This window comes from Pituophis catenifer, unplaced genomic scaffold, assembly GCF_029215685.1.
Source record: "Pituophis catenifer annectens isolate HBS135680 unplaced genomic scaffold, rPitCat1.0.hap2 SCAF_7, whole genome shotgun sequence".
NCBI lineage: Eukaryota > Metazoa > Chordata > Lepidosauria > Squamata > Colubridae > Pituophis > Pituophis catenifer.
Genome location: NW_027256887.1, coordinates 60543189 through 60780936, shown reverse-complemented (window position 1 = coordinate 60780936; position 237748 = coordinate 60543189). Strand labels below are relative to the sequence as shown.

Genomic DNA, 237748 nt, shown 5'->3' with positions numbered 1-237748 from the left:
GGTGTCATGAGTAGGAATCTCAGGGCTCATTATGTGTAATTTTTAAAATGCTAAATAACCTGGATTTCATACTGACTAACCTCAATTTGGACTCACAATTCCTGGATGCACTAAAGTAAGAGCTAAGGCAGGTTCAGTAACCAACCCTTGGAAATGGGCAGCCTGTAGTTATTTAAAGGAAAACCATGGCTGTGAAGAATTTTTGGACTTGTGCTTGCTTGAAACCTGACTGGAAGCTCACAGAAAGTGATATCTGACCTCTGAAAATAATTGGCATTAAAAAAATTGGATACTATAAATTTCTTTCCAGAACTTTTGCCCTGGCTATTAGACCTTCATGGTTGAAAGCTCTCCTTTTGGGAGCCACTGAAGGAAACCTTTTCTGCTGTCCTTATCAATTTACACCAGAAAAATTAAAAGCACCCATCTGATCAATTTTTAATCTTTTGCCAATAACAAATATGTCCCACCCACATATTTAGGCAAAAGGGGGGGATTGTAGGAAGTTAGCACCTACCCCTCTCCTAGAAGAATGAAATATTCTAGGAAATATTAAAAAGGCAGAATATTATACCTCCCTGGATGAGAAAAGGAGAAACATGCTCTTGGAAAGCAGCCCCCCGCTTTTGCTAATAGCCCCAGAAAGACTGGTGCCAACCTATCTACAAGACAAAAGGCTGGGCCAGCTTATCTACAATACAAAAGACCTTCACCCTCAAGCCATGATAGGATTAGCCTTCACTCAAGATCCAAACCAGGACAAAGCCATTAAGCCATAATAGGAATTGTCCAAAGCCCCTTCATTACATCATCACCCAGCAAGATTCAACCAGCCCTGGGACTCAAGACAACCTATAAAGTTGGGTTGCCTGCATGGCCCCATGGGAGTCTGACAACCAATCAGAGTACATTTCTTACACAGGAACAGGAAGCTCCAAGGTGGGGCCCAAGAGAGGGTATAAATCTCTCTCCCTTTCTTACCCATGTGCTCATTTTGCCCAGGACCTCTAACCATGTGGTTCTGCCCATCATTAAACCATCTTTCCAAATAGCCTCCATGTTTCCAGTGTCTTTCTCCCCACTTGGAACTGAACCCAGATGGACATTTGTTCCAACACTTGTTTTTTTAAAAAGGTGTTCTATCAATTGGGATGTGGAAGTAGCAGAAACAAGGATGGTTTGCAGTAACAGTGAATAGTGTTGGTATAAGTTAGATTTAAGTACAAATGTTTCTTTCCTCTTATGCGCTGCTTTTAAAATTTTTGCTTATGGCTTTATAGTCATTTCTGTGTTTTGCATAAAGTTCTTATTCTTTCAAAAATTTGTATGATAGATTTATGACTGCATGTGTGGGTGTGTGAGTGTATCTATATCTATAGATATAGATAATATAGATAATCAAATGTTTTTTTTTAATTTCATATGTACAAATGAACATGGACACCATATGCATACTCTTTTCTTTTGACCTTCTGCTCTGCAGGCACTCTGGGATTCCTGTCAAAACAAAACAAAATAAAACAAAATAAAATCTACTTCATTTTAAATTAAGTTGATCAGTTGTTTCTCTTAGAAGTGCCTGTCCTTTAGTTTATCGCATTAGGATGATTTAGGTTTATCAATATGAGCCTTGTCAACTGTTATTATTTATTTAGTTCTTTTCATATAGACTTAATTTTCTTCTAATAACGATATATATTCAGAGGGATGGGTATGACACATTTCCTTTTTTGCATTCTGAATGGCAAAAACACTTTGAATTTTGACAGGAGCTCCCATTATTTTGTGCTGGATTGGTAGAAACAAATTAGAAAGGGATGATAATGATGGTGGTGGTGGTGGGTGATGATGATGATTGTGTTGTTTCAGAATGAATTTTGAGGCATTCTTATCCTTGTATATTTTAAAAATCTGGCTTACTCTCTCTCAGATTGATTTTCCATTATAGTTACTTATGATGTGCTGCTTTTGACAGCTGGTTCCAAGAGAGAGTATCCCGCCACATGGCTGAGACGATGCTCAGGGATAAAGGAGTTGGTGCTTTCATAGTCCGAGCTAGTCAGAACTCCCCAGGAGATTTCTCTATCTCTGTCAGGTAAGTTTCCTCCTCTCTTTCTCCCATATGGGAAACATGGACATTGGGAAGCAGAGGACTTTATTTTATAGTTATCTTAAAACAAGTGTTATGTTCCATGTGTGCAAAAGCCATTTGTTAATTTCAAGGTATGCTCGGTATCATCATAATGGCCTCCGGATGACCTGCAACAGTTGTTTTTTCAATCTAGCTTTTCAAATATATTAATCTTCCAGTTTGGAAAAGGCTGTTTACAAAACTTACTAATAAAATCCAATACATTTTAATTGAGTAGTAAGTATGCATTACTTATTGAGAAGTCATTCACTCAATGGAGTTTCCCTTAAGTAAAGATATATAGGATTTTACCAAAAATACCAAAAGCAGATACAAAACAATCCTAAATCAGAAAAACAGTTCAAAACAAACAGGTGGGAAGCTGTTACAAATATTTTAAAACTAAATCTTTCCATGAATTTACCTGCATTAATCTATTGCAGACAATGTAATATAGATTCTATTCAATTTGTTATATTAAATATATATAGTGATTTAACTTTTATTCCTTTATTGCAAGAAACATCCTGTATTGGCAGGATACTCTCTAATTTGCCAGAGGCAGAATGCAATTTTTAGGTGGAGATTAAACACAGACTAGGAAAATGAACATTACATTGCATGTAAAATAATTTACAAGAACCAATTTGGTGTAGTGGTTAAGGCAACCAGACTAGAAACTGGGAGACTCTGAATTCTAGTGCTGCCTTAGGCATGAAACCATTTTTTCCAGGAGAATATGGGCGACAGTGGAAAGCCACTTCTGATAAACATTGCCAAGAAAACTGTAAGGACTAGTTCAGGTGGCCTCCAGGAGTTAAAAACTGACTTGAAGGCACAAACCCAGTAGTAATAGTAATAAAAATTCACTAAGACCATTCACAAAGCATGAGTAATTGTATCACAAACATTCTAGGTTGGTACCTGTAGAGGAATAAAAAGCTATTATCTAAACTCACACTTTTGAAAATGCCAGAAAGTAGTTTTTCACTGTCAAAATGGCTGAGTAAATAATTTATCAGTGGCAATACTGTAATGTTATTAATTCAGATTTATACATGATCACAGTGCTTACTTCTAGGGCTATCACATCAGGACTACAAAAATCCAAACAACCACCAGATAACTGTGAAAATGTCTTTGTTCCCATTTAGTGAGCTTCCAGATTTTTGCAGTCCACATTTAGTAGGCTTATTATTTCAAATAGATAGAGCTTGATAAAGTGGATTTACCCCTGTCTTTGTGAAACCAGTGGGGTGGAAATTACCTATACCTATTTCAGACTGGAACAGCTGAAAGGCCCAACAAGGAAAATTTGAGAGAATGAAGATTCTTTACATCAAGCAAATACTGCCCAATAATTCCATATTTAACTAGGTGCTTGACTGAATTATGTTTATGGATGGTTTGAAGCTGCGAAACTTTATTATTTTTACAAATATCTCAAGGTAGAGAACATATCCAACACACCTTCCTCCTATTTTCTCCACAACGTGAGTTGGGCTGAGAGAGTGTGTGACAGGCCCAAAGCCACCCAGCTGGCTTTCATGGCTGAGGCAGGTCTTAAAATCACTGTCTCCCACTTTCTGGCCTGGTGCCTTAACCACTAGACTGGCTGATGCCCTGCTATGTTATGCAAGTGTCAGTCAAAAAAATATATAAAGGAACAACAAAAAGGAAGAAGCTATCATCATGGTTTCATAAACTTATGAGATCGAACTTCCAGGATTTCAGACAGAACATTTTTTTCATGAACTAAGTTTTAAAGTCTTTCAAATGTTCCCAAACATGATCAATAATACTGTGAAGCAATTCTTTTTCCTTCCATAAATGACTTTTCTTGTATAAAGATAAAATGCACAGAAACAAGGGCATACTTCCAAGTCTAAAAAGGTGATGTGCATTTTACAATGTTATTTATTTCTACTTAATATGATGTTTGAACCTACCCATTCAACCTTAGACCTGTATGAAGCTCAAGCTACTATAACTTTTTAAAATCATAGTTAAAAAACAAAAGCATCTTAGCATCATTACAAAGTCAAATAATTAAATCCTCATGTGGAAGCAGAGGGCTACTGTAACCCAGCTGCAAAAATCAAGATGACCACAAAATGGCAACAGAGAAATTATCATTTTTTCAGAGTCTAATTCTTTTCTGCCATCTAGTGGTCGTCTAGATTTCTGTTGTCCAAATCTTACCCAAATAACTTGCTATAAATTTGTATAAGATTTAATTAAGAAAATGGAATGAATGGTCAAATCATTTTAGGCAACATTTTTGGAAGTGGCTTATCATGGCTGCTTCTTAGGGCTGAGAGTGTGACCTGAGGCCATTCAGCTGCCTTTGTACCTAAGGCACACTAGAATTCAGATCGCCCCAGTCCTTGTACAGAGTTTTACTTACTACAGAAAAATGAAGAATAAATGAAGTTCCCACAAAAATAATGAGTATTTCCCTCAAATATAAACAAAAATAAACAAAAAATGCAGAGGTGCATCTGCTAGACTCCCAACTTTCTTTCTTTCTTTCTTTTTAATTATTATTTTTATAACACAATATAACAGTACAAAACATACAACATTTATAAACGCACTCTCTTTACAGCTATTGCATGGTGATCTTCTTTGTTATTCACAATTTCCCCTTCTTTCTCTTTATATTATTCTGATTTACTACTTGTCCCCGACATTTTAATTACTATATATATACAATATATTTCTCTCATTCATATCTATTTCCTATTTTTATACTTTAACCTCTCCTTTCTGTCTTTTTTAACATTTCTATTTTTCTCACCTAATTTTCTTCTTCATTTTTCCTTCCCTCCAACCACTTATACCACTTGTGCCAAGTCCTATTGTATTCTGTATCCTCTTTTTCTTTAAGTTCTTTTGTCAGTTTATCCATCTTGGCACATTCCAAGATTTTTTTTATTAACTCGTCTTCAGATGGTACATTTTCTTTCTTCCAATTCTGGACTCCCAACTTTCATTCACCACATACTTTCATAGTGGATTAGACTAAACAATCAGATCTTGACTGCTGTCCTAAAGCTTAAGAAGACAGGAGCAGACTGGATCTTCAAGGGAAACAATTCCAAAGAATGGGGGCAGCACTCTAGAATGACTATTTTCAAGACCCTGTCAGATACCGATTGGATAAACAACATCCAAACTGTCAGTCTGAGAGAGATAGGTGGTTAAGAAGTGTGGGATATAAATAAATAAAAATTACCTGAGTGGGGAACACAACTTCATTCAAAGTCAAAAATTGTATTTCCTTGGGATTGTTAGGTCTATAAATCCAAAGTTACTCCTTCTTGGAAGGATTCAGTAAAAATCTGTTCTGCTCTATCTAAACCAATTCAATGCACCTGGCATGAGGGCAAGATGTATAGCTGGGTATCATCACTCATGCTAAATAGCAATAGCACTTAGACTTATATACCACTTCAGTCAAGGGTGGGTTCTACTTACCTCCACTACCGGTTAGCAACAGGAGCACGGTGTACGCTTTTGCGCATGCGCAGAAGCTTCTGTACATGTGCAGATTGTTCATGATGACATCTGGGCAGGTGGGCAGAGCCTCCCGCCACCGTTACTACCAGTTCGCAAGAACCTGACCGAACCGGGAGCAACCCACCACTGACTTCAGTGCTTTACAGCCCTCTTTAAGCGGTTTTAGAGAATCCGCATATTGTCCCCAACAACCTGGGTCCTCATTTTACCCTAGAAGGATGGAAGGCTGAGTCAACCTTGAGCCTAGTGAGATTCAAACTGTCGAACTGCTGGCAGCCAGCAGCCAGCAGAAATAGCCTGTAGTACTGCATTCTAACCACTGCGCCACCACAGCTCTAATGGATGATTTCCCCAAGTGGTTTCATATAGATGATAAAGAGGAATGGAGAGAGTAGAGAGCCATGAGGTGCTGAACAAAATAGAGTCTTCTGAGCAGATCTTTCCTCTCTACCCAACACCAATTGAGGAGTTGACTATCACCTTTAAGATCCTAACTAGCTTAGACCTCAGTTACCTGAGAAAATGTCTTTTTTGTATATAACCTCATTAATCCATCTCCAGAATCAGACCCACCAGCTCCTCTAGTGGTGACTTGAGATTGGACCTTCCCAGTCATCATCCCCAGATTGTGGAATATTCGGTGTGAAGATATTAGGCTTCTATAGACCTTTCTTTTCTACTAGGCTTTCAATAATTTAATCATCAATAACTTTAATACATTTAGTGCATTTAAAATGTTAAAACATAAACCATCTGGACCCATTTATGAAGAATGATATAGAATAATAATTATATGTATTTTTATATGTATTTTCACAAATAATTCAAATAATGTTTTTCATCTAAAGCATGCCAATTTGTAAAAGTTAATACAGAGTACAAATAGAATAATGCAACTTTAAAATTAGATTGGATTGCCAAATGTTTTGTATTCTCCCTTGGTATTCAGGCATGAAGAGGATGTCCAGCATTTTAAAGTGATGAAGGACACAAACAGCAATTATTTTCTATGGAGTGAAAAGTTTCAGTCACTAAATAAACTTGTGGAGTATTACAAGAATGTCTCCATCTCCAAAAACAAACAGATTTTTCTGAGAGAAGAAACCAAGAAAGGATCACAAGTAAACCTTAGAGAGGTCAGTTTTTATGATAGAGTAGAAGGAAAAAAATGTAATTCAGTAAGGTTTGTAAGCCAGTAAGGTGACTTTTGCCATGAAATTAGCCACCCCATCAACTTTTTCCATTGTTTCTAGTTGGTTCTTCCTCTTTTCCTCAATTTTTTATAGAAGCCTTAACACAGGGCTCCCCAGTGGCATTAAATTAAATGACACTTGGACTGTGGCATTCAGTTTTGGACACCACAATACAAAAAAAGATGATGAGGCTCTAGAAAGAATTCAGAGAAGAGCAACAAAGATGTTTAGGGGACTGGAGGCTAAAACATATGATGAGCAGTTCTGTCTAGTCTAACAAAGAGAAAAACTAGGCCAGGTATGATACCAATCTTCCAGTACTTGAAGAACTGTCACAGTGAAGAGGGGGTCAGCCTATTCTCCAAAGCACCTGAGGGTAGGACAAGAAGTAACAGATGGAAGCTTAAAAAGAGAAATCCAACCTAGAATTAAAGAGAAATTTCCTGAGAGTGAGAACAATTAATCAGTGGAACAGCTTGCCTCCAGAAGTTGTGGGTGCTCCATCACTGGAGGTTTTTAAGAAGAGATTGGACAGCCATTTGTCCAGAACAGTATATGAACTCCTGTTCAAGCAGAGGGTTGGACTAGAAGATCTCCAGGATCCCTTCCAACTCTGGTGTTCTGTATACTTATGTGAAGCAATGGATTGTAGGAGGTTCCAAAAATGATGTATTAATACCAATTACAGGAACTATGTGGTTACAGCTATTTGAAAAAAAGGCAAATGATATGTCAGATTATTTTGTTAACTATTTGAGTGAAACAAACAACAAATTCAGACTCCCTTTGGCAGCAGAATACAGAAACATTCATTGGCAATAATAAGCAAAACAAAATATCACAAAATCCAAAAGGGAAAATGCTGTTTCATAGACCTATGTGTTGTTATGACCTCTTTGGTCAGCCAGCATTGACTGGGACCTATGACAACCTAGAAATAGAGATCTAAAGAAAACCCACACAGAGAGGCCAATACCTGCTGTGACTCCCACCAATCATATCAGAACATTTCCTCACAGGGCAGAAAATATCCACACTCCAGCGAGACCCAAAAGAAGGAAAACAGGCACCTAAGGACAGCTCTTAAAACCCGTGGGTATCCAAATTGGGTCTTTATTAAATCAGTGTCTGGATTCAATATAAAATGGAAGACAGACTTGGTACTCAGAGTCAAAAGAATAATCTGGTCATTCTTTACACAGCTAGTGTATCAGAGATGCTAAAATAGATATTTGGAAAACATCACATAGCAGTGTTTTTCAAGCCTACCAACACATTGAGACAGAAGCTTATCTACCCTAAAGAGTGAACACGAAAACATAAGAAGAGTAATGATATGTATACAATCCAGCACAGTGAGCTCTACATTGGAGAAATCAAGCAGCCTTTACACAAGAGGATGGCCTGGAACAGGAGAAGCAATACCACAAGATCAGAATCAAAACGGTACACCTTCATTTAGAAGACAAAGGATACTCTTTTGAGGACAATAATGTTCACATTTTGGATAGGGAAGATAGTTGGTTTGAGAGAGAATTGGAGAAATCTACTTATGCCAAAGTGGAAAATCTTTTCCTCGACAGAGGTGGAGGCCTCAGATACAACCTGTCCCCCATTTTTTATGCTGCACTTTCATCAGTTCCAGGAAGATTAAGACATCTTCACAGGCTCACCAGGTTCACCACACTTAATGACCCACCTAGGGTAAAGGACTTTGGAGTTGGTACATTTACATCCCAATGACTCTTTGCCTATTCACCTAATGAGCCTATCCATATTAGATGACAAATGAAATCTCCCTGGAAGACATATATAGGGCCACCCCCAACCAACTTGCTCAGGCTGAAGAAGCTACTTAAATGAGCAGTGAATTGCTTTGAACCAATAAGAAAAGAAATCCAGTTGTCATAACTCAACTTCCAGATTCCCTGCTTGCTATTCTTTCCCTCTAAGAAAAAGGGCCTTGACCAGAGGTGGGTTTCAGCAGGTTCTGACCAGTTCTGGAGAACCGGTAGCAGAAATTTTGAGTAGTTTGGAGAACCAGTAATAAAAATTCTGACTGGCCCCACCCCCATCTATTCTCTGCCTCCCAAGTCCCCCCTGATCAGGAGGAAATGTGGATTTTGCAGTAACCTTCCCCTGGATTGGGGATGGAATGGAGATTTTACGATATCCTTCCCCTGGAGTGGGGTGGGAATGGAGATTTTATGGTATCCTTCCCCTGCCATGCCCACCAAGCCATGCCATGCCCACCAAGCCATACCCACAGAACCGGTAGTAAAAAATGTTGAAACCCACCACTGGCCTTGACCATTCAAATTGCATTGCTGGCAATAACGGGGAAATGAAACAATCCTATAATGCAAACTCCTTGTCTTGTAGTATAAAGGCATGTGACTAGAGGTTTTACGCCTTCCTTTCCCATTTTGGGAGACAGATCATTTTGATAAGAGATGAACTAAACCAGAACTGCATTATTTATAAACAATAAGAATCCTTTTTAATTTTAAAAATAAAAAATGCAAACTTTCATTGTTTAACAAGTTGGATCTGGTTTGATGAAATCAACTGTCAATGTAATGCACTATGTTGATCACAAGATGTCATTCTTCTGTTCTCTGTTTTCTTTTTTTTAATGATGATAATTAATCGCCGAGCTAGACAGAAGTTTGTTTGGATTTGACATTTTTTCCTAGGATCTGGGTTAGGCATTTGATGTTGTTAAAGCTATTGGCACAAGATGTAAGATGTTCCAAATAAGGCTGACTTTTTCAATTGATTGATGGTGATTTTGTCAATGCCAACAGTGTTCAAGTGATGTCTAGATGTTTTGGGATTTTACTATTGGCATTAACTTTGCTTTATTTTGCCACAGTTGTTTTATATCTATTTGCAGGTCTTTGTATTTTGTGATTTTCTCCTGTTCTTTCTCTTCTATTCTGCTGTTTCCAGGTATTGCCATGTCCACTATCTAGACGTCTTGTCTTTCTTATCAACAATTGTTAAAACTGTGATGTTATTTTCTGTTTGAAGTCTAAAGTCCCAGAGCATCTTAACTTCTTCATTTTATATTACTTTGTCTATTTTGTAGTCCCACTAGTTCTTGCTTTCAACCAAACGTTATTTGACACAAGATGGGCAGCAAATAAATTTAATAATAGCACTTAATACTAGCAATAGCACTTAGACTTATATGGCAATTCAACCATGCTTTAAAGCCCTCTCTAAGTGGTTTACAGAGTCGGTATATTGCCCCCAACAATCTGGGTCCCATTTTACCAACCTCAGAAGGATGGAAGACTGAGTCAACCTTGAGCCCCTGAGAATCGAACTGCCAAACTGCTGGCAGCTGGCAGTCAGCAGAAGTATCCTGAAGTAATGCATTCGAACCACCGTGCTATCACAGCTCTATAAATAATAAATAAATATTTCTTGCAGATATTCCAATGCACAATTGTTGCTATGTCGTTATGCCATCGTTTGTAGTCACTCTGTGTGATCTTGCAACAGCAGACTAGACTTCTTCGGTTTCTTTGAAGATGCAGTATTTGCTGTCTTTTGCTATCTACTCGATTCTGGCTTTGTTCTTAAGGTTTGGTCTTGTGCACCCCCCCCCTGAATTAGCCCCACTGTCTCTTTCTTCAACTTTCCTGCTCTTAGCCATTGCCAGCCTGTTGCTATCTGCTTTGCATGTGAGTTTTATTTGTGTGTTCCCCCTGTAATACTTTGTCTTTATTATTTGTTCACAACAATGTGAAGTCACAGCTGCCAATTCTTTAGCTGGTGTTGGCCGTCATTTGTACTGAGTCCTTTCCAAGAACTTAGAATGTCATAATAATGTATCACTGTTGTATATGTGCAGATCCAAGCAGTGTAACCTTCTGCAATTGACAGATGAAAATTTTGAAAATGCACAGACTCTATAAGTGTCATCCAAGATTTTTTCGGTGTGCAAGTATGTCAGTAACTGCTGGAATTGCCATGGCCAGTTTATACCATAATCTTTCAGTTTCAATTTCCAGATCTTGAAAAAATATTTTGTGATCTTCTCCAATTGTTTATTTTCCATTCTACTATCTCTTGGAAATTGCTACATCAATTATCCATATTTTCATCTTTCCACCAGTTAAATCTGGGGGGGGGAGAGAACCCGCAATATTTTAACCTACTCGTTGTCAATTACTTTTTCCACTCTGTGTTCCCATCAATAATTCATTACTAGCACATGATAATTTTTACAGATATTCCAGTGAAACATTCTGTCAACTGTGTTATGTAGCTGTTTATAATCAGTTTGTGCAATCTTCTTGCACAAGCTGAGTTTATGATCTGTTTCTTCTTTGCACACTCTGCACACACTGCACTTTGAATTATTTTCCATTCTGACCTTGTTTGCATTGGTACAAATAGCTTGCTCTTGAGCAGTTAAGATCAAGGTTTCAATTTCAGAACATCTATATAAAAGAAAGGTGAGATTTTATTAGCATTTTTTGGTAGCCAAGATTCGTTTTCTTCAAAATCAATAAAAATGGAATCATACCAATGACAAAAAGGGTGATAATAAATCACTCTGGAAGAGTGTTGATAAACCCATACTTTTTGTTTCCAATAATTCTGTCTTCCACTGCTTCATTATTTTTCCATAAACATCCTTAATGTTTGTACAGATGCCAGTTTCCAAACATTTGATGATTCAACTATGTGAAATGAATCAAATGCCATTTTATAGTCAATACAGAGCAAAAGCCAGTTAAACTGGGTTGGGTTTTTTTTTTTTGTTTTTGCCTTTTGTAATTCTCCAATATCATTTTATTAATCAGAAGTTGATCATTTGTACCTCTGCTTTTTCTTTTATTTCTTTTATGTTCCGCCTGAAGTATGTTATTTTCTCCTAAATAATATTGGATGTTGTCTGTTATTATCCCTATGAGTAATTTAAACATTGTAGGCAAGCATGTTATTGATCTATCATTTCCCTTTTGAGTCTTTTTGAATCAAATAAGTTTTGCCAGATAAGTTATTAACCACTTGTTGATGTTTCCTTTATGCAAGGCTTCATTAAGCTATTTAGCTATAATTGAATGTAAGCTACTCAGCTGTTTGGGTCAAAAGCAATGCAATTAATCATTTCCAGGATATATCCAGTTTTTAATCAGTTTCACTTAATGTTTAACCATTTCTGCTATTATTGTTAGGTTTTCCATTTGAATTTTACTAAATTTAGCTTCACATTTTTTCTCCATCCAGCATTTTTATTATAGTCTTTTTGAGTTTCACGTGGATTTTGGATTGTTTCCTTTTTCTTTGGTTTTCCACTTTCAGAATTTCTTTTGCCATTTATACTTCGGTAGAATCATCTCTGGTTTGATTAAATAGCTGATTTTGCTTAAATTGAATGATCCATGCCTCGTCGCATTCAATTTTTCCCTGCTATTGCTGTTATTTGTTGCTTTTGCTTTCCAAAGCTTCTTCAATTTTTCTGATGCTAAGTCAATATTTTATATTAGGCTTGTCTTAATCATTACATTCTTCAATTTTAGTTCTTTTGTGTTCTTTAAATTACTCACATCTGATCTTAATTTCTGTATCTTGGACTCCAGTCTGATCTTCCACTTTGAGATTGAACATGATTTTGGTTTTGGTGTTCTAATTCTGATACCCAGTTCTTCTATAACCACCACAGTTGTACAGCTGGCAAGCTGGTTGGTCTGTTCAATATATGTTTTTTTAATCCTTGCATGCATTTAATTCATATCCTTTATTACTGCTGTCAGTTCTTTTGGGGACACGATTTTCAATGCTGGCAATCTTTGTCTTTCTGCTAGTAATTCTGCATGTGCCATAATTTTCTCTTTTAATTCTTCTCAAGGTATCCGTTCAGTTTAGAATAACAGAGTTGGAAAGGGATCTTGGAGGTCAGTGCTGGCCTGTATGGATTGTGTGGTTATTAATTCTCTTAGTTATTGTTTCTGTAGTTCATATAAGTTTTTTTTTTCTTTATATTAGCAATTATTTTTATCTGAGTTTCTTCTGCTGTTGTACTATTTTTGGAGGGAATTCCATTTTCACCATTTTTCTGAATCTCTTCCAGTTCTGCATCCCAGAATATTTTATTCCTGGTAATGAATCACCTTTGATCTGTTTATTAATGTTCAGTGATATTTGAGTCTGGACAAATGTGACTCTTGCTGACCAAGGTGATGACTGATCCAGTATAAGATTCTTTTCTGTTTTCTTGCCATATTAAATGGGCTGATGGATACATTTAGTCTGATTCTTCCATTAAGACTTGTTTGGCATGAATGACCCTTCTAGTAGAATACTGTCAACGTAGCTCTCAATCTTATGACAGTATCACAAGCCCCTCCCTTATTATTGTATTAAAAGAAGAAAATACTAAGATCTTCTGGAACATATCCAATATATCCTTCCAGGCTGTTATAAAGCATATAATTACTGGATAGAGATGTAAGAATAATGGATTTTTGCCCATACTGCTAACAGTTTAAAATTTAAAGTACATTCAGCCTAAAATATTTACTGATTTCTTAGGAGACAGCCTGGACCCCAAAACAATATTTTCTGCTTCTTTTCCTGAACCTCCCAAACTTTTGGGAGTAATTCCAACCAGAATGGTCGAAGAGATGTTTGTATTTAAACATTTATTTGCAATCATAGGTTTTAGCAAAAATTGAGATGTTGGACACATACAGAGAGAAAGATCTTTCCCAGCCAGGCATAACAATATTTTGCTCCATTTATCTGAGATTCTGCTTCTAATTTTTAAAGAACATCACATGTTCTCTATGACAGTGAGATACTGGGAGAATCTTACCACAGCTGAGCCCAAAATTTTTGTTGTTAAGTGAGAAATTTGTTAAGTGAGTTTTGCCCCCTTTTACAACTTTTCTTGCCACATTTGTTAAGTGAATCACTGCAGTTGTTAAATTAGAAACATGATTATTAATTGAATCTGGTTTTCCCATTGGATTTGCTTGTCAGAAGTTCTCAAAAGAGGATCACATGACTCTGGGACACTGCAACTGTCATATATTTGAGTCAGTTGTCAAGCATCTGAATGTAAATCACATGACCATGGGCATGCTACAATGGCCATAAATGTGAAAAATGATTATAAGTCACTTTTTTTCAGTGTTGTTGTAATTTAGAATGGTCACTAAACGATCTGTTGTAAGTCGAGGACTACTTGTAAATGCATATTTATTCAGACTTAGATTCTTGCATTTAGATTGGCTGGGCGGCTGCAGTATTATAATTCAGGCTGACTATTTAAGCCATGATAGGGGCAGAAAAAGTATGTTATGAGAGCTTATATCAAATAGTATCAGATTCTAGTCCATGAAATATTCTTTGAATTTATGTTCAACTACTGTTAGATATGTTTGTCAGAAATACAAACCAACTATTTATACCCATGAACAGTTTGAAAGAGAGCCTGGGGCTGGTTGTAGGACAGATGCAGGAGTATAATCTAAACTGTCTAGATTATTTGTATGTATTCTTTCCATACAACAGAATGTCTTAAAATAGCTACAGAACTAAGGTGTAAGACAAAGATTAATTGCTCTAGCAGGTCTGTCAAACTGACGGCCCGCAGCCCGGATAAGTCACACACAGGCTACCTCCACTCCAGCTCCATAAAGGCAAAAAACATCACGATACGTCATGATTTGGCCCGTGATGCAATCGAGTTTAACAGCCGTGCTCTAGAGCTACAGTAAGCAGATTGCGTCAAATCAGCATTTCATGCTGATAATTTCTGGTCCAATCCTTCGTACCTCTTGTTAGAAAACTCAGGCAGTTGATGATGGGAAACACATGTGTCTGAGCACTGGAAAACCATTGTCACAGTAAACAATACTAGCCAGATACACAGCTTGACTTCATATATGGGAAGGCAATTTTCTCTGTTCCTGGGGAGTTGCTTTGGCATTCCATTCCACTAGTAAGTAGTTGAAGATCTCAAGTCATTCTCAGGAAGAAGTTTCAGGGACTATACAGATTGACAAAACACAACTTTGATTCTCTGGGTGGAACAAAACTGAATTAAAAAAAATTGTAGGTTAATGTTAGTTCCTTTAATTAGACTGCTTCAAAGGAAAGATGGGATAGAAATCAGATAAAATGAATAAATGAGTGCAATTATTTATTTGTGTTGAGTATGAAAGATTAAAAAAAAAACCCCAGGGAAACCAATGTGATGTAGCAGGATTACGCAACATGGGAACTTTCAGCAAAATAAAAGGGAAGGAAGTCACATATACTATATGACAGAAGAGAGTAAAGGAACACAGTGATTCATAAATACATTAAAAGAATAATGGAATGCTGAAATTGACCTTTAGAAAAAAGGGTTTCTGATCTTTATCTTAACATACAAAGTATACTTCCACCTGGAAAAAAAATCATAGTGGAAGACGTCATTTGTATTTATTCATAAAGCAATCCACCTAAATATACAAAGAAAGATTTGAGGTTTGCAACAAAAGCGTGTGTTTCAGCATACTGATTCCTAAAGCATAAAAGGAAAACGAAAATAGGTTATTTTGGAAAGATTCCAGATTATTATTTTAACTCATGCTAGAAAGACTGGTTCCAGTCATTCAATGAAGTAAATAAGTTTACCCAGGACACAACTCTTTTTTTTAAAAGAAAAAGAAAAAAAAAGAAAGTCCTAGGAGAGAATCCAATATAAATTAGAATGCATATTCTGAATTCTGCTTTAATGTTTTGTTCTCTTTCTTAATACCTTTTTATTACAAAGAAAAGAAATTATTCAGTGTTTTAGACATAAAATCTCTGTGGTTTTGAATTATTTACCAGCATTATAAAAATCCCTTTTTTAGTAATTAGCCATGAACTTATATTCATATAAATGGATGCCAACAGGTTTAAGCACCAAAGTGAAATCAGGCATAAAACATGACTGAAAGGCTTATAAAGCTAAAGAAATCCAAATCAACAAAAAGTTGGGATCTTCAATTCCATTATTTGCAGAATGGCATAAAGTGTACCCTGTTTCCCCCAAAATAAGACATCCCCTGATAATAAGCCCAATCGGGCTTTTAAGCACATGGCAATAAGGCCAAGCGCTTATTTCAGGGTTCAAAAAAAATATAAGACAGGGTCTTCCTTCCGGGAAAACACGGTAGGAATTTGTAGAGCCACTCTCTCAGTTTGTAAGATTAACAGAGATGTCTAAACATAAAGTGCATGAGCTTAGAAAAAAACAGCTTCTGGGATTGTGCTGGAAAGAGCATGATTTAAAAGAAAATAACGCAACCATTACACAATGTGTTTTGAGACATGTTTCCGTTTTATATGGACATTGCAGCAAGTTGCTACATGAAATAAGTAGTTCCTTTTTAATTAAAAAAGCAATTCATAAATATATGTGCTATGAATACACAAATATTTGATTTTAAAGATAAAATAGTTATGCAACTCTGTAAGCAGATACTTTTTTGTAATATATGCAGTTCAGTTGAAACTGAATATTTTTATTGTTGCTTTGGTAAACCTCACTGCTTGCTGTCAATTTCAGATGATAGTAATGTAGGGTTACCATATTTGAGTAGCAAAACTCCAGATAGCCTCTAGATGGAAATAAAAATAAACAACCTTTCTGTTGCCAAAACTAATGATCATTTCAATTCTTGCAACCCAGATAAGGAAGTTTTAACAAATGGATTCACAATATTTCACAATACAGCTGTCAAGTGTGGGAAATTACACAGGCAGTTCAAGTTAATATATAGGTTTATTGCAAGCTTAAGCTTTTTACAAGAATCTAAACTACTAACAGTCAAAGCAAATTGGGGGTAGATAAGAGTCAACAGAATTCAAGCTGGGCTGGGTTTAGATCTCTTGTGGGCGCAAAAGGACTCAAGACTGATGATCCATTTGACCCCTCTTCCTTCCATGGGCTCAGCCTGGTCATTTCCTAAAACAGCTTTCCAAATTATTTTAGGGCAGGCTTCAAATGACATGAGTATATTCTGTGTGATTGTTATATATAATATGAATAAAGATTCTAGTCAATTAGTATTTAAGTAACTTCTTTATGTAAAGCAGAGGTTTAAAAAATGATCCCTCTGTGGGTGTGTCTGTGTGTGATCCTTGCAAATGAAAATATTATATATAAATATTATATAAATATATTTATTATATTTATTAAAAGGGGCACAAGCTGGTAATTTGAGCACAAAGAAGAATCCAGGAAGGTTTTTTTTTTTTTAGCAAAGTAAAAACAATGTTCTTAAATGAAACAAGAAAGCTACCAATAGTTAAAGAACAATTCATCAAGCCATAATGTAGAACAGGAAATGGGGTAGAAGAATAACATAAAGAAAGGAGGGGAAAAGATCAGCAGGTAAAGTAGTAGAAGGGAAATCCTTTATGATTTGTCAAATGCTATCCTCCAGACAGGGATATATTCAGTTGCAAGTACTACCATCCAATATTTGCTATAAATATTGAATTTTCTTCAAAGAATCTTATTTATCTTCAGCTTCCCTTTATACTCTGAAGCCAAATTTGCCCATGATTTCCAGATGTTATTTTAATTCCAGCTTTAGCATTCTAGTTGCCAGGAATTAGTGTGACTATTTATTTAAATACTTGTGGGCAAGGTTCTCATGTCATCACAGAATTAATTTCTATTCCCTTAGCATGTGTAGTTAGAGTATAGACATGGATCACTGTCATTTTGATTTTCTTGCCTTTGACTCAGACTGAGATCTTGCTATCATTTTTTATTGTAACCTAAACAAATATCAATAATAATGACAGCTACTCCAGTGTCACTCTCATTTTTCTTGTTTGCAGTGGATATATTGTTCCTCTGATGAGAAGTGACCCATTCCAGTCCATTTCAATTGACTGATTCCCAGAAAATCAATGTTCAATCTTGACATTTTTACTTGGACACCATCAAGCTGCCTTGATTCATGGTTCTGACATTCCACGTAAAGAATATGTAAGGGTATACATATTTTTGCAGCCTTGAATTTTTCCTTTGGGAAAGTAATATGCTGCAAAGGAGAACACCACTCTCAAATATAATATTTTATTTCCAAGAATGTTTCTGGATCTCAAAGTCCCAAAAATGTCTTAGAAAGTAAAAAAGTAATGAAGAACTGCAGCTCAGATTTTTGTTTGGAAGGGAAAACACAGAAAGCCTCTTGAAATGCTAGAAATAGCATAGTTACCTCAATGGTTTGCTTACTGATAAATGGGACTAGTCACATTAATACAGCTTTTTAAAAAGCTTTTCGAGTCCACAAAAATTTATGCTATAGCAAACCAGTTTCTTACCTTACTCTTTGTTGCTTTTTGTTGAATCATAGATTCATGTGTTGGTGACTCTGGGAAAACATACCAAAAAAAATATAATTTGAAAAACAAGGGACATTATTTTTGGGAAGGACTACTTATGAATAAATATGCAGTGTAACAGGGAAAACTTGTTTCTTTCCAGGAACCATGTGATAAGAACCAATATAAAAAGGAGCAGGAAGCACTCCATCCATCAATAAAAGATGCAAGACCATCAGAGCCCAATAAATATGAGGATCCTTTTGCATCTTGGCATCATAAGCAGGTAATACAATGATCAGTGGTAGGCAAAAAATAGATCTAGTTCTATGTGATATATCAAGAAGGATTTGTTTCTCAGAATTTTTAACAATAATAACAATAAAAATGATTAGCTATCATGAACTTATCTACAGTAGATATGTTTCAATCAGTTTTCAGTTGGGATTTGGCACCGAGATACCCTTGGTTACCTTTACTGATGACCTCTTGTAGAGCCAGAATAGAGATGATGCATCCATCCTGCTGTTTTTTTTAATCTTTCAGCAGTTTTTAACACCACTAACCATAGTATCCTTATGAACCATCTTGCTGAGCACATTGTAAGCCGCCCTGAGTCTCCGGAGAAGGGCGGCATATAAATCAAATTTAAAAAAAAAAACCATCTGCAAGGACACCATTTTATGATTACTCTCATCCTTCTTTCATGGTTAGCTCCAGTCAGTGTTAGCAAGCAAGAAAAGGTTGTCCCCTAGACCCTATGATGTGAGGTGACCTTAACATTGTCCGTTCTTGTTTAATGTCTGCATGAAGCCATTAGAAGAGGGGTCTGATGTTCAGTATCATCATCCCTATGTTGATGATACCCAGTTATATCTTTTAACTTTAGACTGGCCAAATGAGGCTCTTGACTACTTGGAAACTATACAGGCCTGGTTGGGGAGCTCTGGTGGCACAGTAGACTAAAGCACTGTTATTAACACCAGCTGCCTGTAATTACTGCAAGTTCAAATCTCACCAGGCTCAAGGTTGACTCAGCCTTCCATCCTTTCTAAAGTAGGTAAAATGAGGACCCAGATTGTGTGGGCAATAAGCTGACTTTGTTTAAATATACAAAAAGTATGAAGGCTATTGCTTAACGCATTGTTAGCTGCCCTAAGTCTCCAGAGAAGGGCAGCATATAAATCAAATAAAAAAAAAAACCTGAGTGATTCAATCCTACAAAGCCTGAGTAGCTGTGGATTTTAGGAATCCAAGGACTTTCCGTCTATACTCTTGGATGGAGAAGCACTTCCCTGCTCAAGAATGATGCACAATCTGAAGATCTTTTTGAAATTACAGCTTGAAAAGAAGTGGCAGCTATGGCCAAGGGAGGCTTCCCTCAGCTCCATCTTCTGGATCAGGAGGCCCTTCAGACAGACAGTCATGCCCTAGTCACCTGAAGACTTGACTACTGCAATGTATTTTACAAGAAAACTATTCAGAAGCTTCGGGTGATCCAGAACATAAATGTTTGTGGGTTGATGGGCATGCCTCAGTATGACTATATGACACCTTTGTTCTACAAGCTGTGCTGATGGCTGGTCTGTTTTGTCCCATAAAAGCCTTGCAGATCTGGTTGTTCTCCCCGGCCTTGCTGTGAAATAGATGGGGCCGCTTGAGAGTGTTTGCTATTTTTGTTTTCTGTTTATATTGTATCCAGATAACCTCATCTGGGGTTTGTACAGGCTTTTTTGTTACTGTTTGTAAACTACCCAGAATTAGTTGGAGTTGGCAGCGTCCAATTTGATTTAAATAAATAAAATTAAGTTTAATTAAAGTTTATGATAAATAGAAATGGATTTTTGTGTTTATAAACTATGAGCTCCTTTCAGCTTAGCTAGTTTCTTAGTTCAGAATTATTCTACATGTATTTCTTAGACATTTGGTTCCTGATTTTAAGACTTTAAGTAGATGCCTATTGATCTCTTATGTTCTATAGGAGGATAGACATGATGAACAATGGCCCAAACTGATATACAAACGTAATCAGGTTCTCAATCTTTAGGTATTTTATAATTTTTAGGCATAACATTGCCAATGCAGAGCTTTGTTCAAAAATAAAACATTTTTGAACATTTGAACATTTCCTTTTTGAATTTTTTCTATCTTATTTTTGTGATGTTTATAGTAATGATGCATATAAATAAAATTCAGAGTGTCTTGGCTTGTTATCCTGCTGCCATGCTCCTCCTCCAGCTTCTGGATTTTCATTGGGGCATTTTCCTCCTTGCTGAAGCATAAAGAGAACCTTTGGTTTCATCTCCTTCATTTGCCGTGGTCTTGGGTTTGGTCATAGTTTCTCCTCTCTTAGGTGGAACATGCTTGGTCATGGCCTCAGTTGGGGGTGCAAGTAGTTGGCTGCTCAGTGACCCTTCTACCTCAACAGAAACACTCCACTGGGTGTTCTTTGAAGCTCGACTCTTCCGTGCTCACCTTCAGGAGTTCCTTCTTTCTGGTGCTCCACCCGTTCACAAGCTTCAGTTCTGGCTTTGCATTACTGCATTACACTTGACTTTTAATAAAACTATATCTTTCTCAACAGATGGAGCAAAGGATCGTTTCTATTTAGTTTAAACTGTGGCAGGTCTGACATTAAGCCAGAACTGAGAATTGTGTGTCAAAATTCCTAAGTTCAACTTTTCCCTTCCTTGACCTCCTCCCATTACTCACCCCCATGTAACCAATCAAGTTCCAGCAGAATATTTTCATGACAGTCAAAGCACAAGTTGGTATGCAGCTGGTATGCCAGGTGACCCTGAAGCAGTGTCTTGAAGAGATACAGCACTTACTTTCATTTTCCCCCTTGCCCGCCTCCCTCTCCACAGTTCATAGCATTAACTGTAAGAGAAGACTTGCAAAGTCAGGGGGAGGAGTCAAGAAAGGAATCAATTTATAGTCTCTACGCAGTTACAAGAGAACAAATCCAATCCCCCTTGAATGCTGTTGAACTTTCTCTAGTTTAACCCAGGTGCAAATGTTAGTTTGAAAAAAAATGTGTGCATATACTTGAGCAATAAATCAATAATTTTGAACCTTTTGCATGTGGACTAGGTTCTTTGAGCCTGATATTAACTCATATGACATTTTAAACAATTTGGTTTAAAAAATAAAGTTGGTATCGTTGAGGTTAAATTGTTGTCCTATCCTTGAAATACCTGTCATTCGATATTGTTATTAATAATTCTAACAATAAATAGAATGTAACTAACCCTGTCACTACAATATATAAAAATCACTACGTTTACTGCAATAGCTATTAATATTAATAGGTGTTCATGAAAATTTGAATTACATGTTGGATCATAGTCATAGCGGTAATGTTATATTTTTTTACTTCATAGAATAGACATGGCAGAAGCTTGGATATTCAAGATCGGCCTAAGGGCCCAAAGGATTGTAAAGAACTAAGTGCAACATCTATGTTCCGGAGACACACTGATCCAGCACAACAAGTACAGGTACTGTACACTCATCTTTTTTTTGAGAGAGAAAATTTAGTTTGACAGGTAATACAGCTCAACTTTTATTTTTTAAAAAAATAGATGAATTTAATTTTTCTATGTATGTCACTGGAAGAGAAAAATGACATTAAGCAAAATGGAAAGCTTAGGAGAGGCTCTCAGGAACTTCCAAAATGGCAAAGAAACAGCAATACTTAATGTGATGGGAGGTATTTAATAATTTCAATATTGAAGTAATTTAAATAATTGATGGGTATACATTTTAATTATATTATTTTAATTCATTTTACGTGTAAATAAAGTCAATCTTAGTTATTGTCTTTTTTTTTTTATTGCAAAAGTTTTACAATTACATTTTCACCCCTTTTTTCCCCCCCACCACCCTCCCCCAAACTTCCCAACCTCCCTAACCCTCCCTAACCCTACCCTCCCCCCGGACTTCCCTATATTATGCTCATATCTGGTAAAAAAAAATAAAAAAAACCCTTAATATAAAACTTGTGTAAAAACTTGAACCCCTCCCTCCCCTTTATAATTTTTCTTTTTACCCTCATTACATTAAAATATTTCTAATACATTATTTTCAAATAAAAGCTATGTGATACTTTCTAGTTTGATATTTGTTCTGAACATATTCTATCCACTTTTTCCATTCCCATTCATAAGTCTCTTGTGAGCAATCTTTTAAGTATGCTGAAATCTTCGCCATCTCTGCAAAACTGGCCATCTTCAAAGTCCATTCCTCAATAGTGGGCAAGGCTTCATTTTTCCAATATTTACCTATCAACAATCTTTTCCCATGTTTCCAACATCACTGGTTCTTCAAAATTTTGTGCCCACTTAATCATACAATCTTTAACTAATTCAGTTTCTGAATCCCTTTCTAACAAAACATTATAAAGCCTTTTGATATGCATTGGACCTTTCTCTTTTATATGTCTAACCAATTCTTCCTCGTGCAACATAATACCAGTTTTTTGGTCCTCCTTCCATCTCAATTGTAATTGATTATATTGTAACCAAGTTAGATTAATCCCTTCGTCCAACAGTGTCTGCAATGTCTTCAGCTGCCATCTGCCCGCATCTGTAAAAAGAACCTCTTTGTATAAAAACCCCCCGAGTGACATTATATTTGTATTCCACAAAATATGACCAAGATCCAGCCATAGCGGTATTTTATAATCCCATTTGAATCGGTGCTTCTTCCAAACTCTCATCAAAGAGTCTCTAAGTATGTGGCTTTTAAATACTTTATCAACTTTGTCATCATAAAATAAGTAGGCATGCCATCCAAATTCAAGATCAAAACTTTCTGCATTCAATATTCCAGTCTTTTTCCTTCCAAACCAATCACTTGTTAAAGTTAAAGCTGCTGCATCATAATATAACTGTAGGTTTGGAAGTTTAAGACCTCCTCTTTCTGGAACATCTTGCATAATTTTCAATTTCACTCTCGGCTTTTTCTCGTTCCAGACGAACTTATTCACTCCAGTTTGCCAAACTTTCAATTGTTTATCACTTTTAAGCACCGGAATCATTTGAAACAAAAAAAGAAATCTTGGCAAAATGTTCATCTTAACTGCTGCTATTCTTCCAAGTAGAGACAGCTGCAGTTTTTTCCAAGTCTCCATGTCTTTCTGCACCTCTCGCCACAACACCTCATAATTATTTTGAAACAATTTCATGTTTGATTCTGCAACCTGAACTCCTAGATATTTTACCTTTGGTACAATCTCAAAACCTGCCCTCCTTTCAAGCTCATGTTTACGATCTTGTGTCATGTTTTTAACTATCATTTTAGTCTTTTTTGGATTCAATCTAAAACCTGAAACTTTACCATAGTCTTGTATAATGTCCTTCATCAGGATTATTGATTCCATTGGCTGTGATAGGGTAACAACCAGATCATCTGCAAATGCCTTTATTCTGTAATCCTCTTGCCTAATCATTATACCTTTCAAGATATTAGAGTCCCGTATTGTATTTAGCAAGACTTCTAGTGTTAAACTAAATAAAAGTGGGGATAGCGGACATCCCTCCCTTAGTTATTGTCTTGATCCCACACACTATCTTTTGGTGGAACCCAGTACAGTTCTTAAATAACAAGCACAGCCTTCAACCCAGAAGTAGCTGGGTGCGTGTATCATGACCTTTGGTTTATAACATATTATGGTACCTATGAAAACCAAGAAACCTAAAGACAACTTTGTGGTTTCTGTCAATTAACTTTGTTAATTAGAACAAGTAGAGGTAGCCCTTGACGTACAACAGTTCGTTTAGTGACCATTTGAAGTTACGGCACTGAAAAAAGTGACTTATGACCGTTTTTCACGCTTATGACTGTTGCAGCATCCCCATGGTCATGTGATCAAAATTCGGATGCTTGGCAACTGGTTCATATTTATGATGGTTGCAGTGTTCCAGGGTTATGAGATTACCGATACCTTTTATGATCTTTTGATAAGCAAAGCCAATGGAGAAGCAAGATTCACTTAAAAACCATGTTACTAACTTAACAACTGCAGTGATTCACTTAACAACTGTGGCAAGAAAGGTTGTAAAGTGGGGCAAAACTCACTTAACAAACTTTTCACTTAGCAACAGAAATTTGGTGCTCAATTGTGGTTGATGACTACCTATAGTCGTAAGCATCCTGATAACAAATCTATCAGTTACTCTCCTTCCCTGTCCAAAAATGATGGAAAACATCATTCTGGCAGCCATGACAGTGATTGAAGCTCTACCTATTTTTTATGTGTGCTGTGATTTCTTTTACCACAATCTGTGGATCCCTCTGCTGGAATTCTTTGGTAAAGTCTTAGTTTTTATTTTTACAACAAATCTACATATCAGTACATTTTGTATGCTTAAGTGCCAGTCCACCTTGCTAGGAGAAGCCTTGCAACTGACATACTATAAAGCAAAATGCCAATGTTTTATAATCTTTAGAAGAATCAGAGTGTGGGTATGGATAGGCATAAAGCAAGACACATAGAAAGCTAAGAAATTAAATTCTGTACTGTTTATTATTATGACAGTCCAGTGTAAAATATAATTACAATTATTCTAGTGACTAAACATTTATGTACATAGTAACCAAGCATCTGTATACTTCCATTAAAGCTATACTAATAGAAATTATTGAAACCTCTGCTCTTATACTGTCTTTTCTGAACTGTTGTTTTTTCTTTCTCTACACACTTGTTTAACTACAGCATGGCCCACCTATATTTTCTTAGCCTACTTAGATAGAGTAGGCCATAATCCATCCTACTTATGGCATAATCTGTTTTTTTCTCCTTAACCCACTCTTTCCCAGCATCAGAACTATACTGACTCACTCCACCTCAATTTTATCTGCTCTGGATTTTTCTATACTTTTTCCTTCAAAATCTACATGCTAGTGTTCAGGTCATTCTAAAGAGTTTAGACTTTTTTCTTTTTCTGTAACTGCCTGTGTTCTCAAAATTACAAGGGCATCCTGGCACAGTCATCAGAAATTTAAAAAATTAGAAATATGGAACACAAAACAGGCAGCTTGGGTATGAAAATAATCTGAGTTTTTTTTAAGGGAAAACATTGAGGGGGTGGAGAAATGAACAATTTATGAGGTGGATAAGGTACAACATCTCTACATTACAAGAAGTTAGGTCATTATGATTTGGTGATAGCAAATTTCACTATAAACTCTAAGATTTGTATTTGTGGCTAATGCATTTCTTTCTCTTTATTGCTAGAGGCCAAAATGGGTCCGGGCCTTGTATGATTTTGAGGCGGCAGAGGACGATGAGCTAGGATTCTGTACCGGAGACGTCATAGAAGTCCTTGACAACTCTGATGAACATTGGTGGAAAGGCTGTTTGCATGGAATGTTTGGACTCTTTCCTGCCAACTACGTGCAGCCAATGAAGTAATAAATTGTCACTGTTTCTCATGGGGGTTTAATAAGAATGTGCCATTGTATAAATAGAAGATACTCTTAAAATGTCTGCTTAATGTTTGTAGCTCCACAATCTTAACTATTATTAATTATTGTTCAAACATACCACCTCCTTTGCAGTTCACATGTTCAGGAAGCACTGAGCTATGGACAGCTTTGATTTGTTTGAAACATTATAGCAGAAACGTCCTTTTTGGAGCACTGTCTCAACTCTTAAATTCATTCAGTACTTTTAAAATTTTAGAAAGTAGATTAAAATATATAGGTAGTCCTCAACTTACAACCATAACTGAGCCCAAAATTTCTATTGCTAACAAGACCGTTGTTAAGTGCATTTTGCCCCATTTTATGACCTTTCTTGCCACAGTCATTAAGTGAATCACTGGAGTTGTTAAGTTAGTAACATGGTTGCTAAGTAAACCTGGTTTCTTCACTGACTTTGCTTGCCAGAAGGTTCCAAAAGGTGATCACACAAGCCTAGCAACCATCATAAATAGAACCAGTTGCCAAGCAACTGAATTTTGATCACGTATCTGTGGGGATGCTGCAACAGTCGTAAATGTGAAAAACAATCATAAGTCCCTTTTTTCAGTGCCATTGTAACTTCAAACAGTCACTAAATGATCTGTTGTAAGTAAAAAACTACCTATATTTAATTGTACAAATGTACATGCAGAACTTTAATTTTTTAAAAAAGGAAAACAAAACAAAACAAAATCCAAGAAAATGATTTAAATAGTATTCAATTTGTTGATCTGTACACCTATCATTTGCATTCATTTTTCTGGAGAAATTTGATTCAGCCCAGTTGAGAAAAATACAGTGCTCTTTCTATCTTGGTTTGAGTTGTCTTTCCGTACTCTGAGTCCCTACTTTTTGTAAGATTATAAATTTCTAGTAAGAAAGCTTGTAAAATTGCTCTGATTGTTCTCCCAAATATTGTAATGTATACATGCTTATTCCACTGAACAAATGCCTGAGAATATTAACATTTTGCCCTGGAACTGGAGCAAATGTTTCATTTTAGAGTAAATTTCTACTTCCTGATACATGGAAAGAACAAGCAACCCGTTGAAGAATTTGAATTGTAGCCACTATGCTAATAGTGCCTCCTACATAACATCACATAGCTCCATAGCTGATTCACAGGGCAAATCCGCAAAGTAAACATGTCTCAGCTTTATACCTGATAGTAATAAATTCCTTCAAAGAGTATTAGAAATTCAATTACAATAAATATGCTATTGTTCGTAAACTATTAATCCAAGGTATGTCCTGTCTCCTCCCAAGTGAAATCAAGAAAAATATTTATCAGTAATTATATTTACATAAACTGTTCATGTCATTTTTTTTTTACCATCGTACATGTATTATTTTGTTGTAGTTCCTGAACAAGTTCTCCTAGGCTGGTAAGAGATGCTCTAGTGGAAGGTGTGGTTTATAGAAAAACAATATAGAATAAAAAATAAATGTTTTAGCAATCTAGATTCCCAAAATATACCACCCTTGTTCACATTAGCCTTGTTTGGGTATGATGATTTTAAATGGGTAGCATGACAGAGCTACATATTCTAATTGTATCACCTATATTTTCTTAGCCTACTTAGAGTAGGCCATAATCCATCTACTTAAGGTTTCTTCCTGTCCTCCTCTCCTCATGTACACACAAACATCATTTGAATAGGTCCTGGATTCTGTACTTCTAGTACAAATACCAATATGTTGTTGTTGTTTTTAAAAAATCCTTTTTTTGGAAGGAAATATATTTACCACTGCTGTAGCAAAATCTAGGTGGAACATTTTCTGGTATTGTTGAAACCTTCCACTACCTCAAAAAGAATTTGGAGTAAACCTTGTAACTCAACTTTACAAAAGCATTTTATACAGTGGTAAGATTCCGCCAGTTTGGGCCGGTTTGGGCGAGCTGGTAGTTAAATTGCTGACTGGCCCCTCCCCGCCCCTCCAGTAGGCTGCAGGGAAGCCTACTAGGCCCAAAATGGGGTGCGAGGTGCAGCATGGCCCCCCACGGCCCATTATTGCTCCCAGGAGGCTGCAGGGAGCCCTACTAGGCCCAAAACGGGGCACAGGGGCAGCGCATCCCTCCCGCTGCCCATTTTTGCTCCCCAAGTGGTGCAGGAGGCTGAGTGCTGCCTGTCACACAACCCTGGCCACGCCCACCCAGCCGGTCATTAGGGCAGAGAACCGGTTGTTAAATTATTTGAATCCCACCACTGATGATATATGCTTACTTTACCATAATTCTGATGACTGGTTTAACTGACCTTAAAAATAATTCTGTAGAAATAGATAACTAGTAATCTTTTGTGAATGGTAACTGAACGTTCTGAATGACTTATTTCAGCCAAATCATCCTGATTTTTTTAAAAAATCATTTTTAAAAATACAAGTACAATATCATCATGGTAAACAATATTTATCAATGCTGACAAATCACTGCCCATTCCTTTCACCGTCAGAAGAGTCTTTAATGTAAGTAAAAGCTTTTTGAAGTGGCCTCATTTGCATGAAACATAAAAGATTCCATTTACGTTAATAGAAGCAGCAACTGGAAAGAACTGTAAATGTAGATATCAGCTACTATAGGAAGCAGACAAATAGAAGATTCACAATGAATTTAAATGCAAAATATAGAGTCAAAATATTGCATGCATTAAGAAATAATGCCCCAAAATGTTACAAAGGATAATGTATAAGTTACTGCAAAAGGCAAAAGACAACTTTCCACTCATTAAAACTTCATAAGTAACCAATTAAAGAAATGTAGAATACCTTACCTAAGTGTCCCACTATATGATAAGGAACATTAGCTCCAGTTCAGCTTCCTTATAGCTTTTTTGACTGAATAAATATTTCTAATGCATTCTACCTACAGTATGTCTCGTCTTCCCCAAACTATTGCTGAATATCAATAGTCTGTTCTGCAAGTGACTGCAAATCCTCGTACAAAGATGTATTATATCCTACTGCAGTTTACAAATACCTACGGACTGAATGTTAATCCTAACCTTAAAGCAGTCTTAGAATATAGAATATATAGAATAACAGAGTTGCAAGAGACTTTGGAGGTCTTCTAGTCCAACCCCCTGCTTAGGCAGGAAACTAGTGCTATCTTCCCCAAACTAGTGGTGTCCTGCTATGTTGGGATTAAGACTTCAAGAATTCCTAATTAAAAAAGCTTTCTGTAACTTTGATTAGGAATTCTGTGACCTGTAAACCCAACATATCTGGGTAACAGTGCTTTATGGTTTTGTTAGGGAGGAAGGCAGGCATTGTTTCAGAAACTTGTCCTTCCCGACCCTTTTATAAAAGGGACGCGGTGGCTCAGTGGCTAAGATGTTGAGCTTGTTGATCGAAAGGTCAGCAGTTCAGCGGTTCGAATCCCTAGTGCTGTGTAACAGGGTGAATTCCCGTTACTTGTCCCAGCTTCTGCCAACCTAGCAGTTTGAAAGCACGTAAAAAATGCAAGTAGAAAAATAGGGACCATCTTTGGTGGGAAGGTAACAGTGTTCTGTGTGCCTTTGGGGTTTAGTCATGCTGGCCACATGACCACGGAGTCGTCTTTGGACAGTGCTGGCTATTTGCCTTTGAAACAGAGATGAGCACCGCCCCGTAGAGCCGGGAACGACTTACACATATGTGCGATGGGAACCTTTACCTTTATACCCTTTTATAGAACTTCAGCCCCTAACACAATGCAAATCTTGCATACAGTGCTCCTGAAGGAGGTACTGCCCTCCAGTTTAAGGATCATTCAGCACTGGATACCTACCATTATACATAAATCAAGTTCACTCATTATGTTAACCCATAATTTGTTTAATCAGTACGCCACAAATTATCATCATGTTACCCAATTTGGAAATGAAATAACTGCAAGAAAACAACCAAGCTCAGAGAACACCAAGGATCCCACAGTTCAATTTTGAACTATAGATATTCTCTTCTCTCAGTTTACAAACTGTAATGGCTAAATTAATAGATTACACAAACTAAAACCAAACAAACCACATTATTATTAAGAGTAATACATAGATCGAGTTTTACTGTGCACATGCAGTGATCGGGATAAGTAAAAGTAGAAGAAACTCTGTTAGTCCTTGTTGCCGTAATTCGAGGATCAGACTCAATAATGAATTCAGACTTTTTATATTCAAATAAGAGATTGTTTATTTACAGAAGGCATTCTATATTCACAGAGTGATTGCAGATAGAAGCAAGGAGAATGAGTGTGCATCATCTTTTATACCAGGGAGGCGGGATTAGAAGTGGGGAGTGGTTAGTGAGGAATACATTAGGAAGGGGAGAATAAGTTAACTCTTGACACTCCATGGATATATATTTCTTTCATTCAAGAATGAGGCATTTACACATGACAGTCCTCTTTGCTACCCTCTCACAAACTGCAGATTTATGTTATCCCCAACAGAAGACCTTTTCCCTGATTTTGGTTCCAGGCTATGAATGCATATATTTGGTCATTTCTTGATAGGCCTTCTCTCCTTATACAGTATACACTAGACCTTAATCAGGGTGCGCTGTTAGGAAATCTCGGGTGGGGGCGGGGGAGACCCTTCTTTACTTCAGTTTTTTCATAATTGTAACTTATTGCTCTTATTTTAAATTGCATCCTTATTTTTAATGTGTGTAAACTTCAGATTGATGCCAATGGATTGTATTTATTTTCTTATTTTATTATCTGTATTTTTTTTTACTGTAATCCACCTTGAAAGATAGGTATTTTTAAATAGGATAAATATAATATGTACATATATAAATACTGTTGAGGTAATGTTTAGATATTAAGTTAGTTTGATATATTAAATTATTTAGTGATTCTTAATAACATTTCTAAACTATTCAAATTATAGTTTTATTGTTTTTGCATGGTGTCATTTTTGTTTTTATTATGATTGGATAAGAAAAAGGGAGGTCAATCTCTAAGACAGGGTTTCCCAACTTTAGTGATTTCCAGTTCCTGCTGAACTTATTCTGTCGTACTCTGAATAAACACAAATTGTAGAGCTGAGCATGTTTTGAAAACGATTAAAAGTTCTTTGGACTTCACACAAGCATGGCTCTTCACTATTCATTAAAGAAGCCCAACTTTCTTAGGTGTTTGTTTGAACCTGGAAAAAATGCTGCCTTTTAAGCAAACACATTGACTTTGAGAAGATTCTTTAAAAGCAGCAGATTTGAAGGGTGTGCATAGTTATGCAACCACATTATTATAAGTTTTTTATTTTTATTTTCCCCCTCCCAAAAAAGGTCTGTTTGTTTTTCTATTGAATTGCACAGCTTATATGTTATATGGCTCCCGGTGGTCATTCTCATAGGGAGGGACTACTCAGGTTACCGTCAGTCAAATTATACCGACTGGCGACTCCCAGGGGGAGGGCCTTCTCTGTGAGGGCTCCAACCCTTTGGAATGAATTGCCCCCTGAGATACGAAATATTCCTGATCTCTGTGCTTTCCGCCGTGCCCTCAAAACCCTGATGTTCCAACAAGCGGGGCTAAACATATGAACATGTGAATGTTTTTAAAATGTTATCTAATTTTAGGTTCTATTTAATTGGGCCAAACTATGTTATAATAATAATTTTAATTAGCAATTTTATGATGTTTGTGTATCTATATTTTTCTTGAGTGTACACCGCCTTGAGTCCTACTGGAGAAAGGTGGTATAGAAATATAATTAATAAATAAATAAATAAATAAATAAATAAATAAATAAATAAATAAATAAATAAATATTAAAGGTGAAAAAAATCTGTAGTAGTTTATCTTGGTCTGTTTTTTTTTTTTTTTTACATCTTTTTACAACTGGCATTTAACACGGGTGTATAAACCTTTTATATCCACTGTATTTAAATTCATTCTACTGGTTCCATATCAAGGAGGTTCATGATTTCAAAGAAATTCCCGATGTTCTCCTTCTATATGAGTTCTGAAGACTTTAATGTAGCCTTGTCATATAACCATTAATATCCTGAAAGATGCTCAGCCTCTTCTCAGTAGCATGTTGAATGCCATCAGTTTTGAGGTAATCTGGTACTATATTGTCAATTGCTTTATCTCAGCATTTTTCAAACTTGGCTTCAGACAACTGGGAAATTCTGGGAGTTGAAGTCCACGTGTTAAAGTTGCCAGGTTTGAAAGACACTGCTTTATCTTATCTATTGACATTTGGGGGGGGAGGGGGATAAAATGGAATAATTTGTCATGACTTTCTCCCATGCAATATCAAATGATGCATTTGCCATTGTCATTAAAATGATCATTTGCTTCTAACATCTTCCTATATAACTATTGCCGAATATAGGTGCCTATTTGCTTTAACTGGCAAATGGGATCAGTCTGGGTGAAATCTGCTGGAGTATATACTATCACCATGCACTCCAGGGTTTTCACTCATCCCTCCTAAGAACACTCCATCATGTTGAGCAGCACAGCAGGATTTGGGGGGACGGACTTACTAATCTTTCATAAATTTTTAAGGCATAGCTTTTCCAGAGGCTGTATGTATTATAATCTCCTCTCTGTTATTGGATTAGATTTGATAGTGTGTCTTGCCTTTTTCCCCAATGTGCTGTTAGATATAAGTTTGTCAAAGTTGTTAATTCTGATATATAACCTGCCTGGAGTTGAATTTGTGACTGAGGTAACACATTAATTATATAAATAAGTTGCCTCTTGGAAATTTGTCATACTTTTTCCTCTCAAAAACAGCAACTAGTTCTATAAATGCAGACTATATGTAATCCATATATATAATCCATGTTCAGTTGTAGAGTTAAAAGTAAAGATTCAGTGGTGGGATTCTGACGGTTCTAGGGGGTTCGGCCGAACCCTTTGTTAAATTGCTGGCTCGCCCCGCCCCTTGCCCCACCCCTCCGCACTACTATTTATTGCCAATAAATGGGGCGAGCGAGCCAGCAATTTAACAAACGGTTTGGTGTTTTTTTGTAATTTATTGGCCCCGCAGCACACCGAACCGTTTGTTAAATTGCTGGCTCGCCCGCCCCTCGCCACCTCCCACCCGCGCGGCGCCAGCCTACCCTAGCCAGGGGTAGGCAATTGTGGCTCTTTTACAACCTGTGAACTTCAACTTCCAGAATTCCTGAGACAGCTTGGCTGTCTCATGAATTCTGGGAGTTGAAGGCCACAGGTTGTAAAAGAGCCACAATTGCCCACCCCTTCCCTAGCCTGAGTTCTGCTGCCTGGGATCCACGTGGGCTGCCACGTGGTTCCCCACCGGCTCCGGACGCAAGAGAGCAGGGTAGAGAAAGCAGCTTGCCGGAGTACACGTGAACGGCTCCATGTGGTCTGCAAGTCAGTGGCTGCTGCTTCTGTCCCCTGCTGCTTCTTGCCTGGGAGAGAAAAACTTTCAGAGCATTAAACAAAGGTAAAAGGGAAGCAGGGGGAGGGGGGAGAGAAGGAGAGAAAGAGGCTTTAATTTGCTTCACATCGGAGGCTGGAGGCTTTTTGTTTTCATTCGCTCTGTGTTCCTCTTTCATGCAAAAAAAAAAAAAAAGCCCAATCTGATCTGGAGCCGAATGTCATTAGAAGCAATGCTGTCAGCTTGGAGCATTTCATTTCAGTCTTCCAACTGGGCAATGAATTGAACCTCCTCCCCTAAAACAGATGCAATGTGGGTTGTTTCTTTGTTTTAGCAACGTGGATTGTTTTCCTAGGGCAGGGGTCTCCAACCTTGGCAACTTTAAGATTTGTGGACTTCAACTCCCAGAGTTCCTCAGCCAGCTTTGCTTTGCTTTGCTGGCTGAGGATTTCTGGGAGTTGAAGTCCACAAGTCTAAAAGTTGCCAAGATTGGGGACCTCTGCCCTAGACCATTTTAGGAGCAAAGTAGTAGGTTTTGCTGGCATTTAAGGAGGAAAGGAAAGGAGGGAGGAAGAGAGAGAGAGAAAAGAGAGAAAAAGAAAGAAAAAGAAAGGAAGGAAGGAAGGAAGGAAGGAAGGAAGGAAGGAGGGAAGAAAGGAAGGAAGGGAGAGAGAAAGAAAGAAAGAGAAAGAAAGAAAGAAAGAAGAGAAAGGCAGGAAGGAAGGACCACAAACCATGGCACTAGACGTGGTTTCAGAAGATGCTTTGAAACAGGATAGCAATCTAGGGCTGGAAGGGACCTTGGAGGCCATCTAGTCCATCCCCCTGCTCCAGCAGGAAACCTTATATCGTCTAGATATAAGGTGCCTCCAACAGAGAGGAAAATTGCCAGAAAGAAAAAGGAGTTTACTAGGACAAGGCTGCCATGCGGAGGAAGGCAGAGATAGTCCTTGACTTATGACCACAATTGAGCACAAAATTTTCGTTGCTAAACAAGAGCGTTGTTAAGTGAGTTTCACCACATTTTACTCAATCCATGATCTCTCCTGGCTCTAACAGTCATGTGCAAGCTAGATAGGGAAGAATATCTGAAGGTGTGTGTAATGTTCTAAATGTATAGAAGTTATAGTTAAATGGGTGGGAGAAAGTGGATTCTGGGTGTGTTTTTCCAAATGTAGTAAGTGAGGTTGAATGTGTATAGTTTTAAAAGAGTTCTCTGTGTGTACATACACATACAGTATATATAGTAGGTAATGTATCCTTTTGTGTGCCTATATACACTCTCTACTATGTAATAGGTACGTACACATATGGCATATGTACATAGGATTAAATAGTATATTTTGGATGTTCAGTAGTAGTAAATAAATAGACAGGGAAATTGTATCTCGTTGAGGCCTTTGAGGTGAGGAGAGGCCAAGCACCCTAACCCTTGACGTGAGTGATGTCAAGTTGGCCACGCCCACCCAGTCACATGACCATCAAACCACGCCCACCAAACAAGCCACGCCCACAGAACCAGTAGTAAATGGACTACTCAGACGGCTGAAAAAGTTATTTGTGACCGGTCCTCGCACTTTTGACCAGTCCTTGAACTTACGACTGTCCTCACATTTTACGTTTTGCGCCCTATCTTGTCACCGTGGTGAAGAGAAGCAGTTGTGAAATGAGTGACACGGTTGTTAAGAATGCTGCACGGGCATAAATGTGAGGATGGTCATAAGTGTGAGGACAGGTCAAAAGTGCAAGGACCAGTCAGAAATGACTTTTTTCAGCCCTCTGAGTAGTCCCTATGCACATAGCCATGCCCACCCGGTCACATGACCAGCTAGCCACGCCTACACAATCACATGACCAGCTAGCCACGCCTATACAGTCACATGACCAGCTAGCCACGCCCACCCAGTCACATGATTGCCAAGCCACACCCCCAACTAAGCCACGCCCACAGAACCTGTTGTTAAAAAAATTGAATCCCACCACTGTAAAGATTGATATATGACAGGGTGTGACAAAAATTCAGATATCTGGACTGGAGGCCCTAAAAATTGGCTTTTTTCCAAATTACAAATCAGGATCTGATTCAAAGTGTGTAATGATTCTGTCTATACTTGTACTAAGTTTAAAAAAAGAAAAAAGAAAAGAAAAAGAAGAGAAGAGAAGAGAAGAGAAGAGAAGAGAAGAGAAGAGAAGAGAAGACAAGAGAAGACAAGAGAAGAGAAGACAAGAGAAATATAGTGATGAAACTATTCAAGACTGGCCTTCTGAACAGCCATGAAACATCTTTTATCCTGCGTTGTCTTTTCTGAGTTAATGCTTTCTGCATATTTTTACCACTGGGTGAAATTCTACTTTGATTTCATAGTATTCATTTAATTGATAGCACAAATTTTAGTGTACAGAAGTGGGTGTACAACAAATGTATATTTTACGGTTTCTCATATGTAAAAAGAGGGATAATTATATTTAATTACTTGTCATATAGCAATATTCTAAGAGTAAATTAATAATTTGAAGATATTGCTTGTTATAAAGCTTAAATATACAGTACTGTATATATTGAGATGTGACGATTTTCTTCTTGTTTTTTTAATGAAAAAAATAAAATAGAAGTTAATTTTATGGTGTGGACACATTATTTTGTGAAGATATGGACTGAGAAAATCTTATCTCTCTTAATATCTTAATGATAGAAGTTTTATATATAACAGCATAAGGAATAATCTGTTTTATCTGATTGATAATCCTATATCATGCAATATCCTGCAAAGTAGATATTTGCCTTGAGCATCTCTATTCATAGTTGCTGATATTTTTATTTCCCATAAAATTACACTTTTCCTTCTTTCTAGTGAAGTAGCTTAGTGTAGCCATCATAAGATATGCATTTCTTCTATATAGGTTTCGGAAGACCTATAGAAACTTTTGCCTAATTTCAAAAGACAATTTATATACATAGAGAGAGAATATTGAACTCATCACCCAGAATGAGCAGGTCTTTCTCCTTCCCCTTCCAGATATTTCAGTGCTGCCTGAGAGAGGACTTAAAACAGTTCTGTCTTCTCCTTTACTGGAGAGCCCGTAAAACCGTTAACGGGGTAGCAACAAAGGAGCCGACCCCAAAAAATACCTTGTTTCCTTGGATATGACCTAACATCTTTTAATTCTAGAAGAAAAAGGTTAAAACAATTTCATGTCTGTATACAATCTGACATGCTTGATACATAATCATTATGTTATATTAGTGCTTCATTCTATTGTTTCATAATAAACTGAGTCATTCAGCTACTGGCAGTTCTCAGCCAATTTTGCTGCGTGTTCTAATTCACCGATTGCACAGATGTTTATACCTAATTTGCTCTGGAAGCAATTATGCTTGATTCAAAGTCAGATCCAAGTTATGACCTATTTAACTTTCTTAAAAATGACAAACTTAAAACAAATAGAGAGGAAAGAGCAGGGCAAGACACATATTTGACTTGGGCTGAACCTGCATCAGCATTTCTGGATTTGTTTTGGTGAGCAATGGCACATAAAAAAAACCCACTGTAACAATTCACTTAAAATGACAATATCATAGCTTTTTTTTTTCCATTTAGAGATTTTTAGGCCCTTCATGATTCACCCACTGGCAAAGGTTAATATTAGGTTTAATAGACAAGCCACAGAATTTGGCCTGTCTTTTTTATTCTTGGCAGAAGACTAAACATGGAGATGGAACTGTGGAGTCATTCCATCTCTGAAGGCAGTTCAGGCATGTTTTTCAACCCCAAAACTGGTCTACCTTGAAAAAAAAAGTGTTTGTGGCATATTGTCATAATGGAAAATCTCTTTAGTTAGTTAACTATTTTGACAAGGCTGAATCAAATCTCATAGCTGGTGTGTCATGAAGTGGCATATTTTTTAAAAATATACAAGAAAATGATTATATTCTCGCAACGGTTATTTATACTTTTGGTTAAAAAAAATCAAGGAGGTTTGTGAGTAAAATTGTTTTTGTTGATACTTTCATTGATGCATGGTAAGGATGTTTTAATTTTTTTTAATATCCAAGTTGAAGGGCCATATATAAAAACAATTTAAGACTTTTCTTACTTTTGTTGTATTATATTCATGGTGTGAATTGCTTTGGTTTTAAGTTTTCATTTAGTATGTAAAAATTAACTTTAACTATTTTTTAAAACTCTTGACTTTTAACCAAAGGTGCATCTGAAATTTGCCATGGAAGTATATAATAGAAATGTGGAAAGTTGTAGGAGTTGACAGTGACAAAAATTCTACTACCTATTTAGAATCACTATATTTCCATACCATTACCATCTAGGATTACCATATTTCACAAACTACAAAGCTTCTGAAGACTGCAATAACATTGTGCAAGGGTAATAATAAGCTTATTAATTTTTATCCTCATAGGTTCATAGAGAGGATGTTTCAGGGCTCTTGCTCTTATGCTAAAAAAGAAACATTTCCTGTATTGCTGGAATCTGAAAACACTGACTCTGTAGTAACTTGGTTAACATCATGCTCAGGATTTGGAGTTGAACCAACGCCATGCTCTACAAACAGTGCCTGGGTTCACATAGCTCACTAATCATAAAATGTTTAATTATAGATTGCTGCAATGTGTGCAATGCTAGTTACTGGCCAGTTCACATTATAACTATGTATATTTATTTGTCTACTTTTAAAATAATAATTGTTATTTGTTGTTAATTGTTGTTATTCACAACAAATAAATATTTAGCAATCACAAACATGGATGGGACGAAACTGCTTTATGATAGAAGCATGGTGGAGGACAGGTTAAACAGGATTATTTATGGAAAGGCAACCATAGAAAGAACCGGGAAGGAGTTTTTATCCCTTCCAGATAGGCCAGGTCAGGAAACAGACTCTACAAGAATGCTGCAACTCTATTCTATTGAGTTAAGCTATAGTAACAGAATCCTGAAAGCCTGAATGTTTTCCCTTCCCTTCTTCGTATACCCTAATAAATCAATGAGGGATTGATTTCTGAGTCTGAGTTTCTTTCTAATGCTTTCTTCATTTCCCAGGCTTAAAGCGTGAGCTGCACTGGTTACCAGTTGTTCTCCGGGTCCGCTTCAAGGTGCTAGTCGTCACCTATAAGGCCCTGCATGATTTAGGTCCGGGATATTTGCATGACCTTCTCCTGCCTGCCTCTCACTGTCCTGTTCGCTCACATAGGGCCGCTCTCTTCAGGGTTCTGATGGCAAGCCAATGTCGCCTTGCTATGCCCAGGGGTAGGGCGTTCTCTGTGGGTGCTCCCACCCTCTGGAATGAATTACCTACTGAGCTCCGGACGGCTCCTGATCTTCGTTCCTTCCGTCGGGACTTGAAGACTTGGCTTTTCAAACAAATAGGCTGAGACTGATTCCGGGTTTTATTATTTACTATTAATTAATTATTTGGATTAAATTATGATTTTATTGTACTTGTTTCTTAACTTGTGTTCGGCGCCCTGAGTCCTTCGGGAGAATGGCGGCATATAAATACATGTAATAAATAAAATAAATAAAGCATGGTTTTGTAACTATCATTACATAGTTTCTCCAAAGTCATCTCTGTGCTTCCCTATAGGAGTTCTACTTCCATCAGCCCAACTGCTGATTGAATTTAAATCCAATCAACTTCTTCACAACTTTTTAATGGAAATCATCAGGATCCTCTCAAATAAGAGAAATGTTAATTTATGTATGTATGCATGCAAGAAAGTAATATGGATTAATTATCTGTAGTATGAAATATACTTATTTACGTATATCTTATTTTATGGTTGTTTATTATTTTGTTGGGCCCTATCCAACAAAATGAAATTTAATGTGTAGAAAAGCAATGTTTTACACCTAGGCAGAAAAAACCAAAGGTACAAGTACAAATTAGGAAAAACCTGGGTCAAAAACAGTAACTGTGAGAGGGACCTTGGAGTCCTAGTGAGTAGTGTGCGGTGGCAGCCAAAAAAGCAGGATATACTTATTCTGACTTATTCTGGACTAGAGCCGAGGTGGTGCAGTGGTTAGAGTGCAGCACTGCAGGCTACTTCAGCTGACTGCTAGCTGCAGTTCAGCAGTTCAAATCTCACCAGCTCAAGGTTGACTCAGCTATCCATCCTTCCAAGGTTGGTAAAATGAGGAACCAGATTGGTGGGGGCAATATGCTGATTCTGTAAACTGCTTAGAGAGGGCTGTAAAAGCACTATGAAGCGGTATATAAGTCTAAGTGCTATTGCTAGTGCTATTGCTACAATGAATCCTCTACTCTTTTTAACCTTCCCTGTTCATTGGCCTGTGCACAAATGTCATTAGCCAACATAGGAACATATTTTCTATGATTAGTGATAAACTGGTATGAAACAGAAAACCATAAAGTTAAAAATCAGTAAATGAAAATTTTGCATACGCATCTAGGATCTGAAATTGCACCTTTTTATTGCTAAAGGCAGTGGTGGGTTCCTCCCGGTTCGATCCGGTTCGGCCGAGCCGGGTAGCGGTGACATGACGTCACCGAATCGGTTCTCCCCCCCCACCCTCCCACCCACGTACGTTCTTACCTTTTATTTGGTCCCACCTCCAATCTATTGCTGCCTCCTGAGTCCCAGCTGATGACTAGAGGGAAAAAAACTGTTTAAACTCTTGCCGCGGGGCTTCAAAGGGCCGTCCTACAGCTGATCAGTGTTAAAAGCAAACAAATGAGTCGGGTCGTAAGTGCGAGGACCTTCCAGAAATGACTCTGACCAGCTAGCCACGCCCACCTAGTCACATGACCTCTAAGCCACGGTCACAAAATAAGCCATGCCCACAGAACCGGTAGTAAAAAAATTTAGAACCCAGCCCTGGCTAAAGGACTAGCCTTTCAACATTGGAAAAATAGATGTAGGATCCAATTACTCAGTGCTAATGCTGTTTGTATGGTTATCCCTTATTGAATTTGTTATGTTCATGTTATACTAATTGTATGACATCTTTTATTGTTGTTGTATTGCTTTTTTCTCTTATATACTATATACCATTGTTTTATTTTTTTTCTCTTTACTCTGTCTTATTAAATGAATAAAGATTTATTTAAAAGATAAGTATTTGCAAGAGACACTGCTTTACAAGGAGCAAAAACATTAGGAAATTTATCTAAAACTATACCACAAGACCATCTATTTGGAGATTGAAATTACGGGGCAGAAGTTGGCAAAGGACATGCATTAGAGGCAAACAGAACTACAATTAAACCTTAAATATAAGCTGTCACATCTTTTATATAGCATATGACCTGCAAAGCCCTAAAAAGTGAAGTAATTAGGGCCCAGGAACCAACATGTATGTGGGAGACATTTCATGAAAGAAAATTCAAAGATAACAAATGGGTATAAAGGGAAAATTCCAAACTGAAGCATTTGTTACTTCTAAATCTACTGTAATAACTTCAAAATATACCTGAAAAAAACCAAAAACATAAAACAAGGTTTGGCTCAGAGAAATCTAGCATAATATACACGCATTAAAGAACCCTTTTAATTTCCTATTTTATTCAATGCAACTCGTCAAAGGCAATAGGATGAAATTTAGAGACTATTAAAGAATTAAACCAAATAAAAAATGAGGTAGGTGAATAATATCTCTTTTTAAATGACAAACTAAATTGGTTGGCACTTTTTATTAATTAGCATTTTTCCTTTCTTTTCTATTTTTACATTTGAGCCTTCAATACTCATACTTGAGTATTTCCTCCAATGTCATTCTGGATGTGGATTTGTCAATGTATGAGTGAAAGCAAAAGAGATAAATGTATATAATTCTGGTTTCATTCCTGTCAGTGCAGGTTTATATTCAGAATACAAGTTGATTTGGGGGAGGGGAGACCATTTTAGCCCACTGCATTATTGAAAAGCCTTTTAGTGTCAAACTTTTAGTTTGACAGCTTTTGTCCTTCTTTCTTCACTTTGTCTTTCTCATGTTGCAGAGGGTAATTTTGATAGCTCTTGATAGTCTTTTCTTGCCCCCCCCCTTTATCTGTATATTAAAGTAAATGCATTTCTTATGCCTAATTTTTAGAGAATGCTTCTCAGACTTTTCTCCTTTTTTTCCTCCCATATAAACTCTTTAAAATAAATTAATTGTTCAAAATGCAGCCTTTTTTATCAGGGTGAGACTGCCATGTATGCAGCAGTGCAGAGAGGACTTCTAAGGTTAATAATCCTGAGACTCTGAAAAGGAATAACAATGACAATGAGATAAAGCTGCCATCTTTTGGCCCTCTAGCAGGGTTGCACCACAATAACTACAGTACCGGCATCTCAGTCTCTGTGCAACCAAACATGACTGCTTTTTGTAGGGAGGTTAAGAACCACTGATCATTTAATTATTTGGCTCTCTTCCCCTCTTTGTTATTTACATATTTAAATTGTTTATTCGTTTGAATATACATGTGTTTCTTTCCTCCTTCCCTATTCCTGTTATTTCATTCTAGTTCCCGGATATAAATGCATAAATGCATAAAATGCACATAAATGCATAAATCCCAAACAATTGCTCACTTTCAGGGAACTGAGGTCCTGGAGGATCTGCCTAGAAATTCTCCTTGTACCATGTACTTCTATTTATCACAAGAGCCCCGAATTCTGTTTCTACCTATACTGAGTTATTAGCAAGGAACTGTAATGTAGAAAGGAGAGAGACTTACAACAGTTCATTTAGTATCTGTTCAAAGTTACAACGGCAATGAAAAAAGTGACATGACCATTTTTCAGACTTCCCCATGATCATGTGATCAAAATTCAGACTCTTGGAAACTGATTCATATTTATGACGGTTGCAGTGTTCCAGGGTCCTGTGATCACCTTTTGCAACCTTCTGACAAACAAAATCAATGGGGAAGCCAGATTCATTTAACCACGTTACTAATGTAATGCCTGCAGTGATTCACTTAACAACTGTGGCAAGAAAGGTCGTAAAATGGGGCAAAACTCACTTAACAAATGTCTCGCTTAACAACAGAAACTTTGGGCTCAATTGTGGTTGTATGTCAAGGACTACCTGTACAATCTTTTAATAAAAGAGAGATAACTGCAGATCCCATTCTCAACCTGCCCTTAGTGCCCTTAGTGGAAATTCTCACAAAAGCATAGAGGAGTTTTACATGTTAAGGGACTAGAGAGCCAAATGAGGTTTCCCTGATCTAAACTTTAACATAAACTTCTGTTATCAATGTTTCAGTAGAAATCTGGAGTCCAGAGTTTTACATTACAGTGCACCACATAGTGTGCATTAATATTCCAAAATAAGCTACATTCTCAGTGATATAGGTTTCCTCTTCTGAGTTATTAAAGTAGACATACTGAGTTTTTTCCACAAGTACCTGCTATCACAAGAATACAGCATTATGTAAAACTGACAAATAAAATAGTAACTTTACCACAAGAGTTTAAAAGGCATCTCAGTCACTTCTGACACTAATGCCAAATGCTAACTCTAGATTCTAGAATTTGTATTTCATTCGTATTAAAATAACTAATTTGTATTTCAGGGTAAGGAAAATTGAAAGGCATAGAAGTGGGACCTTTATAGAGATGCATTTTTGCTGAATTCCTAAGAAAGCCGTACCTAAATCTGCCATTTTCAAATGTATATTTATTGGATGAAAATAGCAGTGCTATTTCCTTAACAGGAAACAATCATGATGGTAGTTAACAAAAAAATGAAACAACACAATATATCTGCAGAGCAAAGTTTTAAACATTTCTTAGTTATGAAGGCTGCCAGCCTTACAAATTCACGACTTGCACAGGTTTTTAGGCAGAGAATGTTTTTTCGTGCAGTAATGAAAAATTCAGATTTTTTTTTTTAATTAGAAGGACGTGATCTGATGAAGGGGTGGCACGCCTTCTTATGGAACACCGGGAACAAAACATATAAACATTTCACTAACCATATAATAAGAGACTCATTAATTTGTACATGGCAAGAAATCAAAAACAAACATTACTTGAAAGTCCCCGGATGGTTATCCACAATGGAGGCAACAATGCACCCCAACACACTAGCAACACAAAAAATGATAAGATATAAGGAAATATTGGATTCTCAGGGAATACTGAAAACACAGGAAGAACTTAGAAAGCAAGGAATATCAATAGACTGGTGGCCCTATTTACAGATAAAAATAAGATATAGAAAGGATCAAGAGGAAGGAGGAATAGACCCAAAACCGAATCGACTAGATAAACTATTAGAAATCAAGGAAGAAAAATTAATTTCAAAAATTTATAAATACTTATTAGAATTCGACCTAGCAGAGGAATTGGTTAAAGGATAAATGATAGCATGGGCAAGAAACAATGGACACAACATACAGTTAGAAGAATGGGAAAGGGTATGGGAAACCAATTATATCATGACAAAATCAGTAGTTTATAAGGAGAATTAGTATAAAATGTGGTATAGATGGTATCTGGCCCCTTCGAGATTAGCGAAGATATATCCGAATTTAAACCCAACTTGTTGGAAATGTAAACAGGCACAGGGTACTTTCTTTCATGTCTGGTGGCTTTGCCCAAAAATTAGGAAATACTGGGAAAAAGTAAAAATTTGGTTAACAGAAATAACAGAAGAGGAAATAGAGTTTAAACCAGAAATTTTTTTATTAGGCATGATCAAAGAAAATATTAGGAGAGAAAGAAAATATTTAATATTACATATAATTACGGCAGCAAGATTGGCACTAGCGCAACATTGGAAAACGGATCAATTGCCAACGGATCAACTAGTAATCCAGAAAATTTACAATTGTGCGGAAATGGATAAATTAACACTTGAGTTAAAAGACAAGGTAGACTCAAAATACTATATGGTATGGAATAGATGGTATGAGTGGATAAGTCAAAAAAAAGAGAGAGTAAATGTAAAAGTTTGTATGAAAATAAAATTAACAAACAGGCACCGTCAACAAGATAAATGATGTAATAAGTCTATACATACACACACACACACACACACACACACACACACACACACACACACACATATGTAGGTCTTTGGTTATTCGGGTTTTCTCCCGTGTAAAATTGGAGGTTTCTTGGCAACGTTTCGACGAAGTCTCATTCGTCATCTTCAGGCTGGTGTCTTCGGCTTCGTGCTTCTAGGAGCAATATACATTATGTACAATGCACAATGTACAATGCACATTGCTCCTAGATATATATATATATAGTTTGTCTGGTTGGTTTTGTATTGTTTTTTCTATTTTACTGTTTTGTATATAAATGTATTTTGTATGTATTTGATACGATATTTTATCTTTTTATGTTTAATAAAGTTTGTTTTAATAAAAAGAAAAAAGAAAAATTCAGAATGAGGAAACAGGCAGCAAATTTTATGCTGGCATGTACTAAAAACTGCATCTTTCCTCAATCAAGGGGTCTTTACGTGTGCTGGGCTACAGCTCTCAGAATGCCAACATACACAATGTGGGAATGGCAGATACAGAGATAAATTGATTATATGTTAAAGAGAACTGGACAGGATCTGAAAGAAAGGGAGACATAGACAGTTATTTTTTTCCATTTATTTCAGATATTTCAGACAAAATGTTTAACACACTCTGTTTTTAAAAGGCACAAGTAGTTCATTTTTGTTCTTGTGGCAAATGTCCTTATTTCTACAAACTCAGGGGAACAAGGCAGTTGAAACAAGGTAGGCCACAGAACTCTATATCCTGAAGTCATGGCTAAGCCACACACTGGTTCTCTTTATGTTGTAGCTTCTCTACAAAAAAAAAGAGGAAATTATCTCCCAGTATTCTTTCTTATTTCTCTGACAACCAGAACAACTTTCAACCTAAGGAAGACAAAGGAGAAAATGTTGAGGAATGTGTAGTTGACGAACAGTTTAGAAGAGATCAATCAATATTTCTCAAACTTGGTAACTTTAAGATGTGTGGGTTTCAACTCCCAGAATTCCCCAGCCAACCATGCTTACGTTGACACTGACATTTAGATATTCAAGCATCCAAATACTTGGAAATCCATGTAAATACTTTTACAAAAAGTATAAATAGGTGCATTTTTAATTATATTCAATTAATTTATATGAATAATTCTACCAACTACTGAACTAATTAGGTGTGAACATATGAAGCAAATCTTTTAGGGCAGGCACATCAAACACACAGCCCGTGGGCCAGATATGGCCCGCGCAGGCCACGCCCACCTCAGTCCCACAAGGGCAAAAACAATCCCAATACATCCTGATATGGCCTGCGATGTGATTGGATTTGACACCCCTGTTTTATAGTGGAGGAATAAAGCCAAAACTTATGTGATTTTCAAACAATAAAATAATTAAATTAATATTATTACTCTACTACAAAGATACAATTTTAATTCATCTCCCTTCTGTTCTTTTTTGTTATTAGAGGCTATTCATATAATTCATTCAAACTTTGTTCTAATAGCTATGTCCAATGCAATTTTGGAAGCAAGAAACCCATAACCTTCAAAAGGAGAAAGAGGGCTCTTTCTCAGTCAAGAAAAGGAAGGAAGATTATTAATACAGAAAAAATACTGCTGGTTTATCAACTGTTTTGTGCAATAGTAGAACATAAGAATGATATTTAAAATTTAACATACTTTCAACTAGAGGTAGGTGTTTAAAATATCCCTATCTGTTCTTGAATGGGAGGAAGAATTAAAAATACAAAAGATACAACTGGTCCATAAACCCTGAAATTCATCCAAAAGGGTATCATGGTAACTGTTGTTGGAAGCCACCAAGAGTTCAAGAAGCACTAGGAGAGTTGCACCACCCCATCCCAGTTTTATTGGAGATTTCTGAATAAAAATAATATTGTTGGGATTTAAAATAATAGTTTAATGCAGTAGATTGCCTGTGCCTAAGACCTGCATCCTAAAACCAGCAGTTTGGAAGATAGAGATAGATAGATAGATAGATAGATAGATAGATAGATAGATAGATAGAGAGACAGAGAGAGATGGATTAAGAATTGGAGGAGATGCAAAAATACCCCAAAATCAAATGTGCTGCACAGAGTAGAATAAGAACAAATCTTCAGCATCCTTCATTCAACAATCTTTCAATCACAGTATCATGGGGAGGAAGGGACCTCGGAGGTCTTCTAGCCCAACCTCCCGCTCAAGGCAGGAGTGTCCCACCATCCCAGTCAAATGGTTGTCCAATCTATTTTTGAAAACTTGCAGTTATGAAGCACCTACAACTGCAGAAGGCAATCTTCACACAACTAAATAAATGTTCTCTGCCAATTTTACCTTATTGCTTCCCCTCTCTTGGTTTTAGATCTGATTCCTCAAACTCAGCCCTACAACATCTTTTTCTTTCTGCTTCCCTCAAACTCACTCAGAAAAAAGCAACTCTTAACTTCTTTTCTCCTGAAACTCCCAGCAAATGACTGGTTTTTGAGAAAACTGTCTTAAAAGATCACCAGTAAACTACTCAGAAATAAGATTCCTTTAAGGAATTTCACAAGAAAAAACCCAACTTACTGCAGCAACCCAATTCATGCAAACATGTCAAATAGATGACAGTCACAAATTGGATATGCTTATTTAAACTATGGTAAAGAAGACTTTTATAACAAAGCTTTCTAGAAAATATTAAAATAATTATAAAAATAAAACTAAAATTTTGTTAAATACTTGTAAGGAAGTGAGACTGAGATATTGTCTTTAATAAATTAAATGCATGATTTCCCTCATTTATAGCCTTAATTCAGCATGGTAAATATTAGCAATTGCACTTGAATTACTACTGACACATTATTTCCCTTTTGGAAGAAATAAATATAGCCTTTCTCAAAACCTAGTGAACCAAAAATCAAAACTAGGAGAGGATCTAAATTACACCAAATGCACATTGCATAATGTGTATTGTATAAATTATATACCAGTCTTTCTGACAAACTGTAAATCAGTGCAATAAACTGCACCCATCAAATTCATTTACTGCCTCATTAATATTTTGACTCATAATTCATCTACTTCGGTATCTTTTATTCCTCAAGCCTGTCAGAACAGCATGTAAACTGCTAACAGCCTGGCATAACCAAACTCTTCCTAAGTTTTTCTTTTCATCTTCATCTTTCCCAAATTATTAATACCTAAAAATGAATGTAACAAACATGTTTAATCTCATACGATACTATCCCATTATAATATTTTATACTGTTGTTAGAAATGCTTTAACTGTAGAAGACAATTTGTCCAACCTTTAGTGAAATGTTTTGCCATTAGAATTACAAATCCCTTGGATGTGTAGGGATAGCAAGTGAATATTATGTTAACCACAACACTGTTTTATCAGGCAGATGTGGTTTTAGCGTGGGTGCAAGTTATTTCCTTAGATGCCAAAATGAATCTTACACAGACTTGCTTCACACGTCACAGTAAACTAGTCTATGTTTGGCATAGTTTACTGAACAAGGCACAGATGTCTGAATTCTCAGCGTAGTTTATAAACCAACATCAGTGGCCTCATTAAAGATAACCTTAGAAATCAAGTGGCATGCATTCTGATTTATAATGACATTATAGAGCCAGACTACAAAAATCAGTCTTGAATGTTTACAACTTTAAAAGACCAAAAGATTTAAATCTATGTATTAGTATTTAAGTGGCATTAGGTGGTGATGAGAAGATGTATTAGGACTTCTGATACAGCTAATGCTCCTCCACCTATTTGGTTTTTTTCAAATTGAAACAATATAAGTCTTTTAATTAAAAAAAAAAGATTCATTTTAAAATAAATTATGTGTTCCCTTTCTTGTCGGTTTCCGTACTTTTATTAAATAAGCTGCAACGTTTTATAGCACCGTTTTTCAAAGAACTTTTGTGACTGGGGGATTCTGGGAGATGAAGCTCACAGAGTTTAAAGTTGCTGAGGTTGAGCAATACTGATTTAAGAGTAATCTGCCTGCTCAAGTTTGAAGTTTGTTCTCTCTCTCTTCGCATGAAAGAGGAGAACAGCAGTAAGGTGGCAGCCTTTACTGACTTGGCAGATTCGAGAACAAGTTACGTAGGCCGAGTCAGTCTTCACCTTTCAAGGTATGGGGAGGCGGTTTACGAAAGCTCCTCCCGCCCTGCCCGGATCCCGGTACCGTTGGTAGGCTGCAAGTCCACAGTGAGTGAATCGCGCCGACGTGGAGCATGGCGGAGTCTCAGGTTCTTTGCCTGGAGGATACTCACGTGAACGAACGGATCAGTGAACATAATCCGCGATACTACTACAGCGAGGAGCAACGGCGGGCACTGGAGGTCCTCGTGGCCGACGGGGAGAAAGCGTATAAGTCGCAGCTGAAGACAGAGCAGCTGCCTGACTTCCTTTCCAGCAGAGAGTTGGAGGTCTTGCGGGACGGCTGGCGTGCTTACGATGCCCACTTGGAGACTGGCAAAACGGTCACCGGACCTTCAGGAAAACCCCTTTCGCTGTCTTACTGGCCCGAACGCTCCGATACGGAGATCCCTCCGCTGGACATGGGGTGGACTCATAACTATTTCTACCGGGGAGCCACGCGTCTGGCTCTCTACACGCACCCGCGCAAGGAAGACAAGGCGCCCCACGTCAAGCAAGTGGTGCGTGAAACGATCCAGCAAGCGAAGAAGGTGGGTAGTTCGCCTTTGCGCCTTTCAGATCTAAGGGCAGCTCTCCAGCCAGCCAGCCAGCCAGGGCCAGCGAAGTCCTCTGCCTTCTGACCTACCTCGACGTAAGAGCTAACTTGCCCCATAATTCCTCCAACTTGAGCGAGGGATCTCTTCCTTTCCTTCACCGACGCGGACGTTACCTCTCGAAAAGGTAGCGTTTGCACCTCGCCAGGAATCGAAATCTTGTTTAATCAGTTTCAGCGTGTTGTGAAACCTGCCGCTGTAATTTATTCGGTAAATTATATACAGTAGCTGCATATGGTGTACGCGGGTCTGTGCAACAAGCATACTGGGACATTTATAGAAAGTTTTATTTAGATTTACAAAATCAATTGAGTGAATGTTGTTCCAGGCTCTAAACATTTCATGTCCACTGAAGTCCCTTTTCTAATAAACCAGCACTTTATCTTTTTTCTGCTTAAAGCTACCAAAGGTTGTTTATTTTAAAGAAAGATTGCTTAATTTGCCTCTGGAAGGAGTTTAAGGATATATAGCTTATAGAATCTTACGAAAAACCAACTCTACAGAACAAGCCCTAACATGTTCTTTGAAGCAATCTGTGTTTTTTTAATTTTCAACAGCAAATTTTTCATTATTCCATGCAAATTTCTCTGACTCAATATACACAGATCCTAAATTTACCTTTTAAAAAGTCAGGTGAACTATTTTAATTATTACAAAGTGCAGCCATTTTCCTTATGCATTCAACCAAATTGAAATAAATGGTAATGACATTAAGAATTTATGGATTGTGTCAATATTTTTTTAAATTATTAAACCACACTTTCATCTGTTTCTTCTGAAAACTCATGTTTTATATATTGCCCATAATAATTCTACAAGATAGAAAAGATACCTTCCAAGAACATTTGAATGGGATTTAGCCTTCCAAGGGAGAGTATCTGGTTGATCTTGTCTGGGCTAAGGAAATAATTAGGGTCAGACATTAGTAAATACTTGAGAGACCTCTGGAAGAAGATAAAAGTTCTCCTTGAATCTAGTACTCCAGTACTTTACCATTATCACTTTTAGGATTTGAGGGCAAGATCTTGGCAATGTTTTAGTTAGAGCAACAAATCAAAAAGTCACAAAATATTAAAACTGCTTTTAAGTTCATTAGGTTGCTTATTAACAAAGCAGTGTTTATGTAAAAACTGTAAAGTCTTTAATAAATAGAGTTTCTAAAGGGATTACTGGTTAGGCAATACCAGGTGTTATAGAAGTAGCAAGGACTGTGTTTGCATATCACATCCACAAACTAGCCTAATGTATTTTGAGAACCTGGCAGTTAATATACACTCAGTAGTTGGGTTGCTGGTTATCAGTTGTCAGGAAAAGCTACTGGAATTTATATTGAATGGAGTAACACTTAGAAATTTAAATATCTCATATTTTGAATATATGTTCAGGAAGGCCTGGGAAACCAGTTACCTTTTACAATTCTCACCTTCCTTTACTATTGACCATGTGAGCTGGAGCTGCTATGAATATAGTCCAGCAACATTTGAAAGATCAAAATATGCCTAATCTTTATTCTAGAGTCAAACACACATCATCACAGCGGAGTGATGTATCTGGACTTTCTCCCTCCCTTTGCTAAACGGTATGGGCGTGGCCAGCGCATGATGCATCCAGCCCATGGGCCAGAAGTTTGACAGCCCTGTTCTAGAGGAAAGGGATGTCTTCTTTAAAAGATAATATGATAACTTTAAGAATATTTTGCAGACTAATCCAGCCCTTGCAGGTTTTTCTGTAAGTAGCTGTTCTAGATAATTTGTTCTTCAGAACTATCTAAAATAATATAATACGTAGATCCTGAAATCTTAAGGTGAGGGTTTTTTTAAGAATTCAATTTTAATTCTTTTTCTACTTGAAAACAGCTTCTGGACTTTGTCCTTGAGGTGGAAAAAAAATGAAACCTTGATTTTGGGTTTTACCAATAGATAGGCTTGTTGTTATAGAAATGGCTAGCTTATATTATTATGTAAAAATAAAAAGTTGAGGTTTGATGCTATTCTACTACACCAAAGGGAGTCAGAGATCATTGCCTTTTTTTCCCCCTTTGCCCTACACCCGTGATGGCGAACCTATGGCACGCGTGCCACAGGTGGCACGCGGAGCCATATTAGTGGGCACGCCAGCTCAGCTCTGGGGCGCATGTGCGCGCCGGCCAGCTGATTTTCGGGCCTTCTGGGCCCACCAGAAGTAGGGAAACAGGCTGTTTCCTGCCTCTGGAGGGCCTGGGGGCGGGGTGGGGAAGGCCCGTTTTTCTTTCTTACCTGGCTCCAGATCCTATCTGTGTATCTGGGAAGGGCAAAAACAGCCTTTCCCACTCCCTCGGAGGCCCTACAGAGGCTGAAAGGGCCCATTTCCCGACTCCCGGTGGGACAGGAAGTGATGTTTTTTCCTGTCCCCAGCCTCCAGAGACTCCTAGAGAGGCTCTTAGAGACTCCTAGAGAGGCTCCTAGAGACTCCTAGAGAGGTTCTGGAGGCTGGGGGCAGCAAAAAATGTCACTTCCTGTCCCACCGAGAGTTGGGAAATGGGCCCTTTCAGCCTCCGTAGGGCCTCCAAGGGAGTGGGAAAGGCTGTTTTCGCCCTTCCCAGATACACAGAGAGGATCTGGAACCAGGTAAGAAAGAAAAACGGGCCTACCAGGCCATCATGTGCCAGGAGCAGGGCGGGGGATGAGGGGAAGGGGTTGCGCACGCATGCGCGTGGGCACGTGCACGCGCGACCCTCCCCCGCCCCCCCCACTCCTGGCACGCGATGGCAAAAAGGTTAGCCATCACTGCCCTACACTTTTCCCTTCCCTCTCCCCTCTTATTTTCCTACTATTTTCTGTTGTATTTTTGTATTTTAAATTATAAACTAATAAATAAACAAAATATACAAAAAGAATCTAAATAAGAATTTAGTTTTAATTCTTATGAATTCATTTTAAGTCAGCTGATTGGCATTACAGTGAGGCAAAAAAGTATTTAGTCAGCCACCAATTGTGCAAGTTCTCCCACTTAAAAAGATGAGAGAGGCCTGTAATTGTCATCATAGGTAGACCTCAACTATGAGAGACAAAATAAGAAAACAAATCCAGACAATCACATTGTCTGATTTGGAAAGAATTTATTTGCAAATTATGGTGGAAAATAAGTATTTGGTCACCTACAAACAAGCAAGATTTCTGGCTCTCACAGACCTGTAACTTCTTCTTTAAGAGGCTCCTCTATCCTCCACTCATTACCTGTATTAATGGCACCTGTTTGAACTTGTTATCAGTATAAAAGACATCTGTCCACAACCTCAAACAGTCACACTCCAAACACCATTATGGTGAAGACCAAAGAGCTGTCAAAGGACACCAAAAACAAAATTGTAGACTTGCACCAGGCTGGGAAGACTGAATCTGCAATAGGCAAGCAGCTTGGTGTAAAGAAATCAACTGTGGGAGCAATAATTAGAAAATGGAAGACATACAAGACCACTGATAATCTCCCTCGATCTGGGCTCCACGCAAGATCTCACCCCGTGGGCTCAAAATGAGCACAAGAATGGTGAGCAAAAATCCCAGAACCACATGGGGGACCTAGTGAATGACCTGCAGAGAGCTGGGACCAGTGTAACAAAGGCAACCATCAGTAACACACTACGCCACCAGGGACTCAGATCCTGCAGTGCCAGACGTGTCCCCCTGCTTAAGCCAGTACATGTCTGGGCCCGTCTGAAGTTTGCTAGAGAGCATTTGGATGATCCAGAAGAGGATTGGGAGAATGTCATATGGTCAGATGAAACCAAAGTAGAACTGTTTGGTAGAAACACAACTCGTTGTGTTTGGAGGAGAGAGAATGCTGAGTTGCATCCAAAGAACCCCATACCTACTGTGAAGCATGGGGGTGGCAACATCATGCTTTGGGGCTGTTTCTCTGCAAAGGGACCAGGACGACTGATCCGTGTACAGGAAAGAATGAATGGGGCAATGTATCGTGAGATTTTGAGTGCAAACCTCCTTCCATCAGCAAGGGCATTGAAGATGAAATGTGGCTGGGTCTTTCAGCATGACAATGATCCCAAACACACCGCCCGGGCAACGAAGGAGTGGCTTCGTAAGAAGCATTTCAAGGTCCTGGAGTGGCCTAGCCAGTCTCCAGATCTCAACCCCATAGAAAACCTTTGGAGGGAGTTGAAAGTCCGTGTTGCCCAGCGACAGCCCCAAAACATCACTGCTCTAGAGGAGATCTACATGGAGGAATGGGCCAACATACCAGCAACAGTGTGTGCCAACCTTGTGAAGACTTACAGAAAACATTTGATCTCTGTCATTGCCAACAAAGGATATATAACGAAGTATTGAGATGAACTTTTGATATTGACCAAATACTTATTTTCCACCATAATTTGCAAATAAATTCTTTCCAAATCAGACAATGTGATTGTCTGGATTTATTTTCTCATTTTGTCTCTCATAGTTGAGGTCTACCTATGATGACAATTACAGGCCTCTCTCATCTTTTTAAGTGGGAGAGCTTGCACAATTGGTGGCTGACTAAATACTTTTTTGCCCCACTGTATATTAACATGTTATAAGGAGATTAGAAGTACTAGCACTATGTCTGAGATTAGTAATGATAACAAATGGCTGTGGGGCTTGGGTCCTCTGGCTTTTACATTGGAAGTTTTTCATCTTTGATTCTGAGGAGATTGTGCTCCCCACTCAGAGCTAGTGTGCAGTTTGTGCATTCACGTTTTCTGCTTGAAAAACAGATGGCAGTGGTAGCCAGAAGGGCCTATGCACAGCTTCATCTTATGCACCAGTTGTGCCAGTCGCTGGATCAGAAGGCTCTGCTTGCTATCACTTTTACTATCACTTTCCAGTTGCATTACTGTAATGTATTTTACATGGGACTGTCCTAGAGGACAGAAGCCATAATTTCTCCAGAATACATTGCCATACGTAGTTATGTTCACACCCTGGTACAATAGCAACACTGTTTTGTGAGCTATACTGGTTCCCAATGGATTCTCAGGTCAATTCAAAGTGGTGACTAACATTTTCACAATCCATTCCTCCACTGATGGAAGTAGGATCTGCTGTACCTGATGGCATTTGTCTATCCCACATGCTGTATTAGAATGGGCGTGTTTCAGTTCTCTTCCCTAAGGCAATATCATGTGGCAGGACCCAGGAGGCATGCCTTTTGTTGCTGTACCTGTCTTCTGGAATGATCGCCCTCTCCCCCTCCCTCCCTCTTCTCTCTCTCATCTTGGTAATTTTCCTAAGCATTGGAGTCAAATTGATTTGAGTTTATACTTGGAGGGGCATAAGTAGAAATGAGGGTTCCAACTGCCTATTAAATTTTGTTAATGTTGTAAACTGCATTTGGGGCAGGGTTCTCTATTAATTGTATATTGCCAAGAGTTGCAAGTTGTGTAATGATATAAAGTTACTAAATAAATATTACCTACATTTTGAACCTGCTCTTCAAAATGTAGTCAGGAGGGATTTAATTAATTCATTAATTAACAATGTATATACTGTAGCTGTCCACCTCACTGAATGTGACTCTGGGAGGTTTACAACTAACAGTTTAAATAATCTCACAACCATTAAAGCAAAAAAGAATAAAAGCGAGATTGCAGAAAAACATTATGCTGCCCCATATTTTGCTGTCCCCACAGTGCACTTTTACTGCACATTCAGAAGAGATCCATGATAAATTCTGTCTAGATCATTTTAGCGTGCAACATTAAAAATGTTGTGATAGGTGATTTCCTCAACTAAAATCTCAGATTTGCCAACCATCCACTATATAGAAAGTTTCCTCTAATTACTATGCACAGTATTCTTACTTCATGCAGTATTTTTTTCTTCTTTCCTATCATACCATTCACTGATCAAACTTTTTTTAAAAAATAGTCTCTGGAATTGTGGGTTGTTGATTGAGTGTTTCCTGTTAACTACCAGGTTGCATCAAAGTGTTGTATGTGTTTCTTTTTCTCTTGCTGGCATGTGGTAGTAATTTGGCTTTGTGCAGCCAATGTGCAACTGCTAAATAAGTGTTAATGAAGACCTGAAGTTGGAAAAACATGTTCAATTGCAAGTACCGATATGATCTGTAAACTTTCTATGAACTTTTAGTTTTATGGTTTATGGTTTCATAGATATTGGATTTCATTGTTGTGAAGTGCCCTATAAATGGAATGTTAGAAATATTGTATTTTTCGGAGTATAAGACGCACCTACCTTTTTTGTTTTGTTTTTATAAAAAGCTTTTTTTTTATTTTTTAGACAAACACACATACAAACATACAATGTAGTTTCTTTGAACAGAGTATTTGGCCGGTTCACAAATTTAAACAGTGTTTAGTCATTTCAATTAAATTTACAATTTCTATATTTCCTTTTTGCCATATTTATTCCTCATCTATTTTTTTAAAAAACCAGTATTACCCTTCATCCTCATCTCTAATCTTAATCAAATTCAATTTTTCCGTTCTATTCTATATTATATCCCTTCCCATTGTCACCTATTTTTATATCCATCCTCACATTGGTTAATTATGTAATATTACAGGTGTTTAATACAAATTCAACATTTTAATATAAATCAATTAGTTATATAACTATCTTTTTTGTATATTAATCAATATTAACATGAATATTCCAATTATTTCCATGCAATTCAATTTCTTACAAATCAATTATATTTACCAATAATAAACCAAATAATTTTCCCCATATATTCTTCCAAACCACAACTTAACCATTTCTGCTTTCAACACAATGTACAATTAATAGTATCTCAATTATTACAATTCCCTAGTTAAATAGAGCTTTCCCCTTATGTTACTCATTTTCACATCTTAAACTCTAAATAGTTTTGCCCATATAATCCTCCAAATCACAATTTAATCATTTCTACTTTCATCACAATATATAATTAAAGTATTTCAATTGTTACAATTTCCCGAATTAAATTTAAAAATGTTCTAGCTGTTATCCAAGCTACAACTTAATCCTTTTTATTTTCACCACCATATACCATTAAAGGTATTTCAATTGTTACAGTTTATACTTATTCATATTTCTAAAAAAAAAACAAAAAAAAACTTATAATTGTGTAGATTTCAAAAATACAAAGACAAATATTCCAATTATTATTCATTTCATTTTTACAATCATGATTTCCCATTTATTTCTTACTACTATTCATATTTCAATTCTAAATATGTATAACATCTTTCTCTTTCATTTCTTTTTCTTTTTCTCCCTTTCCATTTTTATTTTTGCCTTTTTCTTTCTCCTTTTTTTCTTTTGTGTTTTAAAATCTTGAACTCTCTTCTTTTGCCCTAAATTTCTCATTGTTTGCACCTACCTTTTTAGTGAGGAAAAAAAAGAAAAAGAAATCTCTGTCTGCCTCTGCCTAATATTTCTTTGCAGCAAACTGCAGCCTGCTTTACTTTCAGTTTCGTTTTCAGTGTAGCTTGATTAGCACAAGGGGGAAAAAAATCTGCTCTAGCACTCTTTGCAGCAAGTAGCAGAGCCCTGCACAAAACAACTGAGAGCAAATCATCTGAGAGTCAGGAGGCCAATCTAATCAACTTGTGCTAATTAGCCTATGCTGAAGCTGAAAGGAGCTGTTTTTTCTTGCTGTTTGCTTGCAAGGAGGTAACTGCTGCGAGGCACAGGCCAAAGGGTGGGGGCCAGTGGGTGGGCAGGGCTACATTCGGTGTATAAGACGCACCTAAATTTTCACCCTCTTTGGGGGTAAAAAGGTGTGTCTTATAGTCTGAAAAATACGGTACTTTAGGAGACTGGGAAAAGAGAGATTGCTCAATAAGAGACAGCATAACCTACAGGTAGATAGTGGCCAGGGCAAGAGGCTCAGAAGAGACTCTCCCTAGTTTCTTGCGTGATAAAGGAGATGGGACAGGAGAATCTTGCAAGTCTGAAAGTCAATTCTCCTGTCCCATCTCCTTTATCACCCAAGAAACTAGGGAGAGTCTCTTCTCCCTAACAGCTTATCACAACCAGATGCGCTATTTCTACTTTAGTATAATGCTATTCTGATATCTGGTTGTGATAAGCTTATAGTTGCATGCCATTAAGGCCATCCTGTTCAGAACTAAAGATAAAAGTCTCCATGCATGGGGGGGTGGGGAGCAAAATCTACAGCCACTTGGTACTGCCAGAATTGACTTAAACCTATTCTTCTCCATGTATACCAGCAGTGGGTTGCCCCTGGTTCAGACCAGTTCTATAGAACTGGTAGTAAAACTGGCAGGACACTCCGCCCACTGACCCTGACATCATCAGGGTCAGTGGGCGCTTGCGGCCCCGTTGCAAACTGGTAGTAAAGGTAAGTAGAACCCACCCCTGATGTATACCCTCACAGTTCCCAGACAGTAGAAAAGAAATTTGGTGGCATCACTTTCCAGTCAGGAGCAGAGATGTATGGTTGGGTTTTATAAGCATGCTGATGATATTTTACCATGTATCAACCATACCCAGGACTTCATGTACATGTTAATAGGAAGCAGGGAGAGTATTGAGCTTTGAAGAACCCCACATAGCTGGCATCTTTGACTTGATCTCTCTTCCTCCCCCCCCTTCCATCTACCTGGTTTTGAAGAAGGAAGGAGATTCATTGCAACACTGGGCTTTCCATTCTCAATCCCCTAAACTGGTCTAGTAGATTCCACGTCTGATGGTTTTAAAAGCCAGTGAGAAATTAAGGAAGACACTACTCCTATCTCATAATTACCATCAGTCTAATTGCAAAAGACAATTTGCAATATCATCATTATCATCACCCAGTGAGGCAATACCTTGACATGGTTGTGGGGCTTTTGTGCTTTGAGGAAAATGAGAGCTATGCCAGAGATTCAACCATACTGGACAGGTCTCATCAGAGGAGTCAGATAAAATTACAGAAATCCATCCTGGCTCAATTGTTGCTGGTGTTAAGAAGGACCACGCTAGAAGAGGATATTTTAAACAAGTTCTGGAAAGAACATCATCTAGAATCAGAAATAACAGAACAGAGGCTAGCAGATCAACACTGATTTATAATATGAAATAAAGTATTCACAGAAACAGAATTGGAAGAACTGCAAAGGTCTACCCAGGGCAGAGATAACAAAGCCTTGCCAGAGACAAACCAGGGAGAGTTGGCAGTAGAGGAATTCAGCAGATGTATGGAATAGTTTTCATTTGGAAACCAGGCAACCTCTCCTCTGCCTCAAAAATAACAAAGCCCTCTAACTAAAGAAATAAAACAAATGAAACAAAAATTAGCTGAACATATAAAACCACAAAAATTTCAGAATAAGGTTGCCTGTGTTGAAACTTGTTCCAAAGAAATAGCTAGCACAAGCATTAAAAGGTGCCAACGCTGCAATATCAAATATAAGGACCAGGAAACAAACCAATTAATGTACAGCACAGCTGCAGTTGTAACTGAATACCTTGGATGCAAAATCAACAAAGAAGAAAAAAAGCCGGACAATCCACCACCAAAATGGAAAATAGGATCAGCAAGCTGAGATCAGATGCAAAAAAGCTAGAACAGATGAAAGAAAAGAAGCTGATCAACAAGACCAAATAATACCTAATCAAGAAATAACACTTGGAAACAAAGAAGATCAAGGAAGCACTGGAAATAATAAGCAACAGATGACAGCAAAGAAGATCAGCAGATATGATGCTTGAATTGCAAATTATAGGCAGAACCTCCAATTCTAATCAAATCAGAAACATTTCTACTAATACATCAATGGAGAAATGGCAGTGAATCAGTTAGTACCTGACAAGGAAGAAACGGTAGAGTTCTGAGCACAGATATGGGATAGCCCAAAAAAATACAACAAGGATGCAGCTTGGTTAAAGGAGGTGGATAAGAATAAAAAAGGGCAGCTGTTCTTCAACATGCATATTAATTTCTGGATGAAAAAATAGGGAAATGCTTATCACATCTTTGGATGCCATAAAACTAGATATGTTATTTTAGAAGAAAGAAAATTTAAAACAATTTTGATAGATTAATAGGCTGAAAATAACAAAATAAAATTTAATAGTTATATAGCTCAGAGGAAAACTAAATAAAATGTACTGATATAATGTGCCATAAAGTGCTTTTTTATAATATATATGAAAATGTGTGTATAAATATACTAGATAGCAAACTATATGAGGAGCAGTATGGCATAGCCCCTATAAGAGCCTTGATAGTACAGGGTTTAGTGCACCCTGTTATTAACACAGCTGCCTGCAATTTCTGCTGGTTCGAATCTCTCCAAGGCTCAAGGTTGACTCAGCCTTCCATCCTTTCTAAGGTAGGTGAAATGAGGACCCAGTTTATGGGGGCAATAAGCTGACTTTGTATAAAATATACAAAAGTATGAAGGCTATTGCTTAACGCATTGTAAGCCGCCCTGAGTCTCCGGAGAAGGGCGGCATATAAATCAAATAAAAAAATAAATAAAAAAAAATAGCAAATTTAAGCAGCATTAATAGAATCATAATTACTAAATCATAGGAAATAATAATTTTGCAGTATTCCACACTTGTCAAGCCCTACAAGAATCAGAAAGATTGAGAAGCTGGAACTTGTGCAGAGAAAGGAAACAAGAACAATTGTGTCACTGGAAACAAAGCCTAAGGATTGAATGAGGTAACCAAGTTCAGTATATTCTGCCTTGAGAAAAGACTAAGAAAAAAAAATCTACACCTAAAAGTGTGGCAGAGAGAAAAACATCAAAATCTGTTTCCCTATTACCTGAGAATGCAAAACACAGAATAATGAACTACAGAACTAATAAACTACAGAAAGGAATTTGGTTGAACAATAAGAGCAGTTTGACAGTGAAGTTAATTACTGAGGAAAATAATGAGAATCTCTTTGTTGAATATATTGAATTAAAGACTGGATAGCCATCTAACAAGGATGCTTTAATTTGGATTCCTGCACCAAACAGAGAATTGACTTGATTATTACAATTGCCTCTTTCTTCTTCATAATGCTAAGATAATGTTTTTACCTAAACATTTTAATATATTTTTAAGAGGTAGCATAACCATAAACAACAGTTTATATTTCAGTAGTTGAGTTCTTAGTTTATATAATGTGTTAATGTGATTATTGTTTAATTTTGTGCTGACTCAGATAATAGGAAACTCACCCAACAGTGCCTGAAGCAAGTCATCATCAGATGTCTTAATAATAAAATCCTTAGGTTCTTTATTCCGGGATAAGATAGGAAGGGTTATTTTTCCTCAACCCTAATTGCTACTCTGCGCTAGTAATTTTTTAAAATAAACATAGAAATATGCTATAGACATTTAGCACAATCTGTTGCTTTGTTCTGAGACAGTATTATAAAAAGCGATATCCTGTCTTGATATCCAAGGTAGGCCACTTAGAGGTAGAATTATAACCAAGACTCAAAAGTAAGCCAAATGTCTATTATAGGTATATATTGAAAGTAACAGAAAATGAAGAATGTTAATTCTATGCCTAAAACAAAACATTGCCTTTATTATAATCTAATGGCAAGTGTTTGTTAAAATTCTAAGACAAAAAGAGCCAGTTTTGTGGCTCTAGTATTCATGCTTTCTTAGCTCATCCCATATCAAGAGTTTTTATTGTTGTGAGAAAATGGGAGTTTTTTGTATAAATAATGAAGGCAGAATAAAAATAAGTAATAAATAAAAGCTAATCCTACCATTCAACAGGTCAAGGAAGGAGCTTCCCTAGAAAATTGATCTTAGATAACCATCTAACTTAAAAACTTTTATTACGTTATTTTTTATTTCATATTTGCTTATATTTCACCTCATGCCTCTATTGAGAAATATTTAACAAACGTTAAACCTTTTTAAAATGCAGTTGATTTCTTGCAGGACTGGTGACATTGAAAGAGCCACCTATAATATGAGGAAGATTTCCAGATTTCCTATAGTTTTGTCTAGGCCTGTTTCACAAGGGGAGGGAAACCAATATTGTAGTAATGTATTAATCAATATTCAGCTAGGAGGGGTGTAATATGTGTACATGTGTGGGGAATTTTCTGTCTTTTTTAATGCATTTTTTCAATATGTTTCAATATGCAAATGTTGGGGCATGGATAGCCTGGCTGTGGGGGCATTGAGGTAAGTCAGTGTTGGGCTCATGGGGCAGCTCCACTCCTCTGCCTCATGGCCGTGGCAACGGCATGTCGCTCAGCCCTCTGCTCCATTGCAGCTGCGACGGGGCTGCTGGAGCTGCTGCTGCGAGGCAAGGCAGGTGTCAGGGTGTGGGTGGCCTGGCTCCAGGGGCCCTGAGGTAAGCCGGTGTGGGGCGTGTGGGGCAGCTCCATCTCCCCACCTCGCAAGCAAGCAGAAGTGGGCCTCCTATACATGGGGGAAAAAAATAAGACACCCCCCTGAAAATAATGCTACTGCTTATTTTGGGGCCCAAAAGAAAATAAGATCGGGTCTTATTTTTGGGGAAACACAGTAGGCCAGTGCTGGGGGCAGGATCTGGGAGTTGAACATTTTTATAACGGCTAAGATTGCAAAATGCAATACTAAAGATTGAACCTGCCATCTTCTGAATACAAAACATGTGCTCTACCATTATTAACTAACCTGTACTGTTTTGTCTGAGGCCAAATAAGAGCCAAAATGACTATTTTTTAAATATATGAAGTATATTTTAAAAAATTATAATCATTGTTAGATGAAGAAGTACCCTGTTGATATATTGGTGAATGGAAAAAGGGATCTTCCTAAATATAGTTTAAATTGTTCTAAGGAATGGGATGGGGTTGGTGTGCACTGTATTGCAAAGAGATTGAAACATATTATTTTGGTGTTCTTTAGATAGTATTTAACACAGAACAATCCATGCAAGCCCCAGGATGACTGAACAAGAATGAACTGGTTTCTACAGGCAGGAAGACTTATGCTATGAAGTGATGGGTTCTTGAATAAGTTAAAGCATTGGTTTCTCATTCACGGAGTGTGGGTATATATGATATGACATGCCTACATCAGTACCTTTTTTCAACATTACTTTTTAAAATAAATGTGTGTTCTCTTCTTGTGCATGTTCAGATAATTGCAATAGTCATGGATCAGTTCACCGACAGGGACATCTTCCGAGATATAGTAGATGCAGCATACAAACGTCGGATCCCAGTCTATATGATCCTAGATGAAGAGGGCTCCATACTCTTCCTGGAGATGTGCAAATGCATGGACCTAAATGATTTCCATATCAGGGTAAGGATATATTTACTGTGCAATAATTAATATAATTCATACCTGATTAATACTGCAACATATTGTTCATGTTTATCTAGGACAGAGGGTTTGAATCTTCCATAAAATTTTATAGATGCTGTGATTGCCAAATATGATAGTTTAATACAGAGAAATACAACAGACTACAACTTATTTTTAAAATCACAATTCAACCAGATACTATTATGTAGTACCTATTCATTTTTTAAAATCTCACTTTGACTTTCAAATTCCCTCCTTTTGCCATCTCTCTTTTCCCTTCATTTTTTTCTAAAAGAAAAAGAAAATTGTGATAGTGACAATGATATGATCTATAATATTTCAGTGTGTAACATATTTATAGGCCAACCACAAGGTGAAGACAAATATACAGGGAAAATATCCTAAAATCATAAAGTTATTTCATATTTCAGGACAAAGCAAATACACTGTTTTATTGATTTGTGGGAATTGACAGCTGATTACAGTTAATGAAAGATTAGCTGTGATTTTAATTGCAAAAATCATTATCAGTTTTTCTGTTAAGTTAAATAAAAAGAAAATTAAATATATTTTTAAAATGTCAGAGTGGGTTTTATAAGCATCCAAATGGTTCTTTCACATCAACATTTGATATAACTTTCAACTATCAGTTGTATCAACTTTCATGTTAACAGCATTTCATATATAAGTCAAGAAAGTTTCTACAGTTAAGTAATATTTAAACAGTTTGCTTTTTTGTCATATTTCATCAGAGAAAAAAAAATTGCCTGTGCAAAAATCCAAAATAACCTTGATGATAGTCAGAAAGTCTTAAGGCATCTTGTCTAAGGAGAGTTTGAAAGAAATTGCAAAAACTTTCTGAAATAATCTGTTTGATCATAAATTAATCGTTCTAAATTTCTGCTTCATCTTGCCCAGTCTCCAATAATTCATAGAATTTTATGCTGAAAAATCCTATAGTTTGTTAAGAGAGGACACGAGTTTAATTTCTGATATATCAAGTTAAAGATTTTATTCAGAAGGGAAAATTTTGGGTAGAAGTGATGAATAACTGTGGGAACAAACCTACTTGAATTCAGGAAGGGGTGGACATTGTAAACCATCTTGTAGGTGGTTTTGTAATAAAGGACAATGATTAAATTGAATTTTAATCCTGATGTAACATAGAATTGTTAGAATTCATAGGAATTTGAGGATCTCACAATCCAAGGGTAGGATTATAGCTTGTTTGCACAAAGCAACAAAATAACATGATCTACTAGATTTTTAGAATGGGACAGTATGAGAATATATTTTACTAATTCCCAACATTTTTCCTACAAGTACAGAAAAACATAGTGCCATCTTAGTTTCAGATAATTATGTACCTGCAATATATTTCATCTACTTTTTATCAAATCACCATGAGACTTGGAGAAAAATAAGAACCTTGGTAGCTCTTTTCTTACCTCAACTGCCTTTCTTAGGCAGAGAATTTTAGGGCAAAATACTTAAGGCTTCCTATGACCTAAAAGAGGAACAAAATATCTTCTTCCAGGAAGATGGGAGGAAGAAAGCTAGGCTTTAAACCCTAGAGCACCGACACATATATTTAACTGCAGCATATAATGTTTATAATATATGTGTTTTATAATAGTCTGCAATAAAGTAACTAATTTTGCTGAGTCATGTCTACGAACCTTCTGTTGAGAAACCAGTTCCTGAGTAAGTGGTCAGGGTTTAAAATAGTGTTTCTCAATCTTGGCAACTCTAAGAAAGGGTTGAGGAATTCTGGGAACTGAAGTCCACACATTTTTAGAATTTAGAATTTCCAGAGCTGAGAAATGCTACTTTAGAAAGTCAAGATTTTTAGCCCTGCCTAGATCTGGTTGTTACTGCCATCGTTATAGGAGGAGAACTTGCTTTAGTAGACCAAGGATATACTGTAACTATAGCTTCTCTTGCAACCCCTAACATCTCTCCAAATTCTCAAATTGCCAGTAAGCAAACTAATATTGATCCAGATGGATTGGTCAGCTCAGACAATGAACCAATTAGCCAAACAAGACACAATCTAGCACATGGGTGTCAAACTCACCACGTCACGTTGTCTTCACATGACATTTTCCCCATTCACGGAGCTGGGGTGGGCATGGCCTGCATGTGACGCATCTGGCCCGCAGGCCGCCAGATTGACACCCCTGATCTAGCACAATTGACAGTTCTAGGACCAACCCTGACCTAATAATGGAAATCATTATTGGAACAGCGGCAGCCACTGCTGCTCTTCAGTATTGAGAACCTGCCCCTATGTGATTAGATTTAAAGCAAATTTAATACTTTCCTTGTTCAAAATAAACAATACACCTGTCAGATCTCTATAACAAATGACACAGGAAACAAGTGTAATACATTCAAGGACATAAAGGTGTCCGATAAGTAGATTTGTTGTAGAAAAGCTAATGAAGTCAATATACTTCAATATGAGGAATTCTCAAAGTCTCAAAAATAAGCCCTATTTATAAAGAAAGCAAGGGTTACCTTCTGTGCCTCTTTTCTTTCATCTGTAGTATACCTGGCTTGAAGCCACTTTATTGTAAGAAAGCAAGACAAAACCTGTCTTTTGTTCTAGTAATGGAATAGACTGTTTCCTTATGAGAATTAATCCCACAGATCTTAGACCTGGGGTTTTTCCACTGACTAAGCCAATGGAAATCCCAGATAGAGTTTATAATAAACCTAGTGATGCAGAAGATTCCTGAGAATACTGTAGGCAGTAAAGAAAACAAATGGATCATTGAACAAATCATCATAGAGTTATCACTAGAGCTACAAATGACCAGGCTCAAATGATTCTGCTTTAGGCCCATTAATTTAAAAAATATTCAAATTATACAAAGTTGTAATTCTCCAGAGAAACTACTAATGCTGGGAAAGGTGAAAGGAAAGAAAACAAGATGACCAGCAGCAAGGTGGATGGACTCAGTTACAGTAGAAATGAATGTACTGAAAAGCCAGGTAAAGGAAGATCATAATGGAAAAAGTCTATTTGATTGCTAAGAATTGGCAACAACTTGATGGCACTTAATCAATCAATAATTGATCCCATCCTCTCAGTTTTAATTGAAATTGGTTTTAATTGGGTTATTTTAATTACTGGGCCAAAATTATTTAATTGTTTTTAAATTGTTTTTTAAATTTTATATGTTATGTTTTATCTCGGCTGTGCACCGCCCTGAGTCCCGCAGGAGAAGGGCGGTATAGAAATATAATAAAATAAATAAATAATGAAAGAAGTTATAAAATGAGCAGCTCTACCTTTTGATGTAGAACACACCAAACCCAAATCACTGGATCTCCCTTGGCAAACCCAAAGACTATCTTTGATTACCCAGTCAAAAAAGTGATTGCCATCCATGAAACCCATTGCTTCTGACAGAATAAGCAATACAAGACTATCCTGCTGATTCCCAACTTTTAGTTCAGGATATGGGCTGACTGAAAATGGTGTCAACTTCAAAACGGATCAGGCCTGCCGCAGCCATCTTTCCGTTTCTCAGCTTCCCTCCCATACTGTGTGGCAAGCTGAGAAATGGAAAGATGGCTGCAGCAGGCCTGATCTGTTTCAAAGTTGACAGTAGGATCCCCCTAGAAAGCGAGAAGCACTGGAAAACATCAAGCACACACACACACACACACACATTAATGAAAGCCAGGGTCCTCTCTATCCCTAGGAAGGTTCTTTGGGATTCTGGGGGTACTTCTCATGAAACTTCCTGATCAATCAATTTGCCTTCATTTTTTTAACAAAATTTTTTATTGAAATTTATTATAATACAATACAATACAATCAGACAGTGTTATTTTTCTACACAAGTTAGATTGATTCTCCTTTACATTTCATCATTCCAAATTCCTATATGCATTTTAAAATTTGTATTAACTTTTATCTATTCTTTATTCGGTTATCAATCCACTTGTATCAATCATCCCACACCATATAATATTCTGAGTCTTCTTTCTCGTTTAATTCTAACGTTAGTTTGTTCATTTCGGCACATTCTAGAACTTTCTGGATAATATGTTCCTCTGGTGGTGTATCCTTTCCTTTCCAATATTGGGCATAAGCTATTCTTGCTGCAGTGAGTATATTTATGATTAAATATCTTCTTTTTTTCCCATATTTTGTCTTTAGTATTCCCAGGAGAAATGTTTCAGGTACCAATTCAATTTTTTCGTTGATTGATTCTTGTAGCCAATTTTGAATTTTTCTCCAATACCTCTTCGCTTCGGGACAGGACCACCACATATCAAAGAAGGTACCCTGATGATATCCACACTTCCAACATTTGGGGTTTACATTTGGATAAATTTTTGCTAATCTCGTGGGCGCTAGGTGCCACCTGTATAACATTTTATATTGATTTTCTTTGTATGTTGCCGCTTTTGTTAATTTATAGTTTCTATTCCAAATCGTCTCCCATTCATTCAAATTTATATTATGTCCAATATTTTTGGCCCACGCTATCATTGGCTCTTTTACTACCTCTTCCACCCTGTCGAATTCTAATAAATAGTTATATAATCTGGATAGTACTTTTTTTTTCTGGGCCTATCAGTAATTTGTCTAATCTATTTGTTTCCCCCTCAATGCCAAATTCTTCCTTATCTTTTTTGTACCTAGATTGAATCTGCAAGTATGGCCACCAGTCAATATGTATTCCCTGCTCAGGATTGATTACTTTTGAGGTTTCCTTGGTTATCTAGAAGCTCTTTATAGCTAATCATTTTATTGAACTCTAATGTATTTGGGTATATCATGGCTTCCATCGTCGATAGCCAGTTTGGGATTTTCATGTATTGTTTTCTTTTAATTTCTTCCCATACTTGTATTAATACTTCTCTTATCCTGAGTCTATGGAAATACGTTTTGGTCTTTTTCTTTTTGTCCCACAAGAAGGCGTGCCACCCTTTTTGTAGGTTGTGCCCTTCCAAAATTAGGATTCTTTTGTTTCTTAGATTAACCCATTCCGTTATCCATACTAGGGTGACCGCTTTATATTATACTTCCCACGCTGGGAGTCCAAAATCTCCCCTACTTCTGTTGTCTTGTAGCGATCGCAAATTAATTCTTGGTTTTTTCCCAGCCCAAATGAATTTCCTAATAATTTTATTAATTTCTGTGAAAAAAAAATTTTTTTTTGTAAATATTTTTTTTATTTTTTCCCAAACATAAACATAAAATATAACTTTCAAGAACAGAGTTTCAATCCGGTCGGTTAACATGCTTACATTCTTTTAACACGCTCTATTCCACTTTTCCATTACATCTTTTAAAAATTTAAAACAGCGAAAAAAAATAAAAAACAAATTTAAACATAAAATTCTAACACTTTCATCTAAACAAATCTAATATATCAATACAGTTTTAACTTCGAATTAAATTTTAGCTCATTATCTCTGTATCTATATCTCATCAATATCCAAATAGTTATTAACAATATTCTAGTCTCTTATTTTAATTATATACCTTACAATTTTATCACCAAAATTATCAAGTTCAATTTCAATACAACTCCATTTTGTTAAAATTTATAAAACACAATTTTATCAACATCTTAATTATTTGACCCTTTTTATCAAATCAAAATATCTTGAACTTTCCAATTTAATATCCCACATATTACACAGTTTTATCACAAGAACATATTGCTTATTCTTCTCCAAGTTATCAATTCTTTTGAGATTATTCCCAATATTATCTCCTTCCAATCTCCCAACATTATTGGCTGATTTCCAGCATATTGTATTTGACTAGTTTCTAGCATAAGCTTCTCCCAGACTCCCTCCATTGTTTGGCTGATTTCCAGCATATTTTGTTTGGCTGATTTCTAGCATAATCTCTTCCAGAAGTCCTTCCATTGTTAGGCTGATTTCCAGCATATTTTTCTCCAACTCTCCTCCTATTGCTTGGCTGATTTCCAGCATTTTATTAGCTGATTTCCAGCATTTTCTGTTTGGCTGATTTCCAGCATAGTCTCCTCCAACTCTCCTGCCATTGTTCGGCTGATTTCCAGCATTTTATTTATTTTCTCACTTACTTCCTCTGAGTCTCTAACTCTTATCTAGTTAGTATCCTTCACCTCATTGTTTTAATTTTCCCTTACATCATAATTATCTATTTAATCTCTATATCTCAGCATATTCATCAAAATTAATTCTCATTATGTTTCATAATAATCATCATTTCCCATATTTGTTAAATTAGATCACAATTTATCTCTATCATCTGTGTATTTCATAGTTTCATTCAGTAATATGTTAATCAATCATAGTCAACAGTCTAACTTTGTTTGCAAAATATAGTTAAGACATATTACAACAAATAATAAGTTTTCTTAAAATTATCTCATATTAGTATACACTTCTCATAGTAATTTTTAACCACTTAGTATATAAATCCCTATTTTAATTGCCATTTATTATTATTTTTTCTTTATTATTCCAAAAACCTTCCTGTTTAATCCAAAAGGAAAAAAAAAACCCTTTTATTCCTTTAAGCTTTTAAGCATTACATTACAATTTAGTTACATTTAGTTTAAATCTGTTTTGTTTCTTCTTTTTCCTGTCTGTCCACATGTTCCACTTCAAAGTTCATCTATTCAAATTAAAAGTTCTATGTATCACTTTAATGCTCTTATAAATGTCTGCTCCAAACATGATATCTCCACTTCCTGTCTTTGTTCGTGCGCCACACCTTCTTTTTGCTAAGTCTGTAAATTTCCATTATAGAAAAGGTCCAAGATCTTTCTTCTTAAAATCACCCAGAACAGGATAGAAATTTCCAAAGTTTATTAGTCTAATGTTAATTCCAAAGTAATCACAATAATCCAAAGTAAAAAGCCATTTAGGATATTTCTTTTCCAAGCAGAAAGTAAAATCTCTTCAATCCACTTTCCTGCTTAGTCACCGCAGACTTCATGGCAATTTTGTAGCCATCCGTCTGTCAATCTTCATTAACTTTGTTAACTTTCACAGGTTTAAATTCTCCCAAAAATACTTCTTCAATCCACTCCAAAGAGAACAGAAAAAAAAAAGTCCAATTTTCCAAATTATTAGAAACAAATTCTTCTAAGCCAAATTAATTAATGCAAAGTTTGTCTTGGGTCTCCATTTTTCCCCCCTTTCTTTTAAGTCTTCAAGCCCCACGGATCAGTAGCCGCTGTTTAAGGTTGGGGTCTTATTTTAAAAAAATATTCCAAGTAATCCCTTTATTTGCCTGGGTTGGTGTCACTCACCCGGCTTTGAAACACTCATTCTTTCTTCTTCCTCCTGCACGATCTTGTGTCCCGGTCTGCCGCCGCCATGGCTGCCTACCCCCGCCGCCGACTTTGAGGATTCCCTCTGGCCTCTGAGGAACTTGCCTGTTCCTCTTGGCCCTCCGAGGCGCTCCTCTTCACCTCCCATCCCTACAAGATGGGGGTCGATCCGAAGACCGGTCGGGCAGCGGTTTGTCAGTCGGGGTTTCCATGGGCTCGTTAGAGCCCACTAATTCCCCGACTGTGGCGCCGCGGCTCCAGGCCAGAAGTCTCAGGATCAATTTCTGTGAAAAAAATTTTGTCTAAGATGACGGGTATCGTTTGGAATAGATATAATAATTTGGGCAGTATATTCCTCTTTATCGATGCTATCCTGCCCAGAAGTGATAGTTGCATTTTCCCTCATTTTTCCAAATCCTGTTTTATTTTTTTAACCAGAGGTGCACCTGGAAAACATCAAGCACACACACACACATTAATGAAAGCCAGGGTCCTCTCTATCCCTAGGAAGGTTCTTTGGGATTCTGGGGGTACTTCTCATGAAACTTCCTGATCAATCGATTTGCCTTCATATCCTGTGCTTTTACCCATCTAGCTTCTGATGTCGATATCCCTTCCACTGGACTAGATATTGGACTCTTTCCTTCTACAGCCTGGAATCCAAGATCCTCTTTACCTCGTAGTGGTTCTCCCCTTCTACTATGATTGGACCTGGAGCTATCCTTGCTACTGGCCTCAGTTCTGACCCTACCATTGACTTACATAAACTGTAGAGGAACACCGGGTGCAATTTTCCCACTTCCCACACAGTATGGGAGGGGGCAGGGGTCTGGAATGTCAGGCTAGTGCCTCGTGGTGCATGTCCCCCCCCCACTTCATTGACAGGGACTAGCAAATGAAATATGAGGTGAATTAATTGATCAGAACACTGTTTGAATTAATCCAGATCTACTCAGTGGTGGGCTGCAACCGATTTAACAACCGGTTCTGTGAGTGCGCAGCGTTCAAAATACAGCAATTTGAAGCTCATCTGCTTACCTTCTAAGGCAGCCCCAGTAAGCAGAATAGCAAAGGCGCGGAAATCAGCTGTTTCGTGTGAATCACTTGAGCCAGAAAGAAGGAAATATAGTACAGGATAGGGCAGGGGCAGGTGGGTGGGGGAGCTAATCATCAGAACTACCAGTTCGCCCGAACCGACAGCAGCCCACCACTGGATCTACTTGTTATATGATAATTTCTGGAAAAAAAATAAGTAGGAAAGACACCACAATTGTATTCTATTTAAGAAAAGTTCTGCACAATTTAGACACTGGACATTTTCAATATAAATGCTTGGCTTAATGCATCCTCAATCTTTTCTCAAAGCAACTACAAAGTTCATTTTTGGGGGGAAGGGGGATATTTTGCAAACAGATTCCCCAAATGTGCTAAATTTGGATTCTTTAGAAACAAGGTAGTCTTGATCCTGAGACGCTTAGAGAGTGGAGCAAACAGAAATTGAGCTGCTCATCAATGCCAGTCAGTCTTATTACTCTACAGATTCAAACTAGCTGTGAAATGTAATCACAGGTCTTAGTAAAGACTGGCATGGGCAATTAAATAAAAACCTTCATCACATGTAGCTATGGTTTGCTACAGAATGATGCATTCTCTCAAACACACTGGGCAGTTTTGGGGCCCCAACAATGGGCCCTGTAACACCACTGCTCCGTGAGCTGCATTGGTTACCAGTCTGCTTCAAGATGTAATTGAAGTTATTGGTGATTTACCTTCATGGCATGGGTCCAGGTTGCTTGAGGGACCGTCTCACCCCACTGGGATTGGCCTGTCCCACTCACGCCAGCAGGGGAGGCATGCTGCAGATCCGATGATTTCAGCTGTTGCTCCTGCCCTCGGGAACATCTTGCCCTTGTGAGTTTGGCTCAACCCTCCTATCTTTTCGTAAGGGTCTAAAGACGTGGCTTTGGGTAATAGTGGGGGAACAGCACAGTGGAGGTGGTTGATTGAATAATAACAGCACAATGGAGGTGGTTAATAATAATAACTTCCTCTCACTCAGTCCCCACCCTCCCCATGTGTTCTTGGTTTTAATGTCTGATTTTAACTTTTTTATGTTTTAACTGTATATGTAACTGTAAGCCAGCCAGAGTTACCTTATGATAAGATGGGCAGCCAATAAATTTTATAAATAAATAAATTTAAGCCATGGACAGTTTGAAGATAGCAGCAACTATTTTTGATTTTGTCCAGAAATGAACAGATAGCCACTGCAATGATTTAAGCACAGGCATAATATGCTCTAGTTGATTTTTTTTTTTCAAAACTAACTTGACTGCTGAGTTTTCTATCAACTGAACAACTCAGCCCATATAGAATACATTACCACAGTTAAACCTGGAGAGTAGTAGCGTGCACCACAGGTTTAAGATCATTATCTTCCAGAAAAGGATGCCATTGGCATATAAATTATAATTGTTGAAAGATACTTTGGACCTTTTGCCTCAATCTGGGAAATCAAACATAGGAATTTAGGTCTAGAAATACCTGAAATTGTAAACCTGCTCTTTATGAGAGGGTAGCATTTATTCAGAACAAGAAAATTTAGTACTTTTCTGCCTAATTGCTCTTCACATCCTTATTTCATCAGGATTCAGTTACAGATTATTCTCTCATCTAGCCATTTACTGAGTGCTATAGATATTCAGGGAAGCATTACTGTTTCCTGAAGATACCACAGAGAAAAAGACATAGAGGCAGCAGCATATTGATAGCCCTTGGCTTCAAATCTCCTGATCATCTGGTTCTATGTAGATATTGAAAGACACTGCAGACAGAATGGAGCCCTCGGGGACACCATATAATAGCTCCTGTTTTGACAAAGAATAGTTTTTGATACTATCTGAAATGTACCTGAGAAACATGAAGGGAAACACTTAAAAACTGTGACTCCAGTTATCAAACCTATCCAGTGAAATTATTATAGCTGAAAGATGAATCTAAGCTAAGAGTCACATTCCCTCTGTCAGTTCCCAGCCTATCCATTAGACTGGCATGGGCATTCTCCCCCTGTGCCCATCCTTAAGTCAGTTTCAAATGGGTAAAATAACTTACTTTCTTCAGTACTCCCTGCAATTGAGAAGCCACTATTCTCAATCATCTTACCAAATCAGAGTTAGTTAGGTACTGGTCATAATTGCTTTTCTCTGAGGATGTCCAAAACAGGTTTCTTAAGAAAAAGTCTAATGATTGCCTCCTTTCAATACAGGTAGTCCTCGACTTACAACAGTTAGTTTAATGACTGTCCAAAGTTATAACAGCACTGAAAAAAGTGATTTATGATTGTTTTTCACCTGCGACAATTGCAGCATTCCAATGTTCATGTGATCAAAATTCAGATGTCTGACAACTGACTCATATTTATGACAGTTGCAGTGATTTGGGGTCATGTGATCACTTTTTATGACCTTCTGACAAGCAAAGTCAGCAGAGAAACCAGATTCCCTTGACAACTGTGGCAAGAAAGCAGGATCATAAAATGGGACAAAACTCATTTAGCAACAGAAATTTTGTGCTCAATTGTGCTCGTAAGCTGAGGACTAACTGTAACGAGGAACCCTTCTTCTCTTAGACGTTTTATGATCCTGCTCAAAAAGTTCAAACAGGTGTGGTTATTTTTTACCTCCACACACCTCTCTTGATGCTTAATCTACCTAAGTCAGTACGATGTAATGATCAAGTGATAAGATTGGGAAAACTAATTCTGATAGATGGGTGCCTGGTGAATAGCCCTGTCTACCACAGCAGTCATTTTGTGAGCATACCTACCATATTCTCCCAAAACTCCAAATGTGCCTTCAACTCAAGATATTTGCCTATCTCTAACATAAGATATCATAACCTCCTTTTGTGCACTGTTTAATGTGTCTTTTCTTTTTATCAGAATATTCGTGTACGTTGTGTGACTGGAGTTGGGTTCTACATGCCAGCAGGGAAGATCCAAGGCAATTTGGCCTCTCGTTTCTTAATGGTAGATGGTGAAAAAGTTCTCACTGGATCTTATAGGTATATATGCCTTGCCTTCAGGAAACCAGAGCTTAAAACTAGATTTATGTTTAAACCTTCGAAACTTGGCATTCCATTTTTCCCTAAATATTTAGCATTTAAAATCAGACAATTATCTATTTACTGGGGCTCAAAACAATATTTTGTCAGTACTTTCCCACCCTACTCTCCCTTTCTGAATTTTCCAGATAGCTTTGGGCTGCAACTCTTATTTTTATCATTGGTATTCTGGCTGATGCTGATCGGAGTTCAAATCCAATAAAATTGGTAGGTTTCCGGATTGTGTACCCTGTGTCCGCAACTTTCCAAGCCCTTCTATCTGAGATCTCTCAAATAGTTTGAGAATGGACTTATAATATTTTTGTCTGCCTGTTTGTTTTATGATAGAGCTATTGAAGACTAAACAGTAAGTTAAGATAATTATATATTGTTCCCATTTTCCAAAGTAGAATTCTTCCAGGAACAGTTTGCAGGGTGCTGATCAGTGGTGGGTTGCTACTGGTTTGCCCCGGATTGGGCAAACCAGTAGTGGTGGCGGCGGGAGGCTCTGCCCACACGCCTGGACACTTCTGCACATGTGCAGAAGTGTTGCATACATGCACAAGTGCGCCCATGCCCACGAGCAAACCAATAGCGAAGGGTTTTGAAACCCGCCCCTGGTGCAGAAACATATGGGTGTTGCTGTTCTTAAGTCCTGACTGTGGACTTCTCGTAGGCTATTAGTGGAAGCAGGGGTGAAATGCTCCCGGTTGGGTCCGGTTCACCCAAACCGGTAGTAAAAAAGGCTACAGGTTTGCCGAACCAGTAATAAAAATGTTAAAAAAAAAAGTTCCAACGATCAGATGAGTGACACGCGATCGTCAGAACTTTTTTTTTTACTTTTTTAGCATTTTTTTACTACTGGTTCTTTGAAACTGGTAGTTTAAAATGCTTTAAAAAGATTTTTAAAAAAGTTCCGAAGGTCGCGCGTCGCTCACGTGATCGTCAGAACTTTTTTTTTTTTTTTTACTTTTTAGGCATTTTTTTACTACCGGTTCTCTGGAACCGGTAGTAAAAATGCTTTTAAAAAGTAAAAAAAAAAAGGCTCTGGCGATCACAGCTGTGGTGCACGATCCTCAGAGCTTTTTTTTTAACTTTTAAAAGCATTTTTTTACAACCTATTCGGCCGAATAGGTTGTAAAAAATGCTTTTAAAAGTAAAACAAAATGGCTCCGAAGATCACGCACCACAGCTAATCACACCCCTCCCCTCCATGCGCTGTTCTACTTACCCCATGCCATGGCATGCCTCCTTTTGGTGCGTACCTTGTGTTTGGCGCACAGCGCACATGCACAGCCAGCAAACTGGTAGTAAACCGATTCAGATTTCACCATTACTTGGAAGGATGTTATGTTTGCAATATTCTACTATAATATTTCGGGTGACATTGCTTCTAAAAAACTGAACCCAGTTCAAAAAAAACCCACTGTGTAACAATGCAGGACAACATTAAAAAAACCACAAAATGTTAAAATACTATTTTTTCCTAAATTTGTAGATTTCATTATAAACAATAATAATTAAGCTTTCTTATGAGGAGAAAAGTAAGCAGATATGTTACATTTCTCTATATATGTTAAACGGAGCACAAACTTTTCTACAGAAAATTCTATTATGTACAACACATAAAAATCAACTAAAATAATAAAACATATGTACCCCTTCACATAAATGGAAAAGCTAAATAGGTAGCATCTAGAAGAACAGCAATCAATGTTAAACATGCCCCAGTTTAGAAAACATAATTGCAAATTTGGAGCCAAATGTTTATTACAGAAGGCTGAAAAGCATTGATTATCTCAGATTTTTGGATGTTGATATTATTTGATCCCCAAACCAAACTTTAGAGCAGAAAATAAGTTTGTAAATTTAACATCCCTAGATGCTTCACTCACTCTAAAACTACTTGGTTGCACCATCTAGAGACCCTCTACGGAGATTGTCAGTTTTAAAATTTGAAAAATCAATAAAAATGTAAACTAAATAAAAGTTGTTAAAGAATTAATAAATGGTAAAATTTCAGAAGATTTTAATGTTCTCAGTACATTGAAATCTCAAAAAATTTAGCCACGATTTTAAATTTCTAGGTAGCCAAGATCAGCAGGGATGCTGGCTGCCTGAAAAGATTGTCAATCCATCCTGTAAAGCAGTTTCTCAGCCTTGACAACTTTAAGACATGTGGACTTAAATTCCTAGAATTCCACAGCCAGAATGGGGTTGAAGTCCACAGATCTTAAAAGTTGCCAAGCTTAAGAAATACTGCTGTAGAGATAAAAACCTTTTATCACACCTAGCATTATACTAAAGCCAATATTGCAAAAGGTTAGGGCAGAAGTCCCCAACCTCTGGGCCGCAGCTCATTACTGGGCTGCAGCCTGATCAAAACCAGGCCACGGGAGAGATGGGCAAGCACCCACATGTAAAGCTCCACTTGCGCCAGCAGAGAACACTTGCGCAAGTAGAGCTTTGTGTGTGTGCACAAGTACTCTCTGCTCAAATGCCCTCCGCTTGCGCAAATGGAGCTTTGTACGCGAGATCGAGTGCTTGCCAGTAGTGCGAATGGAGTTTCATACACAAGCACAAGTGTCTGCCGCTCGTGTGCGAAACTCCATTCGCGCAAGTGGAGAGTGCACATGCCACTCACACAAACAGAGCTGTGTGTGCGCATGCACCTGCCATTCACACACCCCCTCCTCTGCACCGGGCTGGCTGCCAAGCTGGAAAGGTTGGGGACCACTGGGTTAGGGCATCACTGGTGATACATACCTTTATTAATCTTACAGCTTAAAGCACAGAAGATGACATACAGTAAAAATCACAAAAATCTAAAATCACTGTTAAATAGCTGTTTAAAAATAATAGAAACTAAAACTCAAGCAGGCATCACAAGAAGATACAAAAATGCAACAAAAATAAATTACTGAAAAATACAGAATAACAGAAATATAAAGACACCATACCTGTGTTCCTGCTATCATATTCAATATCAACTTTCTTCAGTACAGTCCCTTGGAAGGAACAAGGACTTAATAAGTGTCAAAGAAAAAGGGAAGAAGGAAGTAAAGTACACCATAAAGACATTCTATTTTTGTATTTCCTTCTTATATCGGGGGAGGGGGGGGGGCTTTATGGTTCATGGATTATTCCTGGTAGCAAAGTTACATACACTAATTTGAATGCCATACAACTAGTCTTATGAAATATGATTCCCTGTGATTCTTTTGATAAGAAATAAAAAATCAAGTTTTTTTCCTAAGTATTTGATTGGGTCAAATCAATTAAAATATGTATTTCTGAATAGCAAGAGATTAAAGTTTTAGAAAATAGTGATTTCTGATTGCAGTTTTTTTCCTGACAGCAAAAGACTGACAGCTTTTTCCTTGTTTTACAGTTTCACATGGACCTCATCCCACATAAACAGAAATATTCTTTTGTGCCTTAGTGGACAGCACGTTGAAATGTTTGACACTGAATTCCGTGAGCTTTATGCCATTTCAGAGGAGGTCAATCTTTACAAGGAGTTGAACATTCCCTGTCCTTTCCGTCATGGTATTGGAAACCTTGGTTTTTCTTCCTCTACTGTAGCCCGAAAAGTTATCAACCCAAAATATGGACTGGTGATAGGTATTCCTCCAGGTGAAATGTTGCGCCGTCAGAGGGACGAGTCACAAGAGAAACTTGAAGGAAGAGAAGAACAAAATGAATCAAATAAACGACTAGATAGTTTTCTTAATGACCTTATAACAGTCAAGCAGGTGCTGCCGGATATAGAACCTCCACTTGAGAACTTGAGCGTAGCAGAACCTCAAAAGTTATTTTCCCGATTCCACTTAGACCTGAAATATAAATCCAAATCCAAAGAGTCTGTCTGTGACCGTAGGAAAGATGAATTTGCCGATAGGGAAGTCAATTTCAAACAAAGTAAGAAGTTTGGCAATGGATTTTTCAGAAGGTCCAAGCGACCTCCACCTTTGAATGTTGATGTCAATTCTGCTACTAATGAGACTGCTGAAGACTTGATGGGTGTGAAGATACCAAAGGAATGCAATACCAGTTTTCATAGTACTGGAGACAATTCAGGTAAATTTTCCTGGAAAATATTCTCACTTGTTTAGTTTCTCTTAATGAATGCACGTCACACAATCAGGCTTTCATTTTGAAAAGATGTACAATTTCCTTCCTTTCTCCCTCTCTTTTATCCTTTATTTTTCTAAATTTATCTACTGAACAGTAGGAATTAAAAGGGAAGAGAGTGGCTGTATGAAAGTATATTCTGTAAGCCTGGCATTATATGTCTGACCTCATTTAATAACATTGTTTTTAAGTGAGTAGGACAGAAGCTAAATATAATAACCATCCTTTTGGTTTTAAGAAGGAAATAGATTGTCATCTAGAGCAGGGGTGTCAAACACAAGGCCCGCAGGCTGCATCTGGCCCACGGGGTACTTAGATCTGGCCTATGGGGCCACCCTGGAAAGAGCAAAGGACCAGCCTGTGGTGGCCCAAGCGGTCTGCCAGCAAAAACAGAGCTCGGGAGGGCCTTGTGCAGCCCTCCCAAGCTCCGTTTTTTGTGGCAGAGCGCTCAGGCCATCACAGGTGCCCCTGACACGAGTGACGTTGAACTGGCTACACCTACCCGGCCCCCCCAAGGTCAAACACAACCCTGATGTGGCCCTCAATGAAATCAAGTTTGACACCCCTGATCTAGAGTTCTGTGAATAAGAATCATATAGTGTACAGTATACATCCTTAAACTGCTGTAAAGGACTTCAGTTAGAATTGCTGATGTAGATTTTGGAGTTATTGGCATTCGGGAAGTGCCTTGAGGTATTGCAGCTGAATTTTAAATAGATTCATTTTCTCTTATTTAAGTCTTCTGCTTTCTTACACCCAAAAGTGTGAATGAGATAATTTTGGCTTCTTTATCCATTATTAATGGTAAAAGGTTACATGAGATTAACAAGATAAACAAGATAAATCAGGGCAGGTTCACACCTGTGGAGACTGTAACTGTCATCCATTTTATCCTATGATGAATAGACTCAGAAAACAAATCCTCTTTTTGTTGTTCTATTTTGTATAATGGCTTGGGGAAGATAAAAATAATACTGGAAAAAATCCCTTTTGTCTTTTTAGTTTTCCACAATCTAATACAAATGAGATAATTTCCATACTAAGGAATTTGTGCGAGGGATTTGGGAACAAACAAAAAGCAATGAAGCCACAAATGAGCTACCTATAGTAGCTAGCTAGTAATGTATTAGCTTTTGCAAAAATCTTTGAAGTGACCTATGGAACCCCTCACAATATTTAAATTCTAGGGCTACAAAAGAAGCAATATAACTAATCTCGTATCTGTAGCACTCCTTCAGCAAACTATGAGAACATTCTGCTGCTATATTTTAATTATTAATATTCAGAGACATCTGTCTCCACTATGGAAGGCAATAGTTAAATTATCATGACTAATAGCCATGGATATTTTATCCTTCATTGAATATTTCTTCTTCCTTCTTAACAATTAGATGTTAATTGTTAATTTTACAAGGCTGAACTAAAAATATATATTCACAAGGGCTTGTGACTTCTAGTCCTTTACAGCAGCCACAAAACAATGTATTTTACATAAAAGTTGCCTTAGCCAAAATTTAAATACAAATGTTTGTTTAAGATTCTCAACTCAGTTTAGATATGGTACTGAAGATATGAATGTCTTCAGTCTCATATGAATGAATGTACTTGGTGACATTCTATTTTTTTTCATTCTGAAGAGGAATTTTTGCCTATTCAACTTTATAATAAATGAGAAATTAGATCTGATCACTCTGAAGTGAACATATCTATATAGCCTACTTTGCAAAATATAATTGATGGAAATATGAAGAACCATTTTCTGATAATGAAAATTACAATGCTATGTATGGGAGGCAGCAGATTCAGATCATTAAAAAAGCAGCCAAGGGGTTAAAGTTCCCTTTACATTTCACAGCTTATTCTTGTATGGAAAATATTATTAAAACTTCAGTGAGTTGCAGAGTTTATGTTTCAGTTGACTGCTGTTAAGGCCCCTTTTGGAGATTGACAGTCTATCTTGTTTGACTAGAAATCGTTATAGCACAAACTGCAGGTTTTTAAGTAAATGTGTTTTGTTTAATTGACCAGAGGGCATGTAGCAACCCCTAGTGACAAACTTACAAAATAACAGGGACTATGTCCCTATGTCTGCCAAGCTTTCCTGATAAATTTGTATTTGATATCTATCAGATAAGCTATACTGCTTTCTATTCCATAACATATTCTTATTGTTTTATATATATATGTAGTCCAATCTTATCTAATTGGTGCTTGGTAAGAAACTTTCAGGAAATACTAGGGCTAAACTAGACTGGGAAGCAGAAAAACATCCTGGAAAAAGTCAGTGCCAAATTATTTTCATATTGTTGCCAGATAAAGTACATGGGTATGGCCACAAAGTAGCTAATGGTCAGCTTGAATGAGGAATCCATAAACTGGCATTAGAGTTTTTTTCAATGCTGCTGTCTAGTGGCTAAGTTTGTATAACAGCACTGGTGATTAATAAAATATGTTGATATAAAAATTAAAGATCAACGGTAGTTGCCCAGAATAGCTGAAAATATTGTAGGAGTCTAACAACTGAATACTAACGTAGAAAGATATTTTTATTCATCTTTGATTACAATACTCAAAGACAGCGATTTTCTTTTAAAGGTCACAAGGTTCTTGACCAGTAATTAAATTGGAATCTTAGATGAAAATATCTTATGCACAGGTGACTTAATTCACCCTTGCCAATCTAGTCCCTCCTAGATGTGTTAATTTCAGCTTCTTTAATTTCTTGACCTTTGCAAGGTCAAAGCAGCAAGCAAAAGATTAGTTGGAATAAGGTCCAAGAAAAAGCCTAGAAAATATTGTAGACTAACAATTGAACTAACAATTGAGACTAACACAGCAAGATATTTTTATTCATTTTTATTCACCAAGAGCTGTGGTGGTGCAGTGGTTAGAAAGCTGTACTGCAGGCTACTTCTGCTGACTGCTGGCTGCCAACAGTTTGGCAGTTCAATTCTCACCTGCTCAAAGTTGGCTCAGCCTTCCATCCAGATTGTTGGGGGCAACATGCTAACTCTGTGAATCGCTTAGAGAGGGTTGTAAAGCACTATATAAGTCTTAAGTGCTATTGCTAGAAGCTGCAGCAGGTGGTTCAAAATCCAAAGACAGAGTCAAAGGATTTAAGAATTAGTATCTAACGGCATGCAGTTTAGCTTGGGGTTACTGCTTTACTTATGTTGTTCATTATGGGAGGATGCAGCTCCATTCTTGCAAGGAAATTTGCAGAATACTTTTGCTCTTCTTTGCTTGGTGAGCTCTCACGCTGGGTGGAAATAGCAGCTCAGACTCCTCAACTTCAGAGACCAATGGCAGCTGTTCCTGTTGATTACTAGACAGTCCCACCTCAAATGCCTGTAGGTCCTAAGGCAGTGGCCCATCCGTTAACTCTAGAGCAGGCTGCTAGCCTGAGCTCACTATGATAGTCCATACTGTCATCAATTGGAAAAAGTTGATCTATCTAGCCTGCTGTTTTTTACAAGAAGTACTATACAGGTACTAAAGTATTTTGTCTACAGGTAGTCCTTGACTTACAATCATTCATTTAATGACTGTTTGAAGTTACAATAGTACTGAAAAGGTGACTTATGACTGTTTTTCACTACTATGATAGCATCCCTATGGTCACATGATCAAAATTCAGATGCTTGGCAATTGGCATGTATTTATGACAGTTGCAGTTCCTAGAGTCATATGATCACCTTCTGCAACCTTCTGACAAGCAACGTCAGTGGGGGAAACCAGATTCACTTAACAATCATGTTACTGAGTTAACAACTCAGGGATTTGCTCTAACAACTGTGATATAAAATGGGGTAAAACTCACTTAACAACTGTCTTGCTTAGCAATGGAAACTTTGGTCTCAATTGTGGTCGTAAGTCGAGGACTGTACTGTTAGTTCAAGATTATGAGGAAAGCTGAAATTGAAAAGTTCTGAATATAATCGGATTGGCAATGTTCTATTGTAACTGACAGATGCTGTCCAAAGCTCTTCAGCTAAGATATTCTCCATTAACAAATCCTTTTAACTGGACATCCCAGGGAAGTGATTTAGCCAGTCTGCTTGTTTAAACATTCATCTATGATCCTTCCCCATCACCGGAGTGCCAATAAGCCAGAAAACTAATTAGCTGGATATACTAGTAGGTAACAATATAAATCACAGATGGGATGCAGAATAATTTAAGATATATTATTTAGAGTGTGAAAATGGCAAAGGAAAAGAGTAAACATGTCTCCTCTCCTCTACTTTTCTCTTTCTGAAATTAATTTTACAAGATCTTGTTCTTAGCATTTACCTAGTTAGTCCCCAAAGACGACTCTGAAATGTAAAAAAAAAAAAAATCTTATTAAAAGAGCTGGCCCAATTTGCTATCTTTAGTGACCAAGAAAATAAAACTCCTCCTTACATGAACAAAAACCTATTGGACTGGCAATTTAATCTTACTTAAGTAGTTATAGCAAACCACCATTCCTATACTGAGAATATAGACTAATTTGAATGTTACATACAGATCTCTTCTCGATTACCTTACAGTATCATGCTACAACTGTAGAGAGGGCCTTCACATAGGTTCACCTGGTGTGACCTTTCCTAGACTGGAAATCTTTTATTGTCACCGTCATCTTGCTTATGGACTACTGCAATGGGCTTTTCATAGGGCTGACCTTGAAGATCACTTGAAAGCTCTAGGTATCTAGAATGTAGCAGCACAAGCAGTTGTGTGGACAATTTGATACGGCCATATAACACTTCTGCAAGTTGCATTGGATATCTGGTGCAATTCAAGATGCTAGTTAACACTTATAATGCTCCTTATGACATAGAGCCTGATTATCTGAGTGGCTACCTCACTCACATTTTTGCCTTTCCCATAAAATCTGAGAGGGGCTGTGCATTTCATATCCCATCCATTAAGCTTTGCACTTGATGGGACCCATGAAGCGTGCCTTCTCTCAGCACCTGCCCTCTGCATCCCCCATACTGCCCTGACTGGGCTGTTGTTTAAATGACCCGTGCAAGTCTTTAAATAAGCCTTGTAAACTTGGCTTTTTCCTCAAGCTCAGGGATAGGTTAGGCTCTGTCCACCCAGATCATATTATGACATTTTTATGGTGCATGTTTGTTCTTCATGTTGTGTTCATATGGTTTGTTTTGGTTGCAGAAATGATGGTTTTGCTTATATAGTTCCCAGAGTCGTTGCTGAGTTAAGCAGCCTTACAAATCTACATTGTAAAGAAATAAACAAATCTGTCTTTAGGCTTTTCAAGGAAGTGCTGCAATGCAGCAGTTGTGGCATTAGTGTCACATGAACAGCTTGCTGAATGTGTGGCTCAGACTTCACCGCCTCTCTTCCTGCTTGCTCAGTTGGGGGCCTTTCCCAGCACTAATGCCTGTGACTGACTTGTAGGGAATAATTAGGCAAAATTGTTGGCAGCAATAAGCAAGCATCACAGTTGCTGGGGCAACAGCTCTAGAGGAAAGGAACAGCCTGGGGGTGATCTTAGGTGGAACTAATGTGGGTGGGCTGCTGCTGTCTTTCCTAGGTTTGTTCAGCTAGCATACCTAGGATGTCAAGCAAGAAACGAAAGGTGTTGAGACGATCTTGTTGAGGGGACATCAGGTTGAAAAAGTTTGGTCTAATTTTTTAAAATAACACTTCAGAACCAGAGAACTGTATACTCTTATCTATAAAATTCTTATTCATTAAACAGCCTCAAAGATACTTACAGTTCTCATGATATTTTGAAAGTTTTAAAATGTGTATTAATGTACAAATTAGGAATAGCTGCAAAAAAGATGCTCAATAGTGAAAGTTTGTTTCTCTTACAACTAGATCAGGAATACCTGAGCAGAAACAAAAAGTGAGAATCTTGCCTGTATGATTTAGGATAGCAAAACATCAGTGTTTTCTTTTTAAAATATATATATATGTCTATTTTTTAAAAAGCTATTTATATATTTTCTATTTCAGGTAATATGAGTCCAAGTTCTCTCCCAGGGGGAAAAAATAAACAGTCAATCTGTGTGGTCTCATGACTGAAGAAAAACTACTGGAAAATTAGAATTCAAAATGCATCTACTGGAATATACAATAAGTGCATTCTTTCAAACTTTCAGTCTGACATCCTCACAATGCTGCATGTAACCACTGCAGTTTCCAAGACAGAGCTGGTATTGCCAGTTAAAGCACACCTACTGAGTAAAAGTATGTTCTGGAAGATCCTTGCATAATGGTAGCAATGTTAATTTTTTAAAAAAGCATGACAACTGCATTTTGGATTTAACTCTATTGCAATGTAGTTGTTGAAGAGTTGGGTGGCCTTATAAATGTCTAAATAAATAACATGTCAAGGTGCTTTCCTTCTTTTAGTGATGTTTTAGTTTGTCAGGCTTCAGATTTAAAAGAATGTGGTTGCATCATTGCTAACTGTACTGTATTTTATTAACTTTCTGGGATAGAAAATTAAAAATGAAACTAGTTTGAATAAAATATTTTTTAAATGTATAACATTTCTATTTCTATTTTCTTAAAATTTTATTAAAACGTCTGTCCTGTTTTTCAATAATATTAACGATGGATAGTCAGCCTTCCCAAGAGTACCATGCCCAAAGAAGCAAAGTAGCAGATGAACCTACATTCATAGGTTTGAGGGCTATTAATGAAGGAGAAATGTAACAATGAAATTACTATACAAATTCCTTTTGTTCTATGTATTAAGCCAACAGGATATAAGAACATAGGATGTAAGAATGGCTATTTAAATGAAGATCAGTACAAGAGATGCCTGCTGAGATGTACAAGACAGCCAAAATTTGACATAGCCTCCATAAATAGAACTGACTGTAATAAGCTGCAAGTAGTATACAATATAAGTATTGGCTATTATAAATAATATTTAATCCTCCTCATCCGTCCTTATTTTTAAATGTATTTATTACATAGCTAAACTTTCCATTTAAATATTCACAAAGATTCCTGCTATTTTATGCCCAATAGATCCAGCATTATATGGACATTGCAACTTCGTACTTTCATACTCTATGAATAGCATGATATATTCCAGACAGGTAGACCAGGGGCTTGTACAACTATATACAGGTATAATACATATATAAGTGGCCCTTAGGAACCAATAGTAATAAATATTACATTGCATTTTCTGCCATATCTCAGTGGTGAATTTTCCTTGAGTGCATCTTCTAACACCTATGCTAATCAAACCACAAGATAGATGGATAGATGATGGATGGATGGAGAGAGTCATTTATTGCTTTCTGCAGTAGTTTGATTTCAACTCATCTTTACTACTCATATGAAGACTTTCTACAACATATTGTAGATATGGGGAGGTATCATAGCTGTTACAGAAGCTACTGTATATGCAAAATATTCCAGTTCCTAAAGGTACTTTTAAAATCATGACCTGGATGATTGAAAATCTCCATAGACATTCCACTTCCTAATATAACTGACTAGAAAGATCTCAGGTTATCTTTTTAAGAAGCTTTTAATTAGAGAACTGTTATTGACAGTTGTGGGCCGAGTATACAAATACTCTGAATAGATATAGTCCCACATATATGAATTTATTCAATACTGTCTCCCTGAGATGTGTCAAGGCATTTATTAATATACTTTTAACACAAATTGTTATAGCAATATACCCTTATCCCTTTTGTATGGAACCTTTCATATAGAAATTCATATAGAAACCTCACCCATTTTTTATATATGCTTTCTTGCAATGTGACATGGGGATCAGCTAAATGGCACCTTATTCTAGTTCTTTCAGATTTGGGAGCCATACTTTTTATTAAAACATTTTTCACTTGTACTTTGATTCATTGCTACTATGCAAACTTTTGTACTTACGGAAAGTCCCCTCATTTTTTCAATGTATATCTTACACACTTTATGGTATAGTGACTGCCATAATGCTTTATTATTTTGTTGCGGGGGGGGGGCGCTTTTCATGTTCACTTGAATTGTCTTTGAAACCTAATATTTTTTCTGAAACCCTACGTTTTAGTTTCCCATGCCTTACCACCTTACTACATAATGTATCTGATCTTACCAGTAATTTCATGCCTACTATCCCAATCATGCTTCTTTCAGGGTTGAGTGACACCTGGAGACATTGAGCAATGTAGGTTGCTTTTTCTGGACATTAGGCATTAGTAATAATAGCAATAGCACTTAAACTTATATACTCCACAGCACTTTACAGCACTCTGAGCAGTTTATGAATGTCATCATATTGCCCCCAACAATTTGGACCCTCATTTTACAGACCTAGGAAGGATGGAAAGCTGAGCCAACCTTGGGCTGGTCAGGATCAAACTCCTGGCTGTGGGCAGAGTTAGCCTACAATACTGCATTTTAACCGTTGTATCACCATGGCTCCTAGTAGTTGTTGTTTGATAAGGACATCCAAAAAAGGTAGGATTTTATTCTTTTCCCATTGTGCATTTTAATGCTGGCTTGTGTTGAGTTCAGTGTTGCAGGACTCTTCTAAATTATCAGCTAAAATTAAAGCAATGTACCTTGGAGGGCTGAGATGTCCAGCTGAATATTTTAAATGTAAAGTCTAAATCCATTTATTAAGTTACTAGACAACTCATGCCCAGTTGGGTCATTGTTTCACAGATATTTCCTTAAACAATGAAACAGGATGACTACTGGTGGACAAAAAATCAGTGCAAGCAGGAGCAACCTCTAACTTCCAACAGGCTTCCCCATTGATTTCCTTGTGGAAAGTGGCAGAGAGCACTGTTATTCTGGATCTTTCCTTGCGATTCTGGAGACATGCAGCCCCTTTATCCTCTGTTTCTTCATTCTCCTTCCTTGTCACATCCTGTACATTGCCATTCTTGTTTCAGAAAAGTTTAATCCTGGTTGGCTTTTCCAATGAATTCTAGGAAGTCGTCAGAGGATCACATGACCTCATGAGGGTTAAGATCACCTGATCTCCAATGGCTGAAGGGGGGGCAGTCTACATTGTTTCAGAGTAGGAAACAGTTGAAAAGTGAAACAGGATGGATAAGGATTAAGGTATAGTGGCTAATGTATTTGACTGTGTTCTGTCCCGTTCCCACACGCACACACACCAACAGACGTCCAAGAGTTAACCAGCCGACAAAATCCTTTTCCTTATGATAACGGAACTTGGCAGCAACCTAGTGGCTGCCTGCCAAGAGTTTATTACTTACGAAGGGAAGAGATAACTTCTCTCCAATTCTGGTACATCAAAGTAAAATGCTCAATAATTACAGAATAAATCAAGTCCAAATATAATCCAGCAAAGTCTATAGCAAAAGTCCGGCAATGCAGAATGGCGTGGAAGCTTTCAGCTTTGTTTGTCACAAGGCTTGACTGGCCACCACGCTCCCTTTTATACCCTGTGGGGTGTGGTCCAGTGACTCAGCCTAATCTCAGGCACACCTTTTCTTCTGTTGCACGCGCTTATCTCTGTGACGCTGTCGAGGATCCAGCCAAGACTCATTACTCTCATCACTGTCAGCTGTGGCTGCGTGGACGTGCTTGGCCCCGGCCCTATCTCTTGCCCTTCGGCGGACACTGAAGGCATTGCCAAAGAGGAGGGTCCTGAAGAGGGAGGCCTTGCCAACTCCTCTCCTTCACTCTCGGAGTCCTCTCCTGCCGATGACACAGGCTCAGGTAATGGAGCCACAACAGACTGACATCAAAGAGATCCAGTTTCTTTTCTATCTGCGGCCATAGCACTAACTTGGTGGCCAACATATCTCACAGAGTTGCTGTGAAGAAATACAGGCCAATGGAGCACTATGTATGTACCTTGAGGGCCTAACAAAGATGGGATATAGATACAGGTGCATGCTTGTATGTCAGAGAAGAGACATGTAAAACAATAAAAATATCCAGGCCTTCGTGTACCTTAAAGTTGTTCCTTTAAGAGTCACATTAAGAGTCAGTACCTTGGTTCTAGGTGAGGGAAGGAGCAAAGGATTGTGAGAGTGGCAGGGAAACTGTCACAGAATGTTCAAAATGAGCATCATGTGACCACAACAGCAGCCCAACCACAGCAGCAGCTTGAAGTAGCTACAACTTTCCCAAATTTCATTTCCTCAGGAGTCATGAGTCCCAGATTTTGGATGCATTCTGTATTCAAAATGCAGAATTCAAAAATCGATTCAAAAATTGTTGCCCTGTGATGCAGTACTTAATTGCCTACTTAATTGTAATGAAGAGAATTTTAGTAGCATATAGAAGATGTAACAGCTGGCCAATTTGTTCTTCAGGCATTGTGAGAGCTATTGTGCTGTTACCTCAGAACATCAGATGACTAGGACTAGGATTGAATAGCATTCAAATCTTCACTCAGATGTCAAGCTCACTTGGTGGCTTTGAGCCAGCCTCTATCTTTCATTTGGATCTATGACTCTACGTGTTGTTATGGCGACAGAAACGCACAAGGGAAATTCACATATTGCCTTAAGCTCTCTGGAAGGAAGGCAGGATTTAAATAAGACAAATAAACTATATAGTGTTGTAAGCTATATGAAAACTATCTGACTAACCGAGATTAACTAAACAGTTTTCTTACGGAGGAAGGTTTATTTCTTCCTTTCACAGTATTATAAAACTTGGATCCCCAGTCTCCTTTGCTGGTGATGTTTGCGTAATCTGTTGCTCTCATCTATTTCAAGATAGGCTAAACCACAAATTATTTGAAAATGTAGTAGTTACTATCCTATAGAACAATAGTGACACACAGTGGTTAAAGAAAACCAGCATTTTTCCTTCCCATAAGGAAAAGCAATACAACAAATGCATCAAACTTATCATATTTCAGTGAGATCAATCTTCAAGCTACTGGCAGTATAAAAATTTTAAATTACAAAAAAAACTATTCACCAAGTATAGGCATATTACAATAGTAATACAAAATAAAAACTATTTTCCCAGTAAGTTTAATTTAATCTGGAAATCAACTTTTACTAAAATGATTTCTTCCAATTATAGGGATCATGACTTCTAGAATTTTCAGCAGCACTGTCAATATGTTAATTGGGAATTGTGGAAAAATGGGTTAAACAATTCTTCACATAGTAGTCCTAATGGAAATCACACCTATTCTGCATATCCATATTTCTTTTAAAAAGTGTCCAATGCATACAATTAATGTAAAATGCAGCTAGGATCTTAGGTTAGCAATATCTCCTATTCTACACAAAATCTCAGACAGTTCAACAAATTATTCTAACTGTATTAAGAAAAATAGGTTCTGTGTTTTTTCAAGGCTCTGATTTATCTTCCGAGTTCCTTCAAATAGGGTCATGTTTATTATTTATCTATTTGCTAACTTGTACTCTGTCTCATTCAATGCACTCCTGGTAGTTTTCATAAGGATCACAAGAAAGCAACCTCTAAAATAATAAAAAAAATCAAATTGAATTAAAACAATTTAAATTAACATTAATTTTATTATAGTAAAATATTGTATTTATTTATAATATACAATATATACATTATATTACTATGGTAAATATTAAAAATTACTAAAAGATAATCAGCAAAGGCATGATGATAAAGTACTGTTTTTACCAGGGATTGCTGGACAAACTGTTTTTCAGAACTGGGGAAGCAACAGAGAATTTCTGGATCTGGTCTTTCTCATCTATCAAAGAACGGGGATCCAAAGCATCCTTTCTTAGCTGGTTGCACATAAGACATACTCTGCACAAGAAGACGGTTCAATAGGTAACCTGAATCCAAGCCATAAAAGAGTTTATAGGTCATAGCCAGCACTTTGAATTGCATTTGGAAGCATAGATGCAGCCAATGTAGAACCCACAATACAGGTGTAATGTGATGGTTCTCACCCATAACAAGCTTGCTGCATTCTATACCAATTGAAATTTCAAATCTCCGAATCACCTTTAAAGGTAGCCCCAAAAGAAATGTGTTGTTGTTGCCAAACCTGGAGATAATGACTAATGTTGCCAAAGTCATTGGATAAACTTGCCTCTATTGCTGGACCATGTAATTTAACACCACCTTGTCTTGCTTATTCTGAAGAGACACTATTCACAAGTCATCTCTTATATTAATAAATAACAATCTGAACCTTATTGCCTTCTTTGATAAAGTGATTAAATTAGTGCATCAGAGAAATGCTATGGGCATAGTGTACTTGACTTCAGTAAGACATCTGACATGGCATACGTCTTGGTAAGATAAAAACAATGTGGAATAGACAATATCACCACCAGATGGTTCACAATTGTCTGACCAACTGCATTCAACTTGTAGTCCTGAATGGAACTACATCTACATGGAGAGAAGCACACGGGAGGAGGGTTGGACTAAATCATGGAGTTAAATTATATGATGAACAGTTGAGGGAGCTAGGTATGTCGAGCCTATTGATGAGAAGAATTAGAGAGGACGTGATAACTGTCTTCCAGCACTTGAAGGGATGTCACAGAGAACAGGAAATTGACTTATTCTCCAAAGCACCAGAGAGCAATAAAAGAAGTAATGGGTAGAAGCTTGTTAAAGAGAGATCCAACCTAGAAGTAAGGAGATATTTTCTGACAGTGGGAACAATTAATGGAATAGCTTCAGTGGTGAAATCCGAACCGGTTTGCTACCAGTTCGCTGGCAGCGCATGTGCACTGCATGCCAAACGTGCGCTGTGTGCACATGCACAGTATGCGCCAAAAGGAGGCTTGGGAAGGTAAGTAGAACAGCGGGGGGGGATCAGCTGTTCAGTGCAGTTTAGCTTTGCTAGAAAGCAGGATTTCTTGCTTTCTAGCAAAGCTAAACCCCGCTGCACAGCTGATCGTCAAAAATCCCGGTTCACCTGAACCGGTAGCTTTTTTTTTACTACCGGTTCGCCCAAATAGGTAGTTTTTATCACTACTGGTTCACCCGAACAGGAGCGAACCGGTAGCATTTAACCCCTGAATAGCTTGCCTCCCAGACTTGTGAGTGCTCCATCACTGGAGGTTTTCAATATTAGACTGGACAACAATTTGACTGAGATGGTATAAGATCTCCTGCCTTGAGCAGAGGGTTGGACTAGAAGACCAAGTTCCCTTTCAGCCCTATGTTTCTATGTTCTATATCAGTTAAAATCATGGTTAGAGCAGCTCCTTTTAGGAACAGAATATCTCCATTTTAGGACTGGCAATCATATACTAAATTTTTTACTTCAGCCTATTGCCTTAGAGTCTAGGAATTTTTTGGTTACTTAAGTAAACTAGTATTGTTATTTATTCGACCTGAATTCTCACCTTTCAATTTCTGCACCTATTGTCCTTGCAAATAATTTACCTCTTTTTTATGGTGGAGTTTGAGAAATACAATTTAAACAATGATTGGCTAGAAAAATGGTATATCAATCAATTGCCTGGACTTCAGATCATACAACTTGTGAAGGAAAACAAATATATCACCACCATTTCATTGAGGATTGCTGTTGTAGGCCTTCTTGGTGATATAATGATTAAGGCTCAGGCCTAGGACTTTGAAGATTCAAATTTTGGTTTATCAATCACCTGAGAAGTTCACTGGGTAATCAAGCCCAACACACCTGAACCAAATCAAGAAAGCGTGAAGTACAGATTTCAGTAAGCTATCTTTAATGCTAATCTCTGATAAATATAGAATCTTGGAAGCTGTAAAAAGAACTTCCAAGTTCATTGATAGACAGTTCATTTAGGTGGAATCTCTTTGAATGATCTCAAATGCTTCTTTCCACATATATTGCCACCTGGACTGAGTTGCTATTTATGAAATAAGCTGCCAACAGATTTGCCTTATATTACTTTAGTGTTTACTCCCACTTCTGTGCACTCTAAACTTCTCCACAATCTTACTCTCCCAAATCAATCTACTTTATAGGTTTGTTCTTAAGGGAAAATATTGCAGGACATTTTCAGCTCCTAAAGGAAAGTTTTAACAAATAAAAGAAATGAAGCAGGAACTGAAGGAAGAAATATAAGAGATGAGCTTACCATGTCTGATTATGGTTTCTGGATGCAATGTCAGACTCTAGTAACGGGAGCTTCAATGACATTTGCTTAATTGCTTGCAAATAGATGAGATTTTAAGCAAATAATATTGTTTTAAATGTTTCACAGTTCAATAATTTAAACGTATCAGCCTCGATTAAGCCATAATAGCAAAATGTAAGAATGTATACATTCAAGCTACAATAAATAATTAACATTACATTTAAACTGAATGATTGCCATCAATAATGAAAAAATATTTTTGCAAGTAATGAAAATGTTCTTTAACAGACTATGTGAATATTTTGACCTTTAACTACTTGCAAAAATGAAAAAGAGGATTTCAGAAGGAAAAAGCACAATTTCTGAAGGCCTCCGGTAAATTTCACATCTCTTGTTGTCTCTTCTGATGCTTTATAAGCATTATCTTATAGCAATCTTCAAATCTAAATTGCTAATATTTCAAAGTAAAACCAAATGTTATATAAACATAAGATTTATCTATTTTGTTTCATCTTTAAATAAAAGGCAGAAGGATTCTTTTGAGGAGAGGAAAACTTTTAAGTGTTAGGAAACTATATTCTTAACATTTTGTAATATGTCATGTACATTTTTTGTGCTGGTCCGTGACCATAATAAAGATTAGATATTGAATGAATGCCACGTACACACTTGAAGCTTAACAACAATAAGAAACTTTTAATAATGTTTATCATGCATTATGGAAACCTGTGCTTCATGTTAAATTTGGCCTATTTGGCCAGTGACAAATCAGGAAGTTTAGTTATTAGCTGAAATTGTACTGATTTCAGTGGGTCTACTACTCTAGACACAACTTTTTGGATCTGAGCTAATGGGCATGAATAAAAACATGCTTCAAAGCTCAATAAAACCCTATCAGATGCATTTAGATTGCATATTAAACATTGTTCCTATTTATTTTGTAAGGTTTTTTTGTGTGTGTGTGGCTAAACAGCACTTGGGCAACCTTGGCTAACCCAGAAACATTTAAACAAAAAGCAACCTAATGAATGGGAAACTATCATAAAGCCTAAAATCTATAAACTAGAGTCTGACAAGTTAAAAGCCTTCCTGAAAGAAGGCACTGGCAAAAATCACTTCCAGGCTGACACCTATGAGAGTTCTCACATGAAAAATAGACCATAACTGGCAATTACAAAAACAAGGGACACATGGAAAAAAAGAACCACCAACTCAACACTGGGGATTAAGCAATGAAATATTATTGGAAGGGGGGGGATATGCAGTTCTATTTGAACATTGTTTATATATACATATACATATACATATACCTCATATACATATACATACATACATACATACATACATACATACATACATACATATATATATATATATATATATATATATATATATATATATATTATTTTGGGTATTGGTTTCCTAATTTTTATTTTGCTTAAATTCTTGGATTTCATGTAAACGTCCTTGAATATATCAGTTCTAGTGCTCTCTCTTTGGGAATAGTCACATCCACCCAAGTCACTAGAAGCAGAGCTCAACTCCAGAGGGATTTTACTTTATGCTACATAAATGCATCTGCTGGGGGAGCTTATACAGTGGTGAAATCTTAATTTTTTTTACTACCGGTTCTGTAGGTGTGGCTTGGTGGGCGTGGCGTGGCTTGATGGGCATGGCAGGGGAAGGATATTGCAAAATCTCCATTCCCATCCCACTCTGAGGCCAGCCAGAGGTGGTATTTGCCGGTTTTCCGAACTGCTCAAAATTTCCGCTACCGGTTCTCCAGAACCTGTCAGAACCTGCTGGATTTCACCCCTGAGTTTATGGTTTGGGTTGCTAACTCAGAACACGAAGCAGGGGAGACACTAATTGTCCCTTGGCTTTTTTCCAAAGGTAACAAGCCAGCTCTGCTGCAGTTGCGCTCCGTTTGTTCTGCTAACCGGGGCCCCCCTCAACCTCTGCCCTAAAACTTGCCACGACGGCACCAACAGCCGTTCCCGATCTCACGACCTAAATCCAAAAGGGAGGGGGTGGGATGGGGGGGGCGCGCGAGAGGACTCCCGCCAGTCAGGCTTACACCGAAAGCAGCGTCGACCTGAAGGGCTCCTGCTGTCATAGTCACGCGGAGGCTGCCCGAGGCCACGTGCCGGATCAGCAACAAACGCCCACGTGGTCCCACAGCTGCGCAGAGCACTTGGCACTGCGCTTGCGCGAGGCTGACTGGAAGGCGAAAGTATTGGAAGGCTTTTTTTTTTTTTTTTTAAACAATTTGAGCGAAGAAAACGCGATACGGAATAATTTGCCTGTTGCCTTTTAATGTGGAAACATTACAATTCCCGTTAGGACTCAAGTGATAGCGCTACTGCTTTACTTACGCCTAGAGAACTACGTTTGAACGCAGGAGCATCATGGTGGCATTTCCATTATCTTAACCATTTCATTATGCTAACCGTTTTCAAGTGATTAATGGGTACAAACCACCCGGCTTTGATATTTATGAACGCCACAGGGAATCGACGTTCGAAGCAAAAAGTTCCAAATGCGTAAGCCATAAAAGCACACGGCCTAGGCGCTCTGAATGTCCTTTTTCTGATTTTATAGCGGCTTCCATGAATGCTGTGGATTAGTTGTGGTGACGAAATATAGAACCAATCATTTCGGTTGAGGAATCAAATGGGTGGGACAATATGCAGTTTAACTTGACGGACTGTATTTTTAGCGAATTAGAGAAAAGCCAGGAGAAAAAAAGAAGAAAGGTTCAAGTTTAAAGCAGTATACGTAGTTGGCTTCGCCAATAAGACACCGGATGGTTTACACACCGTCCAATTATCATCACAAGCTTAGGGGGCGGAGTTAAAGTTGATAGACATAAACTTTTAACCATTGTATCGTGGCACAGTTAGGCAGTTAGCCAATGGAAAAGAGGGAGAGGCGGGAGAAAGGGGAAGGTCGTATTAAAGACAGCCAGAAAACGAAACCAATGGACGCGAGCCTTATTGCAGGGCTACCAATAGGCGGCTCGGGAGGCGGGTCTCTATGTGTTTGGGTTCGTGCTTCTCCAGGGAGTGAGACGGCGGCGACGAGGAAAGTTTATTTTTTGGAGGCGGTGTTTCCCTCCTCCCCCTGCCATTTGTTTGGATCTTAAAGATAAGCTGGTAAGGCGGCTAAAGCGGCTCCTGCAGAACCGCCGAGGAGGAGGCGGTGGGCTTCGCGGCTGCACCGCGGCGAACGGAGGGGCGACAATCGTGGCTTTTTGTGGGTGAGTGGCGACGCAGGCCTCGGGGATACGGGTCCGTGCTCGGTTTCACTAGCCCGGGCGTCTTGAGGTAACGCCATGGAGCCTTTCCACAGCATCCTCGCCATTCCGCCGGGAGCGATTATAAATCCTGAAGGGAAACCCAACGGTTGCCTCGCTTTCATCTCCCCTCCCTTCTACTCGGTCGCCAGTCGTATTTTTCGCTAGGGTCTCTTCCACCCCCTCCCACCCCCTCCCACCCATAAGAGGTGTGTGTGTGTGTGGATCTGCCTTATTTAGCGTCTGCAAGCCGCAAAAGCTTCCCCGGATCGGAGTTATTTGGCTACTGCGGGTGGGGGGGGGGGGGCTAGAGGCGTTTCCGCAGCTGCGCCTGCGCACTGACGGTTTATCCGAGGGTATTCGTAGTAGATCGTCGAGTACTTAAAGGAACGGTTCCCCTCCCCCGTCAGCGACACCTTTTTTTTTGCGGGCTGAATTGAGTCTCGACCCCTGAGGAAAAGTTTCCTCCACAACCCATGAATGCGATTTCCCTAGCATGTTGAATCGCTTCCCCGCTTGGAGGGAAATCGTCGGCAACCTACCGGCTGCTTTTCGGTCTCATCCGCTTCTGGAGCCCAGCTTTGCACGTATTTGCTCTCGGTGAAGTCCGGGAGTTGCTTCCAAAGCCAACCGGACTATCCTGAACGTTGGTGTAAAGTCTTATTTATAGCAGCGTCGGTTGTAGCAGTTCCCGGTCCTTTAAATACAGCGTGAAAAACGATCCTAAAAGATATAAATAAGTGTCATCGCCTGGCTGGCTTTCTGTTTCCTTCTTCCATCAACGGGACTCTCGCTGCCTCTAGTGTCGCTAGTTTAGAGCATTACCGTGTAAATATTTATTTGGTCCGGCTAAGAAATATTGGAACTGAAGGCAGCGTGTTTCTCTCAGTTGTACTAACAAGACACGGAAGAGCTCAAATGAAAGTCATAAAATCATTTAAATATAACACTATAGAGTCACGCTGGATCAACATACGTGCGTGATGGATGGTAAAAAAAAGAGGTGTAACAAACGTACGATGAGTTCCTTCTCATGGTGTTAAATGTTTGCTGAAGTAAGATTACTACCTGCCATGCAAGAAAAGTGCAGCTTTAGGTGCTCCTTTCCCTTTATGATCCATAGTATGGTGCTGCACCTTATCGATGTAATAATCAACTAGTATGAAGGTGTAATTAGGAAATTAGTGGCTGCATTGGCTAGCCTTTAAAAAATTAAGGGGAAGATTCACCTCTGTAGTTGAAGAGTCAGGTTGAGTTTGGAAGAACATTTAATATTAGCACAGTTGCCTGCAAACCAGAATGCAAAACTAGTATTTGCTATGCTAGCAAGGAACAAAGTTGATGTCAACTTTAAGGGATAATAACATCCCTTAATTATTGCTAAATATGGAGTGAAAGATTGTAGAAATAATAACATTAACTAAAATGGATCCTGCTCTCCTGTGTTGCTTAGGTAAGAATCTGTTCTGTGCTTGCATTCATGTTATATGTTATAGAATTTGATAATTGTCTTTTAGTCATATAACAATTTGAACCACTATGGCAGAGAATACCTTTTAAACTATTTCTGGAATGCAAAAAAATTGTTTCTTAAAAGATGGAAAGGTTTGGTTAAAATAAGCAACTTGTTTATGAATCCAAGTAGAAATTAGGAAAGGTTCCTAAATCTCAAAATACAAATACTCTCCTTTGAAACTGTAGTTATTTCTCTTTATTCGGGTCATCTCTGTTCCCCTTGTTTTTATTTGGTTCACATTGCCATTACACAGAATCCCCTTACTGAATTGGAATGTCCCACAGTTTTTCCTATATCAACTTGTTCTGTGCAACACTGCCTATCCAAATCCATTTTTCTTATTCTTTCTGTGTCTGGTTATGTCATGCTGTTTCCTCCTTCTGCATACTTCCCAGCTGTCCCTAGTTGCCCTGATACCATCCCAATTTACCCTTTTTCCCAAGCAGCAACAATAGTTTTTTTCTTTTTGTGGGAGGAAAGTGAGATTTTCACCAAGAATTGCTGATCTCCACAGATACCTGTCATTTTACTTTTTCAGCATCTATATGGCTTTCCTGGATTTTGAGGCATTCTGTGGGATGACAGGTTTCTGCAAAAAAACTCTCCGGTTTGAACTATTCCTAAATTATCTGATGATTAAAAAATAAAATGCTCATAAATATCACAATGGATTTCATGTACAAGGGGAACATTAATTATCCCAGTCATAAATCTTGTCTTATAATGTGTAAATTATAAAATGTTTAGAGTAGTCTTCTCTGACTTAGAAAAGCTTATGAGTCTGTAGTATAATATATACATATATTTCATTTTGACTGTAAAGCAAAGAGAAAAATGTGCTATCTAATATTGAATTTATAGTTAAATGCTTTTTTGACTCTTAAACTGATTATATAAAATCTATAGATAATTGAAGCTGCTGTTGATGAGACCATCAGGATTTTAATGCAGGTAAACAATTTAGTTGTTTTATTCAAGTTTGTTTTACAGGAATATGCCAAATTATGAAGTTAATAATTTCTTTTGAAAAATCTTATCAGTTAAATTCCTGTTATACTAATTAAGATACATATAGAATATATTTCTTGTTATCCAATATGATTTTGTCAACATCTATAAGTACATGAATTTCCTATGCTATGTTTACATATTCTCAATTAGGAAAAGCAAATTTTGCAAATGCTTTTGGATAGGTTTTACTTGATAGAAAGCATCTAAGGGAAGTTTTTACTGTGGCATTACTAGGATATAAGGATTTTTCCACAGAATTACTGGCTATGTCTACATATGGTAGCCTCTCGATTTTGCTTAATTCATGCTTGTGTTCCCTTGCTGTGCAAAGGGAGCGTGACAGCATTGGTGACAAAATAGTTGTCTTTTGATTGATTTGCCAGAGATCTCTCATTCTCTATCCTCCATCCCCCCCCCCCCACACACACACATCAAATAGACAGTGGAAATTGTATTGGATTTAAATTAAATTTAAGATTAAATGCATGTGTTTAATGTGAACATTTTACTTGTATTAATAATCCTCCCTTTCATACTAAAAGCCACAATTTGGCAGCAATGTTTAAAGATCCTTAATAGCTGCTTTTGGAAGGCTTTATCTGGCCCTTGGACTGACACTTGTGCAGTAGTAAGCTACTGCAATTATATGATGTGTTTTACATAGATCAGAGATGAAAGTACATAAGATTAAATATCACGTTTGTTAAATCACTGTCCCCTCTAGTACAGCTGTGTTTTAAAAATACTGTTAACTATACAACAATTCATACAACAGGCCTCGGCAAGGTGGACAGCATAGAAATTAATAATAAAAGGTGTATCTAACTGAGTGGTCTAAGATGGTTATTTCTGTATTCTGATTTCTGCTGTAATTGCTGAAATGGATCAGCTTTTTCTTTTATTTGTGGTTGATACTTAATTAATGATTGATTAGATTTTGATTTCATTTAGTTTAGGTTCTGCCCAACTTCAAACAGATTATGAGTAACTCGTAATATTATCAACAATGAAAATGCAACACAAAAGAAGTTGGGGATCTGGTCAAATTCACCCTAACCTGAGATCTGGGAAAACAAGTCTTTAGGGCCTTAGGGAAAGGCAATCAAATGGATTTCAGTGGAGAATCTTGTTTCAAAGCATAAGAATTATGACAGATACAGATACTTCCTAGATGGCAATACTTGATCAAAGGTACTCTGAGCATGCCTTCTTCCACTACTTTTTTTTTTTTTTTTAGCGTATGGCATGTGTTAGCCAGGGATCACCGAGGTGGCTAGCTGCCTCTGTGAAAGGAATTTTTCAGGCGGTGTTATCTCTACCCATGGGATGCCTGAATGCTGGTAGGCAATCGGGGGAGGCTCCTTTCTTGTCCCTACGTGGTTTGTTTGCTCACGGAAATCGAGCCACCGGCCTTAGCAGACTTCAGCAGTGTGCAGGCCCAGCGTCTTACCATGTGAGCCATCGTGGCCCCTCTTCCACTACATGTTAACTAGAGAGAAACTATGGAAATAGACAATCCCTCACATCACCTAGCCATATGATATGTAGGACTTTATAGACCAGCACTTGCACCAGGAAGCATACGGGTAGCCTGTGCAGTTCGCAGAGTGGAGGTGTCTCATGAACATACCCAGACATACATACCCATCAGTGCCTGAGCCACTGTATTCTAGACCAGCTGACGTTCTGAATGGTTTTCAGGGCTGCCTTGAATAGTTCTGATGGCTGGAACAGGAACTTCAATTTGATCCTTCTTAATAATGGCATTTTGCCAACTGCCATTTATAGTTAATATCATGGCTTGCTACTTGGCACCTTTAGATTGTTTTGGTTATTCTTTCTTTTCTACTATGGGATATAACTTAGTTCTCCAACATGTGGAACCTTCTGCTTTTAATAGCCAGTCTATATTTCACCAGACTATTTATTATTATACAAGTTAGTCCTCAATCTACGACCAGATGTTTAAAAATTATTCAAAGTTACCACTGACTTGAAAAATGTTAGATATGACCTGCCTCAAAGTTACAACTGCTGTACCACCCAAGCAGTCACATGATTGCATTTCAGGCACTTGGCAACTGGCTTGAATTCACAATCGGTTGCAGTGTTCGGCAGTCATGTGGTTGCTTTTTGCACCATTTTTGCAATTTTCTGGAAAAAAATGCCCATTGGATAAGCTGGATTCAAGCATACAGTCACATGATTCACTTAATTACCATCCTGACTCATTTAATAACTGTTGTAAAAACAGTTGTAAAATTAAGTCCAATCACATGGCGACTTGACTTGTGACCACAATGCCTTATGACCAAATGTCTGGGTTCAATTACGGTTATAAATCAAGGATTATCTGTATGGCAATTCATACAATAGTAACATAGTGCATAAATGTGTATGCTTATTTTTCCAAATCAAGAATTGTGTTACTGTTACCTTTGAGATAAAATGTATAGTATTTGTCAAAATAAAAGTAATATTTAATATGTTGCTTTGTTATTTCTAAGGCTTTTTAGATTTGAAGTGAAATTATTAATGGTGAAGTGTCATAATGTAATAATTGTTCCCTTGTTATGAACAATAGAAAAATGCTGGTTTCTTTTTGTTTTTCTTTCTACAGTAATTTGACTTTTGCACTGAATGTAGCCAGGACAGGTGCTAGTGGGCTTCAATAGCCCTAAGAAACTGTCAAGGTAAGTTGGTTAAAATAGAAATACAGTTGCAAGAAAAAGTATGTGAACCCCTTGGGATTATGTGGAGTTTTGCATGAATTGGTCATAAAATGTAATCTAAACTTCATCTTCAACAATAGAAAAACACAGTCTGCTTAAAATAATACTACACAAACATTAGATGTTGCCATGGTTTAATTGAACATAACATGTAAACATTCACAGTGCAGGGAGGAAAAAGTATGTGAGCCCCTAGCCTAATGACTTCTCCAAGAGCTAATTGGAGCCAGGAGTGAGCCAACCTTGACTCCAATCAGTGTGATGATATTGGATGTGTTGCTGACAGCTGTCCTGCCCTTTAAAAACACACACCTGTTTTGGGTTTACTGGTTTCAAGAAGCACTGTCTGATGTGAACCATGCCTCACAGAAAAGAGCTCTCAGAAGACCTACGATCAAGAATTGTTGACTTGCATGAGCTGGAAAGGGTTACAAAAGTATCTCCAAAAGCCTTGATGTTCATGTGGCCACAGTAAGACAGACTGTCTACAAATGGAGACAGTTTAGCACTGTTGCTACTCTCCCTAGGCGTGGTCGTAAAATGACTGCAAGAGCACAGCGCAGAATGCTTCATGAGGTAAAGAAGAATCCTAGAGTGTCAGTTAAAGACCTACAGAAATCTCTGGCACATGCTAACGTTTTTGTTGACACATCTACAATAAGGAAAACATTAAACAAGAATGGAGTACATGGGAGGACACCACGGAGGAAGCCATTGCTGTCCAAAAAAAATATTGCAGCACGTTTGAAGTTTGCAAAAGAGCACCTGGATGTTCCACAGCACTACTGGCAAAATATACTGTGGACAGATGAAACCAAAATTGAGTTGTTTGGGAAGAACACACAACACTATGTGTGGAGAAAAAAAGGCACAGCACACCAACATCAAAACCTCATCCCACTATAAAACATGGCGGAGGGAGCATCATGGTTTGGGGCTGCTTTGCTGCCTCAGGGCCTGGACGGATTGTTGTCATTGATGGGAAAATGAATTCCAGAGTTTATCAAGACATTTTGCAGGAAACGTACGACCATCTGTCCGCCAACTGAAGCTCCGCAGAGGATGGGTGATGCAACAGGACAATGACCCAAAGCATACAAGTAATTCAACAAAAAAAATGGCTTCAACAGCACAGAATACGCCTTCTGGAATGGCCCAGTCAGAGTCCTGACCTCAACCAGATTGAAATGCTGTGGCATGACCTTAAGAGAGCGATTCACACCAGACATCCCAAGAATATTGCTACACTGAAACAGTTTTGTGAAGAGGAGTGGTCCAAAATTACTCCAGATCGTTGTGCAGGTCTGATCTGCAACTACAGGAAACGTTTGGTTGAGGTTATTGCTGCCAAAGGAGGATCAACCAGTTATTAAGTCCAAAGGTTCACATACTTTTTCCTCCCTGCACTGTGAATGTTTACATGTTATGTTCAATTAAACCATGGCAACATCTAATGTTTGTGTAGTATTATTTTAAGCAGACTGTGTTTTTCTATTGTTGAAGATGAAGTTTAGAGTACATTTTATGACCAATTCATGCAAAACTCCACATAATCCCAAGGGGTTCACATACTTTTTCTTGCAACTGTATATAACTGCCTAAAATTGTACATATGGAAAATATGAAGACAACATTGATTTTTGTGGTCATTTCAGATTTGATATTTTATTTTTCCTGAATATATTGATTATAATTTAAAAGAATTCCACAGCAAAATTGTCAGTATAGAAATATTATTCCTTTAAATTTTGGCTATACTGAGTGCATACAAAGGTTTTACTTAAGACAGATCTCCAGATCAGTATCACAATAACACAATCATTCTCCTAGTTATTTTGCTCAACAGCTGAAATGGTATAGTTAAAGTATGGCACAATATTACATACCTGGCATTAGAGGATCAGGTCCTCCTTTTTCTCAAGTAGTTGGTTTGCAACTTAAATATTTCCATATGTTACAGAATTTAACTCTTTCCAGTTCTAGCCAACACAATAAAATATAGTGGGGGGAAAACCAAAATAGCCATAATGGTGCTTTGGATATAATATTGCTTATAATATGAAGGAAAGGGGAAAAGATGGGATAAGCCTTCTTTATTGTGCTATATTCCATTTTCCTCTGCCTTGTTAAAGTCATTATGGTTGTTCAATTCACCTTACTTGGCCAACTTTTTTTTTAGTAAGAATGCAGGTTTAAAAAAACAGTGATGATTTATTAAATTTATAGACTGCCTAACTCCCCGGAACTCTGGGCCATTTACAGTTGTAAACATTTAAGAACAAAAATCAATACAAAAAACCTCAAAAATATATTAAGGTATTTATTATATCTGTTCACTAATCCATAGTGGAAGATCTAGATGTACTTCAGAACGAACAAAGTAATTGTGAATAAGCTAGATGTTTGTAGAAAGCCTTGAATGAAGGGACAGGGTGTTTCTTGAATTTTATAATTTAAAATTCTGTACCTTTCAAGTTTCTTGGGCCTGATAACTTCTTTTTTATCTCTAGAAATAGAGTTCAAAGTCCATAATCAGTATGACAAACAATTTAATGTATTTTCCTTCCATTCTTTTTCTTTGGCAGAATTTCATATTTCAGCAGAATTTTGCACATATTCTGTTCCCATGCAAACCAATGAGGGAGAAATTTTGGAAGAAGGCAGTTCCAAGGTCAGTGAAATAGTAGAAAGAGCTTGTGGTAACTTCATTATTTACTGTTCTTATATGAATTTGATTTCCAGATTGCAACTTGTTTCCAAATAATCCATGCACTGATGCAGACGAAATTTATATAATTGAATCTAACCTAGACTAACCCAGTTACAGAAAGAGTTAGTATCCCATAACATTCTGATTAGATAATTAGTTATTTGTGGGCTGGGTTGTATGCTTGTACATAACTGACAAATGAACCATCTATCCTCTCTTCGAGTCAATTTTCTCATCTTTAGGTGCCAGCAGTACATGAGTTAAATAGTCATCTGGCTAACAGGTCTTCAGACCTCCCAGTACTACAAAAGAAATGTTACTAAAAAAATCTTGCACTGGCATAGTAAAGACTGGTTTCAGAGGATTACATACATTCCTTATTTTTGCCTGTATTATCCCTCATGTACTGAAGATTGAAAACTGAAACACAGAGGGGGTATGTCTAGAGAAGCTCTGTTGTTGAAAAAAACTTTTCTTAAGACATTGTTCCTTCTGGTGTTTGTGACTGAGACAGTCAACTTTCTGGTAAGCAATATATATCTCAAGGAAGGAATTAGTTTAGATCCAGTAAGTCCTGAGCAGGTAACTCAGTTTTAAATTCACTAGGATTGTTATATCTGTTCTTATCAGATATTTGAAAAGGCAAAAGATTACACAGATCATTGGAAAGGAGGACAAATGGGAGGAAAAGAGGATGCATAAACCTTTTAATGTTGACTGACGAAAGAAAGGAGCAGATAATTTACAAGGACACAATACATAATTATTCGACTATTTTTTTTTAAAAAAATTGATTTATATACCGCCCTTCTCCGGAGACTCAGGGTGGCTTACAGTGCGTTAAGCAATAGCCTTCATACTTTTGTATATTTTATACAAAGTCAGCTTATTGCCCCCACAAACTGGGTCCTCAATTTACCTACCTTAGAAAGGATGGAAGGCTGAGTCAACCTTGAGCCTGGCAAGATTCGAACTTACTTTAATTGCAGACAGCTGGTGTTAAATTACAGTGCTTTAGTCTGCAGAGCTATCCAGGCTCTATTGTGATTTAAAAAAAAAAAAATTTAAAAATAAGATTTTAAAAGTTGGACAATATTTGACTTTAAGGCTATGTAAAGTTGTCAGTGATTCCTCATCACACTGGACCACCGTGGGGCTTCATCCAGATATTCTTCAGTATTCTTCATTGTTTGAACAAAGTGATGGAAGAAATATTTATCAATTTTGCAATTTACAGATGAATTTCAAAATGTAATGGCATAGCTCACACTCTAGAAAAAATGTAGTTCAAAATGCTCTTCCTTGCAGGAATAGCTTGAAAATAATGAAATTGTATAAGATAAATTAACATTTGTCATGGGGGGGGGAACTAATGTATAGATAAAGAATAGGGCATATCTGGCTCAAAGAGTTGTGGGGAAAAGAAATTAGAATTATGGTTGATCACAAGCTGCATTGTGATGTTGCTGTTAAAAAGGCAAATTTAGTTTTAGGACACATTAACAGAAATATATTTTCCAAATACGAAAAGCAATTCTTCCACTCTGTTTTTATTACATATCCGCTTTGAATATTCAAATAGCATAATATGGGGAAAAAATGGGTAAACTGGAATAGAAGCAAAGAAAGGACAATAGGGATGCTCAGAGAACTAGAAGCTAAGTCTTGGGAAGAAAGACAAAAGAAATTAGGAATGTTCAATTTTAATAATGAGAGGGATGTACTTATCAAGTATCTTTTATTACACATAACACCTCTCCTGCGCGAGCTGCACTGGCTCCCAGTGGTCTTCCGGGTGCGCTTCAAGATGTTGGTTCTCACCTTTAAAGCGCTCCATGGTATAGGGTCGGGATATCTGCGAGACTGCCTGCTGCTACCGATAACCTCCCACTAGCCAGTACGCTTGCACAGAGAGGGCCTCCTCAGGGTGCCGTCGGCCAAGCAATGTCGGCTGGCGGCCCCCAGGGGGAGAGCCTTCTCTGTGGGGGCACCCAACCTGTGGAATGAGCTACCTCCTGGAATACGACTGATCCCGGACCTCCGCGCTTTCTGCAAGGCCCTGAAGACTTATTTATTCCAACAAGCTGGCCTAGCTTAAATGGTTTTAATGGGGTTTTTAAAATTTTGATTTTATTGATTCTGTGTTTTAAATTGGGAACTTTTCAATTTTGCAGATCTGGGATTTTAAATTGGAAATGCCGATGATTTAATTTATTTTAGTTTTTTCTTAACTTTTGTACTATATGTGTTTTAAGTTTGGCTGTCCACCGCCCTGAGTCTCCCTGGGGAGAAGGACGATATATAAGTTGAATTAATAAAATAAATAATAATAAAATTTAACATACTATAATAATATAGAATAGTTTTATAGCACTTGAAAGTTAACTAATTTATTACTGAATAATTCGGTACTTTGCAGTTGGAGTCAATGAAAACAAATTCTTTGAGCAAGCAAAGGTGCTCATGTTTTATATATTAGCAATGCCTTAAAACATATGTGCTTTTTCCTAGGATCTCATGGCTAGAGGTAGGTGTTTAGAATATCCCTATCTGTTCTTGAATGGGAGGAAGAATTAAAAATACAAAAGATACAACTGGTCCATAAACCCTGAAATTCATCCAAAAGGGTATTATGGTAACTGTTGTTGGAAGCCACCAAGAGTTCAAGAAGCACTAGGAGAGTTCCACCACCCCATCCCAGTTTTATCAGAGATTTTTGAATAAAAATAATATTGTTGGGATTTAAAATAATAGTTTAATGCAGTAGGTTGCCTGTGCCTAAGACCTGCATCCTAAAACCAGCAGTTTGGGGGGGGGGGAGGGAGAGAGAGAGGGGGAGATGGATTAAGAATTGGAGGAGATACAAAAATACCCAAAAATCAAATGTGCTGCACAGAGTAGAACTAAGAACAAATCTTCAGCATCCTTCAATCAACAATCTTTCAATCACAGTATCATGGGGAGGAAGGGACCTTGGACCCAACCTCCCGCTCAAGGCAGGAATGTCCCACCATCCCAGTCAAATGGTTGTCCAATCTATTTTTGAAAACTTCAGTTATGAAGCACCCACAACTGCAGAAGGCAATCTTCACACAACTAAATAAATGTTCTCTGCCAATTTTACCTTATTGCTTCCCCTCTCTTGGTTTTAGATCTGATTCCTCAAACTCAGCCCTACAACATCTTTTCTTTCTGCTTCCCTCAAACTCACTCAGAAAAAAGCAACTCTTAACTTCTTTTCTCCTGAAACTCCCAGCAAATGACTGGTGTTTGAGAAAACTGTCTTAAAAGATCACCAGTAAACTACTCAGAAATAAGATTCCTTTAAGGAATTTCACAAGAGAAAGCAGCAAAACCCAATTTACTGCAGCAATCCAGTTCATGCAAACATGAAAAGTTGAATTAATAATAATAATAATAAATCTGAAATTGTGTTACACAGAACATACCTCCACTTATCCACTTACTATCTTTCCAGTAAACTTAAAATTCCTAAAACTAATTATAGGTTGTCCTTGACTTACAACTACAATTGATCCCAAAATTTCTGTTGCTAAGCAAGATGAGTTTTGCCCCATTTTACAACCTTTCTTGCCATAATTGTTAAGTGAATCACTGCAGTTGTGTAGTTTGTATCATACTTGTTAAGTAAATGTGGCTTCCCCATTCACTTTGCTTATCAGAAGGTTGCAAAATGTGATCACATGATCCAGGGACACTGCAACCGTCATAAATATGAATCAGTTGCCAAGAATCTGAATATTGATCATGTGGCCATGGATTTTGCAATAGTCATTAAGTTCGAAAAATGTTCATAAACCACTTTTTTCAGAGTCATTGGAACTTCGAACAGCCACTAAATGAACTCTTGTATGTCGAGGACTACCTGATATTCAGTTAATAACTTCTGTGGATTTGTAAGACTGACATAAAAAATTTAAGCTGCTGTGACAACTTAGAATTATTACCAAATTATTTTGTGTTACTTCTAGAACAGCTTTGATATCACGGTTTGTTGCCAATAATTTTTGAGAAGTTGTAGTCTCTAAGACATGCCCTGTTTCCTTGAATTTATGTTCTGATTAAACTTTAAATTTCTAGAGAGTTTTATTCTCTACTATCTGAAATTCACGCATTATGTGATAGTGGTTGTATTAAGCCAAAAAGGATAGACACTGCCACTGTGCAGGAGTGCAAACATAACTCTTAGCTTGAAACATCTTAAAATATTCCTTTTTTCCCCCTGGGATAATGAATAACTACTTTAAGATGTTGCAGAAAAGTGCTGTGTTGAGATTCCAAACTTCATTTTAGAGACTGAATAAAAAGGATTGCACTGTTCTTTACGGCATTATGATTGCCTTGTCCTAAAGTATAGAATGTTATATTTGTGTACTCAATTTTTTGTGGTCAATTGCTAATTTAAAGAATTTTATATTTCAGAACATTAATCCAATTGGGTTGATACTGTCTACTTGCATTAGCACAACATTGAAGTTAGATATTTTCCAATACAGGTAGTCCTCAGTTTACGACCACATTTGATCCCAAAATTTCTGTTGCTAAGCAAGATAGTTGTAAAGTGAATCTATCCCATTTTTTCAGTACCATTATAACTTCAAAAGTCACTAAACAAATGGTTGTAAGTCAAGGACTACCTGTAATGATTTTCTTACTAAAAAGCATTGATCTTTCATAAAGATATTCCTTCCTATCGTCCACCAACTGGAGTAAATTGTATGAGGGACAACCTAGTGTTGGAAATCAGATACTAAAGATCAAGTTTATACCTAAGCCACAGTAGATAGACTTTAAGTTATAACTGTTCATTTCACAATGGTTCAAAGTTATGAAGACCTCAGAAAAGTGACTTATGATCCATCCTCGAAGTTACAACCGCAGCAACACACATACACACAATCACAATTTGGGTGCTTGACAGTTGCATTGTCTTGTGGTCCTATGATCACAATTTGTGACCTTACCAGCTGAAAAGCAAAATCAATTGGGAAAGCTGGATTTGCTTAACAACCTTATGATTCACTTAAGAAGCATGATAAAATGGTTGTAACATAGGGTGCAGTCAGGTGATGACTCGATTGCATTGCTTAGCAACCAAAATTCTGGTCCAAATTGTGATTGTAAATTGAGGACTAGCTACACAGTTAATCTCTTAGTAGTGATACAAAATAGTCTTAATGGCAAATTAAAACAGCTTTTGTAGAGTCTAAAAAACTAACCGTAGGTATATTTGTCTCAAGGTTTAGAACCTATTTCTTTCTCCTGCCATTTTGTCATAGCAAATTGTTTGCAGCTCTTTTTCAAATTGTCATATAACAGTTTTCTGTTTCCCAAACTCCTTGCTTCTTGAGTTGTCCAGCCATCCCACTAAAGGAGCTGAAAGAAAACATGTACATCAGTACATCAAAATCTTTGCAAGTCTTTGAATATCTAAAAATCAATTTATGTACTGTATTGCTAAGATATAGATTCCTGTAGTGGTTAAAGTGTCAGGCTAGAAACTGGGAGACCCTGAGTTCTAATTACACCTTAGGCACAAAACCAGCTGATGTTGGGCTATTCATTTTCTCTCAGACTCTTGGAAGAAGGCAACAACATACCACTTCAAAAAATGTTGCTAAGAAAGCTGAAGGGAGTTGTCCAGGAAGTTCCCAGAAGTCAACATTGACTAGAAGGTTCAATTCTTCCCCAGCTCCTAATTGGAGAGTTTTACTAGCAACTGTCTGTTAAATAATTGCTATACACTACACTGTATGGCTTGCCGTGCTTTAAAGTTCTTGGCAATTAACTGAATATTATTGTGGAATTAATTTGGTTAACTAAACTCAGGCTTAAGCTATTAAGATGAATGAGGCAAACACTTGGCAGACAGAGTAGTGTTATCTATCCTTTCATAAATCTTGGAACACTTCCACATAGTGAACTTAAAGTGGAATAAAAGTATTTGAAATAAATGTCATTTCTCCCTGACATTATCATTTTTTGTGAGGACTGAATTTTGCAGATCCAAAGCTTATCTGTTCTGTCTTTTGCAATTGGAGAGCCATTTCAGTGCAGTGGTTAAACTGCTGACCTCTAGAAACCAGGAACCCCTGAGTTCTAGGCATGAAAGCCATCTTGATAACTTGGGCCAGCCTCTTCCTCCCAACCCAGCTTATCTCATAGGGCTGTTGTTGGAGGCAAAATAAGAATCAGGTGTATTAGGTATGATTGTTGCCTTATGTTTACCATAGATAGATAGCTGGGGATTAAAAATATAACAGTAATAACAATAACTCTGATGTTGGGGAAGTTACTTATGCAGTTTTCCTTCCACCCTGCACCACTGATGAGAAGAGAATGACCAGAAATGTATCATTTGACATATCTTCTTACTGATTGTAGGATTGCAGCAGTTTAAAGTATAGAAATACTTTTCAAACTATTTTAGACATTCTTCTGATTTAAATATATATAGATACAGATATATAGATATAGATATAGATATATATTTGATATATATTTGATATCTTGACCTCCTAGAATTTATTTTCAAACTAACCAGTTTAGTTTTGGAGCTTAATTTCCTCTTGATATTCTGGAATGATTTTACTTATCTATATCTCTCATCTATAATGCAAAAATTATTTGTTTCAATTAGCCTGAAAAATAAAAGCAAACTAATTTGCATTGCCTAAATACATATTATAGTGGGAAGAGAAAAAAAAGTTCAAAATCTGTTTTACCAATCAGCTCATTATTTTCTTTAAAAATCTGTACAGAATAACTTGCTTTCTACATACAGCTGTCATCCTTTCTCCAATCTATGAAATGTTGCCCTTCATTGCATATTTTTAATATTTTTGAAATATATTAATGCAGGGGTCCTCAAACTTTTTAAACAGGGCCAATTCACGGTCCCTCAGACTGTTGGGGGGGCCAGACCAGCTGGGTGGTCGTGGCTAGATCATGTGACTAGGTGGGTGTGGCCAATTTAACAGTCCATTAAACTATGTACACAAATTAAACTTTAATTTGTTTTGCTCCTGTGGTTGTTTTATTTGCTTTTGTTTGCATGTTGCTCTTTTGGTTGACTTTTCTTTTTACTAGATCATTTTTTCAGTTTTTTAGGAGTCTAGTGGCCCACTTTAGTATTGTAGCAATTCTTCTCAGCTCCAAGGAGCTGACAATCAAGTGTGTGTGTGTGTGTGTGTGTGTGTGTCCTCTCTCTCTCTCTCTCTCTCTCTCTGTCTGCTCTCTTTATCTTCTGGAGGTGGGGGAGGTGAAAAACAGGCAGTTTTCACCCATTTTTTGGCCTCCTAGGGCATCTGTGCACCTCATTTTTCACCTCCCCCACCTTCAGCAGTATTCTGCAGGCCAAAAACAGGCAAAAATGGTCCGTTTTCACCCTTTTTTTTTTTTTTTTTTTTGCCTCCTGGGTTGTCTGTGCACCACATTTTTCACCTCCCCCACCTCCAGCAGCATTCTGCAGGCAAAAATTGTTGACCTTACCTTTCAGTTCCAGCCTTCAGGGCTCATGAAGGTAAGTCCTGCGTTTGGCTGAAGGGTGAGCGGGGCGATGTGGGTGGGTCAGCCTCGTGGTCCTGCGTGGGCCGGATTAATGGCTTCGGTGGGCCGCATGTGGCCTGCGGGCCTTACTTTGAGGACCTATGTATTAATGGCTTAAAAACAATACCATTTATGTTTGTTGTTGATTTTAGATTACCTTGCTTTAAAAATCTAATACTTGTGCAAAGAACATTGTATTAATTCTGTTTAAGGACTTTCCCCCATTTCCAGTAAAATTGATACAAAAAGTTACCTTCCCTCTTCCCTATAACTCCTACAATGCCTCACATTGGAGTTGACCATTTGTATCTCAGATAAAGAAGGCAGGAAGCTAGTTAATGTTGTCTGAAATCATAGGAAAAAAAACATCCTCAAAGAAGGCAATAGAATGAATCATGCCAAGAAAAGTGCTTAGATGTATTTATGCAAGTTAACAGGAATCCAACTCAACTGGAGAGAAACCAATAACATTTCCAGTTTGGAAGTCCAGAAAGTGCAAGTTTTATATTTGATTCCAAAACTTTTGATTGCTATAGATCAATGTATGATATAAAAAGTATTTAATAAATAATACTTAGATTCACATTTCATGATACTTAAGGCTATAAAACTTAGAGAAGAATATTGGTTGGACACTGGATACTTGTATACGAATGTTTAAGTTGTGAAGATATAGCTAATTGATCAGAGTTTATTATATTAGCTGAGTACAGTAAAGACTTAAAAGTCATATACAATCAAATTGCAAAGGTGAACTTTTTCATTCTCATAAGATCTTATTAAGGACTAATATACGCAAATATATTTTTATTTCAAAAATAGAACACTAACTTGTTTTGAAATGTAGACATGAGTAGATCATTTCTTAACTTGTGATAGGACAATCTTGGACATTTATATCAAAGAACAACATAAAGAATTTCCTGAAATGGGAGGTGGGAAGATAACTATCAGGCTCATTGAAGCATTTAACTAGCTTTTTAGTATAGGTTTTTTTAATGGCATTGACTAATAAAATTGCAGAGGCTTTATTTTTTGCTTCAGTTATACTTAAACATATCAAATATGATCATTGTACAGTTTAGCTGGTTTAGTAGTCTTTGTGTACTACAGTAGTTCTTTGTGTAAGTATGAGCTTCAGGAATAAAATTATAAATCCTTTAGCACTGGGATGTGCATGGGTTTCGAACTTGTTTTTAATACTACATTTCTTACACATCATTGTCAGTATAACAATCCTCCTAAAACAACTTTAAAACATTGATAAAAATTTGGGATTTAAAATATAACAAATAGTATTTAAAAGCAAACTAACCTATAGGATACATAACATAGGTCAATTGATATTAATGGCTCTTTGGAGTTGGAAAAGGGAAGCATTTCTGGAATGATCTTCACTGCCTTCCTTCCTCTCCCTTCAGAAAATTGTCTTAAATATGTATATAGTGACTTAGTAGTATACTTTCCTTGCATTTAAGGAGAAAAATATTAAAGATTATGCTCATAAATGTTTAGCTTTTAGAGACAGTTGGATGAAATTAAATAATTTGGATTTTGGACCTGTCTAGAATTATACCTTTTTTATTAAAGTATTTGTTAAAATGAAAATACCTCTACATTACTGATTTTGCTCTTTTGTGTCCTGTTTTCTTTCTTTCTCCCTGTTTTCTTTCTTTCTCCCTGAAGCAATTTACTCTGCAGGAGTCAGTCTTCTAATTAAGTTTTTGCCTGTCTGCTCTCTTTCCTTGTGCCTCTCCTTCCTTCTCAAATGCTCTTACATATGATAGTCAGGCTGTTCTGTTTATATTCAAATATTTAAATGCTGTCTCCCTATTGTAATTTAATTGAATATTTCCTCTTCTCCTTCCCTTTTAATATTCTTCTTTCTATGTATTGAATATATTATAAACCACAAATGATAAACTGTTGGAATATATTTTGGTATATAATTTATATATAGTGTCTAGCAGTTTTAGCACTTTTATAATACTTGTCATAAATAAGTACCAGACATATTTATGTTTTTCTATGCACTTGCATATATAAGAATTCCTTAAATGTTGGAATTTGCTTTTAAAGTGAATTCAAATAAATTGGGTTTTAATATTTGTAACCTTTTAACAATTTTAACAAGCTGTAAGAGAGGAGTTTAAAATTAGCCATCTTATGTTACACAACCAAATAATGTTTGTCTGCTGGAGATAAGAGCTTATCACTAAGTCCAGTAACAACTTAGACTTCAAAGCATCTCATAGCTCTTTATGAGTCTTGAGAATTCTGTCAATACTTGGAGATGAAGAGGTGAGAGAAGTAGTAGCCCAATTAACTGTGTGAAATTTTTTAAGTAAGTGATAGCTAAGAATGGGACTGTTTTTAAAGCCATTCATTGTTCAGAAAATGAAGAAGTACTATAATGTGTATTTGCTTTCTGGTTTCTAGTAATGCTCACACTTAATTACATTTTCTTAAGCAGTCTACAACAGATCTGACTACTCTGACACTTCTTACATGTATTTCTTGATTGTTTTATTTCCATTGGCAAAATTAACTGGGCATTTATTTACATCATTTGACATTCATGAAAATGGATTGGTAAAAATTTGTGAATTTTGTTCTATACAGCGAGGGTTCAGGCCAGTTTTGTTCTATACAGCAAGTGTTCATGGGGTTCCATGAATATCATTTGGATGATCGTATGTCCATGATGCCTACAAATGCTGTATTGTTGATGGGAAGAAGATAGAAATTATTATCATTTTTCCTTTGATACTGTTCTATCTCTTCAGAAATGTATCAATAAGGACACTACTGCGCTTTATTATGAAACTGTCATAATCCATTTTTAGCATTGCACTTGTGCAATGATTTGTGTCCATATTAGTTTGATTTAGTCAGAAAAGTTCTGTTTCCCTTAAGAACTGCGTTTACATTTTGCTAAGATCTAGTTAAACGTGGAGTGGAGTAGATCTTCATTGAGGTCTACAGACAATTCCAGTTTCTTTGAACAACATCAGCATGGAATGTAAAAATATTTGGGCCTCACTGACAAAATGGTATCAAAAGATATTTCAATTTCTGTTACAAAATTGTGTGTATAAGTCCAATGTATAAGTGAGTTGTCCACACTTACCGACCATTTTTTCAGCAACTGTTCAAAGTTATAATAATGCTGAAAATTACATTTATGGTCTGTTTATAATCACTTAAGTTTTCACAATGTCCATTAGTCATGATGGTGGTACTTAGTCAGCCCTATTGGTGCAGCAGTTAGAATACAGTACTGCAGGCTACCTGCCCACAGCCTGGAGTTCGATCCTGACAGGGCTCAAAATTGTCTTCCTTCCATCCTTCCAAGGTTGGAAAAATAAGTATCCAGATTGTTGGGCAATTTGCTGACATTGTAAATCTCCCAGAGAGTGCTTTAAAGCACTATGGAGTGGTATATCAGTGTAAGTGCTATTACAATTATCTTCATTATAGTCAGTATGTGTTGTCCTGTGCCTGACCTATAGGTTTTTCTTCTTTTTTTAATCCCTTTCAGAGGAGAGAGATTGGAGAGAAAGGAATTACAAGTCAATTGTTTGCTGTTCTATACATTGAAAGCAACATGATTATACCGGCAGCCAGGGTTTGGAAGCCACGAGTGTGTTATTTCAACAATTTTTCTCTTGAAATCTCTCTGCTCTGGGGGGAAGGGAGGAAACAAGTGATTTCTGTGGGCAATTTCTCTTTTGCCTAACCTTTTCCCTCTGTTGGTATGATCACATTGTTTTCAATATATAAAAGAACAGTTTAGTTTCTTAAAATGTCTTTTTCTCCAATCTCTCCACTTTATTAGGGAGAGGGGAAGAGAAAAAAGTAATTTCTGTCTGCAGTCTCCTCCTTCTGACACCCCTCCCTTAGCAGAGTATTGTGGAATATTAAGAAAACATATTTTCATAGTGGAACATCCATTTGGAAATGACTATAATAAACTGGATAGACTGAATCTCACAAGTATAAGCAGAAGGATCTTTTCTTAGATATTGTCAACTGTTCTACAAGTAATCCCTAATTGTGGCTAGCAACTCCACCAGTAAGCAAAGCAGCTACTAAGTATAAATGGCCTCAATTTTGCTTTGGGTTGGAAAGAAGACTATTTATTCTCCACTGCTCTTTGGAATACTCAAGTGCCTGCTTGCAAGTAGATCTCAATTTACAACCAGTTGCTAACCAGTTGCTTAGCAACTTTAAAGTTCTGAATGCCTCAAAAGGTAATTATGACCCAGTTCCGAAGTTCTGACAGAGGCCCCCCACACTGTCACATGACTGCATTTCAAGCGCTCAGCATCCGGCTCACATTTACAGCCATTTGCAACATCCCACACTTACAAGACTGCAATTTACAACATTCTTGTTAAGAACTGCTATTTACTTCCAAGTTTTTTGGCAAAAACACCCCAGAGCAAAACATTGGGTTCATTTAGTGACCATTCCAAAAACAAAAAGTCATTAAAAAATTTTATAATAAGTTTTTATTTTATTTTATAACTTACAAAAATTCCGATTTCAATCAGTGTGTTGTCTGGGTACAGATCATTTTAGTAAATAACATATTTACAACAATATTACATTAAGTATCAATTATAATAATAACCATAGTCTTTGTTTAACCAATTTAACATACTTTCCTTATATCACCAATCCTTCCATATGTTTCCCTGTTTCTAGCTCCTGTTTTTGTCAGCTAACCATTGATAAAATAAGTCCCAAGTCAAAAAACATTCAGTTTCTTTCTTTTCCTTAATTATAAGTGTTATCTTATAATCTAAATAAAAAGTCATAAAATTTATGTCGGTCACAATCTATTTTACAATCAACATGACTTATCACTGTAGTGGGCAGACTCTGTTATGATTGTAAATTGAATCATGTACCTGTACATGTAGGGACATGTAATAACCACATGATTGTAAGGAATATAAATCCTTCCATTACCCAGCATTCAGTTAGAACTGAGGATGCTTCTTGGATGAGAAGCGAAACGTCTTCAAGAAAAAGAAAGAAAGTCCAGTTGCATTTTGAAAAAGCATCTTTGAGACAATCATGACCTGAATGATTGAGAATCTCCATAGATATGTACCTCTACTGTTTTGATACACATTGAAAGCAGTGCAGTCCTGTTGGCAACACAGGCCTGGGAGTTGCAGGCACACTGCAAATATCTTACAGTATTCTCTGGAAAACTCTTCTCCAATCTCAGCTTGGGAGGTGGGAGAGAGAACAAAATGCAAGGATTTCAGTAGACAATCTTGCCTTTGCCTGATTATTTCTTTCCTTTGTGGAGCAGAAAGCTTGCAAGAGAGAAATCTCTTTGCTTTTCTACACATCAAAAGCAATATGATTGCATAATATGAATACACTAACTATATATTCACTCCTAATGCATATTAATATCAGAGTAAAAGTTTGGTCGCTTCCTTTACATGATATTCCCTATTCCAAAGAATGTTCTATATAGACAACATTCAGAGTAGTCAATCTTGGATGATAGTGAAGCTTGGTCTACTAGAGTGTGGAACTTGATCACAGTAAACTTCTGTAGTATTTGCAAAGAATTTTTTTAAAAAAAATTTGTGAAGAAAATGATTTTTGTGATTTGTCACTTCTTTATATAGCCTAACCTATTTCCGTTTTTTTTATAAATAGTAGCATCCCATCTTTGTTTTTTTATCTTTTTCTCGAATTCTCCACTTAACTATTGGTTTGCCCATGCTCTTTCTCTGCTGGGTATTGCTAAGGGAGGTTAATAGTCGCTACAACAACAACAAAAAGAACACCTCCTTATAATGGAAAAAATAATAATTCTTGTCTTTATCATCTATCAACATAACTAAAACCATGTATGATATTGGTGTAATGACTGTTGGAGTGGATCTTGTTAAACTGAATTAACAGTCTTTGCAATGGGATAACGTATATATACGATAATTGACTGTCAAGGAAGAGGGGCACATAGGACAGCATATACTTTGTTTCATCCGTGCTGACCTACAATGCTTGCCTTCGCAGATGGAACATGAGGATTTTGTAATGGAAGGGCATGGCAAGACTCCACCTCCTGGTGAAGAAAACAAACAGTGAGTCATGTTTATTTAAGAAGGGCCTTAATAGAATATGATACAAAGCACTTGTGAGTAAACGTGGATGAACTCTTAACTTCCTTTTTAAGGAATTCATTATTTAGTTATGTTAATGTTAAACTGCTAGTATATCCAATTTTAAACATACTAGGAAGTAAGTATCATTGAACACGGTGGCTTATTTCTGAGTGAGATTTGGAGCAAACCATTAAAAGGTATTTCGATGGATATAGTATGGTGTACAGGTACTGCCAACAGCATTGAAAAGCTGCCACCTTTTTGCAAATAGAATTGCAGTAGTTTACAAACTAAGTTCTCTCTATTAATGTTCTATATTTATCTCAGGTGCATTTGTTATGAAATATGAGTCTTAGCATTTCAGTCCTCAACAAATCCAAGTAAGTACTATTATATGCACCAGGAGCTGTAATTAAACTATAGTGTTACTCTGCAGCAGTATACTATAGTCTAATGAAAGTGCATAAAGATCATAGTGAATTACTTTTGATAATGCAATTAAATTTAATTGTTATGGGATGTTTTTCTTTTGTCATATTCTGTAATCCAAATGATACTGATTTATTTAAGAGACTCCCAGTACTGCATCTTGAAACAACTGTGTTTTAAGGTAGTTCACAGCAATTCTTCAGTACTTTTATCATCATTATCTAGAAATCGTAAGACTTGACTGAATGATTTTCAGATCACTGTGAGCTGTGATGACATTCTCTCCTCAGTAGGCTTTTACTTACCTCTCACAATCCAAAATCCACTTTCTTTTATATTCCTTTTCCATCAATTATATTGGTCTCCTAGTTTCCCATAGGATATGGAGTGTTTTGTTAATGAAATATATACTTCTAGGCATCTTTACTACACACTCTTTTTTTATCAACCCACACTTTTAGCACAGTGTTTCATGTGGACTAACTCACTGAATTAAAAACTGTCGTGTGTTAGTATGTTAAAAATATATTTGGATTACTGATAACATTACTGATGAAAGAATTCTGCTACGTTGTGACAAGATTATTATATAGCATTAACACGAGTATGTAAAGTTATATGTACAACTTTAATAATTGCCTATATGTTTACTTCAATTGCTTTCTATTTGAAACAGAAAAATCATAAAAGTTCTTGGAGTATATCAAATATAAACTTAATTTGTTTGGCTTCTGTAACAAGAATGCAAAGCTTATAAAACCAAGATCTGAAGACCATTATTTGTACTTTAAGAACAAAATTATATTGAAAGAACTTATATATATATATATATATATATATATATATATTATTAATTAATTCAAAATGCATACTTACATTGCAGCCCTCTTACCTCAGGGTAGCAGACTTAAATGAAGTCACGCCCATTTTTTTCTTTGCAACAAACTTGCTAGACAGATGTGGTTAAAAGAGAATAGTAGTCCTAAGGTAATGGTCTGAATGGGGAAGATGAACCTTATTCTTTGATCAAAGACTCACATTGTAGACATTACACAAAAATATTTCTCTGTTTTTCAGCCTAAAAGGTCTTCTTTTGCAGCAATGATTCGTTTAAGCATTATAAGATCATCTCTCCTCCAATAATAATATAAATTATACTTTTTCTATACTTCCTACAAATTATTCTAATTACAAACAGAACAGGACAATTTCTGGGTTTTCTTTTTCAATATAATAAGGCTTGTTTTAGAACTTCATTGCTTCAAAGCACATTCTGGAAACATGTATCTTCCAAACAATAATATCTGAAATTCCATCTCTCTTTGTGTTTTACAAAACTTTGTGTAAATATATATGCTACTACTCATACAAGTAATCATTTTTTCCCCAAACATGCTAGTTAAGAAAAGTTGTTTGGATACTAGCACAACCTTTGATTCATGTAATTCCTGGCATATGCAGAAGTTTTTACTGAAGACCATTCTGATTCTCAATATTTATTTTTAGAAAATACTATTTTCTCCTCTTCTCCTTCTTTCAAAATTGCCTTCAGATGAAGTGCAACTCCTGTTAACTGATATATCTATTCATTTTTTAAATGTAACTTACTAGGTTACTATTCCCCTTTCATTGTATACAGCTCAAGGCAGCGTACATAATGTTCCTGTCTATTTTCCTCATAATGACAAACCTATAAAGTGGAAGTGGTTTGCCATTAATTTCCTAAAATAATCTATCATTTAGACTTTCAGATAGTTCACCTCCATATGCTAACCAGATCTGTTTCTGTTTGGGTTTCTAGATCATCTAAAGTCAGTTGAATCCTACCACATGCTGATCCTGGCTTCTGTTAATTAGAACTTCTGTTGGAAGTTTTATTATGATTACATTATGCTTTCCTTGTTTTCTTTTCCTAAATCTACCAAATTCTGCCAATAGATTCCAATTACCTGCTTCAAGAGCAGAGTTTGAGCCCCATAAAATAGGCCACCCCATGTGGATCAAGGAGTCAAAATATACCTGTTTGTCTTGTCTGTTTCTCCAGATGAAGGCTGTGTACTGAGTATTTTTTTTTATTGGAAGAAAAATGTGTACACTATCTAGAAACAGGAATGTACTTCTCCTCCATGGCTTGGGAGCAACAGGTATAGCCTTGAGAAAAATTTTTAAGTGATCACTGTAGAAATCAAATTTCGATTACACGTAGGAATCATAACCTAGGGCTCCAGTTAAAGTTTTGTAAATCATTTAAGGAAATCAAGATTTTGTCTTAGCTCTTTCTGCTAATTGACTTACATACCTCAGTTTGCCAAAGGTCAGACATAGTTCTCAGTCCAAGAAAAATGGCACACCCGTGGTTTACTTGAAACAATAATTATGGTCAAATTCAAACATCCTGGTGAAATTGGCTGCATTGAATTGGATGAAGTAATGCAACTTGTCCCCTGTAGATATAGATTGTAAGATTTACAAATAAGACTAGAGGTTTTTCAGCTCAAAACTGAAGCATCTGGCAACAATAATATCCCTAGGGATATTTTGTGACTCAGTATAATATAATAAAAAATGAAAAAGGGGAGAAAAACCCAATGCTAGTTTAAAAATAAGAGATTTTATGTTCACCAATTAAAAATTAAATATTCATTCCCTGTAGCTGCTAACCATTTACAATAGTAATATGTGTAGTATATAAATTCCTTGCTGTTTTTCATCAGCTTTTTTGATAGGATGGTGAACTGGATTTTTAGTTCATTTTAGTTTTTAGTCATTTCGATAGAGAATGAATGAGGATTGAATAACAAACAAATATATAGAGTGGGAAAATGAGATAAGAAAGGGAAAATACAGTAAAGCTACAGTAGGATGGAGTTGATGAGCTCCTTAGAGAGAAGTTTAAAGAAGCAAAGACAGTGTATCAAACAGGATGTGGTCATATTAGAAGCCTGGTTAAATAAGTTTGAAGAACAATAGAGTATTGGTGTAAAAACTAGATTGTACATATTTTTCTCTTGTATTTCTTTTGTTTACTATTGTTTTTCTATTCTTTGTATTATTTTTTCAATTGATGGGATTAGCCTAATGGTGTATGTATCTCATGAGGTTTTTTAATATTTTTACTGCGTATGTTAAAAGGATTATACTGGTATTTTTAAAGCAAGTTTGATATTACTTCCATATTCAATTGTAGTAGTTTAATCTGACTGCAAAACTGTTGTTTTGTCCTGATTAGCATTATTCAAACATCTATTTTTAGATCGAACAAGCATAAATTGAAATAAATGTTTTATCTGCATTTGTAAGTCTCATTCAGAGCTGCTGTCTTGTGGAAGCAAATGCTGGAAATACAGTTTCTTTGGGTTTTGGCTAAGATGAATTATAGCATTTCATTACTGTGTTGCAATTCTAATAATAAAATATATCTTTTCCTCCTAAAATGCAAGAGCACATGAGAGTAGTTCACAGCACTAAGTCTTCGACAATACATGGTGAAACAGTTTTAATTTTAAAGGTCTGCATACTTTACTGTTTACGCATAAGCAGCTAGCTTGGCCTAGACAGTTATATCTCAAGCCAAAATCCATGGAAACTGGTTCATAGCAAAGCATACTGTTTTCATATGCTGCCCACACCAACCAATAACCGTTTATTTGCTTGCTTTCAGCTGCATTAAAACTTCCTTTGTTTTCTTCCCTTTTTGGGGGGCAGGGGAGACCAAAGTGAGTCCATTCTTAAATTTATTTTTCTATAATGGTGTTTAGATTAGATTGCTCAAGCAGAATTGTGCTTACTTTGTTTTATGTAAGATAAAAACTTATTTTTGAAAGTTTCTCTTGGTTTCTGAAGTTTGCATTTTGTGGAACAAGCATTGTCTGAGAGAGAGGGAGGAGAGAGACATCTATGTAACTTGAGCATCAATATAAGCTACTATAATTGGTAATTATAGGTGACAATATTCTTCCATTTGCATTCTTCACCTATTGAAGAAATAGATTATGGCGTTTATCACATGAATTTTTACATCTAAAATATGTTTTATAACCTGATCCTTAAGTTATATATTTTTATATTATTCTGACGCATATGCAAGTATCATGCTGCAGTAAATTATGTGTTAGAAGCAGATTAAAAATGCTCTTTAAAAAGCATAGTAAAAGGACTCTGGGTCTTTTGAGAATTCCTCTTGCTCTTTAGAAAAAATACAGAAACAAGTTTTCCTTCAAATGTGTGTTCATCATTATTGAGCACTTGCAATATTAGGTGTGATCTACATCAGTATTTTTCACAACTTTACGATGTGTGGATTTCAGTTCTCAAAATTCTCTACCTGTGCACTCACTGGGAAATTGAGTTGTAATCCACACACTTTAAAGTTGATGACCTACACTATGCCTCCAGCTTCTACTCATTTACATTATCACTTTCCCAAACTGTAACTAAACCTTAACAACTAAAGGAAGGAGATACAGGTAGTTTCTCCATAGTGCAGAAATGGGAGGTGCCAGGCTGGGATATTCCTTACTCTAGCTCTATGTCCTGAGCTGAAAACTTCTGAAGATCCGCCTCTCTGGTGACGTCTCTTCAGTTTTTTTCAGCTCAGCCTAGCTCATGGTTGCAATACTCTTGGTGATTAAGTGATGCAGTCATTAAGTGAATCATCACAGGCATTTCTTATTTAAGGGGCACTTGTGATAACTATAAATATAGACACAAGTACTTTGAAAATTAGCTGTAAATGTGAAGTAATTGGGAGGGAGGAAAGGGGTTGGTTAATCTAGCTCAGGCATCCTCAAACTACGGCCCACGGGCTGGATATAGCCCGCCAACACAATCATCGGCCCATGCAGTGGTGAGATTCAGCCCCACTCCCACTCACTCCTCGCATGGCTGGATTTTCCTGGCTGACGGGCCTGAGAAAGAGGTGCCTCACCTGCTGCGGCTGCCAGAGAGTGTGGGGGACGGCCAGGAACTGCACAGTCCCTGTCTGGCAGCAGGGACTCTGCAGCTGGCCCTCCAAGAAACAGGCATGGTGACGGCAGCACATGCATCAGCTGCAGGCAGGGGGGCAGGGGCGGGTGAGGCATGTTTTTTTAAAAAAATTTGATTTATATGCCGCCCTTCTCCGGAGACTCAGGGCGGTTTACAATGCGCTAAGCAATGTGATGCGGATCACCTGCTCCATCCCATGTGGCTGGGATAATGCACGTAATCGCCCGACACACCCAGCCGCGGGACTGCATTCCTCTCCCCTGTGCCTCTGCCTTCGGCTACTGCTCCCACTGCAGGCGAAAACAAGGTGAGGAGGGTGTGGGGCGGTGGCTGCCTACTCCCTCCCGTCTCTTTTGGCTTGCAGTTGGAGATCAGGTCACCACTGATCATCTCCTTGGCCCCCTTGCGGGTCTTGCCCTTGGCCTGTGCATGACGCATGTTTCCCTCATGTACCCGACTGCAGCGGTGGGTGCACGAGAGGGGCGCTTTGCCAGCAGGCCCTGCAGGAAATGGGGATAAGAGAGGCATTTCCCCATCTGCTACCAGATCCAACACGCAGCACCTGGCCGGGCTTCCCTGAAGCATCGTGTGGGGCGGGGTATGAAGCAGCGTCCACTCTAAGGCTGGAGGAAGAGGGCCTTGGAGCCTCAGGCACTGGTTTGGGTAGTGCCCTGCCAACTATCCGCTCGCGTGGAAAGAAGCCTGGCTACTCACGAGCTGCGCCTTTCCGGAATTTGGCTGCAACCCTCCGTCTCCACTCACTGTCCTCCTTCAAGAGCAGGCAGCTGAGTGGGAGAAGGACAGGCAGCCAAGAGAATCCGAGCGGGAGATTTGGGGGGGGAGAAATCAGCGGCTGTTGCAGCCCCCACTCCCTAGTTCACTCGTGTCTCTCCAGCCCCACTTTGCCAACAGGCGCATGAGCTCGGAACGGAGATGCGCGGGGGGGGGGGGGGGCTGCAAGGCAGAAGGCTACCTTCAGTCCAAGGTAGGGACCTCAGGAGGAACTGCATCACTCAGGCAGCGCTCCAAAAGCACTTTTGAGCTCGCGCAGGTCCATTAGGCCAGTGCCATCACCGAGGCAAAGCTGCCAGATAGAAAGGCTGATTAGAAATAAAAACACGCCCATTTCCAGCAGGCAAAAGGCAGCCACCGCGAGCGGGGAAAGCTTGATCCCGATCGGTGCTATGGCCGCCGAAGCCCAGCTGGGATTGCATTTCTCCCCCCCCCCCCCATCTCTGCTGGGCCAGGGCAGCCAGGGCTCCAATGGGGATCTGGCTTTCCCCACTCACGATGGCCGCAGCCTAATGGACCTGCGCAAGCTGCTGACAGCCTCGGTGGTGCGCAAGGGGAACGTGCCTTTCTGACTGGCCTCTTCACTTCCTTCAGGCTGCGTGGGTCTGCCAAGCAGCAGTGGAGTTGCCATCCAGGAGCTGCCAGGGGTAGAGACCCCAAATGATGTGCCTCCTTCACTGGGGCTGTTTGGCAGGGAGAGCAGAGTTCCGCCCTATCCTGTGAGGCAGCAGCTCCACAGCGCTTTTGGGGCGCTGCCTGAGTGACGCAGCTCCTTCAGACGGAGCCCCGAGGCTGCAGTCCCTTCCCTGGACTGAAGGCAGCCTTCTGCCTTGCAGGCCCTGCCCCCTCCCCCGCCACATTTCTCTTCTGAGCTCGTATGCCTGTTGGCAAAGGGGCTGGCGAGATGCGAGCGAGCTAGGAAGTGGGCACAGCAGCAGCTGCCGCCTCCCCCCCCCACTGGAGAGGGAGGCAGGAAGGGCTGGCTGGCCAGCGGATCAGCGCTGCTGAGCCCCCCATCTTGGGGGTTTCCTCACCACATCCACTCCAAGCGATCCCTGCTAAATTAGCAAAATGGACTGCTAAATTGGCTATGCCCACCCAGTCACATGACCACCTGGCCACGCCCACCTAGCCAGTCTGGCCCCCCAACAGTCTGAGGGACCCTGAAATGGCCCCCTGTTCAAAAAGTTTGAGGACCCCTGATCTAGCTGCTCAGTCTTTTTCAAAGTGGGATTTACTGTAGGAAGATAAGAGTATTCCACTGGCTTGGAACATTGAATGTGAAGGGAGCTAAACAGTTAATTTGGTTAAATAAATTATTAGGCTATGCTAGTAATGTTTCATCCTGTTTTATGTATTCAATATGGATTGTGTTAATTTTATAATATTGCACATTTTATTTTCAAATAGTTATAAGCTATTGTGACTGCCATATACAATATTACAGAAGTGACAGTATTACAGACTATATCTTATTTACTTATTACAGAAATTAAATTCTGTTCACTTAATCAGGAATTAATGTTTCAGTATTTCTGTTAAGGAGTTTGTAATTCTAAATTTGCAAATGTGTACTGCTTTTTCATCTAAATCAGTAGCACAGTATGCTGAAATTGCTTTTCCTTTTAATGGACAGGATGAGTAAGAATATGGATTGCAACAGTAACAAGCTGTAACTTTTCAGCATATAGAGATTTACATTTTGGCATTAAATGACAGGTAAATATTATTGGGCCTTGCCAGACATTTCTTATTTACCTAGATAGCTATAGCCTGTATTTTCCATCCATTTAAATAAAAAATAGAAAAATTTAAGAATAGAAAAAATAGAAAAAGTGTGAGTTGATTATTAATTGTAAGATTAAAATAAAAGGTTTGATTCGAGAGAAAATAATTTCAGCCTACGACTTCGCAACTAACAACGTCAAAATTTCAGCCTGTTGCCAATCTTTATTAAAACGTGGCGCTTTGTAGGGTATGTTGCTGAGAAGTAGTAGAAAACGAAGCGTACTAGTTGGACTTTGCACAAAGGAACGAAAGAAAAGTAAACTGCGTTCTCTTTAAGATTATACTTTTCCTACCCTCTTCCTGATTGACAATGTACGCTGGTCACATGATTCGTCTCTATTTGAAGGTCACAAAAAGCTGCTTCTTTACTGGGGGGGGGGGCGGGGGGCGGCGAAGTGTTCGCGCAATTGCGCGCCTCTCTGTATGTGCGCGCCGCGGCCGCGCGCGATCGCGATTGTGATCGAGTGAGCGAGTTCAACCCAAAATGGCCGACGGAGCTTGTGCTGGCTTTTGAACGTTTCAATTCGAGAAAATAGAAATATAACAGAATCTTTTTCAGATATCGTCACTTCCATTTTTACCCCTGTATGCCTCAACTTGCTGGATTTAAGCACTGTTGCACTTTATGAGGTCAGTAGTTTTTTAAATGATTTTTGTGCAGATTAGCGTGACTGCTTCATTTGATTTTGCAGCACGATGTTTGCCTCGCATAAGTGGTTTGATCTTGTTCAAATGCAGTTGCCAGATCTTGGAGAAGATCGCTAAAAGGTATACGTGGCAAATTTTGGAAAGGTTAAATGACTTTTAAAAGCCTTTTGAGTATAATTGGCTGAATGTATTTGGCTATATTAGATCTTTCTATAGAATCTCATCTTTTTCTTTACCTGCAAACATTCGTGTCTTTTGAGGCTTTTAACTCTGGTGCAAAAATTAGCATAAATTAAACGTGCTTATATTCTTTCTTGCTGTTATGATTGGCCAGGGAAGGGGGAGGTGCATATTTTTTATAATGTTTTATATTCACAGAAATAAAATAATGCAGCATTGCAGCTTTTAAGAGGGATTTGAAGTAATTAATGAAACAGCTTGTGGGTTTTTCTGGAAGAAGCTTATGTTTCAGAATCTATCAGCCAAAATGTACCTAAATATCTCTTGTGTCTGTGTGTCTCCACACCCCAAAAACATAATTATTTTACTTCTTTTACGTTTTGGATTTCAGTGGGAAGCAGATGCTTGTTCCCTATAAACATGACAGAGTTCAGAGGAAACCGTCTTGTTACTGTAGTTGGTCTCTGCTAGGAAAGGTTAAGTTTAAAAGTATCAGGGTGAAATACTTATGCAATTTAGACTATTTTAAGAAAATATTTTAGACAATGTTATTGCAAATGAAATTTATGTGGGAAGAAAAATGAGGCTTTCCCCCTCCAAACAGGTGTTTTTCTTTAAAAATGAAGCCTCATGTCTATCTCTTATCAAAAGGATCAGAACAGTAGGCACTATAAAATTTACTTTCTATGAAAGAAGCCCTTTCTTTTGCATTGAGAGAATGATGTAATGTATCTCTTTGAGTATAATTGAATAGAACAATATAAATTTTGATTGTCATACATTTCTCCCATTTTTCTGAAGGGCCTTGTATTTAATTTGTATTGTGATATTGTAAGATATAGGTGGGGCCAATTATAATGATTCTACTGCAATTAATTATCAAATATTGCTTGAAATCTCACATTTTATACTAGCTCATACAATGATATTAAATACCTATTTCTTATGTCACAAAACAAGGATCTTATTAAATTTTGAGCTTATTCCATAATTGCTCGTATGTATGTTGAGTTAGGTTGTATTGTCTTGAGAAAATAAAATCTGGTTTTGAGTATTATGTTGAGAAGTGCTCTACATTATATTGAAAATGGATTTATTCTTTGAGGTTAATATATTCTAATGTGCACATGTATGAGCGATTTACTCAAGACAAATAACCTTGGTTTGGTTTTGAGGGTTACCATATTAAGTATGAAATTACAGTTTGTGTGCTGCTAGTACATGTCATACAATTCTTTATCATTAACTCTAGTGATGAAAATGGAATAAACCATTTGAAAAACTATGTATGGAAGCTGAACAAAGATAAAATACTGTTTGAACTAAACAATTTGTGTCATTTATTTTGGAGAGATGCAAAAAAACTGAAATGAGCACTTAAGAATTTAAAAATGATGTTCTTATATAATGGTAATTTTAAAAAACCATTTTGGTAACCAGGCATTTTGGTTAGTTTAATATTTAAAAATGTCTTACTGCTAAGCAGAATCTTTATACATTTTATAGGTATAATCCAGAATAATTGGTAAAGCAGCTGAGATTGCTGCAGAATGGTGTCAAAATACCTGGGACAGTTTGTCTGTGATTGAAAACTACGGCTTCAGTACTGTGAATATCTAGATGTTCAGTGAATCTTTTCCAAATTGAAACATGTATTTCTCAGTAAATTTATAGCAAGATCTTTTAAATAGAGTAGGTTGACATTCATAAAACAGAAACAGATATGCATAATATTTAGTTATAATTAAATAAAAACATTCTTAATGAGTGTTGTAAAAAGTGTATAGAATAAAAAAGATTGGTGTCTGCTCTAGGGTCCTGATTATCAGTCATTGGGGTCCTCAGAGCTTAAAATAGAAAATAAAAGCAATAGTGCTACTGTAATATTGCTCTACCATAATTAGTTTTCTGTGGCATAGTATCTTTGAACATTGAGGTTCCATTTAATTACTATGGACAAACACAACAATTGTGGCTTCTTTTAAATTTCCTAAAGCCGCCTAACCAAGAGTTTTTCTTGCTTTTTGCTCCCTTTGCCCCAGTTTTCCTTTTAAATTAGAAAAAAAAAGCCACTCAAATTCTTTAGCCTTTCACTCTTTGATCAATTTAGTGATCCTACTCTAGACTTTTTGTATATATAGTTTCAGCTTGCCATATTTGTTCAATAAATCATCTGCTATGCAAAGTGTTACTTCCTAGATTCTAGCATTTATGATGACTTAATACCTGGGTTTAGCAGAATGCCTACAATGGATGTGTGATTTAGTATTTCATTAATGATTGCATTTCATTTATGTTAATTATTGATAACCCTCCATTTCAAACCTACAGTTTTCTCTTTTATAATTCCGTTTTCAACATGGAAAAGTATCCTTGATAGTAATAATTCTTTCAGAACAAGATGTGCTGTAAATCAGCAAAATTATTTAACAACTAGTGTAGACAAACTATCTAGATTCTCTTTTGTTTCATATTGTGGTTTGAGTACATTATTTCTTCTTCATGCATAGAAAATTCAAATTCCAATAAAACTAAGAACCTGTTTATAATTAAAGGGGAATTGAATTTCTACAAAACCCAGAAACATTTCATTCTGGTATGTGAAAGAGCACATCAACAATAGTTCATAAGTAAGAATGCTGGTTATCTGAATCAGTTTCAATCTGGGTACAGGCCTGGTTTTGAGATGAAAACAATATATTTCTTCCAACCTGTATCAGGGAAACGACGTGGTAATCTGATCCTTCTACTTCTCCAAATCATCTCAATGCCATTCACTACAATAATCTTTCAAATTGGCTTTGGGTAGCAGGATAGCGCCAATCATGTCTGACAGCTGAGCCTCAAAAGATAAATGTGGCAAGCTTTCTTTTTATGTTATGGTCTTTGGATTATGCTTTGAAAAATCCACTTTGTCACTTGCATGGCTCACCATATAGATGATGATGAACCATGCTGAAGAAGGGGTGTGAGGGCGAGATCAGAGATTTGCACTTGTACATGGATTACAAACAGTCATGGATATTTTTCATATAGATTAAAATGATTGACTCTTGTGATGATTTGAACACATCCATGCAGTTTTATTGGCAACAGTGTGGAAATAATTATCCTAGTTACATTTCATCTAGTTACAGCCCTAGTATTCCCTGGGTTTCTCCCACTCAAGCCTAGCCAAGTCCAATTTAAATAAATTCCATTTCCAAGCATATCTGAATCAGTATTTAATACAGACAAGATAAAAGTACTTTGAGGAAACTTTGCTTAGAGATTTGATGGATACTAGTTGGTATGCTACTGCCCATGAAGAATCAAGCCCAGTTTGTAAGTTCTTCTTGATTCCTTACTATTGAAGTTGAGGTAGTAGCAGTAGCCACAAATGCCTTTTTATTCAATGTTATTTGTGCATCAGTGGTAGCTTTATAAAAAAACATGTTTAGCTTTATCTGCTAGAATCCAGTCTTGTCTAGTATAATATGTTTTTGTGTAGAGTTGCTTTTGAAGGTATTTCAGAAATTTCAGAATTGAAATTTCCTTCTGAAATCAAGTAATTTTAAATACAAATTAATGCAATTAAAAGTGCAATTAATCTTCCCCAGCAACAGCTAATGTATCAAAATGGTATTTAATTTTACCAGATTCATTTAATAAAAAGGACATATTGGAACATTATATATTGTAAATGTGGTTTCATAATACAAACCATTAACTTACTTTTCCAGAATTTTAGAATCTTTGTTGCCTTAGCAAGACCGTACATTACTTCTAAATGTTGCATATCTTGATAGTCTGAGCATTATCAAATTATTGCATGCATTTTGTTAACATTTAAAATCGTATGTACTATACTTTTACATGGGAGGGGGAGTTCCTACAGCATTAGGGAGATCACTGTTAAAGTAGAGCTCATGTTTTTTGGAAATATTTTGCCTTTATCCCAACAAGGCTTCCTCAGCACAATGGTTCCAAAGTAGGCATTCATCATACACATAAAATCTGTGCAGTGTTACTCAATCTCAGCGTTAAGATGTGTGAACTTCAATTTCCAGAATTCTCCAGCCAGCATACCGGCTGGGGAATACTACAATTTTTTCTCTAAATCATTAAGTGAACATGTGACTAAGAGAAAGGAGCCTTGAAAATCACTGGCTACCAAACTCTTTTGGATACAATTCTCTTGTATGACTCAGTGTTGTTTTCACTCCAGCCAATGTAGTCAGGCATACAAAATTTGGTTATAAATGCACACATTGGAAATGATTTTGATGGTCTCTAAACAAGGTAGCTTCTAAACAAGAAGTAGAAAACTTGAGTATTTTTCTAGTTTACACATGATTCTTTGTAGAGTGTCAGGGAAGCAAGGACTATAGTGATGCCTAGTGGCTGCAGTGATTTTTCAGTTTTAAATTTTGTTTCCCGGTGCATTTAAAACTTTCCATGATTATTTATTGGTATTACTGAATGTCAGTTGTCTGAGGGTGAAAAAGGCTGGGAATACTAGTTTTTCTTTGATTCATCTAAAGGAAAATAAACCAAAGTTAGAAAGATATATGGGAAACTTGTTTAACCTTTACCATGAAACAGAAAACTCTGTTTAAAAGTTTTTTTCTTATGCTTCTAAAGTATAACATTCATATAACATGCACAGAACATCATAATATAGTAAACTTTATTGGAGAAGCAACATCTCTTTATGTCCACTTATATTCATTCGCAATTTTAATAATTGATTTTGTTACCCCTAAGCAAATCCTTCTGCCACTAATTAAATATATTGGCTTGTTTCTTAGGCACAAATTTTTATATGAGATTCAACCAGGAAATATGCCAGTTTTAAGATTAAGGTAGTCAATAATGAGTGAAAAACTTTGGTTCATATTTCAAGCCTTCTCAGTTCTGCCACTTGTGCATTGGACCTCTGCCTGACTTGGCTAATAAAGAGACGTGCTGGGCACTACCTATAAAGCTCTGTATAACATAGAGCCTAGATGTATAAGCAGCTAGCTTTCCCCAATAGTTTCTGCTTGTCTTATTTAAACAACTAAAGAGTACTTACTGAGGACCAGATACTATGAAATTTGAACTGAAATCTTAGCCTTCAACTTTTCTGAGGTATATACATCTTAGAAAAGTCTATCAAAATAGAAGTCCTGCCTTTAATTATTACTCATTTGCAGTGCAGCTGATATACTGGAGTTTTCCCCCTTTATTTTAAACATACTGAAAAATACTCTTGTTCTTTTTAGCATTCTTTAGCTATTTTTGTTAGAAAATTTTGTATAGATGACGGGCTTCCTTTTTCTAATGTTCAAGGTTGCTATGGTGCGTTTGTGCTTGTTTAAATAGTCTGTAGAGCTTCTCAGTCATCCAGGTCATGGTTGTCCCAAAGGTGCTTTTTCAGGAGGCAACTGGACTTTCTGGTTTTTTTGTTTTTTTTTTGAATACATTTCCCTTTTCCTGTGCGCTGCTCCCACTATCCAGGAATGGAATGGGTTAATGCTTCAGCCTTTGGCAAACAACTGAGTGTTAAAAAATACTAAAAATAAGGACTTCCCCTTTCCCCTCTGCCTAGCCACACCCCCACTCCCATGATCCCCCAGTCTTCGCTCAGTTGCTTGGCAAACGCTGACGTGTTCCTTGGGAGCTCCTGCTTTTTTTAAAGGTATTTGTCTCCTGGTTTTCTTTATTTCTCTCTCTCATCCCCTACCTCAGGGGCGCATAGGACTTTACTTTATTTTTGATTATTTCCTTTCCCCGGTGTTATTTTGTTTTCTGCCTTCCTTGCTCTTTTTTTCTATCGCCGCTTCAGCGGCAGCGCTGATCAGCTGGGCGCCGGACTCGGAAAGCCGAGCCGCCCACGCAGCGCTTCTCCTTCGATCGCTGCAGCCGGCGCCACTTTCAAAGTGCTCGAAGCCCCAGCAGCTGCCGCGTGGGGCGAGGAGGAGAGCGATCGGCTAGGATCCAAGCCGATCGCTCCGGAAAGCGCTGATCAGCTGGGCGTCGGGCTCGGAAAGCCGAGCCGCCCACGCAACGCTCCTCCCTTGATCGCTGCAGCCGGCGCCACTTTCAAAAGCGCTCGAAGCCCCGGCAGCGGCCACGTGGGGCGAGGAGGAGAGCGATCGGCTAGGATCCAAGCCGATCGCTCCGGAAAGCAGCGTGCAGCCGTGGTTCGCCCGGCTAGCCCTGCCAGCCGCCGCTAGGCTACAGAAACCTCCCACGGGGCTGCGAAGGATCAAATTCAAGCGGCATTAGGGCACGGCAGCTGGCTGGACCCTCGGGCCTCCAGCATAAGTCCGTCGCCTTCAACAGGCACCCGCCCCACACCACGTGGCGCCCGCCATCTTGAAGACCACGCGGGCCGCCATCTTGGGGCTTAAATTCTACATCACCCCTTAGAGGCTCAGCCCAGCCTTCCTCAAGTGCGGTGCCTGTTGTTATAAGAGTTAGCTGGTGAGACCTTCGGGCTCTCAGCTGCACTTATCTCACCTTGCGGGGCAGAGTGATCAAAGCTTCCTACAGTCATCATGGCTGACTCCCCCTTCTCATCAGACCCGGACCTGGAATTGAGCCCACCCCGCAAGGGGGCAAAATCATCCAAAAAGAGCGCCCGAAAGAGATCTGATGCGCCCAGCCACAGGTCCAAATCGGGGACGGGGCTGACCTTCCAAGACAAGGACGCTCAAAGACGACATCAGGCGCTCGAGAGACAGTGCGCCAAGGCCCAAAAGACGCTGGCTATGTCACCCGACAGGGGGCCAGGACCAGAAAGCACTGCTCCGCCCACGCCTAGGGAGTCAGACTCAGCGATGGCCACCTGGACTGACTTGATGCAGACCCCGGCGACCCCAGTCCTTTCAGAGAAGGGGCCTCAGAGGGACGGAACTCCCGCCCCGGCCCGGAATGAGGCAACACCTTTCTCACCTGCAGCCTCATCACGCAGCCCGGCACCGGGCGCTGAAACACAGGGGGCCCCGCCACCACAAATGGATTTTCAAGCCATGTTCTCCACAGCCCTCTCATCCTTCTTAGCCGCCAGCTGGCAACAGGCGATGCCACCAGCACAGGCCCAGGGGTCTCATCCTCATCGAGTCCAGAACAAGACACCTGGGCCCCTAGCACGGGAGTCCTCGTCTGAGGATTCAGATCAAGCAGAGGGCGCCCCAGAGGACATCGAGTTCTCGGAGGACGAAGGCCTAAACCCAGACACTCCCGCTTTCACTGGGCTCTTCCGGCCAGCACTGTTTAGATCGCTCCTGCACAAGGCTCGACTCACAACTAACCTGGGGGTGCCAGGGGACGTGAACCCAGCCCCACCTCCTGCAGTGGGGCCCCACGATGCCCTCTTCAAGCCATCCAAACAGGAAAAGGACAGCATTCCCTGTCCACAGCTGTTCTCTGAAGTTATCCAAAACGCCTGGGGGCAACCAGCCTCTCAAACTACACCAAGCAGCCTGGACAAGAAGCTCTACTGCTCAGCCCCGGAGCTAGAGGATCTGCTACTTCTCCCGACAGTGGACCAACCGGTCGCAGCACTCTCATCCCCATCACCAGTTTCCACTGAGGCACTGGACGGGCTCAAAGCGGAGGAGAAGAGGACGGAGTGGTCTTTTCGTAAAACACACCAGGCGGTAGCCTGGGCGATCAAAACAGCCACAGCCACCTCCTTCTTCAATAGAGCGGCCCTCATTTGGCTACGCCAGATGCAAGAAAGGCTCCCTCCAGAAGACACCAGGCTGCAACAAGATATCAACAAGATCATTGCGGCCACCGAGTACGCCTCTGATGCCTCCCTGAACTCGGCAAAGTTCGCCTCAAGGGCCTTAGCCTCCACCGTCACGACTAGGAGGCTGTTCTGGCTCAGGCCCTGGAAAGCGGACCTTAAAGCTAAATGGAAGCTGGCCTCAGCTCCCTACAAGGCACCAAATCTTTTTGGAGCAGCTCTAGATCCTGTCCTCGTGGAAGACAAGGACAAGAGGAAGGTACTGCCGTCGGCCTACCGCCGCCAAGAGCGGAGGTACTCCCCGTATCCAGCCCAACAGCCCTTTCGGCCTGGCCCAGGACCCAGGGGGTCCTTCCCACACCGCTCCAATTATATGGGAGGCGACAGACCACATGACAGACAGCAGTTCCGAGACCGGGGCAGGAACCAACATTCCAGAAGACCTTTCCGGGGGGCAGGCTTCAAACCCGCCAGAAGGGGGAAGTGACTCCAAGACCGAGGGGCCCATAGGGGGAAGGCTACATCTCTTTCACCGCCAATGGGCCCGGTCAACATCGGACTCGTGGGTAAGGCGCACCATCTCATTGGGATTATCAATAGAATTTGCAGGGCTGCCGCCTCAGCGCTTCGTGCGGTGCCCGGCCCCACAGTCCTCCGAGCTACAAGCTCTAATGTCCCAAGAATTAAAGCATCTGCGAGAGATCAGAGCCATAGAGTCAGTACCACCAGCCCACCAGGGCTCCGGGTTCTATTCAAGCCTATTCTTAGTCCCCAAGAACTCGGGAGGATGGAGGGCCATTCTGAACCTAAAGAAGTTGAACCTGTCGGTGCACTATCACAGGTTCAAAATGCACTCGCTACAGTCTATTCTAATGGGGGTGAGACGGGGGGACCTCCTCCAGTCAGTCGACCTTCGAGAAGCCTACCTCCACGTCCCTATCCACCCGGACCACAGACAGTACCTGAGGTTCGAATACGGAGGCCAACACTTTCAGTACCGTGCCATGCCCTTCGGGCTATCGTCAGCTCCCCGCACTTTCACCAAGCTAGTGGCGGTGGTGGCAGCCAGGCTTCGAACCATCCCGGTCCGAATTCTCTGTTACTTGGACGACATCCTGATACTCTCATCGTCTCACGACCAAGCGGCCAGGGACTCGCACCTAGTCCTCGAAGCTTTTCGAAACCACGGTTTCACAATCAACCTCGAGAAGAGTCACCTTCAACCGTCCACACGGATTCTCCACCTAGGCACAGTGATAGACTCCGCCAGGGGCCAGGTCTTCTTATCCCCGGACAGGGTCCAGAGTCTCCAGCAACTGACCCTTCAGATTCTGTCAGGAAGGAGGGCCTCTCTTCTGCAACTATCATGCCTACTGGGAAAGATGGTCTCCTGCTTCGGCATCGTGCCGTGGGCACGCAAACATTCGAGGGCCCTCCAGTGGTTTCTCCTCCCGTTCCAACGTTCGGGGAGGTCCAACTCCAAACACAAGGTTCAACTCCCCACCAGGGTGCGTCTCTCCCTCAGATGGTGGACTTCCACCGCACTCCTCAAGGGGTCAGAGTTCCTAGACCCGGACAGATTGATCCTCACCACAGATGCGAGCCTGCGGGGGTGGGGAGCACACCTGCACAACGGGGTGGCACAGGGCCAGTGGTCCAGAGCCGAGCAGCACAGCAGCATCAACCTGCTGGAACTCCGGGCGATCAGATTAGCACTACGCCACTTCCAGGCCACGCTGCAGGGCCGGCACGTGCTGGTCCTGACGGACAACATCTCGGCCAAGGCGCACGTAAACAAAGAGGGAGGCACGAGATCCCGCTCCCTGATGCTGGAATCAGAGGCCCTATTCGAGTGGGCAGAGAAACACCTGCTATCGATCAAAGCAGACCACATCTCGGGGTCGGCCAATCTAAGAGCAGACTGGCTCAGTCGAACAACAATAGACCAGGCAGAGTGGCAACTCCACCCTCGCCTCTTCAGCAAGCTAACCTCCAAATTCGGGAAACCAGGGGTGGACCTATTTGCGTCTCCAACCAACGCCCAACTCCCTCGTTTCGTGTCTCGATACCCGACACCACAAGCAGAGGACCACGACGCCCTCCATTGCAAGTGGCCGACGGGACTTCTGTATGCCTTCCCTCCGGTCCCGTTGATCCCTCGCCTGATTCGAAAGTTACTGGCAGAGAAGGCCGATCTGCTCCTGGTGGCTCCAAACTGGCCTCGAAGGCCGTGGTTCGCAGACCTGGTGGCCCTGTCGGTGGAGCAACCATGGGTGATTCCACCCCATCAGATTGTACTATGCCAAGGCGAGGTCAACCACCCAGAGCCTCAGTGGCTCCAATTAGCCGTCTGGCACTTGAGCGGGTCATCCTAAAGAAGGACAATCTACCTGACAGCGTAGTCAGCACTATTCAGGCGGCCAGACGCCCGTCAACAACTCGTATCTACGAGGCCTCCTGGAGGGCCTTCTGCAGCTGGAGTGCCGTACACCATGTGGATCCCACCAGGGCCACGATTCAAGACATTCTATTGTTCCTACAGTCAGGGTTAGACAAGGGGCTGGCCCCAGCGACCCTAAGGCGTCAGACCGCAGCCCTATCGACGGTCGTCTCCTGCGCTCCATACCGGACTTTATCACATCACCCGCGTATCAGGGAGTTCCTGCACGGGGCAACAAACTTGCACCCACCAACGGTACACCGTTACCCATCTTGGGATCTATCTCTAGTACTACAGGCCCTGACAGGCCCTCCCTTCGAACCACTAGACTTAGCCACCCTCAAGCACCTAACTCTCAAGGTGACCTTCCTCCTAGCAATCACCTCAGCAAGGCGAGTATCAGAATTAGCAGCACTGTCCGTGCGTAAAGACCTCTGCATTTTCAAAGCCTCTTCGGTGGTCCTCCGGCTGGACCCGACCTTCATCCCAAAAGTGAACTCCTGGTTCCACCGAGCCCAGGAACTTATTCTGCCGGACTTCTGCCCGTCACCAAAGGACCACAGGGAGAAGCGCTGGCACACCCTTGATGTCCGGCGAGCGATCCAGACGTACATACGCAGAACGGCAACCTTCCGTCGCACAGAAGCCCTCCTGGTCTCTTTCAACCCAGCGTCCATGGGCCAGAAGATTTCAGCTCCCACGGTTAGCAGATGGATCAGAGCTTGCATCGAGCTATCTTATGACCTGAACTCCAAGCCTCTACCGGCCAACATTCTTCCACACTCAACTAGGAGCGCGGCCACCTCGGCAGCCTGGGCCACTCAGGCCTCTGTTGCCGACATCTGCAGAGCAGCAACCTGGTCCTCCGTGTCGCCTTTTATCCGGCACTACAAGATCGACACCTACGATTCAGCCGAGGCGGCATTCGGTCGCCGGGTGCTCCAGCGGGTCGCGACTGGAATGGACCCAGCGGGCAGTCAGCCCCCCACCCTGGAGATTTAAGCTTGGGTATATCCCATTCCTGGATAGTGGGAGCAGCGCACAGGAAAATGGACGTTGTCTTACCTGAACGTCCCTTTTCTGGGCGCTGCGTACACTATCCAGTCCCGCCCGTACATTTGGGCTTCCTGCCCGGTGGGAATTTTCCCCGTTTTCTCAGTTTGAACATGTTGAATATTGTTGTTAATAAAGTTATGGTTATTAATTCATCATGGTCGTGTCACTGGTAGCCATTTTCGCCACACCTTCGCTCAGACTGGGGAATCATGGGAGTGGGGGTGTGGCTAGGCAGAGGGGAAAGGGGAAGTCCTTATTTTTAGTATTTTTTAACACTCAGTTGTTTGCCAAAGGCTGAAGCATTAACCCATTCCATTCCTGGATAGTGTACGCAGCGCCCAGAAAAGGGACGTTCAGGTAAGACAACGTCCATTCTCATCCAAGAAGCTTCTTCATCTCTGACAGGATAGTGGGGAATGGAAGGATTTATATTCCTTATAGACAGCTTGTAATTAGCATCCTTTTAGAGGGTCCTTGAAGCACTTGGGGGTTTATTTGTGTCTTCGGGGTCACCTGAGTGGTGCTCCTAGTTCCTGTGGTCTGCAATTTTTCCTCTGGAAATCCATTCCTACTCCCACACCATTCGAAGGGTGTTCATCCCAAATTGCATAGCTAAAAGTCTGTATAGTGTTCAGTTTGCCTAATAGTGTTCTTACACAGCTTCTCTTGTGGGAAGTTGGGTTGTTACTTTGATGAAGCACCTGGTTGATGTGGGTGGTTTTATGGTAGATTTCGTTTTTAATTTGCTATCCTTACCTCTGCTGATAAGGATATCCCGGAAAAGAGTAGCATGTTATTGTTTTCTTTCCCTATAGTGTATAAATGTATAAATGTTTTTATTTTGGCTGTTCACCGCCCTGAGTCCGAAAGGAGAAGGGCGGTATAGAAATTCGAATAATAAATAAATAATAAATAAATAAATAAATAGTGAATTTTATTCCTTTGGAGATGTTGATGGTTCTCTAGTTGGTCCTTTAGCAACTTCATCAAAAAGTGCCTGACCAACCATTCAACCCTATCTATATAGCACAATCAACACAAGCTGTGTAAGGGTAACACTGCCATAACATCAAAAACATCTCAGAAACCACCAACAGATTATTACAATTATATGGTGTAACTGTAACAAAGAAACCAACTAAAACCCTCCAAAACATCCTAAGTAAATCAAAAGACTTGGCAGCTCCAGTAGTAAAATATATATATATATATATTGTCTATCAGGTCAATCCACCATCTACTCACTTAAAAAAAGTTAACAGGTAACCCCAAGTACAGAAGTAGTCTTCAAAGCCCTGTTAACTTGTTATTGTATTTAACATTCAGAATGTCCACAAACAGCTTTTAATCTCATATGAATTTAAACTAATCCATTGTTCTCTAATCAGTGCAGTTAATTAAGCCACCTCTGCCACTTCATTCAATGTTAACATCCGTTCTTCAACAGTTGGCATTCTTTTTTCTTTCCAATACTTGGCATAAACAATCCTTGCAGCAGTCCCTGTATAAAAAAATAAGGTCCCAAACAATTTCTATCGATTTGTCTATAATACGTAGGAGAAAGGATTCAGGTTTCATTAGTATTTGTATTTTCTGCATTATCATTATGCTTATCCAATATGATACAAGTCAAACACTATTGATACATCATTTTATTTAAAAAAAATCTTTCAAATTGTAATTCAAAATAGTTTTTAAACTATTACTCCATACATTCTCCCATTGATGTAACAATATATTATAACCAAAGTTTAACATTTCAGAGTTTCTTTTGGTCAGTGATAGATGTTTTCATATTTTAAATTGATAATCTTTTAATAGCATAAAAAACTGAAAACCTGTTTTGAGTCTTTATGGACATTTGATAGGTTACCCTTTATCATGAATCAACACTCTTTCTATGAAATTGCTAGCTTTATGGGCCTGGTGACTTTCTTTTATAAATGTGCAGAATTTTATAAAGAGAGAGTACCTAAACTATATATAGGGAAATCTTGTCAAATTCAAGCTCATTTATATAATTTTTAGTTTAACAAAACAGAGGAGGATTACTATGGCGTTTTCTTTTTAACAGCCATCCCTTTCTCGTCTTTCTCACAGGCAAAATGGTGAGACATCTTATCTAAAGTAACTTTCTTTAGTATTTTAAATATTCTGCCATGCACAGATTACAGAATAGTTAATTGGTAGAAACCCATAGAAAATTGGTTGCCTGCAATCTAATGAAGAATTGCCCAGGTGTTAATTGTCTTGATGATATTTCTTCCACTGAGTTTGGACTTTAAGATATTTGATCTCTTATATTTACTTCTCACCCTTTTCTTGACTTCATTGTGCTTGATGTTGTTAACTTGAAGGATGCCCAAGTATTTATAGTTAACAACTTCATCCAGACTCTTGATATTATTTCTGTAGGGTAGCTTGATTCCTTTAGTTTTCACTTTTTTTGATGATGAGCGTGGCACATTTGTGCTGTCTGAACATCATTGTAATATCTTTTGTATAGATGTATCTATGGACATTGTTGAGCAGTGATTCTATTTCAGATGTTATTTTTTTCATACCACTTCAAATAATCCAAGTAAAAGAGGTAGAATATCCTAGCAGATGTTTTTGATGTTTGATAGCCATGGACTAGTTATTCAGTATGGTGGAGTCAGTGCAATGACAAATAGTAGTGGTGATAGTGAGTGAAAGATTTCTGTCTTAGTATTAACTTCTTCCAATCTATCCTCATTGACCAGCAACTGGGTCCATTGTACCATTGATCTTTACACAAAGCTTCCGATGTTTCTACTGACTCCTGTTAGTTCCAGACACTTGATTATCCATTCATGTGGCAGGGAGTTGAACGCCTTTTTGTAATCAATCCATGTTGTATTAAGTTAGTCTTTCTTGTCTTGCAGTATTTTAGAAACATCTTCTCAGTTAGGACTTGATCTGTTGTTCTTCTGTTTGGGCTGTTTCCACTTAGGTGGAAAGAGCTTGTTTTCAACTAGATACTTTTGGACTGCATCAGCTACTGCATCAGTTAGCAGTTTGAAAGTTGTTGGTAGGCAGGTAATTGATTTGTAGTTGCTTGGTGCTGCCCCTTTTTCTGGATCTTTTATTATTAGGTAGATTTTGCCAAATATTAGCCACTCTTCAGTTTCATTTCCTTGCAGTATGTTGTTAAACTGCTTGGCAATGAGTAGGTGTAGACCAGTCAGATGTTTCAACCAAATAATGTGCAATTCATCTTCACTTGGTGCTGGCAAATTCTTGATCTTCCTTGTTTTTTTCTTCAACATTTCTGCTTCTAGTGGAAGTTTTTTCATTTCAGCTTCTTTTTTCTTCTTATCAACCTCCTTTAACCACATTGCATTCTTGTTGTATTTCTTTGGGTTATCTCATTTGCGCCTTGAACTGCACTGTTTCTTCTTTGTTGGGTGTTGACTGATTCACTTCAGTCTCTCCATTGATTGATTGGCAGAAATGTTTCTGACGATTAAAATTGGAGATTCTGCCTATAATTTGTAATTCAAGCTTCATATCTGCTGATCTTGGCTATAGCTGTTATTTGCTGTTTTATTATTTCCAGTGCTTGTTTGATCTTCCTTGTTTCTAAGTGGTATTTCTTGATTTAGGTATTCTTTGGTCTTCTTGTTCTTCAGCTTCTTTTCTTTAATCTGTTTTAGCTTGCTTGTATCTGATTTTAGCTTACTGATCTTACTTTCCTTTTTTTTCTTTTTGATTTTGCATCCCAGGTATTCAGTTGTGTTCCAGGTCTGCAGCTGTGCTGTACATTAGTTGGTTACCATATTTTTCAGAGTATAAGACGCACTTTAGTTTTGGGGGAGGAAAATAAGGGGGGAAAAAATCTGCCTCTGCCTACCAGCATCCATCGGTATTCATCTGGCTAGCGTCCTGTCAGTGTGTGAGACTGTTTGGAAACTGAAACAGTATTTGCTGTGTGAGCAACAAGCAAGGAGCCTGGGAGTGGCTTAGGTCAATTGTTCTGCTGATAACTGAAACTGAAACTCCTCTACTCTGCTTGTGTTTTGCTTGCTGCTGCAAACTCTGACAGTCCTTGCAGCAAATAGTGAACAGCCAGGTCAGCTTCAGCACATTATTGCAGCCTGATTCAGCACGAGCAGCTGATTGGCGGGTGGATCGGCCTTTAGGAATACCCCCAAGCAGCTTTCCAGGCTGCAAGGATTGCCATAGACCATCGCCGCCTCCGTGCCTTGCGTTTTTGGCTACATTCAGTGTATAAGACACAACCAAATTTTCACCCTCTGGGGGGGAGTGCATCTTATACGCTGAAAAATACCGTAGTTCTTGCAGTGAGCTTATATTTGATATGGCAGTATTAACATCTTTTAATGCTTGCGCTAGTTGTTTCTTTGGAACAAGCTTCAATGTGGGCAATTTTATTCAGTTTTTGTGCTGTTCTATATGCTCAGTTACACTGTTTCAATTCTTTTACTTTAAATAAAGGGCTTTGTTCTTTCTGAGGCAGAGGAGAGGGTATCTGGTTTCAGAATGAAAACAGTTCAATAGCTGTACTGACCTCCTTTACTGCCAATTCCTTCTGGTTTGCCTCTACAGTCTGATTTACTTCTGGCAAGGATTTGATTTCTTTGCCCTAGATAGACTTTTGTGATTCTTTCAATTCTGCTTCTGTGAATACTTTATTTTATATTATAAATCGGCATTGATCTGCTAGTCTCCTTTCTATTACTTCTGATTCTAGATGTTTTCCAGAACTGGTTCATTTCAAATGTCCTCTTCTTGTTGGACCTGATCTGTAATAACAGATCATTATTTCTTTGTTTTCAGTCTTTGTATATTTGTGACAGATAATTTTCTTCCAGTAGTTCTGCAGCTGCTGGCCCTGGTTGCTCAACCAGCAGTCCTGTGGCCCATTTTTCACCAGATATCCCAGAACTCCAACCCCTAAGCACAGTCCTTGTTGACCTGAGAGATGACCTATCCAATATGTTCTGTAAATTACATTTCACCATACTTTTTATAGGAGAAACTCTTCTGAGACTATCCAGTATGGTTGAATCTCTGGTATAGCTCTCATCATCCTCAGAGCATGCATAACCATGTCAAGGCAGTGCTTCACTGGGGGGGGGGGGGCGGTGGGAAGGATTATAATGATAATGACTAAATGTATTTGCTGCACATCTTGCAACTCTAGTAATGTCCTTACTGAGATTTTTTCTCTCACTCTGATGCTATAATTAAGCTTCTCCATCTCCTTTCAGCAATAATATCAAATTCATTTCTATATATTTTATCTAGTGATATTCATGTATGGAGACATGGCTTTAGTTGTTTGAAGACTGTTAGCTATGAGGAAATAATTGGAATGACTTATTAATTTGATAAGTCAGTCTCCTGTTTTCGTTTCCTAAGTCATCCAACTATATTTTCCTCTTTCATGTTTTCAACGTTTTGTTTTCTTTCTCCAGTCACATTTGGCTTAATGTTTTGTCAATTTCAGATTGAACTTGATCATAACACTTACTAGCCTCCTCTTCTGCTTTCTGTTGATTGATCATCATATTGAGCCGAGGTGGCGCAATGGTTAGAATGTAGTACTGCAGGCTACTTCTGTTGACTACCCGCTGCCAGCAGTTTGGCAGTTCATTTCTCACCAGCTCAAGATTGATTCAGCTTTCCATCCTTCTAAGGTTGTTAAAATGAGGGCCCAGATAGTTGTGGGCAACATGCTAACTCTGTACATGACTTAGAGAGGGCTGTAAAGCACTGTGGAGCAATATATAATTCTCCATAGTGGTGGAGATAGCATCCAGGAATGGGTTGATCTCATCTGCTTAGCTGATTGGACTGAATCTATCAGAGCTGTTAGGACATGTCTCTGTTGCTAGGGCTCCCCAGCTTTTGACTCCCTCCCTCAGCTAGGACAGATGTGTCAAGAGTTTCTCCCAACTTGATAGGAGCATTCCTGGATCCTTTCTTCACTAAACAAACTTCAAATTTGTGAGTGTTTTACTCATCTGACTCCCAAACATCTGGTTGACTCCCTGGGACCACCACAGCGGCGAAGACTTCGGCTTGAGCCACTGGACAATAGACTTCTTGGCTGTCAGGGTAGCTGGCAGGGGTTTCTCCCACACAGCTAGCCCCGGATTGTATTAACGGATTGCAAGGACCCTTCTAAGGGATAGCAGAGCTTCTGCGCTCCCGCCTTAATCACCACATAGTGGAGCTTTCGCGCTCCCAATTTGACAGCCAGGGAGGCTGTTTGGTGGAGCTTTCATGCTCCCATTGTTGATCAAGTTGGGTGGCCATTACAGGAACTTCATGCTCCAAGGACTACTCTGTGCCATGGCGCCCGCCTCTGAAACATCTGGAGCTCTTGTAATCGCCCAAACGACGCAAAGAGCGGCAATGGAGCTTCGCACTCCCGTTGAGCCCAGACTAACAGCAAGTCGACTGGAGCAGTAGCTTCCACTCGAACAGCTTTAGAGCGGTTTTACACGGAGCTTTGTGCTTCCATTAAAGGAAGAAAGCTGCTGATCGCTGCTTGAAGGGGCTTCAGAGCTCCGATTTGCATAGCCATGCCGCTGAGCCGAGTGGAGCTTCGCTCTCCCATTTAGTCAAATAAGGGCCACTGTCTCACTGGCCAAGAGCTCTCCTATAGACTTAAAGGAGCATTGTGCTCCAACAGCCCCAGAACTGCCAGAAACCCTAAGAGCCCTTATTCAAAGGGAAGAAAAGGGCGCGAAAAAAGGCAGGATTTAAAATGGCGGGTAAGGCAGCAGCTAATAGCAGCTCAGGAACAAAAGCTGCTGAAACAGTAAGACGACTGCCTCAAAAGAAGTGAGGTCTGGACACAGTCCACCCCTTGGAGAAAAGATGGCACACCTTGGAAGTGAGGAGGGCCCTCCACATCTATGTCAAACAGACTGCTGACCTAAGGAAAACAGAGTCCCTGTTTGTCTCATTCCAGCCGGCCATGTTGGGCAACAGGGTCACCCCTTCCACGGTGGGACGATGGCTTAGGTCGACCATTGCCAAGGCCTATGAACTGCAGGTCTTTCCAAGACCTTCCCGGATTACTGCACATTCCACCCGGAATGCGGCTACAACTGCGGCGTGGGCAACACAGGCCTCTATAGAGGAGGTCTGTCACGCAGCAACTTGGTCCTTTCCTTCTCCCTTCATCAAGCACTATAAGTTGGACATCTTCGCCTCGGCGGAGGTGGCATTTGGTCGAAGAGTGCTTCAGCGTGTCCATACGGAGTGGGGGACTTCGGACCTGATTGCAACCCACCCATAGGACAGTCAGCAGGTATATCCCATTCCTGGATGCAATCTCCACCACTATGGAGAAGGGGCATTGGTCTTACCTGATACGGCTCCTTCTCGTTGGGTGGAGATAGCATCCAGCCCCACCCTGAAGACCATCTGGGACGAAAAGAATCTTTGAGAATGACACATCAAGTCTGTCACTTCGTCTTTGCCAAAAGCTGGGGAGCCCTAGCAACAGAGGCGTGTCCTAACAGCTCTGACAGACTCAGGCTAAGCAGACAAGATCAACCCATTCCTGGATGCTATCTCCACCCAACGAGAAGGAGCGTATCAGGTAAGACCAACGCCCCATCTAAATGCTCTTACTATTGCTATATTAAAGATTGTCCACCAAATTTAATCACTGTTATTCATTGATTGCATTGTAGCCAACTACTGTTTCTGCTATAGCTTTCATAACTATAAAAGCAGCCTCATTCCTTGTTTGTTTTTCATGTCCTGAATGTGATTGTCTGTCTGAAAATGTCTACTCTCAATCCAATTCTGTTTACTTGTGACCAAGATGTCAATTTTTAATCATTTCATTTCCTTTTTCAGTGGGTTAAGATTTGCCATATTCATACTTCTTAATGTTCCGTGTTCCCTGAGGCTTAGAGTTAGGCTCTTATATTTTGTTTCCTCTCTCTTCCTCCTCTGGCATGTCTGTATGGAAAAGAGAGGAAGCAATCCATTTTTACGTTTAGTTAATTTGTTTTTTAAAAATCTGTTTGCTTTGGATTATTCTTAAAACGTGGGAGATGAATAATGGAGAACACAGTCTTTAAAATGATCTAATTTCTAATCATTTAAGGGTTTTCAGACAATTGAATTTTCTGAATATTCACCTGATAAAACAATTTTTGAAATCAGTTTTATCATCTTGAATAATTTGATATCCTGCAAACTTCACCAATTCACCCAAAAATTAAGACCATTATTGCTAAATTAAGAGTCTTTGATGAGCAACTTAGTCAAAAGATTAGAATTTGAAAATGTCACCCCCATCCATCAGTTCTACAAATACTAAAAAGGTGTTGAGGTAGGATTTACCTTCGCAGAATTCATGCTGATTTTTTTCAGCAATGTTGTTTCTACGTATCAAGGGTTTTTTTTCTTTAATTGCCATTTCTACCATTTGTCTGGAAAGACATTAAGTTGAATGATTAATAACTTGACCTTTCCTGGATTTCTGTTTTAAAAAATGGTATTCACATTTGGTATTTTCCAAACTTTTGATACTGAGCTTGATTTTAGTGACAAATTACTTTTTTTTTTTTTTTTTTTTTTTTTGCGCTACTAGATCTACAATTTTATGTTTAATTTCTTTCGGAATTCTTGGATGGGTGCCATTAGGCCCAATTATTTATTACAAGTGTAGTTTCCCAAGATGTCTTAAAATATCATATTACCTCAGTTTGCTTTTGTTCTTCAAATTTCCTTAAGAAAATCAATATGGCTTCAGGTATCTGTTTGTATCTATAGTAAAGATAAATGCAAACAATTACTATAGCCCATTTTCTTTGCAATCTCCATATCCTCCTCACTCAAATATACCTTTCATTCAGAAAACCAATCATGGAAGCAGCTTCTCTACGGTATTAAATGAAATATAGGTCTGTCCCTTCACTGGTTGGTTTTCTCATTTAAATATGTTTAGAATTGTTCCTATTCTTCACTGCCCCCTCTTTTTTGTCATGTATTTATTCTATTTTGTAATTTTTATTTTATACCTTATACTTTCTGCTAGAGTTTGTAATACTTTATATTCTCCTTGTTAGTGCAGACTTTGTTTCCTGAAAAAGCTTCTTTCTCTTTTAAAACTTCATGGACACTCCTAGAAAGCATATGACTTCTTCCTATCCATTGAAGCACGCATATTGAAAGAAATCTAGAGAAAGACATTACTATCCTGTTTCCCCCAAAATAAGACATTCCCTGATAAGCCCAATCGGGCTTTTGAGCTCATGGCAATAAGGCCAAGACTTATTTCAGGATTCAAAAAAATATAAGACAGGGTCTTATTTTCAGGGAAACATGGTATTTTTTTTTTTTTTTTGCCTTCCTATAATTGTTCTAGTCCAAAAATTTAATCAATGAATAAACTAATAAAAAAGAATGTATCATTTATAACTTAATATAGGGAAAAATCCCTCATAAATCTAGCCCTTGTCCTGAAAACAGATGTTCAAAGGATTAAATCTTCTCTATCCATCACCACACTGTTAGATGGGAGAAAGAGCTGTATTAGCATTTTTTGCGAAGCCGTGTACACTGTCAGCCAGTTTAGAACAATAGTAACAGACATTAGTTGATCAATTTTGATCTTCAAAATGCCTGTTACTCTGCACAGAGGTGCAGGCTCTCAGTAATGATTCCACAGCATTTTTTATCCATTTATAGAGCCTTATCAGCCACAAAAGATTTAAGTTTGACCATCAATTCTAACATTAAGCGGACTAAAGTTTTTGAATATGACCAAATATAATTATAGGTTTTTGTTCTTATTTTATAATGTTGTGCAGAAATACTGAAGAAAATTTATTGTTGCTTATTTGTCTCATTTAATCCAGAACAGACAGACCTCTATATGCCTCTAGAACCCTCTAAAATGTTGGTATTAAATTTTGATGGACCCTGTACTACCTACTCTTATTTCCTTCCCTCTCCTTTTTCCTGTCCTGCCTATCTGTTTTCTTACCTGCCAGCTGTACATCTATCCCCTTAGTACTTCCTGTTCTCATCTCTGCTTTGACCATTAGCCCACACAAAACCTGTTCTCTGTTGCTTGCCTGCTTACTTTTCTCCTCTGTGCAAAGGACAAAGCAGCCACACTACTGCTGATTCAGATAACAGGACAAGACTCATATTGCCCCAGGGGTTAGAAAGGCCAATGCAATTAGTTAATTAGCAAAACATTAGAATTTGAATTGTTTCTTTTTGTGAAGGGAAGAATTTTTCTGAAAGCAAAATCAGAAATTGGCTGTCAGCTAACCTCCTTAAAATAACTAGTAGATCTATGCACACTTGACAGATGGTCCTTGGTTAATGACAATAATTGGATATGAATTTTTTGCTAAGTAATGCAGTCATAAAGCAGGACATTGCATCACTGCATGGCTTAGCAACAGAAATTCTAGTACCTTTTCTTGCTGTTGTTAGGGGTTCACAGGTTGTTAAGCAAATCCCAGGTATCTTACAGGTAGGCAATTAAGATGCGCCAGGGCCTGAGGTGGCTGCTGCCAGCAGGGAAGAGTGCATCAGTAGCTACTCTGACAGGACTGGGAGAAGGGTGCGCAGGCAGCCCCAGAGTGTGGTAGAGCTGGTGGTGGCTGCTGCTAGGTGGGGAAGGGTGCAAACAAGAGATTTCTGATCTTCCCTGACCGTTTCCCCATTGACTTTGCTTGTGGGAAGCTGGCAGCAAAGGTCACAAAAGGTGATCATTTGACTGCAGAAGACTGCAATCATTACAAGTGCAACTGGTTGCCAAGCACCTAGATCACAAATCACATGACCGCAGGCGAGACTGCTGGAACAGCTGGAACTTCAGTGACCAATTGTAAGTACCATTCATTCAATGCCTTTGTAACTTTGGTTGCTGAACGAGTGGTTACTTTGATCAGTGAATGAGTGGTCATTAAACAAAGACTACCTATTAAATTAATTGAAAGAAATTCTTTGGAATTTTCAACTATTACTATAATAATATACAACAGTAGAAGGAGCAATAAGGTGGTTTGCAGCAATAGATCATCAGTTTGTAGAAGTTGAACTTGATGTTCTTGATAAAAGAGAGGAATTATACTTTTAAGTAATCAAATTTTTCAGTGTCTTATTTATAGCTATTTTCTAGATGTTCTGCTTCTCCATTTTTATTATATAAAAGTTAAGGTTGATACAGTTTGTGTATATATACACTTTTTCTGATATACAGCAAATCCCATATCACATTTGGAGATGTGGCCATAATATATTTTGAAAACTTTCAGAATTCAAAAAAAGAGGAAAAATATGTTGGAAGAGGTGTGCCTTTAAATCTTTCTCTGGTTTTAAAAGCCAGTTCTCCTATATTAATAACAACAGCATTTTCTTTGAAATGCTAACTTTAATCATATAGACATTTGCATTTATGTTCTGTTGTAAAATCTACATTGAGATAACTATCCTATTAGGGGTTAGCTTTGTCAGTCTTCTGACAAAGGGTTAATCTATTAATTCAGTTTTCATAGACTGTAATCCATGTAATCATTAAAGTTTGCAGCATTCATTCCATAATGATCACTACCAGCCAGGCAACACTCCTTTAGTCCTAGGTATTTTCTCTAGGCTGAGAAATTCAAAGAACTCCATAGGAATATCACTAGACAACAAAGATTTTGTTTCCTGAACACTTTTAGATGTATCTTACAAATTTTTGGCTACTAACCATGAAAATAACCTGTAATTTAGTCTTGCTTATACCATTTTATAGAAATCTTTCTACACAGCAGCAGTATATATCCTGTATCTGTTGACTGCACACAGGAAAGAAATGTGTGAACACACAGAACTGTTGTTGAAGTACATCCTGAACAGTGGGGCAAAAAAGTATTTAGTCAGCCACCAATTGTGCAAGTTCTCCCACTTAAAAAGATGAGAGAGGCCTGTAATTGACATCATAGGTAGATCTCAACTATGAGAGACAAAATGAGAAAACAAATCCAGACAATCACATTGTCTGATTTGGAAAGAATTTATTTGCAAATTATGGTGGAAAATAAGTATTTGGTCAATATTAAAAGTTCATCTCAATACTTTGTTATATATCCTTCGTTGGCAATGACAGAGGTCAAACGTTTTCTGTAAGTCTTCACAAGGTTGGCACACACTGTTGCTGGTATGTTGGCCTATTCCTCCATGCAAATCTCCTCTAGAGCAGTGATGTTTTGGGGCTGTCGCTGGGCAACACGGACTTTCAACTCCCTCCAAAGGTTTTCTATGGGGTTGAGATCTGGAGACTGGCTAGGCCACTCCAGGACCTTGAAATGCTTCTTATGAAGCCACTCCTTTGTTGCCCGGGCGGTGTGTTTGGGATCATTGTCATGCTGAAAGACCCAGCCACGTTTCATCTTCAATGCCCTTGCTGATGGAAGGAGGTTTGCACTAAAATCTCACGATACATGACCCCATTCATTCTTTCCTGTACACGGATCAGTCGTCCTGGTCCTTTGCAGAGAAACAGCCCCAAAGCATGATGTTGCCACCCCCATGCTTCACAGTAGGTATGGTGTTCTTTAGATGCAATGCAGCATTCTATCTCCTCCAAACACGACGAGTTGTGTTTCTACCAAACAGTTCTACTTTGGTTTCATCTGCCCATATGACATTCTCCCAATCCTCTTCTGGATCATCCAAATGCTCTATAGCAAACTTCAGACAGGCCCGGATATGTACTGACTTAAGCAGGGGGACACGTCTGGCACTGCAGGATCTGAGTCCCTGGCGGCGTAGTGTGTTACTGATGGTAGCCTTTGTTACATTGGTCCCAGCTCTCTGCAGGTCATTCACTAGGTCCCCCCGTGTGGTTCTGGGATTTTTGCTCACCGTTCTTGTGATCATTTTGATCCCACGGGGTGAGATCTTGCGTGGAGCCCCAGATCGAGGGAGATTATCAGTGGTCTTGTATGTCTTCCATTTTCTAATTATTGCCCCCACAGTTGATTTCTTCACACCAACCTGCTTGCCTATTGCAGATTCAGTCTTCCCAGCCTGGTGCAGGTCTACAATTTTGTTTCTGGTGTCCTTCGACAGCTCTTTGGTCTTCACCATAGTGGAGTTTGGAGTGTGACTGTTTGAGGTTGTGGACAGATGTCTTTTATACTGGTAACAAGTTCAAACAGGTGCCATTAATACAGGTAATGAGTTGAGGACAGAGGAGCCTCTTAAAGAAGAAGTTACAAGTCTGTGAGAGCCAGAAATCTTGCTTGTTTGTAGGTGACCAAATACTTATTTTCCACCATAATTTGCAAATAAATTCTTTCCAAATCAGACAATGTGATTGTTTGGATTTGTTTTCTCATTTTGTCTCTCATAGTTGAGGTCTACCTATGATGACAATTACAGGCCTCTCTCATCTTTTTAAGTGGGAGAACTTGCACAATTGATGGCTGACTAAATACTTTTTTGCCCCACTATATCAAATAGAACTTGAAATATCTGTGGAGATCTAAAAGTAGTGGAGGTTCTGGTACTTGGAATGCAGCTTGGATATACCAAGTACTGTTATTACATATGTGAATGGGACAGCCATGCAAGAGAGTCACATTAATAAGAAATGGTCACTTCGAAAAATTTGGTTTTAGAATTGAAAAACGTGGCACATATAACTCTTGTTGACCTGACAAAGATATTTTTGCCTGTGCTTCACATAAACTAGGACTGATGTAAAGTTTATGTGATGAACAAGGAAGGTGAAGATTTTCATTATTTGAGATGGATGTTTCCAAGAATAACTAATGCCAAGTTAAGGAAGGCATTTTTGTTGGTCCATCAGAGCAGACACAACATTCATGACAAGCGGATTAAATATCTGTTAGTGAGGCCAGTAAAAAAGCATCTGGAAAGCATTCAAGGATGTCATTGAATTTTCCTGGCAACTAAAATGTACCAAACTACATTTCAGCTGGTTGACAAACTTCTTAGAGCATACAAGGCCATGAAGTACAACATGTCATTAAAGGTTCATTTTCTGCATATACACTTGGACTTCTTTCCCAAAACTCAGTGATGAACATGCTGAAAGGTTTCACAAGAATATTACCAGAGTGGAAAAAATGGTATCAGGGCAACTGGAATCCATCAGTGCTGGCTGACTATCATTGGATACTGCAGTGAGATGCATCAGACTCTGATACAAACAAAAATCAGCAGCTAAACACTTTTAGCTTTATTGAACGCTTGCACCATGTTAGAAACATGCAATTAAATACATTATTATAACCATATTTCTCAATATTACTATTGAATTTTGAAATTATATTTGTGTTCTGTTTGAAAGGGGTCTGTTCTGTCATAATGGACTACTGCAATGTGCTAAACATGGGGTTACCTTTAAAGAGTATTCAAGGTGTTATCACTTTTAAGGCTCTTCATGGCACGGATCCAGGCTATCTAAGGAACTGGCTCGCCCCTATGGGACTAGCCCTTAACACCTGTGTTGGCAGAAGGGGCATGCTGCAGACCCTATTGGTAAAGGGATTTTGGTTGGCAAGTCCAGAAAAAAAGTATTTTCCGCCATGGCTTCCACCGTCTGAAGCATTGTGCCTCCTGAAGTGAGATCTACACTCGCCCTTTTGGCCTTCCAGAAGGAGTAAAAGACATGGCTGTGCCAACCGGCTTGGGATCCCAATGTGGGTGTGGCATTTTGGAAGTGGTTAATAGAATAAATAACACACCCCGTCCTCCTTATGTGCACTTTGCGCTCTTCCTTTGCATCCGGGTTAATTTTATTTTAACTGAATTTTAAATTTAAGATCCCTTTTATTATTTTAATGTTTTATATTGCATTTTAATTGAATGATTGTAAGTTGCCTGGAGTATCGTCTGGCGAGATGAGTGGCAGATAAGTTTAATAATAGATAAATGAAAATAAAAAGTTTTTCAGGAAGCAAAACATTTGAAAAAAATATGCAGTGTATTTGGCCCAGTTTATTGAACATGGATCCAAATTGTAAGTTTGATTTAAGTATTATTAACAAAACAACCTACCATATTTCTGATGTTCAGGTTTGGTTGCTGCTGTTTAGGAGTCAAGACAGTATTGAGAAATTAGATCTGTGAGAGATCCAAGTTTACATTTAAAGTATTTTAGGGAGAAACCCTAAAATATCTCAGTAAAGATTAAGTAAGCTCAGTGGTTATAGATGCTGATTGGAAATGGAAGAACAGAAAACTAGATAGAAAACTAAGTAAATGAAATACTATTGGTAACAAATACATATAAAGCTTTGTAGTAATAGAGAGGAAAAAAAGGTAAAATAACAATTTTTTGCCTAGATATGCAAAAGTTAAAAAACCATAAAGATTTGAGCTAAATTTACAAACAATGTTGGTACACAATTTTGGTTGGGTTGCTATTAATTATTATCCAATTAAGGTGTGTGTTTTAATAGGCCATGGATAAACAAACTGAATCTAAGTTTCTATTAAAATACAGTAAGTTTAGTGTAAGCCGTATATCTCGTGTTAACTTTGAAATATTAAAATGATCTTTAATGCTTATTACCATACTTATTATGAATAAAATTACAATTTTCCAGGGATTGTATTCAGACTACTGTTCAATCTCTATAAAATATCATATCACATTAGTGAGAAATTAGTGTCTCTTTATTTCTGCAGCTGTATTTTTACAAGTACCTTGTTTCTATCTTCAGAATAGTTGCAAAGATTCAAAAGTGTTTATAGTGTGAAATTTATACATACTAAATACATTCCATATTTGGTATAGTGCACTGAGAATGTTTTGCTTTATTCCATTAGCTCAAATAATTTTTTACAGTTTGTAAAGACAAAAGGTTATTTGGTAAAACTATAGCTGTGACTAATTTAAAAATTACACAAATGTTAACTGATTCAGAGAAATGATGAGTCTTCACGGACCTTATTGTGAACTGAGAATAAGTGAAATTCATTGTTGTGAGGAACTTGGGTGGGAACTGAAATATATTTCTATTCAGCTTGCTCTGTTTGGAAAGATCTAGGACAGAGACTTATAAGGAAGGATTAAGGAGAATTGAACTCAAGGATTTGAGAATTGAATTCATGACCCCTGCAGAATGAAAAACTAGATTACAAGTATGGAATGAAGGTTTACATATTTTAAAATAAAATTTACATATTTTAAATAATTGAAGGATATTTTTGAACAGTAGATGAAGAAATTAATTTTAAAAGTGTCTTCCTCTAAAGATAGAACAACTCTACCTGACAAGATTGACATTGACATTGAGTGAGGGGTTCTTGCCTCCCGCCTTGAAAGAGGCGGTGGTGAGGCCCCTCCTCAAGAAGCCCTCTCTGGACCCAGCTGTTTTAGCAAACTATCGTCCAGTTTCCAACCTTCGCTTTCTGGCGAAGGTTGTTGAGAGTGTGGTTGCGCGACAGCTCCCCCAGTACCTGGAGGAAACCGTCTATCTAGATCCGTTCCAGTCCGGCTTCAGGCCCGGGTACAGCACGGAAACGGCATTGGTCGCGTTGGTTGATGATCTCTGGAGGGCTCGGGACAGAGGTTGCTCCTCTGTTCTGGTCCTATTAGACCTCTCAGCGGCTTTTGATACCATCGACCATGGTATCATGCTGCGCCGGTTGGAGGGGTTGGGAGTGGGAGGCACTGTTTTACGGTGGTTCTCCTCCTATCTCTCCGACCGGTCGCAGTCTGTGTTGGCTGGAGGGCAGAGGTCGACCTCAAGGCACTTGGTTTGTGGGGTGCCACAAGGGTCGGTCCTCTCACCTCTCCTGTTCAACATTTATGTGAAGCCGCTGGGCAAGATCATCCGTGGTTTTGGGGTGCAGTGCCATCTGTACGCTGATGACACCCAGCTGTACATCTCCACCCCAGACCACCCCAACGATGCCCTTGAAGTGATGTCCCGGTGCCTGGAGGCGGTGCGGGTCTGGATGGGGAGGAACAGGCTCCGACTCAATCCCTCCAAGACTGAGTGGCTGTGGCTGCCGGCATCCCGATATAGTCAGCTGGTGCCATCGCTGACTATTGGGGGCGAGACATTGGCCCCCACGGAGAGGGCGCGTAACTTGGGTGTCCTCCTGGACGCATGGCTGTCTTTAGAAGAGCATTTGACGGCCGTGGCCAGGGGGGCTTTCTATCAGGTTCGCCTGATACGCCAGTTGCGCCCCTTTCTGGATCGGGACTCCCTATGCACGGTCACTCATGCCCTCGTTACTTCCCGCCTCGACTACTGCAACGCTCTCTACATGGGGCTCCCCTTGAGGAGCACTCGGAGGCTCCAACTGGTGCAGAATGCGGCCGCGCGGGTACTTATGGGGGCGGCATGGCGCTCCCACGTGACACCTCTCCTGCGCGAGCTGCATTGGCTTCCAGTGGTCTTCCGAGTGCGCTTCAAGGTGTTGGTTCTCATCTTCAAAGCGCTCCATGGCTTAGGACCCAGTTATTTACGAGACCACCTTCTGCCTCCGATAACCTCCCACCGGCCAACACGCTCCCACAGAGAGGGTCTCCTCGGGGTGCCGTCTGTCAGGCAATGTCGGCTGGCGACCCCCCGGGGAAGAGCCTTCTCTGTGGGGGCACCCGCCCTCTGGAATGAGCTGCCCCCAGGGATACGACTAATCCCGGATCTCCGGACCTTCCGCCGGGCCCTGAAGACGTTTTTATTTCAGCAAGCCGGGCTGGGTTAAAATTTTTTTAATTGGTGAATTTTATGGGTAACGGGGTTTTAAATTGGTGAAGCCTAAGATAATTTAATTCTGTTTTAATGCATTTTAATATTTGTATTGTGTGTTTTTAATTTTGGCTGTTCACCGCCCCGAGTCCTTCGGGAGAGGGGGCGGTATAAAAATTTAATAAATAAATAAATAAATAAATAAATTGATTTGAAAGTGAATTTAAAGAGACAGGCTACAAAACTGACATGGAAAAATATGCTGCACTGGATATTAAAAAAAAAAACATCCAGGCAGATGTCTTAATAATTAAAAAAGATATGCAAATAACAAGCCAAGAGAATGATCTGGATAATTTTTCTATATTGGATTTACAAAAGAGGCTTGTTAAAGCTTTGAAGAATTTTGTGAGATGGGACAAAGAAAAATGAAAAATCAAATTCTAGGACATTATTGGAAGAAAGTAAAGATAAAGATTGTTTAATAAAAGGAAGGTACATAAAGTTGGTTTATTTGATCAAGGTTAAAAGATATGTTTTGTTACCTCTAGTAACCCTTAATGGACTTTTTGTTGACATCAGAACTGAAATGTCAAGGCTTTATGAATTTGTTTATAGATAAAAAAATAATTTTCTGCACTTTTTTCTTTTCATTTTTTTTAGTTTGCATTAGTTTTTACTGTAATTGTAATTTTTAATAAATTTATCATTAAAAAAAGAAAGATCTGTGATGGTAGATTTTAAAATACCCTATGAGGAAGATCAGTATAAAGCAATAAACTGACAAATGTTGCTTCATGCATTTCTGTCTCGCTAGTTGCAGCAAGCTTTGTAAATTTTGGCTGTTCCAATATGCTATGACTTCATCAAAATGGAACCTTCTTCATATTAAGTAATTTCTCTACAAGTTGTGTTTGTGTGCATTGTCTTTTCAACATGCCAGGGCTGTGAAATACTATATTCGTCAAGGATTCAACACGATGAATATTGTCTGAAATTTTCCATTATTTCTAACAGATCTTTAAAGACAGTTTGTCACCTTTGTTAAACCTAGGGAAGAGACTTAAAGATATAATGGCTCTTGATTTTTAAAAAAACATTTCTTTTATCAGCACTTGTTAACTATTGTTAAAGAGGAATAATTTTAATGCTTCTAAATTGCATTTACAATTAAGTTGTAAAAGAATTGTACTGAAGAATGATAATGTAAATGTGAATATCTACTGGACATGTCTATGGAGATTCTCAATCATCCAGGTCATGGTTGTCCCAAAGATGCTTTTTCAAGAGGCAGTTGGACTTTCTGTTGTTGTTTTTTTTAAGACGTTTCACTTCTCATCCATTCTTGGAACCAGAAAGTCCAGTTGTCTCTTGAAAAAGCACCTTTGGGACATCCACTGGACATATGGGCATTCATTCAGTGACTGTTTGAAGCTAAAGCAGTGCTGAACAAAGGAACTTACAACCCATGCCCGAAGTTACAACTATTGCCCTGTGGTCATATGATCAGAAGTCAGGCTCACCTGCATGACTAGAGACATTCCAATCCCATTATCTGCTTATCATTCCTCATCTCTGTCATGCACTCTACCACATACCCCTGCTGCCCACCACCACTGCCCCTCATTGACCACATCTAACCTTTGTTGTCTTCTTCCTTCTGCTGGTGGCCTGGGATCCAAGCACTGGGTGAGTGTGCAGCCTTGAGAATAAGGTGAGGGACGCAGTGCAACGAAGCCTTGTCTGTTGAAGGGAGCTTGCCAGACATAGCTAGGAAGGAGGCAGTGGCATGGCAAGGTACGGTGCACTCCATCAACGGCCAAAGCAGGAGTGTCAGCAGTGGCTGTCTTGGTGAAGGTGAAGGTTTTATGAAAGGCATTGTTTGGGGTGGGCAGAATGTGGGGAAGGGGAGGGGCACAGGCTTCTGGGAGACATTTGTGCACTTTGCAGCTTGTGTGGCAAGCACTCCTGGAAAACAGGCATAGGGTTGTAAAATCTGCACACCACACAACACCTCCCATGATGGCTCAACCTTCACCTTGGGAACCATTGCCGCCTTGTCTGATGACGGAGGGGGAAGCAGGGATATATGTAGCATTGCGGGCACCCAAAAGGATAAAAATGGGGAAGATAAGCAAGTGGGAGGAGTTGAAGTGAAGACAAATGTGGTAAGATATGAGACACTTGAGGTCCTCGCCTAACAACAGCAGTTTCTTAGCTTATGTAGGGAAGTTCCAGTTCCAATTGTAATCATAAGTCGACCACTGCCCAATTTAAATTGTGTTTAAATTTAAACTTAAAAATGAAAAATGGATATTTATAAACATGTTTAAAAGATAAGTAAAAGAGCCCATCTTTATATCAATTATTTCAAATATACTTTTTTTAAAATTGTTTTAATGTGCATTTTCCTTTGTTATACATAATGTTTCCATTTCTGCAACGGCAGTGTACTGTCTGTATCACATCTCTTTTAAATACAGTTTTATACACACCATAATTATAACCATTTTTCTCATAATATGAAAATAATACATACAATGTAATCTTTCCTTCTAATCGCCCGATACAATCTAATCTACACACACTTTTATTGATCGTCTTTAATTATAAATTACTAACTTCTGCTTCTATTCTCTTACCATTTATAAAATAAGTCCCAAGTTAAATGGTACTCTGTTTCATCTTTATCCTTAATTTTCATCGTTAACCTGTCCATTTCAGCACAATCTAATATTTTCCTTATTACATTTTCATCTATAGGTATACTTCCATTTTTCCAATTTTGTGCATGCAGAATTCTCACTGCCGTTATCACATGTAATATTAAATATGTAGTTCTTTTATTATATTTTCCCAGTAATATACCTAGCAAGAACTTAAACTTAATATACTACTTAAAGATGGAGATTAGAAGGCTCCTTTGGATTTCTGCTAGGAAGCAACATTGTATACTTCTTTGGGTTTCCCTTCCTTCTATGTACTTTGTTTTTTCTAAAGAAAAAAGTAACTGCCTGAATTTCAGAGGTGGAGCAGAATTCTAGGAAAAGATAGGGAATTTGTGGATAGGGAATAAGTATTGTTGTTACTCTCAGGAGTTTCAGATTCTGTACCACTCTCCTGTATAATTCCTTCCTTCTTTCTCTCCTTCTGTTTAAATTAATGATAACATCAACATAGCACAGCACAGCAAGATAAAATAACAGTAAAAATATTTTTCATGGATGTGTGTGTGTACACAGAGGAATCCCCTGAGCTATAGTATAGTACAAAGCTGCAGTTGCCCCAGGAAGCCTCCACCACCCTAACCAGGCCCAGCAGTACAGTGCAAAGCTCAGGAAGCCCCAATCACACAGTGCAAAGTCCCAGCCACACAGTTTCAGGTACCCTCAACTCTGAGATCACTGCCGCCCTGCACTCTACAGCCACAGCTAATCTCTGTCTTCTTGCTCTCTCTGCTGACAAGGCATGTCTGCACAGGGCCCTTTGCAAAGCAGCTGCTGGCCAAGTGAAACTGTGTTCTCCAGTTCCAGCAAAGAAACTGCCATGTGTGACCTTTGGAAAAAAGCCTTTTGCAATCAGCAGCTGCCTTGCAAGGGACCAGACTACGCATGCTTGTCAGCAACCAGAGTGAGAAGACAGCAAAGGTTAGCTAGGGTGACTGGGATCTTCGAATGCAGGGAACCAAAAAGGCATAGTTGGAAGGAGATAGGTGGGGGAGAGTTGAATCATCCCTGTAGTTGTAACTGCAGGTTGACTGTCAAGCATCAAATAGTTGACAATCGATCACATGACCGGAGGGTTTGCAATAGATGTAACTTTGGGGAGTGATCATAAGTCCCTTCATTTAGCACCACCATAACTCAAACAATTGCTGAACAAATGATTGTAAATCAAGGACTACTGTGTCATCCTTTAGTCTCTACAATGTTCAAGGGAGCATCTACTGCTTGAGCAACATATTGCAAAGTCTACATCAGTTTGAATAAGGAAAATTTCTTAAATATAGGATAAACATTCCCTAGCAACCCTTTTTTTTTCCTGGTATGCCTCTATAATATTGCCTTCATCTCAATCTCAAGCCATATTGGAGATAGCTTAAACTATCCTTGGGTGTTCCAGGATTAAAATGGTGTTAACTTCCATAAGACAAGAACATTCTTTATCAATTTCATGGTGTGCAGACTCTATTGTGAGTTGCTATTTGTAACAGAACAAAGTGATCCTATGCAGTAGGTTCAGTTTTCTTGCATTCTGTTTTAAGAAGAGGGGGAGTTTTCACACTGAGCTCTTCCACTGTACACCCTACCTACTGGACTCTGCAGATTATCAGCCTGTAGTTTCTGGAAGAGTAAGAACAGTAAACCCATACTCAAAGCAAACACACATGGCAGATAATCAATCCTTGGTGTGGAAGATCAGTAAAGGAGGAAAGGGTTTTTTTTCATTACGGGGCAGCTTCAAAGATCGTCTGCTGGTTGAGCTTGTGACAGAAGGTTTAGTCTGTACTAAATCAGCATACCCTTGAGAGAAATGTTGCCCAGTAAAATGGGAGAGAACGTTATTCTTCAATCCCACCTCTGTTGGCTGTCTGACGAGAGGGGGTCACAGTGGATTTAGCTTGAAAAGAAGTCTGCCAGGAGCTGATTTTCCAAGAGGCCCACTAAAGTAGTGCTGATATTGGCATACTGTTTCCCACCATCTAGTCGTATTCAGAAAAGAGGAATGCATGCATCTCACACCTGAAATTAGAACTCAAGTTACTTGCTAATAAACCAGACTAGAGGTAGGATATGAATTGACAGGAAATGTTACGACTGCCAGCCCAAGGGTGGGTGGGTAAGCACTTTAACTGAACCATAGAGAAGTGACAACATGAGGTAAATTTTCTCTGTGGAAATGTATACTTTAAAAAAGAGATTCTCTTTTCTGTGTTATGTCAGACTCGGGGCAGGCCAGTGGTGAAATCTAAAATTTGTTACCACCAGTTCTGTGGGCGTGGCTTGGTGGTGGTGACTGGGTGGGCGTGGCCAATTTTTTTTTTTTTACTTTTAAAACCATTTTTTACATGTAAAACTATGTAAAAAATGCTTTCAAAAAGCTCTGACGATCCCAGCTGAGTTGCCTGATCATCAGAGGGTTTTTCAAAAACCACCTGCTGATCAGGCAACTCAGCTGGGATCGTCAAAGCCATTTAAAAGAAAAGTTTTTTTTTCTTTTAAATGGCTCTGACGATCCCAGCTGAGTTGCCTGATTGGCAGGCAACTCAGCTGGGATCGTCAGAGGCATTTAAAAGAAAAAAAGCCTCTGATGATCGTGGGCATGGGGAGCGGGGGCAGGGATTTTTGCTACCGGTTCTCCGAACTGCCCGCCGCCATCGCTACCTACTCGCCTGAGCCACTCTGAACCAGGAGCATTTCACCCCTGGGACAGGCGTATTTTTGTGGCTTCTCTACCACCACTATCCTGCCTCAGCTGCTGCTATTTTGTTTTACTGGCTTGTTCAGTTGTTTCATATCATTATATATATATTTAAATAGTGTAGAATATAGTAAAATTGAAGCAATATATAAATAATTAAAAATAAATATTTTTAGTGGTACCATTTCAATATTAAAGAGGAGAATCCTGGTGATATTCTGGTACTGAAAGCATGTTAGGAGCATATTTCCTATTGGAGTATATTTGCCTGAAGGTAGTAATATACATTGATGGAGAAACATCTCACAAAAATAAGTACTAATTATGTTTCTAGTTTGAACCTGCCAATTTTAAAAATCAGTTTGAAATTAAGAAAATACAAACTGCATAAGTTATCTTTTCTTCATGCTTCTAATATACATTGAGTGTAGGCCAGGATGCTGTAGAAATGAAGGTAATTAAACAATTCTATCAAAGTTTTATCTTAGAGCAGCTAACCCTATAATTGATTAAAGCATTTCTATTTACATAATATAGAGTCAATATTGCAATATATTAGACTCTTTGGGAATAGATCGCACACTTAGGAATAAGTTCTAATTTTAAACTTTAACAGAGAGAAGGAGCAAGAAAAGGAAGAACAGTTAATGGAAGACAAGAAAAGAAAAAAAGAGGATAAGAAAAAGAAGGAATCTACTCAGAAGGTAAGGGTATTTGGCTCTTTGTCATTCAGTATTCATTTTTTATAATCGGCAGTTCACTTAAAATAACTGCCTCTATGCCCTCTACCATGTTCTACTTTGTCCTGCCTTCATTCAGTTTTGTGCTCACAATAAAAAGCCTTTGAGTACACAAGATACCTCGTGAATTTTGCATAAAGCCAAGTGATGGTTTGCTATGTATATTTTTCTGCTTGTGTGTTTATCTAAAAACACCTATTAATTATTCTTGTGAGTAGGTAAGTTGAATAGAAAAGGTGAGAATATTGCTTTAAAAAACCCAATCTAGAGAATTGGTTTTGGCCATAGGATATACTTGAAGGGGCAGCCCTTTATATCTGTACATTGTAATATATTTTAATTATTAGTTATGTAATAATTAATAATAAAACATTAGTTATTATTTTCTTACTTTTCTTAACAAAAGGTTGTGAACTAATGCAGGTAGTCCTTGACTTAAAGCAGTTCATTTAGAGACTATTCAAAGTTACGACAGCACTGAAAAGCTACTTAGGATCATTGCAACGTCCCCACAGTCACATGGTCAAAATTCAGATGCTTGACAGCTGACTCATAGTTATGACAGTTGCAGTGTCCCATTCCCAAGGTAATGTGATCCCTTTTGTGACCTGTCTCTGGAAGCCACTTAACAAACACATTACAAACTTAACTACTGCAGTGATTCACTTAACAACCATGGCAAGAAATGTTGTAAAATGGGGCAAAACTCACTTAAGTGTTAGCAGCAGAAATTTTGGGATCAATTGTCATAAGTCGAGGACTACCTGTAATCCATCCTGAAATAACTATAAAAATGATTTATTAGCAGAAATATCCCCTCTTTTTGGTAATATTTCCAGAGCTCCAGAATGGGATTTTTTAAGAGGTAGCCTTATCAGTGTGTGATAACACTGATTTCAAAATATTACTTTAATATGTAATAGTTGTTTCACAGACTGAGAAAGATTCAAGAGTTGCTTTTGTAAACAAACACCTGTAGGCTTCTTTGTTTTTAGTAGAAAGAACCACCTTTTCATTGGTTGATAGCTTTTATAGCTATCAATTACTCTATCTTAGCTACTTTGCATTTATAACAACTACTCATTGCATTCTTCTAATTTTTCAACTGTACCTGCATCAGCATAAAATAGCTCCTACATGCTATCTAACCTGACATCTTCTGAGTCTAACCCGAGTTGTTATTTTCATACATTTTTACTATAACACCTTATGTTATAAACCAGGAGTGTCAAACTCAAGGCCCACAAGCTGCATCCGGCCACAAGTGCCTAGATTTGGCCCGCGGGGCCGCCCTGGAAACAACAAAGGACCGGCCCACAGTGTCTCTGCTAGCGAAAACTGAGCTTGGGAGGGCCGTGCACAGCAGGTCCGCGCCCCTGCATTTGAGAATGCAAAAAAGGGACAGGAAAAGAGAAAGGGAAAGAGGAAAGACAAAGAAAAAGATGGAAAGAGAGCAAGAAAGGAAAAAGAAGGAAAGATGGGAAAGAAGAAGAAAGGAGAAGGAAGAAAGAAGGAAAAAGAAGAAAAGGCAGGGAGGAAGGAGATAATGAGAGGGAGGGAGGGTCTGAGGAAAGTCCTGCTGTAGCACTTGGCCACCAGAGGTGGCCCCAACATGAGTGACGTCAAGTTGGCCACGCCCACCCTTGGCGCTCCCCGAGGTACAACACAATGCTGATCCAGCCCTCAATGAAATCGAGTTTGACACCCGTTATAAACAATTGCATAACTATATGCAAAAGCATTTTGAACAGGGAATATGGCCTTCCAAATGCTACTAAGGTAGCTCCCTGCATCCTTTAATACTTAATAGCTGGACTGTTCAGAACTATAGTTGAATGGTAGCACATTTTCCATCTTTTTGCTTTAAATCATTGTATAGAAGTTGAAAATGATTTAATAATTTGAGTATTTATTTTTTATAGTTTTAGTTTTATCTTAAATTTATGTAGTCCTGGGTTCCGAACAGAAAAACTGGATATCAATCAAATCAATTGCACAACCTCTGCCCCCACAGGATGAAAACATACAGCTTAGTTGTGAACAAATGTTGATTTTCTGGCCATTTCTTCAACAGAAACAAGTCAGTAAACTTACAGATAGTCCTTGACTTATGACCACAATTGAGCCCAAAATTTCCCTTGTCAAATGAGAAATTTGTTAAGTGAGTTTTGCCCCATTTTACGAGTTTTCTCGCAACATTTGTTGCATGAATCACTGGGGTTGTTAAGTTAGGAACACAGTTGTTAAGTGAATTTGTCTTCCCCATTGACTTTGCTTGTCAGAAAGTTGCAGAGGGGGATCATGTGACCCCGGGACACTGCTACCATCATAAATACAAGTGTCTGAATTTTGATCACAGGGATGCTGCAAAGGTCATAACTGTGAAAAAGGTCATAAGTCACATTTTTCAATGTCGTCATAACTTTGAACGGTCACCAAATGAACTGTTGTAAGTCAAATACTGCCTGTACAAAATTGAGGGATGGACTCATTGTTTTCTATTGTTTTCTATTAAAAACAAAGTTCCCTAGTCTTTAATTTGTATGATGCATTAAACAAATCAAACAATCCACTGTAAATTCTCCCTGTACCCACTTATGGGAAGAGTAACATATTAGTTTGTGGTTAAATCATGATATAAATGACACTATTAATGACTCAGTTTCCTGCCTTTTTTTTCCAGTTTACTTTATTGTGCTCTAAATTAAGTAAATTATAGTTACTACTGCTCTCCAACCATGATTGGTAAACATACTATATATCCGTGATGGCGAACCTATGGCACGCGTGCCAGAAATGCCACACAGACCCTTCTCTGATGATATGCATGCCGTCGCCCCTGTTCAGCACCGCTGCGCATGCGCGCACACCTCCCGCTAGCCAGCTGGTCTTCATGTCTCTGCTGCGCATGCGCGGGGGGTGTGGCGCATCCGTAGGGCCCATGTGTGCATGCGTGGGGGGCAGGGTACATGCGCAGGGGTCGCACACGCATTACATTTTGGGGTTTCAGGTGTGCGTGCTTCAGGCACTCGGTCTGGAAAAGGTTAGCCATCACTGCTATATATCATACTTTTGAGGTTAATGGTAGTTATAATTTTTCAATTGGGATTTCATGGCAAATTATGGTAATTCAGAAATGAATGAAAGAGCAGTCATCTGAACTGACAGTGTATCCTGACTTTTTTTTTTTTATGGTTTGGGGGAAAAGCAAGCATTAATAGTGTCTGTAAATTGTGGCTTATTGCAGTGAAATCTTTACAATTTGTATTAATTTAAAAATCTATGGTAATGGAGTTAGAATTATAATGTTTCTGGTTTAGCAGTTAATTGTTGAAAATTAAGAGACAATCAATTGGCTTGTGGTAAGATATGTACTACACTGGGAGATGGATTGTGATTCAAGATATCATATTGAGGTTAGAGAGAAAGTAGCTATGGGCATACTGTGCTGGTAAATGTCTAAGTCAGTAGTTCTGATGTAGAACTTGTAGTCTGTGGACTCTGGCGGACCATGATGTCATCATAGGGGGTTCGTGAAGGCTTGAAGAAATATTATGATTTAAATCTTGTTAAGCCTTGGTGGTCCATGTCACAAAAGGTATTTAATGAGTGGTCATGCTGAAGAAAAGGTTGAGAACCACTGCTCTAAGTGATTTATATAGCCTGCATATTTAACAATAGCAGTAACTAGATTGCATTTATATCTTCCCCTCCTATTAAAATGAACAAAGTTTAGGATAAGCGAGATTGGATTTTTATATGGATGGTTTATGAACAGATTTCTATTTTGGTACTAGTTCTTTAATCCTACATATATATATTTTATCTGCTTCCTGATGAATTGAATAGTTTGGTGAAAAAACAACACCTTCAGGATTTAATCTATATCGCCACACTCCATAGCATAGTTCACTTTTGTGTTTATATGTTTTATATGTGACCTTTTCTTCAGGAGGTCAGATCAGCTTAATTGGGATTGGTATGCATTTTATCACCACAATAACACTCTGTGAGGTGGTTTGAGCTGAGATTGAATGGCCCAAAATAGAATTGAATGTGGGGGTCCCCAGTCCTAGCCCAGCATGATAATAGCTACATCACATTATTAAAAGATGAAAGTTTTTTTAAAAATGCATATATACTACCGGTATCTCTACTGATAGAAATAATGAGTTGCCTGACTGAAATTTTAATATTGGCAGGTACCACTGTATGTTTTAGTATTCCACCTTTAGATAATAATATTTAAAAACTATGATAACTTACGAAAACTGAATAACTTTTGTTTTTATTCTTACTTATAGGTCACAGATCAAAAAACCAAAGGTAAGAAGCTTTAATTTTTCTAAAACTATAGCTTTTCTTGCTATTTTAAGAAATCTTACAAAAATTCTTCATATCCCACATTTATTATTTTTATATATATCTCAAAGCAACGAACATACCTAATACAACTTCCGCCTCCTATTTTACCCGCAAAAGCAACTTAGTGAATTAGATTGAAAGAGGGTAACTGGCCCAAAGTCACCCAGCCAGGTTTATCCTTATGATAAAGCCTTTATTCTTATGTAAAGTACTATTGTGTTAATTGAATATAGAACATTTTTTCTAAAATATAAAGGAGAAATGTTTTGTTCTTCCAGTCTTTGAAGAGTGCTACTTTATTTTCATTTGTTTTTCCATTCAGCCACGTTCAATTCTTGGAGACCGCCTAGAGAAGTCCCTGCAGTTTTCTTGGCAAGCTTTTTCAGAATGGTTTGCTATTGCTTCCTTCCAAATACTGAGACAAAATGACTGGCCCAAGATCAGCTAGCTAGCTTTGTGTTTAAAGCAAGATTAGGACTTGCAGTCTTCTCAATTTCTGGACCACAGTGCCTAAAAATAATTGTTTTTAATTGAATAATGTAGTTGTAACTTAGAAAAAGCAACATTTAATCCTATTTCTTCTCAGGTTTAACAGCGCTTTAATTTATTGAGAATTAAGAATAGTTCTTTAATTTATTGGGAAACATTGCTGAATGGCTTGGAGAAAAATTCTAAATTAACCAAACTGAAAACTAAAATGCTTAGCTGATATAGGGTGAGCACGGCCTACCTTTTAAAACATGAATCCTAGGTCTATGGGAGTCATAGTTCCCATTAATCATAATTCCCACAAATATATTTACACATGATGTTGGAGTCACTTAAATTAAAAAACTAAAATGTGATAGTCTTATTCAGACAAAACAAGCCCAGAAATAAGACTCTAACCAATGCTGGAAAGAAAATAAATTCTTAAAATTAAGCACAGTTCTATGTTCTAGAACAGTTTTTGATTCTGGATATCTGGACACTTAACCATGATGAAATGCAAATCATTTCACTCTTGATTAAGACATTAACTATGTTTATTTATTTGGTAGGTAGATCTTGAATTTGGTAACACCTGCCTTACTTACAAAATGATTGAACTTCAAAGAGTTTCATGTGGGATTATCTGAAAAATTTCCAGATTGTTCATGGTGTGACAGTTAAGGATTTTACAGAATCAGATAATAGAGGCTGTATAACAAGTCTACACACCCGTGTTAAAATGCCACGTTTTTGAGATGTAAAAAAAAAATCACTTCAGAATTTTTTCCATCGTCAATATAATATATAAGCTATACAATTTAATTGAAAAATAAGCTAAAATGTTTTAGGGTGGAAATGACAATAGCAAACATATTTGGTTTCATAAGTGTGCACACTCTTAAACTAATACTGTGTTGAAGCACCTTTTGCTTTTATGACAGAATTCTGTCTTTTGGGGTAGGAATGAATCAGCATCAATAATATTTTATTTGAGAAGTCTTTTTTGATTCATCCATGAGTCAATTTCATAAACATATCATGAAGAACAACCAAATTAGTTGTAGAAGCCATCCCTTCAAATATCAAAAGAAGTCCTTTTGTGTTATCTAATACAGACGTTGGCACTTTTTCTTAGCGAAATTCAATTTGTTCTTTGATCGTCTGCTAGGATATTAAACTCAAGAGGTGCTTTTCATGGGAATTCGATGTTTGCTTTCCAACATAATCATTTTAGCTCTCCTGCTTACAATCCATTTTTAACGTTAAACCATTTAGAGCAGAAATAAATGTTTTAAATAATTTATAACATGTAATTTGCATTTATTGTAACTTATTACAGTATAATGATTTATTAAAAATGTAAAGATAGCCTCTAGACAAACTTCATTAACTAAGAGGTGGGTTAGAAACTGTTACCTGCTGAGATGTAATCATACCCAATGTGACTTAAAATGCTTCATAATTATACTGAAAAGAAATATTATCCTGTGTAAAGGATGTACTATAAGGTACATCAATTTACCTCTTTAAACTCATTTATCACTTCATTTCTTATTTTACTGAGACTGAAGAGATTCTTTGAGGCTTCTTCATGACTTGTCGAAATAATATGTCATCTCACTATTTATGACCAGATTATTTCTGAACATGTTTTGTACTACCGTGTTTCTCAGAAAATAAGACCAAGTCTTATTTTCTTTTAGACTTGAAAATAAGCACTTGGGCTTATTTTTGAGGCGGTCTTACTTTTTTTGAGATGCAGCAGGCTAGACTCAGTGAGCTGGATGCACCATCGCCTCCATTCCAAAACCTCAGCGTTTGGAAGGCTTTTTGCCAAACGGGAGGAAAATGGGGAGGGAATTTTGCTGCCTGTCATCCATTCCTCAAGCTCCGCACAGATTAAGAGAAGGATGGCAGGCAGGAAAATTCCCCTCCCCATTTTCCTTACGTGAGCCTCCCAAAAAAAGGGAAAAAGCAAAGCAGCTGGCCGTGGAGCTGCCGGCTTCTGGGAAGTGGCCCAACAAGCAGAAGTGCTGCGCCCAGAAAGAGAAAGGCAAAAGCTGTGTTTGCAGTGCCCCAAGGGGCCAGCCAAACAGTTCTGCCCACGCCGCCATTCGTGCTGGCCACGCCCATTCCCCTGGGATTATTTTCGGGATAGGGGTAATATTAGGCCCACCCCCAGAAATTCAGTTTGGGCTTATTATTTTGGTGGGTCATGCTTTCGGAGAGACAGGGTAATAATTCAAGCTGTACAATTCTGTTTTCTCTGAATACTAACCTTCCCATTTTATTAACTTATTACCCTACTTAAGTAGGATACCTTTGAAGATTTTGATAAAAGATTATCAAAGTTATTTCATGTTTATGTATTTTTAAGATTGTGTCAAGATGTGTAAGCTTTTTTAAAAAAAGTAAGTATTCATGCATTTCTTATTTCTGTCTCTACTTTTTAGTCTGAATTTGTCGAATGTTTTAAACATTTTAAAATCATAAAATGAAAAAGTGTAAGATATTGAACACATAAAAAGGTTTTGTGTATACTTTGCAGAATCCAATCTAATACAAAGACAAAGTTAAAAAATAAGCTATATTTCTAGTTACAAAGTAGTTCTTTCTTACAGTTGTTTACAGTATATTTGCCCCACTTAAATACTATGGTAGAATATAGTCTGGTTTCCCAGGAAGGAGGGCAAAGAGACAGGAGAGCTTGGAAAATTTGATAGGCAATAGGAGGATTTAAACTGCTACTCCTTATAATATATCTATAGTTATGTAGATGATTGCTTTAGTCTGGCAAGCATCTGTCTCTAGATGAAGAACAATAAATGAAACTATTCAGAAGTAATGCCACATGTCATACTTTGTTCTTGGTCCTGACAAATACTGATAGAATAAACATTTTTTAAATACTTTCTGTAATGAAAAACAAAACAAATCAGGACTTCCGGCGGTGACGTCATCATGAAGGGGGTGAGGAAACGGGGCTGCCGTTTCTGGAACTCCAAAACTCTCTATTAGAAGCTCTTTGAGAGCACTCCCGATCCCGTAGAGATCGGGAAATAAAAGGGGAAGTCTTGAAGCCCCCCGGCGCTGCGCTAGTGTCGGAGGGGATACAGGACGAACCTCTTTAAGCTGGTGGAGAGAAAGTCGGCCTCAGGGTGGATAGGAGCGATGGCAGCCGCCTAGAGTGAAGCCAAGAGTGGATAGCAGTTTCGAGTGGTTGAGCGAAGGAGCCCCAGACGGAATATGCGAACTACACAGAGAAGCGCGGACTGAGGTGGGTGCAAAATTGACGGATTAACTAACAGCGGCGGACTAAAATAGAAGCGCAACAAGACGTAAAGAACAACAGTGTGAGGAAGAAGAAACCCACAGAGTGACTAGGCAATATCGGAGGACTGATAACTCTAGGACTCAGAAACGGTGGTGGAGAAAGACGGAGCCAGAGAAGGAGATAAATCGTACAACCTAAATAACAGCGAGGGCTAAGAAGAACTTAAAGGGTTTTAGAAGTGCCTCTGGGACTTAAAAACAGAGTGGCGTTAGCAGCAATCGTAGAGAGAAAGACTAAGATTCGGGGGGAAGAAAGACTGACACGAATGGACTACAGGAAATAGTTACATTTACAGCCACTCACGAGATCGGAGAAGGTACGTTAAGTACTACTAAGGAAAAAAAACTTTTCTCTTACTTTTATATTTAATAAATTGCTTTTTTATATGTTAGATAGTCAGTAAGATAATGAAAAACATAGGGGGGGAAACAGAAATTATATTATAACTTTGAAATATATAGGTCTGGTGAATTCATAAAATTTGAAAAAGGGGAAGGTGAATGAATTATAACCTAGATTGATTGAAAATACTGTAAAATAAGAAGTGAAAACTTGTAAAATAATAACTAAGTAATGTTAAGTGATTAGTAATTAATGATAGTGTGATCAAAGTGTGGAAACTCCATAAGGGAAACTAGCGACTGAAAATTATATGTTAGTGTGGGAAAGTTTTACACGAGCATTAAAAAAGTCAACAATATCTACCATAAAGAAAACAGAGAAAAAACCAGCTATAAATACAACAACAATGGTGGCATCACCACTACAACAAAAAACATTAGCATGGTAGGAAAAGAAAAGGAGAAAGAAAAACCGGAATTGACACTAAATGTCATGCAAAGCATGTTTTCAATGATCCAGGAAACACTGTTAAAAACACAAGAAAAAATGGTAGAAAACCATGAAGAAATGAGAACATTCCATGCAGAGATTAAAAATGAAATTGGAGAAGTTTGGGAGGATATTAAAAATATGAATGACAAAATTGGAGATATCCAACAATCAATAACAGAAAACGAACAAAGAATCAGAAAAGCAGAAACAAAAATAGACCAAGTAGAGACAAAAGTAGAGGCAATGGAGCAAAAAGCCTTTCAATTAAATAAGGAACTGTCTGACTCAATAGCAGTGCTCGAGATGGAGAAAGCTTCATATATTCTCCGTTTTCAAAATATAATAGAAGAAAAAGATGAAGACTTGGGAGAAAAAATGGAGGAGATAGTGTCAGAAATAATACAAAAAGACAAACTAGAAATAAAAGGAGAATTGGACAAAACATACCGCGTACACACAAACTATATAAGAAGGCACCGCCTGGCGAGAGAAGTACATGTCAGATTCTCAAAACGATCAGTTAGAGACGAGGTATATAGGAAATCTAGGGAAGAAATGCTGACATATAAAGGAAAAGAAATCACAGTCGTAAAACAAATACCCTGAAGAATCAGAAACCAATGTCAAAAATACCTGTTTCTAACAACCCAACTGAACAGATATAAAATAATGTTTAGATGGTTAACTCCGGAAGGGATCTTGGTCACCTGGGAAGACAAAAAACAGACACACCAGAAAAGTGGGGGAATTTTATAACGTGCACTTTAACCAGGAGGAAGAACAGGAAAGTAAAGAAGAAACAGAAAGTAGAAGCCAGGAAGAAGAACAAATAGAAGTGGTGCAAGAGAAAGAAGTAAGGAAAAGCCAAGAGAAAGAAAGGGAGGAAAGAGAAAGTGCAAGAACAAAATCACGGATGGAAACAAGACACACCAAAAAACAACTACATTAGGTAATGGAAGAGGCAATGAAACTTTTTTCTGTAAATATAAACGGACTAAACGCACCGAAGAAAAGATCTCAAACATTTACAAAATTACGAAAATTAGGAGCAGATGTGATACGCCTTCAAGAAGTACACATTAAAAAAGGGTACCAAAAAATATTAGAAAATCCAAAATTAGGAAAATTATATACATCCCTGATTCAAAAAAAGAAAAGAGGAGTAGCGGTTTACGTAAAAGAAAGAATAGATTCGAAATTATTATATGCAGACAAGGAAGGCAGAACGGTGATGGTTGAGTTAGTACTAGAAAACAGGAAAATATTATTAGTAGTAGTATATGCCCCTAACCAAAGTCAACAGGAATTTTTTAAGGGAATACATAAAAAAATAGTAGAATTAGAATACGAAGATATTTGTCTAATTGGAGATTACAATGCGATAGTAGATGTGAAAAAAGATTATAAAAGTGGCAAAAAGAATAAGAGAAAAAAAGAAATACTCTCAAAAGAATTTTTTCTACCCCATGGAAATAAATTTGAGAGATGTTTGGAGGGAAACACACGAAGATGAGAACCAGTTCACTTTCTATTCTCACCCTCACCAATCCTGGTCCAGGATTGACATGGCCTGGATGACTGCGAATATTAGAACCGGGGTAAAAAAAATAGAAATAGAAGTAAATCAATGGGCAGAAAAAGGGGAAATTCAATATAGCAGGGAGGTGAAAAAAGAAATTATCCAGACATTTTATGCAAATCTATATAAACAAGAAGAAGTAGAGGAAGAAAAGATAAAACAATATATAAAAAGATCGGATATGCCAGTAATTACAGATGAACAAAGAGAAATGCTAAACAGGCCAGTAACTAAGATGGAATTGGAATCTGCACTGAAAAAACAAAAAAATAACAAAACACCAGGGCCAGATGGGCTGCCGGTGGAATTATATAAAACTGTACAGGAAACAATAGGAGAAACTATGTTAGAGGTATATAACGAGGCTCTGGAGAAGACAAAAATCCCGTTAACCTGGACTGAGGCAATAATCACAATCATACCCAAAGTGGACACGGATCATCAATTAATTCAAAATTATAGACCAATATCCTTATTGAACACAGATTATAAAGTATTTGCAATAATTATAGCGGAAAGAATCAAAAAAGTATTGAATAATTATATTCATCTGGACCAAAATGGATTTCTGCCGGGCCGCCAAATTAAGAACAATATGAGAATAATAATAAATGCACTTGAATATAACGAAGCACATCTGGAGAAACAAGCTTCATTGGTTTTCCTTGATGTCCAAAAAGCATTTGACAACCTAAATTGGAAATTTTTAAAGGGGCAATTAAAGAGTATGCAATTAGGAAAAATTTTTGAAAAAAACATAGGATAAATTTACACAAAACAAATAGCAAGAGTAATTTTGAATGGCGACACGACAGACCAATTCGATATAACAAAAGGAGTTAAACAAGGCTGCCCACTGTCTCCATTATTGTACATCTTAACACTGGAGATCTTGTTAAAAAAAATTAGGGAAGACCAAAAATATTAAAGGGTTAAAAATAAGACGAGAAGAATACAGGGTTCAGGCTTTTGCCGATGACCTTGTATTTATAGCAGAGGAACCATTAGAAGTAGCACCAAAATTGTTTAAGAAAATAGAGGAATTTGGAGAGGTGGCTGGACTAAAAATAAATTGAAATTAATTGAAATTAATAGTAAAAAATCTTATGAAGAATCAAGAAAAGGAATTGGAGAATAGTACACAAATTCAAATAACGAAGAAAATAAAATACTTAGGGATCTGGCTGTCACCAAGAAGCTCATCAATAAAAGAAAACAATTACGACAAATTAATAATACAGATAAAGATTTGGATAATTGGAGAAACCTACAGATTTCACTAATGGGAAGATTCTCCACTATTAAAATGAACATCCTATCAAAACTATTATATTTATTTCAGGTCGCTCCAATAAAATTAGAGAATTATTTTTTTTGAAACATTGAATAAGATAATGTCCAAATTCATATGGCAGGGGAAGCAACCACGAATTAAAAATAAGCTACTCCAAGATACAAAAGATAGAGGAGGAACAGCACTCCCGGATTGGGAACTCTATTATCAAGCGGCGGTGTTATGGGTAAAGGATTGGATGGAATTAAAAAACAGCAGGATATTAACTAATGAAGGCCACGAACTACAAGCGGGCTGGCACTCCTTTCTATGGGATGAAAGATATAAAACACATATCTATTTTAAAAGACACACAATTAGGAATACAATACTACCAATCTGGCTAAAAATTAAAAAACAACAGTATACAAAAATTCCGATTTGGCTATCACCATCAGAAGCAGTAAGGCACCCAAACTTAACAGAACCTAAAAATATAATTAGATACAAAGACTTAATTGATCATCAAGGGAAACTGAAAACCAAACAACAATTAGAAATAGACCTAAATAGAGAAATCGACTGGTGGACTTTCACACAGATCCAATCTAAACACAAGGAACACATAAAAATATATGAAATTTACAGAGAGAAACAAGAACTAGATAAAATTATATTAGACGCAGAAGAGAAATTAATTAGTAAAATTTATAAATTTCTACTGTGATACAAGATGGAGGAGGAAATAGTGAAGAGTACGATGATCAAATGGATGCAAAATTTTAATCATACAATAGACTTGGAGAAGTGGGAAGAACTATGGCAAATGAATTCAAAATTAACATTAGTGGTGGCATATAAGGAAAACCAGCTGAAGATGTTTTATAGGTGGCATATGTCGCCTACGAGACTGGCAAAAATCCATCCGAAAAACAGTTCATTATATTGGAAATGTAAAAAATCACAAGGTACCTTTTACCATCTATGGTGGATGTGCCCGGCAACAAAGAAATTTTGGTTTAACATTAAGAAATGGTTGGAACAAATAATAAAGTTACAAATAGAGAAGAAACCAGAAACTTTCCTGCTAGGAATCTTCACAAAAATATATCCTAAAGATATAAAATACCTGATGATACATATCCTAATGGCAGCTCAGATAACGTACGCAAAAAATTGGAAACAGGAAAAAATCCCAACGGACGAAGAGGTAATAGATAAAATTGTGCAGTGTGCTGAAATGGATAGACTAACAAAAGAGATTAAGGAAAAAGAAGAGACAGAGTACTACAGAATATGGGACAAATGGTACCAATGGTATAACGCCACTACTAAAGATACATAGATACAAGAAGGATAGAATAAAGATGTAAATATGTATATAAATAATTTCTTATGGGCAAATAAACATGAACAGGGAAATCCAAAAACAACGGTATAATCCAAATATAAAGATTGCTAAAGGGGGAATCCTAGGGGGGGGGAAGAAGTGGGGGTGAAAAGGGAAAAGAAAAAACTACTAGGCTCAGAATAAGGGGAATAATCACAACCGTATTAGTTGAAGAACCACTATGAAATATTGCTTTAAAAGAAAAATTTACTTATATATTGTATGTTTTGTAAATGTTTTTATATGTGTTTTAATAAAGTTTATAAAAAAAATTTGTAAAAAAAAAATTTTTTTTAAAAAAAATTGATTTATATGCCGCCCTTCTCCGGAGACTCAGGGCGGCTTACAATGCGTTAAGCAATAGCCTTCATACTTTTGTATATTTATACAAAGTCAGCTTATTGCCCCCACAAACTGAGTCCTCAATTTACCCATCTTAAAAAGGATGGAAGGCTGAGTCTACCTTGAGCCTGGGGAGAATTGAACTCGCAGTAATTGCAGGCAGCTGGATGTTAAATGCTGCCTTAGGAGGCATTAGCCTCCTACGCCACTCAGGCTACAAATCGTTTAAGCAATTTTTCTGTTATTTTATTCCCTTATGGTCTAGCAGTTAAAATAATTGCTCATTTGCTTTCATTATTTTTTAAAAGAAATTTGTTCATATTTATAGATTTTGTTTCTTGGTGTGTGGGAATTCTGGATGGATGTTTCAGTGACAGGCTTACTTGGGGAAAGGACATTTAGTCTTTTAATTTTGCATTCTGAGGAAAAAAGTTTCAAATAATTCACAGACACCACTTTAGCATATTAATTCATAAATCAGTGTCGTTATTTTGCTTATTTAGATTCTGTATCTAATTCTTTATTTTCTCAATTTTCCTTAATCGAGGAATCCCCAATCCCCATACCCAATTAATGGAGTTCCATGTGGATTTGGTTTCCTTGCTTTGCTGCTAAGGCTTTGACACATGGATTTCAGTTTGCGTTCTTGACATTCATATGTGCACACGCACATATTAACATGTAGTCTCCTAACTTTTAACTTACTTACTTTAGCACAAAAACTTACTTATTCATGGATACTGAATTCTCAAAGTGATATTCCTAAATATTTTTTTTCTTTCAATTTCCTCAATAATGGAATACTGTGAATTAATATTCTAGTACTCAACCAGAAGGTTGAAAGTCTGAGACGGGGAGAGCTCCCATTCTCCCTCTAGCTCCTGCCAACCTAACAATTCCAAAGCATGCAAATGCAACTCGATAAATAGGTAGCACTTTGGTAGGAAGGTAATGGCATTCTGTGCACTTCGGTGTATGTTGGCCACTTAACCACGGAAGCCTTTTTAGACAATGCTCCCTTGGCTAAGAAACTGAGATGAGTACCGCCCTCTAGAGTCAGACATGGCTGGACAGGGGAAACTTTTACTCCCTCCCCCTCTTTTTTTTTTTTTTTTTTTTGGGTGGAGAACACCATCTTGATAACTATAGCTGATTGACTGAAAAGCTTTTAGTGGATTCTTGGCAAACTTCTCTAATTTTGATTTTTTTTTTCTTTGTGAATTCATGTCATAGTGATTCCTAATTTTCTTCGTCCTTAAAGTTAGCAATATTTTAATAGCTCTTATTTATTGTGATTTTATGACACTGTTAAACTTGCAAACAATACTGAATACCACCCAATATTTTTCATTATAGTGCCCGAAGCGACAAAAACAAGTTTAAGCCAACCAGTGACCGCCAGCCCAATTGGCAGCTCTCCATCGCCACCTATAAATGGTGGCAATAATGCCAAAAGGGTGGCAGTGCCGAATGGTCAACCGCCAAGCGCTGCCCGCTACATGCCTCGGGAGGTGCCGCCGCGATTTCGTTGCCAGCAGGACCACAAAGTGTTATTGAAACGTGGACAGCCCCCTCCGCCATCTTGTATGCTCCTTGGAAGTGGAGTAGGGCCTACTTCCTCTCCAGCACCTGGAGCAAATCCAAACAACGCACAACCAGTAACAGGAGTGCTACTGCCATGTGACAGTGGGACTGCAACCGGTATGAAACCATTAGCATTCTGCTTAGTATTTTGCTGTCTGCTGTCATATATTTGTGTATTTTGAATTTAGAAATTGATTTTTTATTTACTCATTTATATCCTGAAATCTCTGGCAACCTTTGAAGGATAATCACAGTCATTGGTAATAAGGCAGATTACAAATCAAATAAATATTGCAATAAATATTTTTTAGAAAGTTTTTACTTTAATTATTCACATAAAACTAGGTAAGTAGTTTTTTTATAAAAACAGATTACATTTTTTTCCAGCATATTTCCTTTGAGGGAAGTGAAAAAAACATTCTAATTTCAAACTCTTCTGATTTCAGGTCAGAGATTTGGAATCTTCTGATCCTGAAAATGTGAATATTAGTTCATATGAATTCAGAAATAACCTGATACTAGATCAGGTTGTTATCAGAACCAATGAACATATTAAAGTTATCACATGCCCAGAAGAGGTTTGTTTTTAGCAAGAGAAAGAACCATAATGAAATTGAACATTCTATAGTGAAATAAACTTGCATGTTGATACAGCGCAGTCACTAGAATTTGTAATGCTGTCATAGTTTTTAAGTGAAAACACAAGAACATTTTTGTTTCCAGCATGAAACAAAATGTTTCTTTTTCAAGCTGTCTCACAGAGTGCCTGCGGCATTGTATTTAAGTTGTTTTGCAACATATGATTGGAAATCAAATAAATAAGATAAATAAATGTGATTGGACATTTCTTTCGTCCAAATCTCTCCTGCCTAGCCAGCACAGCAGTAAGGTCCAGTCTTCACTGCTGATGGCTAGGCCAGATGAGATGATGTGAATATTGAGAAGAAACAAGCACTGAACATATCCAAATGGAATATGATAGGTTGAAGTTGCATTAGCCTGCCTCCAAAGTTATAGTTGCTTCTTGTTTTTTAATTATTGCTGAGAAGTTAAAATAGGTAAGTTTTATATATGTACCTGCTTCATTTTGCATGTAAGTCTTGTAAAGGAAAGTATATGAATTACTTTGCTTCAGGGTCACATAATTGTATTAACTGTAAATATGAAGACAGTCAGATCCAATATGAGACCTAAAAGACATAATTTTTCTTAAGACTCTGCGAGAAACTGCTTTGAATACTTATATATTCCTGGTTGTGCTATCAGTGATAGCATCTAATCACTTTATCTTTTATCAGCCTTTACCTTTAATGACCTTTGATTTTTATTTTATTTTTTTTATTTTTTTAAGCATCAGGATCTTCCCCAATGACTCTTTCTCATGTGTCCAAACTAAATTTTAGCTGCACTATTAGGGCTATTGTGACTTCCAGTTTTACTTCATCTAGCATTGAATTATTTGCCTTTCTTATGGTTCATGGGGCTCAGGTCAATTTTCTTCCAACATTGAAATTCAAAGGCATCAGTTTTGCTTTGTTCAGCCATTCTTATGGTCCCATTTTCATAGCTATATATTACCACTAAGATGTAACTAGTAACATCTATTTTATAGCTTCAGTCATGAATTTTTGAACCTAGGAAAATAATCTACTATATTTATGTGTATTTGTTTAGATTGGCATTGCCTATTATTTTAACCTTGGTTTCTATTAATATTGAGCAATAGTATACTACTACTGTAATATCTCTTTCACCTTCCACAAGGGATTCCTTAGGTTTTCCTTGATTTCAGCTGTCAAGGTGATGTATTCTGCATATAAATTAACCTTGGCAACTCCTGTCCCAATTTTGAACCATTGAATTGTTCCATATTCTGTTCTAACTGTTGTTTCCTTGGTCATCATACAAGTACCTGAGTAACCTGGCATTTCCTTGTTTTGAAAAGGTAGGCCATGCAATAGTTCAAAGGGCAGGCCATAGTCCACATAATCAGTAACTCTAGTATAATCAAGTAATCAAATAATTGCTATCTTTTGAAAGTCAGTGATTTGTGTTATTTCTTGCTTTTAAAATTATAAAAACTCCTTCGTCTTTCCCATTATCCATCAGATGTTAGCAATGTAACCTTGGGTACCTGTGCTTCTTCTGGGTCAAATTGTATGTCTGTCAGTTCTTGTTCAATGTATTATTCAGTTTTGGATTTCATGCTTTTACTAGCATGTGAGATACATACAATAAATGTTTCTACATGTAGTAACACTGGAAAGTGATTGTCTTAAACTGGGGAATAACTTCATAACAGCCTGTAAAATGGAATATATTTCCAGTGAAAATTATTTAATTTTATTTAAATTATTTAATTTTCAGTCATTTGACCAGTCCAAAAGATGAATTCCGAAGGGTGATTTTTTTGGGGGGGGGGGGCGGTTTTAGAATATAGACTTAAGTCTGTTAGGTGTTTGAGCCAAATAGCCCTGTGTAGTTTGGTTTACTATAAAGGCTTGCAAAGGGGAATGCATCTCCTTTAGTTTGGTGACAACACTGATAGCATATGAATATTATAATACCTTAATTTGGTATTAAAATAATAAGTTATTACAGCCTGAACATTGGAGAATGTAGTAGGAAGTTTAAATATAAAGCTTTTCAGTTCAGACCATAGTTTTATGACCTGAAATTTCTATCTTGGCAGGGTAGGCAGTCACTAATAGCTTGTATGGTGCAATTTATAAAGCAGTCTGTCATAGCTACGTATAGCAAGTTGCTTAAAGGAGCAAAGGCTTCCTGGCATTAAACACAAAGTGGTAGCAACTAATGCATCCAGTACAACTTTGGGTCTACTCCTTTTGGCATCAACATCTTGTACCCAGAGAGTATGAGCTGAAGCCACTGAGTGTTAAATCTTTGGATATCCAGACTTCTTAAACCATTATAACATCTAGAATGAGTTCTACAAAAGGTTGATTTTACTATATATTGACCATTGAAATGTTAATTTATGTTTTATTAACAGGGTGATGTAGAGGTTCCCAACGGGGTATTTTGAGTGATTGCTGCCACAGAATTAAGAGTACACATCCTACATGCACACTGTTTATTTCCCCACATCAGTTATTTTGATAGTATGCTAAATAGTATGCTAAGAATTATGTTTGGCTATCTGTATTCTTACTGAACAAATGATAAAAACATGCTGGATACATCATGCTCTGATTTATATTGATGGATTATATAACAATATTTTTTATATAGTTGTCAGATTTATCTGCTGCCTATCTCGCCATTGGGCTACTCTAGGCAGTTTACAACAGTGGTCCCCAACCTTTCCGGCTTTGCAGTCTGATAGGGGGGAGGGAATGGTTCTGTGTGAGCGTTGTGTAAGCCATTAGCATAAATGGAGCTGTGCATGCTGTCCCACCACTTGCGCAGCCCGGGGGTTGGGGACCCCAGCTTACAATAATAAAAATGAAGAAAAATGAAAAGTGTAAACAGAACAGAAGTAAAATAATAAAACAATAAAATAAACAAATGACAAAGCAACACAATGAGAATAATACATCAAAATGGTAACCAGAAAGCTAGGGGGGCTGGAGAGCAGTTAGCAATATAATACAATGATCAAGAACTCGACACTTTTGGTAATCCTTGTATCTAAAAATGTCCTAGAAGAGGATCGTACTTTTATCAATCTCCTGTGTTCTCTTCTGTGCACCAAAACTTTTTTTTTCTCAAAATTTCTCTATTGGTGTTTCATTTTTATAGGTGTGAGATCTGAGTAAATTAACCGCAGCTAAACAACGCTGCTTTGCTGCCTTTTTTGCTCATATTGCATTGTCAGGTGTTCATAAGTCAAGTTTATCACAAAAAGATGTTTGTACCTCCAATAATTTCTTTGACAATAGGTCGTTTCTACTTCATATACAGCAGCCCCAAGGAATCCAGAAAGCCATGATGCTGCTGCTCTTGAGTACTCTCTGTGATGATTCTGAAGCCTAATGTGACTGTAAATTTAAAATCCTGTTCACTATCTTCAGCATTTCTAGTATAGAGCTTGAAATCTTAGGATTGTCTGATCAACCACTAGCTGGATACCATGCTTATAAATATGAAAAGTCTTCAAAGCACTTCTGACCAGGTGTGGAGGAGAAGCAGTTCTGAAGTGACACTGGTAACTCACATTGTCAGTTTTATCAGAACTGAAATCAGACTATTTTGCAGTATCAAACCATATCTGCCTCAGTATAAAATATTTATTTACATTCCACACTCCTCCTCTTTGCTCACCAATTTCAACAAACCATAGTGAGTCTTTTTAGCACATGGAAGTACAATTGGGAATCCATTTCTGAAGTAGTTTACCATTCTTTATAATGCCATCCATCTCTTTCCCAGTTATTAGTATCATAACCTTGTCTTAAGAATCTTCTGTGGATGAAGAAGAGAAGCAGGAAGAAGGTTTATCAAGATGCCAACTCTTTGCTGTCGGGTCTCAGCAAAGTGTATGTGGTACCAGGATTTAGCAAAGGCATTGAGACAACAGCTTTTATCATTCCCATCCAAAGTAACAGTAGATTGACCAAGATTTTCTTCCTAGTTGTGAAGCATTCAGGCACCTAAGGAAGAAAAAAGTGAATTCTATGCCTGGCAGTAGTAATCTCTGAAAAAAAGCCAAATCGGATCATGGCCATCCATATTACAGCAAATGCAGAAGCTCCCTGGACCCAACAGTAATGCCATTTATGAAGGTCTTATGACAATTTCTACTAAGAGTTTCTTTGCTGCTAGACAGCTTCTTAGACTTGGTTCATATTTGGATTAGCTTTTTTGTTGATTGTTCTTATATGGCATCTGCCAAGTAAGAAAGCCTTAAATATATACAAAATAGTTCAATTTTATTCATAACCTAGGGTTAGACCTAATGTAATCATCATTTTTTAAACTGTTAGAATTAAGATGAAGCCATTTGTAAGGCTTGGGCATTCAGAAACAGGTGCTATTCCGGTTGAGGTATTCTGAAACTGCTATACTATACAAACACCACCCATTGGTATCATTGCCAATAATAAATTGGTATTTATCTATGTAAACAAATAAACAGAATGGCCACAGACAGACAAAAAAAACAACAACCAACAGTGGGTACAGGAGTGTCTTCTGACTTCCTGCCAGCTGTCCCATTGACTTTGCTTGTGGGAAGCTGGCAGGGAACATCAGAAATCACAAACACATAACTGCAGGGACACTGGAGCCACAACTTTGGAAATAAATGTTGTCTGAAGATCTTTGAAATTCCAATTCCACAGGAGTAATGGGTCCCATTACTCCTGTGGAACAGATTTTTCACATGTCTTTAAGTTAGAGGATTTAAGACACCCTGATTCAAAAATCGGTGTGCTCTGATGCACTGTTTGGATTAATTAAAGGTACAGACGGACAATGAGTGTTTTAGTGGTGCATAGATATTATAGTCTTCCATTCACCTGTTCGCTTTCACAGATTTAAGCCAATAAAAATAAAATAGAAATTTTCTTCCTTATGGTAAGTAAGGTGCATTGTATTCCAGATTGCTTTTCTCCAATGGAATGTTTGATTTCCTTCTTAGCACTTTGATCATTTCCAGGCTAAGTATTATTTCAGAATCAAACATAAAATATTAGTAGCCAATTCTCATGCTGTAAGTGATCTACTTTCTCAAAAATCCCATAGGCAGTATGGTTCTACCATCAAACTTAGACTTTACAGCTGTTTATAGCTGAAGCTGACAAGGCAAGAGCCAACCATTCTTGGGCCAGTCAGAACTGTTAAATAAGCATTGAACAGATCTTTTTCTAGTTATTTTCAAAACAGGACTTGGGAATTAATCACATTTTAAACACTTCATTTTCATTGCATTCAATTTAGGTTTCTCTTCACATAGTACTGATTTCCAGATAATGAACAGAAACATGTATTTTTAATTCATTTTTATTTTATTTATTTGTGGTCCTGCCTTTTATTATTTTTACAAATAACTCAAGGCAGCGAACATATTCAACACACTTCCCTCATAGCAAAAACCCCTTGTGTTGAGTTGGGCTGAGAAAAAGTGATTGGCCCAAAGTCACCCAACCAGCTTTCATGGCTAAGGCAGGATGTGAACTCCTCCCACTTTCTAGCCTGGTACCTTACTTTTTTCTTTTGGTTGTAGGTCCACTGCAAAAGGAGGCCATATGCATATTTCAGAATTTTGAACAGTTAACATCTGCAGCCTTATTATTTTTCAACATTCTCACAAGTGGGATTATTTCCTTTTCATCAATTCGTTCTTGGACACTAATATTTACAGGTAGCTTTCATCTTATAACCATAATGAGGCCTTCCCATTATGGTCATAAGTTTTGATGTCAAAAGTGGATCATCCTTGTTACCGACTTAATTTTATGAGCTTTTTGAAGCTGTAGTTCAACAAATCATCATAGTCCTTAAACATATCCATGGTCATTAAGCAAACTCATTGTTTTCTATGGGGCATTTTGCTGGAAACTGGAAGTAAATGCCAAGTTTGGGCAAAAGGGCCGTAAATCACAGTCATGTGACCAGTTATAACTCAAGGACCACCTGTATAGCATTCTTCCATTCCCTCACTTCAGCTTCCTTTCATATAATTTCATGAGTTTTATTTTTAATTCCGTTCATATTGTTGGAGGTTATTTTTTTTAGATTCATTTTCCAAACAGTTTTTTAAAATTTTCGTAAACATTGCTTGGCATAGTCTCCTGATTTTTCCTCGTTCTCTTTATTCCTTGCAACAATCTTTTTCTTTGTCTAAATCTTACACAATTACTTTCTCTCAGGTATTGCAGCAATGATTATCTTTATCTATATTTTCCCTACTAAGCGTCTTTCATCTTCCTCATTCCACTAAGCATTCTTTTTCATTAATCATGTTTAATGTTGCATCTCACTTTTCTGTAGCATTCTGTACTTTACTGTTTTAAGCAGCTTCTACATCCTCTTTCCTTGTATTTCCTTTTCATTCTGATAGAATATTAATTTGTTTTCTAATTCTCATAGAAGATTCATATATTGTTTTTGTGCCTTTTTAAACTTTCATTACTGTTTTTCTCCCACTTTTCCTCCATGTCGATTTTGTTCCCAAATCCATTCTTGACTAGCAAATAATTCTCTCCCATATTCAGAACTTCTCATCGCTATTTTATGCTTCACTAATTCTACAGTTTCAGCATAACAATTTAAATCAGTTGTAATTTTAAATTTATATTCATAAGTATGTATAGATTTATGGTTAGATTATATACTCAAACTAAGATTTTTTTTTAAACAGACCATTCCCATTCTTAATAGTAACTTTTTCTTTACAATCTTAGCTCATTCCTTCTCATCCATTTAAATTGTCTAGCAGAATTTTTTTTCCTCCTTCGGTCATGTTCATTCGACAATTTGCATAATTTTACCCAAACCTGGTTTACCTGTTTCTTTTGCTATCATAATTCATTGGAATATAACATACAGTTACCAACCTATAGATATCTATTTTCATAAACACCTGCAACAACCGATATAGCACTGTTTCATACTTTATGAAAAACACTTTACACTATTTATTTATAATTAATCTGCATCTTTATTTCTCTCCAGGTATTCGTGTCCACACCATTCCAATCCATGTTCACACCATTCCAATCACTGGTTCATTTTCTTTACCATTTTCTATTTATAATACCATTTGCAATCTTTAATATTTTATTTATTTACATGTCATATTTCTAAACCATCCGTCTCCCTCAGAGTGGGACTCTGTGCTATATACAATATAATATGATCAATAAATAAAACAATCTAATATGCCATGTGAGCCAAAGATATTGTCCTCTACTGCACTCATTGTGGATTTAGTTAATTTGGGCTTTCACATAACACTTTCCAACAATATAGAGAAGTTTAGACTAGATTACTAGTTGTAGCAGTGCCTATACTAGATGCAGAATACTTTTACAGTACCCAATCATTTTGGCATATTGTGAGCAGTATAATACAAGCACAACCAATACTAATTTTACTCCAGTACTTTCAAACTATTCTATGCAAGTTAGGATCTCTCTTAACTGGAGTGTTTAACTTGCAGGTCCATGTACCATAGTCTGCATCCAACCAACTAGGAAGTATATGCAGTGAAGAATGTCTTTCACAGGATTGTGAAACATTTAACATTTCAGCAAATCTGTATATATTACCTAAGCTCTTACATGGATTTATGAATAATTTGGTCTGTTGCCTTTTTAGATTCAACAACTGGAGGTGCTGCTGCTTCAAATTATGCAAATTCCACTTGGGGTCCTGGAGTGTCCTCCAACAGCACCAATGTCAACCCTACTCATGTCTGGGACAAGGTGATTGTAGACGGGTCTGACATGGAAGAGTGGCCTTGTATTGCTAGCAAAGATACTGAGTCTTCTTCCGAAAACTCCACAGACAACAACAGTGCCTCAAACTCCGGCTCAGAGAAGAGCACTCTGCTGGGAAGCACCAGTAGCAACAAAGGAAAAGGAAACCAGTGCCAGTCTGGAAGCTCTGGTAATGAATGTAATCTTGGGGCTTGGAAATCCGATCCCAAGGCTAAACCTGTTCAATCTTCCAGTCCTTCAGCAGAGAGTAATGGTAGTCTAACAAGCTGGAGAAACTTGAGTGGGCAGGATAGAATTGGCCCCAATCCTGGCTTCAGCAACTTTAACCCAAATAGCAACCCATCTGCTTGGCCAGCACTAATTCAGGAGGGCAATTCAAGGAAAGGGACTTCAGAAACTGATAATGGTGGTTCAAATGCACAGATTAATACAACAGGTCAGACTTCTAGGGAACAGCAGTCAAAGATGGAAAATGCGGGTGTTAATTTTGTCTCTGGCAGAGAACATGCTCAAATCCACAACACTGATGGACCAAAAAATGGAAATGCTATATCCTTGAACTTAAGTTCACCAAACCCAGTAGAGAATAAGGGAATGTCCTTTGAAATGGGTTTTGGGAACCCCTCCAGGAGCACTGATACCCCTTCACAAAGCACTGGAGAGAGAAAAACTGGGAACGTTGGGTCTTGGGGTACAGCTAGGGGGCCTTCTGGAATGGACTGTGCTTCTAATCAAAGTAATTCTGGAAATCATGGGAACAATGGGAAGGATAGGGAAGACTTATGGAAGGGAGCTTCTGTTCAAAAATCAAATGGGTCAAGAAATGAATCTTGGGATAATAATAATAGATCTACGGGTGATGGGTCTTGGACCGTTGGCCCTCAACACTCTGGTGAAAGTAAATGGAATGAAGGGAACAAAATGACATCAGGGATGTCTCAGGGAGAATGGAAACAGCCGTCTGGGTCTGATGAACTGAAGATTGGTGAATGGAATGGTCCAAACCAACCAAATTCTAGCACTGGAGCATGGGACAATCAAAGGGGCCACCCGCTTCCTGAAAACCAAGGTAATTCCCAGGCTCCCTGTTGGGGACGATCTTCTAGTTCTGCAGGAAGTGAGATTGGAGGTCAAAGCACTGGAAGCAACCATAAAGCAGGAAGCAGTGATAGTCACAATTCTGGACGCCGATCATACAGGCCTACCCATCCTGATTGTCAGGCAGTTTTGCAAACTTTATTAAGCAGGACTGATTTAGACCCCCGAGTGCTTTCAAATACCGGTTGGGGTCAAACTCAAATCAAGCAAGATACTGTTTGGGACATAGAAGAGATGCCAAGAGCTGAAGGAAAGTCTGATAAAGGTACTGAGGGGTGGGAGAGTTCTGCCATACAGACAAAGAACTCAGGGGGCTGGGGAGATGCACCCAGCCAAAGCAATCCAATCAAGTCTGGATGGGGTGAGCTTTCAACTCCAACGGAATGGAAAGAGCCCAAAAACACTGGAGGATGGAATAATGATTACAAGAGCAATTGTTCTAACTGGGGAGGGGGAAGACCAGATGAAAAAGTCACAACATCTTGGAATGAGAATTCCAACAAAGACCCAGGATGGAATGGGCGGCCATCTAATCAGGGATGGTCTTCTGGGAAGAATGGCTGGGGAGAAGAAGTTGACCAAACAAAAAATGGCAATTGGGAAACTTCAGGAAACAAATCAGTATCAGGTTGGAGTGAAGCTGGCCAGAATGAGATTGGCACTTGGGGTAATAATGCAAATTCAAACTCTTCTTCTAAAGCAGGGTGGGATAATAATAAAAGAACTCCAGCATGGAATGATACTGGTAGACAACCCAGTTCCTGGAATAATCCACAACAGCACCATCAGCAGTCAGAGGCACCCAGTTCCTGGGACCCACCACCACCTCAACCACCACAGCCTCCAGGTAATGGAAGGCTACCCAATTCTAACTGGAACAGTGGGCCACAATCAACTGTCTCAAAGGATGAAGAACCCAGTGGCTGGGAAGAACCATCCCCCCAGTCAATTAATCGTAAAATGGATATTGATGATGGCACCTCAGCATGGGGAGACCCCAATAGTTACAACTATAAGAATGTGAACCTGTGGGACAAGAACTCACAAAGTGGACAAGCTTCACGAGATCAGAACCACCCTCCTCCAAGGCCAAGCAAAGTAACAACCTCAGGTAATTTTTTTAATGATCTTCATGATGATGCAAACAGTTCATCTTCTTACTAAACTCAGATCTACAATAATTTTCAAATCTGTTCTGTAGTTTGCCATACATCTAATGTGTCCTTGAAATAACAGACTATAAACCTTGAATTCAGTAGTCTTATATAACATATTACGAAATGCTTACTGTTTATAGGCAATTTTATTCTTGTGTCTGATATGTCAGGAAGGAGAATTCTGGACTGTCTTTATCTTTTAAAAAAAGAATAGAATTTTATTTATTTATTTAATTAATTAATTTATATATCGCCCTTCTCCCGAAGGACCCAGACTGTGCCAGAACCTCGTTCACATTGGACAAAGAATCAGATTCCTGTGATGTTCCTATCACATAGCATGCGTAATGCATAGTTAATGTAAATAAAATTCATAAAGCATTTATGTCCAGAAACTATGAGCTCCTTGTTACAATTTCTGTCAAGGAGAATAAAGGAGCAGCAGAAGATAGATTCTCCACTAGATCAGGACTGGTTGGATCCTTGGAACCTATTTTCTCCAGGATTGCACACCTTTTTATTGTTAGATGGGTTTTTAAATACAATATTCTACAAATTATTGAATATTTAAGTTTTTCTGAATACTTCTCATTTAGGAGAAGGGAGCATGAACATAAAAGGATAGGTTTCTAATGTTCTATCCAACAGATTGGTCCTTTTAAGGCTAACTGTTCTATCAGATGAACAGTACAATTTACCAGTGTAATATAGATTGGGTGCTTGTAAATATTCATAACAGTCATAATAATTATTTTGTTATAGAGTCTGATATTAATAACCATCTGTGGAGAACCTTTGAGCAACTTATGTGATTCCAATTCCAACAACTTATGTGATTCCAATTATTTTGCTTTTCCAGACGTCAGGAGTTAAAAAACATATTACATTCCACTTAGATGTACCCAAGCTCTTAAGTGCTTCTTCGGCTTTATATTGTATTGTTATATGAACAGTTAATGTCAGAAAAACAATGGAGGAAAATATGTTATCTTTTTGCCAATATACAGATTGATACTATCATAATCATATTTTTCTGAGCAAATTGTGGATAACATTGATTATATATGATCATGGTATAATGTATTCCATATATATTATATTAACATTTTTCTGATCTCATTCAGAGAATTCTTATCTGAAGTCCTTCTCTCTCTCTTACACACAGTTTGTGATTATTTTGAATTCTATTGACTGTAAAATCAAATTCTACTGTTAATGTAATACTGTAATGGTGACACTGTTACTTGATTTAACACAGTAATGTAGGGTTTAGAATAGATATTAAAACTGTTGTATGATAAAGTAGAATCAGCTGTGTAGAAATAGAATGCTTTACAAATAATCCTCAATTTATGACCACAATTGAGCCCCAAATTTCCGTTGCTAAGCAAGGTAATTGTTAAGTGAGTTTGCCCCATTTTATGAGCTTTCTTGCCACAATTGTTAAGTGAATAACTGCAGTTTTTAAGTTAGTAACACAGTTGTCAAGTGAACCTGCTTCCTTGGTGAATTTGCTTGACAGAATTTGCTCGCAAAAGGGGATCACATGACCCCAGATGCTGCAACGGTTGCAAGTTTGAAAAGCAGTCATAAGTCACTTTTTTCACTGCTGTTTTAACTTTGAACAGTCATTAAACGAATGGTTGTAAGTCAAGGCCTACCTGAATTTTGAGGTTATGTTGTTGTGAATATTAGAATATTATTTATTCACTTCAGTGAATAAATAGCCTAGAATTAAAACTCTTTCTGTATTTAGTCTGGAACAAAAGCACACCTCCTGCACCAGATAATGGTACCGCTGCTTGGGGTGAACCAAATGAAGCCAGTCCTGGTTGGGGTGAAGTAGAGGAAGCAGGGACTTCTACCACATGGGGAAATGGATCCTCCAGTACATCAAATGCCATAAAACCTAGTAAGTACTTCCTAGTTTCCTCTTTTAAAACAACAATAATGTATATTTTGAATTTTTTTTTATTAAAACTAATTGTTGAAAACACACAAAAAAAACAGTTCCTAGAAAATAATATAGTTTTATAAACAGAAACAGAATTAAATTCAGTAGGAATCCACAAGGGAATATTTGGTAAGTCAATCTCTCACCAGCACTCCAAACTCAGAATCACACCTAGGAGAACTTCTGCAAAACAATATTTCAGTTCCCTAACTCTGAGCCAAAAGGATTCAATTACTGAACATCACTCAGAGATCAAATACCCACCTTTATCCACATTTTGGCATCCACCAGGGTATCATTGCCATTGCAGCATTAATCCCAGGTATGAACTCTGACTGAAAAGAATCCAGACGAATCATCTTTCTCTAGGGTCTTCTGCAGTTAAATCCACATTCACCTTCTTTAGTAGTCTAAAGAAGCCAAATTCAGGGAAGCATCTTCAATAAGGATAAACTAATACTTCCCTAAAGGCGGGATCTGGTTCAATCCCTCCTCTGAAGAAATATTAATCGGTTCCTAAACCCAGGAATTCACCGCTATTGCCTCTCATAGACTACCCAAAAGAACCAAAAGGTGCATGAATCTAAACCATCTCAAGTAACTAGTGCTAGAGAGCACTTTATCCATTCTATCAGAGTCCGCAAGCCAAAATGAATTCTAGATGTCAGTACAAGGTGCTGTCTCATCACTTTTCCTGCATATAAGAAACCCATCCTTTGCTCAATTTGAGTGACTGTTATCCAGAAGTGTCATAGCAGCCTGGTGTTAATTGTTCTTGCTCACCTTAGATGATCTTAAACGGGGCTGCAGGAAATAGCCTGCTAATATAGTAGGGAAGGAAAATATGGGTGTTTAACCACTGTAATTGCCATGAAGTAGCAGGCGCATGCTTGATCAAGTTTACTTTTCATCTTCCTCTACCAGTGTTCTGAGCCTTGTCCAAACTGGGTTTTCTCTAGATGCATGGACTTCCAACTTTCAGAATTATCAGCAGCAGTTATTTATTTATTATTTGATTTGATTTGATTTCTATACTGCCCTACTCCCGAAGGACTCAGGGCGGTGCACAGCCAAACAGTAAAACACATACATACAAAATTTAAAAGTAGAATTAAAATCAAATTAAATAATTTTGGCCCAGACAAATTAAAACCCCAAACTATTTAAAACCAATTTTAAAATTGAATATATAAAATACTAAAAGATATTTAAAAATTAAAAATCTTTTATAAAAGAGGGAGAAGATTAGGCCAGGCCCGCCTGGTGAAATAAAAAGGTTTTTAAAGCGTGGCGGAAGGTGCGCAGATCCGGGATCCTCCGTATCTCTGGGGGGAGCTCGTTCCAGATAGTAGGTGTCCCCACAGAGAAGGCTCTCCCCCTGGGGGCCGCCAGTCGGCATTGTTTGGCCAACGGCACCCGGAGGAGCCCCTCTCTATGGGAGCGTACCGGCTGGTGGGAGGCTATTGGTGGTAGTAGGCGGTCCTGCAAGTACCCAGGTCCTAAGCCATGGAGCGCTTTAAAGGTGGTAACTTGACTTAGACGTTCTGGAGGTTGGAATCCATACATTTGAGAGTATGCAAGTTGCAAAAGGCTGGCTGATGGAGCCTCTGTCTTGGAACCATGCATATTAATATGAAGTGCTGTGTGGTACTAAATTATACGCTTGAACATACTTATAAAAACTTAACTGGATGGCAGGTGAAATTCTTGTGAGGTTGACAGGGACACTCCTCTAAATAGAGCAATCTTGAGTGTTTTTATAGGAATTTAATTTTAGAGCAGATTTTAGAGTTACAGTATTTTAGACACTGATTTGAACATGCAGATGAACAAACTGGAAAGAGGGAGCAGGAGGGAGAATGAGCACTCTAACAAGCAAGGACATTGAACTATCAGATACAGCTGGAATCAGTGTTGCTAAACGTATGTGCTAATATTTGCTAATGGTATTCTTAGGCATGTAGTATCCAGAGTAAACACATAGATACAGTATGTTTAAAGGACTTTTTTCATTCAAGAGTATTATGCCACATAAACTGCTGCTGTTTCTGTAAGAAAAATTAGGAATCTAAAGTCACAAATAAATGAATAGGAAACAAATTAAGTTATCTCACTTTTTCCAGCCAGAGGATGGGAGGAAATCCATTTTGCATAAATAGGGATTTATGGACTCACGATGTGAGAAGAGGTCCTTGGATTACTAGTTTTACTGGATCCAAAGAAGTCCTTGGAGACATTTTTTGAGCCTTTTCCTGAATAAATTGAAAGAATAAACTTGTATAAGACCAGGTGTTGGGGGGGGTGATTTCTTGTTGAATTTTGGCAGTAAAATCCCAGAAGGGACCCTCTAAAGAATGCATAAAAAGGTGGCTTCTTGGGGGACTCAGAGTGTGCTGTTTTGCATTTCAAATGAATGAAAACAATTCTTGCTTATTTCTATGGTATTCTTTCTACCGAGACATAGACTGGGACTGATTTTAATCTCAAAACTCATTGCCATGGTTTCTCTGTAACCAAACAATGCTGTGGCAAATGTTTTAAAAATCGTTATTTCTCTTTTTTAATTTGCTATTTTTATGTATGTTAAATAATTAACACTTTATGATCAATATTATTCTAATGTGTATTGCTTAGTTTGTATTACTAACTGTATCTTTTTTTATCATATCTACAAAAAAATATCACAGTAAATTGTTCTTAAGTTCTTAAAACAGAAATTTAGCAAAGTTGTAATTAAAATATGTTTTTATATACATAGTCCCCAATGGGACTAGGCCACCCCAGTATGCCAGCAGAAGAGGCCTGCTACAGATCCTGTTTACTAAGGAATTCCCACAGGCAGGGTCAAGAAAAAGAGCCTTTTCCATCATGGCCCCATCTCTGTGGAACCCTCTATCATCAGAGGTGGGAACTGCGCCCACCTTTTTTGTCTACTAAAAGCATATTAAACCATTGTTTTGCCAATTGGCTTGAGGTCCTAAGGGGAGTGCTTATCACTGGAGGTGGTTGACAGGATAAGAAGACCTTGTCTCTTAGTTTTGGTTTTTGCAGTTTTAAATTTTTAATTTTTAGAAAAGTAATTAAAACAAATATAAATTTTATAACACACAACCTGCCTGGAATTGCTTTCTAGGGAAAATGTGCAGCATAAAAATGTAATGAATTTAAAAAATAATATCTTTAGCTTAAAAAAACAATTTTGAATGAGTAACCATTTTATTGGCATTAGTCAGTAGTTGATTAGAATTATTTAATTCCAGCAGAAAGGATTGGCTGTATTCATACTTAATGCTAAGCCAAACAATATGTCTGGCACATTGCAGTTTGGGGTAATATGTAACCCCCACCCATTTAATCCAGGTATGTAGTGACCTTTTAGTATGCTAGGATAAGAAGAAGCTGACTACAAGTAGGAACTGAGTATATTGTTTAGATTCCAGGAGAGTTTGAATAGTGTTTCAACTTAATTATACACTGCTTTGCTTTTTGCAGAATTGATTTTGCAGAATTAATTATCAGTTAGCCATTCTATCTAATCAGTATAATAAGCAACACAATGTAAATTGTATTATGATTAGCTTCAGAATTGCTATTCAGCTTGTTCTCACATTTGGAAGTAGTGGAATAATTCACCAGAAAAAAAGTTTGGGGTTATTATAAACGAATGGATTGTCTTTAAAATGGAATGATATGTAATACAAACTATAGCAATAGCACTTAGACATATATACCACTTCACAGTGATTTATAGCCCTCTCTAAGATTATTGCCATATTTCCCCCAACAATCTGGGTCCTCATTTTAGAAGAAGAATGGAGGGCTGAGTCAACCTTGAACTGGTAAGACTCAAACTGGCAAATTGCTGCCAATCGGCAGTCAGCAGAATTAGTCTGCAATACTGCATTCTACTCACTGCGCCACCACGGCTCTTATAACAAACTATGGTTACAAAATGAAAGTTACGACATTTCATTCATAACCCATTTTTTAAAAAATATTGAAACACGCAGACAAGCATATATAGAAACAAGGAAGAATTGCAAAGCCAGATATTAATATTATCTTCCACATATATTTGACTGTGAAATTTATGACCATTAGTCATAAATTATATGTATCATGTAACATAAACTATAATGATTATAAGTTAAAAGAACTTTCTGGCTTCAACCTGAACAAAGAACAAAAAGCCTTTGCTATGCTAGTTTGCCAGGCATCTAGAATTATACTGTAGTTCTCTTTTTTCCCAATGTTAGCTATGGATATTCTAGCAGTCATAAAATACTGCTAAACCTTTTGACAAAATATATTAATTGATTTCTAGAAATGTATGAATGTAATATCTGAACACAGATATATTCTTTGGTTTATGAGTTACCAATATCTGAAAAAAATTAGGACCAAAAGGAGCCCTAATGACTAAATATCATTTTAGCAGCATCGACAACTTTATTTGTTCATGCATGCTAATTTACCATGCCTATGTCCCATCTATGAAACAATCTAATAAAAATTTCCTCATTGGGCCAAGAAGGATAGCACTGGTTTCCATTTTTCTGTCATTGATCTGTTAGAACCCATTTTGTAGAACATTTTAAAACTAATTAAATATATAAATATTTGTTTCATACTAATAATACAAAATGAAGAAATGAGGCCTTTGTATAGTTCTGATATATACTAGTCATTCTAAAATTATTATATACTAGTAATTCAAAATCAGTCAAGAGATCTGTTTGTTTGAGCCTTTATTTCTGGATTAAAGAGGAGGGATCCACAACTGCAAATGATAATCTCCAGGAAAAACTTTAAAAAGTTAACCTGTCAGTTACCAGATCCAAGTTAACAGGTTTAGTGAAGGTTAAAATCGATTTGATCCTGGATTGTAAAATAAAATAATAGACATGGGAAATTTAGGGTGGCTGTTGGGTCTTTTTTCTGACATTTATTTTCCATTAAAGATTCCAAATCACCTCAAGATGGCTGGGGCGATAATGATGGGCCAGTATCAGGAACACGGCATTCCAGCTGGGAAGAGGAAGAGGAGGGAGGAGTCTGGAACACAGCAGGCTCTCAGGGAAGTAATTCCTCCCATAATTCAACCAGCTGGGGACAAGGAGGAAAAAAACCACAAATCAAGGTAGGAAAAATCTTTTGTGATGCAGTCTTTCATAGATAAGTGAATATCATTCTCTAAAATTGCTAGTACAACAGAATGTTAATTATGTAAATTTGTGTTAAAAGGAAGAGTTTAATGTATTGAAGGTGCATAATTAATAGTGATTATGTGAATGGATGGTTAGGATTGAGATGAAAGTAGGAAACCATTGATTGGGCCATTAAGAGGCTAAATGAAAATAGTGAATGGTGGGTATCTCCTTAAACGGATGTTGATTTCAAACATGGTTTAAACATGTTTGCCTACATATACATGTAGCAAAGGACTGAAAAGAATTTAAAAAAACATGATTGTTTTTATTGCTTATTACTTATTTTCTGTGATTTGTATACAATTAAAACTGCATATCTTTTTTGAAAACTAAAGGCATAAAACCATAAAACCACATCATTAAGATACAATACTGTGAAACAGATGGCAAACAAACTGCAGATATTACTTTCCAAATTTTTCCAGAACAGCCTTTAATAGTTCTGAAGATAATATAGTAAGAAAAGAGTCCTATGTGAAAGAGTATTAGGAAATCGATTACTTCCCAATAGAATGAAAGTAAAGAAGGTGTAAGAAAAGAAGATACTGAAAATTCCTGAAAGAAAGTGACAAGAATTGCGTAATAGAGTGCTATAGAAGTATGTGAATGTATCAAAAAAGATGCTTGGATAGAATGAGGAAATGAAAAGTTGCACATAATGAGAAATGCATGTAAGAGAACCATTGCTGCAGAAAAAGATAAGAAAGAAACATATTGAATATTTTCTGAAATTTATGATACTGAAAAAGATATCAAAAGAAAAAAGAACACATGGGAAAAATTGTGATTTTAATAAAACTGAAAGATGTTGATTGAAGAGCCTTCAGCAACAAGACTAGAATTAAAAGCAAAAGTGATGAAATAATTTAGTGAGAGAATGCTGCAAGACATATTCTATAGATTTATCGAGAATGACAGTTGAAGAATAGAATGGAAACAAATGCTGTAAAAGTTTAGCTTCCAAGGGAAAAAAGTCACAAATTTTCAGTACTATGGGAATGTTGAAAAATGGTAAGGCTGCATGTGTAAGTGTTGCAACTGAGAAAAATGTTAAAATATGGACGTGGTCTTGTTGATAAAGAGACACTGTGACCTGTCTAATGTGTGAGGTTTGCTTATAGCATCTCTGCATGACCTGCTTTTTATGAGTGAATGCTGCATGTATGCATAACAATTTGAAAAGTGCTGCTGTGGTTCCTCCAAAGCATGAGTGTCAAACTTGTGGTGTCACGTTGCCATCACGTGACATATTACAACTTCTTTCCCTTTATGGAGCTGGGATGGGTGTGGCCTACATGTGATGCATTCGGCCTGGGGGCCACCAGTTTGAGACCCCTACTCTAAAGAGAAAGGGGGCAAGAATGAATGCAAAAACAACAGTTCCTGATTGAAATTCTGATGAAGACGGTATGAGAGGTGCCCATGAGCAAAATTTAGGAAGTACAATGAAGCTTTATGATGGAGAGGGATGTTCCAACTAGAATTTTACTCTTCAGCAAATAATTCAGAAATAGAATATTTTTTTATTCAGGAGAAAGTATATGACAAAGCATATGAATAGACTTGAGCTATGGAATATTTTTCATGAATAGTGATACCGAATGCAGTAAAACCACTAACTGAAGCATCTTGAGAATAAAGGGAATGTTTAGCAAAAAGCTCAACATTGAAGATGGAATAAAAACAAGGATATATCACATCTTCTTGTTTGTTCAGTATATTTAAGAATAAAGGCGTGTGTCTGGGTTGGAAATATCAAATTATAGGTACGTTTATGTGCAGTTCATATTTTGTTATTCCTGAGAAGCCAAAAGATTTGCAGTGAATCTTAGATAGATTTGATAATATTAACTGTAGTTAGTAATTCTATACAGTAATGTTTTCCCCTAAATAAATCAGCAAGCAATAAGTCTACATGAATTTAATATTAAACTTGATTGCTTTTTGTTTAACAGTTGAAAAAAGGATCGGCCAATCTCAGTTTTGTAATGAGTATACAGTATAGTATTATTTAAATTGAATATTTTGCAGCGTAGAATGAAATTTAAACTAATCATCTCTGTTTTCAGTGTTCATTAAAAGGAGGAAGTAGTGATTCATGGATGAATACCTTATCTGATCAGATTTCAAATATGGGATTGTTGGTAAGGCATTCTATCTACTTGTTGCAAAAATTATTTACTAATATTTGATAGGGAAAAAGTAGCTAGCCATCTAGGCACAATTATAAGAGATTGCTTTTTTTTTAAGACACTTTATGGTGCAAGACTGATTTATAATTATTTGCAAAATTGTATTAGTTGTTTATATAACATCATATATACATGTTTATGTATACACATGTACACACACACTAGATATGTCCTACTAACTTCACCCCACACATGTATAATACTTCACACATATAAAGTACTTCACAGATCAATACCTAGGAGGTTTATAATTTAAAAATAGACACAGAAAGCCGCACTAGAAGGGGAGATAGAAGTATAAATGAGAAAGAGAAAGTAGAACTATTGCAATTACACATAAATTAACTTAATTACAATAAAACCAGAGATTATGGCAAATAGGACAATCAACAGAACCAAACGCCAGCTATTTAAAAATATTTGATTTCTGTATTAGGTGAATATTGCTCACTAAGCTTTAAAAAAGTTTAGAATTTTTATTTTTGTAAACAATAGGTATTTGGATTCGTCTCTTGATTGTATGAAGATTAGTTAATCAGAATGCCAGATTGTTTTCTTTAAATGCTGTTTAATTAGCACCAAATAGTTTGTTTTGTTTTGAAAGTAATACTATCCTTTTTGTGTGCTACCATTAAAGTGCAGGTGAAATGAGTTTCTCTTTTACAAGAATAGGCTGTGAGAAACCATGGGAATCTTAAGCACTGTTGACCATAGTGCTGTCTTCATTAATGTGGAAATAGTGCTGCTATTTATGTGCATGTGTAGTTGCTTTCTTGGCAAAGGAACTATTATCATCATATGTTGCATATACATGCTTCTACTTGCTTTCTTCTCTGCATTAGCTTTGGATTGAAAGGCATTCTGCATGCAGTTCCACATCAGAACACTTTTGTCCTTAGGCTTTGTGCTTGTCCCCTTACTGCAGAATAGGAAGCAGGCTTTTATAAGGCCTCTGGGATTGTCCCACTTGCCAAGACATTCTCTCTGCCTATCTGTTCCAATTCTTCTGAAGCCAAATCACTGAATTGAATTAAAGCAGCACATTCAAATAGTATAGAGCATAGCGGTACAAAAATGGAAAATTTGGAATATTTTTATTTTAGTTGTTTTTAAATCAATTTAAATTTTAAATAAATTGTTTTAACTTTAAAAACATCATGTTGACATGGCACAATGCCCTAATCTATAGTATTTTTTTTCCAGTAATGCATCTAAGCCTTGTCAGTTGCCTGGCATAAATCTCAAATGGGAGAATTAGATACGGTGCTTTGTTAAAAAAAAATATTCCTACTCCTGAGACTTTGTCAATCAAAATTAAAGTGTAGGTAGCCTATTGATTCTCCCCATTGGCTGCTTTGAACTCAAATAATAACTACTGCAGCACTATAGCTTTGTGTCTTTTAAAAGTTACAAGAACATTTCGTCCCAAATTGCCAAACGAAGGCTGTACTTAGCAGTACATATTAACTCTAGATTTATCTTTAAAATGACATAACATTCTAACCAACGGGTTAGAAATAAAGGTACATTATTTTTCATAAATGAAGGTAAATATACGTGTCCCAGGATAATGTTGAAGGATCTAGTCTGGATCAATCACCAGGACCAAAGGGTTTTGTCTTCTGAGCTTTTGGACTCATGCTGGAGCCCATCTTCAGGGAACGTCTCTCTAGTATTTTTCAAGTGTGCCAAACTATAGCTTTCTGAGAATTGTTCTTTTCTTTTCCAGAATCAAACTGAAGATACTTCAGGCAATAAGATGGACTTATCAGTAGGTATGTATCTAATAGCACAAGGATGCAGTTTCACTTTATTTACTTAATATTTTTTAAAATATAACTGAGCAGTATTGCAAGCTTTATGCCGATATGCTAGCCTTTTTGAATAACTGTGGGTCATTAATGTAATTTCCACATAATGATGGACAAAAAGAAAAAAGAAAGAGCTGAGTTAAAGTGGTAACACCTATAACTGATGGAGTATGAATAGTAATAATCTATTTTTGTACTGATTTTTGGGGAAGTAATTTTGTTTCATTCTGCTAAAAATTTATAAAGAATTCTTGAAATTTTGTTGGTATTCTAATATAAAACCTCTGTTATTAGCTATAGATAATATATATTTTGCTTACATGTAATGAGAGAGAAATAATTAGTTTATTATCCATGCAAAATCAGGAAAAGTCAGGGGTTTAATGTGCTAGCCAATGCCAAATCCAATTATCTATGCATCCATTTCAACTATGTATTCTTCTGTGGAAAAAGTATAGGATATTTTTTTATTCATAACAAATTTGTGGACATTTCAGGATATTGTTTCATGGTTTTAGGGAAACTTTGTATAAATGTATAATTTTTAAATCATTTAATTTAGTAGCATTTTAACAACAGTAATGCATAACGGTAATTGGCAAGAATACATGTTTCGTACTTCTTCAGGTGGTCTACAAGATAAGAAGTTTGATGTAGACAAACGAGGCATGAATCTCGGAGACTTTCATGACATAATGAGAAAGAATCGATCTGGTTTTCGTCCTCCTAGCTCCAAAGATATGGGAAACCCAGATAGTGGGCCTTACTTTGAAAAGGTAAGACATGTTTTTTTTATGATAATCTAAAATAAAAACGGTTACTCTGTTTTAATTTTCACAGGTTTATAGTCATGTTTAAATACAAGAATTATAGGGGAAATAATGTTTATAAGGTGTAAATTGAAGATAGTATTTACATTAGTTATTTGGAAAAGGGTTCTTTTTATGAAGACTCAGTATGTTTGTGTGCGTGGTTGTAAATAAGTTCATTTATTATCTTACAATCTTACTGTAGAGACATCTAAGCAAGATAGGATTGCATATAAGTTTAATAAATAGTTTGAAAATATACCAACCAGTTTGTATTTTCTGTCATATATTTCAGCCCTCATTTATTCATGATTAAAACGACATCTTTACTTCTATACATAAATCTACTGTACAAGATCAGATCGCCTATGTACAGATCTCTCTATTATTTGTTCTTACATTTCAAATCCATATGCCAGGATTGTCAACTATATTTTCCATTCCATAACTTTTCATATAAAGTTTTATAATAAGAGAAGAATTCGACTAGGTTACCAGTATTAATCATCCCCTTGATATATGCAGCATTTTCCTATAGCAGAGCTAGGAACTCCGCACAATGGTATTTCTCCCATACACTTGCTCCAGAATCAGAGTTATAAACTTCCTGTGAGCGACATACTTGCATTCTTAGTTATGTCCCCGCCTTTCTGTGGAAAACGTGCATATCTACTAGCCACCTATATGGTAAGATCAGCCAACTATCCAATTTTTTTTTTCTGTATTTGTTTTTTTTTTTTTCCATGAAGCCTGCTGCAATTAGTACATTCAACAAAATCTCAGACAAGTATTCATTATCCATAGTCACAATCTCTGACATTTGAGCCAAGTGAGAAATCTGGCATCTTATGGCATACCTTTATTCCCTCTTATCTCATAGCCCTACCCCTCTGCTCTCTACACATATGATTCTGTTGTTAGGCACCCATTTTTAATCCTCTCTTTACTGAAGGGTTGTAGATTTGTTTTTATAAAATTTAATTTTTAATCTGGATTTTATATTTATATTTTTATACTCCTTGTTTTTATATTTAATTTTTTTTTTTTTAATTTGATTTATATGCCGCCCTTCTCCAGAGACTGAGGGCGGCTTACAATGCGTTAAGCAATTGTTGAACACTGCCCAGAATCGCATTTGTATAGGCGGCTATACAAATTTGACTAATAAATAAATAAAGGATTAATTCACTGAGCTGAATTCAATATATTTGCAATATTGAGAAGTGTATTATATCTCATTGGTGATATATTTCTGTAATTGTGGCTGTGTTTTTTTCTATTCTAGTATTCAGAGTAGTTAATAGTTGTATAAGATCAATTGGTTTTGAACTTACGCTACTCTCAAAATTTCAAAATTACTGGACATTCTGGATAGGCCACAAGCTTTTGGGTATTCTAGATCATAGCAGCATGCACTATTTAGATCTTTCTTCTCTACATAGCCTAGAACCGTGATGGCGAACCTATGGCACGCGTGCCACAGGTGGCACGCGGAGCCATATTAGTGCGCACGCCAGCTCAGCTCTTGGGCGCATGCGCGCAACAGCCAGCTGATTTTCGGGCCTTCTGGGCCTACCAGAAGTAGGGAAACAGGCTGTTTCCTGCCTCTGGGGGTGGGGGGTGGGGAAGGCCCGTTTTTCTTTCTTACCTGGCTCCAGATCCTCTCTATTTATCTGGGAAGGGCGAAAACAGCCTTTCCCACTCCCTCGGAGGCCCTACAGAGGCTGAAAGGGCCCATTTCCCGACTCCCGGTGGGACAGGAAGTGACGTTTTTTCCTGTCCCCCAGCCTCCAGAGACTCCTAGAGACGCTCCTAGAGACTCCTGGAGAGGTTCTGGAGGCTGGGGACAGCAAAAACCGTCACTTCCTGTCCCACCGAGAGTTGGGAAATGGGCCCTTTCAGCCTCTGTAGGGCCTCCAAGGGAGTGGGAAAGGCTGTTTTCGCCCTTCCCAGATGCATAGAAAGGATCTGGAACCAGGTAAGAAAGAAAAATGGGCCTACCAGGCGATTATGTTCCAGGAGCGGGGGTGGGTGGGGTTGCGTGCGCATGGGCACGTGCACATGCACCCCTCCCCCGTGCGCGCGCCCCCTCTCCTGGCACGCGATGGCAAAAAGGTTAGCCATCACTGGCCTAGAATATTGATATGTAAATATTTGACAAGTGGTATCTCTGTTGTCTGAAAGATTGCAAAACCACTATGAGCCTGCAAGTTCTATGGCAGTAGTCCCCAACCTTTTGAGCACCCAAAAATTGGTTCCATGGTTTTTCCACGGACCGGAGGGGACATGGTTTTGCATGCTGACTGCATCCCACAGATGGGGCTTCACTTGTTTGCTCTTGCTCAGTTTCTGGCATGCCACCGATGGGTGTCATTCCACAGACCAGGGATTGGGGACCCCTGTTCTATGGTACAACATGTCGAGTTTCCTCCAAGTTGTGGAGCTTTTACTTGAAATAGCTTCCTGAAATGCAGTATTTTAATTTTCTCTTTCTTCTACTTGCATTTACATTCCAGAAATTTTTGAAGGACTGGGGTGGGGGCGGGGGATTGCTTACTTGCATGCCTCTTGTGGAGTTTATATGCAATTCTCTCAGTACTGACAAGAAGGCTTTTAGAGGCAAGAGTAATTGCCAAACTGCTTCTTTTAAGTAAAGTTACTTTCCTTCTAGCAAATCTTAGCATTCGATTCTAGCAAACTTGTTGTCCTTCAGTAGATTCTCTACATTTTAAGAAGATGGTATCTTATATGGCTTTCTTTTCAAAAGTTGTTTTTAGATTTTATTTGGTTAGGATAACATCTTCCTATCTTTGGCTTTATATTATTTATAAGTGTGCCACGTTTTAGCTTTGGATCTGCTCGTTTCTAATAATTAAGATTTCTTTTTGTTGTAGACCAGCTAATGGCTTGCCAGCATAATCGCAAAGTAGTTACTGTATTGTTGTATTGTCTTGTATATAACCTGTTCTTGCCCAGCTATGTGCAAATTCATTCCATGAGAGCCATTGCTACCTTAATAGCAGCATTGCCAGGGAATTCTACTTATTTGCCAAGTTGCTAACTGGTCTTAGCCTTTCACTTTATTAGATACTGCTATCTGAATATTGGAGCCATATTGGAAACATTTTTGGAAGGATACTTCTCTGTTCTGTACTAAATTAACTTTGTATCTTAAAGTATAGCTGTTCAGAAGTACGGCACACAGGCACCATATTAAGAAGACCAGATTGCTTATCTCTAATTGTAGCTCTTCAGGTGATCTCACAGTCTACCTTTTCATTTCGCTAGAGGTTCATTATAGTTTTGATAGACCTATATAAGTCTCGAAAATGGAGGTAGGATATTAGGAAAAGGTTGAACACTCCGGGCCCATAAATAATTAGCTTTGATCTACAAAGTAATGAAGAAGTCTAGATAGAGGCAGAAAAATCAAAATGTCTGAATGGCAAAATGTTCACTTGAACAACCAGTTATAGCTAAGCTGTCTTCATACAACTTTTGAGAATAGTTTTGAGACTTTCAGTCTCAAATCATGCAACAGAACTCCCAAGAAAACTAATATTTCCAGCTAAAGATCTTTGACTTATTAACATTTACTCCAAATGCATAATCACTGAGTTCCAAAGTCCAATAAATACTGCTGCCAACGAACCACTAATGTTTTTTTCCCTGATGCCACTAATTGTCTCTTTTAATCGTAAAACCCTCACAGATTTTTAGAAATTCCTGGGTTGATTCACATTCATTTTATACCTAGTTAACTGCAGAATAAAAATGTGGAAAATCTAATGCATGCCTACCATCTTTATTTTTGTTCTCATGCAGTTTTAGGTGATATTGAAATTGACAGAGTTACAGATACTAGCACAGAGGTTAATCTGTATTACCAGATGTTGTTAACATGATTAGGCAGACAAATAGACATACATATTTTTCAGACTATAAAACGCACTCTCCCCCCTCCCCCCCCCCCAAAAAAAAACTGGGTGGAAATATCTGTGTGTCTCATAGAGCAAATATTGCGGCGGAGTGGTGGTGCAGCGCCGATCAGCTGTTCTAGGCAGTGGGGATCGCCATCGCTGCCCATTTGCTGTAAATGAGCTGTGGCATCAACAAATGGGCCACAGTGAACGGGCCATGGCAGCGGCGAACAGGCCGCGGAGGCAGAGGCAGATTTTTTTCCCCTTGTTTTCCTCCTTTAAAGCTAATGTGAGTCTTATAGTCCGGACTGTTTTATAGTGTGAAAAATTCAATAATACCCAAGGCCAGAAGGCTACAGTCTAATCTCCACCTAACCTTTTACATTCTGCGTGGTCCCAACTGTACATTGCAAGTTCATTTTTGGCTGAAGAATGGAAAGACTAAAGGGGTAAATGTGGACTAAGTTTTTATATTGTTTCATCTGATTCTTAGTCTACCTGTTTTGGCATGCATGAAAAAGGGAGTAGGCTCCCTGATGAGGACAGAGCTAAGATCTTTTGAAAAATTCTTCTTAGGGATGTGGTTTCTGAGATGTGGTTCAGATTATCTCCTTCCTGGTATTTTAGTCCAGGCTATATGAACAGACAGTGAGACTGCCTGGGTTTTATGATCTGAAACAGATGGTAGTGATGCTTTTTCTCTTCCATTTTCATTTTGGAGCCTTCTACTCCGTCCAGCATAGGGCTTTTTTCTTCAGTTTTTCAGTTCTGTTCTCTCTGATAGTGTTGCAGGTAGTTTTCAAAGATCTCATTTGCGTGCATGCTTAAACCACCTTCCGCCACCTGTGGGAGCCACCCACATACCCTCTCTGACCTGGCAGCAGTCACACTCGCACCACACCTCAACAGCCATACAAGTACCCAGTAACCGCCATGCCATATTCGCACTACTCTGATCACATGTGCACCTGGCAGTGTCTGGCTTCACCACATCCTGACAGCCACCTATACACATTCCATCACCCAGCAGGAGCCATCCCCAGGCCTGCCGCACTTCAGTGGCCAACTGCACTCTCAGCAGCAGCCTCTTATCTGCTTCCTGGCTTATGTGAGACCTGCCTGGGACTTGCAACTTTCTAACGGCTTCCCCATTGACTTGTTAGAAGTAGGCAGGAATTTGCAAGCAGGCCCTTGCGTAACAACCACAATGGGGAGTGCCGGAATTACTGTAGCTAAATATTGCAGTCAACTGACATCACACTTTATAACTGTATCACTTAGCAACAGAAATTCAGGTCCCAATTAACACAGTAACCCAAGGACTTTCTGTATTTGTCTTGGGTGCTCTAAGTATATATGCCGAAAAGAAACACTTATTCTTATAATCTGTATATGGTCCATGGGAATTGAGGCAATGGGTAAATTGTACAAAAATATAAATGGAATTTTCCAGAAATCAGAGATATTTATATCTTTCATTTAATTTTTTTTTTCTGTGACTTTGGCATTAACTATGAAACAAAAGGTTTAAAATAATATGGTTTGTTTTGATTGTCTCCTTTTAGACCACATCTCCAAAATAAGTAGCATAATCTAGTAGAAACTGTCCTTTTAATGCTAAGCAAATATATTTTATATATTTTTGATCATTCACTGTCGCTGTTTCTCTTCTTGCATTCTGTTGCTTCACTAACTTTCAACTGCTACTGATTGGCTAACTACTGCTTCAGCTGACTTTGCCTTTCTCCAATCAAGATGGGTGCCTTGGGGATGAGGCTCCCTGCTCTCCCTTCTCCCCTTCTCCCAACTACAAGCTATCTCCCTCTGGTTCCACATTACCAAACGTCTGCCTTGGGGCAATCGGCTCAGGGCTCAACCCCCAAAACTTCACTGCTAGACAAGTAAGAAAATCACATCGTTAGTTATATTACTGCTTGGCTATATCCTGTATTGATTTTGGAGAGCTGGATTTTTTCCTCCTGACTTATTTTTAATTAAAATGTGGTTTATTTATGAGAATATACTAAAATAATTCAATATCTATTCAAGAGCCTAATGTTTAATCTTTCTTTTTCTCTCTCTTCACCTTAATCCCATTTTCTAATAATTTTGTATATTGCCTTTGTTCCCTTGACTTCTTACTAACACCTTATGGCAAACCTTTATTTAGAGTCAGTAAACAGACTATTGGGAAATACTATGAGAAAAACCTCTTTTCCTCTTGTTCTGAAGATGTAACTTGAAACTAAAAAGTCAGACTAAATTTGTACAGGGAAGTCTTTTTCTAGATTCCACAACGAAGAGGGCTATTATGTTTTTGTTTCTACTTTTAAAGAAATGAGTGTGATATGAAATCAGCTTCTCGGAAGGGGATAAAGTTGGAAAAAGCTAGTCAGAGCAGAATGAATTTAAGGTAATCAGCATTCATATGCCCTAAATAATGTAGCACATAACTGCACATTGAAATATTCCACGAATAATAATAATTAGTAACTACATGTAAAGTATTTATACAGTTGAACTCATAGTTACTGTTCTTTTTTTAGGGTGGCAATCAAGGTCTGTTTGGAAATAGCACAGCACAATCGAGAGGGATGCACCCACCAGTGCAGCCGCTAAACCCTTCCCCCAATATTCGGGCACAAGTGCCGCCTCAATTTCTTTCCCCCCAGGTAAGCAGCATAAAAACTTAATTGTAAATAGTTTTATAATTGGTCTCTACAGATCAACATAAGAGGTTACAATTAAACAAATGTAAAAATAGAATTTTGTTTGGTCTGCCTTTCCTCTATATGGTTTTATTAAAAGCCAGGTAATAGATGCATTCGCTTTCTAGTTAATTCTGAGCAGGAAAGTTGCTTATTGCAGGGGTGTTAAACTCAATTTCATTGAGGGCCACATTAGGGTTGTGTTTGACTTCAGGGGCCGGGTGGGCGTGGCTGGGGTGGGCGTGGTCAGCTCAACATCACTTGTTTCGGGGGCACCTGTGGTATCCCTGGCAGGGCTGGGGGGATCCATTGTCTCCAGTGGCGGAAGCCTTCCCTTCCTTCCTTCCTTCCTTCCTTCTTTCCTTTTCTTCTTTTTCCTTCCCTCTTCATTCTCCTTTCTTCTTCCTTCCCCTCTTTCCTTCTATTTCCTTCCTTGCTCTCTTTCCTTCTTTTTCTTTGTCTTTCCTCTTTCCCTTCCTCCTTTCCTGCCCTTCTTGGATGCTCAAATGGAAAAGGGCATTTCTCCTTTGGTTTTGTTTTGCTTCCAGGGCCTGTTTTTGGCCTGGATGGCCTCCTGTAGCCCTCTGCCAGTGAAAACCGAGCCGCCGCGGGTCAGTCCTTCGCTGTTTCAAGGGCCACAGGCCAGGTCTAAGCACCCTGTGAGCCAGATCCCCAGCCCCCAGGCCTTGAGTTTGACACCCCTGCTTTATTGCAACTCTGAACTCACTTCCTTGACACTAAGCGCCTCTTCGGTGCAATAGCTACAGTTACTTCCAGTTGACAGACTGCTAGAGGTCTATTGTGATACTTGAAGTATACTGAGCAGTAAAGTGATGGCCCTGTATTTTAGTTTATACTAACATTTTAAGTTAACTTTGAATAACCTCGATAGTTGAAACAAGTACCATATTTTTTGGAGTATAAGTCGCTCCGGACTATAAGACGCACCTACCTTTTTTGGTGAGGAAAACAAGAAAAAGAAATCTGCCTCTGCCTCCCGACAATTCAGCATAGCTTGATTAGCACAAGAAAAAAAATCTGCTCCCAGCAATTTACCTCCTTGCAGCAAGTAACAGAGGCCCGTGCAAAACAGCTGAGAGCAAAACAGCTGAGAGTCGGGAGGCCAATCCAATCAACTTGTGCTAATTAGGCTGTGCTGAAGCTGAAACGAGTTGTTTCTTCTTGCTGTAAGGAGGTAAACTGCTGGGAGGCAGAGGCCAAAGGCTGGGGGCCAGTGGGTGGGCGGGGCTACATTCTTTTACAGAGGAAAAAGGTGCGTCTTATACTCCAAAAAATACTGTATATTTTCTTACTCATTTTTTTGGTTTAATTATCAATTTATTTGGCTACAATTCAAATTCAAACTTTTATCAACTTGCATTATCAGATGAGCTCTAGCTGCTAATTTATTTCTATCTAGAAATTGCCTTGACAAAGATAGATTTGTCCACCATAATGTTTCAATATGCTGTCAAAAAGTCCTTAATTATCCTTACTAATTATAATTCTGCTTTCTGATTAAAACATTGATTTTAAATACCGAAAATGTTTGTGTATATTTAAATTTTAAAACAAAAAAGTACGAAATACCAAATGAGGAGGGCATATTTAAACCCTGGAGGCAGGTTAGTCCATAATTGGGATATAACTAGAAAAGCATTATATTGTAGGAGATAACCAGTTATTCTGAGTATCCTCCTTTGGGATGAGCGAACTAAATGGATCAGTTCTACCTGAAGAAGGTCTCTAGGTACCAAGCCTTTAAGGATTCAGTAGGTTAAAATCAGAATATTCCATGTACCAGACAACAACCAGGTGCTGTCTGCAATCCATCTAGATGCATCAGATGCCTAGAGCGACCCATCGTAGTCTGACTTCCCACCATCTGGAGACTCTTTTAAGCAGTGACTCTCATAATAACCAAAAGTGCTGTCATCATAACGAAGATTTCTGAGAAGTAAACACTAAATTTAACATCTGGACATTGTGTGTATCACACCCAAGATTATGTGTGACATGCCCATGGTAGCTATAGACTCTTCTAAGACCTCCCTGAATCCACCCACCCACAGTAATTGAAGTACCTTATTCTAAAAACTGAGGGATTCCACCAATAGCCCCAAGAGGAGATCCAAGCGATCAGGAAGAGACTTGTAGCAAATTGTGCAATATAGTCAGACCCCAATTTAACCCAATGGCCCAATGTCACACTTCACAGTCCATCACCTCCAAAACCGAATCCCTGTAATCTGTAGGAATATATTCTAGCAATATACTCCTTGTTTAGTGACTACCTCAGTTATCTAACAGTAATAAAAGGTAATTAGAAAATCATTTTCCAACATTTGCACACATTTACAACCAAATTTTCTGCATTTGATATCAATGTATGCTAGGTGAAAGTAACACTGGCATAGCTGTTTGAGGTAACTTCATCTGAATGAAATGGTGGCATTTCATTTAAAGACCTGGTCATTGGAACAGTTGCTTAACAAAGGGGTAGGTGTAACCTTGAGAAACAGAAAGAAGATCTGCATCCAAGACGATGATCAGACGAAAGAAATGTAATTTCTTGTAAATGCATTTCAGATTTGACCCTCTCTAGTTCTCTTGAAGATAAAGGAAGAGAATGTCAAGCCTGAGATGCTTTCTCAAGTTACATTTCTGCTTCAGTCTCAAATTTCTTTTGTCTGATTTGTCTTGGTTGTAACTCTTCTTCCTGCTCTTCAGAGTTATCCCTACATCACATTATAACCCCGACCACTGCCAGAATATCCTGAACAATTATCACTACCTTACATCCCTTGCTTTGAAGATGGAGGCAGGACCAAAAGCTGGAGGGACAAATTTTAGAGAGGCAACATCATCACTTTTTCCTAACCAGGACTGAGTAATACATCCCATGCGTGTTCACTCCAGCAGGTTGTGGACAAACAACCTGTCCAGGTTCAGGCCCGGGTACAGCACGGAAACGGCATTGGTCGCGTTGGTTGATGATCTCTGGAGGGCTCGGGACAGAGGTTGCTCCTCTGTTCTGGTCCTATTAGACCTCTCAGCGGCTTTTGATACCATCGACCATGGTATCATGCTGCGCCGGTTGGAGGGGTTGGGAGTGGGAGGCACTGTTTTACGGTGGTTCTCCTCCTATCTCTCCGACCGGTCGCAGTCTGTGTTGGCTGGAGGGCAGAGGTCGACCTCAAGGCACTTGGTTTGTGGGGTGCCACAAGGGTCGGTCCTCTCACCTCTCCTGTTCAACATTTATGTGAAGCCGCTGGGCAAGATCATCCGTGGTTTTGGGGTGCAGTGCCATCTGTACGCTGATGACACCCAGCTGTACATCTCCACCCCAGACCACCCCAACGATGCCCTTGAAGTGATGTCCCGGTGCCTGGAGGCGGTGCGGGTCTGGATGGGGAGGAACAGGCTCCGACTCAATCCCTCCAAGACTGAGTGGCTGTGGCTGCCGGCATCCCGATATAGTCAGCTGGTGCCATCGCTGACTATTGGGGGCGAGACATTGGCCCCCACGGAGAGGGCGCGTAACTTGGGTGTCCTCCTGGACGCATGGCTGTCTTTAGAAGAGCATTTGACGGCCGTGGCCAGGGGGGCTTTCTATCAGGTTCGCCTGATACGCCAGTTGCGCCCCTTTCTGGATCGGGACTCCCTATGCACGGTCACTCATGCCCTCGTTACTTCCCGCCTCGACTACTGCAACGCTCTCTACATGGGGCTCCCCTTGAGGAGCACTCGGAGGCTCCAACTGGTGCAGAATGCGGCCGCGCGGGTACTTACGGGGGCGACATGGCGCTCCCACGTGACACCTCTCCTGCGTGAGCTGCATTGGCTTCCAGTGGTCTTCTGAGTGCGCTTCAAGGTGTTGGTTCTCATCTTCAAAGCGCTCCATGGCTTAGGACCCAGTTATTTACGAGACCACCTTCTGCCTCCGATAACCTCCCACCGGCCAACACGCTCCCACAGAGAGGGTCTCCTCGGGGTGCCGTCTGTCAGGCAATGTCGGCTGGCGACCCCCCGGGGAAGAGCCTTCTCTGTGGGGGCACCCGCCCTCTGGAATGAGCTACCCCCAGGGATACGACTAATCCCGGACCTCCGGACCTTCCGCCGGGCCCTGAAGACTTTTTTATTTCAGCAAGCTGGGCTGGGTTAAAAAATTTTTAATTGGGTGAATTTTATGGGTAACGGGGTTTTAAATTGGAGAAGCCTAAGATAATTTAATTTTGTTTTAATGTATTTTAATATTTGTATTGTGTGTTTTTAATTTTGGCTGTTCACCGCCCCGAGTCCTTCGGGAGAGGGGGCGGTATAAAAATTTAATAAATAAATAAAAATAAATAAATAAATAAACGTGATCCTGATATTTACCAACAGCTGTGTGATGCTGAGACCACCAGCAATCCAGTTACCTAGGCTCTGGGTTGAAGTTGCTGAGCCAGAAAAGATCTGTATACCTTCCCCTGAAACAATCTTTCCAGTACATCTTATCACTCAAGGGTAGCTCTTCTTCTGAGCCTAGAGCTGATCAGATACAATCCACTGTCCAGCTTTTCTCACCATTTGTCTGAGACACATCCATCATCTGGCCCCCAACTTCTTTCTTCACCTTCACCTAATCTTGTTTTGTCAGTTAAAGTCTTGGTCCACCTTCCATGTTGTCATCCATCTCCATTTAGCTACTTTTCATTCTTTAATTCCATTTACCCAATATTTGCAGATCAAAATTCATGAGTGACTTAGATCCCATAATAAAAAAAATAGTTCAATTTTATGTTCAGTTTTCAAATTCATTTACCTTAAAATGGTGGATGTGGAATAATTAATCCACAACTTCTCCTCAGCCCAGTTAACTGTTCCTGCTGGCTTTCAAAAATTCAGTGATGAGCTGCCTTCCAGCAATTCCTCCTAGGAAGCAAAAACTTTACAGTAATCTTACATTTTACAAAGTGAAAACAGGTATACCATAATGGATAGTGACTGAGTATTGGGAAACCAACTCCTGGTTTGTTTGCTGGCATAAACCTCAATAAACCCCCAAAATAATACTTAATGGGGGGGAAATGAGCTACCACTTTCGTTTGGCTTAGTTTGGTGTATCTTTTTTTAAAAAAATACTAAAGTAATTTGGATTTAGAAGTATTTTTATTCATAAACCATTTTGTTGTTCTGTTACTTTTTTTCCCATTCTCTTCATATAGGTTTCTGCATCCATGCTAAAGCAATTTCCTAACAGTGGTCTGAATCCAGGCCTTTTCAATATGGGGCCCCAACTTTCTCCTCAACAGATTGCTATGTTGAGCCAACTTCCACAGTTTCCTCAGTTTCAGCTTGTAAGTAGCTGTTCTCATATGATGGCTGACTGAATTTTCTTATCCCCCATTCCTGTTCCTGTACATGGGATGCACTTGAGATAATTTTATTGTGGTTGTGTTTTAAATATATGTTGTAGGAAATACATACATACACATGGACATATGCATATGCACAAATCCTTAGTAGTAATTTGATAATAATAGTTCAAACATTAAATTTGAAACAAGTATAGATACCATTAAAAAGAACAACTCTATTATGTAAAGCCTTTGATAAATTAGTATTAAACATCAGGCTCTTCTATGATAATGTTTTTAATTGTTTTTTGTTTTCTTTTTGTTATACAAATGTACACTATCCAATTTTAAGTTTGTACAAAGTAAACTAGTTTTTTTCCTTTATTCATTTGCATTGAAGGCCTGTCAACTGCTCCTCCAGCAGCAGCAGCAGCAGCAACAGCAACAACTGTTACAAAATCAGAGAAAGATTTCTCAAGCTGTACGACAACAACAGGAACAACAGGTAATGTGTGACTTGTGAAATCTGGCAAGTTAATCAGGAAAGATAATTATTAAGTTTTATTTTATCTAGTATTTCTTCCATGGAACATAATTGAAAGCCACACTACCTTTTATTTAAATCTTTTTAAATATTGTGAATACTTTTTCAATACTCAGTAAAACCAAGATCTAATATTGAAATAAATTGAACGTTGCACTGGTTTTAAGACTTACTTTAATGAGTTTAGAAGTATATAGTAATGATAATTACTCTCATACTCGAGCTAAGACATTCTATTAAGATTATACAGTAATAGATGTATTACTTGAAAGAGAAAATAAATATTTAATCTTAATACTCTTTCCCTTTCCTCCCTGTTTTTTTAGGTATCCCTCATTTTTTAAACAAAATGGCCTAGAATCTCATGAACTTGGAAAGTTTAAAAACTGTTTTAAACTAAGCTTTGAACCATAATCCTTTGTTTTTATTAAGATAATATACGAATAGGGATTTTTGATAAAAATCACACAAACTTTTGCTTTTAGGTTTGATACAAAATGGTCCAAAATACCTTTGCAACACCAGATTGCCTATGTCTGAGGTCAACCAATTTTTGTTTGTTTCCTTAACCGCAGCTTGCCCGTATGGTAAATGCCCTTCAACAACAGCAAAGGCAGCCAGGCATGAAACATTCTCCATCGCATCCAGTTGGACCTAAGCCTCATTTAGACAATATTGTACCTAGTGGTCTAAATGTGGGTCTCTCAGATATGTCAACCAAAGGGCAGATTCCTGTATATAATTCAGGTAAACATTGTAAATATCCGTAATTTATTATTTCTATTCATCGTTACACAATAATTTTATATTGTATAATATTATATTATATATATGCTTGATTTGCTCATGTTGCTTCTTTACTGAAATTTGCCATATCGCATGAAACTCTAGCTTTGGTTTCTTTTTCTACTTAGCATTACCTAGCATTATATTTGCTAATCTTATTTTAAAAAATCTTGCTTAATTTAGACTTTTTAATAAATAGTTTATTTGTACAAAGATGCAAACAGGTGATTTAGGAGATGCATCTTTATTTATTTATTTATTATCATATTTATATGCTGCCCTTCTCCCGAGGGACTCAGGGCGGCTCACAGAATAAAACAACCCAACAATAAGTAGAATTAAAATGTTAAAATCCGATTTAAAAACCTCAAATCCCCCAAATTAAAATGCACGGCAGATCAGGGAATTTGCTGAAAGAGCCATGTCTTTAGGTCGGCGCGGAAGGTGCGGAGGTCGGGGGCCGTCCGGAGCCCAGTGGGTAAACCATTCCAGAGGGTCGGTGCGACCACAGAGAACGCCCTCATCCTGGGGGCCACCAGCCGACACTGTCTGGCCGAAGGGACCTGGAGGAGGGCAGTCCTATGTGAGCGCACTGGGCGGTGGGAGGTCGGTAGGAGGTAGTCCTGCAAGTACCCCGGGCCCATGCCATGAAGGGCTTTATAGGTGAGCACCAGCACCTTGAAGCGGATCTGGAGGACCACCGGCAACCAGTGCAGCTTGCGCAACAATAGTGTTATATGGGAGTAACGGGAAGCACCTGTAACTACTCGCGCGGCCGCATACTGATGATACCTCACCCCGAAACTACGATGATCTCACCCAGTGGCTTCATGTAGATGTTAAAGAGCAGGGGGGAGAGAACCGACCCCTGCGGCACCCCACAAGTGAGGGGCCTTGGGGAGGATCTCTGACCCCCCACCCAGACAAACTGTGTACAGCCCAAGAGGTAGGAGGAGAACCACTGTAAAACATTCATAGAGTTGAAAAACCTAATTAGGAAACACTTTGGAATTAAACTTCAGTTAATTATTGTATCCTGTGCAAGTTCTTAAATATTACAATGGCATTTTATATTGATACATTTATGGATATTGCCTTTTATAAATATTTAATTTTATGTGTTTTCTCATGAAAATAATGGTATATATAAGACAATAGGAACAAAAAAAAAAGTCAGTAAAGGCCAAGAAAGCATACTCTGATTTCTAGTTAATGGCTGTATACACTATAACTTTCTATACATGATGTACCGTTATGATTTTTCCACAATATAAATACACTGACATATTTTCATTAGATTCTACCTGTTTGTGATACAGGTTATTCTATATATGAGATGTTTTGTATTCAAGCCCTGAGTAAGACAAAAGGTTCTATGGTTTTGGTTCCAAAGAATGTTCAATAAATACATGCTCCTAGTGAGGAATGAAACCTGACCTCTACTTAAGAATCATCTATAAACCATTGTGAGCTCTTCAGATGGAGACTAGAAAAAGATATAGGAACCTAATCTAGTCACAATTCAGAGTTGAAATCCCAAGAAATTCTCAGGATTTGATTCCAGTTTTACTTTTCGCTTCATCTGACTGGGATATAAGTTACATATAGTATGTAGATAGTGATGAAATGTGTTGGGTGGGATCAGAGTTTAAATTATTTCCTGCACTCATTACAGTACATATAAGTTATTCAAATAGCTTTCAGTACTCATGATAAGAATAAATCGTTGCAAGATTGATTAAAAAATTCTACCACACATAATTCTTTTAAAATTTTATTTCATCACTTAAAAATATAAATGATTAATTGGGTCGTTGTGCATGCAAAATGTTGTACGCCCATTTCCTGTCATAATAATGCAAATAATGCAGATAAAGACTTATATCTGAAATTCTGGGAATCTCTGCTATAGCCCTATTGAAAATAGCATAGTAGATGGGACAGTACTCTTTACTATTGATGTAAGAGTGGTCTCTACCCCACTAACATGGGAACACCTGGGTTACGTAGTTGTGTTTGCAGGAACAGGAAAGTCTGGTACTCCATGATTTACAACAGTTCATTTAGTAACCATTCAGTTATAACATCACCGAAAAAACTGACTTATAACCATTTTCACGCTTACAACCATTGCAGCATTCCCATGGTCATATGATCAAACTTTGGGTGCTTCGCAACTGATTCATATTTATGATGGTTGCAGCGTCCCTGAGTCATGTGATCCTTTTGCAAGTTTCTGACAAGCAAAGTCAATGGGGAAGTCAGATTAATTTAGCAACCCCATTACCAACTTAACAACTGCAATGATTCACATAAGAACTGTGGCAAGAAAAACCCGTAAAATGAGGCAAAATTCACTTAACAGCTTAGCAACAGAAATTTTGGGGTTAATTATGGTTATAAATCAAGGACTACTTGTATTTTTAATGAATATTTGAACATAATTTTACTATTTCATTTTTTGTGTTCTTGAATTTTTTATGTGATCATAAAGTATGTCCTTTTTTAATGTCAGAATTGCTTACATTACATTAAGGTGCAGCTTAGAGAAGAGAATGAACAACAATTGATTTATTTAAATGAGCAGATGTATCTAGGTTTCCTCATTAGCACTATCGCTATCATAATAGTTGCTCATACATGCATTTAAATACATTGCTGTTTTAAAGGTTTTGGTTCAAGTAGCATGGATTATGGCATGGTAGGAGGGAAAGAAACTGGAACAGAATCTCGCTTTAAACAGTGGACTTCTATGATGGATGGCTTGCCACCTGTAGCTTCCCAAGATGCCAGTATGCACAAAAATGGTGAGAAATTAGATTATCAGAAAGAAACTTCTTTTTGCCAGTGAAATACCTATTAGAATAACCTGAACATTCTATGATAGTGTGCTTGAGTCCAGTAGCTTTTGTTTAAGCTAGATCTGATTTTTAATAGATCAAACTTCCGAAGGATAAATTTATTTATTCATTTATTAAATGTATATTCCACCCATCTCGCCATCAAGCAACTCTAGACAGTAATAAAATATACTTGTAGCATTTAATTCTACTTTCTACTTGTATGGCCTGCTTTGAGTGAATTTATTCCAGCTTTCATACGTATCCATGGCACAAGTCAGCTACATTTCAATGTACTGAATTACATAATAGCACTGGTAACAATATGATAACAGCCTCTGCTACCAGCCGGATCATTTTCTATCAGAACATATTTTTCTTCTGTTTTCCAGGGACAATTGTGCCCCCTGGAAAAGCCCGAGGGGGATCTCCCTATAACCAATTTGATATAGTTCCTGGCGACCCACTGGGCAGCCATACAGGTCCTGCTGGTGATAGTTGGCTACCAGCCAAATCCCCACCAACCAGTAAAATTGGAAGCAAATCCAGCAATGCCAGCTGGCCACCAGGTAATTTCAGTGTGCTCTATGAATGAGTAGATGGAAAAGGAATGATATCCTTGTTTATATGTTAATTTATTGTACAGTTTTGACTGTTGAGCAAACACTGTCTTTTGATTCCAAGTCTTCCACTATTTGACCATCTGAGTTTGTATAAATTTGTTTAAAGTTATAAATAAGCTTTTGTATAGTCAAGTTCGGGGAATTGTTTACTACAGTTTACCAAATTATTTAGTATTATCCCATGATACTTAAGTTACAAGTTAGCTGAAGCTGCTGATTTGAATACAAAAAATAAGCTGACATAAATCTTGAGGCCAGACAAGTCATCATAAGGGAGAACAAATTTCACTAATCTTAATTGCAAAGGACCCAATTGTTTCTTAATGGGGCTAAAATTGTCTTCCTGTATTCAGAGTTTAGTTTTTTCTTTTCATCTGCATCATCTTTTCTGTGACATACTCCTTGATTCATATCTCTGTTACTGATTTCTTCCCACTAGGTATTTGTGCAGTTTATCAAATATACCATAATATATGTTAACTGCTCTCTTTTGGAGTGAACAATATTATATACAAAACACAGAAAGAAATATGAAACCTAATATATCAAAAATTGAGAGCTTTAAGAGCCAATTTGGTGTAGTTGTGAAGGTGTTGGCCTAGACTATGAGTTTTAGTCTCACCTTGGGCATGAAAGCCGGCTGGGTGACTTTGTACCAGTCACACTTTCTCCGCCAACTCGCCTCACAAAGTGATTATTCTGGGAAAAATAGGAGAAGGAAAGAGTATTGATAGGTTCTCTGTCTTGAGTTGTATATGAAAAAACAGCAGGATAATAATTTTTTTAAAAGGTCCTAGATAAGAAAACGGATATGAACTAGTTTATATCTATACCCTACATTTCTGACCTTACAAACCATCCTTGATTCCATCATGTTCATACACAACTGCAGACATTCTCTTTTGATCTTTTAGAGTTTATCAAACTACTCATCCAAAATAGTTTAATAAATCATGTTATCAAGGAGATAAAACATAGACCAGTGTCACTGTCTCTCAGCTCTAGGAAGAAGGAAATATCAAACTATTTCCAAAAATGTTTCCCAAACTACAAGAACGTGTCCTTCCCATCACCAAGAGTCAAAGGTGATTTGATGAATCATAACATAACAATATTGGAGTATCACCCCCAACAGTCAGCTCCATACATTCCTGTGGGGTTAGTTGATTCCAAGGCTATTCAAGTCATAAATGACATGTAATTTTGGAGATACCTGATTGAATTAAATAGTGGTGTTAACTACATCATATTATGCATATACACAAATCCCTCTTAAATAATGTAATATTTCTTTAAGATGTTCAATAATTCTGGAAGGAGAGGAGAAAATACTTTGGTGAGAGTTTGTGGCATAATTGTGCCATCACATTTGTAATCAATTTTTTAAAATATATATATATATATATATATTATCTGTACTAATACAGATTTTTTTTCAAACTATAGCATTTTGAGATAGATACATAATTCTGCTTATTGCAGAATTCAGAGTATTATTGAAACAGTATCATAAACACATTATTTTAAACAGCAGTATTTATTGTTTTGTTTCAGAATTTCAGCCAGGAGTGCCGTGGAAAGGTATTCCAAACATTGATCCTGAATCTGACCCTTATGTGACCCCAGGAAGTGTGCTGGGAGGTACAGTCACAGCCCCCATTGTAGATACGGATCACCAACTTCTGCGGGATAACAGCACAGGTTTGCAGGATTATAATACCTATTTTATAGTTGCTAGGATGGAGCCATGCACAATACAGGTAGTCCTTGACTTACAACAGTTCATTTAGTGACTATTCAAAGTTAACAACAGTACTGAAAAAGGTGACTTAAGACTGTTTTCACACTTATGGCCTTTGTAGCATCACCATGATCATGTGATCAAAATTCAGATGCTTGGCAAGTGACTCATAATTATGCCCGTTGCTGCGTCCCAAGGACATGTGATCACCTTTTGCAACCTTTTGACAAGCAAAATTGGGGAAGCCAGATTCACTTAACAACTGTGACAAGAAAGGTTGGAAAATGGGGCAAAACGCACTTAACAAATGTCTTTCTGAATAACAGAAATTTTGGGATCAATTGTGATTGTAAGTCGAGGACAACCTGTACAAGTAATAGCCTATTTGTTGGTTGACTAATTATGGGAAAAAGAGATTTATTTACTGAGAAGAAAGGTTTATTTGATTTATATCCTCCCTTTACTTATCCCAATTCAAGGTGGTATATGTAGTGTTCATTCCTCCTCCTATTTTTCCCACAGTAAGAATCCTATAAGATGGGTTGGTCTGAATGAGTGGCCCAAAGATTTCTGATGCTTTAACTTTTCTCTAAGTGCTGATTCTTCACTGCAGCTTTTCCCTCCCTCTTATGTGACTAGTTTTAAAATACATTGCAAGGGGGAAAAGAGGGGAGAAAGGCTTGTCTGGGAGTGTGACATGTTGGCATAAGTGAAAAATTGAGCATTGCCATGCAAGATAACAAAATACAAACTGAAAATCTTGTTTTACCTCTTAACTTACAAAATGTAAATTCTGAGAATTGAAAGCATGAAAGCTGCTATAATTCTAATTAGTAAGGCATATACACACATGCAAACAATTTTAATATGTTATATTCAGTATCATAGAAAGTTCTTTTTCAAATTTGAAGATCACTGAGTTTTCCTCTCCTTTTCTTTCCATAGGGTCTAATTCTTCCCTCAACACCTCGCTGCCTTCACCTGGTGCCTGGCCCTACAGTGCCTCTGACAATTCTTTCACAAATGTTCATAGCACTTCAGGTATGTGCCTTTATATTTTCAACTCAAGTAAGAGAATAAAAGAAAAGTGGAATCTATCTATCTATCTATCTATCTATCTATCTATCTATCTATCCAACTCACAATAAAAATACAAAATTACGAGTAAAAGATAGGAGGGGAGGGAGCAAGATGTGCAAGGGGGTAGATGAGATCTACTACCGTGTTTCCCCAAAATAAGACCCTGTCTTATATTTTTTTGAACCCTGAAATAAGCGCTTGGCCTTATTGCCATGTGCTCAAAAGCCCGATTGGGCTTATTAACAGGGGATGTCTTATTTTGGGGGAAACGGTATTAGTCCATCAATTACCTCCAACATGATTTAATGGGCTGTTCCATAAAACAAAAGAATAATTATTAAACAATAATATTGCTTAACGCATTGTAAGCCGCCCTGAGTCTCCGGAGAAGGGCGGCATATAAATCAAATAAAAAAAAAAAAGAATAATTGTTTGCTTACCGGTAATGTAATTAACTGATAGAATGTAATAATGAAGCTGGTAACAAAATAAAGACATTTAAGGAATACCAACAATGAATACCATTTACTTAACCGAAGCAAAAACTTCATCGCATCCCTTTAGCAAATTTTGGAAGTTGGAAAGAAATGTAGCCTGGAATAATGTACATGTTGGAGGATTGGTCTTTTTTTTGTGGAAACCTCCATCAAGTAAAAAGAAATACTGTACATATAATGTCTGTTTTCTCCAGATTTTCTACCACTTCCTCCAAAAAGCATGATGTGGTTGTCAGAGAGTCAGGGGCCATCTTGTTATGGAAGAAAATCATGAAGTAGCCAGAGACTTGCCTTTATTTTTTTCTTAGACAAATGTAGAGTGATAAAAATGACCCAGATGTGTTGCATCAGATTTTTTTTTAAGCCAAGCATTTTAAATAGTCTGACAAAAACAGAACTTAGTTTATGATGTATTTATTAATGATTTAATTATCACTTTTTCCTTTTATCCATTTCAGCAAAATTCAATGATTACAAATCAACGTGGTCCCCAGATCCCATAGGACCTAATCCAGCTCATCTCTCTACCAAGTTATGGAAAAACCATATTTCCTCAAGAAACACTACAGGGCTGCCACGCCCACCTCCTGGTCTGAGTAATCTGAAAACATCCTCTCCCTGGAGCAGCACAGCGCCCCGCTCACTCAGGGGGTGGGGTACGCAGGATTCAAGGCTTGCCTCTGGTGAATACTTTTTTTAGGATTATTATAAGCCAAAGAAGGGTGTATTAATAGATCAGATAAGAGATTTTTAAGTTTCTTCAATAAAAAACTACCTAATCTATAAAAATCAATTGAATCTTTATTGAGAAAATAGAATGAGAAAAAATCATGAGAATTCTAGAAATAATATATAGTTGTAAGGAATAAGTATGTATGTGTATTTTTGAAGTAATCTGTGCAATCACACATACGAGTTTTGAAAACATGCGAAAAAAAATATTTTGAATACACACAGGTGCAAATAAAAATGTTTTGGTGGAAGCTCTCCATCAGCATTTAGTACTTTTATTTCAAAAACTGCTGACAAGAACTTTTCCTTGTCTTCCGAAATAATGGAAGCAAATGGATAATACCCAATGCACAGGAACCCCCACCCCCACCCCCAGGTCAGAGCCCAGCCCTTGCTTGAACAAATAGAAATTGTACACTACTTTCTGATATTGGATGTTAATATTTATTTTAATTTAATCTAATTTCAGCCCTACTCTTCTTGTTCTTATTCTTTTGCTGTAAGGTAGAAGTACAGAAAGTAAAGAAAACTTGTTTCCATACCTTTTGTGTAATGCTCATGTGTGTCTAACCTTCCACTTTCCTTTCCACTGCAGACATTGTGCATTGCTCTTGGCTTTAGTATCAATAGCTGCTGCAGTGATTTGTTAAGAACAGATCAGCAAGAAAGGATTGAGGAGCCTTGGTCCTTTAACTATTGGGTATTTGAGGTGGGCTTGCCACCAAAATAAGAAAGAAAGAAAGAAAAATTCTTTCAGCTAGCAGTAAAATGTTGTTAATATTGATCTGATTGCTAAATTCCCTGCATGTGATCACTCAGAACAATTGCAGCTAAACAACCAGTCTTTCTTATTGGCAAGTTAAATAGTTCCTATAAATATTAATATGTATTTTGTTTCCAAATTATAAATTAAGATGAATACAAATGCTTGCTGTTTTAATAATTTTGCAGCCTCTACTTGGAGTGATGGTGGTTCTGTACGTCCCAGCTACTGGCTGGTTCTTCACAATCTCACTCCGCAGGTATTTCTACTTTCATCCTCCTTTTTCTTACTAACTCTTGTACAATATTGTATTGTGTTTTTTAAAAGGCCATAGCCCTGTGCTTCAATATGACAATACTTAAAAACCGAAGAAATTATTAAGTGTCAGATTTATCACTGTTATTTCCAGTTCTGCACTCAGTCATAACTGCCAGTTTCTTTCCTCTTTTTTCCTTAGTGAAATTATAGAATATTTCTAATACAGCTGCCAAAAAGTTTTTGAACTTCTGTTAGAATAACTGCCGGTACATGCCTGATTTTAACTCTTTATTATAACTTTATCTTAGGTAATTCCAACCAGTCACAATTATGCAGATTCCTTCCTTGTATGCATTTAAGAGTCCATGAACTGCCACTCAGTGTGAAAGACTGCTAAAGACTGGCTTAAATTAGGTCTTGTCACATGATCACAATCCAGGCACTTGATGTCTGATTTGTGGTTGCGATGGCACAGCCAGCCACTTTCACACAATTTCCAACATTCCCTGCCAGCTTTCCCCAAGCAAAGTTAATGGGGAAGCTGGGAGGAAGCCACTCCCTTTCTGCTGCTTTTTTGCCTGCCCACACTATAGTGCCTATCCATGGTACCGACCACCATAGTGCAGCACCCGCCTGCCCACCATAGTATCTGCCTAGAGCACATACTCCCCTGCCCACCTGAAGCTCTTATCCGTTTTCTTACTTGCCTGGCACTCCTGCCTCTGTGCTTAACAGCCCATACAATCCTGGGACTGTGACAGTAACAAGGACTGCCCTTGCTAAGCAATGCAGTCATGTGACATTGTGCTTTACAGCCACATTATTTAATGACAGAAATTCAGGTCCAAGTTGCTGTTGTAACTCGAGGACTACATATACAATATGCTGCCTGATTGCTTTTTGTTCTGTATATTACTTTTAGTATGTTTGAAGATGAAAAATCCTCAGTTTCCTTATTTTAATAACCTGTCTTTGCTATTCTTTTTAAGATTGATGGGTCAACTTTAAGGACCATCTGCATGCAGCATGGTCCATTGCTGACATTCCATCTCAACCTGACCCAAGGCACCGCCCTTATCCGGTACAGCACCAAGCAGGAGGCAGCTAAGGCCCAGACTGCACTGCACATGTGAGTTTTACAACAATCTACAAACATTCATTGACTTGTTTTGTCAATATATAACATTCTTGGCTCATTTGTTTCATCTATGCATTCTTCAGATATGACTGACAATTGCAGAAGAGTTTATTTTTGAAAACTATTATTTTATGCATTTCTTGGAATAGAGATGGCCCTGGTATGCTGTGCATACTTGAATAGAACAGTGTTTGTAGATGAGATGGGTGAAACTAACAAGTTAATATTTAGCTTCCTTCTTGATAAAGTTTATCATTCTACAAATGCATTCATCCTCAAGATCACCAATTTAAAATTTAGAAAATTAGCAACACTGAGATTTTAATTGCCATTCATATAGAAGTTTCACTTGAATTAATTGCAAATCAAAATTAATGTTCTAGGTTTTCCCAGATAGGATAATATATTGCTCTTCTCACCACAATTGCAGTTTTAGAAATGCAATAGAATGTTCAAAAGTCACTTAGAACTATGAATTGGGATTTGTAATACTACTTTTTTCATAAATAGTATTACAGAATCAAAAGAGCCTTACTTTTTATAGAATAAAAACAGCCTTACTTTTAAACGGTTGTCATAAGGCTGTAAAGAGCAACAAATATCCATGATTTTACTGATCATCTTAATGCAGAATAGTTGAAACATTTGGAACTTTATGTTTGAAAATTGTTTATCTAGGAAGTGATAAACTCTTAAGCAATATTATAGTATGGAAAATTGGTTGGAAATTTTCCTTCCTCATTAATATAATGAAACATTGGCAGTAGATTCAAAACTAAATGGGGTACATCACACACTTTCTAATTAAGTTATAACTACTATTGCACTATTTAGTGATAGTCATTGGCTTAGATGGTATATGCAAGGAATTATGTAATTTAACGAACAGAAACATCATACTTTTTCTGAATAAGGTACTGCACTTAGTTGAACAAGGAATATTGTATCTTGCTTATGTACTTATCAAAGGAAGCTTACTAGTTACTTTAGAAAAAAAATATTAAACTAGATATAGTTTGGTCTAGTTGAATAAAACTATTTTTATGCAATATATTGAAAAGAAGTAGGGGACTATTTTGTTCTCTGAGGGAACCACTCTGAACTGTAGACAAAGTCCATTTGATGACCTTCTAGTAGTTGATAATTACTGAACAAGCAAACAAATTGTTCTGTTAATGATGTAAGTTTTTTAAAAGGCTGAAATAGCATTCTCTATACTAGTTTTGAAATATTTTAGTTATATTTTAATTATACTAAGGTAGTTTGAAATTAACAGAAATCCCCTAAGATTTTCAACTATTTGTGTAACAAATAGTCACTTGCTTATTTCCAATTATATTTCCACAGGTGTTTGTTTGTTGTACCGGTAATATAAATATAAGAAACTGTACTTGTACAGAGCAAAATTAAGAAGCATAATACAGGGGTGCTTGGTGCTCTTTGAGCTTGGTTGTTTTCTTGCTTATTTTCTCCAAACTAGGTAACATCATAAAGAGTAAAGTAAAGAGTGAGGTTTTCTCTCAGTTTATATTCTAGTCACTTGCCCCGTCATTGTTGGTGGGGTGGTCTTGGAGATTCTTTGGTTGGGCTGCTTATTGTCAAGTTATAGAAAAGACTAAAGATCAAAACACCTCCCCATCAGCAATCAGCACCCAAATGACCATAGATTAACTCCAAGAGTAACATCAGACCAACAATCAAGTAAACAATACCCCAATCAAAGATCTGCCAAACAAGCCAACAGTAAGCAGCCCAGCCAAAGAACTTCTAAGACCACTCTCACCAACACTGTCATTTCAACCCTGAGCTACAAATAATTCTCCTTTATTGGAGCCGTAATACACATGCGGAGACTGACTATCCCACTTCTTCTTTACTTCCTCTTTTATCATTTCGGATGTCAAGGAAACTATTCCATTGACATCCCAACTAAAATCCCTAGTAGTGTATCACATTCCAGAAGACACCTTTATCTGCTGAAGTATCATTTTCTGGATGTAAAACCTGAAATAAAAAGCAAGGTAGAAGAGCTTTTTTTTTTTTTTAACAGAAGCATAATGGTCTGTGTCAGAGGTTCCCCAACCTTCTCACCTCAAAATAGCTTAATGTTTCAGTAAGTTTTTTGCAGCACTTAATGGTTCCCAAATAATGTGCTGGGTTACCTGGGGCACTGCAGTGCAGTTTGAGAACAAAATACTTGACAGAAACACCAAATTAAACTGATAGATACTAGGCTTAGTAGTAGCATGATATCCAACTGATGTTGAGTATTATGTTTTCATTGAATGTTTAACATATCCTATTTCCTCTTCTAAGTCAATTTTTATTACAGTCACAGACCAGTATTACAAATAAAAGCATTAAAAACAATAATAATAATAAAATAAAAAACAGACAAAAATGTTGAACACTGCTTGAAACAAAACAAAATAACACACTTACTCCCATATAAGTCAATTGTGATAAACAATATGAATGGCTGGAGTTCCATCATTTATTTTTGTTTTAATCCCTTTCTCAAAACCTTACTTTAAAAAAGAAAGAAGAAAAATAATTATACAGACCTGCAGTTTCCAAGCTGCATGCCAATGCATCTTGGGACATTGCAATGAACTCACCTAATAAAATACCCAGGAAATACTGATCTCTTTTATGTACAACTGCTATCATCACATCAATATGAAGTAGCTTCTTTGAATGTGGCTAAATTTTGTTCTACTGATTGCAAAATTAGGCAGATTCTAACTGCCCACTGATAATCCACCACTCATAGTAATATATTATTTTAGACATTTGAACTCTTGTTTGTTTGTTACTCTTCACTCTACCATTTTGGCTTTTTTTTTATAGGTGTGTTTTGGGAAACACTACCATCCTGGCTGAATTTGCAACAGACGAGGAAGTTAGTCGCTTTCTGGCACAAGCTCAGCCTCCTACTCCTGCAGCAACCCCCAGTGCACCCACAGCAAGCTGGCAGTCTCTTGAGGCAGGACAGAATCAGACAGATCCAGTTGGACCTGCTTTGAATCTTTTTGGTGGGTCAACAGGGCTTGGGCAGTGGAGCAACAGTGGTGGCGGCAGCAGTGGGGGTGACCTTGCTGGTGCTTCATTATGGGGGCCTCCAAATTATTCTTCAAGTTTATGGGGGGTTCAAAGTGTAGAAGATCCCCACAGAATGGGAAGCCCTGCTCCCTTACTACCTGGAGACCTTCTAGGCGGAGGGTCGGATTCAATCTGAACTTAAAACTTTCAACTCTGACCTCGTGACCTTTTTGGAACAGCAGCAGCACTAACGTGACCTTTTCTTTTTTTTCAACTTGCAATAAATACATTTTAAAAGGAAAAAAGAAAATGGAGAGAGAAAAAAGGTGGGTCATTGACAGGACCGTCTGAGCACATAGTTGCCTCCCTTACAACTTCAGTTTTTTCGTTTGGAATATGAATCCAAAAAGAGAACATATCACTCTTGAAATACTTGAATCATGAACGCCAACTTAGAAAGACAATGTGAAGCAAGTACACATACCATTTAAAACTAAACACAAAAAATTTAAAAAAAATTAGTTTCTAGTTTTTCACTTTTTCATGTTATACGGAAGTTGTTGCTAAGAAACATATATACTGAAAAATAGCTTTTTAACTTTGTTTGCACTGGGTGTGTTTCCGTCCTTAGGTCTACTATGTTGGGGGTGGGGTTCAGAAGAATTGGGGTGGGTTGGGAGGGAAAGACTTGACGGAGCCTCACTTTAAAAAACAAAAAAGGAAAAAAAACACTTTGTGATTGGCTGGTTGATATATACCAGTATGTTCTGGCACATGTAACTGCCTGTGTGTGTGTGTGTGTATCTGTGTGAGAGTGTATGTCTGCATGATTGTGTGTGTGTGTGTGTGTGTGTGTGTGTGTGTGTGTGTATGTGCGCGCGCACATTTCTGTCTTGAAAAGCTGCATTGTTGTTGGTCAGCAACCTATCTGACTAGATTCTTAAACTGAATAATGATGGTGCCTGTTGCAAAAATCAAATTGATCTGTGTTTCAAATCTTATTAGTTGGTGGTATTTTAGCAGGGTATTAAGTGCACTACAAGTTGTGTTCTGACCCTGTTATAAAGCAAAACACTGCCATATCCTAAGGATTTGGTGAGAGGGATGCCAATGTGTAATTTTAGGGTTTCTGGGAAGGGAGAGGGAAAGAGAGAATGTAGAATTTTGTTTTGCCTAGAAGTATATTTTTCTTTAATAAGAGTTATTGGCAGAACCCAAGGTTATTTCTTACGAAAAGGCTTTTCTTCTTTTGGAAACCTTCCAGAAGAAAGAAAGCATCACATTTGTTTGTGACAAAGACCTATACAATGGTTGAAGCTTCTGCAATCCTAAAGAATTCACTCCTGAAGCCTGTATGAAGATTCTTATCCATTCATGGAAAACCCACTAATAATTCAGGCCAAAGTATATTTTCTTGATCTACTGTTATGACAGAGTTACAATGTCAGTAGTTTGCTGGCCTGTCACCTATTGAAAGCACATGCAGCAACTTTTGTTCTCTTTCCCCCATTGTGTTACCTGTGCCAGGCCTAGGTGTATTACAGCACCAGATCATCACTGACAGAAACGTTTACTTAAGAATGTTCTTAAACCAGTGTGTACTTTGAGCATTTTTTTTCTCTGTATTTTTCCATGTATGTCATGCTTAGGGTTTGCTTAGGCGGACATATAACTGGCAAAGACTTCTTTTGTTTATAAAGTATTGCACCTTTATTATTTTTACTTTTCCCTGTACTGTTGCTTTTTATTGTCGGTATTTAAAGAAAGGTGGTGGTGGTTGTTTCTTTGTTTTAAAAAAACAACCATTATAGTAGTACTCCAGGCATGATAGGGGAGACCTATCATTAATTCAAAAGATAGCCAGTGTCTACACTGGGAACAGAATTGCTTATTGTGAAGACAGCTGTAGCAAACATTGCCTTTATAGCAAAGGAGTTTTCAGGATGGATAGAATGGATAAAAACAAGTAGGGAACTCATTGCAAATATTCTTTAAAGTACTAGAACTTGGCTCTGGCTTTTCACTAGGTTTGCATTATACTGAATAAAAAAAGAAGTGCTGCAATATTCTGTACCAGCAAATACATTCATACTCCAGCACTTGGAAGTAGCAGATAATATTGTACAGTTTAAAAACAGAAGAATCTTTCTCCTTCAACAGTTTCATTGAACTATACAGTGGTGTGTCTGGTATATAAATAGAAGTGTTGATAGCAAGTTTAAAACAAACGTTCTTGCATTTATATCAAAAGGGAGATTTGCGAATTAATTTGGAATGTGAATTCTTTGACACAAAAAAGACGAAGGGAGTGCCCACGTTTATATTTGCCTGTTTCACTATCATAGTAAGTAGGTACACATAAGCAGGTGTTATGCATTTAAACTTTAAAATCTGCATATGTAGATCTTCAGCATTTTCCCTTATTTTGCTTTTATTCTACCTTGTTTGTGTAAGCAAGATCATTTTTTTAATCCTGCCAGTTATGTTTCCATTATAGCCCATAAACATGCCTGTTCCTAAAGCAACAATGTTCGTTGCTAGACATTAGCTGTTTAAAATCATGCAGGATAAATTAAAAGAAAAAATTAGAAAAACATCAAGGTGCAGCAACTCATGGCCCCCAAGTATTTTCCATATGTGATATGACACACAAGCTGGTTTACTACTGTGTTGTCATTCTTTCCCAACCTGCCTTTTGATCCCTTTACCTGCACTTTGGATTTGTTGAATTCATTACAATATTATGGTGAAAGCCAGGTGCTAGAGCCCCTCTTGTTTACAAGACATAATGAGGGAACTGAAAAAAAAATTAACAAATGAAAAGCTAAAATGTTCTTCCATCACAAGCTTAAAGGGAAAAAAATTAAACATAAAAAGACCAAAAAGTGTGTGTGTGCATGCGCACATGTGTCTATCTCATAAATATTCACACACACGCACACATATACACACACACTCATATATGTATGTATGTATATCTCAATGAAGATTAACTCTGGGAGCATTTAACAGTGTTTTGAGTTTAACATTTATTTTCCTGCTTTCTCTTTGCAAGCATTCTCAGGAATTCTAGGGTAGGAAGCCAGTTTTTGAAGATGGTTTATTTAATCTTTACTTCTCCTAGATAGATGGCTGTTTCTTAAAATTTTACAAATTCCTGGTCACACAGAAAATGCAAGGTTTTTTTTTTCTTTAAGAAAAGCAAAAAATTGAAAAAGAAAACCTGACAAAGACAAATTCCACTCTTCAAAACTGTGGATCAATTTTTAAGCTACAACTCAATTCTCACATGTAGCAGCAAAAATTCATTGTATTCTTAAAAGTCCAGTTTGTGAGAAGATTTATACTTGTAGAGCTTAATCTCAAGTGGGACGGTATATGCCATTGAATAGGAGAGAGGATTGTGTATGAATGGATTATAATCATCTAGTTATTTCTCAAAGAACATAATCTTCCTCCAAGCACCTTTTTTTTAAAGAAAAAAGAAAAATTTTAAAATAAAAAAAAATGAAAATGTTACTTGATTATGTAAGTAAGCCACAGATAACAGGAGATGCTGGGAATAAGGGTTAATGCTTCCTGAAATCTGTTTTCAAATTGACAGAATGCTTCAGAAATGCTGCATCTTTATTATGTCCCAGCAGTGAAGCAATTTTAGCATGTGTGTGTTTTAAAAGAGGAGTGACTTTAAGAGAATCCCGTGAAATGTGCATTGTAAAAGATTTGGCTTGCATGATTTTAATACTAATTTTGAAGTTTGCTTTTTAATTTCTCTGCCAGATTTGTGTAAATTATAAAAAGTTTGGAATTTTGGAAGAGATAAATTAGCTGTTGTTGCCAGATACTGATATTCCCATGTTTTAGAATAAGTCTATTGCTGCCATGCTTAGAATAATTAGATTTTAGCTTCCAGTACCAACAGGAAGGGCTTAATTGGCTCGATGCTTTTATGTGGAATAAAATTACAAACCATTTTAGTGCCTTTGTAAAAACATCCATATATCCTACAAAATGACAAATGCAGTCTAGTCACTCCCAAGGATATAAGTGATCCATTTTCTAAATTGAAATAATTGTTCTGGGCATGCAGAGAAAAAACCTCAAAGGCCTATCATTTTAAGAGTTATATGCACACACATGTATACACACCTGTGTTTGTGTGTTTTTATTGACTAAGGCAATTTCATCTTTTAAAACTTCTTGTTTTGCAGTATTCTTCATATTCAAAAAACCTACTAGAATGTGTAATGAGAGTAACTCCCCATTATTATTATTCAGATTTCATATGATTTTTAGAGGCAAGTAATAAACACAATGATGGTTTCTCAATGTAGAGAGATAGTAAGGTGTACAGTAGTGTTTGGTAACATCAGTTGTTTTCTATAGCTATTGACTTGTTTCCCTCAAGTTCATATGTAAATGATATATCAACTGGAAAATAGTATGATGGGGCCTGTTGGGTAGTGTGTATGTATGTGTGTGTGTGTGTGTGTGTTAATAAGCTATCTGAATACTTAATCAAGTTTTGATTTATTGTTGACAAATTCTTCAAGGACAATTAGTGAACAAATCTAAATTTTTTAGAATATCTAAAATATTGACTGACCATTGCTCAAATTATAAGAGTATACACACAATTATATTACACAAAATATTTTTACCTCCAAGCTATGCATATGAAAGCTGTCAAAATTTTAAAGGTTGATAAAAAATATTAAAGCCTTAGCAGACTTCTACCTTTTAATATATAAAATGTTTCATTTCTGTTGTGGAGGAGTAGGAAGATGACAATAAATTAGGTCTGCTTTGAAAGTTGCATGCTCTGTCTGACCAGTGGAAGTGATCTATTTGGACACCAGAAGCACCTAACCATATTCAAAAGAGATTTTTGTAGGCAAAAAGGAAATAGTGACAGACAGGAAAAGATAGACAGTGAGCAAACAAGATTTTCCATTAATAACTTAATATAAATTTTGCTACTTTCAAGGACTATGGAAACAACAATAATCAGGTAAAGTATTTTAAACTGTTTTGTGGGCCATGTTATTTTCATATCATTTAACAAAAAGGAGTCCAAGAGCTACAAAAGTTTCTGACAGAATTGCTGGTCTGTACTTCACATTTTAAAGCAAAGTATCACTTTATTTTGATTTGCATTAAAATATCCCTTTCACAAAGAAAGGGATTTCATACCACTTCTAATAACTTAATCTACAAAGCTCACTTAAAGCAGATTTTAAATTCTTATCAGTCCTGATATTTTTCCTTACTTTCTTTAAAATGTGCTTTTAAGCATGAGTTATTTAGAATCTGGTTTTGATGAATTAGATAGTAGGGGTTTTTTGTCTTGTCCTAATGAGGTTTTTTTTAAATTCAGGATGTTTATTTTAGAATTTTCCTCAATATAGCATCAGAGGAAGATATAACTCAGAAGAAGAAGCAGGCTTTCCCAATGCATCCATACAGAATTGCTCCTGATTTTATAAAATTGTTGATATTTTTTGTCAAGGGATATCTGAAAGCAGGTTTCTCCTCTAACATATCCTCGATATAGCTACTAATCTTCTTTATAGCACCCTTAACAGGAATTAGTAACCCATTTATTGTTGTACGATTGGACACTTTCTTCAAATTTTATTTTTGAAAATTTTTTTTAAAAAATAGTATAGGTAGATCTGCATATATAACAGAAGTTGATTCCTATTCAAGATGACATTCGTTTTTATTGCTACAGTGAAAGTGAAATAGTGTAATTCTGTCTTGCATATTTTAAACAGTGAACATCCAAATAATTACACACTAGTATATTTTTATAATAAGGGCTGACAGAACCCCAGAGAAGGTTCTATTTAGTTTAGCTATATTGTTTATAAATATACAACAAAAACATTTTATTCTTAGTACAAATTTACTCAAAATTAAGTTTAAATGATGCATTCTCAATTTAATGCACACTCTCAGGAGCATGCATTGATTTTAATCATACTTATTAAAGAAATTCCAAAAAGTCTTTCGAAAAGTCTTTGTCAAAAAGTCTAGTTGTTCATGACATTCTTCATACTAATGTCAGCCATTGTGTGGCTTGATAGTATGCTAAAATCTTACTACGGACCTAATGTACAGAAGGAATTGGATCTGGCTTTAAAGTTGCGAATCTTGTTACATTAGTTTCAGTGTGATTTTATTGTAGGTATGATTAAATTTGTATTCAATTTCATTTTACATCCTAACACTCTTGCATTAATTTATGTATTCCAGAAATATATTGCAGAATTTCCGACTGTACTATTTCATCTCAAAGCTTTAAACCTTTTCAAAATGCAATAGCATTAGTCTGATCCCTCTGCAGAGATCATGATGTATTTAGACATAAACGTAGCATCTGCTAGGAACAATTCAAATCAAGCATGATTTTTCCCTGAATCATGTGCCAGCTATGGAATGGCTCAATGAGCACAGGAAAAGATATTACTGCTTTAAAGTCTTTCTGACTATGTGTGCATCAACATGAGCTCTGTTATATCTGCCCTTCAAATCTGAATCTGCAGCTTTAATAATTTTTTATTTGTTGTGAACATGAATAGTTCTAAAGAAAAAATTCAACATTGCTATAAATGTGGGCTGAAGTGAATTTTATGCTGAAGATGAGAACATTTCTAAAAATTACTGTTAAAATACAGACAAATAGTAACCAAATTAAATTATTTCCGCTCTATGTATTAAAACCAAAACAAATTTTTATCTAGATCTTCTGATTGGCAGGCCTCCTAAAATGCTGGCAGTTACCAGACCAACATAAGTGTCCTTTCAATGTTCTCATTAGGGGTGCTACGTTCAAGGAAGAAGTTCATCTGATTTGCTTGGGTTTACCCAGTACTGTAGATTTACCTATACGTGGTCCCTAGCTACAGCCATATGAAATTCTTAAGTCAAAATAGCTGGAAAATGTTTAATAGGCATCATAACGTAAGTAATCATAAATGCAAAAATGTCAAAATATTGGCATTGAATTTGTGCAGTATAAGAGGTATTTGCAAACCTCAAAATGGGCCATAGAAGGATCAAAGGAATCAACCTCAATTAAGAGCCAATATTGTTTCATATAATTGATAATGATGACTGCGAGGGATAATATACATGTATTATTTTTAGCCATAGAGTTGGAATGTTTTTACTTGAGTCTGACAGCCATTTATGTTAACATAAACCCATGCACTTCAAGCTATTGAAGATAAAGCATTGTCCTAGGTGACGTGTGTGTGTATGTGTGTGGGTGTGTTTGTTTGTTTTTTTTTTTTTAGATATATGGCTCTTGTGTGGAACAGAAGAAAGTAAAGGATATGGAAAGATGTTCCATGGATATAGAACAGGTGGGCAGTGTTGAGGGAAAGCAGTTTTTAAACGCTTAGTGCCTCATCTTAGGTATTAGTATATCAATCAATGCATTCGAATAACTGAATTGCTTATTTCTTACAATGTTTTGACCATAAAGAATAAATGGATTTTTCTGTATTTAAAGAAAAATACAATTTTTAGCTGAGTTCTCCTTATAGATTGCTTAGCTTGCCGAATGCTTTTTTTTGTGTGTGTGTGTAATGTGGTTGTGAATATCAAGTGCTTTTCTTATCCCATCCAGATTTACTCACCCTCCCTTTTTATAAACATGCAGAGTGTTCTGTGGTTTGGGCCAGAGGGGGCAGGGGAGAGAAAGGTAATAAAAAAGGAGACAAGATAGAGCAGCCTTACTTTAGGGACTAGCCTTACAACAGAGCTTTATAGTGAGAGTGTGCTGTATTCCAAATTGTGTAAGCCAAAAAAATTTTTTTTTAATTATGCAAAAAGAGGTGTTAACTTCTTAAAGAAATATGAACCTTCTGAAGGTAGAATAGACTTTCACAAAATGATATATTGTGATGCTTCTTGCTGGGTCAGTAGGTTTGGGATCTGGGATATAAGCGCTTAACATTCCCTTGTGGGTTGTTCTTCGGTTGTTGTTTTTTTATTTTTTTTATTTTAAAAAAGCAGTAAGTTAAATGTGGTATCATTGAATGTGCCTTTTTGAAGATGTGACTGTCAGCTCAAGATGAACTCTTGAGCCTGACAGGGAGTGGTGGTCAGTTTGTTCTCTTTAAAGGTCAAATGAAAGATTCCAACCTGCGGGTACCTTTTAATGAAAAGTGTCTTTTGTTGCTGCATCATCCGCAGTCGAATATTGCAGATGTTTCCAGGTGCAGATGGGTTGTAATTCACATAAATTGACATTATTTAGGCTAGCTCTCAGTTGGTGGTTGCATTTGTATTTGTATTATGTATCATTACATTTGTGTATGTGGCTTGCTTTAATTTTTCTTTTAAAGCACTGGAATATTGAAACGCAGTGAAGTTTGAGATACATTTATGCATGTAGAGAAGAAGGTATTTTGTAGCTTTTGCCAGTTATGTTGTAGGCACATTTTTGCCCTCTCTGTCAGTGTCTTGATGATGGAAAATAAAATCTACCCTATAATTTCTAGCACACTTAATGTTGCCATTTAAAGGAACAGGGTATTACACAAGAAAAGATGTTTTTAAAATGGTGAGAAAGAAGTGTTGTGTATTTTCTTTTTTAAAATATTTGTTTTCCTTGAAGCTGTTCTTAGTTAAACATGGGAATCTGCAGTGTCTCTTTTCATTTCATATATATTCCACCTCTTCTCTCCAGCTTAAAAGCATGGTGTAAAAATCAAGAGCTGCTGTAGCCCCACTGGCTCCGTTCCCCAATGAAAGCTCCAGCAGGCTCTCTTCAGCTTCATTCAGGAAGACAAAGGGAGGAGAGATGCTGCAGCTTCCTTTGCTTCGCTCTCATTCCTCTCTAATGGCCTTGAAATGTATTATTATGCAAATGTGAATTTTGATACTAAACTTTAAGAAGAGGTTTTTTCTTTTTCAAACAAAAAGGTCCCATATGTGGTCAGCATTGCTTCTTTATCTTGTAAGTGAATTGTAAACTATGCATTCAATAAGAGATGGTTTGGGGGAGAAAGAGAGCCCTGCTAAACTGTTGAAACAGTTTCTGTGTCCATGGAATTCCCATTTACATATAGGAGAAAAAAGGCTGAGTTCACGGGAAGACTACTTTGATTGACAGGCAAATATTTTTAGTGTATTTAAAAATTATTCAGAAATAAATGATTTTTGCCTGTTACACAGGACTATGCATTCTTGCCATGCAGTGTTACACCAGAGACAACAGCATGACATGAAAAGTCCCCTAACTTTCTTCCCACCCACCCACCCCCTCCACAATTTATGACCATCTTCTTCCTCATCTTCCTTTCAACCTCAGGAAATCACAAATCAAGCACTATCTTTAGGGGTTTGTTGTTTGCTTTCCTTTAAAAAATGTCTTGGTTTTGAAGTTGCAATATACTTTTTTTTCTTTATGGGTTTCCATAACTTTTGCCCTTAAATTTTCCACCAGTTCCCATCACAGATGCAATTTTGAGTAGCAATACCCACCAGGAATTGCTGTAGTGTAGTATATATACTGTACTGGCATTATTTAATGGCTTGTAGTGATCTTTAAAATTGGGCTAATGGCCATCTGTAGATTAATACCACTGATAAATGGAAGACAATAATTGTAGTGATAAGTGGGAAATTTATATAGAAGTCATTTTATATTTAACTATTACTTTTACTGTCAAGTTACTTTAGAAGACAAGCATTTCACATGTTTACCTCCAAAATACAGAGGCTGCTTCCTGTGTTAATCGAGGTATGTTGTCTTGGGTTTGTGAACTTTGGTCTGCCTTGGTTCACTTGGCATTATCTTGGATGCAGTATCATAGCCAAGAGATTCTCCTAAAATTCAGTGTTTTTTCATGCAGTTTCTTTTTGTTGGATTTCATAGTACTGTATTGAATAATAGACTTGATCACACATTTTCTTGTGCATACTTGCCTTGCAGATGTCATCTGATCAGGATTTTACTCTGATAGATGCCTTTTTTTTAAGAAAAAAGGAGAAAAGGTTTCAGCTCTTTGTTGCAAAATACCTCGTGGTGCTTATTCTCCTTTAGTGTAACCAGCCTTTTGAAAAATCTTATATAATCTTTAATACTGAGGTTATATCTTCCTGTAGTGATTTGAAGACCGGATTGAAAGAATAAAAGCCCTAATCCTGGCCTGTATTCTTCATTCTTTTTGCCTTATGCAAAAGTCACTTAAGTTTGCCTCTGTTTCCTCATCTGTAAAATGAGGATAGTAATACTTCTATCATATAGATTTTGTGAGGATTGGGTTTTTATGAAGTGCTTTAAAGAGAAAGTACTTTTTATAAGTATTATTATATGGAGGTGTAATTAACAAGTTATCTTTTTTCCCATACTGTTCCTGAGAAAATGGGAAAGGACACTCTGTGATCCTTTACATTTTAAATTGTCACACATTCTGAATTATTTTTTACAGTTAAGGCAAAATTAAAATGCTGAACTTTTCATATTGCTTTATTATCTCTTTCTTATGTTAGAGCCTCCCTTTTGTGACTTGTGTGTGTGTGTGTGTGTGTGTGTGTGCACACACACACACACACACATATATATAGAACATATACAAATGCCAATCTTTAATAGGTACATTTTTAAAAAATACATTCTTTCTTGAGTTTAACTATGTATAATTTGCCATCTTTTATGTATTCTATTTACTATTGCTTTTATTATATATGGGCTTTTTGCTATATTGACCATTCAGTGGAATAGCGTTTGTCCCTTCTGTTGGGAGAAGAAACATCACTTGCAGTTTGCAAGAGGGTCACAAAATGACAATACTTGTTTGAATAATCTTCTTAAGGATGGGGATGCTATCTGACTTTCTTCCCTGTTTGTGTGGCTAAACATAATGCCACCTCATTTCCAACACACACAAGCCATTGTATTCCATAGAACATGGAAACACGGTAAATTTCATTAGTAGAAGCTGCTTGTGAAATGCCTTACAGCCTTCTCAAAATCTTTGGGACAGAAAGGGAAGAGGTCTGGGGTAAATTCTGTAATTGTCAGGGAGCTTTTGCTTCTTTTTTTCTCTTCTGATCATATTATTCAACTGTAGGCATGCATCTCAGGAATGTGCATATTGATCCCAGATGTTTGGATTTGAATTTGGTCCTCTTTGGTTCCATTATATATTTGTTCCATTGTATATTCTTCTAATTGTACGAATTCTTCTAATTATTCAGTCATCTGAATTTTTCCATCCTTTACTCTTCAAGAAGGAGCTCTGGCCGAAGCTGTTGTGATCAACAAATCTATAAAATCAGACTCCACAGGATGTGGATGTAATTAAATGTGGAGGTATCCCCCCCAAAAAACCCAATTGCTTCTCTGTTCAGTGTAGATTCAAGTGCAAACTCCTAGCTTAACGTAGCAACTTTGTTTTATTAATAACTATGTACTGGGTTTGGGGGGGGGGAGTGGGACATGTAATATTTAAAATAAAAAAGCAACATTGGGTGAGACAGGACAAAGAAGTAGGATAAAGAAGATAAAAGAAAAAACTATTACAGCTTCCACTATTTAGAGAGAGTTGACATGCTGCTTTAATTTTAGCCCTCTAGTGGGGCTGTGTTTACAGAAATGATTAGGAAACTATTGATGTCCAATTTAGTAAATTTTGCTTCGTTTCCATTGAACATACCCTCTAGTGGAAAATATTTTATCAGAAAATGGAAGAAGTTAACTCCATCTAGCCTTATTTGTAAAGCAAATTACCTTTATGTCCAAACTATCTGGAATAAAATGGCAGCTTTTCTGCTTTGCACATAAATATCTAACTTGAAGGTACAGTTGAAATGCTATTGCCTAAAACACTGTCCCTTCATGAAGCAGGCATAATAGTGGATACATGTATTGAGGCTCTTTGCAAAGATACCTATTAGTATTTTTCCTTATACTTGAAATAATGTACTCATCTTCTTTTGTCTGTTGGCCATTTAAACAGTGTAGGAAATGGGAATTAGGAAAAGGCACACTATATTATCGTACTAGGGTTTATTCTTAATTTCCTCCAGTTTCACCTTCATTTCAGTTTACTTTTTATCCCTGGGATTCATGTGGACACAGAAACTTGGCACTTTGTGCTGTTGCATGGCATGCTGCCCTCCCCTTCTCCCTCTCTTCTTTATTTTTAGTATAGTGGTACTTAAAATCACTGGTTCACTTAAAGACAATAAAATGTTTAAACTCTACTAATGTACAAATAAGCTGAAATGTTGCATTTATATGTATTTTGCCATAGCAGGGTACTGTATTTCTCATGCTGGATTTCAAACCAACAAAGGGTGGTTTTATTGGAGTGTAACAAGTTGAGGGTAATAAGGAATCGAGTCGTCGTCATTTCATTGAAATTGAGAGATGGTAATAAAACATATATTATGTTTTCTGAAGGTTGTTTTGCTTTTAAACAGCTTTTGTTTTTATTTTGTTTTATTTTATTTTTTAAAAGATATGATTGTATTATGTGCAACTCAGTTGCTTACATTATAACTACAAAATATTTTTGGGTTCCTGGAAAAAGAAAGACTAATAAATGTGTTTGGCTGCTAAGCATTTAAACTGGTGATTCCCTGTCTGTCTTTATTACATTATTAATTAGAGCTACATAATACTGTCTTACAGAATATACCTCTTCTGGGTTTTGTATCATGTTGCGATCATCCTGGTGGGCTTCTCATGAGTAGTCCAGATTAGAGAAAGCACAAGGACAGGTGTTTCTCGTGATGAGAGAGCAAAGAACAAAAGCCTGCCATCTCTTTTATTAGTTATCAAAATACAGCGTCATCAGAAGGCGTTATTATGGCTACATATCTCATATTACATACATGAAAAAAGGAAAGCATCCATATAGGTTTCACATTCTACAATTTACAGTAAATCACGTGAATTCTAGGAAAGCGATACCTAACGCAGAAACAAAACTTAACTCTGGCTATGTTATCATATTTGGCTTCATTCCCAGCATCCCATCACCTGCCAACTGAGAGGCCCCGTTACCAGAGATCTACCTCAGTTGTCAGGAATGTTCTACAAGGAGATGTCTCTGCTATGCAGCAAACACAGCCTCCAATCTAAATAGGGCCCCTCAATGGTCATCTATCTGAACCCGCTTTTCATAGTCAGATTATTTCGGTGCTAAATTCCGTACACGTGTCCAACCAATTAAACTGGTTTATACATGTACTATGGCCACCTGATTCCCACAGTATCACTTCTACAAGACATCACAACTTTAATTTTTTATTTATTAATTGCAACATCCTGTTAATTACTGGCTTTACCTTCTATCTCAATCATGCAGATAAAATAAATTTCCAGTACAGCATCATGCAGGTAATGCTCTATAGTGAATCATTTGAAGCATAAGAAGAAACGTATTCTTATAGTGGTGTTTTAAAGTTTGAGAATCCTTTGAATTTTCAATACTTTTGCATAAATATAACTTCAAACATGATTCAAAGGGTTTCACAAATTTTTATGTATGTTTTATTGCTCTATTGTTTTTTATATATTCCCTGCCTTTCTACTCAAGCAAATACACAACTCTTCAACAGTAATTAAAA

The 237748-nt window shown here is 37.8% G+C and overlaps 3 protein-coding genes and 1 long non-coding RNA gene across 14 annotated transcripts in view; 3 read left to right on the top strand and 1 right to left on the bottom strand.

The window, feature by feature from the left end:
• Window positions 1-25600, top strand: part of GRAP2 (GRB2 related adaptor protein 2) — a 31519-nt gene extending 5919 nt beyond the window's left edge. The window contains exons 3-7 of the mRNA XM_070947252.1: window positions 1976-2095; window positions 6603-6789; window positions 18347-18469; window positions 21567-21683; window positions 25424-25600. Coding sequence (XP_070803353.1) covers window positions 1976-2095; window positions 6603-6789; window positions 18347-18469; window positions 21567-21683; window positions 25424-25600 — 724 coding nt within the window. The remainder of the gene's footprint in view (window positions 1-1975; window positions 2096-6602; window positions 6790-18346; window positions 18470-21566; window positions 21684-25423) is intronic.
• A 22528-nt stretch (window positions 25601-48128) lies between these two features.
• FAM83F (family with sequence similarity 83 member F) lies at window positions 48129-83763 on the top strand. The gene is made up of 5 exons (XM_070947299.1): window positions 48129-48627; window positions 61755-61922; window positions 73164-73285; window positions 76716-77404; window positions 83429-83763. Exons 1-5 carry the CDS (start codon window positions 48172-48174, stop codon window positions 83491-83493), a joined length of 1500 nt encoding a protein of 499 aa, XP_070803400.1. The 5' UTR covers window positions 48129-48171; the 3' UTR covers window positions 83494-83763.
• Window positions 83764-94490: 10727 nt separating this feature from the next.
• On the top strand, window positions 94491-236749 carry TNRC6B (trinucleotide repeat containing adaptor 6B). 10 transcript variants are annotated; one of them, XM_070947217.1, is made up of 28 exons: window positions 94492-94717; window positions 97176-97220; window positions 99901-99973; window positions 102598-102683; window positions 116343-116410; window positions 160207-160294; window positions 164635-164656; window positions 175275-175619; window positions 183786-186116; window positions 187919-188074; window positions 193078-193256; window positions 195396-195470; window positions 197248-197293; window positions 197957-198105; window positions 203789-203959; window positions 204605-204730; window positions 209977-210108; window positions 210509-210613; window positions 211228-211399; window positions 214108-214245; window positions 214671-214847; window positions 216456-216602; window positions 217588-217683; window positions 218678-218902; window positions 219903-219973; window positions 220962-221101; window positions 223961-224145; window positions 232854-236749. In XM_070947217.1, the coding sequence occupies exons 4-28, from the start codon at window positions 102639-102641 to the stop codon at window positions 232856-232858; spliced, it is 5394 nt and encodes a 1797-aa protein (XP_070803318.1). In that variant the 5' UTR covers window positions 94492-94717; window positions 97176-97220; window positions 99901-99973; window positions 102598-102638; the 3' UTR covers window positions 232859-236749. The 10 variants fall into 10 exon arrangements, with proteins under 10 accessions (XP_070803315.1, XP_070803318.1, XP_070803310.1 ...); XM_070947209.1 differs by lacking the exon at window positions 232854-236749 and having other exon boundaries at window positions 223961-224748; XM_070947214.1 differs by lacking the exons at window positions 116343-116410; window positions 232854-236749 and having other exon boundaries at window positions 94491-94717; window positions 223961-224748.
• LOC139319664 (uncharacterized) lies at window positions 107978-111997 on the bottom strand. 2 transcript variants are annotated; one of them, XR_011600635.1, is made up of 3 exons: window positions 111903-111997; window positions 110235-110404; window positions 107978-108119 (listed from the first exon to the last, which is right to left on the bottom strand). It is a non-coding gene; the product is annotated as an uncharacterized lncRNA (long non-coding RNA). The 2 variants fall into 2 exon arrangements; XR_011600634.1 differs by lacking the exon at window positions 111903-111997 and adding an exon at window positions 110545-110628.
• Window positions 236750-237748: the final 999 nt, after the last annotated feature.

What these genes read in the sequence shown, in the direction of transcription:
- TNRC6B (XM_070947208.1), top strand. Translation starts at nt 125,073, where the DNA reads ATGATTTTTGTGCAGATTAGCGTGACTGCTTCATTTGATTTTGCAGCA. An exon ending in CAATGCCAGCTGGCCACCAG is followed by an intron (nt 214,848 to 216,455) that starts GTAATTTCAGTG and finishes GTTTTGTTTCAG; the next exon opens with AATTTCAGCCAGGAGTGCCG. An exon ending in TCTGCGGGATAACAGCACAG is followed by an intron (nt 216,603 to 217,587) that starts GTTTGCAGGATT and finishes TTCTTTCCATAG; the next exon opens with GGTCTAATTCTTCCCTCAAC.
- FAM83F (XM_070947299.1), top strand. Translation starts at nt 48,172, where the DNA reads ATGGCGGAGTCTCAGGTTCTTTGCCTGGAGGATACTCACGTGAACGAA. An exon ending in TAAATGATTTCCATATCAGG is followed by an intron (nt 61,923 to 73,163) that starts GTAAGGATATAT and finishes TCTTTTTATCAG; the next exon opens with AATATTCGTGTACGTTGTGT. An exon ending in GTTCTCACTGGATCTTATAG is followed by an intron (nt 73,286 to 76,715) that starts GTATATATGCCT and finishes CTTGTTTTACAG; the next exon opens with TTTCACATGGACCTCATCCC.